At 43.8% G+C, this 288358-nt stretch overlaps 1 protein-coding gene and 1 pseudogene across 2 annotated transcripts; one reads left to right on the top strand and one right to left on the bottom strand.

The window, feature by feature from the left end:
* Positions 1–6485: 6485 nt before the first annotated feature.
* On the bottom strand, positions 6486–6969 carry LOC311232141 (ubiquitin-conjugating enzyme E2Q-like protein 1; annotated as a pseudogene). The gene has a single exon. The product of its transcript is annotated as a ubiquitin-conjugating enzyme E2Q-like protein 1 (transcript).
* A 133626-nt stretch (positions 6970–140595) lies between these two features.
* On the top strand, positions 140596–268839 carry LOC311231665 (sodium channel and clathrin linker 1-like; the record flags this gene model as incomplete). Its single annotated transcript, XM_084318293.1, has 20 exons — positions 140596–140934; positions 187723–187775; positions 190208–190280; positions 200011–200066; positions 202011–202146; positions 202280–202402; positions 206023–206088; positions 208280–208350; positions 209743–209830; positions 210008–210099; positions 218524–218701; positions 218990–219088; positions 223826–223897; positions 225706–225780; positions 230892–231034; positions 231269–231461; positions 239740–239936; positions 261660–261738; positions 261860–261955; positions 268780–268839. The coding sequence occupies 20 exons, from the start codon at positions 140596–140598 to the stop codon at positions 268837–268839; spliced, it is 2289 nt and encodes a 762-aa protein (XP_084174419.1).
* Positions 268840–288358: the final 19519 nt, after the last annotated feature.

The following is a 288358-nucleotide window of genomic DNA, read 5'->3' as shown; positions in this document are numbered from 1 at the left end:
TAGGAGAGTTGTCTAAATCAAATCAAATCAAATTTATTTATAGGGCCCGACAACACACGTTAATGTCCCCATGGGCCGTACAGGTCTTCTTTAAACAAGTCAAGAAGACAACATAACAATAAGTCAAGAACAGAACAAGAACACCATAGGGTCCAAACATTTTTTAGATGAATGCAAATAAATGAAAGAATGCAAGCACTCCCAGACATACCCCACGCGAAGGTAAGGAAAAACTCACTAAAACCTAACAATAGGGAAAAAAAGCTCCACAGGCAATGTGGAGGAGAGAAACCTTAGAAGGGCCGTTCAAGGGGGGATCTCCCTTCTTAGATGTCGGTGATAGTAGTGTTGCAGACGGACAGTTGGTAAGCATGCACTCATGTGTGTGGTGAAACACAGATGAGTGCATGCAATAGCAACTGTACATTTTGAAAAATTAAAGATAGAGCTAATAGCGATAGCAACTGAACATTTTGAAAGATTAAAGATAGAGTTGATAGCGGATCTATTTGAGGCACAGGGGCGGCGCAAGAGGGTCACGTCCTCCCCGTCTTAGTCACGGGACATTCAACACTCCGGTCGTTGCTCAGGGACAGCCGGAGACAGGGGGAAGGGGGGTGGCGCAGAGAGGGTCGCGAACTCCCCGACATCATCGCGGGACATCCGGCACTCCGGTCACCACTACGAGACCTCCGAAGACAGGGGGGCACGCAGAGGGGGTCGCAATCTCCCGGCCTTCGTCACGGGACGTCCAACACTCCGGTCAACACTCCAGGACAGCAAGTCATAGGAAGACAGGGAGACGGGACAGGCGTTAGACAGCTCATGAGATTGTAGTAGGCGGACATAGCAATAGATACAAGTGGTAGGCATATATGTGAATGGAGTAGATATATGAAGTAAGCGTATTATGTGAATAGAATAGAAGTACTTAACCCAGCAATGAAACCGCGTTGACTGTTAATCTGTTAACAGTCTGTTAATCAGTTGACAGGACCACGGACAGACGGCGGTGAATAACTGATCCAATGCCTCGGAGGTGCATGTAGAGCAGTCACTACAAGCTTGGCCAAGACCCCGAGGCATCCATCACCTTGGTCAGCGCCAGGAGACGGGTACTCAGAGAGAAGGGGGAGGGAGGGGGGGGGGGGGGAGAGGGGGGGGGGGGGGAAGAGTTAGAGAGTTCCCATGTTTGTGGTGCTGCAAAGGAGCAGACATGTAGTACCCTGTAGTGCCATGTAGTACCCCGTAGTGCCATGTAGTACCCTATAGTACCCCATAGTGCCATGTAGTACCCCGTAGTATCCTGTAGTACCCTGTAGTGCCATGTAGTACCCTGTGGTGCCATGTAGAGCTATGTAAGCCATGTAGTACCCTGTAATGCCATGCAGTACCAAGTAGTACTCTGTGGTACCATGTAGTACCCTGTACCCTAACTAAACTACCCTATAGTAAACTACCCAGTGGTACCATGTAGTACCCTGTACCATAACTAAACTACACAGATTAATCTAAAGGTCAGTCCCCGACCAGGTGAGATCAAGGTAGGTTGAAGGAGAGAGAGAAAAGATGAGTCTTAAGCAGGGATTTAAAAGCTTCGACAGAGCAGGCGCCCCTGATGACGGCAGGTAATTTGTTCCACAGGTAGGGAGCGCGGTAGACAAAGGCTCTGTGGCCGGCGGATTTCTTTTTAACCCTAGGGGTCGATAGAAGCCCCGCATTTTGTGAGCGCAGAGCACGAGCGGGCGAGTATCGGGAGATGAGATCAGATAGATAGAGCGGTGCAAGCCCATTTAAAATTTTGTAGGTGAGGAGTAGCACTTTAAAGTCAGAGCGGGCTTGGATAGGAAGCCAATGTAGGGCGGACAAAACTGGTGTGATGTGATCAAATTTTCTAGTTCTAGTTAGTATCCGTGCAGCCGCATTTTGCACGAGTTGAAGATTTTTGATGCTTGAATTAGGTAAGCCTGAAAAAAGTGCATTACAGTAGTCCAGACGTGATGAGACAAAAGCATGAATCAGGGTTTCAGCATCAGCCAGAGTTAAAATGGGGCGTATTTTTGCGATATTACGAAGATGGAAGAATGCAATTTTGGTGACATTTTTTATATGTGCATTAAATGAGAGGGAGGAATCAAAAATGACTCCGAGGTTTTTTATGGTGGAGCTCTGGGATACATGACAGGTATCAAAGTTGAGGGAGATGTCCTGAAACAGGCCTCTGTGGTTTGGGGGGCCAACAATTAACATCTCAGTTTTATCTGCATTAAGGAGTAGAAAGTTTTGCGACATCCATTTTTTGACGGCAAGCAAGCAGGCCTCAAGGTTTTGTAGTTGGGAGGAATCATTTGGCTTAATAGGTATATATAATTGGGTGTCATCAGCGTAAAAATGAAAGTTTATGCCAAATTTGCGTATGATATCGCCGAGGGGTAGCATGTAAATCGAAAATAGCAAAGGGCCCAGGACAGAGCCTTGTGGGACACCACATTGCACTGGGAGGGTCTCAGATGTTAAATCATTATAGACCACGCAGTGTGTTCTATCAGTTAAATAGGATTTAAACCAAGCTAGTGCGAGCCCCCGAATGCCAACATGGTTCTCAAGCCGACCTAGAAGAATCGAGTGATCGATAGTGTCAAAGGCTGCACTGAGATCAAGCAATAAGAGCACAGAGGTGAGGTTTGAGTCAAGAGAGAGCAGTAAGTCATTTGTGACTTTGGTAACCGCCGTTTCGGTGGAGTGTAAGGCTCTAAAGCCAGATTGAAATGATTCATTAAGATTATTGTTTGATAAATGGTCAGTAAGTTGCGTTGCGACGATCCGTTCTAACACTTTGGATAGGAATGGGAGATTGGAGATAGGTCTGTAATTTTTCAAGATTAGAGGGTCGAGGTTCGGTTTTTTAAGTAATGGTTTAATGACGGCTGATTTAAAGGCCAGGGGCACCACGCCAGTAGACAAAGAGGTGTTGAAGATATTGAGTAGGGCAGGGCCTAGAGTTGGGAAGAGTTTTTTGATGAGAGTTGCTGGGAGAGGGTCAAACAGACATGTTGAAGGTTTAGCCGCGCCAACCAGTTTAGAGAGGGCACTAAGTGAGACGTTTTCAAGGCAGCATAGCGTATGACTGGAATCAAAGTCAGGGGGAATGCCCGTCAAAGGTTGGGAGGGACTCTGATTGTTGAGTAAAGCAACAATTTCATCTCTAATGAGGTCAATTTTCTTGGTAAAAAATGTCATGAATTCGTTAGCCGAGAACGCATGGTTTAGGGCACTTGGTTGTTTCTGCGTAAGTTTTGCAACTGTGTCAAACAGAAACTTTGAGTTGTTTTTGTTTTCATTTATGAGCCTGGAAAAATAAGAGGTTTTGGCAAGTGAGAGTGCCTTTTTGTAGTTACGTAAACTATCATTCCAGGCGAGGCGGAATACTTCGAGTTTGGTCGAACGCCATTTATGTTCAAGTTTGCGACAAGCCTTTTTAAAGGAGCGCGTTTCCTCCGTAAACCAGGGAGTTAGTTTTTGCGGAGCACGTTTAATTTTAGGTTTAAGGGGAGCGACAATGTCGAGGGTGCTACGAAGGGCGGCATTAAGTTTGTCTGTAAAGAGATCAAGGGGGCCAGAGTAAGAGAGGAAGGGAGAGAGGGTAACTGGTAGGCAGTTAACTAGAATTGGGACAGTTGAGGCGTTAATACGACGGCTCATGTAGGATTCTACACTGTCTGGGCGAGAAACCGTCAGATCAATTTGAAATTTGATGAGGTAGTGGTCTGAGAGAGCAGGAACATAGGGGGAGACGGTCAAATTTGACACAGTGAGACCGCGGGCTAGGACTAGGTCAAGGGTGTTCCCACCACTGTGAGTGGGTTGGTCAACGATTTGAATGAGACCGACAGAGTCAATGATGTCGGTAAAAGCCTTATTTAGGGGATCTAGAGTTTTATTGGAATGAATGTTAAAATCACCAACAATTAAAATGTTATCTGAGCGCATAACAAGCTCAGAGATGAAAGTTGAAAATTCATCTAGGAAGAGGGTGTAAGGGCCTGGGGGGCGGTATAGGACAGCCATTACAAAGGATGCAGTGGAGGTAGGAATCAGACCGCCACACTTTCTGTTGGGTGGAGAGGGATGCAACAGGAGCACCTCAAACGAGGAAAACTTACAGTTTGCGTCGGATGTAAAGTTGTGCTTAGAGTCATAAATTAGAGCAACTCCGCCTCCTTTCTTGGAGGTGCGTGCGATGTGGGAGCTACTAAAATTAGGGGGTGAGGCCTCGTTTAAGGGCAGAAAATCATTAGGTTTAAGCCATGTCTCAGTGAGGCCAAATAGGTCGAGACTATGGTCTGTTATCAGTTCATTTACCAAAAGAGCTTTGGTTGGCAGAGAGCGGATGTTGATAAGGCCAACCTTCACACTCTCTGTATACTTAGCAGCGCGGTTTTCAGCCATGTGGGTAGGTTTAATCGCAATTAAGTTGGCATGGTTTATCGCACAAGGACGAGCTGGGTAAAGCGGAGCGTAACGGGATATTCTAGTTTTGATTGGGTATACAGGTTTAGGGGTAGAGATAGAAAGAGAGGAGTGGGGAGCCTGGTGGAGGAGGGACCGAGCAAGAAAGGTATAAGGATTGGCAGGGTCCATCAGTTTAGCATGACTAGCAGGCTCGCTAAGAGCCTGCACCCTGGCATGCTTGTGGGGTGGCTGTCAGCCCGAAGCTATAATCTTGTCTATATTGCGAGATAAGAGAGAGGCGCCTTGCATGTTAGGATGCACGCCGTCCTTTCTCAGCAAGCCAGGGCGCCCCCAGAAAGAGGACCAATTATCCACGAACCCTAAGCCCTGTTCTTTACAGTATTTTTCCAGCCATCGGTGTAGAGAAGCTGTCCTACTCACGAACTCATCATCATGCCGGTTTACAGGCAGGGGGCCAGAGAAGATTACTCGATGCCGACTCATCTTTCTGGCGAGGTCAGAAAGCCTAACTATGTTGATCTTTGTGACCTCAGAGACTTTCATCCTACAGTCATTATTTCCGACGTGTATAACAATATGGTCGAATTTATCTTCAGTGGGTGTGATACGTGGGTTACCTTTTGCCTTGACTATGCTATTCGCCAGAAATCTCAGGTTGGCTTCAATGTCGGTAGCTCTGGCTCCCCCATAACATTTGATCTCGGCTGGCTTGTCTAGCAAAATATGCCGGGTGATGGAGTCGCCAATCACAAGGACGGAACGACGGGGTTGCAGTGGAACCGGCTGCGTACTGGGACCGGAACCCGCAACACGTGTAAAATCATGTTGCGGAGCAGGTGCTGTTGAGGCCGAGGCCGAGGGGTTACACTGCCGCTTCGTAGTGGGCGCAAAGGCCTTGTCCTGAGCACTATGTCTGGGACTCTCCAGACGAGAAGACCCCGCTAGAGGCTCCTCAGAAAAGCCTGTAGTGTCCAAGACGTCTAAAGCTGACTGTTTTCCTGACTCAAGTTCAAGGACACGACTCTCTAACAGAGTTAACCTTTCTAGGAGAGAGGGACAGACAGGACAGACAGAACACATAGCCATGCTTACACCAGGTAGAGCAGGAACAAATAAAGATACGAAGTACTATGGATCAACTGCTAAAGGCTATGTGTATGAAGCCGATTGAAGGTTTAGCTAATGAGCTAAAACCAGAGGGTCGAGTAAGTTGACAAGCTAACAAGGCAAGACCAGAAAATGCAGGTACAAAGGAGTGGCCTGCTAGAGGAGGGCAGGTGAGGGGCAGTAGATACTCTGATGCACTCGGTTGCCTCCTCGGTTAACTCCAGCAGGAAAACTCCAAGTCTTTGTCTGTCTTAGTCGGTCGCCGGCGCTCTGCTGGCGCTTCGATAGACTACACTTAAATCCCTATTGAATATTGTCCCACACCTGTAGGGGGCTAGTCTCTGACTGATTGGACTAATTAGCACAGGCTGCTCAAGTCAAACCCAATGGGGTTGCACAGAGCCTGATTGATTAACAAACAATTATCAAAATATACAATGGATTGAGTACTAACTTACATTACTCAGCAAGAACACAGTGAAGTCAGCTCAGGTTTTAGAGAAATGTGTGCACAGGCAAATGTATTTAAACAAGCTTTGCCTCTGACTGATTGGACTAATTACCACAGGCTGCTCAAGTCAAACCCAATGGGGTTGCACAGAGCCTGATTGATTAACAAACAATTATCAAAATATACAATGGATTGAGTACTAACTTACATTACTCAGCAAGAGGAGTCTAAGGAGCAAGGGAGGAGTGACTAGGGAGGGAGAAGGGAAAGGAGGAAGGGAAGGGAGGAAGGGAAGGGACCTAGAGGGAAGGGTGGGATGGACGGGATCCAGAGGGAGGGGTGGGGTGTAGGAAAGAAATTCTGCAAGGATGAGGGGGGGGAAACTGGAACCAAAAAAAAATTCCATGCACACAAAAAACATAACTCATTTCTAGAGGGAGGTAGGTGGCGCCACTTAGCCTTCCGACTTCGGTGGAGACTTACAGCCATATTTTTCATGGTTCTTTACCAGGGTCTCAAAGGCGGCCTCTGCCCCCTTTTGGCTGAAAGTCTCCCCACCAGCCTCTTCCACCTTTCTGCTAATGCGACCCCGTCCTTTCACGAGGCTTGCGGCAAACTGCCTCATAACGGCCTCCATGGTATAGGCGCTAGACCAACCACGCGGTGTCAACAGCTCCATGCATATGGCCCCACCCTCCATCACGTAACCATTCTCCAACCGTGAGTACCCGCATGAAAGGCGGAGAGAATGGGAAATTGTTAGGGAAAGAGACATTCAGCAATATGAACTCCGTCTCTGTTTCTTTCATGTCTTGCCACAATGGAGAGTCTACATCTACCTGGTATAACCGAACATTCCAGTCAAAGAGGTTGTCCTCGACCAGCTCCACCGTGACGAAACCGCCGCCTAGTCGCCGGATCTCTTGGAGCTCCCGCATAAGTCTCCGCGTTCGGACTTGGGCACAGTGAGGTGCCGGTGGCGGTGTAGAAGGTGCACTGGCTCCTCTCACCCTGGCGATTGCCCTCGCGATCAAGCCTCGTGCTGCATTTTGCTGTCCCTCCTTCGCGCCTTTCACCATCTTTTACTGGTCAAATTAGTCATGCATTAGACAATTTTGGCGATTCGATTCCCTATTTTTCACTTAATGACACTACAGTATGTAATTCATATATCTATTATTATTATTTGTTAGTCTTCTAGCCAATCCTAATGCACATGACCACAGTATGGTGCGCTCAGAGAGGGAGAGAATGAGAGAGAGCGGGCAAGGGCAGAGAGAGAGAGGGAACCTTTAAGGAAAAAGTGGGGGGGGGGAGATTCAAGGAAGGAGGGGGGGTACACTATGGACAAGGAGAGAAGGAGGGAGGGAAGTGATGGAAGGAAAGAGAGAGTGAGAGCCGCCTCTTGCTTTAGCGTATCTCCAATCACCTTCAGTCTAATGAGCAACCCAACAAGGAAGAAGGAAAGGAGAAGGAGGAAGAACGAGAGGGTAGAAGGGGAGAGAGGGGGAGGAATGGGAGGACGGGAGGGATGGAGGGAGGAAGGGAGGGATGGATGGAGGGAGGAAAGGAGGGATGGAGGGAGAGGGGGAGGGAGGGAGGGATGGACGGAGGGAACGAGAGGGAGGAAGGGAAGGAGAAAGAGAGAGAAAGGGAGGAAGAGAGGGAGGGAGAGAAGTGAGGGAGGGAGAGAGAGAGGGAGGAAGAGAGAGAGTGGAAGAAAGGGAGGGAGAGAGAGAGTGGGAGAGAGAGAAAGGATGAGAGGGAGGAGGAGAGTGAGTGGAAAAGAGAGAGAGAGAAAGAGAGGGAGGGAGAGTGTGAGTGGAAGAGAGAGAGAGAGAAAGAGAGGGAGGGAGAGTGTGAGTGGAAGAGAGAGAAAGAGAGGGAGGGAGAGTGTGAGTGGAAGAGAGAGAGAGAGAGAAAGAAGAGAGGGAGGGAGAGTGTGAGTGGAAGAGAGAGAGAGAGAAAGAGAGGGAGGGAGAGTGTGAGTGGAAGAGAGAGAGAGAGAAAGAGAGGGAGGGAGAGTGTGAGTGGAAGAGAGAGAGAGAGAAAGAAGAGAGGGAGGGATAGTGTGAGTGGAAGAGAGAGAGAGAGAAAGAGAAGGAGGGAGAGTGTGAGTGGAAGAGAGAGAGAGAGAAAGAGAGGGAGGGAGAGTGTGAGTGGAAGAGAGAGAGAGAGAAAGAAGAGAGGGAGGGAGAGTGTGAGTGGAAGAGAGAGAGAGAGAAATAAAGTGCGAGGGATAAAGGGAGGAAAGGAAAATAAAAAAGAGAGAGAGGGAGGGAGCAAGAGAGGCAACATCGCCCTCTACTGTATTTTTCTAACATCACATCTATTGTACTTCAATATAGTTGGGTCAAGAACCAACATTCTGTGACCATTCTCTGGCTAAGATGTTTTGATGATTGATTTGACTTCTATGGACCTTTTATAAAATATTTAGCCCCCGTGTCCCTCCGAAAAATCCCGGCATTTTTTGTCAGATGGCCAAATCCAAAATACCTGCTGACGCCATCTTGAAAAATTAACTTTTGATCCAGAGCACCTAGAATCATGTATGAATACACTTTTTTGTGTAAGTCAACCATGACGATTCCAATTCTGACATCAGTTTGACTCTATGACATCAATTTGACCCAGAAATCCAAGATGGCCACCATATAGTAGAGCGAAAATGTAACTTTTAATGTCAAAACCAATTTTACCATGGTACTGCTGTACTTTAAACAAACTACCTTCATAAGGATCTCAGCAAAATAATTGATGAATGTACAGTATGATAAGATAACTAATTATACTTCAAAATACGCTCTCTTAAATAGCTGTAACTTGAACAGATTAACAATGAAACCACTTTTTCTTCTTATTTTTTTTTACTTAATTTTTTTTTTAACTTTATAGCATTTTCAGCCTTTTCTGGCCACGCAGGACCGATAGAGGGAGAGAGGGAGAACGGGAGGAGAGGTAGGGAACACATGCAGCAAATGGTCGCCGGGACTGGGAAACGAACTCAGCACGCTATGTGGTGTGCTACTGGAGCGCCCCAACAATGAAACCACTTTAAACATGTCATGATCAGTCCGAATCAGAGCATTCTGCCTCACTAGATTTTGAATCATCAGATTCCAATGAATCACCCCTCCTCCTCCATACATCATCATCTCCCTTCTCATCATCATCCTCCTCACTCTCCTTTTCCTCACTTAATTCAGCTAGCCCTGGTGCAGGTAGATGTGTTGGGAGAGCAGGTCGTGTGTGGCGGACAGGGCGACAGCGACCACCCACCAGCTCCCAGCCATGTCCGAGTGGCGAAGGGTGTCGCTTCAGGGAGGGGTGGCGCACTAGATATGCCAAGTAGTTGGCACGGAGGCAGTGTTGGCGTAGGCTATCTGCATCTGGAGGGAGATGGATGAATGATTTGTTCTTCATTCTCTTCCACTTTGTGGCACGGGCCTCAGCCATGGTGCTACTCTTCTTGTCGCCATAAATAACATGTTGTGTGAACTCGAACAGCTCCTCTAACACCTCCTCCTCAAGGTCAAGGCTATCTCCACACCGCGAGAGCAGCCGTCGTGCCATAGGGCTCTTTGCCACCTTGTCATACATCGACGACTTACCCTTGTCATAGAAGCCTGAATTGGCATCACAGTGTAGCTGCACAATACAATCTGCCATCTCCTCAGTAACCAGGCCACGGCAGAAGACCGTGTTCTGCTTTCTCTTGATGCAGAGCATACCGGGCAGCTGTTGAGAAATGACCGCTGCCATGACATAGGCATCGGTGTCGGCTGCATCAATGACCACAGGGCCACTGTAGCCTGACTCACGTAGAACTGTGTAAGCAGAGAAGAGGATGGTGTCAGCCTCAGACTGGTCAAAGCTGTAGTTCTGCATTGGTTGCTGGGTTGACAAGTTGGTGCAGTGGGAGCCAACAGAGTAGACAATATCTGTATCTACACCCTGTGCAACAAGGTCAGTCAGATAGCTGCATATTACTTTTTGTAGCCGCTCCTTGTTGCTGACGCTACACAGCAGTGTTTTGAACTCTCTGGCAGAGGGGAAGGGGTCGCCCAGCTTCATGTAGGTGTTGGGGACATGTACCTTACCTTGTACCCGCAGATCTCGCTCATCATCTTTAGTTGAGTATGCTACATCGTACGGGTCATTTACACAGAAAATACGGTCAGCATCACCATGGCGGGCAAGGATGATGGATGATACCTTGTGGACATAGTCCAACCACTTGTATGGGGTGCCATCTTGTGTCTGCCGATCTTCTGCTGATGGGGTTGCCATCCTCCAGATCATGCCCATGTCGACAAAAGCGGTGTAGGGTTCTTGCAGATCTACAGATTGGAGAGAGAGCTTCTGAATGAGCTTGCTCTTCTGTGTCTTCCTATATGTGCCATTGGAGTTGAATAAGGCCACACATTCCTCGACAACACAATGTTCCAGCAACTCTGAGAGATTCACAAGTTGACTGACCTCAACCAGGTTGATCACTGCCTTGAGAGCACTCCGCTCCATCTCAGCAGCTCTTGCTTTGAGTTCCTCCCTGGGCTTCTCCATGCAGGGCTGCTTGGCAAATGTCAAGCGTTTGCTCAGAGGGACAGGTGCATGGAGGGAGGTTTTCTTACTGAACACTCGGTCTTGCAAGAAGCTGGTCAACTTCTCCTCTCCCACAGCATAGGCTGAGTTGAAGTCCGCGATGAGTTCATCAGAGGCAGGCATGGCTGACTGTAGGGTGCGGAGGGTGGGTGAGGCTGGATCAAATGGGAAGGAATCAAACTCATGCATGCATGTGACCAGGTCCTGCACACGCTGCTCATCTTCTCTCATCTTTTTCGGACCACATTCTATGTGCTTCCTCTTGGCTTTTTTGTGTGTGGCCAGGGCATTGTGAGCCACCCGGATCTTGGCCAAATTGTTCACATTTCTGGAGTGCACCAGCAGATGTTTCTCATTCTGGAGGATGGAGAGCCAGCCAGACTTCATTTTGCTGCCCTTGTTCATTGTACACTCGATCCACATGTCCCAGGCCATGTTGGAGTAGGGGTTGCCTGTGATGGACTGAGTGAAGTCAGTACGAAGGAAGGCGACCTGATCAGCAGGGAGAGCTGTCAGCATTGCCCAGAAGTCAGGCAACCACCTTCCATACCTATTGTTGTCGTACACTACCATCCATGGCAGCATGGCACGCAGAGAGCTGACATACTCATCCAAGTTGCAGATATGTACTGCATGCACATTCTGCATGAGTGCATCCGTCATAGACAGGAAGTCCCTCCAGTAGTCCGCCATGTCACTGGCCTCCACCTGGGTGAATAAATTGGTGATGAGGCTCTCGAGGTCAGTATCATCCTCCAGTGCCGCATGTGCAGCTGCACGGGGTTCTTGGGAGAGACTCATATCTCTCAGAATCTCAAGGTTCTCCCTTGTCTCATCAGCCAGGTTGGGCATGAGCCTCCCCTTTACCAGCTGACTCATGAGTGCCTCATAGATGAGCCTCAAGCAACGCAGCCCCCTCTTGTAATGCTTGCCTTTCAGTGCACGGTCGACCGAGCCCTCTGCAATAACTCCTCCTGCCACAAGTACATCTCCTAGCTCACTCCCCTTGTAGCGCTTGTAGATAGCGCTCATCATCACACACTGTGTATGGAAGGGACCAAGAAAGGGTACAATGTCATGGTACTTGTTTGGGTTCTCGGCCTTGAGCAGAGTGATGAGGACGTACACAGGATGATCTCCCACTAAGAAGGCGAAGGGCATGTGCTTAGTTGCGATGATGGTAGACAGCTTCTCCATGATGTCATTCACAACTGACTTGTTGGGCGGTTTATTGTAAGATGTATAAGCCTTGCTCTTCCTCTGCTCCATATTCAAGCCAGCGTGAAACCCATTGTATGAAGGGATAGTGCACGCATGCACGCACGTACGCACACACACATGTGCACACGCACGTATGCGCACACACACACACACTCACAGTCTATTGAAGAAGAAGGCCTGGATGAGCGAGGTCAACGGGAGTTCTTCATGTCAAGGAATGGCGAGATGGCGTGGTCCAAGATACCTTTTGAAACAGAAGGCTGAGCACAAGCTCAGAACATCATCAAAATAACTCCTGAAAGAAACAGCTTTCGGCTACAATGACTATATTAGCTAACTAGTTGTTGTTGTTGCTAGCTAGCTAGCTATTGGGAAAGTTGTTAGTCTGAAGCCCTGCCCAAACACCAAATCTTACTTTCCCATTCAAAAGTTACATTTTCGCTCTGCTGTCTCTTTCTACATTTTTGCTCTACTGGATGGTGGCCATCTTGGATTTCTGGGTTAAATTGATGTCATAGAGTCAAACTAATGTCAGAATTGGAATCGTCATGGTTGACTTACACAAAAAAGTGTATTCATACATGATTCTAGGTGCTCTGGATCAAAAGTAAATTTTTCAAGATGGCGTCAGCAGATATTTTCGATTTGGCCATCTGACAAAAAATGCCGGGATTTTTCGGAGGGACACTGGGGCTAAATATTTTATAAAAGGTCCATAGAAGTCAAATCAATCATCAAAACATCTTAGCCAGAGAATGGTCACAGAATGTTGGTTCTTGACCCAACTAATACCCACAATGTCCTGTTGAAGGAGGCGTCTTCACCTTCCTACAACAAGTGCGTCATCACGCAGCAAACCACCACACAACGTCAAACCGACGTGCTTACTCAATAAGAAACCACAACTCCCAGAATCCTTTTATACCGGAAGTTGCTCTCCGCGTCTCCCTAAAGTCTCGTAGTCAGCCACACAGTAGTAGCCTCACGTGAGATTTCGTCACGGGAGTTACATCATGTTTACAAACATGCGAGGTCTCGTTCCCAGCCACCAAGAATAGCATCACGCAAGACTTCGTCACAGGAATTACATCATGTTTACAAACATGCGAGGTCTCGTTCCCAGCCACCAAGAGTAGCATCATGTGAGACCTCGTTACGGGAATTACATTCTGTTTACAAAAATAACCCATTTTGTCCTTTCATTCCTAACCATTAATCCATTCAAAAAACACACGTTATATCACATCACCACAGTTACTTTCAACTCATTCATTCAGCAACAGTGTTCACAGTGCTTTACTCAATGTGCTGTACATGCTCTTCTCCCCTCTAGTCGGCGCCGTCGTCCTCTCCACCGGCGCAATATCCCCACAACGTATAAGTGCATTCTTTAATCTAAACATTGCCCCTACCATACAAGTAATGTCCTAACCATAAGTGCAGTTTAGCTATCCAGCTTTAGCAAGTGCCTATTATTTATTCACAACCCAGGTGTTTGAAACATCGCCCCAACCTTTCAGAAAAATATGTTCCATTCCTGCATAGAGCTCGCGCGCAGACAGTAATCCGTAGGCGCCATAGCTGGCTTGAATCGAAGTTTGTGCCACACATTGTGCTCCCAGTGTAACCACAAACTCCCATCTCCCACGTTATTCCTCATCAACAAGCCCAATTTTCTCTGATTTGATCAAAGGCAAATCAGAGCCGGAATGTTTCGATGTACTCGTACATATTCGCTTTCGCAACGCCTTACAAAAATCAATATGTCACGCGCATCGATTTAAAGCAATTTCTCCTTTTGATGGACTTGCACGCGTTCCCTTAAACCCGGCGGCGCACAATCTGACCCAGATATAGACTTTCTTAACCTCTCTTACTGACAGCCATATTATTGCTTAACGGAGGGTTTGTAAAACTAATATGGCACCCTCTTTCCTTCACCAGCGGCCTCAGAGCGCGGGGCTCTGCCTACGAATGAATAAAGCCCCATACGAACCATTCTATCAAACAAAACATTTCCGCCAGTCCTGCACCATACCCTTTATGCTACCCTGATCGGGCATTAGTCGAGTGGTTCCCCTATCCACATCGTTTACCGGTCCTGTTGAACACAGGGCCGATCTCGATGCAGACTCGCTTCTACCCATTTCTCTACACTGCATCTCCCAATTGTGCGCCCCACAAATATCTTCCCCTTTAGTGCATCACGTTCAAACAGTAGTCGCGCGGTCGAGGCCAGACCCAACTGTGTGAATCTTGGTCCCTGATCTCTGCCGCAGTCGATACCATCCTTCTGTAAAACACAATCATTCCTTTATCCCCAACCCTATTCGGAAGCTGCTCGATCCCAACCAAGTCTAGACACCCCATCTCCCCGTTGAACTCACCGTCAAATCCGCTGTTGTTTCCCGGCTGAATGTTGAAGAAAACCGTCGCCGTTTGTAGATGAGAGTTTGAGGTCCAGTAGCAGTGCCATGGTCTTGGTTCGGTTCGAATATACAGCCCAGAAATCACGGTACCATTTAACGTGTATCTCTTTCTATTTGACTATTGCTAATCGATCATTCTTTTCTATGGTATAGTGGAGTTCCCTTTACTCTGCGCTGCAAAACACGTTTTCTCATTCATTTGATTGGTCCGTTTGAAATAAGTCGGAGTCGAGACAGGCGCTTCTTCAAGTTGAAAACAGAACGCAATCTGTTTTAATTGTAAACACAGATTAATCAAAGTTTAACAGCAGGAATTACTACTAGTCTAAGTCATCATCGTCTTCAGGTAGGTTTGGTTCCCGTCTCATTCTATTCATCTCTGCTCTCGAACCGTGTGGTAAAAGCTTCTCCCAGGATCGTCTTCCCAGTGTCTGTGTCTCCTCCATTCAGCTCCACCTGCTTTTAAGAACTGAAGCCACCTCCCTGGTCTCGCCCCGTCAAGTGACGTCGGCCCAGGAACATGCCTTCTCTGATTGGCTGAATTACTTTAGATGGTATCCATTTTGTGGTATACGTCATCCTGAATAAGAGAAATCACCTTTTAAGGTGATATGTGAGTTGTTTAGGCCAAGATTTGCTGTAACGGGAGGCAGGCACTATTTTCACCATTTCCTCCATCCGCGGTTTACATCAAATCACTGTTCTTATTGATTGCATTGTTTTATAAGGATTTACATGTATAGATTACTTCCTGATTATTAGACTATATTATTTCCATTGTTTTCTCCAGAAGTCTAGAGTTGATCCATCCTATTTTGAACAGGGGACGTTTACATTTCCTTAGTTTAACGTTAAGGTACTTTTGCTTTGGTTTTATTAACTTAAAAACTAGTAATTATGTCCTGACTTAATTAGACTATTAAGTTAGTCTTTTCCCCGACTTTGTAGTAAGTATGATACCTGAATTCTCCTAGTCTTGGTTCTATAAGTAACCAAAGAGTATTGTTTATTCCGTTTTTAAACCAACCCTAGTTTACCTCTGTCTCATAGCAGACAGCAGAGAGCTAAGCATCTCTTCTGTCCCCAACCTCACCGTCTCTACTGCACATTTCCTTCAGGCTACCTTTTAACTTTATTGTATAGGGGATTAAATCACTTAGCCATGTCTATTATTTATCTTATTTAGTCTCAAACTTCTCCATATCTTATACTCAGGGCCGCCTGGGAGAAATGCGAGGCCCCCCCCCCCCCCTAAAAGGTTAAAATAAATATATTAATATAATTTTTTTTTTCTTTCATACAGTCAACATATTCTTAAATAATAGCGCGGCTGGGCATGATACAGTCAACATATAGCAAGAGAGAGAGCGAGAGAGAGCTCCCGTTTTACAGTCAATATACAGTGTTATCGCTGCACAGACCCGGCAATGCCCCTGACCCTCCACCAGAGCAAGGCCAGAGAGAGAGAGAGAGAGAGAGAGAGAGAGAGAGAGAGAGAGAGAGAGAGAGAGAGAGAGAGGAGAGAGAGAGAGAGAGAGAGAGAGAGAAAGAGAGAGAGAGAGAGAGAGAGAGAGAGAGAGAGAGAGAGAGAGAGAGAGAGAGAGAGAGAGAGAGAGAGAGAGAGAGAGAGACACACATTGGAAAGAAACAACCCAAAACCAGAGCAAATTGAAATGCTATTTGGCCCTAAACAGAGAGTACACAGTGGCAGAATACCTGAGCACTGTGACTGACCCAATACTAAGAAGATCCTTGACTAGGTACAGACTCAGCGAGCACAGCCTAGCCATCGAGAAAGGCCGCCATAGGAAGACCTGGCTCCCAAGCGAAGACAGACTATGCACCCACTGCACACAAGATGAGGTGGAAACCGAGCTCAACTTCTTAACAACCTGCCCACTATACCAAGACATATAGTGAAAATGGGGGACCCTGATGTAAACAAGACGAAAGTCTTTCTCTGGTCTGCCTCCCCTTAAATTGTGTGTATTGAGCCGTACTGTATTGTACCCATTCTGCAATCTGTTAATACAATTTTCAATCAATCAATCAATCAATCTGTTATGCTTAACATGCAGTACTATTAACTTTACTTAATTTCTATGATTAGATAATTTTGTTATTTTTAAATGTCTGATCTAAAGATAAACAAAGGGTTTTAAAAGTGTTATATTTATCTTCTCTTATAGTACCAGAGAGAAGCTGAGGAGAATCGACCAGCAACAAAAGAAAAATTTAGTTAAAAGAAAAAAAATATATATATATATATTTATCTTTATTTTAATTTTTTTTACATTTTAAGATTTAACATTTTTCCCTGTGGTATTGAAAATGGTATCGAATATCGATACTTTTCAAGGTATCGTATCGAAGCTCGAAATTCCAGTATCGTGACAATTGTCAGTTGCAATGTGACAGCTCTGTTTACACATCATTCCTATTCCCTATTAATTGTACAATACAATAAAATTTTGAAACTAATTTTTTCTCATGCCCATTGAATTGAGTGTCAGTTTCCGGTATTAACCCTAAACCCCTCTGTTTGGTTGAAATGGCCTTCATGTCTGAACAACATCGCCACCTACTGCTTTGGCAATGTACTACATGTATATGACGTCACTCTGTGCAGAGTTTAAACCAGTCGTGTTGACAGAGTTTAATTTTTTTTAATAATTAAAAAAGAAAACGGTGTCATTAATACCTGTGATCGTGTGGACTGGGCCTAAGGTAAGGCCAACCACGGATTGCCGTGGTCTATATTGCCACAGTCTATATTAACCAAGTCTATTTGACTAAGAACATTCATTGATCCATTATATTCTTCCACACCTAGATGTCGCTGTTCGACATTACAGATTCTACCTTTAATTCCAGATGTATTTAGTTGTTGTTGTCTTTTTCCTTGTTTCCTCAGAATTCTCTTTTAGAATGTTCAGTCCTCAACATTCCAATGAGTGTGAGTGTGATCTACTTCAAAGGGTTTGATTCCCCCCTCTCACTTTACCTCCTCCTCCCACTGCCCTAATGTCAGCATGCTAGCATAAACACATGGATATCCCAATTAGCATCTTTATATTTAGTGTAGAGTTAGCAAGCCAAGAAAGCGTGACCTCTCAACATGTCAACTCACTGCATAATTAGGCATGTGAGTGAGTGTGTGTGTGTGTGTGTGTGTGTGTGTGTGTGTGTGTGTGTGTGTGTGTGTGTGTGTGTGTGTGTGTGTGTGTGTGTGTGTGTGTGTGTGTGTGTGTGTGTGTGTGTGTGTGTGTGTGCGTGCGTGTGGCCTGTATATGGGCAAATGTATATGCATGCGCGCGTATACATGTAGTCTACATATTATGTTCCTGTCATACATTTACAGAAAGGCTCACTCTGCAATACAGACAGTGAATAAAAAGGCGCACACTGCTATCAAGATAGTGAATAAAAAGGCTCACACTGCTATCAAGATAGTGAATAAAAAGCCTCACACTGCTATCAAGATAGTGAATAAAAAGGCTCACACTGCTATCAAGATAGTGAATAAAAAGGCTCACACTGCTATCCAGATAGTGAATAAAAAGGTGCACACTGCTATCAAGATAGTGAATAAAAAGGTTCACACTGCTATCAAGATAGTGAATAAAAAGGCTCACACTGCTATCAAGATAGTGAATAAAAAGGCTCACACTGCTATCAAGATAGTGAATAAAAAGCCTCACACTGCTATCAAGATAGTGAATAAAAAGGCTCACACTGCTATCAAGATAGTGAATAAAAAGGCTCACACTGCTATCCAGATAGTAAATAAAAAGGTGCACACTGCTATCAAGATAGTGAATAAAAAGGTTCACACTGCTATCAAGATAGTGAATAAAAAGGCTCACACTGCTATCAAGATAGTGAATAAAAAAGCTCACACTGCTATCAAGATAGTGAATAAAAAGGCTCACACTGCTATCAAGATAGTGAATAAAAAGGCTCACACTGCTATCCAGATAGTGAATAAAAAGTCTCACACTGCTATCAAGATAGTGAATAAAAAGGCTCACACTGCTATCCAGACAGTGAATAAAAAGGTGCACACTGCTATCCAGATAGTGAATAAAAAGGTGCACACTGCTATCAAGATAGTGAATAAAAAGGTTCACACTGCTATCCAGATAGTGAATAAAAAGGTGCACACTGCTATCAAGATAGTGAATAAAAAGGTTCACACTGCTATCAAGATAGTGAATAAAAAGGCTCACACTGCTATCAAGATAGTGAATAAAAAGGCTCACACTGCTATCAAGATAGTGAATAAAAAGGCTCACACTGCTATCCAGATAGTGAATAAAAAGGCTCACACTGCTATCAAGATAGTGAATAGAAAGGCTCACACTGCTATCCAGATAGTGAATAAAAAGGCTCACACTGCTATCAGATAGTGAATAAAAAGCGACCGAAATTATGAATTCACGAATTATTAATTACGCTGCAGCCACTCTCTGGGAGCAAGGTGGCATTAGGAAGCAGCTGACAGCCTGCCAGTAGAGGGAGAGGGAGAAGGAGGGAGGCCACACTCAAGAGGAAGAGGAGCAGAGAAGTGTGAACCCCAGCTGTGTTGTACTTCTTCTGTGAGGTTCCAGAGGGTGTCTTTACACGTCACAGCTGACATTCTAAATGATTCATTCTGGATGTTTTTTATGAATAACTTTTCACCCACTAGAGACGATACTCATGACAGTACTTTCGATACAGACACGACAAGTGACAGTCGAGAGAGACTGTGGGGATTAGCAGTGATCATTACCAATATTGATTTTCTCATCTTTAAATGTCTGTTTCAAAACAGTCATGCAGACTTTTCTGATATATGCACAGATCACAGCATGTCTATTTTATTCACCAAAGGCATTATTGTTAAATCTGTATTGGCAGCGTCACTCTACCTCCTCTGACATACACACGCACGTGCACACTGTAACACACACACACACACACACACAGACAGACAGACGGACGGACGGACGGACGGACGGACGGACACACACACACACACACAGACACAGACACAGACACAGACACAGACACAGACACAGACACAGACACAGACACACACACACAGACACAGACACACACACACACACACACACACACACACACACACACACACACACACACACACACACACACACACACTGGAAACACTGGAAATAACCGTGCAGGTCTCTACTGCACATGGGTGTTGAGCAACAACAGCTCCGTATCCGGCTCGCGCAGATTACATGGCACCATTGTCTGCGAGTTTTGGCGAGTATCCAAAACGGAAACACATTTTCAGCGTTGCCAGTAGGACACTGCGTTATCCTGCCAAAACGGCATTTGTTTTTAACTTGGACCACAAACGTAATCATTCAGCAACAAAAACGTTGCTGTATTCACCAGTGTAACCATGGCCTAAGCTTTGATGTGAACCTCAGGAGATAATATGACAGATAGAGAGGGAGTAGATAGAGAGACATAGAGAGAGGTAGAGAGAGCGACAGAGATAGAGAGAGAGAGAGATTGACACAGAGAGATTGACACAGAGAGTGTCGTAGAAAATATCATCATGTCATTATAGATCTGTGTTGAGATATCATTTTATCTTTGTACAGCTTGACTGGTTCAATATGGCCAGCTAGTATAATGTGTGTGTGTCTCTTTAAAAGGTCAGAAAGTACCAAGGTTATCTTCCCAGCCAGCCAAAGCAAGGTTGTGCTATTACTTCCCGTAACTGGGAACCATTTTTATTTAGTTTCATCATCATATCTGATGTATAATGTTACGTCTTGCAAGTGTGTATTAATGTACGTTCTGCCCAGACCTCTTACTTAGTCACTTTGCTGGTCAGACTCTTATGTGCGAACATGAAGTCTCTGATTGTAAACTGAACTTTCATTTGTGGCCACAGATGAAATAAACTATGTTTTCAATTTTTTAATAACGACTCAGAATGATTTATACAAACGGCTCATCTTTTGTCCTTTAACATTTTCCATAACAAGAGGTAGAGAGAAAGTGAGCAAGAGGGAGTGATAGAAAGATAGATCTATCTAGACCTGAGAAAAGGTGTTCCGGTCATTCCGTGTTCATCCGAGTCTGAGGGGCTGTCTACACGAGCGCTGGGTTTAATGTAACCGTGATTGTATGTGCGCAGTTGCACTGTTCGCCCACACACAACCGGGGTTTTGCTACACTGCAACCGCGGTCTTTGAAAACTGGAGTCCAGGGTGAAGTTTTGCGCACATCCCGGTTTCAGTGGGTGCGTGTGGGCATAGCAACCGAGGTTATTCCCAGTGGTGCAGTGGCAAATTGACAGTAGGTCAAACGCTCCACGCGCGAAGTTTTTTTTGGCACAGATTTTATTTTTTTTGCCTTGAAATAGAGAAGCTGAAAAAGGTAGCAGCGTATGAAACTTTTGTATCACAAACAGTACTGTATTTGCAAATCTGGTATATGTCATAAATGTATAGATGTAGCAGTACTGTCTATCTGTATGTCGTGTATGTCATATATGTTATGATGAATTGAAAATGGGGGACCCTGATGTAAACAAGACGAAAGTCTTTCTCTGGTCTGCATCCCCTTAACAATTGTATGTATTTAGCTGTACTGTACCCATTCTGCAATCTGTTAATAAAGTTTTCAATCAATCAATCAATCAATCAATCAATCAATCAATCAATCAATCAATCATTCAATCAATCCCGCAGTGCAATACTCCAATTCAGCCATTGGGTGGGACGGTCATGTGACCCAAATCAGCCAATGGAAGCGAGGGTCCTTAAAGTGTGGGTCCTTAAAGTGTTGCGGTCCTGAGAGTGTTGGTGCTCTCGTCCTGCAGCTGGATACTATTGCCTCACAGCGCGGCCGTCAGCGCGCGGCCCAGAGCGCCGCTGGCTCTGCGGCTCTGCAGCTGCATGCTTCTCCGGGAGTCCGGTTGGATAATGCCATGTAAAAAGTCGCATGCCTGACATATCGGCATGTAACTCGAGAACCGAGGCACGGATTTTGGCGATCCAGATGGCATTCGAACGGCAACAAATATCGCTTTATTCGGTAATTTATATGTTCGGCGAAAAATGCAGCCCCGAGCCTTCAGATGCTCGCAAAGGGCAGTGAAACTGAAACTGAAACTGAAAAACAGTGAAACCCCGGACATTTCGATGAATTAATAAACCCCCCCCCCGGACACCCGGACAGGGCGTGAAAAGAGGACATGTCCGGGCAAAAGAGGACGTTTGGTCAGCCTACTCTACCTGTGCTTTTGTTATGTAAAAACGGTGGCCGCGGCCGAGCCGGTACTTAGTTACAACGAATGGGAACAGCGGATTTTTGTGTGCGTGACTGCGCGTACACGCGGGAACATATCCGTGCGCGATTGCGCGTACTTCAGCCTCAGTGACCGAGGTAAAACGTCGTTATACCGCGTTATACCAGCACTGCACCACTGGTTATTCCCAGTGTTTACAGCAGAGCTGTCCCAAGTAGCGTTATATGAAAATTATTATAACAAACTTTTGTTCGAAACGTATCGTCTGTGTTGAAGAGTGTTGTGATCGACTGATGATGTCTGTTGTCGCATTCCTGACCTGACGCTCAGAGTAAACCTGTAGCTGCGGCTACCAACTAACTCATGTGTGTTGTCAAGTTATTGTTATAAGGAACCCAGTCCAGACTGCATCCCCTTAACAATTGTTTGTATTGAGCAGTATTGTATTGTACCCATTCTGCAATGTGTTAAATAACGTTTGCGTCCATTCATTCTACTAGCGTTAACATTACCACATTATTACGTTAGCATGTAAGCTAACAAAATTGCCGATGCTAGCCTCGATGCTAACTATACATGGATAATGCCATTCACATTAGCATGTAGCTAACAACACCAGAGATCTTTTTGTGAGACTAAACTATCCACTCTTGGTGGTAAATTGTGTTGATGTTGGTTTTGTTTCATCAACAAATGAGAGGCAGAACACACAGTGAATGTATCAGTTTTTGTTTATTGCACTTTTATTGCTGAAAAATAAATGCTACGTTGGCTAAATGACTGTGAGCAAGGAGGGATGTTTGTGTCAGGTCAGTTTCCGGTATTAACCTAAAACCCCTCTGGTTGGTTGAAATGGCCTTCATGTCTGAACAACATCGCCACCTATTGTACTACATGCATATGACGTCACTCGGTGCAGAGTTTAAACCAGTTGTGTGGACAGAGTTTTATTTTTTTGCATAATTTAAAAAACACTGGTGTCATTAATACCCGTGATCGTGTGGACAGGGCCTTAACCAGCCAGAACACATGGAATCACTGGTGTGTGTGTGTGCAGTGGCGAATCCTTATGGAAGCCAACGGAAGCCATGCCTCCCTATTAAAATATGAATTCATATCAAATATGAAATATGAAAAAAAAAAAAAAAAAAATTAATATAGTTTACATTCTTTTTCATCTGTGCATCTGTGTTATAATTTTTTTTTTAAATGTCTCCCTCTTCTCCTTCTCACTCCCTCTAACACACTGTCAGACTCACTATGCTCACTGCAGCAGGAGAAGAGGCAGGGGGTAGGTCTCTTTCTCCAGGCTTCCAGCATGTGATTCATTGGATTGGATGGATTGTCCAAATCCGATCCTAGCCAATCAGATTCGAGCTGACTGCCACACCCTAAAAGTTTAAAACGGAGCTGTGAGGAAAACACATTTCACATTTTCCCCCCTGGAGGCGGGGCAGGTCAGAACACGTCTGAAGTACGTCATCCCCTCGCGGGATTGATTGAAAATGTTATTAACAGAGCAGGCACGTTCGAAGCAGAGCACACCACTGACTGTGGATATTATGATTTAACAAATCTATCTGGCAAGAGCAGGACCACATTATTGACCAGGTAAGCACTGAGCAGCCTGACTAAGGACTAACTAACGTTATCAGGCAAGCTTGTAGACCCTTTCATACCCTAACTTTCTCACTTTATATGTATATGTTGTGTCTGTCCACTATGTTTGTTAATTTGTTATCTCCCCCCCCCCCCCCCCCTTATGTAAAGCGACCTTGGGTCCTCTGAAAGGCGCTATATAAAACGAAGTATTATTATTATTATTATTATTATTATTATTATTATTATTATTATTATTATTATTATTATTATTATTATTATTATTATTATTATTATTATTATTATTATTATTATTATTATTATTATTATTATTATTATTATTATTATTATTATTATTATTATTATTATTATTATTATTATTTCATGACTGCAATGCAAGCCAGGGGCTGGAATACGCAGTCACCTATTCCTCGTAGTATCCAGGTTAATGTGCACCATCAAGCACTGCTTAAAAGCTAGCGGTGGGTCCAAAATATATCGGATATAAATGTCAAAGGTACCCAGCGTTCCATTAGGGTTTCACACACAGATGCGGCAGGGTTTGAAAGCTCGGCGTTGCTAATAAACATTTTAAATCATTTTTATAAACGAGTAAAACTGAGGCTGAAATGACTGCTTCCTCATTTTACAGTAGGAGCGCTCTGATGGCTGGGCGTGCCGTGCAACAGACACGTGAATGAATGAATGAATGAATGAATGAATGAATGAATGAATGAATGAATGAAAACTTTATTTAACAGATTGCAGAATGGGTACAATACAGTACGGCTCAATACACACCATTGTTAAGGTGATGCAGACCAGAGAAATACGTTTGTCTTGTCTTGTTTGTCTAGACTCTAGACGTCATATTCTCTCCCGGCCGTATGTATATTTCTCTCCCACCCACCCACCCCCTCCTAATGTACAGTCTCCTCCCCATCATATACTCTGTCAGGATCTATGGGTAACAGTACAGTATATTTGAATATCGTATATGTCACAAATGTAACCATACTAAATACCTGTATGTCATGTATGTCCCTATGCCATAAATGTCATGATGTCTTGTATGTCATAAATGTCACTATGAATTGAAAATGGGGGACCCTGATGTAAACAAGACAAACGTCTTTCTCTGGTCTGCATCCCCTTATACAATTGTGTGTATTGAGCTGTACTGTATTGTACCCATTCTGCAATCTGTTAAATAAATAAAAAGAAGTTTGACTGGCCGCCGAGCCATACTGTAGTGTACATGGTGACTGCTTGACTTTAAAAAAAAATATATATATATATAATTTTTTTTTTTATAAATTTTTTTTGGCTTCCCCTGTTATTTTACCCACGCGATGCCACTGTGTGTGTGTTAGTGTGTGTGTATGTATGTATCTGTGTGTGTGTGCTAGCTAGCATATACAGTATGTATGTATAATGTATGTGTTGTAGCGTGTGTGTGTGTGTGTGTGTGTGTGTGTGTGTGTGTGTGTGTGTGTGTGTGTGTGTGTGTGTGTGTGTGTGTGTGTGTGTGTGTGTGGAAGTGTGTCAAAGTGAGTGTGTGTCACTAAGAGAACAAAGCCATCAGGTGTCACAGTATGAGGTGGCACCACCTAGAGCAGTGGTGCCCAACCAGTCGATCGCGATCGACAGGTAGATCGCGGGCTGATTTCAAGTAGATCTCGATTAATAAAATTCGATTATAAATATATCTTATCTATATATATATCTTTTTTTGTGCAAAATCAACTCTGCCTCTCTTTGTTAACTACAACAAGCAATGCTGTTTGTTATTTAAGATGAGGTCGGACTCGGCACTGACAGATTTGTGTTCATTATGCTGCTTTTATAAAGCCTCAAATGATGGCTTACAATATTTCATGAAAGCAAAGTGTTTTGTTTGTCTAAGATTTTAAAAGGTTTAAACTTTACAGCACTGACAAAGTTGAACAAATTGCTGTACAAGTCCCACAACATAAAAAAAATTTATACAAAAAAATAAAAATAAATGTATCTCGAAGCTTCGAATTAAAATTGAATCTCGGCCCCAAAGCTTCGAATTCCCAAAAAAAAATTAGAAGGTCAGCCCTACTACGGATAGCTCATTATATCAACGGCGTTGTTGTTTGCAGGCTTTTGCAGCTGTTGGTTAGCTAGCTATCGTTCTCAGTTGGCTAACGTTAGCTACTAGCTAGCTAATACTGGCCTACCTTTTAATTCGCAATGGAATGGCTAGCTAACTAACTGTACAAATCGATGTGATTGGCTGAGACCGTAATTTATACGGTTGGCTGGATTGGGGGTGGCCAGCTGGCTAGCTTTTCAATCAATCAAGCTGGCAGTTTGTAGTGCGGCTGGATAGCTGTTGTATTGTGGGTTAAGGTAGCCAGCTGGCTGGCTGGCAGTTCGTGGTGCAGTAGCTGGCTAGATAGCTGGCTAATGTTGGCCAATATAGCTGTAACTGAATGATGCTAGCCTTATGTGGTCTTATGAGTTTCAGTTAATAGGAAAATACCTTGACTATAATGGTCAGAAGTAAATTAACTGTATATACTCTCTTTTAGAAACTCTGTCTTTTAAGTACTGTATATCTTGTATGTCATAAATGGCTGGATGTAACAGTACTGTTTATCTGTATGTCAAATGTTATGATGAATTGAAAATGGGGGACCCTGATGTAAACAAGACGAAAGTCTTTCTCTGGTCTGCCTCCCCTTAACAATTGTGTGTATTGAGCCGTACTGTATTGTACCCATTCTGCAATCTGTTAATACAATTTTCAATCAATCAATCAATCAATCTGTTATGCTTAACATGCAGTACTATTAACGTTACTTAATTTCTAAGATTAGATAATTTCGTTATTTTTAAATGTCTGATCTAAAGATAAACAAAGGGTTTTAAAAGTGTTATATTTATCTTCTCTTATAGTACCAGAGAGAAGCTGAGGAGAACCGACCAGCAACAAAAGCAAAATTTAGTTAAAAAAAAATATATATATATATATATATATTAGAGGTGGGCATAGATAATTTTTTTTAATCTAGATTAATCTATCTGCAATCCTGGATTTAATCTAGATTAATCTAGATTAAAATGACAAAAAAAAAAAAAAAAAAACTGCTGAAGGCATTCAAAATATGTGTGTTCTACCCAAATAATGACCAGAAGTAAGTCCTTACTTTTTCTTTCCTCCTTATGTTTCTCAGGCCAGGTGGCCCATTACACCATGAGCCCATCTCCCGTTTCCAAAATGCATTACAGACTGTTTGAAAAAGCTGTTTTGCTATGATAATTGGTAATGAAATATCAAAATAATGTTCAATAAGATGTACTTGTGTTTAATAAGTTGTTTTATTCAGAAGTTAACACAAATAAATAATATTACAAGTACAGTACAGTAACTAACACTCTCAGGAGCAAAACAGAAATAATCATTTCAAACTTGAACTATGTGACATGGCTTGAATCAACTGCTCCAGTGGAGTTGCTCAGTGGCCAATGGTGTCAACTGTGGTTGTACTGGGCAGCTCCCAGGTGTGAATGGAACTGTGTGAATGTGAAGCAGGGCGTTCCTGAAAAAGAGCATCTGTGCTCAGCGAACCTACCCTGGGTAAATAAAGGTAAAAAAAAATGTAAAAAAAAAAAAAAAAAAAAAAAAATTATTTTTGTTAGATACTATACTAGATACTAGTATAGCGTTAATGCAGCACGTTAACGCCGTTAACGGCCCAGCTCTAATATATATATATATATATATATTTTTTTTTTTTTTTTTTTTTTTTACATTTTAAGATTTAACATTTTTCCTTGTGGTATCGAAAATGGTATCGAATATCGATACTTTTCAAGGTATCGTATCGAAGTTCGAAATTCCAGTATCGTGACAACACTAGTGTGTTGTCAGTTGCAATGTGACAGCTCTGTTTACACATCATTCCTATTCCCTTTTAATTGTACATATATCATTTTTGTTTTGATTGTATTGTTCCACTTTTGCTTTGGCAATGTAAACTCATGTTTTCTCATGCCCATTGAATTGAGTGTGTGTGTTGTCTGTGTATGCAGAGTGTGAAATAAATGGGTAATGCTGCCTGCATGCCCAACGTGAGAAGTTAGTATCGTCATTCTTGTAATTGCTACACTACACCGTTACAATGATATATAAAATATCATATTATATTATATACCCATTCAATATGCACATGACATAAAATATTATATCCCATATAATATGTTCTGTCATGTGTTACGATTCTGGTTCTTGACTACGGTCGGGAACCACCCACCTTCTCTGTCATCTGTCACTTGATTGCTGTCACTTGTTTTCCCTGTCATTTAGTGCTGTCACTTAGGGGTTGGCTTCTGATTGGCTGTCACGGGGGTGTGTGTGGAATGTTGGTATTTGGTGGCTATGTAACATTCCTTTCCTCTGCTTGTCATTCGTCAGGTCTTCACTATAGGCGTTCGGAGATAACGCGGCCGGTTCCAGTTCTGAACCACCACTAAGCTCCATTATCTATCCATTATCTATTCTCTCTCTTTGTGTTCTTTACTATTAAAGTTGAACCTGTTCAAGAGTATACCTTCTCCGTCTCTGTGATTGCCTGCAACAATTGGAACTCACCTACCTCCATCCTGACAGTCATGTGCATATTGAATGGGTGTGGTATATTCTAATCAATATCTGAGGTGATTTGCAGTACAATAAGATTGCTATCTGGAAGGGGGAGATGGACATAATGATTCAAATGGTCTTTCTCTACTGATAGAGAAATAGACTGTGCATGCCAGGCAAAAAAGGAAACTATGGTTAAAAAACTCCTTATTTATTTTGCCTCTGGGCTCAGAGTGAATTAGAAGGTTGCTTTTTCATACAGGGATTATTCAGAGTACATTAACACATGTTTGTACAAAGGATTAATAAGGTTTGCACATCAAACCTGCATGTACATACACAGTCATGTTAACATAAATAAAATAGAATCTACTGTAAGCATTACACATGAGTACATCTGGTTTACAGATCAGGGATCTGTACATTACTCTAACCTAAACAACAATTGGTGTTTCCCATGATTTACTCACGTATAATCAGCAGTCTGGATGGGAGCGGTTGGAGAGAGAGGACGCAGTACCCCCCTGTCGGGTTTCTGGCCTGTCTCTCAAACATCGCTCTCTCTCTTAAATACTATAATTTCCACCAATCCTAGCATATTCTAATAATACGTTTGGTCCAATTAGGTTTGTCTTCTGGGTGGCGGTCCGCCCCCCCTATTTTCCTGTGTGGGGGCTGGCTGCCCCCCCCCCCCCTCCTTTGCTGCTCGTCGGGTGTTGTCCTTTAGTAAACAGAGGGGTCTGCTTTTGGCCCCCCTCCTTTGCTGCTCAGGTCTTTCTCAGTCCAGGGGGTCTGTGGCTTTCTTCCACAGAGGCATCTCCTATTTAAACATTTTACCCAAATATATCTAGTGGATTATGAATTACACTCTTCCAGTATTATCACAGTTTCTACTCTTTTGCCTGCATTTTGATACTAAACAGTTGATTAATAGATAACTTGTTTGTGAATTAGTTTCCATGAACTCTTAGCAAAAGCAAGTTAGGTCTGTGTTTCTCTGCCTGTATTCTGTTAGGCGCTGGGTGTGACTTATATTTACATACAGTCTTAACATTTTATCAGAGCTGGTTATCTGGTCTCTGAAATCTGATCTCTTTAGTAGGGTGAGTGACCGTTCCATCTGTGGGGTGTGACTTTCGAGTTCCTTTGTTTCTAGTGGTTGACCACATTTGCTTGAGTGGGGGTTGAGAATGACTGTCTAAATACAGTTTCAACAACCGCGGGGGTTTCATCTGGGCTCAAAACAGTTCCTTAGAGCACCCCAGTGTATTGCATATGGTTTCTCTAATTATAGACATATGGATTATGAAATCCACAGTCAATGTTACCACATTCCTCACTTTGACAATTAACATTGTCATAAACAGTACATTGACTTGATTTCTATACATACTAACCATACAATATTTTTCACATTAACGGTTCCCGGTCGCGGCTCACGGCGCCGTGATGAAGTGACGTCATCAGTTTGTGACGCTCTGTACCGAAAACGTAGTCCATTTCCGGGTTTTTTTCGGCGTGGGATTATGACGTGGCCTTGAAACTACACGCTACTTTTTATTTTGTGTTGATAAACCAATAAATGACTCAACCAGGATAATTTCAATTCGATGCTAAATAAACTTTTACGCATGCGTAAAATGTGCCAGATTTAATTTTACATGCGTTACATTTTTATCTACTACTACTGCTACTACTACTACTACTACCACTACTATTACTGCTACTACTACTGCTACTACTACTGTTATAAAAGTCGAACTACTAACTACTAACTGTCCGACAAATTTCTCGCTCATGTGCAGGCTTGTTCTACTCTTTTTTTCTGGCAGTAACTTCCGCCTCCTTCGTCACTTCCTCCCAATCTGTTCCGTTTCATTCTAGCACAAAAAAATGGCCAAGATAATGAAACGGAACAGATTGGGAGGAAGTGACGAAGGAGGCGGAAGTTACTGCCAGAAAAAAAGAGTAGAACAAGCCTGCACATGAGCGAGAAATTTGTCGGACAGTTAGTAGTTAGTAGTTCGACTTTTATAACAGTAGTAGTAGCAGTAGTAGTAGCAGTAATAGTAGTGGTAGTAGTAGTAGTAGTAGCAGTAGTAGTAGTTGTAGTAGCAGTAGTAGTAGTATTAGTAGACGTTTTAGTAGTAGTAGTTTGAGCTATCCTATGCTAACGTTGACGATCCATCTTTGGTTGGTGATGGTGACTACAACGAAAGGTCCACTGATGACAACAATTAAAGGTAAAGACACTTATTTTGGACTTTGATTGCTTTTGTTTTAGTCAGACTTGTTGGGAAAGGCAAAGAAAGGCTTTCACATGATAAGTGCACATGATGAATGCACATGTACAGGATAAGTGTACATGATAAGTGTGCATCAAGAGAGTCCTTGTTGAATGTTGAATGTCTACAGTGAGGAGGAGCAAGGAGCAGAAGGAGCAGAAGCCCTGCCTTCAACCAGTTCAGTGAGACATGGAAGGAGGGCTAACCAAGACAGGTGAGACTTATTATTATTATTATTATTATTATTATTATTATTATTATTATTATTATTATTATTATTATTATTATTATTATTATTATTATTATTATTATTATTATTATTATTATTATTATTATTATTATTATTATTATTATTATTATTATTATTAGTGCTTTTGTTTTAGTTATTACTCTGTTCATAAAAGTTGAAAATAATGTATTTTTACATGTCATTGTCTACAGCAATGATTTGCCTGGGACATCTAGGGGGGCAGGGCGTGCCCAAGCCAGATACAGGTCAAGAAATGACCCAGACAGGTGAGAGACTTATTATGGATGTTTATTGCTTTTTTATTATTACTAGGTTTGCAGACTTTGTACGCAATATATACAGAATGCAATATTGAGTGTATATACAGTGTGTGTGTGTTGTATGAGCAGTGTTTTATATGTACAATGTGTGTGCCATTTATGTGCAGACATGATGAGCAGCCTGCTCCAGTCCGACGCAGGACAACCCAGGCCAGGCCAAGACGTCCAGCCCAGGCAGGAGATCAGGCAGGAGATCAGACGCCCTGGAAGACTGACAGTGATCCTGATCCAGCCCCTCAGCCCCTCCGGTTCATGCCGTGCAGACCCCCAGGACCGCAGCTAGAACCCCCATTCCACGTATACACAGGTAACACCTGTCAAAAGGCGTTACAGTTTGACAGGTGCAATATATTTTTTTGATACGCCTCAGGCATCCTGCACTCTATATGACTGCACTCTAGTCATATGTGTACTGTATATATGTATATTGAATATCCCACAATTTAATTATTTCGTTATTTTTTACTTTTTTACTGTAAAACTTTTTTTTTACTTTTCTTTTGTAAAAAAATTACCTTTACTGACTTTTTGTAAAAAAAAAAAAAGCATGCTGGTGATCATTTCCAGTTGAGAATCAAAATTTTGTCTGTGTTTATTACCTGTGTATGGAGTAAATAATGCTTTGTAAATTGAATTCTGATCTGTTCTCTTTTGTTTATGTAAATATCGCTGCTGTCGGGACAAAACCTCATAACTCCATTTTTTTTATATTTTTTTTTATATAAATCAACTCCGTAGATCATCCTCCATATGTGTGTGTGGGTTTTACAAAGTTTAAACAATGGGAAAGCATTAAACCGATCATCTGTCTAAACCTCCTAACTCTATTCACCCTCAAATCTGTGTTTGTTTTTTTCATCTGCTGAAAAGTTGGGTTTTTGGAGTTATGAGGTTTTGTCCCGACAGCAGCGATATGCTACCTGAGGGTGCATTTCCACTGTTTTATATCCTTGATTTGATATGTTTGCATTGGTTCATACTAAAAATAACACATTTTCTCAATCCGATTTTGTGTTTTGTGTTGTACATTATGCAGTATACAGTATATACAGTATTATACAATATGAAAACTAACTGTCAGGTCATATATGTGAGGCTGTGCTGAATAAAAAGATACCAAACATACCATGGTAAAACATTTTAAAATGGGAATTATACAATTTAAATCAAAATTTGCCAAAACATTGAAATATCCCAAGACCTGCAAGAACATAAAAATCATAAATGTTATCCAATTTTTTTTCTCTCAATTTTCTCATTATTCTTTGGTACATATCACCAATGAGCTTTTAAACAAAAACTTTGAATATGCTAAAAACAATTAAACCAATTTTAATCTAAACATCACCAATTAAAATATAATAAATCACAAATTTAATACCCAGTATTCTTAATCTACAGGAAAAAAAATTCCCACACTCGTTAGATGATCTGGTTGAGAGAAAACACACATTAACATCACAATATTTTATATTTCATTCATATTTTCTTCCTGCTAATTCTTTCTTAAAATAGTACAATCACATCTTGCATAATTCATCAATTGGCTCTCCCATATATCCTCCCCCCTTTATGACCACCCAACGGTCATAACCTTACCACCTTGGTCTCCACAGCTTCAGTTCGGGCGGGGAAAGCAGACACCCAAAAAAAAATTCACTATCTTTCCTCACTTTGACCCTAATCTATCTATGTGTATGTCCTTACCCTGCGTTGTGTTAATCTATCCGCCCTTTGTCTGTGCCTTCTATCAAATCACATGTGCACAAAACAAAGACCATCAGTATCTGTTCAGTCATTTCCCTGTTCCCTACAGTCCAACCAAACATCATTGTGCTGTCCTCCCAATTATGTTTTTAATCAAAGGTAGACGGCCAGCCAAACTCTTCAATAAGCAACACAAGAGTCAAACGTAGCTTCCTTGTTTAATGTAGTTCTTGTTGACATGTTGCTAGGATAGGAGTAAAACTGAAACAGAATGAAGTGCATAGTGTTACTACTAGTGCACGTAAAAAGTATAGATATACAGTAAGTGTACTAAATGATTATATGTAGACATGTTGTACTAAACATTCCAAGTATTATGAACATCTACTGTATCTGCCATTAGCATGTATCATAGGTAATAGAATACGAACATAACAGCATCCCATCTACGACAATATACTTAAAAACTGAAAGATAACCTTGCAAACAATAAAGGATTACTTACAGACAATGCTTACGATGGGGCAAATCAAAGGATTACTATAGATAAGAACAGCATGTTGTTCATAATGAGAACTCTCTTCCTGGTGAAGCTGCAAGTCCCACTTCCTGTTTATCTGTGAGCTACCACTTCCTGTTTGGCCATGAGGTCCCACTTCCTGTATATACCACGTTCGACCAACAAGTGGTGCCAAAGCAAATCAAAACCATATAAACTGCCTGGGAGGCAGAACACTCCCCGCATTAAACGTGTACGCTATAGTACACATTAACTTTAATTAACATTAATTTCCAGTGCCACAGGCCACTCGTTCCTTGCAGCTTGGCTGTCTTTCAACGGCACAACGTCGCCTTCCTGTAAGTTGCGGTGATCTTCGACCCACTTGCGACGACTCTGCAGTGTCGGGAGGTACTCATGTCTCCAGCGGGTCCAGAATGTGCTGGCAAGGGCTTGCACCTGTCTCCATTGGCTTCGGTGGAGGTCCTTGTCTGAGAAATCTCCAGGTTTCCTGTCGAAGGTTCGACACAGTGAAGCAGGGCGATTGAGTGCCTGCTTGCGGTTGTTTGGGAGTCGTCTTCGTGGCATCTTGAAGGGTAGTCGGGGACCCCAGCTGTTCCTCTCATCCCTGTACGTCGCTGATAATATAATAATAACCATAATATTTAAAGTGACGGTATCTTCTATGGATAAGGCAAGCCTGTTGTCGTTAGCAGTTGTTTGGCATACACTGCGACCCAGGTTGTCCTCTGTAACTCTCTCCGAGTTGGAATTGTGTGCACTGATCAGGCCATTCTGTTGCTCCCCGCCGTGCCGCGTTCTCTCTTTCAGGTCTGTGAAATTGGAAGGGTGTCCTGAAGCAGGGGGGGGGGGGGGGAGTGTCCTGAGACAGCAGGGGCGTGTCCGGAGACGGCAGGGGAGTGTCCGGAGACGACAGGGGCATGTCCGGAGACAGCAGGGGCATGTCCGGAGACAGCAGGGGAGTGTCCGGAGACGGCACGGGCGTGTCCGGAGACAGCAGGGGAGTGTCCGGGGACAGCAGGGGCATGTCCGGAGACAGCAGGGGCGTGTCCGGAGACAGCAGGGGAGTGTCCGGGGACGGCAGGGGAGTGTCCGGAGACGGCAGGGGCGTGTCCGGAGACAGCAGGGGAGTGTCCGGAGACAGCAGGGGCATGTCCTGAGATGGCATGGGCGTGTCCTGAGACAGCAGGGGCGTGTCCTGAGACTGCAGGGGTGTGTCCTGAGATGGCAGGGGCGTGTCCTGAGATGGAAGGGGTGTGTCCTGAGACAGCAGGGGCGTGTCCTGAGACAGCGGGGGGGTGTCCTGAGACAGCAGGGGTGTGTCCTGGGACGGCAGGGGTGTGTCCTGAGACGGCAGGGACGTGTCCTGTGACAGCAGGGGTGTGTCCTGAGATGGCAGGGGCGTGTCCTGAGATGGCAGGGGCGTGTCCTGAGATGGCAGGGGTGTGTCCTGAGACAGCGGGGGCGTGTCCTGAGACGGCGGGGGGTGTCCTGAGACAGCAGGGGTGTGTCCTGAGACGGCAGGGGTGTGTCCTGAGACGGCAGGGGCGTGTCCTGAGACGGCAGGGGCGTGTCCTGAGACTGCAGGGGCGTGTCCTGAGACGGCAGGGGTGTGTCCTGAGACAGCGGGGACGTGTCCTGTGACAGCAGGGGTGTCCTGAGACGGCAGGGGCGTGTCCTGAGACAGCAGGGGGGTGTCCTGAGACAGCGGGGACGTGTCCTGAGACAGCAGGGGCGTGTCCTGAGACTGCAGGGGCGTGTCCTGAGACGGCGGGGACGTGTCCTGAGACGGCGGGGGTGTGTCCTGAGACGGCGGGGGTGTGTCCTGAGACAGCGGGGGTGTGTCCTGAGACAGCAGGGACGTGTCCTGAGACAGCAGGGGCGTGTCCTGAGACAGCAGGGGCGTGTCCTGAGACAGCAGGGGTGTCCTGAGACGACGGGGGCGTGTCCTGAGACGGCAGGGGCGTGTCCTGAGATGGCAGGGGTGTGTCCTGGGGTGGCAGGGGTGTGTCCTGAGACAGCGGGGACGTGTCCTGAGACAGCAGGGGCGTGTCCTGAGACAGCAGGGGTGTGTCCTGAGACAGCAGGGGCGTGTCCTGAGACAGCAGGGGTGTGTCCTGAGACAGCGGGGACGTGTCCTGAGACAGCGGGGGGGTGTCCTGAGACAGCAGGGACGTGTCCTGAGACAGCCGGGACGTGTCCTGAGACAGCGGGGACGTGTCCTGAGACAGCGGGGACGTGTCCTGAGACAGCAGGGACGTGTCCTGAGCCAGCGGGGACGTGTCCTAAAACAGCAGGGGCGTGTCGTGAGACAGCAGGGGCGTGTCCTGAGACAGCAGGGACGTGTCCTGAGACAGCAAGGGCGTGTCCTGAGACAGCAGGGACGTGTCTTTGCATTGTCATGGCATTCTGCCATGAAAGGGAGTATATGTAGTGGAAAATATACATTAAATGCTTATATATATATGTAATATATTTTTTGTAGCTGTATTTGGACGGTGTACTGTCCTGAGACAGCAGGGGTGTGTCCTGAGACAGCAGGGACGTGTCCTGAGACGGCGGGGACGTGTCCTGAGACGGCAGGGGCGTGTCCTGAGACGGCAGGGGTGTGTCCTGGGGTGGCAGGGGTGTGTCCTGAGACAGCGGGGACGTGTCCTGAGACAGCAGGGGCGTGTCCTGAGACAGCAGGGGTGTGTCCTGAGACAGCAGGGGCGTGTCCTGAGACAGCAGGGGTGTGTCCTGAGACAGCGGGGACGTGTCCTGAGACAGCGGGGGTGTGTCCTGAGACAGCAGGGACGTGTCCTGAGACAGCGGGGACGTGTCCTGAGACAGCAGGGACGTGTCCTGAGACAGCAGGGACGTGTCCTGAGCCAGCGGGGACGTGTCCTGAGCCAGCGGGGACGTGTCCTAAAACAGCAGGGGCGTGTCCTGAGACAGCAGGGGCGTGTCCTGAGACAGCAGGGATGTGTCCTGAGACAGCAAGGGCGTGTCCTGAGACAGCAGGGATGTGTCTTTGCATTGTCATGGCATTCTGCCATGAAAGGGAGTATATGTAGTGGAAAATATACATTAAATGCTTATATATATATGTAATATATTTGTTGTAGCTGTATTTGGACGGTGTACTGTCCTGAGACAGCAGGGGTGTGTCCTGAGACAGCAGGGACGTGTCCTGAGACGGCGGGGGCGTGTCCTGAGACAGCGGGGGTGTGTCCTGAGATGGCGAGGACGTGTCCTGAGACGGCAGGGGTGTTAGGTTGCAAATCCCCATGTGCAGTTCCCCATTCGATTAGACTGCCATCCGGTCGAATATGCAAAGGGGCGGGGACATCATGACGCAAGGTTTTATGTGACTCATTGTGTTGTTTTACATAGGCACTTGTGCGGTCGTCAATGTCTCTCCTTAAGGATGTCTTCCTGCCTTTGCATAGCGGTGTTCTACCCTGCTGTTCGGCTGCCTCCAATACCTCTGCCTGTGCTATAGCGGCGGCTGCCTCTCTTTGGATGGCCAAAGCTTCAGCGTCCAGTCTCGTCTTGGCCAGCTCATATTTTTGTCTCACTTCCCTCTTGGCAAGCTCATATTTTAATTTAGCCTCTTCCACTGCGAATGATGATGCACGTACACGTCCTGCCTCTGCCCTTGCACGTGCTGCCTCTGCCCTTGCACGGGCCCTTGTGGTGTAGGCTGAATATGTAGGTGTGCCGTCGCTGCTTGCGCCGACCCGAGAGGCCCGGCCGCTCTCCCTGGCAGGGTCCGTCATGCTGTTTTACATGCTGAGGGTTGATCTGTTGAAGGGTGGCATTGCACCAGCTGGTCGCTTGTCTTTTTACTGTGCTGTCCTCCCAATGATGTTTTTAATCAAAGGTAGATGGCCAGCCAAACTCTTCAATAAGCAACACAAGAGTCAAACGTAGCTTCCTTGTTTAATGTAGTTCTTGTTGACATGTTGCTAGGATAGGAGTAAAACTGAAACAGAATGAAGTGCATAGTGTTACTACTAGTGCACGTACAAAGTATAGATATACAGTAAGTGTACTAAATGATTATATGTAGACATGTTGTACTAAACATTCCAAGTATTATGAACATCTACTGTATCTGCCATTAGCATGTATCATAGGTAATAGAATACGAACATAACAGCATCCCATCTACGACAATATACTTCAAAACTGAAAGATAACCTTGCAAACAATAAAGGATTACTTACAGACAATGCTTACGATGGGGCAAATCAAAGGATTACTATAGATAAGAACAGCATGTTGTTCATAATGAGAACTCTCTTCCTGGTGAAGCTGCAAGTCCCACTTCCTGTTTATCTGTGAGCTACCACTTCCTGTTTGGCCATGAGGTCCCACTTCCTGTATATACCACGTTCGACCAACAGGTGGTGCCAAAGCAAATCAAAACCATATAAACTGCCTGGGAGGCAGAACAATCATAATATCTCAGAGGATCCCATCCACCCATTTTCTGCTCAGCCCTCAGACCGGCTCTGCCCCACCCTTTGCTTGGCAGCTAACAGCCGCAGCCATGCTTCAGGCCAGGTCACATACCTCAGGTCCAGTCATCTTTTATCCCACGACAACCTGTCGCAGACGGTTCTCATTAGCCTGGACATTTTTCCAAAACTCGTACCACATCTGTTCACACAATTTCAACCTGGCCCCCCCCTTTATGGGGTTTTGTAGAGACAGGGGCAAATGTATACAAGAATCCTCCCACCACAATTTGGTAATTGACCACCATTGGACTGAAGAGAAACAGGGAAACATTTAAGTTCTACGTTACCGTGCCGTATATTCTAATGTAATGTATTCCATGCGTCCTCTGAGTTGATCTGCATCCCCCCCCCCGACTGAGCTGTGAAGAGACAAAGCACAATGCAAATTCTTTTACACAATAAGTCAACATACTTGTAAGAGAAGCCATCTTGATAATCCACACAATGTGATCGAACTACTTAGCTCATTTGACATCCTGTTCTGACTTCTTTCAGCCTTCACCAGTTCTCTCCCCTCTCACCCAGACCATGAAAAAATAGATTTTAAACACTAAAGAAAAAGGAAATTAAACAAAGTCATACACTCCAATAAACACACACCACTCTGTTGTGGCATCCACACTCATGAAATATCCACGCATATTTAAAAACATCAAAGGAATAAAAATAACAATTTCAAAACCATCCACTCCGCTCTATTACTCCTGTGGCGACTCTCACACACTCGTTTCACACTCATCATCATCACACAACTGTTCCATTCAAACCTGTCTTTGTGACCTGACACCTCTAAGTTAGCACAGTCTCCCCTACAGGCTCCATTCAAACATTTTTCAGTCCACACAATCAAAGATTAAAATAGAAATGAAAAAATAACCAAACCATTAAAACGTCCACCTGTAAATTAAGTTCCCAGGTAGTGATTTTAACTTTTAAACATATTTGAAAGAAATCAAATCAAAATCTCACACACCCTTTAAAGAAAACGAAATCAACACTTTCATTCTACTTTCACAGCCTCAATCACTCACTGAAATTAAAAGACACACAGACAAAAGCAGACAACCCAATCACCCACAGATCACTAGTGAAACATTAACAAAGACAAAACCATTCACGCCTGCTTCACTCCTGCATCAAAAAACTGTCATTCAACACACAACACAACATAACTCATTAATAATCATTCGGGTCCACAGACAAGTTGTTAGTTTTCCTTCTCTCCTGCTCTCAGCTTTCTTCAGGCTAAACACAATCTACACTTATATCTGCACTCCTACCCACATTCTAAGAAAGGTCTAGCAACCCTTCTCAACCCGAAATCACCCCGGCCTGCTAGAACCGCGATAACCTCAGGTTATTCCTTCAATCAAATAGTCAGCCATATTCAACGTAATAACTGCATCTGAACTGGCTCCTATTGAATTATCTCCCTTACTCACCAACTGTCTCCTGTATTAGCCCTTTGTCTCATCTTCCTGTCACTCTCTATGTCCAGCATGCTGCCTTTGATCACGTATTGTCACCATACAACCCCTTTCCAAGTTGTAAAAATAACTCCATCTGTTATCTCACTTTGACTGTTCTCTCCTATCTTCACCTGTGACCTGTCTCCCTGTTGTCTGCAACAGTGATCATAACCAACAGGTGTTACCATCCCCCCTTGGCATCCCCGTGACCTGTGCATACTGACTCACCTTAGCATAAAGGCCCTTGACACAAAGACCCTATCTACTCCCTCCGTGAATATAGGCCCCCTGTAAATCATCAAAAGGTTTATACACACATTTCATCCCCCCAGAGGCAAGCCGCCCTCAGGTTTGAATAATCACACATTCCTACACTTCTAGGGAGAAGGCTAACCCCCCCCCCCCCCAGAGGTAACATTAACATATAGTTGCCTGTTTCAGTCAAACCTACAGACAATAACCCTTATCTTAACCACAGTGAAACTATGGAATGAAAGCAATTCCACAGTTATCAAAATACCACAACTTGTAAACAGATCAACACAATCATTATCAAAAAACTGTCATTGCAGAAATAAAAGTGTATTCCAACACAGCAAGCCTCCATCAATAAATTATAATTCCCTATGATTCAGAGGCTTGTATCAAGCATTAAATGTAAACATGATCCTAACCACATCAACAGTGTGTTAAAGATTTAACAATCTAAAACAAGCATAAACACAACCTCACTTATCTCAGAACAATTGCACTCTAAACAGAAAATCACATTTCTACACATCCTTCAAGTAATATTACAAATATAAGCATTTTATCCAAGGCCACTCATTAAAAAAATAAAACAACATTCCCAGAAGTGGTTTCAAATGTGCCAAGCCTCAATTGTTCAAGCCAGGTCTACCCCAGACTGATACACTGCATGTGATATGTGATATATATTGTTCCCATTATTAAATGATACATTTACCCATAGTGGCTAACTTGTGAATTCTAACTAGATACAGGCTCATGTATTCATTAAATCATTTCACCTTAATAGACTCACTGCATTGTTTGCAGCCTACAACTCATAACTGTGTCCCTTATTCTCCCCTAGTCTAATCATCACATGTACCATCTCCCCCCTTGTTTACACAAAAATACAACCTGTAGTAAACACAAACACAAACGGACCCACTTCCAGAATACATATATAACACAAAGCAAAAATACAAACACTCACCAATCTCGTTAACCAGAGCTGCACACATTTCCCTTCCTCCGCCATTAGACAACGAAACAAGACGATACAAAACTACAACTAAAATGGCCGCTACGGGGCTTCCTGTCAAAAATCCGGTCACATGTCGAAAAATGGCCGCTACGATGCTTCCTGTCAAACCGAGAAGTCCAACATGGCCGCTACGACGCTTCCTGTCAAATACGGAAGTCGTTCTCTGCTATCCCGCCGCTGGTGGTCACAAGTTGCATAATGCTACACAGACTCTACACAAAACAATGTCAACTGTCTCCAGTATAACGCAACCCTACGTCACACGTAGTACAAAATACAATAACGTACGTTCATACAACATGAAAAGAATCATCTGTACCCTGCACATCAGCATTGTTAGCACAGTTAGCTCAATAGCCCCGTTAGCTTAGCTTAGCATAGGTAGCTTAGCTTAGCTTAGCTCTGATAGCCAGCTCTCCGTTTCCCAAGGGTGCACCGCGGTGCCCTCGCCCAGAGTCACACAACATCACAACCGAAGCGTCCTACTTTTGCAAACAACTCTCAATCAACGTCATTAATAAACAATCGCTCCACTGAACTATATCCCATATTTCCCCTCACCACACCGCTTCTAATCATAACATTGCACGAGCCCTTATCACGGCGTTCTCCCCAAAACGCTCATACCAGCTAAGTAGCTAGCCAGCCTGATGTGAGGTTCTATGCTCTCCCGGGAGCCGTGCGTTATGTGATGTTCAAGATCCGCGCATCAACTCAGTTCAACGCTACCCGGACGGATAAAAATCACAGGCGCATCGCCCACGAGAACTATATAATAGTACCTTTGTAAAATCATACATACACGCAGTCATTCATAAGTACTAAACCCCAGCTAACATGTTTACACACAAACTCCCATTCATAAGTGCTCACTTTTTTCATCCAAACGTTCAACAGCAACAACATCATTTCCTCCTTTTACTCCTCTCAGCCGGCCGGCCATTTAAGTACTAACTCTCAACGCGACTCACAATAACGGAATAAAACGTCTCAATATAGCAGGCCCTTCTGCAGGATTTTGTGGAATTCATTTTCTTTTTAAAACCCCCTGTGCTCAAAGGGAGCCAAAAATTTCCAATCCCCTCCCCTGGCTCGGACACAACGGGCGAGCCAGAGTCGAAAGTTGCATCATAGCCACACGGTCTGCTTTTGGTGTCGCGCTACAATCCTCAAAACACACTTATTGACTTCATAACGTTTCATACTTCCACCGTCATTCGTGAGCCCGGCGGCTACTTGGTTAAAACTAGAATCGTGCGCCCTCGGCACCACTCTGTCTCGTGTCCACTGTCCATCGCCCAACAAAAGGTTTTGATATACATCAAACTCGCCTTCATTCATCCACCATATCTCTTACTCGCCTTGAGCACGGCTAGAGATAGATTTACGGGATATATCCAAGCAAGCCCCTTCCATTAACGCGACAGCCATCAGGCACGGGAGTTCATTCGTTTCTGATCCGTTAAAGGTTCGAATGATCCAACACACCTTTGATTTGCTAGGAGCCCTGCACAAAGCGGCACGGTGGTGTAGAAGCGGCACGGTGGTGTAGTGGTTAACACTGTCGCCTCACAGCAAGAAGGTCCAGGGTTCGATTCCCGCTTGGGGACCAGGTTTCCATGATGCCAGGTACCCAGGTGGGGTATCCCCCAGGCCTTTCTGTGTGGAGTTTGCATGTTCTCCCCGTGCTCGCAAGGGTTTCCCCCCCGATAAGATAAACCCAATGGAAAAACATGCACAACAACAGATCGCTAACGCTGTGGTGTCCTTGACGAAGACGGGCAGGAGCACTTGGATTGGTCCCCTGGCGCGGCCCTTGCCGACGCCTGTCTGCTCCCGGCTGCCCTTGGAGGGAAAGACGACGGGATGGGTTAATCGCAGAGACGAATCGCATCGGCGATCCTACAAAAAGACAATGCATGCGTGTGTGTTCCGGTGTGTGTGTGTGCTAAACCGTGTGTGCTAATCGCTAAACGTTGAGGATAATTGCATGCCAATTAAAGACCTCTGAACAGGTCCTGCATTATTATTATTATAATTGCAGACCTTCCAGAAAACCTAACATTTTTGAACGCTGCCCTGCTTAGTCACTTCAAAATGCTCCCATCACATCCACGTATGATTAACGACATCAATTCAACCCCGAGATATCAAACGCCATGCAACCACTCACTTATTACTGTGATTCTATACCACTAATCCACACTTAAATGACGCTACCAATATCTAGATTAAATTAACACAAGCACCTTATGTCCTATTCTGCGCCCTCATTCAGAATCAGCCTGTGCAGTCGAGGCCAGAGCCGATCATTGTGATCTCCGACTTCCCTGATCCTCGCCAACACAATACATCTCATCCTGAGAGCCGCGGTCTAAACTTAATACGTAATAGAACTCATCCCTGCTTTACCGTCCCACCCCCATGTATGCAAAACAACCTCCACGCTCGGGCCCCAACTGGTGGCTGCTGGCTCCGTCCTCCCCTTCCAGACAGCAACAACCCTGCACTGCAAACCCAACCACCGGTCCTTTTTTACTGCTTGCTCTCAATATGTGAACAATGCAGAACGGGTATTACACGGCACCAATTCTGTGGTATATTCTAATCAATATCTGAGGTGATTTGCAGTACAATAAGATTGCTATCTGGAAGGGGGAGAAGGACATAATGATTCAAATGGTCTTTCTCTACTGATAGAGAAATAGACTGTGCATGCCAGGCAAAAAAGGAAACTATGGTTCAAAAACTCGTTATTTATTTTGCCTCTGGGCTTAGAGTGAATTAGAAGGTTGCTTTTTCATACAGGGATTATTCAGAGTACATTAACATATGTTTGTACAAAGGATTAATAAGGTTTGCACATCAAACCCTGCATGTACATACACAGTCATGTTAACATAAATAAAATAGAATCTACTGTAAGCATTACACATGAGTAAATCTGGTTTACAGATCAGGGATCTGTACATTACTCTAACCTAAACAACAATTGGTGTTTCCCATGATTTACTCACGTATAATCAGCAGTCTGGATGGGAGCGGTTGGAGAGAGAGGACGCAGTACCCCCCTGTCGGGTTTCTGGCCTGTCTCTCAAACACTGCTCTCTCTTAAATACTATAATTTCCACCAATCCTAGCATATTCTAATAATACGTTTGGTCCAATTAGGTTTGTCTTCTGGGTAGCGGTCCGCCCCCCCCTGTTTTCCTGTGTGGGGGCTGGCTGCCCCCCCCCCCCTCCTTTGCTGCTCGTCGGGTGTTGTCCTTTAGTAAACAGAGGGGTCTGCTTTTGGCCCCCCTCCTTTGCTGCTCAGGTCTTTCTCAGTCCAGGGGGTCTGTGGCTTTCTTCCACAGAGGCATCTCCTATTTAAACGTGCGCGCGCATGCACAGTTTTTTTTGGCACAGATTTTTTTTTTGCCTTGAAATAGAGAAGTTGAAAAAGGTAGCAGGATGTTGCCTATATTGTCAACAGATATGGTTGAAAAACAAACAATGTTTTAAATGTATTGATACAATTTCTTTAATTGAATCAACTTAAACTAGATTTAACCAGCATATTAAGAGCAAGTTCTCTACTGTGCAGAGAACATCAAAACACATTCCCAGCGTATGAAAGACAATGACACTAAGTGCCTCTATGCATAGGCGCCCACTTAATGGAGCATAAGATGCACGTGCTCTAGGACTATTGAACTTGGGGGAGCAAGCTTGTCTTTTTGCTCCCTCACTTTTTGATCATATCATATGATATAAATATCCCCCCCAATATATAAATCTTATCTAAGCATAACTACGTAATTTCAATCAAATTAATAATACGCAATGACACTTAATAGCAAGTTTTTAAGTTTCCAAAGATTGCGACACCCCCCTGCCCGATATGGTTTGATCCAGTCCTGCAGACTGAGTGGAGCCCAGTCTGTACAGCGCGCCGCTACAACAGTGCAGCCTCCACTAGTCCAGGTGTAACACAGTAAGCTGGTACAGGCAGGCAGCAGCGTGATTCGTGAACACTAGTTTAGGCACAAGTTCACAACGCACAAGTTACAACAACAGCAGGATTTTCCACTAAGTAAGTTCAGTTGTTCAAACAAACTATTATGTTAGAAGACATGTCTTTACTGTCGAGTGGTAGAACATCTACCACGCAATACAATAAAAGTGTTTCACGGTCCGAAATGCCATCTGGTCATACCGTAAGTCCGTAACTAATAAATAATAATAATATAACGTTGGCGTTAAAGGTGCTCCCATAGTCGAGCAGACTGTACACAGAGCAGACTCCGCGGATGTCCGCGCGGACTCTTGAGCTTTGATCTCAGCCGACAGCAGACCCACAGGTGCGAGTCGTGCAACGCTCCTATTTTCTGACATCCGCGCCGCTGACTTGGTGTTGACATTGAACTGCATTAAATGTGACACTGCGCGAGCGATTGGTGGCGCGAAGAGAGAGATGAGCCTGTGAAGCTCATCTAGAATAATAATAATCTCTGTTCTCTGTTCTCCTCCATCTCTGTTCTCTGTTCAGTGTGTGAATTATGTTAATCCCACAATTACTCAACTGCACTCAATATTTAAATACCAATGCTAGTCTAAATAAATGTAGACAGACAATGTACGCATTAAAAATATAATAATAATAATAATAATAATAATAATAATAATAATAATAATAATAATAATAATAATAATAATAATAATAATAATAATAATAATAATAATAATAATAATAATAATAATAATAATAATGCAATAAAAGTCTGAAAATGAAGGGATTATGTCCATGAGTGTCAGTTTTAGAAATTAAGGCCTGCCTCTTATATAACAAGTCTCTCTAATAAAGGCCTGGTGCTCTTTGCAGCTGAGGTAAATAGAAGACCTATATTTGAGGATTTACGGTAAATCAAGATTTTCAATTATCTTAAGGTACAATACCTGAAATGAAAATGTGTGTGTGTGTGTGTGTGTGTGTGTGTCCAGCCAACCAGGTACCATGGCAGAAAAAAGAAAAAATACAGACATCAGAGCATTTTTCAGGACACCAAAACGCAAAGTAAGAACCCTATAGTAGCCTAATAGCTCAAAGACTTAAAGGGCGGGCTCCACAAATAATGGATTGCACGGTGTTAATTGCACCCTTACTTACAATTCATTATGAATTGTAAGTGGGGGACCCTGATGTAAACAAGACAAAAGTCTTTCTCTGGTCTGCATTCCCTTAACAATTGTGTGTATTGAGCCGTACTATATTGTACCCATTCTGCAATATGTTAATAACATTTTTAATCAATCAATAACAGATTGCAGAATGGGTACAGTACAGTACGGCTCAATACACACAATTGTTAAGGGGATGCAGACCAGAGAAAGACTTTCGTCTTGTTTACATCAGGGTCCCCCATTTTCAATTCATAATGAATTGTAAGTAAGGGTGCAATAGAAATGTTTCATAATGATGTTCAGTGTATTCATAAGTGTATTGCTCTCCTTATAGTAATTGGCTATCATACTGCAATATAAACTGAGTTTTATAGTGAAAAGAGCACCTTTATTGGTCAAGATTTAAGGCTCTATATTGCAGGAAATTGCACGTACAGGTTCATTAAATGAAAAAAAAATCTGCTATGGTGGGGGTCGTGCCGGACCCCCTCCAAACCACCCCTTGCATGTCATTACAAAAAAAAAAAATAATAATAATAATAATAATGACAAAAAAAAATAAAAATTTAAAAAATTGCACCCCCACTTTCAACTATAACTAGGCGGCCATGCCTCTATGGATGGGATGCAAGTTAACATTCCATGGCAATGACAGACACAGCCCATCGTTCACACCAAACCTGATGAGGGGCAGGGATTCAATGTGAAACGCCCTACCCAAAGCTGTAAAGGAATGTGAATCACTATTCAAAAACACTCAAAACCCAGTTGTACAATAAATGACCAAGTATGGCTTTGTCAGTATTCCAATGTACAGTGTGCCCCCCCCCCAATGTACAGCCCAGACCCACCCAACCATGTACAGTTTCTACGTCAAATGTATATACACTCTTTTTCTGGACACTTTTTGTATCACAAACAGTACTGTATTTGCAAATCTGATATGTCATAAATGTATAGATGTAGCAGTACTGTCTATCTGTATGTCATGTATGTCATATATATGTTATGATTAATTGAAAATGGGGGACCCTGATGTAAACAAGACGAAAGTCTTTCTCTGGTCTGCATCCCCTTAACAATTGTATGTATTGAGCTGTACTGTACTGTACCCATTCTGCAATCTGTTAATACACTTTTCAATCAATCAATCAATAATATTGTTCATAGCAGCTAGCCTATCTCAGACTGTTAGTTAAAGCTGTTGATAAAAAGTGCACTGACTTGTGTGCTGTTTGGGAACAGTTGACAATGTTTATGTAAAGACAGTAAGGGTTTTCATCAGCTCACCTGAATATGTGTACTCAAGTTAGTCAAACTCATAAACGTGTCCAGGTAGGGCCATGGAGATGCAGTGTTGTTATTGTTGTTGACATCATCTTCATCAATGCCATCAGTGGAAACATCAAATCCTGACTGGTTCTGTTATTGTAAACTGCATGATCCATTCATTCTCATTCAGTGGTCTGCGTTTCGATTTTCACTTCCTGGTTTGCGGCCTGGAGTCCCGCCCTATCCTGCCTCTGATTGGCCTACCCGTAAAGTTTTGGCCTACCATACCCAATCGTGAGTCGTCACTCATATCTAAACAAACCAACCAATCATAGTGGGTTTTTTACGGGGAGTTTTTTTTTCTCCTCGCAGATCTTCTAGTCTAGACTCTTTCTCCCGAAAGTAGCGTGTACCGTTTTTGTGTGCGTGACTGCGCGTACACGTGGGAACATATCCGTGCGCGATTGCGCGTACTTCAGCCTCAGTGACCGAGGTAAAACGCCGTTATACCTCGTTATACCAGCACTGCACCACTGATTAATACTAATACTAGCCGAGAGTAGATCAAATCTTGGCTGGTAGCTCTCGGCTAGGTGGTAAATTAAAAAGTAGATCTTGGATCAAAAAAGGTTGGGCACCCCTGATCTAGAGTCACAGAGGATAAGTTGTCACCATGGGGGGGGGGGGGGGGGGGGGGGGTTGATTTATTGAGTGAAAACTTTATTAACAGATTGTAGAATGGGTACAATACAGTACAGCTCAATACACACACAATTGTTAAGGGGATGCAGACCAGAGAAAGACGTTCGTCTTGTTTACATCAGGGTCCCCCATTTTCAATTCATCATAACATATATGACATACACGACATACAGATAGACAGTACTGCTACATCTATACATTTATGACATACCAGATTTACAAATACAGTTCTGTTTGTGATACAAAAACAGTCTAAAAAAGAGAGTATATACATTTGACGTAGAAACTGTACATTGGAGGAGGTTGGGTAGGTGGGGTGGGGGGAGGGACTGTACATTGGAGGTGGTCTGGTGGGTGGGGTGGGGGGCGGGGGGGGTTGGGTAGACAGGGTGGGGGAAACTGTACAACTGTAGAAGCAAAACTGTACATTGGAATATCGACAAAACCTTACTTGGTCCCAAGAAGAGGGTCTCGTGTATTATTGGGTTAGGACATTTACTGTACATTTACAGGGGCCAGTTTCGAATTGCAGTCTCCCGTAGGTGCTCTTTGAGAGTGGTTTTGAAAGTGGGTAGTGGGCGCTCCAGTAGCACACCATGTACCGCGCTGCGTCGCGGATCGGCTGACCCGAGTTCCATTCCCGGACCCGCCGTTATTTGCAGAATGTCTTCCCCTGCTCTCTCTCCCGTTTCACCCTCACTGCATCTGTCGGTCATGTCTGACCAGGAAAAGCGATAAACGCTAAAAAATGTATCTTTAAAAAAAAGAAAGTGTGTAAGCCTTGTAGTGTATCTTGTAGACCAGGCCCATTGCAAGTTGCTGTACTCTGTCGTCTACTCTAAGCTATCCTAGGTAGTCAAAGTGGGCAGGGGTGAGGTGGGTTCTAGGAGTAAGGTCAAGTAGTAGTCTGACCAGTTTGTTTTGTGATGTTTGTAATCTTGTTTTTAGCGCCTTTGAGGTGCTTTGGTACCATGAGGTGCAAGCATAGTCGTAGTACCCTTGAATGAGTGCTCCTGCCAGAGTCTTCAGGGTATTCTTGCTTACCAGAGAGGAGATCCGGTACAAGAATCTAGTTCGTTGGTTGACTTTTTTGATTATATTGGATGCCATTGTCACAGGAAAGATTTGCCTCTAGGATGGAACCTAGGTATGTAATTTCATTTTTCCTTGTGACAATATTGTCACCCACTGTAACTGAGAAGCCGTCGGTCTTGCTGAGTTTGTTATTTGATCCGAAGAGAATGGACTCTGTTTTACCCAGGTGTAATTATAGTTTGTTATCAGCGAGCCAGGTGCAGATTCTGCCGAGTTCTGAGCTGAGGGTTTTTTCAACCTGTAACTTGTTCTTGTCAGAGACCAGCAGGGCTGAGTCGTCCGCGAACAAGAACAAGTTGCAGTCACAAGCTGATGACATGTCATTTGCATAAATTAGGAACAGTAGCGGTCCTATATGCTTCCTTGTGGAACACCACAGCTCACTGTGAGGGGGGGGGGGGGGGGGTAGGGTACCGTTTACCTCCACCATCTGTTCTCTCCCCTCAAGGTAGGATTGCATCCAGCTCACTGATAGACTATGAGGGTGAGGCCTGATTGGACAGACATGACCTATCAGGTGTCCTCTCCAGACAGACCCTGGACAGCACCAGTATACTCCTCTATGGAGTATCCAACAGTGTCTCCTTTTCTAGTTATCTGCTTATTTTACAGTTGTTGGTGAGTTTCTCTTCTCTGGATTAATAACGTGTCCCCCTCTGTCTCCCCATCCACCCATCTATTCTGTCTGTCTATCCTTTCATCCCTTCTCTCTGTTTGTCTGCACATCCCTCCATCCAATCATCCATTCATCCATCCATCCATCCATCTATCCATCCATCCATCCATCCATCCATCCATCCATCCATCCATCCATCCATCCATCCATCCATCCATCCATCCATCCATCCATCCATCCCTTCTGTCTCTCTGTCTGTCCAACATTCATACATTGGTATTTATTTATATATTCACGTTTGTTTTCAGAACGTAAACATGGAATTGGGCTTTGTTTTCTCTTTGAAGTGAACGTGAAACAAGGATCAATGGTACTGTAGATTTGTAAAAGGTGCAGCTCCTAATGCTTTGCTTGTGGATTTGTAACCACTACACCACTACACTGTTGGCTCACAGCTAGAAGGTCCTGGGTTCGATTCCCGCTTGGGGACCAGGTTGCCGTGTTGCCAGTTACCCATGTGGGGTATCTCCCGGGCCTTTCTGTGTGGAGTTTGCATGTTCTCCCCATGCTCGCAAGGGTTTCCCCTCCCGATAAGATAAACCCAATGGAAAAACATGCACAACAGATCGCTAACGCTGTCGCGTCCCTGACAAAGACGGACAGGAGCACTTGGATTGGTCCACGGGCACGGTGCACGCTGCAGCCCTTGTCTGCTCCCAGCTGCCCTTGGGTGGAAGGACGATGGGATGGGAGGTGCAGAGAAGATTTAGTCAGCAACACAGTGCATGTGTGTGTGTGTTCCTGTGGGTCTCCCATGTGTGTGTGTGTGTTAATCTGATGACAAATAAAGACTTCTTCTTCTTCTTCTTCTTCTTCTTCTTCTTCTTCTTCTTCTTCTTCTTCTTCTTCTTCTTCTTCTTCTTCTTCTTCTTCTTCTTCTTCTTCTTCTTCTTCTTCTTCTTCTTCTTCTTCTTCTTCTTCTTCTTCTTCTTCTTCTTCTTCTTCTTCTTCTTGGTTGGAAACACTGGAATAAAAAAGCCTGTCTGCTGTAGAGAAATGTGTTTCTGCTAAAACTTAAACGCAGCCAGAACACATGGAATTAGCTCTTATTACAAAGAGAGCATTTATGTAATATTCCCACTGCTTGATGGCCTGAGAGAGCAAGAAACACAACTCCCGGCTGCCGCTGCTGCTCCTCTTCTCTCCCCTCCTCTGTTCATCTGGAGGAAGATGAAAAGATGACGTCTGCTCATTGATATAAATAAACAGAGAGAGAGAGATAGAGAGATAGAGAGAGAGAGAGAGAGAGAGAGAGAGAGAGAGAGAGAGAGAGAGAGAGAGAGAGAGAGAGAGAGAGAGAGAGAGAGAGAGAGAGAGAGAGAGAAGGGGGGGGGGATGAGGCGAGGCTGTGTAGGAGGGGTGATATCCTTGGGGGGAAGACGCAGGAGTAGGAGAGGGGGATGAGGTTAGAGGGAGGAGAGGAGGTGGAGGGAGGGCAAGAGGGAGAGAGCAGAGAGGGAGGAAGAGGAGCAGAAAGAGCAGATAGAGAGAACGAGAGAGAGAGTGAAGGCATGATAAGAAGCTGGCCTGGAATGAAAAATCTCCTGACAATATGAAAATGAGATTTTCCGCTAACATGCGATTACAACTATCATCAAAGGGTGCGAGAATGTGTGTGAGTATGAGCGTGCATGTGTGTGTGTGTATGTGAGTTTGCCTATGTGTATACATGTATGTGAGCGTGCCCGTCTGTCTAAGTGTATATGTGCATTATGCACAGTGTTGGGGGAACTAAATTTGCAAGCTGCACACTGGTAGAAGTTGAATTATAGCAAAGCTACACTCAGAAGTACACTGGAAAAAACAGAAATATCATATCTATATGCAATGTAATACAACATTATAACAGAATATAATACAAAACAACTCAAATATAGTGCACACAGGTTTAACAGTTTAAACAAGAATGTTGAACTTGTTTATCAATAATAATTATTAGATTAAATAATTTACCAACTTGATCATAACAATGGTTCATAGTTGTCAGCCTAGTTGTCTAATTTCTACGACGCATGTGTCGGAAGAATAGTTTGCTCCTCGAATCAGGACAAAAGGATATCGAATATTAGACACAGGACAATGAGTTCAAACATCATGTATTGTATTTATTGAATAATCAGAAAGCATAATTACATGAATTATCGGGTGGTCCATGGATCACGACAAGCTTGTTGACAGCAATGCAGTATAGCAGAGTGGCCAAGGAGCTCTCCTTTCTTCTATTCTAAAATGGTCTGATATACTGTCCGACCTAGGGTGTCTTCGCTGGCTGACCAATCAAGTGTGAGACACCTGTGTCCTTTCCCATATGATCCAGCTCGGACCAGGTCCTCGAGGATGCATAGTTATGTAACAGGAAAATGCACAGGCATCCATCCCGGACCGGCCAGCCACCTTTCTGGAGATAAGGGGGCCCCTCTAACCTTGGCCTAAGAGCCTCTCAATGTAAAAGGAAACCATAGTGTCCTCAAATGTTTATGATACTGATTGTACTGTAATCATATTTATCAATGACTTTTAACTTAATCAATGTTTCTAATTAACTAATATATTTATATATGATATTGGTCTAAAGTCTGACGTTAATTTCCGACATAATCCCTCCTGTGGTGCTCTTAAAGGGGAACTCCAACATTTTGGGAAATTAGCTTATTTAACATCTTCCCTGGAGTTAGACAAGAAGATACATACCTTTTTTGTCTCTGTGCGTGCATTTTAGCTTTGGGAATAGACGCTCTGTTAGCATAGCTTAGCTTCATCACTGGAAGTGAGGCAGGACAGTAGCCTTACAGTGCCTTACAGTGTGTGGTAAATATTGACGTTGAATTTCATAAATAATATGTGTGAATAATTAGAGAGTCATAATGTAGGAGAGACAGACATTCCACACTAACCCCCTCTCATGAGAAGGCTGCTTACCCAAATGGTATGTAGGGGAATAGTTACAGGTCACAAAGCCCTCACTCAAACTGACTGTATGTAAATGCTGATTACATGCTGAAGAGTCATGGATCTATTAATCAACTGTTTAGTATCAAAAGAGTAAACCATAATATTAGAAATAAGGTTTGACGGGTGATTACACTCTTGTTAAAGAAGTCATCACAGCTACTCTGTCAACTAGCAGAGTGGGTTTTCAGTGCTAAATATGGATGGAACAGGGGTGACAGAGAGCCATTCTCCACCCCCACTATGTGACCAGATTAGTACTGTATAGTAATAAGGCCCAAAGGGTCAAAGAGTATTCACACCACCCCACTAGATGACATCATGCCAGCCCCCACCCGTGAGACAAGACCCAACAGGAACCCACAGAGAAACCCAGAGGTGGGGGCTGCCAGCCCCCACAGGAGATCGCCCACGGACCAACTGTATTCTATTATTGGCTAGAAATTATAGTATATAAGAGGACACAAAATGGTAGTTCGGGAGCCCCAGACCAAACCAACCCCAGGGGTCTGTGGCTCCACCGCTCCACCACCGAGAGACTGACTGATGCTGTGCTGTGTTGCATTTTATGTGAGTAAATACATGGGAAACACCATTTGTTGTTTAAGTTGCTTAATATCTGAAACCAGATTTACTCATGTATAATGTGTGCAGTATGGTCAATGTATGTTCAAATTATGTTACCAAGTGACTGTTTATGTACATATTGAGGTTTGAGAATGCAAACCTGATTGTGATTTCTGTACACAGACAGCCCTGTTAATGTTTTCTGATAATCTTTTGTCCTATTCACCTTGGCCTCTGGCTCTGATCAAATAAATGTTGAATTGGACTATAGTTCATGGTTTTGTCTGGCTACACGTTTAATTCTTCAATCTGCTTTAAGTCAGATGAAGAGATCAACAATTCTACCAATATGATCCCTTTCTCCTCCTTCCAGATAAGCAATCTCATTTGTACTGTACTACAATAACCTCAGATTATTGTAGGGTTCTGTAGGAATTTACTACAGAAATGGTGCCGTTCTTCCCACCCTATTGTGTCTCCCCCTGAAAAGGTGCGGTAGGGTCTCTGGACCTTGCTGTGTGTTGGGGACGTACGGGGCAAAGAGCTGGGGGTTGCTGCGTTTGAAGTTATAGACGAGGGGCTTGTTGTCTGAAATGGAGGAGAGAGGGACAGGATGAAGGTTGGTTGTGTACGCCACTTGTTGGGACCCACGGTGAATATGGCTTTTGCATGCAGGGATGGGGGAGCGGTGACTTAGGTTAGGATGTCCGGAGGAATGAGGATCGCGCTTGTTGTGCAGTGAACATGCAAACGTGGGCTTTTTATGTTTGTGTGTTTGTTCAGACACAGGAGGCCGGTCCCGGCCTATGCGGGCCACGGGGGTTGGGTCTCGTATGGAATATACTTTATGAACTATACGGGGGGGTTGCACCAAGAAGATACGGCATGTAATGTGATGACGTATTGGTGGGGCACAGACTATCTGATCATGGTGTATTGGTATTAGCGTCGCATGACGGCAGATAGAAGGCTTTTCTGGCTAGGAAGCACGGTTATCTGGTGTGTACGACAGGGGCGCGTTCTGAGTATATAAATGCCCTAAAAATTATTCTCAGGAAGAGGGCGTGGGTAAGTTGGATTGATTTGATTGTTCTGAAATGGGGAGAGAGCTGTGTATATCGACTGCGTCACCGGTCGGTCCGATGGGCATTGTGACCCTGCTTATAGTCACAGATACGCGGGACGTGGGGCCGTGAGTGAAGGGACAGTATGGGCATAAATGCGTCAGGCTCAATGTAAAGAAGGGCTCTGTTGCTATTTTAGAACATGCAAGTCAGGTATGGTAAAGATGAGTGGGACCTGGCATGATCAGGGTACGTGGTCTGTGCGATTACAGGATTAACACGTAGTAATTAATAGAAGATAGGGGTGCCGGCGTGTTCAAGAAGGCTCAATAATGGATGGTATACTGTCTAATCGCGTGATAGTCTGGACGTGTCTGCAGGGACCAATCGGCCAAATTTAAATGAAGATATATATGTCGTCCTTAGGTATAATATCGATAGGGTCTGGAGACCCCTTTTTAATCTTGAGCGAAACCGGCCTGTTGATTCGATTACGTGCGCTGTGATACGAAAACAGTGTACTTAATAAAACAATTCGGTCGAGATGACTGATAAGTACTTAGTGGGAATTCAACGGAGCTATGGTAAGCTTAAACATTCAGTAATGATTGTATGGGGGTACTATGGCTATGGTTAGGAATGATTGGCGGAACGTAGGAGCTTATTGTTGTATTGATATGATATTTTAATGACCAACGAACATAGGTCTGGGGCGAGTCGTACTGGTGATGGGGGCTAGCTAGCTTAGCTCTGTGGAAAAGTCCGCGGTGAAACTGGGGACGTTACGATGGCGTTATGAGAGAATTGATTAAACACTGTGGCGGCGATTGCAGGTAAGAGGCGAATCGAGGCGTAGGGTGGCGAGATTGTGGCCGTTTTGAGGGTTATTATTGATGCGGTAGCGATTGTGTATGATATTAAGAAGTCGCTGCTTGATGACGTCATGGTGTTGAAGAGAGTGTGTAACGTTCGCGGTACTATGAAGTGAGGCGGAGAGAAGGGTAGGAGAGAGGATTCGTGTTGGACTATGTGTGCGGCGTTGGATGGTGAGAATGTTTTAAACATTATTTTCTTATAAAGTGGTTGGTTATTTTAAGCTTGTGTGAATTGTTTATGCTTGGATTGGTACTGAGCGAATTGCGTGGATGAACGGATCTTGAAAGGCACGGCTCCCGTGAGGGCCTTGAACGTCGCATTAGAGCTGGCTAAGCTAGTTAGCTTGCGTGCCGTTGTTTTGTGGAGTTTGCGAGCGACATATGTTACGTTTCGAGTTTTGAGAATGATGTTTGGGAAGAGTTAGAGAACGTGGTGAATGTCGTGGTGGTGTGTTATGTCGGAACAAGGCGTTTATGATATTAGTTATGCTTTGCCGTAATACATCGTCCGGGGAGCAGCGTTGGCCACTGCGCATGCGCGGTACAACGTGGATTGGGTCTAATTCATTCGGGGTAATTTGCTCAGGGGCCAGGGATAACGGGTAAGGGTATATTCTGCATTTTGTAAAATGGTTGTGTTTGTATATTGAGCATTCTAGTGAATATTCTGCATTTTGTAAAGTGGTTGTGTTTGTGTATTGTGCATTGTGCATTCTGTGGGTTGTGGCCTCCCGTCTGCATTTGTACTGTGCCATTTGCTGTATACAGGCGGTTAAAATAGGATTAGATGGATTTAAAATACATGCCCCTTAACTTACACTGGGATTCATAAACCAGATACATATTGTACTTGTAATAAATGGGCAATATATATGTTACACAGGGGGTGTCTTATCCAAGGGGGTGGCATATCGCTTGCGTCATATTTTGAGTAATACATCTACATTACTTTCACATGTCGCCTGTATACAGGGCTAGGTGTTTCCAGAATATTCTGCTTACAGTTATGAGACTTAGCATGGTTGAAACTTAAATGATAATAATGTTTAATTGCTAATAGGTGGTGGTTGATAGAAATGCTTATGTGTGTGTTGTGCATGTACAAATGTGATTTTAAGATCTGTATAGAAAAATCTGTATAGAATGGTGATTATTTTTAGGTGCTTGTATGAGGTAAATCTTTAATACACTGTTAAAATGTTGACACAAGCCTCCGACTTGTAGGAGATTATAATTTATTGATAGAGGCTTGCTGTCTGTGTCAGGAAACAATGTTATTGATGCAATGACGATTTAATGATTTGATTGTGTTGGCAATGCTTGTTTTAGGTTGTTAAATCTTTAATACACTGTTAATATGGTTAGGACATTTAATGCTTGATACAAGCCTCTGAATCATAGGGAATTATAATTTATTGATGGAGGCTTGCTGTGTTGGAATACACTTTTATTGCTGCAATGACAATTCTAGATAATGATTGTGTTGATCTGATTACATGAGTTGTGGTATTTTGATAAGTGTGGGATTTAATTTTATACGCTGGGGAGGGGGTTAGCCTTCTCCCTGGGAATGTGTGATTAATTCAAAACCTGAGGGCGGCTTGCCTCTGGGGGATGAGATGTGTGATTAACCATTTAATGATTTACAGGGGGCTATATTCATGAAGTGAGGAGATAGGGGCTTTGTGTCAAAAGCCTTTATGCTCAGGGGAGACTGTATGCATGGATCATGAAAGAGACAAAAGTTGAGAAGGTTATGTTGCCCAGGGGGGTAGGAATCCTTTTGAGGCAGGTCAAAATGCCCAAGGGGGGTCGAGATGTACAGCTGTTGCAATTGCTGTTCTTTTTATGACAGGATGGCGTAAGATTAGATGCAACAGGAGAGAGGTCAGAGGTGAAGATAGGCGAGAACAGTTGGAGAAGTGTGATAACAGATGACCGGCTGTTTTTATAACAGAGGACAGGAAGCGTGTAAGGGGCCGGGGGCCAGATAGTGACAGGAGGTGCGGACAGGAAAGCTGATGCAGAACACAGCTGATGGAGGAGTGAGCACAGTAATTGAATTAGGATAGCCAGTTCAGATGAGGTTAATTACATTGGAGGGCTACCTATTTGATTAGAGGGATTAGCTTTAGGTGCTCAGGACACTGGGTATGTTTTGAGGTCTATCGCTGAGGGGGTTCCCAGACTTCCTCTGGATGTGAGGAGTAGAAGATACAGTGAGAACTGTATGGTAGGAAAGTGTGTACTGGATTAGCCTGAGGTTGAGAGCAGAAAAGTTAAGAGCAGGAAAGGGAGAAACAAACTAACATTGTTTGTCTGTCTGTGGTTGATTAACGAGTGTATGAGAGAGAGTTTAAAAGTATTTGTTTATGATATGTGTAGTATATGTTGAGATTTCAGTGAATGATTGAGCTGTTGATGACATCGTAAACCGATTCTGTTATCTAGTAAGGCCTAACAATAGACAGGATGTTAGATCTTGTGTCGGGATCAGATGTCAGCTGGGTGAGCCAGCAGGCCACTTTTAGTATAAGTCATATCTAGGTTAAATAAAACAATAATGACGTTAATGAGTAGTAAGGCTGTTATCTTGTCTATCAGAATAAGGAGCGTATCAAACCACTTGGGTTATACCACAAATAGACCTGGGGATTATTGTCGCTTATCATTTGTTTTACTGAAGGAGTTTATTTTTATTACTTTTCATTTGATTTGATTTCTTTTGAATGTTTTGTATGGATGAGGTATTGAATTTAGATTTTTAGATTTATTTTCTATTTTTAATCTATGATTGTGTGGCCTGTGAAGGGAGCCTGTAGAGGGTGAATGTGCTGGGTGAATGTGCTGGCTTGAAAGGTGTCAAAATCACAATGATAGGTGTGATGAGGTTTAGATGTAGGATTTTAGATTTCTTTTCTTTTCTTTCTAAATAACCGTTGAGGTGGTCTGCGGTTGGAGCTGGTTAATTTCATTGATTTGCTTTCACATCTGTTGGAATGTTTTTTTTGATTATTTGCCTTTTGTTTCTTATTTCTCTGTTATGGTCTGAGTGAGTGGAGAAAGCTGGAGGCTGGAGGAAGTGGCGTCGATACGTCAACGGAATGTCAACAATAGATAAGTGGTCCCATCACGTTTGCATAATGATTAACATTTGGCTTCTCTTGAGAATATTTGACATATTATGTAAAGAAAGTTTGTTTTGTGTTTTGTTCCCTCGCAGTTTCAGTCGAGGGGGGAGGACGGACCGTCACAGGTAGAGGGAGCATGGAAGATGTGTAGGAATACATTTCATTAGATTATGACACAATGGTGTGAACCCGTTCAGTCATTTCCTGTGGGAGATTGTTGGATTGTGAAGAGAGGTCGCTTGTGGACGCTGGCCCCTCCTTCAAAATAGCCCCGAGAACAGCGGCCAGAGGTTTGGGACAAACCGCCAGGCTGACGGAGTCGTCTGTAGATCCAAGGAAATACAGTCATGGGTCAAAATATGACGAGGTCGCAGGCCTACAAACAGTGGCCAGCATGGGGTGGAGGGGGGCGAAAACGGTCAGAGACTGTGCAAGGAAGGAGTTGAGCAAGGGCCTCTGTGGGAAAGCGTGATTGATTGGTATGTTGAACGGGAGGTGACTGAACGGTAACAACTGGTATAGATTATGACACAACGCAGGAGTACTAAACACATGCACATAGGTAGAATATTAGGTGTAGATTATGGCCAAAATGAGGTGGTGAAGAATTTTTTTTTCCTTGAGTGATGCTCCGCCTTCCCTGCCCGACTGTGCGCCGAGGTGGTAGGTATTATGTCCATGGTATGTTCATAAAGGGGGGAGAGGTGAGAAGACCAACTGAGTTGATTAAGCAAATGTGATTGTGCTGTCTTGGAAAAGGAATTAACAAAAGAAAAAAGAAAAATGTATGAAAGAATGAATAATAATTTCTGTGTCTTCCTCAGATCTTATGAAAGAATGTGGAATCAAAAGTGCTGTAACTTAAGAAAAATGGGTTTTTAAAAATTGTGTTTTATTTAAAGGTATAATGATTAGATTAAATTGTTTTATTGTTTTCAACAAGCCCAAAGGTTGTTGTTTAAAAAGTAGGCCTCTGGCTAGGAGCCATGAGGAGCAAAAGCTAATTGATGATATGTACCAAAGAAAAATGGAAAAAGAAAAAATGGAGAAAATTTAAAAAAATTAATTTTAATTTTGGAAAAAATGAATTTTATTATTATGTATGGTTAGTATGTATAGAAAATCAAGTCAATATATCATATGTGACGATAAGAATCGTCAAAACGGGGAAATGTGGTAAATATTGACGTTGAATTTCATAAATAATATGTGTGAATAATTAGAGAGTCATAATGTAGGAGAGACAGACATTCCACACTAACCCCCTCTCATGAGAAGGCTGCTTACCCAAATGGTATGTAGGGGAATAGTTACAGGTCACAAAGCCCTCACTCAAACTGACTGTATGTAAATGCTGATTACATGCTGAAGAGTCATGGATCTATTAATCAACTGTTTAGTATCAAAAGAGTAAACCATAATATTAGAAATAAGGTTTGACGGGTGATTACACTCTTGTTAAAGAAGTCATCACAGCTACTCTGTCAACTAGCAGAGTGGGTTTGCAGTGCTAAATATGGATGGAACAGGGGTGACAGAGAGCCATTCTCCACCCCCACTATGTGACCAGATTAGTACTGTATGGTAATAAGGCCCAAAGGGTCAAAGAGTATCCACACCACCCCACTAGATGACATCATGCCAGCCCCCACCCGTGAGACAAGACCCAACAGGAACCCACAGAGAAACCCAGAGGTGGGGGCTGCCAGCCCCCACAGGAGATCGCCCACGGACCAACTGTATTCTATTATTGGCTAGAAATTATAGTATATAAGAGGACACAAAATGGTAGTTCGGGAGCCCCAGACCAAACCAACCCCAGGGGTCTGTGGCTCCACCGCTCCACCACCGAGAGACTGACTGATGCTGTGCTGTGTTGCATTTTATGTGAGTAAATACATGGGAAACACCATTTGTTGTTTAAGTTCCTTAATATCTGAAACCAGATTTACTCATGTATAATGTGTGCAGTATGGTCAATGTATGTTCAAATTATGTTACCAAGTGACTGTTTATGTACATATTGAGGTTTGAGAATGCAAACCTGATTGTGATTTCTGTACACAGACAGCCCTGTTAATGTTTTCTGATAATCTTTTGTCCTATTCACCTTGGCCTCTGGCTCTGATCAAATAAATGTTGAATTGGACTATAGTTCATGGTTTTGTCTGGCTACACGTTTAATTCTTCAATCTGCTTTAAGTCAGATGAAGAGATCAACAATTCTACCAATATGATCCCTTTCTCCTCCTTCCAGATAAGCAATCTCATTTGTACTGTACTACAATAACCTCAGATTATTGTAGGGTTCTGTAGGAATTTACTACAAGTGTATTGCAAGGTCTGACATTGACCAAACTTGATATGCATGACCTTGGTGGGCTCTAGGTCAACTCCTGAAAAGGGGGTCAATGTCAGACCTTGCAATCAAAAGTTAGGGGGCGCATTGAAATTATGGCAAGGGTTATTAGCCCCCTAACTTTTGATTGCAAAGTCTGACATTGACCCCCTTTTCAGGAGTTGACCTAGAGCCCACCAAGGTCATGCATATCAAGTTTGGTCAATGTCAGACCTTGCAATACACTGTAAGGCACTGTAAGGCTACTGTCCTGCCTCACTTCCAGTGATGAAGCTAAGCTATGCTAACGGAGCGTCTATTCCCAAAGCTAAAATGCACGCACAGAGACAAAAAAGGTATGTATCTTCTTGTCTAACTCCAGGGAAGATGTCTAATGAGCTAATTTCCCAAAATGTTGGAGTTCCCCTTTAAGCACCAAATACATAACTAAAACTCCTTATTAAACACCAAACAAAACAAAAAATGTAATGGAGTATGACAAAACATATTAGAATTATAGGCCCCACCATTAATACATAACCCTCCTGTGGGGCTGTCAAGCCCCAGATTCAATCGAATTTGGATTCATAAATCGCAAACGCCCTTCCAATATATATATCAAGATCCATCAAGCTCAGTCAGTGGTAACATCCTATGAAAATAGAACCCTAGAATATGAATAAACAGAATTAACATTAAAAAACCACACATCATATATAATTGTAATATCAGACCATCATCATGCTTACACTTAAAGTAATTTACTAATTTATTATGTCAGAGAGTGAGAGGGGGTCCACATCTGCAAATTGGGGCGAAAACCTTTAAGTGTTAGATGTTGTGAAACAGGGTAAAATTCCCCAACCACCCTCAGATGTTATTGAGCGGTAACATGACCTGTTTGCAGACGGGCACCCCCAACCACCCCCAATCAGGATAATCAACATGACATAGGGAACAACGAAATATTGCAAGAAATACGCTGTTTTTGTGGCCTATATGACCTAAATTAAGGCAAGCAAATAATGTCAAAAATGCTGTTTTTGTGGCCTTCACGACCTAAACATGGCAAGCAAATAACACATACTACATATGGATCCACCCGGATTTTTTTTTTCAATAACCAACATGATGACAATCATTAGTATCACATCATACAATCATACATAATTATGTTCCAACAGTTCGTATGAGACAAGTCTTCATCCTGGTCGAATTCCCCACATAATCTTTCCTGCTGTGTGTGTGTCTAAACTTCCCTGGGGAATGGCTATTGAAGTGATGGTCCAGAGTGGCTTCTAAAAAAACGCAATGCACTCTGGACATGAATTGTTCATCCGCCTAGTGACAGTGTCATAGAAATAAAATGTGAAGTCCTCCGGGATGTGCGATAATAACCTGTATCAGCATATGCCTAGCCGTGTCTACCTGTTGCTGCGTGGTCTGGGGGTCAGGGGATGACTCGTGGGGGGAGATTTGTGACAACTTCTGGGGTGGGGGATGGTGATGAGGGGAACGGGGGTCGTGGCGATGAGGAGAATGGGGGTCATGGTGATGAGGGGAACGGGGGTCGTGGCGATGAGGAGAATGGGGGTCATGGTGATGAGGGGAACGGGGGTCATGGTGATGAGGGGAACGGGGGTCGTGGCGATGAGGGGAGTCGGGACGATCTCCTGGTGGTTGAGGGGTTTGACGACGACTTCCGGGGTTGAGGGGGATGGCATTGACGTTGTGGCATCGAAGGCGGATGGCGTTGACCCTGTGGCGTTGAGGTGGATGGCGTGACCCTGTGGCGTTGAGGCGGATGGCGTTGACCTTGTGGGGCTGAGGTGGATGGCGTTGAATAACAAAAATTATAAATTAAAACAAAAAACAACTCAACAACGCTTTGTTGCTATGCCTACCCAGGGGAACTCCACAAACTCCTAAAACCATCACAACTCTTTCAACAGTGTTCCTCAAATGACACAGGGAAAAAACATTCGTTCTTTTGCCACCTTAATCACTTAATGATTTGCCACAACCTAAATATTGTTAGTTACTGATCTTGATAACACACATTATTCTGAATGACTCATATGTTTTAATAACTTAAAAGTCAAACTCAAAGTCTAATTTAAGTGTGATTATAATAGAATACAGTTCTATTAGGCGGTTAGGTGGCCGAGCGGAGATTGCGTTCGTCACCAACCCCGGAGCTGTGAGCTGGATTCGCCTGTTCGAATCCAGCTCACAGCTCCGGGGTTGTCACCAGCCTGGCTGGCCGTCTGCACTAATACAATTGGCTGTATTAGAGGGTGGGAGAAGCTGGCAGGGTGGGTCCGGGTCGTTGTAAACAGCGACTCCTACAGTTCGGTCGGGGCGCCTGCTAAGCGCGGATAGGACTTGAGGGGGATAGTGTGGTCCTCCCACACGCTACGCCCTCTCGATGAGAATCCGCGCTGCCAGGTGAAAAGAAGCGGCGATTGGCTGGACGTGTGTCGGAGGAAGCACGTGGTAGCTCCACTCTCCCAGATGATCTGACTGTGGGGGGTAAGTGCGCAGCGACCAGGAAGGGACTGGGAATTGGCATACGACTAACATTGGGATGGGAGAAAATCGGAGGGAAAATGGAGGGGGAAAAAGATAAAAAAAAAAAAAAAAAAAAATACAGTTCTATTGGTATTATTACTATTTTATTTTTGTAAATTTTATTGTGTCACTACACGCTTATCGTTAACCTCTTAACCCTGGAACCTATTTTCTGAAAATCCGCCTAAATACATACCTAAGTAAATGGAATATTGCTCCACTTCTACAGGGTCCATTTGCATGTTCTTGGTATCTAGGGACATCTATGGACCACATATATGTATTCCCAGTGTCAGAAATATTGTGTATATTACTAGGCTTGCTTAAATTGTGATGAAACAAAGGAGAATATGAATTATGATTTTTCTTTGCCTCTTTGACAGTGAATAACCACTTGCTAATAAAGACTAAACATTAAAACCTGCCACTGATCTTATTCAGTACCTTCTTGAGATCATGTGTACAATAGATCTAAGGAAATTAATAAAGGGAATATGATTAAACAGAGGATTCTGTAGATACAGTACTGAATTATCCCATCCGGACCATGTGTCATCTGAAATATTATTATAGAAAATAGAACAGCAGGTTTCTAAATTCGCTTATTATAGCCAATTCGCACATTTATATACACATTATCTTTCAGATGGCCGAGTACAATTTGGATACGATGCGATACAACATGATGAAAAATAATGATACAATTTTATGGTATGGCAGAGGATTTGGTTGTATTCCTTATATGCAGCTTATATTATTATTAAAAATAAAAGAATCTACTGTAAGACAATTTATATAAAAACTCTTGGGTGCCTAAGAAGACTTTTGCATAGTACTGTCTTTTCTCGCTTCAGCTAAAAAACACACACACAATGTACATACACACTACTGTGAGACAATAATAATCGTACACAAAGGGATAATGGCTTATAGCAGACTTAATGATTTTATAATATTTCAGATAATGAAATTAAATGTTTATCATCAACTATCCAATTAGTATTTATATTGTAACGTTTGGCCACTTTAAATCATTGAACAGAGAGAGAGAGAGAGAGAGAGAGAGAGAGAGAGAGAGAGAGAGAGAGAGAGAGAGAGAGAGAGAGAGAGAGAGAGAGAGAGAGAGAGAGAGAAAGAGAGAGAGAGAGAGACCCTCCCCATCTGAGTTGCCGTCCACAGTTGATGATGTCTCTGTGAGGATTGGTTCTTTCCCCACCACAGGCTTCCTAAAGTACTGTGATGATTGGTCCGTTCCCGGCCACACGCTCCGTTCCCTTTAAGGTATTTTGTTAATTAATTGCATTCCGCGCCTCACGCTTCTTTCCTGTAAGATGCCGTGTTGATTGGTGCTCTCCCCACCACACGCTTCTGGAGCAATGATCAATTTCATCCCGCAGCTGTCACAGCTTGTCATTTAGCGCCCCGTGGCTTTAAATACCCTGATCTCCCTAATATCGATGTTGGATCGTTTTGAATATTCCCTGCATCTGCCTTTCTTTCCCGTCGCTGTCTGTTGCTCCCCAGGACTCTCGTGAAGTATCCCTGTTGGAGAACCTGATTCCCTGTACGAAGCTACGCCTCGTTTATCTGCCCGCTTTACGCGTTGCGCTCTGGTGAGTTTTTGGAAACAGTTCTTTTTGGATCACTCGTTTTTTGTGTGTTTGTGAAACACCGAAGAGATCCCGTTTTTGTTATACTGTTCTCACCTATTTTTTGTTGTTGGATTTACACCTTGGATTACCGTATCGTTTTTTTCTCTGGACTCTGCTAACTGTGTGTATTACACCGAAGATCAAGTCACTTGGATAATTGTTTGGATCAGTCACCTCTCTGTTTCTGTTGTGCGCTGAGCTAACTGGGATTTCTCTCTCTCCCTCCGTTACCACCTGGAGTGTATGCTGGGGGGATCTGCAGAGCGGCTCAGACGTCACAAGCAAATTCCTCACCATCACCGTCAATCTTGTGACTCTGAGAATAAACACGCCCTTGTTTTTGGCTAACTCTGAAACAACTCTCTCTGTGCCGTTGCGCTTGGGGTCGGTTACAAACCCTAACATTACGATCCAACCATGACGACCCCAGCCGACACAGAGAGAGCCCCTGCAGCTTGCCAGGCCTCTACTACCAGCATGGCCCCAGTCTGCTAGCTTAGCCCCGGCTGCTAGCACAGCCTCTATGTTAATGCAGCCCTTGCAGCTAGCATAGGCCCTGTAGCTAGCCATGCCCAGGCAGCTAACCCAGTCCCTCTGCTAGCCCCACTTTACGTGTAGCTTCCCCAGCTAGCATGGCCTCCACTTTGTGTGTAGCTCTCCCACAGCTAGGACTGCCCTTTCAGCTAGCTTGTGCCCAGGCAGCTAGCCCTGCCTCATCGCCTGGTCCGGCTCCCACACCTGGCCCGGTCCAGCTTCGACGCCCGGCCTCCACGCCTGGTCCGGCTCCCTCGCCTGGCCCGGTCCAGCTTCTACGCCCGGCCTCCACGCCTGGTCCGGCTCCCTCGCCTGGCCCAGCCGCTGGCCCGGTCCAGCTTCGATGCCCGGCCTCCACGCCTGGTCCGGCTCCCTCGCCTGGCCCAGCCGCTACGCCCGGTCCAGCTTCTACGCCCGGCCTCCACGCCGTCTCCGGCCTCCCTCGCCGGTCCTCTGTCCCCGTCTCCGACCTCCCTCGCCGGTCCTCTGTCCCCGTGCCCGGCCTCTGCTGTCGGGCCCCTGTCCCCGTCTCCGGCCTCCCTCGCCGGTCCTCTGTCCCTGTCTCCGGCCTCCCTCGCCGGTCCTCTGTCCCTGTGCCCGGCCTCCGCTGTCGGGCCCCTGTCCCCGTCTCCGGCCTCCCTCGCCGGTCCTCTGTCCCCGTGCCCGGCCTCCGCTGTCGGGCCCCAGTCCCCGTCTCCGGCCTCCCTCGCCGGTCCTCTGTCCCCGTGCCCGGCCTCCGCTGTCGGGCCCCTGTCCCCGTCTCCGGCCTCCCTCGCCGGTCCTCTGTCCCCGTCTCCGGTCCCCCTCTCCGGGCCTCTGTCTTTGTCCCCCTCTCCAGTGCCCCTGGTCGCCGGCTTCCTTCGGTCCCGTCCGGGCAGGCCGGGGCCGAGTGGGTCGCCGGGTGGCTCCCGTGGAGGGGGGGGTACTGTGAGGATTGGTTCTTTCCCCACCACAGGCTTCCTAAAGTACTGTGATGATTGGTCCGTTCCCGGCCACACGCTCCGTTCCTTTAAGGTATTTTGTTAATTAATTGCATTCCGCGCCTCACGCTTCTTTCCTGTAAGATGCCGTGTTGATTGGTGCTCTCCCCACCACACGCTTCTGGAGCAATGATCAATTTCATCCCGCAGCTGTCACAGCTTGTCATTTAGCGCCCCGTGGCTTTAAATACCCTGATCTCCCTAATATCGATGTCGGATCGTTTTGAATATTCCCTGCATCTGCCTTTCTTTCCCGTCGCTGTCTGTTGCTCCCCAGGACTCTCGTGAAGTATCCCTGTTGGAGAACTGATTCCCCGTACGAAGCTACGCCTCGTTTATCTGCCCGCTTTACGCGTTGCGCTCTGGTGAGTTTTTGGAAACAGTTCTTTTTGGATCACTCGTTTTTTGTGTGTTTGTGAAACACCGAAGAGATCCCGTTTTTGTTATACTGTTCTCACCTATTTTTTGTTGGATTTACACCTTGGATTACCGTATTGTTTTTTTCTCTGGACTCTGCTAACTGTGTGTATCACACCGAAGATCAAGTCACTTGGATAATTGTTTGGATCAGTCACCTCTCTGTTTCTGTTGTGCGCTGAGCTAACTGGGATTTCTCTCTCTCCCTCCGTTACCACCTGGAGTGTATGCTGGGGGGATCTGCAGAGCGGCTCAGACGTCACAAGCAAATTCCTCAGCATCACCGTCTGGGAGAATCTGCAGAGCCGCAAACATTCTTCACATGCCAGATTCCCCGTTTGTTCTGTTTTCCACCTAATTCAATCTTGTGACTCTGAGAATAAACACGCCCTTGTTTTTGGCTAACTCTGAAACAACTCTCTCTGTGCCGTTGCGATTGGGGTCGGTTACAAACCCTAACAGTCTCATACACTAGACTCGGATGTCAACAACACACGGAGCCTGCCTGGATGCCCGATGCATGAAGCGATATACGTAAGAAACGAATAACCTTGTGTACAAATGGGGATGAGGGTACATTTATGCACATGTACTGGGACTGCCCACCAGTTAAGATATTCTGGAAAGAAGTGTCCCAGCAATTATCAATTTTTTTAATTCTGGATATACCTGTACACCCCTCTGTATTGCTGTTGAATGATGTCTTTGAGTTTGCAGTCCCTATACAGCTAAAGAGATTAGTTTTATCAGGTATCACAGCGGCTAAAAAGCTGATAGCATCACGATGGTTTCAACCGGAAAAAATGTGTAGGAAGGTTTGGATTCTTACATATCTCGATGTGATTTATCTAGAAATATCTACAGCAAGGATTCTAGGTGTCAGTGAATCCAAAATTGCAATGTGGTTAGAAGTGGTGGAGAGAATAAAAGCTAGCATATGAATTGTAGTGCCTGGAAAGGAGCGAATGATAATGGATGGATTATCCAAGTGGGGGTCCGTGGGGGGGGGGGGAGCAAGCGAGAGCATATGTATGTAGGGTATTAGATAGCAAGTATTAGGTATATTTCTTGTATAATACATTTATTCAAATGGTGATTTAAATTGGAGGTGTACTGTTAATTAATGCTTGTATATCTAATTGTATGTTGTCATGTTTATGTTTATGTGTATGTTAAAAAAAAATAAAAAAAAAAAACTATATGTCCATATGCCATAAATGTCATGTATGTTGTGTATGTCATAAATGTCTATATGAATTGAAAATGGGGGACCCTGATATAAACAAGACAAACGTCTTTCTCAGGTCTGCATCCCCTTAACAATTGTGTGTATTGAGCCGTACTGTATTGTACCCATTCTGCAATCTGTAAAAAAAAAATGTTCATTCATCCATTCATTCATTCATTCATTCATGTGAAGTTCTTTGAACCCCTGTTGTCAAGCGTCTTCAATATACCCCCCCCTCCTCACTAATGGAACTGGTGTTGCAGAGTCACGTTAGTTAGTTATTTAGACACTGCAGTTTAGCGTTAGTTGAACGGCTAACTGGCGTTAGCCAGAGTCTACTAGCGTTAGCCATGTTGATAAATTCTATTCATGTCTCCTCCTCGACTTACACTGTTTGTTGATAACTGTGACGCGGCTCTCGCCTTATGTAGTAGCGAAGCAATAGTATCTGCTGTGTGTGCAGTCACAGTGCACTGCTGACAGAAGTGGATGAGAGGAAATTATATGAATGCATCGGTTTTGACCGATGCAAAGACGCTACAACAAGATGCATCGTGAGTTCAGCCTGAGATTTTGCCGATGCGGACTTATTCCACTGGTGCACTCGCATCGTGAACGTTTGTCGGCGCACCGATGCAAATCGATGACTCATCACATCACTACTATAAGTGGCCCCGGTGTCAATCATGAAATTGTGATCTTACATTTACATTTACATTTAGTCATTTAGCTGACGCTTTTATCCAAAGCGACTTACAAGTTCTGTACGACAAGCCATCAGGAAGGGCACAACTCTATCAGCTGAGTAACAATGTTCGTCAAAGTGTTGAGTGCTACAGTGTAGGTTAGTTTATTAGGACAAGTGCATGACAGTATGGTTAGTTAGGGTTAGATAATTTTTTTTTTTTTTAATTCAGATAATGGTTGAAGAAGTGCGTCTTTAGTCGACGGCGAAAGATTGGACGTGTTTCGGCTGTCCTAACTGGGGTGGGTAGTTCATTCCACCATTGTGGGGCAAGGACTGAGAATAGGCGACTTCTCTTTGATGACCCTCCCGGAGCTTGGATAGGAGTAGGTCTGAGGCGGCCAGAAGAAGCAGAGCGTAGGGGTCTTGAGGGTGTGTAGTTAGAGACCATTGACCGGAGGTAGGCGGGAGCAGTTCCCTTTGCCGCACGGTATGCTAGGTCGAGGGCCTTGAAGCGGATTCGTGCAGCAATGGGGAGCCAGTGCAGGTCCCTAAGAAGTGGGGTGACATGGGCTGACTTCGGTAGGTTTGAGATCAGGCGGGCCGCTGCGTTCTGAATGAGTTGAAGAGGCTTAGTGGCAGTGGCCGGGAGGCCAGCGAGCAGTGCGTTGCAGTAGTCGAGGCGGGAGATGACTGTTGATTGGACGAGGAGTTGGGTGGATTCTTTTGTCAGGAAGGGGCGGATCCTTCTGACGTTGCTCAGGAGGAATCGGCAGGTTCTGGTTGTCGCTGCGATGTGAGCAGAGAAGTTCAACTGGTCGTCGAGGACAACACCAAGGTTCTTGGCGGTCGGGGACGCGGTCACAGCTGCATTCTCGACTGTGATGGAAAGGTCGGTCAGGGGGGAGGATTTGGCCGGCAGGTGGAGCAATTCTGTTTTGCTTAGGTTCAGTTTGAGGTGGTTGGTCGTCATCCAGGCGGAGATGTCGGACAGACAGGCCGAGATCCGCTCAGAGACGTGGATATCTGAGGGAGGGAAGGAGAGGAAGAGTTGAGTATCGTCGGCATAACAGTGGTAGGAGAAGCCATGAGACGTGATAATGTTACCCAGTGATTTAGTGTAGAGGGAGAAGAGAAGGGGTCCTAAAACCGAGCCCTGGGGGACACCCGTCCGCAGGGGGCGGGTGGCCGACAGGGTCCCTCTCCATGACACTTGGTAGGAGCGGTCATTGAGGTATGATGACAACCATGTCAGCGCAGAGCCAGCCACTCCCATTCCTGCGAGGGCCGCGAGGAGGATCTGGTGGTTGACTGTGTCGAAGGCTGCAGATAGATCTAGGAGAATCAGGACAGGAGGAGAGGCCTTTCTTCATTGTTGATTGTAACTGGTTCAGTGGGACTTTCACGAGGATCTGCGGATAATGTCAGGTATATCTCCCCCTCTAATTCCCAGGGCCTCCCTTTTGTTTTGGATACCCAGTCTGGTCCATCCAGGGGTTTGTTTGACAATCACGTCTTATATGTCCTGCTTGCTTGCAGCCCCAACATTGTGCTCGACCAAACTCATTTCTCTTTCCTTGTGGTGGAGGTCTTTGATTGTAGTTAGTATAACGTGTGCCACCACCTCTGCCCCTCCCTCCTGGTCTCCTTTGCATCATTCTTCCTTGTTGTGGGAAAGTGTTGTAATCCCCTGACCTTCCCCTTCCCACACCATTCTGTGGCTGCTTATTGAGTTCTTGGGGGAAACCTGTGGTCATTACAGGTGTTTGCAGCTGTGTTGTATCAAAAGTCCTGTCTTTCTTTTGTTGTGACATTGTGCTAATTATAACAGTTTTTATGTATTTGTTCAAATTTAAATATATATGATGTATATATATTTTTCATATGAATGACACAGATATATATATATATATATACATATATATATATATATATATATATATATATATATATATATATATATATATATATATATATATATATATATATATATATATATATATATATATATATATATATATATATATATATATATATATATATATATATATTAGAGCTGGGTCGTTAACGGTGTTAACGTGCTGCGTTAACGCTATACTAGTACCGCGCGATAATATAATTAACGCATTAATCTTAAAAAAAAAAAAAAAAAAAAAATTACATTTTTTTTTTTTTTACCTTTATTTACCCAGGGTAGGTTCGCTGAGCACAGATGCTCTTTTTCAGGAACGCCCTGCTTCACATTCACACAGTTCCATTCACACCTGGGAGCTGCCCAGTACAACCACAGTTGACACCATTGGCCACTGAGCAACTCCACTGGAGCAGTTGATTCAAGCCATGTCACATAGTTCAAGTTTGAAATGTTTCTTTCTGTTTTGCTCCTGAGAGTGCTAGATACTGTACTGTACTGGTAATATTATTTATTTGTGTTAACTTCTGAATAAAACAACTTATTAAACACAAGTACATCCTATTGAACATTATTTTGATATTTCATTACCAATTATCATAGCAAAACAGCTTTTCAAACAGTCTGTAATGCATTTTGGAAACGGGAGATGGGCTCATGGTGTAATGGGCCACCTGGCCTGAGAAACATAAGGAGGAAAGAAAAAGTAAGGACTTACTTCTGGTCATTATTTGGGTAGAACACACATATTTTGAATGCCTTCGGCATTTTTTTTTTTTTTTTTTGCCATTTTAATCTAGATTAATCTAGATTAAATCCAGGATTGCAGATAGATTAATCTAGATTAAAAAAATGTATCTATGCCCACCTCTAATATATATATATATATATATATATATATATATTTTTTTTTTTTTTTTTTAATACTGAGCCAGGCTAAATGTAACACTTAAAAATCAAACTCAGATCTAATTTAGGTATGATTTATCATAGAATACAGTAGCATCAACTGTGAGGGTTTATAATATAGTCCCCCCGAAGTCTGATTAAGTTTTGTAGTCCAATTTCATAAAGAAGCACTAAACGTAAGTAAATAAGTTTGACCACATTGACTGATTTACTGAAATGCAACTGATTTCTTTTATCAATCTAAGCCAATTACAATGTTCCACTAATACCACAAATCACGTGTAATTGGTGTATAATCTTGACTTAATCGCGGGAGAACAATGATGCAAGTTATAGCATGGGCCAGGTTTATTTATAAATGTTCTAAATTACAAACCTAAACTGCAAAGTCCAAGCACAAGGTAAAATGACTATCTAAAGTTTTAATTGCAGAATTGTAATTGAGTATGGCCAGGTGTTGTAGTTTTGGCTGGGTTCCGTATAGCAATAACTTGACAACACACACAAGCTCAGTTGGTAGCCACAGCAACAGGTTTAGTGAGCGTCAGGTCAGGAATGCACCACAGACATCATTAGTCGATCACAACACTCTTCAACACGCTGCTCTTAATCGAACCTGAGTACCATATATCACATCCCCCTTTCTTAAGGAAAAGTTATTACTTTTAGTAAAAGTTATTACTCTTTTACTGCAGACCAGAATTAGCTAAATACTTCAATCACTTTTCCCAACAGCTTACCAACAGGAATAATGTAACAAATAATAAATTCATATTGTCAGTATCAGTTGCTTGGGGCCAGAGGTTCCAGAACATAGCCCACCGGTGGAGCTCAACCTTCAGCGTTGGCTCGTGTCATAATCGCTGTCGCTGTATCTCACAGGCGGCACGACAGCTCTCCCAGATCTGGTGCGGCATGTAGGGGAGTCGCCCGTGCTGGACTGGGAGGGCTGGTTCTGGGCAGGCGGCTCATCGCGCAGAGTCCATGGCTCGTCCCGCAGAGTTTCTGGCTGGTCGATGGACTCAGGATCAGCATACTCAGGATCAGCATTCTCAAGCAGACTTGGATGAACCGTCCTCAGGTGGCATCTGTTTCTCCTGAAGATCACACCTGCCGGTGATTCCACACTGTAAGAGCGTGGCTCTACTCTCTTGCTCAACACGACAGCAGGCTTCCAGCCTTGCCTTGTTTTCATGTGTACTGTGGTTCCAGGAGTCAGTACAGATAGTGGTCTGGTACCCACATTGTAGTACTTCTCCCGTCGTGCCTGCAGGTGTTGGAGCCTGTTATGTATGTTACTTGGGGTGGATGGCTGCAACACTGCGCTGGTGCACGGCAGCGGGCTCCTCAGGACACGTCCCATCAACATCTGCGCTGGGGAGACATCTAGGCCTGTCACTGGTGTGTTTCTCAATGACAGCAAAGCCAGATGCGGGTCAGTGCCTGTTTTAGCTGCCTTCTTCAGTGTGCGTTTCACCATTTTGACCATACTCTCTGCAAGGCCATTGGACTGTGGGTATCCAGGGCTAGAGTGTGTGATTTTGATTCCCCATTCTGCAGCAAACTTCTGCATCTCACAGCTCGCAAAAGGAACATGATCACACACTAGCTCTTTGGGAATCCCATGTCTGGAGAAGACTGACTTCAGCCTTTGTATGACTGAGTGGGCAGTCTTGTCTGGTAGGTTTAGCACTTCTGGGTACTTGGTCAGGTAGTCAACAATCACTAGATAGGATTGTCCATGCAGCTCAAATATGTCAGTCCCCAGTTTCATCCATGGCAGTTCTGGTATCTCATGTGACTGGAGAGGTTCTCTTTGGTTTTGTGGCTGCATCTGTTGACATGTGGCACACATTTCCACTTTTTTCTCTATGTCTTGTGCCATGCCTGGCCAGTATAGGACCTTCCTGGCATGGGCTTTCATTCGCTGGACACCTTGGTGTGCAAGATGCAATTTATCCAGGATTACTGCTCTCATGCTCTGAGGAATGATGATCTTGTCTTCCGTTATTACTACACCATCTCTGATGCTCACTGTGTGACGCATCGGCCAGTATTGGTGTAATATGCCATCACAGCGTTGTCTCCTCTCTGGCCAGCCCTTTTGGTGTGCTTGTATCACTGCCTGCAACACTTTTTCTGCTGCAGTTGTTTCCTGGAGTTGCTTGAGCATGTTTTCACTCAACGCCTCTGTGGCCTCCATCGCATACACCACTTTCTCCTCAAACAGATTCTCAGTGAGATCTCCAACGTGCCCTTTCACCACTGCACGAGAGAGTGTGTCGGCAACATGCATGTCTTTTCCTGGAGTGTATGTGATTTCAAGATCATAGCACTGCAGCTGGAGAAGCATCCGCTGTAGTCTAGCTGGTGCTTTGCTTAGATGTTTCTTAAAGATGATTTCCAGAGGTTTATGATCCGACTGCACACTCACTGTCTGCCCATATATGTACTGATGGAACCGCTTGGCTGCAAACACAATCGCCAACAGCTCCTTTTCTATTTGAGCATAGTTTTTCTGTGTCTGACAATGCTCGGGAGGCATAGCTCAGCGGGTAGCCTTCCTGTAGAAGACACGCCCCCAAACCATCTTTAGACGCATCCGCTTGGATCGTCAAGGGTTTGTGTTTGTCATAAAACTTGAGACTTGGGGCTTGAATGAGAGCAGCCTTCAGGCTTTCCAGCGCTGCATCATGTTCATGGGCCCACTGCCATGCTGCCTCCTTTCTCAGCAGCTGTCTCAGAGGAGCAGTTATTGTGGCTTCCCCTGGAATGTATTGGGCCAAGTATCTTGTCATGCCTAACAATCTCTGGAGGCCTTTCTTGTCTTCCGGTGCCGGCATGTTGGCGATGGCTATCACCTTTGCATCATCAGGTTTAACACCCTCTGGTGTGATGATGTGGCCCATGTATTTCACTGTGTCGACTTTTAACTGGATTTTGTCTTTGTTGAACTTGACATTGGCAGCCCTCAGTGCCCTCTTCATGACCTGCTGGAGGATCTCAGCGTTCTCTTGGTCTGAGGATGCAGCGATTATCATGTCATCAGCTATGATATGTACACATTCTATGTCACCGAAGGTCTCACTGTTCTTCTGCTGAAACACTTCACTGGCTGACTTGATGCCAAATGGCAATCTCTTAAAGTGGTAGCGGCCCCATGGTGTGTTGAATGTACACAGCTCAGATGATGGCTCATGCAGTTTCACTTGCCAATATCCATCCTTCTCATCCAGAATGGTGAAGATAGATTTCCCTGCCAGTTTGCAGCAGACATCGTCTAGAGTGGGAATGGAGTAATGTTGCCTCTGTATGGCCTTGTTCAGATCAGAGGGGTCCAAGCACACCCTGAGTTGAGTATTTTTTTTGTCTGTGATCACCAAACTGCTCACCCATGCTGTTGGGTCATTCACAGGGGTTATTACATCTGCTTCCACAAGGTGGCGCAGTGTGACCTTCAGCCTGTCCAGGACAGCAAGGGGAATCTTCCTGCACCCATGTACCACAGGTGTAACTGCCGGGTCAATGTGTATGTGATGTACACCCGGGAACTCACCCAGCCCGCAGAAGAGAGATGGGTACATCTCCAGCAACTCCTCTTTAGTGGCTGGAGGTCTCTTCAGCTTCTCTGTTGTGGCTGGAGGTGTCTTCTCAAGTGCATCAATTCGTTTCACAAGCCGCAGTACTTCACTTGCCTCTCTGCCCATGATCGGCACGGTTGACTGGTTGATCACATAGAAATCAAGCCTGGCTTTAGCCTTAGCTGTTTCACACATCAGTGTCACGGTCCCTTCAGGCTTCAGACGGTTCCCTCCCTACGCTACCAGCACTGTTCTTGTGGGCTGTAGCTGGATACGACCTGGAAATGTCTTTACAATGGACATAGGCAGCACGTTTCCATCCGCCCCCGTGTCAATCTTGAATTTGACCGGGACATTCCTCACATTGGCCACAGTGTACCATGCAGTGTCTTTACTTTTAGTGACTGCATCCACTTCCACACATGACACAGTACCTATAAACAGTGAGTCTACATCTACCTCAGTCTCAATGTCGTGGACACCACGTCTTATTACTGTTCTGTATGTTTGGGTGCCCGTCCTGTCAGCTGGTGTAGAACACATCCTCGCAAAATGGTTTTGCCTGTTACATTTGTGGCATACAGCACCATAAGCCGGACACTGGCGTGGTTCATGTGTTCTCCCACACTTGTTGCATTGTGCAATCCACTCTCTGTTTTTCTTTTCTGTCCTCTTGTCTTTGTAGAATCTCCCCCTCTCTGGTTGAGCTGGAGCTCTACTTATGGCTTGCACATATGATTCCCCCACAGCCTGTGTTGTTTGCATAGCTTGCAACTGTCTCCTCGCAGCTTCTGATGCTCTGCACACATCTACTGCTTTCTCAAGGGTTAAATTCTTCTCCCTCAGTAGCCTTTCTTTCAGAGCAGCATTATTCAGGCTGAACACCAATTTATCTCTGATAATTTCGTTCTCACTTATTTTAAACTCACAGTTTCTGCTCTTCTGGCGCAGTTCTGTGACAAACTTGTCCACTGTCATCCCATCAGCCATAGAATGGGACCAGAACTGGTACCGTTCAAAAACAATATTCTTCTGTGGGCTGAAATATGTTTCAAAAGCCTTGAGGATTGCATCCACTTTCTTCTCGTCACCCCCAACAAATGTGAACGTGTTGAATACATCCAAAGCATCTTCACCAATTGTGTGTAACAGTATGGCCACTTTAATTTTTTCATCCTTTGCAATTGCTCCAGAGGCTGTCATATACAGTTGAAAACGCTGCTCCCACCTGCGCCAATTCTCGGCCAGGTTTCCCGTGAGTAGCAGCGATGACGGTGGTTTGAGCTGCTCCATCTCCTCTGTTCTGTGCTCTTCTGCCACGTCCAGACGCTATTGCTAGCGTTAGCAACAACTAGCACAACAAAAGTTCATCACTCACTCCGCAAATCCGCTGGGTTTTATAATCCGTGAGATCGGCGTGTGTAGAGTGAAGATTCAGCTACTTCTGACACCATGTTGTAGTTTTGGCTGGGTTCCGTATAGCAATAACTTGACAACACACAGAAGCTCAGTTGGTAGCCACAGCAACAGGTTTAGTGAGCGTCAGGTCAGGAATGCACCACAGACATCATTAGTCGATCACAACACTCTTCAACACGCTGCTCTTAATCGAACCCGAGTACCATATATCACAAATCTTTAGTTTTAGATGCAACACTAAATAAAGTCTAGTTTAAATTGGGATGTGGCACAAAAGTACATTTCAAATGTATGTTAATCCTGCTTTTACTATCAAACCTACCAATTTAATAGAAGCAACAACCTTGTATCTGTTTAAAAGGCTACAGTCAAACATGCAAAGCCGGCTACTCAACATTTACCTTATCTAAAATTGAAAACACAAGTTTTATCGATCAATCAATCAGATTTACTTATATAGCACATTTAACATGCCACGTGTCAACCCAAGTGCTGTACAGAGGGTTGATACATAGGGTTTTGAGCCTAGATTTGAAGGCATCTATCGAGGGGGCAAGCCTAATGGAGGTGGGGCTGCTGTTCCACAGTTCAGGGGCTGCGACACAAAAAACACGGCGCCTCCTGAGCTTGAGGTTAGACCTCCGGACTGTCAGGAGCCTCTGATCGGCTGACCTGAGGGACCTGGTGTTGGAATAGAGGGATAGGAGGTCTGAAATATAGGAGGGGGGCTGACCATTAAGGGCTTTAAGAACAAAATAGGAGAACCTTAAAATCTATCCTGTAGCGTACTGGAAGCCAATGAAGGGAGGCGAGGACAGGGGTGATGTGGTCTTTTTATCATTTTTATGTTTATTAATACTGTAAATCTCCCAATTTTTGTTTTGTTTATACGCCAACGTTAAACCTTACTAAAATGTCACAGTCAAAACAAACCAGTATACGAATTTTCAGCGTAAACAGTCCAATTGTATCTAAATATGTTTCTCTCCTGGCTCACAAAACACAAACATGCCCTTGTCCTCTCTGACAAGGCAATGATTAACCTGTAGCCAGCCACTGTGGGCCTGTTATCTCAACCTCCCTCTAATGGAGTAAATGTCCGTCTGTAGTTTCAAGTCGAAGTTGCAAGATTGTTCACACACAACTACGACACACGACTTATCTGGTCGTAAACTATTCAAATCCGACACTGAAGTGCTGTAGATGACCTAAAAGGTGTATATTGATATCACAGACCCCCCCCCCCCCACGCGGCCGCAGTGGAGACAGAGGAGTCAATTAAATCAATACTCATCCATTTGCACAGCAGCGCAAGATCAGCCTTGAATCACAGATAAGCAATATCAACGATATTATAGGAATAAAGTGTTGCCAAGTCTACTATACAAGGTACTCGTACATTACAGTAAAATGCTTGGTTCTGTATAACAATACTTAGCTAAATACTTAATTAGAATGCAGATGATACAACCTATAGTTATTTAAATTTAAATATAGCTCTCAGGGTCAATTTGCCCTGGTGCTGAAAGTGTAATGATTAACCACAGGATGTATTTCGGGAGTGCGCTTTAGATAACGCAGCTAACCCGCTTGCCTGTTATCAGTCCTGTGTCTTTACTTTACTCTTTACAGACTACTTTAAAGTTTGATCTTTTGTATTTTTATACCTTTGATAAAACATTTTGCCAAATAGAATTTATAGGGACCAAATAGATGATCGCTTGCCAAATTTAATGTACTATATTCTTTCCTTAAAGGGGAACTATCGTATAAATGGCCTTTTTCAGTGTATAGCATTGTTTCCTAGCTATATGGACTTATAATAATATGATCTATGTCTCTAATTCTCATATTGGCGCATTCTTCCAATTCTCCTCTCACAATATTCACCCTCACTGAACTGAGTCATCTGAAAAGGCTCAAAACGGCTTAAGATCTTGAGGTAGAAAAATGCTGTTTTTGAGGACTTCATTAGAAATACAAAAAATGAATAAAATAAAATAAAAAATTACAGAGGTGTTCCATAGACTCACAGGGATTGTGTAAAAGTGCCCAAATAGTGAAAGAAATTGTAAAATAGTTCCCCTTTAAATTGAATTATGGATCGTCCTTGAAACTGTTTGATATAAAATCAATCTTATTATGGTACACGCTTATGCTATTCAAATGCCAACAAGATAAGCATTCAAATGAACACAAATTACATCAAACATACTGTAGCTATTTAAGCAAAATAGCACAGTAGGTATACTTTTACAAATAACAAAACTTTCAATATATATATATATATATATTTTCTTTTTCCTTACACACTTTTACCCATGTCTGCAGACCTTTCAAATTCATTCAATCATTCATCAGCAAATAGTGAGAGAGCTGGGGGGTTTGTGCGTAGATCAGTTTGAAAGGGGGATGGGGATGGAAGGGGAGAGGGAGATAGAGAGGGGTTTGTAGGTGCGTGTGGAATAGATACATATGCTGTCACACTCAAGACGTATACATAAAACACGGCTAAAACAAACACAAACAGCGCGCACAACTGATAACACAACGTGTTGTTTCCTAACTAAAGCTGGCCAGCAATTATTTTGACTCTCTTCACCTGTAATCGAAAGCGTGTTTCCTATCTTATTTTTGCCTTGGTGAAAGCATTTATTTGCCTATCTCTGTTGTCTGTAATCGAAGACGTGTTTCTTATCTTATCTTTGCCTTGGTGAAAGCATTTATTTGCCTATCTCTGTTGTCTGTAATCGAAGACGTGTTTCTTATCTTATCTTTGCCTTGGTGAAAGCATTTATTTGCCTATCTCTGTTGTCTGTAATCGAAGACGTGTTTCTTATCTTATCTTTGCCTTGGTGAAAGCATTTATTTGCCTATCTCTGTTGTCTGTAATCGAAGACGTGTTTCTTAGCCTGTAACCAAAAGCTTTCTAGCCTTTTATCCGAAGGCTTTCCTGTAAACAAAGGAATTTATTTATTCTTAGCCTGTAACCAAAGGCTTCCTAGCCTTTTATCCGAAGGCTTTCTTTTACTACCTGTATTTCAAAGGCGTGAGTATCATGATAACTGTGTGTACGATGGATAGAGAAAAAAATATATATAATAATAATAAAAAAAACAAAAAAAAAACGCACCAATTTGACGAGATTAGCCCAAAGCAAACCATTCAAACAATACAACACATGAACTCACTATCCAATACTGTAGGTTTTTTGGAGGAGAGGCCCGGAGACTACTCACAGAAATGAAAATACTGAACCCAGAGCCAAAAACATATGTCAGCAAGATGTTTGCTTACCTTAATCCTGGTCTCTGAATTCAGTATTCGCCCTCGATGAGCAGCTCCGTTGTTGCTTGGCCTCTGACCTCTCCTGGCTGTAGGCTCGCCAATAATGTGGGAAGAATTGTTTGCTCCTCGAATCAGGACAAAAGGATATCGAATATTAGACACAGGACAATGAGTTCAAACATCATGTATTGTATTTATTGAATAATCAGAAAGCATAATTACATGAATTAGCGGGTGGTCCATGGATCACGACAAGCTTGTTGACAGCAATGCAGTATAGCAGAGTGGCCAAGGAGCTCTCCTTTCCTCTATTCTAAAATGGTCTGATATACTGTCCGACCTAGGGTGTCTTCGCTGGCTGACCAATCAAGTGTGAGACACCTGTGTCCTTTCCCATATGATCCAGCTCGGACCAGGTCCTCGAGGATGCACAGGAAAATGCACAGGCATCCATCCCGGACCGGCCAGCCACCTTTCTGGAGATAAGGGGGCCCCTCTAACCTTGGCCTAAGAGCCTCTCAATGTAAAAGGAAACCATAGAGTCCTCAAATGTTTATGATACTGATTGTACTGTAATCCTGTTTATCAATGACTTTTAACTTAATCAATGTTCCTAATTAACTAATATATTTATATATGATATTGGTCTAAAGTCTGACGTTAATTTCCGACACATGGACAGTGTTTCAAAGTTTGTGTTTTTTACTTTCTTTTATAGATAAAAACATTTTGTAGTAGTTAGCTACACCTCAAACAAGTTATTAACAACTACAATCACTTTGCACATTTTAATTTAGTTGAACTACCAGCAAGCTACTGCAAAATGTAGTTATACTGCTAATTACATGCAGTGAAACTACTCCCCAACGCTGCATATGACTGTGTTCGTCCGTGGCTGTGTAGTTTTCATGTGCCATCTGCACCATATGTTATATTCATGTCTTGCTTGTATAATGAAATATTTGTGTGTAAGTGTGTAATATGCGTGGTTGTGTGTTTGCGTGCGTGCCGGCGTGTGTGCATGCCTGTATGTATGTATGTATGTATGTGTGTGTGTGTGTGTGTGTGTGTGTGTGTGTGTGTGTGTGTGTGTGTGTGTGTGTGTGTGTGTGTGTGTGTGTGTGTGTGAGCTGAGTTCTAATGCTACCCACCTGTGCTTGGCAAAGCACATTTATATGAAGCACCAGTTAACCTTTCTTCTGCGTCTGAAGCCACGACGACGTGACATTTTATTCACTGTGGCAGGTGATATATTACCACACTTCCCATATTACATTAAACTGTTATCAGCCTCCCTTCCCCCAACCCCCACCTATCTCTCCCTCTCTTCCCTTCCTCCTTTACCTATCTCCCACTCTCTCCCCCTCTCCCTCTACCTCTCTCCGCTTCCTCCTTTCTCCCTCTCTCCCTCTCTCTCCCTTCCCGCTCTTCTATCCTTCTCCCTGTCTTTCTCTCTACCCCTCTCCCTTTTCCTCACTCCTTCCTCTCTCTACCTCTCTTTCTATCTCTCTCTCCCCTCCTTTTTGACTATTTGTCACACTCAATCCCCTCCCTCTTTTTTTTATTGTTTCTGTTCTCTCTCATCTCTCCTCCCTTTATTCTCTCCCATCTCTCTTCCATCCCTATCCCTGTCTTTCTCTCCACCCTCTCTCACTCTCGCGAGAGAGAGAGAGAGAGAGAGAGAGAGAGAGAGAGAGAGAGAGAGAGAGAGAGAGAGAGAGAGGAAAGAAGAGAGAGAGAGGGGAGAGAGAGAAGATAGAGAGAGAGAGAGAGAGGGAGGAAGGAAGGAGTAGCGAGAATAAAGGTTTAGTGGATGTCAGAGAGAGACAGAGAGAGAGAAAGAGAGAGAGGAGAGCGAGAACCAGAGCCAAAGCCAGAGAGAGATAGAGCCAGAGTTAGAGAGAGATAGAGAGAGAGGAAGAGAGGAGAGAGAGAAAGAGGGGATATATGAGAGAGAGCAAGGGAAGAGGAAGAGGGGGGAGAGGGAGAGAGCGAGAGGGAGAGAGGGTGGAGAGAAAGACAGGGATAGGGATGGAAGAGAGATGGGAGAGAATAAAGGGAGGAGAGATGAGAGAGAACAGAAGGGATAAGAAAAAAGAGGGAGGGGATTGAGTGTGACAAATAGTAAAAAAGGAGGGGAGAGAGAGAGAGAGAGAGAGAGAGAGAGAGAGAGAGAGAGAGAGAGAACCAGAGCCAAAGCCAGAGAGAGAGAGAGATAGAGCCAGAGTTAGAGAGAGATAGAGAGAGAGGAAGAGAGGAGAGAGAGAGAAAGAGGGGATATATGAGAGAGTGCAAGGGAAGAGGAATAGGGGGGAGAGGGAGAGGGAGAGAGCGAGAGAGGGTGGAGAGAAAGACAGGGATAGGGATGGAAGAGAGATGGGAGAGAATAAAGGGAGGAGAGATGAGAGAGAACAGAAGGGATAAGAAAAAAGAGGGAGGGGATTGAGTGAGAGAGAGAGAGAGAGAGAGAGAGAGAGAGAGAGAGAGAGAGAGAGAGAGAGAGAGAGAGAGAGAGAGAGAGAGAGAGAGAGAGAGAGAGAGAGAGAGAGAGAGAGAGAGAGAGGGTGCTAGGGGTGGATTAGGGGGCTCTTTAGCTTGCCATAGAGCGCTTCCTGCCAAGCAAGCAATCCCCTCTGGCTGCCAATGACGGCTGTGTCGCCATGGTCTCCAGGAGACATGGAGCACTTTCATAATAGCTGCTTCCTACTGAGAGAGAGAGGGAGAGAGAGAGAGAGAGAGAGAGAGAGAGAGAGAGAGAGAGAGAGAGAGAGAGAGAGAGAGAGAGAGAGAGAGAGAGAGAGGGGGGGGGGAGAGGGAGGTGGTAAAAGAGATGTGAGAGGGATGTAATAATAGATAGTGAAAGAGGGGGGTGCCAAAAAAAGAGTAAAGTAGAAGGAGACACGCCAGAGGAGTGAGATGCATTTACCAGCCCTATTAGCTTTCATATTATGCGCTATTGTACTGGTTAGCAACCTTATTACCTGAGATAATGCCCTCTCTCATGAGAATGAAGCAGGGCAAGGTAATACAATATGTGGTCTATCAACACTGGACCTTGTGACCACTGATGAAACTGGAGTTTGAAAAAGTGTGTCCTGGATGTGGATGGGTGAATGGATGAATGAATGAATGGATGGAGGGATGGATGGAGGGAGGATGAATGGATGGAGGGGGGATGGATGGATGGATGGATGAATGGGTGGATGGATGTATAGATAATATATGGATGGACCGATGGATGGAGGGGTGGATGGAAATATGGATGGATGGACAGAAAAAAGAGAGGGATGGATGAATTTATTGAGGCACTCATGGGATATTTTCACCAATTTAGTCGAGGATGCAGGGATGAACGCACCGTTGGTTTGAACTCAATGCCGGATATTGACACAGAGTGGCCCTTGGTCCTTTTTTTTTTTTTTTTTTTTTTAATCTTTCTTCCCCTCCTTTTTTTCCCGATTTTTCTCCCATCCCACCCTTCCTGGTTGTTGCGTACTTTCCCCTACTGTTGGTCCGGGAGACCGGAGACTGTCACATGCTTTCCCCCGACGCATGTGCAGCCTGGGGCAGGCCAACCTGGCCGCGCAGGTTCTCACCGGGGAGAGTGTAGCGTGTGGGAGGCCACACTATCTCTCCTTAGTTCCAACCCTTGCTGAGCAGGCGCCCCGACCGAACTGTAGGGGTCGCTGTCCACAACGCCCAGGACCCACCCTTCAGCTTTCCCACCCCCTGATACAGCCAATTGTATCAGTGTGAGAGGCCAGCCAAGCTGATAGCAACGCCGGGAGCTGGATTCGAAGGTGTTGGTGACGAACGTAATCTCCGTGCGCCACCTGCCCCCCTCCTTGGTCCTTTTCAAACAAGGAAGAAACATGGTGGCTTGTTCGTAAACTTAAAACCAGATTTTGAACCAAATTTGAAGTGAGAAACAGGAAATGCAATTACAGAATTTAGAATTTTTTTTAGATCTACTGCAGGGCCTAAATCTGAAAGATTGTTCCGACTCTCGTGAGGCAAGGGCTCCGTGCCAGATGGACTATTTGCATAGAGTTCAGGTGGAGTGTTCTTTATGCAAATGAGGGTGTGTGGCACATCCATCCATCATGCACAGCTCTGCCGCTTCTCCTGCCCTACATAGAAAATGAACTGCAAGTGTCAAGCGAGACGACCCATCGCCAGAATTGGGGGAACATATACCTCAAAGGCCTAATCAGCGATTCAAATTTAACAAACGGCGAGCCCCACCACCAAAGGAGTTTTGTATTTTGTGGCTATAAAGGGTTTGTTTACATTGCTAATGTTTGTACACAAAAGAGTAAAACAGACCTGGGCCCTGTTCCTTGTACCTGGCTAACTGAGTTAGCCGGATAATTTTCAGCTTTGACTTAAGCCAGACCTTTTTGTTCCCCGACGTCGGATTTTCTAAATCACTATGACAACAGATCAGAAAGTTTGAACCTGCTCCAGAGCAGGGTTTAGTTCAGTTAGCTCGATAACCTGCATGGCCACACCCTTCTCACAGTCTAGATCCCATTATACCATTCTGAATTCTCCAAGCCTCTCTGACACGTTATTTCGGGTCCCGCCTTGAACATTTTGGGAACCATGTATTTATATATAAAGTACATGATACCTAAGCCGAGCACATACAGTACAGATATCCTCATAAGTATCTATTAATTTGTATCAATTAGATACTCTTTGGGCTTGTTTGTATCTACTTATTCTGAAAGAGTTGAACTAATTATTTTCGCTAGCAATAGATCTCATTCGATTATTCTTTTAAGCCTACTGCCAGTAGGCACATTTAAAGAAATATAATCTGATTGATTGGGGTAATGAGGGATTTAAAATTAGCCTATAGATTATGCATTTAACTTGTCGGCGAGGCTATTGAGCCGTACTGTATTGTACCCATTCTGCAATCTGTTAATAAAGTTTTAAATCAATCAATCAATCAATGCCGTTAGAAAATCAGGATTTCTGCGATCGACACCTGCTGTCTTTTCAACTGAGGCGGCTGCGGGCGAATTATCCTGAGTATCAAGTCTGGTTCGAATTAACTAGACTGAATCAGCGTTTGAGAAACAGGGAAAGCGCGGATTCAAACATCAGGTTAATTGAATCTGGATAATGGGACTTTTGATCGACTTAGTTGAACCAGGTACGAGGAATAGGGCCCTGTATCCTGATTTACAAAGGGTTAAGAGAGTTCCAAAAATGTATTAAAAAAAAATCATGGATTGGGCCTTTAACACTTTGAGTGCCAGCCACGAGAAATCTCATTAGTTCATGCCATGCGTTGAGTGCCAAGCGACGAGAAATCTCGTTTTTAATCATAATTTTTTTTATTATCGATTTCCATACATTTTTCATCAATCTAGCCTCACGTTACCACTGGGACTCTGTCTGAGTTTGAACAGGGAAAATACCGCCCCTATCGTCTGCTGGATGGTAATGCACCCTTTGGATTGGATTGAATGAAAACGCATGGGGAAAAGAAAGTCCGGAATCCACATTTTACTTGTCAGGCATGTAATCCGAGCCGATTGCAGTCTTCGCCGACCCTCGAAACAGCGTGGAATCTGTATTTCCAGTACCCAGCGTTGGATCAATAAACACGATTGATATTTGGAATGGCAGGAATTGGAATAATCTTTTTGGAGAACATCTGATCTGAGGTAAGGAATCTATTTTACCAGTCTTGGGATAATCAGAGCTCTTTTCACCTATATCTCAGCGTGTCCCATATGTGTGTGTGTGGCTGTGAGTGTGTGCTGATCAGGAAATAAGATAATAGATTTTTCAGCCCGCTTCTCTAGCGTGCATAAGTACACATATACTATCGATAATCTAGCGTTTATTTGAAAACGATTTATAAATAGGCAGAAAAATGACAACGTGTTTTGTGTATTACAGTAAAGCGCGATTCCTGCAGAATCTTTTTTTCCCTGGAAGTTTAAAAAAAACTAGCGTTTTTCAAAATGGTATAAAACGGAAATGAACCGATTAAAAAACAATACGTTTCGACAATGTTGACTGCAAACAAGTCATTGATAAGCGACGGGCGTATTAGACACATAGCTGTAACGTAACGGTTGGGTTCTCTGGCCCGCCTGAGAACCACCCACCATTCTGACACCTGTCACTTGGCTTCCCTGTCACTTGTCTCCCTGTCACTTGTCACTTATTGTTTGGGACTCCTGATTGGTTATCACGTTGGTGCGCTTGGTATGTCTGGAATGTGGTCTTACTTAACCCCTGTCCTTCTACTTCCAGTTGTCGGATCTTCTCTTTCTCCTATAGAGTACACGGCGGTACTGGACATTGCTGTCATTATTGTTATCATTATTATCTTCTCTCCTAGACGCCCTGCGTCAGTGTTACTACCTGTTGGAATTACTCTAGGTGTACCGTTCTACAAATAAAGAGAACCACCGTTAACGAGTAAACACCCTCTCTGCTTCTACTTATTACTCCACAACTGGAACCTACCTGTCTCCGTCGTAACACATAATTTAAGATATAGTTTATGCGTTCGCAAATGTGATCGCCCTCCCATTGACTACAACGCTGGCACTCAAGCGCTATTTTTGGCTCCCCCTGCTGGCATGGAAAGTATTAAAAGACGGATGACCAGACTCCTAACAAGAGATTAAGAGAAAAACAAAGGGGATAAGTAAAACCATTGGGAGTAACCGGGAGTCCTTTTGTAACCAAAATTAAAAAGCTGTCAAGTTCTCAACCAAATTGGGAGAAAGGGAAATACCTACCTGACTAATTTGACTTACAGGTCTTGGATGGCATTGTGTCCACTGAGACCCTCTCGTTGGCCTGGGCATCATGGTGTGACACCGGACTGCTTCCCTCCAATTCAAACTTCACAACCAATCACTTTTCATTTCCTTGTAAATTTTTGCTAGATCCCGCCTCCCTCCCTGCACTCCTATAGGTGATTGTGTTTTCATTTTATGCAACAAATGAGCTATTAGCTGTCGCCACCACATTATCCATGGTATGCCAAAATACAGCAGCTGTGACAGTCTATCCTTATACACGCACGCACGCACACACACACACACACACACACACACACACACACACACACACACACACACACACACACACACACACACACACACACACACACACACACACACACACACACACACACACACACACACACACACACACACACACACACACACACACACACACACACACACACACACACACACACACGATTAGCCAGAGATAGAGACTGAGGTGAGAAACAGAGTTAATTGCAGTTGTGGGAAACGTCAGAACATTATCAATGTCTTTCTCGCCCTGTTTGCCATCAGAATTGACTGGCAGCTAGACGGGTCCCTATCAGCCAGATACAAAAAACGGGAGAGAATGTGTGTGTGTGTGTGTGTGTGTGTGTGTGTGTGTGTGTGTGTGTGTGTGTGTGTGTGTGTGTGTGTGTGTGTGTGTGTGTGTGTGTGTGTGTGTGTGTGTGTGTGTGTGTGTGTGTGTGTGTGTGTGTGTGTGTGTGTGTGTATGCCTGTGTGTGGGGGGGGGGGGGGCAATAGAGATCAAATGAAAGAGAGAACTAAAGTGATGAAAGACACATGGAGAAAGAGAAAGAAAGATGGAGATGGAGAGAGAGAAAGACAGAGAAGGAGAGAAATTGAGAGAGAGTGAGAGTGAGAAAGACAGGGCTATGAAGAAAGAGAGGGGAAAGCTATTGTAATATCTGTCTTCGGAGGCGATGGAGAAGGGTGTCTTATCTCCGTCTCTCATCACCAGCCTGCCTCTGATCAACAGAGCTTTTGATTGGCTGGCAGCAAACAAACACTGACACCTCAGCAATGATCAAAGCGCTCTCTCTCTCCCACTTTAACAATGATACGGTTCTCTCTGTCTCTCCCTCCTCTCCTCCCTCTCGTCATCCCTCCTTCTCCTTCTCCAAAAGTGATTCCAAAACAGGCTTAATTTCTTCCTTTTTGGGCCTGCTCTCACTCACACACACACACACACACATGCACACGCATGCGCACGCGCACACGCACACACACACACACACACACACACACACACACACACGCACACACACACACACACACACACACACACACACACACACACACACACACACACACACACACACACACACACACACACACACACACACACACACACACACACACACACACACACACACACACACACACACACACACACACACGTTACACAACCTTCCTCCTAGACCACTTCTTCCTCTCCCCCCTCTCTTCCACTCTCTCTCTCTGTCATGTGGTCCTGTGTAATTGAGTAGAGAGCATGGCACCAACACTGCAAGGGTTGAAGGTTTAATCAGCATATTAAAAGATGCATGCCCGATATACACTAGCATGTTCAACGAAAGCATCAGACAAACGGCATGTGTGATGGCATGCTCTCCTTCCTTCTCCCTTCCTACACTTTCTCACGACTACAGCTACATCTCTTTCTTCCCCCCTGTAGAAAAGACGTACGGTTATGTATATAACCATAGTTATATGAACAATGGTGATGCTCAGCGTCATAGTGGCAATACTCTTCACGTCAGTACTTGCACTGAAATACATTTTCACAATGTACCTTTATATACCATCATCTGTCTGGCCACACCCCCATCCGCTTACCTACATAAGCAGGTGTGTGGCCATACCATCATCTCCTTCCCAATCTTTCACCACAAGGCAAGATCAAAGGGGCCACAGTGAGTCTGACGCTGAGCGTCACCATTGTTCATATAACTATGGTTATATACATAACCGTACGTTATATATCACAATGGCTCTGCTCAGCGTCATAGTGGCAACCCAGGAGCTGAGCAGAGCTTAAGCCCGACAAATGCACCCCACTAAGGCCCCCCACAACCATCAGAACCGGGGAGGACCCGAGCCCCCCCGACCCTCCCTATTGGAGGGAACCCTCCCTATTGGAGGACGGAAGGGAGACGGATCCGACTGCGCGAAGAGGAACTCAAGCAACTTAACACACTGAGTGCCACAGAACACTGAACTCTCCACACACAAGCACACATGAGCACACACACGACACGCACGCTGTACACGCTCGCACACTAGCAGCCACTTTAACATGAGCAAGCACACACTCATGCTGCACACGCCCACACTTATGGCCACAAAGGAAAGGTCACTTTAAAAATAGTATAGTAACAGTAACAGTGTATTGCACTACCAAAGGACCTAGCATGTCCTCCATGCTCTGTAAATAACTTATGTACAAATACCGATATGCCCTACTATGTTACCTGTTTATTGCACAATGTTGTTTTATTGGATTCTATTATATGTTGTTACTACTGTATTGCACATCATTGCGGGCAAGACCACCCGCATTTCATTGTATACTTGTATGCCGTGACAAATAAAACTCTTGACTTGACTTGACCGTGGGGTAGGTACCCACGACTACACACACATACAACCCGCATGCCACCAGGGAACGAACGGAAGGAACAAACCTCGTTACCACCCCCAAAATCACGGGGTCAAGAGCAAAGCTCAACCCCGTGGCAAGGCCGTAGCAGCGGAGCGCGAAGGAAGACCCAGACCCAGAAGGGACTGGATCCCCCCGGAAAAAGGGGGCCCGGAGAGGCCAATGACGCCACAGCATCGAGACCTCACCAGGCGGTCACTAGTGACACAGCCCCCCACATCACCAGCATATTCGGACAGGGCCCATCCAAGAGAAGGCCCTTCCCCCCAATAGCACGCAGCCTTGCTCACTGACCCTGGCATACTCAGGCAGTCAGCATGGCTGTAACTCGAAGCACTCAAGAGGCTACACCTACAGTGGGAGCAGGCAGCGCACCGGGGAGACGACCTCTAGAAAAGGTTGATCCCTCAATCCAGGCAACAGGAACTCAACCCGAGCCTGGAGCACTGCGGACTAGACAGGCGCCAAAGGGGTCAACTGAAACAGCACCCCGGCGGATGGGGCATATGCTGGCATTGTTGTGCACCATGTCACAGCCTCCACAAAAACCCCCCGACTCTCTAGAGGGGCCGAGGCAGAGAAGGCTGACACGATTGGCAGACGTCATGAAACGTGCAGGGGCACACTCAAGCGGTTAACCCGAGAGTTGACTCCGCTCCAACACACCAGGGAACCAACCACGCTCTTGGTTAACATGAGGTGGTTGTTCCTATAACCCCTCAGGAAAAAACTCCAAAACACACCTGCGGGTATACACTGGCTATACCGCAGTACAAGTGTTTTCGTTTTCGGTTATCCCAGGCCTACGGGTCGACGAAAACAACTTCGGACCGGGCCCGGCGGACGTACACAGGGATGCCAGAGGAGTTCTATAAAAAACCACCTCAACAGCCCCCTCTCAGCCATGCGTAAGCGGGAGAAGAGAGGGGCGAAAATAATGGAGAAGGACCAGGCCCCCTTAGCGCAGCTCAAGGTACAACACAACATGGACCAAGCAACAGTGAGGGGTAATACGTAGTAACACAACCACGAACATCTCCATAACGTCAAAAACCCTGTGACACCCGGGCCGACCCGGCATTTTTCCCCCTGAAAAGAGCACAAGTCCCTCAGGGTACCAGAACAGCAGACGGGTTAACTGATCTGGACCGGAGTGACCAGAACCAGTCCTGTGCCCTAATCACGCCGACATCCCCAACACTAGGAGGGGGGTAGGTACGCGTGTCGATCTAAAACAATATAGAGGGCGCCACCCAGACGGTCTCTTATGTACCGCGCTTAGTGGCCCACCCCAAGGGCGTGAGACCCCTCTACCTATGTTTTGATCTATTCCGTTAACATCCCCCAGATATGAATGAGAATTCGTCGAGACAAACCTAGTAAACTGGCGCTCGGAAGAGACAAACTCCGTCCCAGTTGCCCCATAAAAACGCAGTTTTAATGATGAGCAACCAAGGCGCGGAAGCCTCATGCGTGATTCCTATCAGAAACACCCAGGGCCAGCACTATGTACACGTCGAGACCCAAAACACATCAATGGATAGTCTAACAAGACACCAGATACCGTTCCTCCAAGCCACCTGGGAGAATGACAAGACGTTTTTTTTATTTTTAATTTTCTACAGAAAAAAGAAAAAATAATACGGACATGGGTCCCATGCGACGCGGCTGAGGGAAACACCACCCCGTCAACCACACTTCATAAGAGGGGACGGTGAGCGACGTACCCCTATGACGGGGGGAAACCCATGACTCAACAGACCTGTAATGCGAGGAGTCAGGGAAACCCTAAACAATACCCTGTCCACCTACTCCAAACAGGAGAGGACGGGGAACCCCCAGAGAGACTTCCCACGTGAGCAATAGATTGAAAAGACATATTGCAACATTGAGCTATGTAACAATTGGATTAGGACTCTCCGAGGAGGAGGCTCTGAACTTTGAGGAGGCTCCCTCACTGAGAGGGAGACTCTAACTCACAGAGGAGGCTCTGAACTCCCAGAGGAGAAGACTCTGAAACACCCTGAGGAGGAGGCTCTGACCCAATACACACACTACCAGTAGGGAGCAGAGCAGAAGAACAACGTCTGTACTGCGTTGCATCACCCACCAAGCTCAATACACATACAACAGAGCAGAACTTCTTTTTAAGTTCTACTCACCTTGACAATCTGAGGAGGAGGCTCTGAAACTCTGAGGAGGCTCCCTCACTGGGAGGGAGGGTCGAAACTCACAGGAGGCTCCAAAACTCCCTGAGGAGGCTCTGAACTCCCTGAGGAGGAGGCTCTGAAACTCCCTGTAACAGAGGTCCATAACATGGAGCCTGAATAACCCACAGAAGTCTTACCAATAGAAACGCGCCCAGTGATGTACTCTATGGCGGGGGAATTTACGCGGTCCGCACGCCCAATCTTTCATGGCGTGGGACTAGGAACCCCCCCCCCCTACCATGTAACGTGCTGATCCAGCAACGTGACAGGAAGCCTGAAGGACAGGGGGTTTTAACCCCTGACCAATCAGAAAAGGGGATGAAGGCTTACCAGTTCACCCCTTTACGACCCCTCACCCCTGACACGATGTAATGACAAAGTAGAACCATGACACCAGTCATAGCATGCTACATGAAGCGTTTAACAGCTTCACATAGACCCATGTGCAAAAAACCTGCTATCTGATTTTTACAAAGAAAAAACACAGACCCAGAGAAAACAGCCATCTGATTTTTACAAAGAAAAAAACACAGACCAGAGAGGGCCCCTTTAACACTTTGGTTGCCTAAGGTTAAATTAATGATATACCATAGATTGCCAGCGCTATTTGTCTATGGAGAAAGTCCCCTTCTTTGCAGGGCTATAACTTTTTAAATTCTATTGCTACATTGCCATTATTAGGGCCCATTCAAAGTCCTATATGTATTGTTCATTGTGTAGCAACGTTAAACTTTTTCATTCACATATTCATAGTAAAGTATGGTCTAATGTATAAGTATGTTTTCATCTCTTTCTGCAGCTTTCTCCAGAACGTGATATATAGCCCCAAATGCATTATATTGATGATGAAATACAGTTTGATGGCAATCGGGGCGATATAAAAAATTCCAACTAGACGTACTTCTAGAAGTTACTACACGTCATCTGATGTTGACCGGATGGGCGAGGGGGCGTTTATAATTCCGTGGGCAGCGTTATACCAATCATCTAATGTGGGTCAAATGTTCATCATAGCAGTTAGTGTCGAACACGGTAATATTACACGCTAAAACTCACCCCAGTCTCCGCGGGCCGTTGGGCGATCAGCGTGGGGTAGACAGTTTTTCCATTATGGGATGTTGAAATAGTCGGTCCATTTCCAGGTTGTATAATAATATATACGTCCAAATCATGTTGTTTTTTCGAGTTATTTGCAGCGATCGATGTTCACTGTGTGAAGACGGAGTCTCTCTAACATTAGCGAGTGCCCGGACCCCATATGGAGTGAGTCCTACCGGGTTAAAGGTTGACATCCGGTTTCGATCTGCCGATCGGCCACCAGATGGCGGTCTTGAACCGCTAGAGGATTGAGAGGAGATCACACTTGTGTCTCAGGCCAGCGGAGGGACATTATGGATCAGATCGCAGATTTTTGAAATATTGATATACAGACGACGTAAAGCGTCCCCCGGCAACTTTAGCATCGCCAGCAAAGACGTCTAAAGACGCCCCCTGGCAGTCAAAGTGTTAAGAGCCCCGGTACCAGACTTACACATGTGCTTCTGTGGGCCAAACCTAACCCAGTTGTAGAGCTCAACGACACACACAACCCTTCATCACAATAAAAAAGGCAAGTACACTCTCACTACCGTAAGAGGAACGCCGTTTTTCATAACGAGAGAAGACATAAGTCCTCGATTATGTATTGGCCACAGGCCTTGTTAAGCACACATGACAGCGACCAAAACAATCTTTTCCCTAGGAAAAAATCGTTTTCTCAAGCAGGAGCACAACCCCAGCAGCTTAAGCTGAGGGTTACATCGTATCCCCACAAACATAGTGACACAATATATTGTAAACTACCTGTTTGAGAGGAGGGGGGAAAAAGCCCAAGGGAACCTGGGGGGGGGGGGGGGGGGGGATTAACCCCTCCCTACCTTACCCTTGATACGACTAGGTTGAACAGGCACTGCCCTGTTAACATGTGAACACGCTACCTGTTTATTTGTCATCACAGGCTGAGAGAAGGACTTACTCCTCGATCACATGTCACTAAGCATAGCTTTGCAGGTTAAATAACCCACTAGTTGTGAGCTCAAACACGTCACTAACGGTACATGAACACACATGTTCTCATCACAACTAAACCAGTTAATTTTTACTCACGTAAAAAACAACGCCGATTTTCTAGGTAGAGAGAACCTATACCAGTGACAAGACAATTCACACACAACACACGTCGTATCCTCCATGTATTGCAGCAACATACGTTTTGGAAAACATCGTTATTACAAAACATTTAGAAGGGAAGGAAAGAAGAAGTGTTAAGTCCAGCAGGACTCTTACCTACACCCTGAGCGCAGGCTGAGAGGACTGCAAACACTGGTTAACGGGGACATCCGAAGTCGAACCCGGCGTCTCCTGCGTTGGTGACGAGGGCAATGCCCGCTGCGCCACCCAGCCGCTACGTTCTCCATGTTGACGAAGTCCTCGCCGGTAGGGCACCCGGTGTAGGGTCGACTAACATCCTCTGTCAAAGATGACGTCGTAGTCAGAGTGTTAAGGCTCGTTATTCTCACAGTAACGTTCAACAGTGTAGCATTAAGCTAACAACCAACTCCCGACTGATAGCAACAAGCTAACGTTCCTAGCCTAGTGATCGCAACAGGCTAGCGCCGCAGCTAACAGCTGACTGGCTAACAGGTAGGCCACATAACTAGCACGCAAGCTAAGCAGCTATCACCTGAACTGTACAAGATACAAGATACAAGATACTTTAATGCCACACAACGATGGTTGGTGGTAATTGTTTTCGGTACAGATGTTGAGCACTGGTTATATCAAACATGAAACAGACATCAAACATCAAAAACGTCAAAACATATATACATAAATACATATAGGACAGTCACGGTAACAGTGTCGGTCGGTGACAGATGCTTGCCCGTTTGTGCAAAGGGGGGCGGGCCAGGGTGTTCAGTGTTCGGACTGCTGTGGGGAAAAAACTGTTTGTGAAACGTGTGTGTCTGGTTAGGATGGACCTGTAGCGACCTGAGGGCATGTGCTGGAATAAGTGGTGTGCTGGGTGAGAGGGGTCGTTGACTATTTTAACAGAGCGGGTGACTGTGCGTGAGGTGTAGATGGAGTCCAGAGAGGGGAGGGGACAGCCAATTATTTTGGAGGCTGTCTTGATGATGCGTTGGAGTTTGTGTTTAGTGTGTTTGTCCGTGGAACCGTACCAGACTGTGATGGATGAGGTGAGGATACTTTGAATTATGGCAGTGTAAAATTGGACCAGCAGGTGTTGTTGGACTCTGTACTTCCTCAGTTGTCTGAGGAAGTACAGGCGCTGCTGGGCCTTTTTGATGATGGCAGTGGTGTTAATGTCCCATTTGAGTTTATTGCTGATGTGGGTGCCGAGGAACTTGAATGAATCAGTTAGGGTTATGGGTTGGTCTGCGATGGTTATTGGGAGTATGGGTGTTTTTTTTGAAGTCCTGAAGTCTATGGCAATTTCCATGGTTTTGGAGGTGTTGAGCAGGAGGTTGTTGGATGCACACCACCTCACTGCTCTGTCCACCTCCTGCCGGTAAATGGACTCGTCGTTGTTGGAGATGAGGCCCAGGATGGTGGTGTCGTCGGCGTACTTGAAGGCCTTGACTGAGCTGTCCAGGGGGGTGAACTGGTTGGTGTAGAGGGAGAAGAGCCAAGGGGAAAGGACGCAGCCCTGGGGGGCCCCAGTGCTGAGGGTCAGAGGGCGGGATGATTTGTTGTTTACTTTGACAGTTTGGGTTCTATTGGTGAGGAAATTGAGGATCCAGTGGTTGATGGTGGCGTTGATGTCAATGTCCTGTAGCTTATGGAACAGATTATTGGGGGAGATGGTGTTAAAAGCTGAGCTGAAGTCAATAAACAGAATACGGGTGTAGGTGTTGGGGGTTTCCAGGTGCTGCAGAGTGTGGTGGAGAGCCAGGTTGATGGCGTCCTCTACTGACCTGTTGGTCCGGTATGCAAACTGGTGTGGGTCCATGTGGGGTTCTGTGGCAGTTTTGAGGTAGTCCAGGACCAGATGTTCAAATGATTTTATTGCTACTGATGTAAGGGCTATAGGTCTGTAGTCATTGAGACAGGTTATTTTGGTGGTTTTGGGGACTGGGATGATGGTGGATTGCTTAAAGCACTGAGGGACTGAACAGAGTTGTAGGGATGTATTGTATATGTCAGTGAAGACAGGGGCCAGTTGGTCTGCACAGTAGTGGAACACTGCAGATGAGAGGAGGTCAGGCCCGGAGGCTTTCCTTTTATTGGTCTTTTTGAAGACAGCTCTCACTTTGTCCTCGTGAATGATGAAGGGGGACAAGAACATAATAAGCCACACTTCAGACAGGCCGCCGTCTGAGTCCCTCCTCATCCTAAGAGAGAAGAGAAAAAGAAATGTCAACACAGTTTTCAACTGTGATTTAACAGACATACAGCAGAGTCGGCACAATTCCCGTATGGGCTGCAGCCGACTTGAGCATGGAACTTCCGATAACAAAGATCCAGACCCACTTTTCCACGTGCTTAGGGTTTAATCTTTCATTCATTTGAAGCAGAGAAGCATCCGCTCGTCCAGAGAACCCCGGGTTTAAACCAGATCTCGGTCGCGGCCCACTAGTTTGACCATTATGGGCTTCAAACCAGGACCCTCCGTCTGTCGCCTAAGAGGCCGAACAGAGGACCCCAATCTGGGGCCGGCCTTCGTAAAATTGTGCAGCTAACCCCCATAGCATTAGCAATACAACCGGCGCCCGCATAGCAAAACATCACTCACCCAGCCCAGAGGCAACCAATGTCTCACAAACAGCCGGTGCCTCCTGCAGTCCAGCTGTAGAACCGGAGCTTCAATACCTATCCAGCCGCAGCTTTGGAGGACTGCAGGTGGGGATTTAGACCAGCGACGCGAGCCCCTAATACGAAAAAGCCGGTGGAGATCAGAATGATCATCATCTTCCAGACACCCCAGTGACGAAGACATTATCGCCGTATTTTCTCGAAAATAGTGAGAGAGAAAACAAAGCAAAACGTCAACGTATCTCCTTGCTCTTCTGTTCTCCTTTCTTCATACTAAACAACCTAGCTCAAGTGCTGGTATACAGGCACTTCTTTGTGGTGAAAATTGAAGAAGGAGATGATGGTATGGCCACACACCTGCTTATGTAGGTAAGCGGATGGGGGTGTGGCCAGACAGATGATGGTATATAAAGGTACATTGTGAACATTTATTTCAGTGCAAGTACTGACGTGAAGAGTATTGCCACTATGACGCTGAGCAGAGCCATTGTGATATATAACTACTACGTGAAGTGAGATGGTTTTATAATCCATTTGGTTCAGCTGTAAATGTATGCTGAATTTTGACACACCACTCTACTCGCCCTCTTTTTTTATAATTACAGAGCACAGTCCAATTCATCCTGCTATTTTAGATTTTGTGCTACACGGCAATGTGGCCTTTTAAAGGTGCTGTGGTGATCTACATGTTCAAAAAATAGCTCTATATTCACTCTACATATAGAGTGTTTGGTCAGTAACATGGCTCTCCCAGTCCCTCCACTCTGCAGTAAACAGACAATACATTTTCTGGTATCCCGTTCCCACTTTATCCAATCAGGAGAGATACTGTAACTCCACACTGCAAAAATGGTAAGAAATAAGAATTAGTATTAGATCGTGAGATAGTGTGTTTTGTGCAGTGTATGCGCAAATCTCGCGGCTGCTCGCCTGAAACCTATATTATTGCCAGGTCAAAGGTAAACACGACCATATGTTTCTTCACAAAGGCATCGGGGGGGGGGGGGGGGGGGGGGGGGTTCAGACGCTGCAATCATACAAACGCATGTTTTAAGATGGGGTTTCGGTAAAGTAGACGTAAAATAGACATTACCTTTGTTTTAGAGGTACTCCATTTCTCACTTCGAGTCCAAGTGTCTTGAATCAGAACAGGATCAATACATATAACGTTAGGTAGCCCTCATCCGTTGGCTTCTTCATCTACTATATCTTCTCGGGCCAGACTATAGACAGAGCCGAATAGGTTTCCTCATTGGTCGGTTTGATTATAGTTTTTTTTACATTTTTACCAGTAGTGCTGAGTCCAACATAGTCCAACATAGTCTGGTGGAAACGCACCTTATCATCCATAATCATCATCCATATAATCCATTTAGTCTTTTTCATAATATCCAATAGTTCGCTCTAGGCGATCACGTCCTGCTCACAGCTTCTCGCAACCTACTAGTAGATTCCCTAGTTGTTTTGGGGCTGTGGTTGTTTGGGGGCTGTGGGGCCCATGCATGTTCATAAGGTAGGTGATACTGCCACCTGGCAGGATTCAATCGTCATTGCCGGTCCAATCCACACTCACAAGGCCTGTGCGCGTGCCTAGTATGATAACATCGAAAAAAAAGAAAGGAAACTAAACCCGCGATATCTCGGGTTTGGCGCTCAACGCTTGAATTTGAAACACGAGAAATCTCGGGTTTGGCGCAGAATGAGTTAAGGTAATCTTAATGATATTGAATATATTGCCGTCAAATTAATTGTGACCATGGGGTAACAGGTTTTATAGCCCCTGTGAGGTACTGTCAGTTACCATTATTCCATACTGCTTTTGCAGTCTGCTTGAATGGAGGCAGATAACTCACAAATTGGACCAAATTAAGTAAGCCACTGACTTTTTTCCTTTTCTTTTTTTTGTAACAATGACAGGTACCATTTTTACTTGCTGCAGAATTATGTGATCACAAATCATTGGACAGAAAAGTATATACTCATTTGACCAGATTCACACAGCGGACCATGTTGTTCTTATGTCAGGTAGGGCTGCTCCATTATGGCAAACATTTATTACTCTTTGACTTTGGAGACATTGTGCATTTATTGAACTTAATAATAATAATAATGACTTACATTTATATAGCGCATTCCAGGAAACCCAAGGCTCTTAACACATTCTGGGCCAACCACGTATATATACGTGTTTCGGCGCCATGCTTAAAGGGTTGTTTTGGCTTTTATTCCATTGTAATATCCCCCCCCTTTCATGCATTCATGGTGGACCATGATACCGACAATATGCATTTTGAGTTTTAACTCTAGCTTGTCTATAGCCGAAACGCCATTCGATTTAACGTTATTAGCTTAGCACCCTATATCTCGCGTTCCAGGAAATACCCCAGAACATTCTGCTATAATGTTCATATTCAAGACGCTATAAAATGGGAACGTATTGATGAAAAAAATATTTATTTAAGGCATATTGAAGGGACGGTTTATAGTGTCAATTGACAATGAGAATGGACAGATAGCAATCATATAAAGTATAGATTTAGCTCTACAAACAGCCTCACGCACAATGAAAGGTTGTTATGATATGCTGGCCGTATAGAGTGGGCCCCGTCTAATCCCAATGGCCCCGAATGTGTTAACAGAGGAGGGGGACAAACTAAGGGGAAGCAAATCAGAGGGGCAATTGAGTAAAGAGGGAAGTCAGGCAGAGTCATTAATACATTTGATGAAGAGGTAATATTTGAGTTGTGATTTGAAGGAGTCCAGGGTTGTAGCGTTGTGGATGTCTGTAGGGAGGGAGTTCCAGAGGGTGGGTGTGGCAACAGAGAAGGCTCTGGGATTGACAGTGCACAGGTTAGTGGTGGGGATGGAGAGGAGACCAGAGTTAAAGGACTGCAGCCTCCGGGGTGGGATGTAGGGATGGAGGAGGTCAGATAGGTACCGGGGGGCAAGGGAGTGAAGGGATTTATAGGTGATGAGGAGGATCTTAAAGTTGATGCAGGACTTGACTGGAAGCCAGTGGAGGTGGATGAGGATGGGAGTGATGTGGTGCCAGGGCTTGGTGTGGGTGAGAACCCTAGCAGCTGAGTTTTGGACATATTGCAGCCTGTTCAGGGCATTGCTGTGTAACCCTGCAAGGACTGAATTGGAGTAGTCCAGACGGTAGGTGATAAAGGAGTGGAGTGGAGTGAGTGTCTCTGCTACGGAGTCAGGGAGAGATGGTCGGAGTCTGGATATATTTTTGAGGTTGAAAAAAGTCGATTTGGTTATTGATTTAATGTGAATGAAATGAGAGGGTAGAGTCCAGTATGAAACCCAGGTTGCAGACTTCTGGGGAAGGGTGTATGGAGTAGCCATCAACTTCTAGAAGGAGATCTCCAACCTTCCGGAGCAGTGATTGCTTGGCCACAACCATGAGCTCTGTCTTCTTGCTATTTAGTTTAAGACAGTTGGATGACATCCAGGCCTTGATGTCAAGGAGGCAGTTGATGGGGTGTTGTGGGGGGAGAGGAGTGGAGGGTGAGGTGCTGATGTAAAGCTGAGTGTCATCAGCATAAGAGTGGAAATTGAGGCCGTGTTTCCGGATGTTGTGACCAAGGGGGAGCATGTAGATAGTGAAGAGGAGTGGACCAAGAATGGAACCCTGAGGCACGCCTTGGTTGACTGGGGCAGGGGTGGAGGTGGAGTTACTGATGGAGATGGACTGTTTTATGTATGTAAGGTAGGACTCGAACCAGGTGCGAGCAATCCCAGTGACACCCAGATGGTCAGAGAGGTGGTTGAGGAGAATGGAGTGGGAGACAGTGTCAAAGGCCACAGATAGATCCAGGGGGATGAGGCTGATGTGACCAGAGTGGCAATTGGAGGTAATTGGTGACCTTGGTGAGGGCAGTCTCGGTGCTGTGGTGTTTCCTGAAGCCAGATTAGAAGGGTTCATAGAGCTCATGGTTGGACAGGTGCCCCAGGTGAAGTTGGGCAGCCACTGCTCTTTCCAGGATCTTGCTTAGGAAAAGAAGGTTGAGGTCGGCCGGTAATTACCAAGGTCATCTGGGTCCAGACCAGGCTTTTTTAATATGGGTGTGACATACACTGTCTTAAAACATGAAGGTACCCTGCCCGATTCTAGGGAGGAATTTATTATTCCCACTATGGTAGGGCACATGGCAGGTAGGCCAGCTTTGACCAGGATTGTGGGCAAATGGTCAAGGGAGCAGATGAAGGCTTTGGCCTTGGTGACCAGCTTAGGAGAGCGTCAACAGGTGCAAAGGAGGAGAGGGAACACTGACGAACAGCAGGGGGAAGTGCAGTGCCCAGCACCCTCACCCCATTACACACTGGACTGTGAGTGGAAGGGGAGGGGGCAGGGACTGAGAGATGGTGATAGATGGAGGGTGAGGGGTGACAATGGGGGAGAGCAGGTGGTTGATGGTAGTGAAAAGCCTTCTGGGGTGGTTTTGCTGGTTGTTGATGAGGGTGGAGTAGTATCGGTACTTGGCCTTGGCCAAGGCATCCTTGTACCGCGCCACATGGTCTTTGTAGGCTTTGCGGTGGATGGTGAGGCCGGATAGCCTCTCCAATTGGTGGCCGACAGCCTTCAAGGTGCGAAGTTCAGTGGTGAACCAGGGGGCAGGACGGGTGTAGTTGACAGTCCGGGTTATAATGGGGGAAAGAGAGTCCAGGCTGCGGGATAATCGAGAGAGAGAGTTGTAGTGGGCAACCAGATCATCCACCAGGGTGCTGGGGGGAGCTGAAGCCAGGTGGGTGGTTAGCAGGTTGGTCAGGACTGGTGCACTGGTTTTAATGTTCCTGTAGGTGATGGTGCATGCATTTCGCAGCTTGGGCAGGGAAGCAGGAATGGTGAAAAGGACAACATGGTGGTCAAACACAGCTAGGTTGAGACACTGTAGATCGGATGGGGTTGTGCCAGTGGAGCACACAATATCTAGTTTGTGGCCTTTGGTGTGGGTGGGACCTTTGATGTGCTGTGACATGTTGAAGCAATTCAATAGTGAAAGGAGATCAAGCTGGTATTGTCCACATGGATATTGAAGTCCCCAAGCAGGAGTGTGGATGAGCACATAGCGCAGACAGTGGTGAGGAGTTCAGACAGGTCGGACATGAAGGTGGTGGAAGCTTTGGGGGCGGTAGATGAGGACTATATGGAGTGGTGTAGGCCCAGGTAGTGAGAAAACCACACTAAAAGGATGTGACACTGGGCGCTCTTTGACCAGGAAGTCAGCTCGATGTATTACACCCACCACCACGACCCTGAGAACGTGGCTTCTGGATATAAACATAATCTGGGGGTGTGTGGCTTGGTTGAGTGGGAGGAAGTCCTGTTGACTTTGCCATGTCTCAATAAGACATAAACATCTAAAAAAGATCCTTTGTGCTTATGTACTTTTGACTTTCTATTCTATTTTATACTTTTTATCTACTTTTATCTAGCACACTCCCAGGAGCTCATAACAGAAAAAAGCATTTCATAGAGAAGTATTCTGTATTTTATTTTCTATGACAACTAATAAAGAAACTTGAACTTGAAACTTGAAGTCCAGCAGAGAGAGATATATGAGAGATATATGATGAATTGAAAATGGGGGACCCTGATGTAAACAAGACGAAAGTCTTTCTCTGGTCTGCATCCCCTTAACAATTGTGTGTATTGAGCTGTACTGTATTGTACCCATTCTGCAATCTGTTAATAAACGTTTCAATCAATCAATCAGAGGAAGTATGGGAGGATAGATGGGGGAAGACATTCGGCAAAAGTCGGCGGGTCCGGGAGTCGAACTCGGGATGGCCGTGTTGCACCGCAGTGCGTTACGTGGTGTGCCACCCTGGCGCCCTGCATTTTATAATTTACATTACATTGAAAAGATACAAAGATATAATTTTTAAAGCTGGATTTTCTAATACAGAACAGGAGCTATTATTTTGTTATAGGTTGATTTTTAAGTTATTTTCGTACAATTGAGATTTGTCAGAGAGATTACTTCAGGCATAATAAAGCATGTTGAGTAACTTTGGTTATAGAGATATATTATTTTGTTAAATAAAATAATATAAATAATAATTTTCTATCCATACAGAGGAGGCATACTTTAAATATATTACAATTATAAGACATCTTTGAGTGCCGAAAGGTCTGGATTCTTACATATCTCGATGTGATTTATCTAGAAATATCTACAGCAAGAATTTTGGGTCTCAATGAATCCAAATTGACAATGTGGTTAGAAGTGGTGGAGAGAATAAAAGCTAGCATTTAATGGTAGTGTTTGGTTAGGAGCGAAGGATAATGGATGGATTATCCATGGGGGGGTCCAGGGCGGGGGGTGCGAGCAGGAGCATATGTGTGTAGGGGAATAGATAGCAGGTATTAGGGGTATATCTTGTATAAGACATTTATCCAAACGATGAGTTAGCTGATGTACACTGTTTTACAATGCTTGTATATCTAATCGTGTGTTGTCATGTTTGTTTATGTTTGTTTAAAAAATAATAAAAAAATAAAATACAAAAAAAAAATACATCTTTGAGTAAACTTTGAATATCATTTAAGTATCTTGAGGCTGGAGGCAGAGTGTCCTCTTTTTTGGAAATCACAATATAGGCTAGCTACCGGGACCGCAAGCCGGGGAAGAGGCGCCCAACGCCTCAAGCAGTTGCAGCTAGCAGTATAACCAGGAGTGAAAGGCAGCCCAGGGAGAGGAGTTGTGGGAAGTCCCGATGGCGTGGCATCCGATCAGGCGAGTCAAAGAGCTTTAAAAGACCGTTAACAGTGGATTTCCTTGAACTTGAAATACAGTTCAACTGAAAAAAACAAACATGACCTGGCTTAAAAACATGACCTGGCTTAAAAACATGACCTGACTTAAAGATATGACCTGGCTTAAAAACATGACCTGGCTTAAAAACATGACCTTATTTTCATAATCGTTGGAAGCCAAAATCATAATTGAAAAGTAGATGAATTGCCTAGCCCTAAGGCTCAGGTTTGGGATTCCCATGTGGCAATACAGTCTCATCAGAAAATGTAAATAAAGTACTAATCGAACACAAGAAAAAAGGTACATAATGTATGTTATGTTATAATCATAAGTAATATATTTATGTTTCATATCCAAGAGTAGTCGAAACAAACACCACGACCAGGAGTCAAACTAACAATGATTGTGATTGTGGGCAAGTGCTCTCAGCACTAGACTAAGACACCCACCCACCTTGATACAAACCTAGCAATATAATGATTATGGTTTGTTTTAATGTTTAATGGTTATGGTTCGAATATGAAATTAGGCTTATGGTTAGGGTTTGGCAGTTATGGTTAGTTTAAGGCAACAGTGTGGTTAACATTCGGGTTTGGGCGAGGCTATCAGAAAAGTGGGTAGTCTTGAAGTAAAGGCACCTCCCTCTCATGTGGGCTCCCTGGATTTTTTCTGTGGTCGATTAGTACTTTATTTACATAATTTGAAGTGAGATCAGGCTGTGTGTGGCCACTGCGTGGAAATGGGCAGCAACCCATAATCTATGATGTCATACTGATGTGTACTCTATACATCCATGCAGAATTCAATCGAAAATATGATAAAGTTGACCGACCGACCGACACAGTGGTAGAAGTACCCAATTCCTTTCCTAAACCAGACTAAACAAGCCTAGTTAAGCCGCCCCCGGCCACGACACTCAAGCATGCATGTTTAAACAATGAGGGAGTCAGTCCGGTCAGTTAGGGTCATTCACTATTGTAGACAGGCCCCTCTGGGTCCGGCAAAGACAAAAGCATGAATACTCTGATAGAATAGTACACTGGTAAAAGTAAAAGTCCTCCATTCAAATCCTAAAGGTAGGCTATACAGTACTTCCACCCCCGGACAGAAAGTATACAGTGTAGTGTGCTTTTCCTGGTTCAGAATTGATGGCATTTCTGTAATATAAAACTGATTTTGGATGAAGGCACATCTCGCCTCTCTGGGTCTCTAGTCTGGGCGTGGAGCTAGTTCATGTTCACAAGACTAATTGGACTGTTCCCAGGCCATAAGGATAACATGTGTTAATTCCTAAATTAAATGGTATTCCACTCTAATTGAGCAATTAAGGCAGATTGGTTAAGGAGTCATTTAGAATTGTGCACACTGCTGTGCTGATTGATTTGACTAAGTGACAATGGTGGAATTAATGGGAATCAATAAGGATGGCTGTGCATTGATCATCCACTGAGTTTTAAACTATTAATCTGTCTCTTAGCTCAGCTAATACGATGCTGTTAGCAGAGGAAGTGGTGGTAATGCTTTATTTGGAACTAAGCCACATAGGGATAGTCTTATATATATAATATATATAAGATATATTATATATATCAGAGGTCGGCAACCTTTTTGATATGAAGTGCCATTTTGAAATGTTCTTGTTAATCATTGTGCCATATCAACATTAAGGTTAACATTACGTTTAATTATGACACCACATCAACATTTTAATCTCCAATGGATCTGTAATTTTATTCCATCCATTTAGTCTGTGCATAGCAACAGTTTTAATAAACATTTTCTCCCATAATCAGGACATTGTAATTATATATGAGCGCTACATGTATAGAATAATGCTGCCATCCTTGAAATGCTTGCTTCCCATACCAGGACACAGCACATTTGATGGATTCCTTGAAAGTGTTCTCATGTTTGGTCTCAAAATGGCTTTTAACCCTCAATGTTCAGCAAAACACAATTTTCAAGACATAAAGTCTACACAGCACGGCCCTTCAGAAACACAAAACCCCACTCTTATGTCCATGAGGGCTGGAATACCCGAAAATGTACCTTATCTTTTTCTTAGCTAGCGGGCCTGCCATTGTCTATTGAGCCCGCTCAGGCAGAGTTATTTTCCCTCCACCCGCATTCTGTGAAGACCCACCCCTACTCTGCCTATGATTGGCTGACCCTGATATTTGTGATATATCAATCAAACTACGATAAATAACAGGCCAATGGCTGTGAAAGGGGTAATTTGGCATGCAGATAAGAGGGCACCAAAAATGTCCACTCTTATGCCCCTTTTCCACTGCATGGTACCTACTCGACTCTACTCTGCATTTTCGGTTTTCCATTAACTGGTACCAGGTACTTTTTGGGTACTTTTTTAGTCCCTGCTCTGTCGAGGTTCCAAGCGGGTAGAAGTGGTACCAGAAAAGTCACGTGAAACACTGCAGACCACTGATTGGTCAGAAGAGAGACGCGTCACTCGTTGGAGCCTCTGCACAAAAACAGAAAGCCGCCATCTTTATTTAGCCTCGCGTAGGATTTCATTATGTTTGCAGCAGGAACAAGTGCAATAAACAAAAAAGGATACAGTCACTGTGTATTCTGCCTCATTTATTGATGAAACAAAACCGACATCAACACAATTTGCCACTGAGCGGAGAGTTTAGTCTCACAAAAAGATCGCTGATTTGTTAAGCTTGTTGTGCTTGTTGTGCTTAGGTGCTAATGTGCTAGCGTTTTAACATGGCTATCGTACATAGCGTGATCAATATAACTCGCTATTGATTGTTTGTACTAGTAACGTTAATGCTAGTAGAATAGACACAGCGTGAGGTAATCACCATCCATTTTAAACCGGTTATTACCTAATGCTAACGTTAGCAGATAGACGTGAGAGGTAACGAAAGCTTGTTGTTAGCCTAATGCTAATGCTAACGTTAACGTTAGCAGATACACGAGAGCCTAGGTAACGTTAAAGCTTGTAGAATAGACACAATGAGAGGTAGCGTTAGCAGAATAGACACAACGAGAGTCTGGTTAATGTTGTTATTGATTGATTGATTGAAAACTGTGTTTTACTCTGGTTGCACCAAGCCCTCACGGACATAGCTATGCTGGAGCTCTCATGCTGTACACCAGCGGCCCCGCCTCCCCACACGGAGACAAACTGAGTACTTAGTACCTGCAGTGGAAAAGGAACGAAGTATCAGGTACCTAAAGCGAGTAGAGTAGAGTCGAGTAGGTACCATGCAATGGAAAAGAGGCATTATCACACTTATTGCTAATGTGTGTAAGATTACGGTGTTGACAACTTCCTTGTTGATCGATATCAGCCTTCATCGCTTCTCCTAGCCATGTATGCGTTGTGTCATTAGTTGTTGATGATGAGGCAATCGTTCGTTGGAAGTCTGTCCTCCCCCGTACTGGCTGTCACACTGTTTCACCCGTCAATGCATCCGGACCAAAGAATGTACTGGAAACGTGGTCTCTTTATCAGAAGGATGTTTATTTCCATAAACATAGCATCTCGTACAAAATGTAAGTCTTTGATGGTATGAGAAACTAGATTAGTAGATTCTATCTCTGTCTGTGGCCTGTCCTGTTAGTTATCTTTCTATACCGCATGGTCTTTTCCCCCTCCCCCTCCAGCCCTTGGCTCAAGGGCTGGAGCTCAGCTCGATGTCAGTCTGTCTCGCTGTCAAAACTCATCTGCCTCCAAACCGGAAGAACTCACAGCTATAAAGTCTATATCCTAGCAACGGCTGTTAGCCCCTAGCAACGCTCCCCTATCTCTTACTAAATGTTGACGTTCCCCCCTAGCTACTACTGCCCTCCCGGCTCTCTGACCTTGGCTCACATCTCTCCCTCTAGCAACCACTCTTGCTGCACAGGCCCTGCTACGGAGACATGTCTGTCATTAGAGTTTAACACGTTTAAACTCCAGTCTATATAGATATAGACATACATCATGCCAAAGGTTGCAGAGTCCGACCCATAATATATGTATGTTTGACTGACCAGAAGTGATAAACAAATGACTTCTTAATTATCATGTTCAGTAACATGAACACGGCCATCTCTAGCTAGTTAGCCAATGAAAATGTTGCATTCTGATTGGACGTATGTCTTTTCTGACTGAAGATTGGAAGAAAGATCAGTGTTGGACGGATGGATGATTGGAGAGAGAGGGGGGGAGAGAGAGAGAGAGAGAGAGAGAGAGAGAGAGAGAGAGAGAGAGAGAGAGAGAGAGAGAGAGAGAGAGAGAGAGAGAGAGAGAGAGAGAGAGAGAGAGAGAGAGAGAGAGAGAGAGAGAGAGAGAGAGAGAGAGAGAGAGAGAGAAGAGAGAGAGAGAGAGAGAGAGAGAGAGAGAGAGAGAGATGTTGAAATGAACAAGCGGTGATGTGGGTTATGGTTTTCATCAATATTGATTACATTTCTGTCTTCATCAATATTGATTTGTTGGAGCGAAATTATGACCCATTCTGTATGGTCACAGTGGAATCCAATACTTCAGGGGGAAATGCAATCCACTTTTAACACGCATACCTGCACCCTGTATCACCAGATAAGCTTGACAAATTCCACAGTATCTATTCTCCGTATATTAAAAAATTCACTCAAAGTGTATAGTGTAGCTCTTTCCTCCGACGGTCCATTCAAAAAGTGAGGTGTGGAATTGATGGGATGTGTTTAAAGGGCTTTCAGCCTCCTATCTCTTCATAATGTTGCATAGGCAGCCATGACACCTAACCCAGATAAATACTCTAATTATCTGTCCTGCCTTTCACAGTTCACCCGTCTGCCTCTCTTCTGTCGCATCCATCAAGCCTACACACACAGACCCAGACACACACACGCACGTACACACACATACAGGCACTCGCACACACACTCACGCATGCATGCATTTGCACAAATACACACAAACAACCTGTCATATCCATATCCATCATGGTCTGTATGATCCATTCAAAGTGAGATTTAGTGAAGCGTCATACCCCGGCTGAATGTAGCGGCCCTCTCTGTGGGGGTGTTTATATTAAGTTGTATGTTGAGGTGGGCCAGATTGGGTAAGTCCAGTATATCCATTCATCTACGCTAATGCCTGCTCTGCTACTAACTTATCCATCTCATGTACTGAGAGGCTGCTGGGCCCACTGTGCTTCAGAGTGGAGGAGAGAGGAGGAGAGGAGAGAAGAGAGGAGAGGAGAGGGAAGAGAGAGAAGGAAGAAGAGAGAGGAGGGTAGGAGAGGAGAGATGAGATGAGAAAGGAGGAGAGGAAATGTGAGGAGAGGAGAGGGGAGAGAGGAGAGAGGTGAGCGGAGGAGAGGAGAGAAGAAAGGGGGGTGAGGAAGATATGAGAGCAGAGGAGGAAAAGAAAGGGGAAAGTAAATATGCATAGCAGAAGAAGAAGATAAAATGGAGTGATGGAGTTGGAGGAGTGGACAGAAAGGAACGATGAAGGGGAAGGGGATGGAACAGTTATTATAAACATTCATTTGGTTTCAAGTTTAACATTTTGTCAAGGTTTTAAATGGGTGAGTTTGGTGCTCCTATTGTCAGGGCCATATGGACAAAACAAGCCCTACACAAATTGGAAGGCATGGTATCATAGCCATGCTAACAAGGTTTGCTGGTAGGGATGTCCGATATTATCGGCCTACCAATATTATCGGCCGATATTGGCATTCAAATGTAATATCGGAAATTATCTGTATCGATTTTCAAATTATTTATTTATTTTTTACATTTATTTAACCTTTATTTACGCAGGCGGAGTTGCAGTTTTCCGCAATCTGATTGGCCACTGACGTTTCTGGTCATGTGACATCTGGTCTTAATCACTGGTTAAGCTTGGCGACTCTTTCGAAGTTGGTTAAGGTTAGAGTTTGTCTTAGAGCAGGGCGATAGACCACCAGCCCTGATTCCAAACTCTAACCTTAACCAACGTCGAAAGAGTCGCCAAGCTTAACCAGTGATAGAACTAGGCGTTAGCTAGCTATTAGAGGCAGAAATAGGCGTAACGTGATTGGCGCAGAGAAACGTCAGTGGCCAATCAGATCGTGGAACCCGAACGCGGAACTGCAACTCCGTTGGTAAAAGACTACACGCACCCAGGCAAGCACGTAAGAACAAATTCGTATTTAATTTATTGTCAAAAGTATGCATAATGTTGTGTTAATTCCATGACAAGAGATATATAATGTTAATTACCTGAAATTATTCAGTTGTTTTGGGGGAAAAACCCTGCATATATCGGTATCGGTTGATATCGGTATCGGAAATTAAGAGTTGGACAATATCGGTATATAGGATATCGGTAAAAAAGCCAATATCGAACATCCCTATTTGCTGGTAATTCGTTTGTGATATGTCACACACACACACACACACACACACACACACACACACACACACACACACACACACACACACACACACACACACACACACACACACACACACACACACACACACACACACACACACACACACACACACACACACACACACACACACACACACACACACACACCTCTGTGTATTGAGACACACACCTCTGTGTATTGAGACACTAACAACATGCTCTGACTTTGCTATTACCATTTTTAAATGAGTTTGTTGCTATGGTAACAGTGTGATGCATTTCCCAATTAAGAGTTTCTGAACTTGCTCACTTACAACCAGTTGTACCCAGCTTGCACATAAATTACCTTTAAGCATAATGCAGTCTCTTATAGATTAAATAACAAACAAACATCATCATCTTGTAATGCAATAGTGTTTTGCCAAACAAGCAGAACGGGTCCGGATCTCTGTTAGTCTGCCTTACAAGGGAGGATATCTTTTGATAACCGCACGCTCCATCTAGTTGGCAATTAATGTTTGTTAAAATAGATGAGATTCACAGAGCTTCACATCCAATAACAGCCTTTTCATCTGTAAGGCGTAAAATGAAGGAAAAACAAGCGGTGGATGTCTGATCGACGAGGAATGCAGGCTGGGATATAATGGAATCAATTAGACAAACACTCCATTCGTTGATGAAAATACAATTTAACCCCCGCCCCTTTCACCCAATATCATTTGTTTCTAATGTTTATTCAATGATAACATATGAATTCCATTTCCTCTTGTGACATAGAAAATTGCACAGCCATGTGTGTGTGTGTGTTTTTGTGTGTAAGTGTGTGTTTGTGTAAGTGGGAGAGTAACAATTTCTTATTGACTAGACCCAGCATCGTTAGAAAATGTCAATGCATAAATTAGCACTGATTCATAAACATGAGGGCAATTTCATCTGATTGACTTTTCCCTGATCAAGAACCACAAGATATGTATTCAACTAAATCACTCCCTGTATCTGACTGCGAGTAGATTAGAATACGCTGTGCTTGCGGGTGTGTGTGTGTGTGTATATGGGCAGGGCCGCCTCAGGGGGTGTGCGAGCAGTGCGGTCGCACAGGGCCTCGCGGGAAGGGGGGCCTCGCAAAAAAAAAAAAAAAAAAAAAAAAAATTGTATTCATTTTTTTTATTATTTTTTTTTATTTATTTTTTTTATTTTTTTTATTTTTTTTTGCGAGGCCCCCCTTCCCGCGAGGCCCTTTTTCATCACAGACCTAAAATCTAGTTTTGCTTATATGCTTATATATTTCACATTAGACACGTTTGTAGAATGACTTGTTCCTGGGTCTGCACCTGGGTCACTATTGGAGCTCTGGTGCTCTGCAGCAGGCATTGGTTTCAATGAGGGGAGGGGTTACACTATTCTAAAGCGTCTGACTATTCCGCGCGTGCAGCATTGGAGTTTATCCCAGCCAAGGTGAAGAGGACATCGTTCGGCAGATGGACTGAAGATGAAAGTTGTTGCATGTTAGACAGTTCAGTCAGGCTAGCCATCCCGGCTAAAGACAGGGACAGCTAGTTAGCTTTAGCTACGTTATAATATTGAGTGCTAACATGTGGTTCAGTCGGGATAGCCATGATGCTGTCGGCTAGTAGCTAGCTTAGCTAACGGCTAACTAGCGTTAGCTAACCTATCCAGAGGAGCGAGGCGAGGAGAGTGGATGTCTTTTCAAAAGAAGGAGAAGAGAACTTGTGAGCAGATAAATCTGTTAGGCAGCAATACGCCGAAAGGTGTCCAGTCTGCCGGAAAGTACTCGAAGAAGAAGAAGAAGAAATTACACGTGGGGCCAAGAAAGTCTCCTTCCACGTTGATACTGCGTTATGGTGAGTGACGTGAGTCAACCTATGATTATATACCCGCCGTGGACCTGACATCTCTCTTTCTCTCTCTCTCTGGAGCCAAACTGGTCGACTAGCTAATACTACTAGTAGCTAACGCTAACGGTGTGTGCCTGGTGGTGAGAGCACCTGGCTGTATGCAGCTACAGCCAGCCAGGTGCCTGATTGAGCTAACTGTTAGCCAGTTAGCTGTTTAGCGTCAGCTGGGAACGTTCGTTTGATGCTATCAGTTAGCCTTGAGAATAGCAGGCCCTTTGACAGAAGATGTAGTCGGGCCTGCACCATGACAAGGCTCTGGCCATAGCTTTTTGTCCCGCCAGCGAGAGGCCTTTCGTCAACGTGGAGACCTGTGTTGCGGCCTTTCGCCCTGCGTTCCTCGTGCAGGTAACTAAGATTAATGAAAATGTCATGACATTACCCCACTCTTCCTTCCTTCCCCTCCCGAATGTTTTGTTAATAACGATGTTTTTTTCCAGGCAAAACATATGCTACTTCACAACATTTGGAGATACGACATGTGCTGTGTGTGAATGGTCGTTTGTGTAGCTTGGGTAGCGTTGGGCCATTGGCCAAAGCTGTGTGTGGCCTGGTGTCACAGTACCTGGCTAGCCTATTTAGCTGATGTCGGCCATTGGCTCCTTGCTGCTTTGGTTTCTCTGGTATACCCTCTTCTTGTTGGATTTAAGTGTTGATCTTTGTCCTTTTGAATCTGTCATACATGCTCTAGTCTCTCTCTAACACACACACACATGACAAACACACATGTTCTCTCTCTCTCTCTCTCTCTCTCTCTCTTTCTAACACACACAGTCTGCCTATGGCGGCCTTTCTCGATGGCTAGGCTGTGCTCAAGGATCTTCAGTCACAGTGCTCAGGTATTCTGCCACTGTGTACTCTCTGTTTAGGGCCAAATAGCATTTCAATTTCTTTCCAATGTCTCTCTCTCTCTCTCTCTCTCTCTCTCTCTCTCTCTCTCTCTCTCTCTTGGATTTAAGTGTTGATCTTTGTCCTTTTGAATCTGTCATACATGCTCTAGTCTCTCTCTAACACACACACACATGACAAACACACATGTTCTCTTGATTCTCTCTCTGTACACTGTATATTGACTGTAGAACGGGAGCTCTCTCTCGCTCTCTCTTTTGCTATATGTTGACTGTATCATGCCCCGCCTCAGGCAGCGCTATTATTTAAGAATATGTTGACTGTATATAAAAAAAATATATATATATATTTTTTTTTTTTCTTTTTTTTTTTACCTTTGGGGGGGGGGGGGGGGGCCCTCGCGTTAAATCTCGCACAGGGCCTCGCATTTCTCCCAGGCGGCCCTGTATATGGGGTACAAGTGTTTACCCGTTTACCATACCTGTTGGCATATGACTCTCTAGCAGTCTTTTCTAATGAAACCTCTCTCTCTCCTTCTTTTTATTCCTCTCGCCTGCTCTCTCTCTCTGCAGTGTTGTTGAGTAGTGCAACTTGTCTGGGCCTCATTAATGTCACTGGCATTCATTTGGCTCTGGATCTCTCTCTCTCTGGCCTCTCCTTGATTCATTCTGCATTCTACACATGGCATCTTTGGACACAGCCCTGGCGCCATCGCTTGCAATTAGCACCTGTGTTATCTCACTCACTCTCTTTCTCACTCACTCACTCACTCACTCACTCACTCACTCACTCACTCACTCACTCACTCACTCACTCACTCACTCACTCACTCACTCACTCACTCACTCACTCACTCACTCACTCACTCACTCACTCACTCACTCACTCACTCACTCACTCACTCACTCACTCACTCACTCACTCACTCACTCACTCACTCACTCACACACACACATGCACCCCATTAGCTCCAGACCTGCTCCGCGCCCAGCACCACTCTCCTATCCTCCGTCATTTTTCACGAGTCCTCTCAGTAATGATGGACATGTTGGACAATAATTAGACAGAGTTAAAATAGCATTCAGTCAGGCCACATGTTCCCCCTCATCTGACTTTTATTATAGACCAGCGTTCCACCTCGTTCCAGACAGAAGCTGCATCCGAAATTCCTTAGTTGTATGCCCTACATACATAATGTATGTACATCATACTACTAGTTTACTGTTCAGTACATGGAGTGCCGTATGTGTGACACTACGTACAACACACTTGGAGGACCTGCACACAGAAAGGGCCGTTCATTATACCAGAGGAAGAAAAGGTTCACTCACAGCTGTTTCCACTTGCTAGCTGTACAATCAGGAGGATATAATGTCAAAAACACAAATGATGCTTCAGTGGCCAGCAGTGATGCCAGTAACTAGTTACCCTAATCTGATAATTTTTTTCAGTAAATAGTAATCTAACTTTTTACAAGCCAGTAATCTGATTACAGTTACTTTTCCAAGTGGCTGTGCGTTACTATTTAGTTACTATCTCATAATGCTGATAAGAGAGCCAGGGGTACAGTCAGCTACCTCTCCACTAAGAAATGTAGGATTGACACAATTATCTAGAAACAATCCACTCCATACAAATGTTGGTTGGAAACACACATACTGAAAATTGCATACAATAGAATATGTAGCATGGATAATGTGTAAGCATTGAGCCCTTCTGTGCCATTTCTCGGCACATTCATACCCTTAAACACAGAAATAAGACCCACTTGTCCTGAAAAAGAAACGGGCCCCAAGATGATGAAACTCGGACAGTTTCTGATGTGTGGAATCACCCCTTAAGCTGCTGTTGAATGTTTCAGAATATGTCTTGTTTTCTGGAGATATATATATATATAGCCAAAAAACTGTTCATGTCTGCCGGGTGCTTTGGGGGTTTAGAGAGAGGCAGCTACCTGCTTTACTCTCTCCTCTCGTCTCCTCAAACTAATTAGAGCGAGCCAGGTCTGAATCTAAAGTGTGCGGGGGGGGGGGGGGGGGGGGGGGGGGGGGGCACACGCGCCTCCCCTTGAAAAGAGCACAATGGTATTGCGTGAGTGTGTGTGCGGTTATGAGTATTCATGAGGATGTTTAATGAGGTTCATGTGTGCGGCTTGTGTGTCAAGGTGTGCCCGGTAACAGCCCTTTGTGTAGACCTTTGTATCCGGTACGAGAGACACTGTTGAAAATGCCAACTAACAGAGAGAGTGTGTGAGTGTGTGTGTGTGTGCATGTGAATAGCCACGCAGTGCGGTGGCTAGGCGAGGCACCGCAGGCAATGATAAGGAGGAGTCTTAAGCAGAGGGCTCTCTGAGGCCTAATCACTGTGCGTATTTCAAAGGCGAGAGCGCCAATTAAAACTGATAGGGCTCAATATGGGCTTAGGGGCTGCCACAGTGTGGAGCAACGCGCCCAACATGAAAATCAATCGGCCCCCTGTTTCCCCTGGTCAGGAGCGGCGGAGGTTTGCCAGGCACTGATCCGAGAGGAGCTTCTGATAAATACAAGGGGTCTCCCACAGGCCCATACTGGGGGCCGAGGGGTGGGGTTGGGGGGTGACTGAAAGGGCGACAGAGGCGTGGTCTCCAGCGATCATGTTCAGGGCAGGGGTGTAAAAATGATACTTAATGAAAGTATGGGTACCGTCTCAAAATCTTACTCAAGTAAAAGTCAGAGTATCTGGCTAAAAACACACTTGAGTAAAGTCTAAAAGTTTCTACTTTTAAATGTACTTAACACTTTGAGTGCCGTGCGTATCGATTATCTTTACCGCTAGATTGCCAGCTTGATAGTAGTTTCCGCGGTCTAGGGCTGTCTTAAATACTTCGAAGCTTCGTTCGATGGCACGAGCTTCGAACATCGAAGTTTAAAAAATAAATAATAATAATAATAATAATAATAATAATAATAATAATTTTATATTTTTTTGCCTCTGAAATCTTGCGCCTCCATTCCAATGAAACGAAAGTAAGCGGCGCCTTCCCGCCTCCATTCCAATGAAACGAAAGTAAGCGGCGCCTCGACTCCACCTCTCTACAACAAGCACGTGGAGATTATCTGTGTTGAAAACAACAAGGACATGTGCAGCAGACATGTCGACGAAGAAGTCATCAGACGTGTGGTTACACTTTAAAATATGCAAAGACAATGCCCAAAAAGCAGAGTGCCAGATATGCCAGAAGAAAATGGCATATCACAACTCTACAACAACTTTGTCAAATCACCTAAAAAACGTAAGTATCGTTGTACACGACGGCGACGCCACACAAAACATTAATAAGGCTATGCCTATGCTGCTATGACTAATGTGTTACCAAGTTGGCTAATTTAATTGTAATCATCTGCTTTTGTAGGTGCATTGTCTGATATAATTATAAATTAAATATAATTGTTTGCTTGATAGACGAAGGTTGCAACATAATTATGTAATGTCATGTCGTTGGCTGTGAGACATGGTGTGGCTCATTTTGACAGACATTACTTGTAGTGCAACATGGGAAAAATAGTTTGTTTCTACACGCTGTAGTTTGTAGTTTATTACACGATAAACATCGCGCATTTTCCTCATAAGGTATCTCACGGTGTCGAAGTGTCGAATTCTTACGGAGGTGGAGAAGTATTATGGTTTATGGATTGCACTAACGGGGGGGAGATAAGGATCTTATCTACCAGTATCGGAGACGTCAGGACCATTAAAAGTACACAACGCAGAGGAATTGGATGGAGGGCCAAACAGACGAAGACGTGATACTGGCCAGTTTGATCAGAATCTTACAGTATGGGCGGGTTCATTTTCCATTGATGGGGATTTGATTGGCTGTTTTTAAATAAAGTGTGGCCGCAGGATTAATAACTTTAATGTTAGTTCGGCCAGAGAAACAAATATACTAATTAAAATGGTTGCGAGATTTGTACTTTATAGGTCTGCATTTTAAATGTAAGGAGTAGTATGTTTTTTTTCCTCTGAAATGTAATTGAGTAAAAGTATACAAACCTAATAATACTTGAGTAAAGTACAAATCCCCCAAAGCAGTGCTTAAGTATTGTAATGAAGTACAATTACTCAAGTACTTTACACCCCTGGTTCAGGGTGCGGGTGTGAAGGATCAGAGGTCTTGTCAACTTCCCGACAGCAGGTGGACAAGTTTGTGAAGGGATGTGATGTACACATTACAGTATATGGTTGGGGGGGGGGGGGGGTACAGAATGTCAGGGTGTGTAAATGTTTCAGACATACTACTCGATACTGTTTTTTTTACCCAATTTATTTCAGCTTATTTATTCTCAAGAAATCCATTGTTCAAGCATTGGGGTGAATTGACATATTTTCTTTATTGGTCCCAAAGAAGTCAAGTTGTCGCTTGAAAATGATGCATAACACCCGCACATTGCGTGGATACAGAAAGGATAGTAAAGCCACAGCATGAAAAGTCTTCATCCTTCACCTTAACTCGATCACAGTACTTTCTATTTGTCAATTACCGAGATAAGTAACCAACTAACCATCAATCGTGCATAAAAGCAAATTAGTCATTATTAAAATGTAAGCATGATTAGTTAGCAAACACATTGTAAAGCTTGACAGGAATAAGCCAGTGATAAAAGATGTTGTGGTTGACTGCATTATTATCATAACAGTAAAATCTCTGCAGAGTGAATCTTCATAATGGACAGTATTTATATAAAGCGTTTTTATCCAACGTGCTTTACAACTTATGCCTCACATTCGCCCATTCACTCTCTTGCTCAAGGACACCCATTCACAGTCTCGCTCAAGGACACCCATTCACAGTCTTGCTCAAGGACACTTTGACACACTGTCGGGAGAAGCCCGGGATCAAACCGGGAACCTTCCGATTACCAGACGATCTGAGCCACTGTCTTCATCCTAGGTGTGTGTGTGTGTGTGTGTGTGTGTGTGTGTGTGTGTGTGTGTGTGTGTGTGTGTGTGTGTGTGTGTGTGTGTGTGTGTGTGTGTGTGTGTGTGTGTGTGTGTGTGTGTGTGTGTGTAAAGAAGTAAAGGCAACACAGAAGCTGAATCTGAAAAAGGCAGCGCTCCCTCCAGTCATCCACAGTAGCAGCTGAGGACCACGGCAGCAGTTTAGTGTGATGCCCAATACCTTGTGACAGGCTGTGCGTGTGTGTGTGTTAGTGTGTGTTGATACATCTAATTTGCTCTGACAAGCTGATAACATATTTCACGTCAGGCCGTTTGACATCATTACCTAATGAAGATCGATTACACTTTGTTCTCCTCCGTGACTTTGGTCAGGCTGCTGGGTGGTGGTGGCGGCGAGTTTGTGTGTGTGTGGTGGGTGTGTGCGTTTGTGTCACAGTGTTTTTGCTGTACTCAGCACTTTCCCATCCAGAGACCAGACTCTGGCTGGACCCAGCCCTCTCCCATGATGCTTTGCAGGCGGAAGTCTTGGAAATACTGCAGGAGGTGGCTAGAAGAGAGAAAGAAAAAAATAGAGAGAAAGAGAGAGAGAGAGAGAGAGAGAGAGAGAGAGAGAGAGAGAGAGAGAGAGAGAGAGAGAGAGAGAGAGAGAGAGAGAGAGGGAGAGAGATAAAAGTGTAACATTAACAAATGTACAGGCATACACCTCTCTCTCTCTCTCTCTCTCTCTCTCTCTCTCTCTCTCTCTCTCTCTCTCTCTCTCTCTCTCTCTCTCTCTCTCTCTCTCTCTATTTGCATTTAATTTTCTCACTGTAATAAAACACTGGTCTCGCCGACTAGGTGTCCACTGACAGCTAGCACATCTAAGCGATGAATAGTTACTTGGAGGCGGGCCTGTCAATACTTTATCTCTGTCATCCAAACTGGATTTCTAAAGCTAGCGTTGGCACTTCTGAGTCTGTCTGCTGAAAAACGCCAGAGTAAGAATTTTACCATGAATAATGTGTCTTGGGGAGCGATGTAATCTAGATTTTGAAGGGCTGCGACTGTGTCTTAAAAGGTATCCAATAGTTTCCCCCCCCAACCATATAGACTGTTTTAGTAGTGTAGTTCAATGATATACAAGCTGAATACATTTCCTACCTCATATAACATTTTCAAAGTCCATTTTAGCAGTTTTATCCCCCCACGCTGGTTTTGATGCTCCGACCTCCTTTGATTGACAGGCAGTTAGCTTGTTCTGTATCGTATAGCTCTCGCTCGGCGTCACTTTCTGCACTGTCCTCGCACACGTGCACACGCACTGAATAAAGACCACAATGTACCTTTAATCCCAATATTTGTCTGACCACACCCCTATCAGCTTACCCATATAAGCAGGGGTGGGGCCACCCACTCGCCTCCTTCTCGCTTTCACCACAAGGAAGTGCCTCGGTAGATCCCCACACTTGAAGTGATGTGATGGTAGGAGAAGAGTTGGAAAGCAAGGATACGTTGACATCATATCTTTATTTTCTCTCTCACTATTTTCGAGAAAATACGGCGATATTGTCTTCGTACTGGAGTGTCTGGAAGATGATGATCATTCTAAAAATCCTCCACCGGTTTTCGTATTGGGAGTTCGCGCCGCTACATGCTTTTCCAACTGCAGTCCTTGCTGTGTGCTGGTTGCGGTAAAGACACAGCTGGGCTGTAGGACGCGCCGCTGTTGTGAGAAGCGGTGGGTTCCAAGTTTGGTGAGTTATGTTTTGCTGGCAGGCTCCACTTGTCTGTTAGTGCTATGGGGGCTAATTGACAATGTTTATGAAAACCGGCCCCAGGCTAGGGTCCTTTGTTCGGCCTCTTAGGCGACAGAAGACCTTGGTCTGAAGCCCATTATAGTTTTAACTAGTGGGCCGCGACCATTAACACTGGTGATCCCTGTGTTTTCTGGACGAGTGGATATCTCTCTGTCACCGTGTAGCCCCTTCTTTCATATCCAAATGAGAGTATTCCTTCACGAGGAGATATGGGCATAGATGTTCGATAGCGGAAGATCTGTGTTCAAGTCAGCTACACAGGCCAGTTGGGTATTGTGCTGGCTCCGTCGGGTGTTGGTAAAATCACCGTTGTAAAACTGTGTTAACATCTTGTTTCTCTTTTCTCTTAAAAAGTGCAGAACGGCGGCCTGTCTGGGTGAGTGTTATATCATTGTGTACAAGTTCAGGTGATAGCTGCTTAGCTTACGGTTAGCCAGTCAGCTGTTAGCTGCGGCGTTAGCCTGCTGTGATCACTGCGTGACCTACCTAGGTTGGGCCTACTGTTAGCCAGTCAGCTGTTAGCTGCGGCGCTAGCCTGCTGTGATCACTAGGAAACGTTAGCTTGCTGCTATCGGCCAAGGCCCAGCGCGGGGTGGCTCCGGTTCCTTGCGCGCCGCCGCGAGCTCCCCTCTGGTCGCGTGCGCCGTTCGCTCGGCGTCTCGCGGGCAGGGGCAGTAGCGACCGACGGTTGGAGCGGCCGTTAGCTTAATGCTACTCTGTTGAACGTGCTTTGATTATAACATGTTTTAAACACTCTTGACTACGACGTCATCTTTGACAGAGGATGTTCGTCGAACCTGCCCTGGGCCAGGACGGCAAAGCCTGCGTCAACAAAGGGGACCGTAGCGACGGGTTGGAGCGGCGACGCTGCCCAGATCGAACAACACAGGACGGCTGTGTTTTCTACGGTGTCTTGAGACTGCACTTCTATGATCTACGCTCCGGGTAGGCCAGGTCTGACCAGACCTTGTACACTTCTTCTGGCTTTCCCTTCTAAATGTTTTGTAAATAACGATGTTTTCCAAAACGAGTGTTACTGCACTACATTTAGGATACGACGCGAGTTGTGTGTGAATTGTCTTGTCACTAGGTATTTAGCTTCTCCGTGCAAATCGGGTTGTTGTTTCAGATGTGAAAATGATCTGGTTTGTTGTGTTGAGAAACATCATGTGTGTTTATATGTACCGTGTACTCACAACTAAGGGGGTTAACTAACCTATAAAGCTATGCTTAGTGACAAATGAGTAAAGAATATTCTTTTCTCAGCCTGTAATGACAATAAACAGTGTGTTCACATATTAACAGGTTTTCCTGTTTTAACTGGCCGTATTAAGGGTAAAGTAGGAGGATTGTGTTTCCCCCCGGTTCCCTGGGGACTTCTTCATCCTCCTATCAGAGTGGACATGTTGTTGCACTACATTGTGTCACTGTGTGGTAGGGATACGATGTAACCCTTAGCTTGATTGCTGAGGTTGTGCTAAATCAGCTGGAGTAACTTTATTTTCCTAAAAGAAAAGATTGTTGGTCGCTTTCGTGTGTGCTTAGCAAGGCCTGTGGCCGATACTAATCGAGAATTATGTATTCTCTCATTATGAAAAACGGCGTTCCTCTGTAGAGTGTTTTTGCCATTTTTTATAGGTGGTGATGGGTTGTGTGTGTCATGTGACCTACAACTGGGTTGGACTGGCCACAGAAGCACATGTGTAAGTTTGGACCGGGGCTCTTAGAGAGCCCTCTCTATTCTGTGTTTTTTCCTTAGTAAAAATCAGATAGCAGGTTAGCTCATGCGCTGTGTGAAGCTGTCAGACGCTTCATAGAGCTGACTATGACTGTGTCATACTCTCTTTTTGTCATTACATCGTATCATGGGTGTGGGGTCGTAAAGGGGTGAACTGGTAACCTTTCCTCTCCCCCTTTTTTCTGTTGGTCAGGGGTACACCCCCTGTCCTTCAAGGTTCCTGTCACGTTGCGGTCCCGCACGTTACGGGGTGAGGGGGGGAGTTTCATGGTCCCACGGCCTGGAATATTGGGCGTGTGCACCGCAGAAATTCCCCCGCCATAGAGTACGTCACCGTGCGCGTCTCTGTTGGTAGGACTTCCGTGTGCTGTTCAGGTCCATGTGATGGATCTGTTTCGGGGGGTGGTCAGGGCTCCGCCTCACCAAGCTCCTATTCGGGCCTTCTGTGAGTTGGGACTCCTCCTTCCATGTGAGGGAGCCTCCTTCAGAGTACAGAGCCTCCTCCTCAGATTGTCAAGGTGAGTGGACCCTCTAGAAGGAGTCCTACTCTATTGTGTATGTATTCGATTCAATTCGATTATTGAGTGTGTATGGGTTCAGTGCCTCCTCCCCGGAGAGCCCTAAATCCAATTTTTTACATGGCTCAAGGTGCAATATATTCTTTTCAATCTGTACAGCTCGTGTGGGAAGTCTCTCTGGGGATTCCCGTCTCTTTCCTATGGGAGGGTGGTGGGATGTAAAAATGTGAAAATGTTTTACCCCCGGCTGTGTAGACTGGGATACATACTGTTGGTGCTTCCTTCTTTTCTACTAAAAAGAGTTGGAGTTAGGAAGTGTCACACCCCTCTTGTCGTTCCCCATGGCGCCTTGGGGATTCAATGACAGGTCTAAATAGCCTGTTCATTGATGTGGGTGTGTCCCGACGCATGTATAGTGCTAGCTCGGGGTGTTCTGTAAACAGGCGACTGACTGGCACGCCTTGGTTGCTTGAGGTTAAAACGGCGTTTTTATAAAGCAACTGGGATGGAGGTTTTTCCTCTTCCGATGACCAAATCCAACGACCTGGTTTTTGTCATCGACGGATTCTCGTTCATGTCTGGGGGATGATGACGGAATGGATCTGAACATATGTAGAGGGGTCTCACGCCCTGGGGGTGGGCCACCGGGCGCGGTTCGCCCGAACGTCTGGGTGGCGCCTTCTTTTCATGTTTAAGATCAACACGCATATCTGCCCCTTCTCCTGGAGTAGGCATGTCGGCGTGGTTAGGGCACGGGACTGGTTCTGGTCACGCTGGTCCGGTTCAGTTGAACCCGTTGTCCGCCGGGGATCTGCTGTTCTGGTACCCTGAGGGACTTGGGCTTTTTTCAGGGGGAAAAATGCCAGGTTGGTCCGGGTGTCACAGGGTTAAGCACTATGGAGACCCTGGTTGGGTACGTTTTTTACTCAGCACTGTCGTAATGGCTTACGGCCATGCCAACCTGTACACGCTCGATCTCGTCAGATCTCGGCCGCTACACAGGTTGGTCCTGGTTAGTACTTGGTTGGGAGACCGCCTGGGAATACCAAGTACGGTGTGCTTAGGGGCTGGTTCTCCATTCTTTTTCGCTCCTCTCTCACGCATGGCGAAGAGGGGCCTGTTGGGGTGGTCTTTGACCTCCTCTGGTGACCCTGTGCTTCCCGTATCGCCGGGCCCGGTCCGAAGTAATGTTTCGTCGACCCGTAGGCCTGGGTTAACCCTTTTTTGAAAAACTGAAACACTTGTACTGCGGTATAGCCGGTGTATACCCGCAGGTGTGTTTTGGAGTTTTTTTCTTGAGGGGTTATAGGAACGACCACCGCATTGGGTAACACCAAGGTGGTTGATTCCCTGGTGTGTTGGAGCAGTGTCAACTCCCGGGTTCACCGTTTGAGGGTGCCCCTGCACGTCCATGACGTCTGCCAATCGTGTCAGCCTTCTCTGCCTCAACCCCTCTGGGTGGGTTTTTTTAAATGGAGGCTTGGTCATGCAACACCGCCAGCTTACGCCCCTTCCGCCGGGGCGGCTGTGTTCAGCTGTCCCCTCTGGCGCCTGTCTCGTCCGCAGTCTCCAGGCTAGGGTTAATAGCCTGTTGCCTGTTTTTTTCCCCGGTGCGCTGCCTGCTTCCGTTGGTTAACCTTTTTTGTGTGCTTACGGCCATGCTGACTGCCTGTTCTGCAGGGTCAGTGTGCCAGGCGGTGTACTATTGGGGGGACAGGGCCCGCTCGGCTGAGGGGCCTTTGTCCGAATACGCTGGCGATGTGGGGGGCGGGGTCACTAAGTGCCCACCTGGTGGGGTCTTGATGCTGGCATCATGGACTTCTCCGGGCCCCCGTTCCAGGGGGTCCAGTCCCTTTGGTGGGTCTGGGTCTTCCTTCGCGCTCCGCTGCTACGGCCTTGCCACGGGGTTGGGTTTGCCCTTGACCCCGTGATTCTGGGGGCAGTAACGAGGTTGTTTCCTCCGTTCGTTCCCGGGTGGCATGCGGGTTGTGCGTGTGTGTAGTCATGGGGTCAAGCCACGGCTGCTCACCCTGTGCGTTGAGTTGCTTGAGTGCCTGTTCGCACAGTCGGGTCCGTCGCCCTCCCGTGAAGCCCCCAATAGGGGGGGTGCCCTCCATTAGGGTGGGTCGGGGGGGCTCGGCCCTCCCTGTTCTGATGGTTGTGGGGGGCTTTCAGCGGGGTGTATTTGTCGGCCGATGGCTCTCGCTCGGCCTCCCTTGTACAGAAAGTGACGCCGAGCGAGAGCTATACGATACAGAACGTTAGGTTATGACTATAACCAAGTTCTGTTAGTATAGCGACGTTCGGCGTCCGACGCCGCTGCAGCCCTTGATCTCGCCTTGTGGTGAAAGCTTGGGAAGGAGGCGAGTGGGTAATTTTGTCAACTAAAATGGTGACGAAAGATCTTCGTCAACGAAGGTTTTTTTCATGACGACAACGAAACGCGACGTCACGTTATTGAATACCATGTGACGCTAACGAGACTAAATAGTTTATTAAATATCGTTGACCACAACTGAGGACACAAAAATGTAATTTACAAAAACCAGGACGAAATTTCTCTTCATGTATGTTGATATTGTTGACTAAAACAAGACGAGACAAAATAATTATAACTTTTCTTAATGCCCTTGTCCCGAGTTGAGCAGTGTGACGGGGAGCTATGTTATTAGCATTAGCTGAAGAGCTATTTGAAAAGCTAGTTTTAGCTTAACGTTACCTTGGCTAAAATTGGGACTATTCATAATCCAGCTGCAGACCTGCAAGCAAAGTACAGCAAGTTGGCAAAGGAGTATTCCAAGGTAAATCACTTTTTCACCAGTAACATTACATTGTTTGTATTTCCATCTAGCTTGCGTTAGCTAGTGGCTAACCTAGCTCACGCTAATGTGGTCACTGATCGACCTCTCCCACACAATTAATGACATGTTGCGGACAGCCATACCGGTGACAATGTTTAGCTTTTAGTGCCAAATGATAAGAGTCTGAGGTGGAGTCTCAAAAGAGAATGTTGAATATTTATTGTGCATTTAAAATCACAACAGAGCCTCTGCTACTACAGTAGCTAACCTAAACGGAGCCTTCTGGATAGAAGGAAGTGCGCAACAACGTATAATGTCCGTGTGGAACCAATGTGCCAACAACCTTTCCGTGGGTGAAGCATAGTTGAGCATAGAACTTTTAATGATACTAATACTAATCTATACAATCACCTGTTGTTGAATAAATACCATTACTTTCTAGTTATTACTAAAAAACAGTATATATAAAACAGTAGCTGTAAAAAAGAAAATAATTCATTTTTTTATAATTTATATAATATATATTTTTTTGTACATTAACTAAAAATAGACAAAAATGTCATCAGTTTTCGTCGACAAAATCTAGACTAAAACAAAAAAGACAAAATTTAGACAAAAACTGACTAAGACTAAAATGCTCAGACATTTAGTTGACAAACTGACTAAACGAAAAATAAATGAAGATGACTAAATATGATGTAAACGAAGAAGGAGCACTTGACACATGACTAAGACTAAAACTAAAATGAAAATAGCTGCCAAAATTAACACTGGCAGGTTGGCACCTTGCATGGTTGCCTCCGCCATCGGTGTGTGAATGTGTGAGTGAATGGGTAAAATGTGAAGAAAACATTTTAATTTTTTTTTTAAACAAACACATAAACATAACAACATAAAATTAGATATACAAGCATTAATTAACAGTGCACATCCAATTAAATCACCATTTAAATAAATGTATTATACAAGATATACACCCAGGGGTGCAGTGCTGGGCAAACGCGGTCAAACGGCGTTTGGCCTTCGTCACTGAGGCCGAAGTGCGCGCATCCTATTATTATGCAAAGTCTAGGTGATAAAATGACTCGTCGCGCCACTTATCACCTAGACTTTGCATAATAATAGGATACCGACAACCAAATACAAGCCCTGTAGGTGTGGTGGGGGGTTGCTTGATCTCCCGACTTCACTGGAAGGATGAGACAAGGTGTATCATCTGTTTTGTGTGCAACAGAGGGAACATGTACGCGCGTGCGCGTGCGCGGGAGCGCGCTTGCGCGGGCGTTTGGCCTTCGCCCATATTACGACTGCACCCCTGTATACACCTAATACTTGCTATCTAATACCCTACACACATATGCTCTCGCTCGCCCCCCCCCCCCCCCCCGGGCCCCCCCTTGGATAATCCATCCATTATCATTCGCTCCTAACCAGGCACTACAATTCATATGCTAGCTTTTATTCTCTCCACCACTTCTAACCACATTGTAATTTTAGATTCACTGAGACCCAAATTTCTTGCTGTAGATATTTCTAGATAAATCACATCGAGATATGTAAGAATCCAGACCTTCCGGCAAATTTTTTCCGGTTGATACCATCGTGATGCTATCAGCTTTTTAGCTGCTGTGATACCAGATAAAACCAATCTCTTTAGCTGTATAGGGACTGCAAACTCAAAAACATCATTCAACAGTAATACAGAGGGGTGTACAGGTATATTCAGAGTTAAGAGATTTGATAATTGCTGGGTCACTTCTTTCCAGAATATCTTAACTGGTGGGCAATCCCAGTACATGTGTGCATAAATGTACCCTCATCCCCATTTGTACATAAGGAGCATCTGGAGTCTTGTTTAAGACCCATTCTGTTCAGTCTTATAGGAGTCAGGTATGTCCTATGAATATAGTTAAGATTGACTTGTTGATGGTCCGGGTTACGTGACGCAAGTCGAACATTTGCCCAGGCTTCTTGCCAATCAAAATGTATTTCCAGGCCTGGTATATCCCTCCTCCAGACTGAGTCTAGGTGGAGAATTTCATACGAGGATGTTAGTAATTGATGATAAAAATCTGATACAAAACCTCTCAATGTCTCTCTTTCATAGAAGAATTTGTGGTGAAGAACACATTTTAAAGCGCTTTGGATAAAAGTGCTAAATGCAGCCATTTGCCATTCAGTAATACGAGTACTCAGACAATGTAATGTCCAACTTTACTCTTACAAAAGTTCACTAAAACATCCCCTGTTTTCTTCAACCATTAAAACCAAACAATGGACCTCAATCCATTACAACAACAGACACATTGTACAACACGTACATTGGTCAGCTACATTTTCCATTGCTCAAAGATCATTCCCTGGATCCCTTGCACTTTTTACAATTAATACATTATTCATTTATTTATTTTAACATGTGTTATCCGTCAAAGATTAAATTTGCATTAACGCGTGCCTTATTAAGGAGTTAAGTTAACTTTGACAGCCGATATATATGTGGTTTGTTGTTGCTACCAGTTTTAATTGTACTTGACTTGTGAACTTCTTACTGTAAACTGTTATCTTTGTTGGTCCTATATTTAAAAAGGGGAATACCACGGGACCACTCAATCAATATTTGCATACATGTACTACTCTCTCCAAAAACTAGACACCGGAGAGAGAGAGAGAGAGAGAGAGAGAGAGAGAGAGAGAGAGAGAGAGAGAGAGAGAGAGAGAGAGAGAGAGAGAGAGAGAGCGAGAGAGAGAGAGAGAGAGAGAGAGAGAGAGAACCTTCGATTTTTTTGTGTTGTCACTAGGCTGTAAAATCTGCTCCATAGACAACCAATGAGTAGGGTTGGGCACCGAGAACCGGTTCTAATAGGAACCGGTTCCTAACTTCCGGTTCTGGAAATCGGACCCGGAATTGTTCAAATCCAAACAATGCCCAACCCTATAAATGAGGCGCGGAAGTTGTGGGTCCATAAAATGTCTGTGAGAGCTCTTGCTTAATTTAAAGGAGGTTTAAATTCTCAACCAGACTTACTAGAGCATAAACCCGATAGGTGTGAGAACTCAACTTAACCTTTTCAACCAGAAAGTCAAGTGTCCCATTCATTGTCTATGGAGAAGGCCGATTTTACAGCCATGGGGTCATCGTCACACGTGCACGGGTTCTCTCCGAGTTCTTTGGAAAAAAGGTGGTGTGTGTTCATCATGATGATATTGACTGAACTGTAGGGACCTGATACCACTTTTTCAATGCTGATACACAGAGTACTGATCCAAATCCAAAGAGTACTGATCCACATCCATTACTTCTATGGACTTCAACTATTTGGTTTGGGAGTCAGTGGACCATAGATTGATTCCGATATAATCCATTGTGCTCCATTAGAGTGATTTAACACGCTTCAATGAAACAAGGATGCAGTTGCGTTGGATTTCTGACATATCAGACATGGCTCCTGGTATCGGATTTCAGAATTGGGGGAAAAGTTTTGGCCTTGTATTTGACCGATATCCGTGACTGAACTGTCCTGGGGAACAGACATAATATGTAAATCTACTTAGAGGAACACGCCAACATTATGGGAAAGTCTCTTACCATCTTGAATTTCTGAGACAAGATACCAGCAATTCGGTTGCACACTAGCCTAGCTTAGCACAATGAATGGAGGCGGACAGTGCCGATTAGCCTAGGAGTTCAAGTTTCAAGTTCAAGTTTCTTTACAACACCACAACACCAGAGGGAGCTCCACAAATCATGTTAAACCCAGATTCGGCTCAAACAAGGGACTAAACACGTTTTGCAATTATCCCACATCAATGTGGAACGCCCCACCCAAAGCTATAAAGGAATGTGAATCACTACCCACTTTCAAAACCACTCTCAAAGAACACCTACGGGAGACGGCAATTTGAAACTGGCCCCTGTAAATGTCCTAACCCAACCCCCTCCAATGTACAGTAAATTACCTAGTATGGTTGTCAATATTCCAATGTACAGTTTTGCTTGTACAGTTGTACAGTGTTCCCCACCCCCCCCTCCTACCAACCCCAACCAACAGTTGTACAGCTTGGCTTCCCATGTTCCACTCAGGGGTGATGTAGTGTGCAGTAACTAATTGTACTTGTAGGGCTGTCAACGAATATTCTATATTGAAGTTAATAATCGACTTGTAAAAAAATAAAGAAAATAATAATAATTACATTAGATTGTGAAAAAAACAGCCCCCGGTGGGCGGTCGTTAGTGGTTAACACCTTCTCCGCCAATAACGTCATACAACGGGTTTCAAGTTCATGCGAATTCTGCCAGATCACAGCGTACGACGTTATTGTGATCATATTTCATATTTTCGCCATGGTATTCATATTTCACTTATGATGCTGTGGGACTCAGCACAACTCTGCAACACTTCAACACTGCCACCTGGTGGATGATCGGCGAGTTGCCAAACCGGATATGCCTGTTGCATATCGGTGCGTCTCCTAAATCCGTCCGGCCACTCGCATATCATCCCAGGATTCTAGCCACACACCGTGGATATGGATCGCTGCCATAACTCAATAATCCACATGATTTGGGCGTGTATTAGTATTATACAAACCGGAAATGAATCGCCTCGATCCCCATCACATAACTGGGATCTGTTTGCTCCAGTATCATCGCCCAACGGTAAGAGGAGGCTGCCGTGAGTTTCAGCGTTTTTGTTTATTATTATCGATGCAAACTGCTCTGATCTATATATCACCCATACTACATAAATCATTTAACGACGATCACGGAATTATAAACGACCCCCCCCCCCCCCCCCCCCCCCTCCGTTCACCCGCGCATGATCAGTCATAACGTTTAGGAGTCGGACCATTGAACAGTTGAAATTTTTTATATAACGTGTATCGGCAACAACTGGCATTTGATCATGTATTTATGCCTATATCTCACGTTCTAGGAATTACTGCAGAAAACAATAAAAACATATTTATATTCTAGACAGTATTTTTGTATGAATGTGTGAATGAAAAAGTTAAACGTTCCTACATCCTGAACGATAGATAATCGATGTTGAATGGGCCATAGTAATGTCAATTTAGCAATACAATTTAAAAAGTTATAGCCCTGCAAAGAAGGTAAACATCTCCATAGACTTAGAGTGGTGGCAGTGATCAAACATTGATGGATATAAGCGTGGCAGAGAAAGTGATAACATACCGCTGTATTCGTTCGGTACAGTACACAGCCGTTCGGTATGGTACGGTACACACTGAAACGGTTCGGTTCGGTACGAATACGTGTACCTTTACACCCCTAATAACGAGTAAAAAAAAAAGAGTAACAGTGAGGTACAATGAAGCAATGGGATCAGGTACAACTTAGGGTAAGGTGCAATGAGGTATGAATTGTAGTGCAAATCTCTTTGCTAATAAATATAAAGTGTGTTAAAGTGTTTAAAGTGTTTAAAGCAAGTAGAGTGGCCAACTAACAACTCTGCCAGAGTTTAAACTAGGCTACTGGTACTGTCCGCTTCCATTTATTGAGCTAAGCTAGGCTAGCATGCAGCCGAATTGCTTTCTACTGAACACACAGTAAGGTAACTTGTATTTATCTCCTTGTCTGACTCAAGAAGATGGCAAGCAAATTTCACATAATGTTGCTTAACGTTCCGACGGCCCTTGTTTGACGGCGTCCCGCTGTTTTAGTGTCTCTGAAAGAATACATCGGTTGAAAGCTAAGATGGCCAATTTTGGGTTATAAGACCAAACAGCCAACGAGCGTCTGGTCTAGTAGATAGAGGGGGGTATCATGCATGCACCCCCCGGAAATATACTTCTAACCAGACTTTCTAGATTGGAAAAAAATTATAGGCCCATGTATAATTTATATGCAAATTAAGGACGCGATTATCAAAAAATCGCAATAAAATCAGTTTAATATATCTCAGCCAATATTGCAGATAACTGTATATTTACCTTATTACATACATGTAGACCTACATAAGAAATGGCATTGAAAGCAGCACTCTATATAATATAAGCATGCCAGAGATATACGTGACCACTTCAGAAATTGTATTACTATATCTTTAACCCTCAAAACATGAGTCCACATCTTTTTTTGTTCAGTCATCTACAATATGATGTGTCTTTATTGGTAAAAATGCTTTATTCTTTGTAAAGGTGCCACTAATTTGCATACTAGCTCGCCACAAACAGGTGATCATTCTGGGAATAGTTTTATTATGATTTTTGACCCTCAAAATATGAGTCTAGACAACCTAGTCTAGACAACCTAACCCAAGATCCTTAAGAACTTCTACTCATGTACAATAGAGAGCATCCTGACTGGCAACATCACCTCCTGGTTTGGGAATAGCACTGCACAAGACCGAAGCAGACTACAAAGAGTGACACGTTCAGCCGAACGCACAATTGGAGGGGGGCTCCCCACCCTCCAGAACATTTACAACAAGCGGTGCAGGGGCAAGGCTAAGAGAATCATTAAAGACTCCAGTCACCCGAACAACTGCCTCTTTGAACTGCTGCGGTCAGGCAAGCGATACCGGAGTCTCAAGGCAAGCACAGAAAGACTCAGAAGAAGCTTCTATCCCCAGGCCATCAGGCTGCTAAACGAACAATGAACACTACACAACAACAACCATCAAACGCACATAGCACACACATCCACACGCACACACTCACTTTAAACAAACACACTGTAGCACCCACTCCACACACTTTATAGCACACACTCACTTTAAACAAACACACTGTACCCACTCCCCACACTTTATATTTATTGATGAAGGATTGCACTACAACTCGTACACCTTACTGTAAATTGTACCTAAATTGTACCTCATCCCATTTCTGCTTTGCACTATATAGTATTGTACATTAGTACACTGCATAGTATTGTATATTATATGGTAACTCAGTTACGTCTATTCTGCATCGAACATTGTACATATGTCTATACTGAACACTGTGACCTCATTTTCTACTTCTAAATTACATGCTATACTATGTTATTTGATACTATCTTGTCTAGCACAGTCTCTGGAGCGTAACAGTAAGAAGCATTTTGTATGAAAGTATTCTGTACTTCTGTATGACAACTATTAAAGAAACTTGAAACTTGAAACTTTCAAGAAACTTGAAACTACTTTAGTTATTTGCAATATTGGCTGAAATAGCTACATTAATTTTTTTGATGATGGCATCATTCATTTGCATATAAATGATACATGGGACACTGTGACATATTTTTAACATAGCCTATCATTTTCTACACATATTTTACAATCTAGTAGAAACACTGGTTCTGTATCGTATGGCTCCGCTCGGCGTCACTACCGCACTGTACCTCGCTTGTGCACGCGCACTGAATAAAAAATTCCACAATGCACCTTTACATCCCAACAGCCGTCTGACCACACCCCCATCAGCTTACCTTCATAAGCAGGTGTGTGGCCAGTGGCCACCTACTCGCCTCCTTTTTCGCTTTCACCACAAGGAAGTGCCTGGTAGATCCCCACTTGACGAGGTTGCTAGTTGAAGAAAGTTGAGACGAGTTTACATTGTGCTTATTTTTTTCTTCTCTCCTAAATATTCAAGAGAAAAATCTAAGTCATAATGTCTACTTCGGAGAGTCGTAGAACCACTCTTCACCAGCGGTTCTCCATTCCCGCCTCCGTCGTGCGTTCTGGTGCGGGGCTGTTGCCGCTTTCGTGGTCGGCAGCCACGCCCGGTAGGCATTCGATGGGTAGTTTGCCTCTCCGAGGAGCCAGTGCACCGGTGCCGTCGACTCTGCGATGGCCTGGTCCTGGCTCTGGTTCCTCTGGTTCCGGGGAATCGTCCGTTGTTGAACGGCCGGTTCCGTTGGTTCCGGAGGATTTGAGACGCAAGCTTTTTGCGTCTGCTCGGTCCCGTCGCAAGATGGTGTCCTGCAGACGTGAACGGCCTGGGTTTGGGGAATTGCTGGAGACCAGCAAGGATGCGTCGGTCTCTAGTTGTCCAATGGAAACAGAGGACTACATGGTAGAGGCGGACAGGTTCTTGTTTGAAGGCCCAGTAGAGACGAATATCCCACCCGTCCAGGTAACACTGGAGGGGGGTGATATGTCTCCTTGGGGCGCCTTGTTCGAGGATGTCGGGGAAACCCCTCGGCGTCTTCAGCAGGATGCCCTACTATCAGCCACATCAGACTGTGGCTCCTTAACCAGTCGCAGCCTGCTGCATGTGAGGGATGCGGGTTCGGTGGAGGAAAGTCTGCAGGGGGAACTGCAGGCTTTGTTCCCCGAGCTTATGGCGGTGGCGGCCGCTGCAAACGGCGTGCCGCTGCCGCAGCCACTGCCTGCTCCTGTCCCCGATGATTTAATAGGTCATCTCTGGCAGCGTCGCCCGGTGAGAGGGGTGGACGTTGTCTACCCATTTTTTCCCCTCAATGGGGGCCTATGTTCGTCGGGGCCAGGTGGTGTCCCACATCATGGGCCTCTCTCCCGCCTACGTACCAGTTACGCGGGTGGTGGGTTTGGTTGAAGGTATGAGAGAGGGTGTGCCACGGCTTGATAGGCCGATGGCCGCTCTCCTCTGTCCGGATGTGGTGTGGGAGCCGTTATGCAAGCCGGTTCTCCAAGGAAGATCGGCTAGGCGGTTGGCGTATTGGAGTGACCAGTCATTCATCGCGGGTACACAATCGCTGGCTGCTGCGTCTAACATCGCACAGCTGGCTAGATTTGTATCCGGGATAATCACGGGCGGCACGGAGCGGTCGGAGGTACAACATGATCAGCTCACCCAGGCGGCAGGAGCTGTCCTGCATCTGACCCAGGTGCAGGCCATAGCCTCTGGGAAAGTGCGCGCCCTGGCTACTCAGATCCAGCGCCACCTTTGGCTGGAGCAGGCCTGTGTGCCGGGAGAAGAAGAGGTCTCCTCTTCTGACGGCCACCCTCTCCGATGCTGGACTATTCGGGAAGGCCCTGCAGCTGATGACCTCAACATGCAGAGAGATGGCAGAGGAGAGGTCCGTACTCCAACCCCATTTTCCGCCTCCCGTCGTCGCCGGTGGAGTCAGAAGGCTTCCGCGTCGTCAAGGTTCCTCCGCCGTGGCTGCCAATGCCTCCATCGCCACTGCTGGCCCATCGACGAAGGCCAGGAGGAGAGACGGTGCTGCTGCTGTAGCCGGCCCATCTACGACCGGAGGTGACGGTAGGGATCGACGAGACCAGCAACCGATTGCCTACCGTCCCTCCGGGGCTTCTCAGGGTGGCAAAGCCCGAGCGGCTCGAGGCAGCAGACGCCGCTAGACAGTGACTTTTTTCCCCATGCGGTCCCCACTGTTTACCCCTCCCCGGCCCTATCATATTATTTGTTGATTGAATAAAAAGTCCCCTAAAGGGGGACTGTATTTTTTGGTTAAACAAACTGTGTGTTTCTTCACCAAAATATGATAAGGTTGAAAAGTGTGAATCTACATTGGTATACATTGATGGATGAGTTACGTTCGTGTTATGAGATTAAAGCAAGGTCTGCAGCTTTCACGCGGTTATAGAAGGGTTTCTATCTCGGCCTGACGCTCCACATGCAGGTCGAAGCTGGTTGTATGGTCTGTTGCTTACACACGAAGTAATGTTGAACTACAACACTGTTGTGTTAGTTGCAGTAATGCTCGTATACACACGTTCCACGGCCTAGCCGTTATACTCTCTATCAGTGTTTTTCTCCTGACTATGCTCCTATTACAAACAGGAGTTATGTGCGGGGTTTCCCCCCATCATAGCGTACATTACGTTGCTATGACGATGGCTTCCGTGAGTAGATCTTTACGTAAGGTCTGTGGTGTCAACGTTTCGGGTTAGAGCGTAGGACTTACGGGTCCAATACGCTTGTTTTTATGTGTAACTTGAGTCAGTTGGTCACGTGACTCGCAGTTGCCATGGCTTTTTCATTCTACGACTCACGTGGGAAGGCTTTCTGGGGAATTTCGGTCTAAATCCTCTGTGGAAGGGGTGACTGGATGTAAAAATATAAACAGTTTTTACCCCCGGCTGTGTAGACTGGGATTCATACTGTTGGTGCTTCCTTCTTTTTTGTTAAAAAGAGTTGGAGTTAGGAAGCACCACACCCCTCTTGTCGTTCCCCTGGGCGCCTTGGGGATTCACTGAAAGATCTAAATAGCCTGTTCATTGATGTGGTTGTGTCCCGACGCACGTTAAGTGCTAGCTCGGGGTGTTCTGTTGAAGATCAGGCGGGTGACTAGCACGCCTTGGTTGCTTGTGGTTAAAACAGCATTTTTATAAAGCAACTGGGATGGAGGTTTTTTCCTCTTCCGACGACCTGTATTGGTTATCGATGGATTCTCGTTCATGTCTGGGGGATGATGACGGAATGGATCTAAACATATGTAGAGGGGTCTCACGCCCTTGCGGTGGGCCACCAGGCGCGGTTCGCACCGACCGTCTGGGTGGCGCCTTCTTTTCATGTTTTAAGATCAACACGCCTATCTGCCCCTTCTCCTGGAGTAGGCATGTCGGCGTGGTTAGGGCACGGGACTGGTTCTGGTCACGCTGGTCCAGGTCAGTTAAACCCGTTGTCCGCCGGGGATGCAGATCTGCTGTTCTGGTACCCTGAGGGACTTGTGCTTTTTTCGGGGGGAAAAATGCCAGGTCGGTCCGGGTATCGCAGGGTTAGGCGCTATGGAGACCCTTGTTGGGTACATATTGTACTCTGCACTGTCGTAATGGCTTACGGTCATGCCAACCTGTACACGCCCGATCTCGGCCGCTACGCTGGTTTAGTCCACGAGCGAGGTACAGTGCGGTAGTGACGCCGAGCGTCACCAATACTCACAGAACTTGGTTATAGCCATAACCTAACGTTAACAATATATTTCCAGGGGGTGCATGATAGTATCCGCTTTCCTACTCAACTAATTGGTAAAAATGTGATTATTTTGTATTGACGGAACAGATTTGCATAGGCTACTTACATAGAAACATGTGATCACTCTAGGGATAGTGTTATTGTGATCTTTGACCATCGAAACATGGGTCTAGACACCTAATTTGTTCAGTTATCTGCAATATTGGCTGAGATATATTAAACTGTTTTATTTTTTAGCGTTTTTTTTTATAATCACGTCCTTAATTTGCATATAAATGATACATGGGACACTCTGACAACTTGTTAACATAGCCTATAATTTTTGTTCACCTTTTTTCCAATCTAGAAAGTCTGGTTAGAAGTATATTTCCGGGGGGTACATGATACCCCCCTCTATCTACTAGACTAGTCAGTTTAGAAAAAGTAACCACCTCCAGTTTTGCCTCCCGGTGAAAGGACCAGTCACCTCTGATGGTGAAAATTATTGACAGTTTTTTGTAGCCAATGGCCATTTTGGATAAACATACCTATACATACCATGAGAAGAACATGTGTAAAACACTCATTTTCTGTGGTATTGTTATTAACTTTGGACCTGTACTAGATAAGACTCCAGGCCCCATTGTGTTTTCCAGCTAATACCTCTCAGCTGGAACCTGTAAGAGGCATTTGTTTGCAAAATAATGTAGACGTAAGTCAAAAGAAAATAATTACTTTTATTTCAGTGTGTTCAAACCTCTGTAACGCTATTACAGTAGCACTCAGAGAAAAACATGAACACAATTCAGAATGTTTCCTTTCAAAAGAGGCCAGACTCATGCATGTACTATAAATAGTTCAAGCATAGCTTTCAAATGACTTTGGGTATGATAGAGTGTTAAGAGGTTAAAGTTGTGTATCTGTAATGTGTGTCATCCTACCATAAATGCGTGGCCTTGTCCTGAGAGCAATAATATTAAGTACTGTCCATGTCTGAAAGGAAAAGATGAATACTATGTCACAGTATATTGTACCCTGTTATTTGCTTGCATTGTCATTAAATTGCCTGTGTATAGTATTGTATTGTTCTAATACAATATAATGTATATAAACTCTTTCTCTGCCACACTGGGAACGGGATATGACTATGTGCTGCCACGCATTAAACCAATGGAGTTTGCAGGGCTATAACTATATATATATATTATAGCTATGGATGCAATACTATGGCCCATTTGACATCGAGTATCTATCGTTCAAAATGTGAAAAAGGAATAATTTTTCCATCCATACATTCCCGTTTTATACCGTGGTGAATAAGTATGGTTTTAGAGCGGTTTAGGGTAATTCCTGGGAGGCTAGTAATAGGCCGTGACACATATTATACTTAATCCATTTCAATTTTGTCCGTATACACGCTACAATAAAAAATTCAAATGCATATGATCGGTATTATTGCACAATCAAAGTGGGCATGGCAACCCTTTTTACTGTATCCCCTGGTATGTATGTGACAAATAAACCTATTGAATCTTGAAATGATGTCAAAATATAACCAACAGCTGAGGCCTTTAACCATATACACACACACACACACACACACACACACACACACACACACACACACACACACACACACACACACACACACACACACACACGCACGCACAGACTTGGTATTCAATCTAATGATAGGTAACATTAATGAGGCCAAGCAGGTTGGGCTCATTAACCAGTGACTCCTAACTTCAGGTCAAGTGTACAGGACTGTTATTATCGGCCTCATTAAAATGTCTAATTGCAATGTTACCATAATAATGATAATGAAATTAGTTATGGCCTCATGAACAGAGTGAGTCCCTGCTTCCCTGTTCTCTCCATTCATTGTATTTCAGAATGTAGTTGTCATAAACCTAATTATACTGTTGGTGTGTTTAGACATTGACAGAATCTCAGCTAACCAAGTTTTTAAAGGTTATTTTTTTTTAAATGGCAATTGCCTTGATGACTGTTCTAATTTTCACCTAATAAGTTGACCCACACTTTGACGGATATATAAAATATGACATATCTGTGACACATACTCTGCATTTTAACCTTTATTTACTATTAGGGTAGATATGCTGAGCATGTATGCTCTTTTTCTGTAACACACTGCTTCACTCGCACGGCGCAGGCGCGCACGCGCACGCACGCACGTCAATCATTGATTCTGCCAGTCCAGTATGTTTTGTGTTTGCAAGCAGCCTACATGGGCTCTATTGTCTAACACTATGTATTTCATCCTGTAAGTATGTTTGTTACTATTGTTTATAAACTATATTATATAATAATAATACCCTTGTTCCAGGCCTTTGTGTTATTTTCTACTGGTACCTATACCTTCATATCACCCTACCTCCCTACTGATACCTACCTTCATAGTACCCTCATAGTACCCTACCTCCTTACCAGTGATGGGAATAACGGCGTTATAAGTAACGGCGTTAGTTTTTTCAGTAACGAGTAATCTAACAGATTACTCTTCCAATCTTAATAACGCCGTTATCGTTACTGCCAAAAAATGCAGCGTGTTACTGTCTATGATTGAAGCTGTTTTTTTCATCAGACAGATCTCTGCGCCGAGAGGCATACTGTGACGTACATGGGTACGTGGGTTGGGCATTATCATTATTCCTGTATTTATGACACCATCTGAACATCAGGTTAGTATATAATTTGTGTTGTCTGTTATGTGTGGTGTTGTGTCATCTCCTAATTTCTGTTTCTATTCACAGATGCCACTCATCTCCCTGATTGGATTGGTTGCATCTGATTGGTGCACCTTGGAACAGGCAGTGGAGATGGGTGGTTAATAGAGTGGAGATGACACAACATCGGGGCGCCTCATTCTGTCAATTGCTAGTGACTAGAAAAGAGTGAGGTTGCCATTGTTAACCACTGTTGTGTTTATATATATATATATTGTTGGCCTATGTGCCACTTCTCTAGCTGGGTGAGTGTCCTCTTGTTGGCCTTTGTGCCTGTTCCCACTGAGTGTGGACTGATACTTCACTGCCCTTTTTGCTGTTGTTTCATTCAAGTAAAGCTGTATATATATATATATTGGTAGGCTGTATGCCATTGCCACTTTGCGTGGACTTGTACCTTTGGTACGTTTTAGCGTCGGTGGACGCTAATTTTGTTTATTTATTTATACTTCCCTTGTTTGTCTCCCCTTACCTTTTTCCCTTTGTGTGTGTTCTGGGTTTAAAACCCCTCTAAAATAAACATCATTCTCCCTTTGGGGAAAGCCGTGGGTTTCAAGCCCCACCACAATAAATATTATTTACCATTTGAAAACGTCTTTGTTTACTATCTGCCTACCCGGGACTGTTTTGACAAGCATTTTTCTACTGAGGGGGTTGTTTCTGCTCATGTACCACCTGCCCAGTTAACTATCCTGTATGGTCGTTAGACCTCTGTACATGACACATACTGTTCTTCTCAGCCAACCTCAGCGCGATTAGCTGAGGTTGAGTAAAATGTCATGGTAAGCCAATCAGAGGTAGAGGTGGGCGGGTGCCTCCACACAGCATGTCAGCGACAACACAAGCGAGTTCAGTCAGCGTGAGACCGCGGGTCCGTGTAGTGTACGTTTTGACAGTTTGTTTGGCGAGCCCAAATAATCCAAAACGAATCCAACGAACAACACAAGCGAGCAGTCAATGACAGACGAGTGTTTTTTGTTCACTCGTGTTGCAGCACAGGGCACTGCAGTAGTGGAGGCTCTACTCTGCTGACATAGTGCTGCACTTCCTGGTTTAATAGCACAGGCTTCAGGACAGGTGCTCAGAGTCAGAGATATATATATCCAGGGCCGACTCAGGGGGTGTGCGAGCAATGCGGTCGCACAGGGCCTCGCGGGAAGGGGGGCCTCGCAAAAAAAAAAAAAAAAAAAAAATTGTATTAATTTTTTTTATTATTTTTTTTTATTATTTTTTTTATTTTTATTTTTTTTTTTTTGCGAGGCCCCCCTTCCCGCGAGGCCCTTTTTCATCACAGACCTAAAATCTAGTTTTGCTTATATGCTTATATATTTCACATTAGACACGTTTGTAGAATGACTTGTTCCTGGGTCTGCACCTGGGTCACTATTGGAGCTCTGGTGCTCTGCAGCAGGCATTGGTTTCAATGAGGGGAGGGGTTACACTATTCTAAAGCGTCTGACTATTCCGCGCGTGCAGCATTGGAGTTTATCCCAGCCAAGGTGAAGAGGACATCGTTCGGCAGATGGACTGAAGATGAAAGTTGTTGCATGTTAGACAGTTCAGTCAGGCTAGCCATCCCGGCTAAAGACAGGGACAGCTAGTTAGCTTTAGCTACGTTATAATATTGAGTGCTAACGTGTGGTTCAGTCGGGATAGCCATGATGCTGTCGGCTAGTAGCTAGCTTAGCTAATGGCTAACTAGCGTTAGCTAACCTACCCAGAGGAGCGAGGCGAGGCGAGTGGATGTCTTTTCAAAAGAAGGAGAAGAGAACTTGTGAGCAGATAAATCTGTTAGGCAGCAATACGCCGAAAGGTGTCCAGTCTGCCGGAAAGTACTCGAAGAAGAAGAAGAAGAAATTACACGTGGGGCCAAGAAAGTCTCCTTCCACGTTGATACTGCGTTATGGTGAGTGACGTGAGTCAACCTATGATTATATACCCGCCGTGGACCTGACATCTCTCTTTCTCTCTCTCTCTGGAGCCAAACTGGTCGACTAGCTAATACTACTAGTAGCTAACGCTAACGGTGTGTGCCTGGTGGTGAGAGCACCTGGCTGTATGCAGCTACAGCCAGCCAGGTGCCTGATTGAGCTAACTGTTAGCCAGTTAGCTGTTTAGCGTCAGCTGGGAACGTTCGTTTGATGCTATCAGTTAGCCTTGAGAATAGCAGGCGCTTTGACAGAAGATGTAGTCGGGCCTGCACCATGACAAGGCTCTGGCCATAGCTTTTTGTCCCGCCAGCGAGAGGCCTTTCGTCAACGTGGATACCTGTGTTGCGGCCTTTCGCCCTGCGTTCCTCGTGCAGGTAACTAAGATTAATGAAAATGTCATGACATTACCCCACTCTTCCTTCCTTCCCCTCCCGAATGTTTTGTTAATAACGATGTTTTTTTCCAGGCAAAACATATGCTACTTCACAACATTTGGAGATACGACATGTGCTGTGTGTGAATGGTCGTTTGTGTAGCTTGGGTAGCGTTGGGCCATTGGCCAAAGCTGTGTGTGGCCTGGTGTCACAGTACCTGGCTAGCCTATTTAGCTGATGTCGGCCATTGGCTCCTTGCTGCTTTGGTTTCTCTGGTATACCCTCTTCTTGTTGGATTTAAGTGTTGATCTTTGTCCTTTTGAATCTGTCATACATGCTCTAGTCTCTCTCTAACACACACACACATGACAAACACACATGTTCTCTCTCTCTCTCTCTCTCTTTCTAACACACACAGTCTGCCTATGGCGGCCTTTCTCGATGGCTAGGCTGTGCTCAAGGATCTTCAGTCACAGTGCTCAGGTATTCTGCCACTGTGTACTCTCTGTTTAGGGCCAAATAGCATTTCAATTTCTTTCCAATGTCTCTCTCTCTCTCTCTCTCTCTCTCTCTCTCTCTCTCTCTCTCTTGGATTTAAGTGTTGATCTTTGTCCTTTTGAATCTGTCATACATGCTCTAGTCTCTCTCTAACACACACACACATGACAAACACACATGTTCTCTCTCTCTCTCTCTCTGTACACTGTATATTGACTGTAGAACGGGAGCTCTCTCTCGCTCTCTCTTTTGCTATATGTTGACTGTATCATGCCCCGCCTCGGGCAGCGCTATTATTTAAGAATATGTTGACTGTATATATACAAAAAAAAAATAAAAATATATATATATATATATTTTTTTTTTTTTTTTTTACCTTTGGGGGGGGGGGGGGGGGGGGGGGGGGGGCTCGCGTTAAATCTCGCACAGGGCCTCGCATTTCTCCCAGGCCGCCCTGTATATATCTGTATGTCATGCATGTCTTAAATGTCATGATTAGATTTGTGTAGATGACTTCCGGTTTTGATGCATCAGTGAGCAGACGTGCAAACGAGAGGCTCTGTCTAAAACTTCCTTTAAACCTTTCAAATCGAACAACCTAAATGTTTGGGACCACCTTGCATTTATACACTATTTGTACAAAAGTGCTGTGGTACAATGAGCGATACAAAGCAGAAACAACCGACTACTTCAACTTGTGCAATGAGCACAGCTGCTAAGCTTGCAGAGGGCAACATTGATGAGGCCAGGGAACTCCCAATCAATAAAAACGACCTGGAGGAACTACTCAGTAGACAACGTGATAGCTTCAAATCCGACATAGCAAGCTTGATACAACAATCAACAAAAACTCTGAAAAAGTCGGTGGACTAACTGGGACAACAGATGTCAACGTTCAAAATCAGGCTCGATAACACCGACGTGCTGGTGGGAGACAACTTCGCAAAACTCACCGAGATGGAAACCACTGTTGAAGGGCTGCGGTCCACAACCGCGATGCTCCAGGACCGAGTGGATGATCTTGAGAACAGATCCAGGCGTTCCAATTTGAGAATCATCAACGTACCCGAAGGAAGCGAGAGGGGCAAAGACACGGCGGTGTTTATATCCGAAATGCTGACGGCGGTGACTGGACCTGGCGTCTTCAGCAGTCCTCCGGAGATAGAGTGGGCCCACCGTTCTATCGGACCAAAGTCGGGTGAGAACCGTGAGGGGAAACCCAGAGTTTTCATAGTTAAATTCCTCCGTTTCCAAGATAAAGAAAAAATACTAAGATGGGCAAGGCAAAATAAACTGGAATACGGCGGCCACGAATTAAGAATGTACCCGGACATTAGCGCCGTTTTGGCCAAAAAGAGAGCCGCGTTCAACGCCGTGAAGAGCTCTCTCTACCACAAGGGAATAAAGTTCCGCCTGTTACATCCAGCTCGTCTTCAGGTCTCGTTCCAAAACGATACCCTCTACTTCGAATCCCCAGAAAAGGCTAAATACTTTTACGACCAACACATCAGTGGTAACTAATGACTTTCCGACTTTATAAATGGATAGCCTAGTCTTAATTTCCCTTATTATTATTATTATTTAATTTTTGTATACTTTTCTACCTTCACTATGCGCTGGTGACTGGGCCCTCCTACCTGAGCGTCTGCAGGAGGAGGGATCTCGTGTTTCAGCCAATTGAGGTGTGTGTGTGTGTGTGTGTGTGTGTGTGTGTGTGTGTGTGTGTGTGTGTGTGTGTGTGTGTGTGTGTGTGTGTGTGTGTGTGTGTGTGTGTGTGTGTGTGTGTGTGTGTGTGTGTGTGTGTGTGCGCATTCACCATGCGCGGATCCATGTGTGTGGATCTGTGTGTGGGTACCTTCATTTAATGTATACGTTAATGGCGGGGACGCAGGGCCTCCCACCTGAGCATTTGGGGGGGGTCTAGCGGTTCAGCCAAATTGATGTGTTTGGGTGGAAATGTGTGCGCGCATCTATGTGTGTGTGGGATTGTTCGTGTGTGTGTGTCGAGGGCTTGGCGCGGGGCATGGGAGCCGGAATCCGTTATAATCTTGAAGCTGTCTATGAGCTCTGTCAAGCGGTAATTGGGGGTGTCTCTCACGCCGGGCCCTCGACATGTACTATCCGTGCGGGCGTATGTGCGCGTGCGCATGTACACATGCAAACAAAAGGAATGATGTGGGTGTGGGTATGGATGGACGTATGGAGGGGTGGGTGCGAGCTAGCATGCGCGCAGATGCTCAAATGCTCGTCCTCTCCCCTCCCCCTTATTATCACTGCAAGGTTATAATTATTAAGGATATTTAAATGTTATTTGAGTACTATTATTTTGTATTAGAACAGGCGTATGTGTATGAATATACATATGTAGATATATGGATATATATACAACTTAGATATACATTTGGATATAGTGATAATAATTTATTTATAAATAAATCTTGATTTTGTTGTTACTTACTCTATTTTGACTTTTCCATTTTTTACATATAATACCCCTTTTTTTGTACTATTATTATTTATGTTTTCACTCCTATTTTATATTTTTTGTTAATGATATTATTATACATATATATATATATATATATATATATATATATATATATATATATATATATATATATATATATATATATATATATATATATATTCTCTTTTCTAATAGATTTCTTAATTTTATTATTATTTTTATTATTATTATTATTATTATTATTATTATTATTATTATTATTATTATTATTATTATTATTATTATTATTATTATTATTATTATTATTATTATTATTATTATTATTATTATTATTATTATTATTATTATTATTATTATTATTTTTTATAAATGTATTTGTATCTCTATTTTGTCTATCTGATATAGTCCAATAGGGCTGCCATAGGCTATTCATTTGACTTTACCCTGTTTGACCTGGGTCCCTACCCAGGGGGGTTGATATTGTTGGCTTTCATACGATCTATTCTAATATACTTAAATGGACATAACTGTGAATAAGACAGGAACCTCGTAAGCTCAAGAATGTTAGTGATTATATCATACGGAAATGACACAGTACTTGGAGCCCTGTTGCTAGTTCTAGTTCTTAGGACCTTATTATCACTGCTATGATTATAATTATTAAGGATATTTAAGTATGTTACTTGAGTATTATTATTTTGTATGAGAACAGGCATATGTGTATGAATATACATATGTAGATATATGGGTATATATACAACTTAGATATACATTTGGATATAATAATAATTTATTTATAAATAAATCTTGATTTTGTTGTTACTTACTCTATCTTGACTTTTCCATTTTCTATATATAATACCCCTTTTTTGTATTATTTATGGTTTCACTCCTATTTTACATTTTTTGTTAATGATATTATTATACATATATATATATATATATATATATATATATATATATATATATATATATATATATATATATATATATTCTCTCTTCTAATAGATTTTTTTATTTTTATTATTTTTTATTATTGTTATTATTATTACTATTATATATATTTTCTTTTTTATTATAATAAATGTATTTGTATCTTAATTTTTTCTATCTGATATAGTCCAATATGGCTGCCATAGGCTATTCATTTGACCCTGTTTGACCTGTTTCCCTACCCAGGGGTGTTGATACTGTTGGCTTTCATATGGTCTATTCTAATATAATTAAATGGACATAACTGTGAATAAGGCGGCGGTTACACCTTTCGTTTCATTTTCGTTTCATTGTCAGATGAGTTTCGCCGCAACGTGGCAGCCTCGAGTCACACTTTTGTTTTTGTCACATGGGCACAGTGATGTAGTACACTGCCAAAGCAGTAGGTGGCAGTAGGTGGCGAACATGAAGGCAATTTCAACCAATCAGAACTTGAATGTGCCAATACACTTCCTGGAAGTTCCTGCAAAGAAATGTCAACAAGGCGGGCGCCTATGGGCGCCACCATCTTGCCTATTTACCCAATGCAGCAATTCTTTTTCAGCAAAGCCTAATAAAAGTGCAATAAACAAAACGGATACATTCACTGTGTGTTCTGCCTGTCATTTGTTGATGAAACAAAACTAACATCAACACAAGTGACCACCAAGAGCGGATAGTTTAGTCTAAAAAATTATCGGTAGCTACATTGTTAGCTGCATGCTAACGTCAATGGAGTATGCCATTATAACAGTATAGCACTGTGGCTAGAAGCTAACGTTAGCTCACGCTAGTTAGCCAGCACCAAACTGATGATATCGGGAGCTATCAGTAGTTAGATAACATTAGAGACAACGCTGTGTGTATTAAACAAAGGTGAATAGATGACTGGGCCATTTTGTTTAATGCTTGTTAAGTTGAAAGAGGAGCTCTGAGCTAACAGGGTCTGATAGCTAATGTTAGCCAGCTGCTCATGCAATCGGTAATGCTAGCAGAATGAATGGATGTAAACTTTATTTAACATATTGCATAATGGGTACAATACAATACGGCTCAATACAAACAATTGTTAAGGGAATGCAGACTGTTGTAGCTTGGACTGGGGTCCTTATAACAATAACTTGACAACACATGGTAGCTGCAGCTATTTGGGACACAGGGACACGGAGCTGGGAGCTCTGTCCCAAACACACACACACACACACCCACACACACAAACTCTGTTGTCACCGGAGGGCACGCGATGGTATCTACTGCGCATGGGCGTTTTCGCAACAACGGCTCCGTGCAGACTACACAACTGTTGTCGGCGAGTTTTTTGGCGCTGCTCCAAAAACGCAAACACAATTTAGCGTTTCAGCTAGGGCCACAACGTATCCGCCAAAAAACGCATTTCTGTGTAAAAGGGACATGAAACGTATTCAAAAACGTATAAAAACGAGCACAAAAACACTGTGTGTAACATGCCCCTAAGACAGGAGCCTAGTTTGCTCAAGAATGTTAGTGATTATGTCATACGGAAGTGACACAGTAATTGGAGCCCTGCTGCTAGTTCTAGTTCTTAGGACAAGCTTAGGGAGGTGTAAGTATGTGTATATGTTCTCCGCAAGGAGTGTTTGGGTGTCAGAGAATTTGGGTGTTAGATCCTACAAGTTTGTTTGTGTTAGTTTTGTCTGTGTTAGTTTTGTCCTCTCTCCTCGCCTCCTTTCAACAAGATCCTATGCTACTTCATCACATACCCTGATATCTGAATATGGCTAATGCATCGAATAAGAGAGGAGCAAGTCTAAGATTTGTCTCTTGGAACGTCAAAGGCATCAATGGCCAAGTCAAGAGAGGTAGAATATTCTCCCACCTAAAACATCTTAAAACCGAAATAGCCTTCCTGCAAGAATCCCATCTGACAACAAAGGATCATCATAGGTTGAAAGCCTCTTGGGTTGGACAAACCTTCCATTCCAATGTCAGTAGTAAAGCAAGGGGTACAGCTATTTTAATACATAAAACAGTACAGTTCAGACCAACTAAGGTTACTGCAGACCCCCAGGGCAGGTTTATTATAGTTTCAGGATCCCTTAATAATGTCATGGTAGTGCTAGTTAATCTATATGCACCCAATTGGGATGACGCAGCATTCATGGGAAAAGTAATAGCATGTTTACCTGATTTGAATTCTCACCATTTGATTTTGGGGGGCGACCTCAACTGTGCAATAGACCCACGGCTAGATAAATCTAATCCAAAGAATGTCTCTCCCTCTAAAATGGCAAAATCAATTACATCATTTGTGACCCAAATAGGATGTGTGGACTCATGGCGTTTTTCTAATCCGAGTAAAACACTTTTGTTTCTACTCTCAGGTCCATAAAACATTCTATAGAATTGATTATTTCTATATTGATAAATATTTCATTCCGGCTGTCAATAATACAGAATACTCAACTATAGTGATATCGGATCACGCCCCATTGCTACTTGACATCGCATTCTCACTCCTACAAAAATCACGCCCCCCTTGGAGGTTGGACTGCACATTGTTAAGTGATGATGGATTCTGTCAAACAATATCCAAGGTGATTGACGAATTCCTTATAACCAATAACCATGACAGCATATCCCCATCCCTACTCTGGGAGACCTTAAAGGCGGTAGTTAGAGGAGAGATTATATCCTACTCTGCAAGACAAAACAAACTGAGAAAACAAAAACAGGAACAGCTCATGGAAAGTATTGCAAAAGTAGACAGAAAATGATCAGTATCCCCAACCCCTGAATTAGACAAGGAAAGACAAAATCTCCAAATGGAATATAATTTACTTTCAACTCGTGAGACTGAAAAACGACTTTTAAGATTGCGTGGGTCTTTCTATGAACATGGGGAAAAAGCAGGACGCCTTTTGGCACACCAAATTAAGAGTAGATCGACATCCCAACAAATTGAACAAATAAGGACTCCCTCCGGAGAACTCACAGTCATCCCATATCTTATTAATGAGACCTTTAAAACATTCTACTCCAAGCTTTACATTTACATTTACATTTAGTCATTTAGCTGACGCTTTTATCCAAAGCGACTTACAAGTTCTGTACGACAAGACAGCAAGAAGGGTACAACTCTATCAGCTGAGTAACAATGTTCATCAAAGTGTTGCGTGTTACAGTGTAGGTTAGTTTATTAGGACAAGTGCATGACAGTAAGGTTAGTCAGGGTTAGATTTTAATTTTTTTTTTATATCATTTCAAATAATGGTTGAAGAAGTGAGTCTTTAGTCGACGGCGAAAGATTGGACGGGATTCGGCTGTCCTAACTGGGATGGGTAGTTCATTCCACCATTGTGGGGCAAGGACTGAGAATAGGCGGCTTCTCTTTGATGACCCTCCGGGAGCTTGGATAGGAGTAGGTCTGAGGCGGCCAGAAGATGCAGAGCGTAGGGGTCTTGAGGGTGTGTAGTTAGAGACCATTGACCGGAGGTAGGCGGGAGCGGTTCCCTTTGCCGCACGGTATGCTAGGTCGAGGGCCTTATACCTCACAAACCCCTGCGGATGATACAGACATGACAAGGTTTCTTGACAACCTGGAATTCCCATCCATAACCCACATGCAAGTGAGCGAAATAGACCAACCTCTAGAACTTGGTCATATAGCAGACTCGATTGGACTGATACAAAGTGGCCAGGCCCCTGGCCCAGATGGCTATCCAATAGAGTTCTATAAAAAATTCATAGATAAATTAACCCCCCTCCTGTTAAAAATGTTCAATCACTCTCTGGACCAAGGGGCTCTGCCACCAACTCTCACTGAGGCCTCAATAACCTTGCTATTAAAACCGGGTAAAGAACAATCTGACTGCAGCTCCTACCGCCCTATCTCCCTTTTAAATGCAGACTATAAAATCCTAGCAAAAACACTAGCCATGCGGCTAGATTCGGTTATGCCAGGTATCATATCATTAGACCAAACAGGGTTTATGAAAAACCGCAACTCCTTCTCTAATATCTGGTGCCTTTTAAATATTCTTCATTCTCCTGCATCCGGTGAGACACCAGAGGTGGTGGTCTCCTTGGATGCGGAGAAAGCATTTGATAGGGTGGAGTGGGGGTATCTGCTAGAGGTCCTTAATAGGTTTCGTATGGGTCCCAAATTTATTTCTTGGATAACACTTTTATACTCAGCACCTGTGAGTACTAATGGGATGATATCCCAGTACTTCATTCTTGGTAGAGGTACCCGCCAGGGATGTCCTCTGAGTCCTTTGCTATTTGCCGTAGCAATCGAACCTTTATCTATTGCGCTCAAATCCGCCAACTCCAATCAAGGAATCTTTAGATATGGTTTGGAACATATACTCTCCTTGTATGCAGACGACTTATTATTATTCATTTCTGATCCACTGTCTACCATCCCTCAGACTATCGGACTGCTGAATAGATTCGGAACCTTTTCAGGTTACAAACTTAACTTTTCAAAGAGTGAATGCTTCCCAGTGAATAATCTAGCCTTACAGATCCCTGAAAAGCAATTCCCCTTTAAGATATCTAAAGACAGTTTTAAGTATTTGGGAGTGAACATATGTCGTACATTTTCAGACCTTATCGAGAATAATTTCTCACCCCTAATAGCCAAGCTTAAATTAGACCTGGAGAGATGGAATAGCTTACATATAACTATTGCGGGGAGGGTAAACTGCATAAAAATGAATGTGCTTCCACGTTTTCTATACCCTTTTCAATCCCTTCCAATCTTCTTACCCAAATCCTTTTTTACTAAAGTAAATGCACTGATTTCCCATTTTATATGGGGAGGCAAGCCCCCCAGAATCAAAAGAGAGTTCTTACAGAGGCCTAGAGAGGGTGGGGGATTGGCACTCCCTGATATAAGAAACTACTATTGGGCAGCCAACATCCACAAGATGATTTTATGGACCCAAGAACCGGCACTGAGTTGGTGTGAATCTGAAGCAGGATCCTGTCAGTCTACCTCACTATTGGCTCTGCTCTCATCTGAATTGCCAATCCGGCCGACCAAATTTTCAAGAAACCCAATTGTTGTATCGACTTTGAAAATATGGCTTCAATTCAGGCGCGCCTCTGGACTCCTTGGGTTCTCCAGCCACAGCCCAATTTGCAACAACCACCTCTTTATCCCTCCCCACACGCCTTTTTGACCTGGCAAAGGTCAGGCCTAGTTAGAGTGAGGGACCTATACACCAATAAGGGTTTCTATAGTTTTAGCGATCTGTGTGAAACATTTGGCCTCCCGAGATCTCATTTATTTCGATACTTTCAAGTTCGAAACTGGGTTAAACAACACAATACCTCCTTCCCTATTATCTCCAACTCAGTAATTGACACAATTCTGGACATCCCCACAAATCAAAAAGGTCTTATATCAAGGATTTACACCCTGATCTCCCGTAACACAGAAACATGTCTTGATAAAATCAAAGAGGACTAGGAAAAGGAATGGGGCGAGGCTATAGATGAGAATATTTGGAATGGAGTATTGGCCAGAGTAAATGATAGTACATCCTGTTCCAGGCTCAATCTGATGCAATTTAAGGTGGTCCATCGCATCTACTTCACAAACTCTAAACTCGCCAAAATATATCCCAATATTACAGACTCTTGTAATAGATGTCACATGTCCCCAGCAAATATGACGCACATGTTTTGGTCTTGTCCCCGCCTACACAGCTTCTGGACAGCTATTTTCAAACACCTCGCCGAGGCTTTCGACATGGAGCTAACTCCCAGTGCAGAAATAGCCATCTTCGGAGTCTTACCAAGACCGGATCACCAAGGGGTTAGGAGAAGAACAATAGAATTGCCTTTGCATCCCTACTAGCACGCAGAAGGATCTTGCTAGAGTGGAAATCACCAGCAGCCCCCAACGCATCCCTATGGCTTAAAGATCTCATGTTCTTTCTAAATCTGGAGAAAATCAAATACAACCTAAGGGGGTCTAGTGAAAAGTTGGGTAGTATGGGGCCCTTTTATTGGTTACATAGCCAAGCTAAAGACACTAGGATAATGAGAAGGAAGGATGAGTGAGAGAGATATGTCTTTGTATGTTCTATGTTTCCTGTTGTGTATTTGTAGGATTGGGCAAGATAGGGGAGGGAAAATGGGAGGGAGGGGGGAGGGTTCGTACAAGGTCCTTGAAATGCTTAATACTTGTATTTTGACACAAGGTAGCGCTAACTGTCGGAGATTGGCTTTGAGCCATAAATATTGGATCCGACTAAAGGTGTATTTTTTACTCTTTATTAATTATTATTATTATACATTTTTGCTATAGAAAACAGGACTTAAAAGTGAACTGTATCCCTTTTATTTTTTAATTCTCTTTTTTGAGAAAGTCCTTGAATTTAATTTTGCAATGTCTGTGGGAACCCAGGAGGCGTGTTGCTTTTTAACAGCGGAGGAGTGCAAGAATGTGACAATGTGACCATGTGACCGCGGCAGCGCGAGAGAGCGGCAGTGCGGAAATAGGCTGTCTATTGCCATTCTCTAAGACAAACGCTAACCTTAACCAGCTCCTTAACAACGCCTAAACTTAACCTTTCTAACCTTAACCAACTCCGAAACAATGCCTAACCTTAACCTTAACCTTAACCATGCCTAACCTTAACCTTAACCATAGAAAGAATATTGCCATTCTCTAAGACAAACTCTAACCTTAACCAGCTCCTTAACAGCGCCTAAACTTAACCTTTCTAACCTTAACCAACTCCGAAACAATGCCTAACCTTAACCTTAACCATGCCTAACCTTAACCGGCGAAAGAATACACGTTAAAAAATAAAAAAAATAAATTGATGGGATTCGAACTTGAAACCAACGGACCGCAGGACCGCCGCGCTGCCAGGTGAGCTAAGCTTCGAATGAGAATCATGGCGGTTTACGGCAAAATAATGCCGCAAGCTCTGCCGCTCCGCTCCGAGCTCTGCCGCTCCACTCTGCGGTTGCCGCGCCTGCCGCGGGGCGTGTCGCAGCCAATCAGGGAAAACGCGGAAGCATTCGGCGCACTCCTTCACTGTTAATAAGCAATAGGCACCCAGGAGGGAGGGGGGGAAGGGCGAAAATACAAAATATGCCATTCAATGTGTAATGTATCCAACCTCCTTTGATGACTAATAAATAAATGTTTAAAAAAAAAAAAGTAATACTGTAAAATAGCTGTTATACTGTACCTAAACTAAACAAGTTAAACAAAAAAATTGTTTAGATGATTAGATTAGATTCTTATATCTGTATGTTGTGTATGTCATAAATGCCATGAATTGAAAATGGGGGACCCTGATGTAAACAAGACGAAAGTCTTTCTCTGCATCCCCTTAAAGGAAAACTCCAACATTTTGGGAAATTAGCTTATTTAACATCTTCCCTGGAGTGAAAAAAGAAGATACATAACTTTTTTTGTCTCTGTGCGTGCATTTAGCTTAAACTAACGTTACAACTAACCTAAAGTTAGTTTATGTTCGTGTTAACGTTAGATAATGTACAAAATAAACGTTTTCCGCTGCTATAAACGTCGCACTTTTATTTTGAAAACCCCAGAAAGGAAGTCATTATATATGCTTTACCATCCTGATCTGTGTTAGCTCCGGTTAGCTCAGAGCGTCCGGTATAACAATACCAGCCATTGGATTACTGTTTTCTAAATTGGGGAGGCTTTTAATCGTCAAGGTAAGAGGATTTTAAGTCATGGTATCCATAAACTTCAATCGGTTCGGATCCTTTGAATGAATGAGAATGTCAACAATCACGACGACACGTTGAAATCACTGGCTGCGCTCAGAGAGGAGTGGTTAGGCAAAAAATTGTTCAGAGTATATTTGCTTATAAAACGTAATTGTCTAATTCAATTATTTTTTATTTCTCCACGTGGTGAATACACAGGTCACAACATGTTTACATGAACGTTTTGGAGTTGTATTTTGAGTGTATTCTGCAATCCGTTAATAAACTTTTTAATCAATCAATCAAACTATACACTGTAAGGGAACGTCAGGCTCCGGCCCCCCCTCACTTCCAGTGATGAAGCTAAGCTATGCTAACGGAGCGACTGTTCCCAAAGCTAAATGCACGCACAGAGACAAAAAAGGTATGTATCTTCTTGTCTAACTCCAGGGAAGATGTTAAATAAGCTAATTTCCCAAAATGTTGGAGTTTTCCTTTAACAATTGTGTGTATTGAGCTGTACTGTACAATACCCATTCTGCAATCTGTTAATTAAAATGTTCAATCAATCAGTATATATTTGTTATTTATTTTTGGTATAGTGCTTACATTTTATGTTGCTCAGTTGTGGCCTGTTGAGGGGCAATACATATCAAAAAGTTCCAAAACATCTGTTGTGTTTGTATTTGTATGATCCACTATATAAACATAGTAATTATAATATCTACATACATGCCATTTGATTGGAGGCTAGTCTCACTTTGTCCCACAGCAACATTAAAATAGTTTAGATTTGTGTATGTTGTTTATGTAAAAAAAATTACTTGAAAGTAACGCAATAGTTACTTTCTGAAGTAACTAGTTACTTTTATAATTTGTAACTGAGTAAGTCATTTAGTTACTTTTTGGAAGAAGTAACTAGTAACTGTAATTAGTTACTTTTTAAAAGTAACTTGCCCAACACTGCTCCTTACTAATACCTACCTTCATGATTGATTGATTGATTGATTGACATTTGTATTAACAGATTGCAGAATGGGTACAATACAGTAGGCCTACAGCTCAATACACACAATTGTTAAAGGCCAACTTGCAGGTTGTATTTTTGTTCAATAAACAATGTGACTAGGGCAACAGTGACTTTCATGAAGAGGGAAAAAAGATATATCGAAATTGACCCAGTTTTAGCGTTTTTAATAAGGCTGTCAAATATATCGCGTTAATATCGCGTTAACTCCCGATTCTATTAATGCCACAATTTTTTTTAACTCAAGATTAACTAAAAAAAAAAAAAAAAAAAAAAAATTTACTAGACTTCACTCAGGTGTATTATTGATGCTCTCATTGATACTATGTTTGTTTCTGAAGTGTGTATGTGTGTGTGTGTGTGTGTGTGTGTGTGTGTGTGTGTGTGTGTGTGTGTGTGTGTGTGTGTGTGTGTGTGTGTGTGTGTGTGTGTGTGTGTGTGTGTGTGTGTGTGTGTGTGTGAGATATAGAGAGAGAGGGGGGTGAGAGAGATGAGGAAGAGAAAAAGAGCTGGGAGAGTGTGTGTGTGAGGGAGAGAGGGGGGTGTGTGATTAATCAGCCCTTGTGTGTGTGAATGTAATAAGTTCCTAACGTTTTCTTTCCCCTATTATTTCATGCACACTTTATTCATCGTTTTAAATAATTATTTTCTTTTAAGTTATTTTGTGCATCACTCTGTTTTGAATTTGATGCAAATTTGCAATGCATGAGGGTCATCCTTTTGTGTTAAATGGCTGCACAAAGCAAGCATTTGTTGACTTGCATGTTGATAAGAGTATTAAAACTTGGAACTTGAAAAAGATCTGTTTAAGGTAAAAAAAAAAAAATGCGATTAATTTGCGATTAATCGCGAGTTAACTATGGACAATCATGCGATTAATCGAGTTAAATATTTTAATCGTTTGACAGCACTAGTTTTTATCAAACATTTTGTCGACCAAACCACAACCTCCATGCACAAGCATATTTGAATCCATGGTTCATAGCGTGCATGTGTCATCTTAACACTTTGAATGCCACTCACGGCTTTTCTCTGGTTATTACCCCCCGGGTTGAATGCCCACCTCACGAGAATATTCGGTTTATTCGTTTTTTTTTTTATTAGCGATCTGAAATCATCTGTACTGAGCTCTGTTAAGGAAGGACAGGACACACTCACTGAGAAACATTGCTTTATACTGAAGACTAGGGTAAGCCATTTTAAGTTTATTACATCTCCGCCTGGATGACGACCAACCACCTCAAACTGAACCTAAGCAAAACAGAATTGCTCCACCTGCCGGCCAAATCCTCCCCCCTAACCGACCTTTCAATCACAGTCGAGAATGCAGCTGTGACTGCGTCCCCGACCGCCAAGAACCTTGGTGTTGTCCTCGACGACCAGTTGAACTTCTCTGCTCACATCGCAGCGACGACCAGAACCTGCCGATTCCTCCTGAGCAACGTCAGAAGGATCCGCCCCTTCCTGACAAAAGAAGCCACCCAACTCCTCGTCATCTCCCGCCTCGACTACTGCAACGCACTGCTCGCTGGCCTCCCGGCCACTGCCACTAAGCCTCTTCAACTCATTCAGAACGCAGCGGCCTGCCTGATCTGAAACCTACCGAAGTCGGCCCATGTCACCCCACTTCTTAGAGACCTGCACTGGCTCCACATTGCTGTACGAATCCGCTTCAAGGCCCTCGACCTAGCATACCGTGCGGCAAAGAGAACCGCTCCCGCCTACCTCCGGTCAATGGTCTCTAACTACACACCCTCAAGACCCCTACGCTCTGCATCTTCTGGCCGCCTCAGATCTACTCCTATCCAAGCTCCGGGAGGGTCATCAAAGAGAAGTCACCTATTCTCAGTCCTTGCCCCACAATGGTGGAATGAACTACCCACCCCAGTTAGGACAGCCGAATCACGTCCAATCTTTCGCCGTCGACTAAAGACGCACTTCTTCAACCATTATCTGAATAAATAAATAAATAAATAAAAAATAAAAAAAAATATCTAACCCTAACTAACCGTACTGTCATGCACTTGTCCTAATAAACTAACCTACACTGTAGCACTCAACACTTTGATGAACATTGTTGCTCAGCTGATAGAGTTGTGCCCTTCCTGATGGCTTGTCGTACAGAACTTGTAAGTCGCTTTGGATAAAAGCGTCAGCTAAATGACTAAATGTAAATGTAAATGTATATTGCATCAAGCGAGCCTACCGTTGGAGATCCAGTCACCCCAGGCTCTCAGATGTGAAAAAAGCACCCCCTATCGTCTCCCAGATGGTAAATCACCCTTTTGGATTGGACTCAATGAAAGTGAATGGGAGAAAGGATTTCTGACTCCACATTTTACGTCTCACTGACGCAGCCGGCATCGACCGGCATCACTCCGGAGCCTGAGGAGCAGCGGGGATTATGTGTTCTACTGTCCACACGGTTGATCAATACAAAGATCGATTTTTTCGAATGGTGATCAGGAATTGGAATAATCCATTTGGATACCATCTGATCTCAGGTAAGGAATCTATGTTATCAGTCTTAGGATAATCAGACTCGTTTTCACGGATATATAAGCATTTCCCCTATATGTGATATAGCTGTTTTGACTGTAAAAGCCATCAGGAAATAAGAGCAGCGATTATCAGCGCGCGGCACGAGCGTGCGTGCGCACACATATACTATCGATTATCTAGCGTTTATTTGAAAACGATTCATAAATAGGCCGACAAATGACAACGTTCTAGAATATTCCAGTAAAAGGCGATTATCATAGAATGGGTTGTTTTTTCCGCGAAAACGAGTGATTTTCAAAATGCTATCAAACGGAAATGAAGCGATAAAAAAACAATCTGCTTTGACAATGTTGACTGGAAAATGAGTCTTTGATAAGCGATGGGCAGATTAGACACATAGCCATAATTTAAAACATAGATTAGGCGATATTAAGTTAACATTGGTGTGGATTCGGGCATTCAAGGGGGTAAAAAGGAAAACACGGACTGGCTCTCAAAGTGTTAATGATGACGTCACACAAGGTGCAGGGCAGCAGGGGCTCTGAGAGTCACAGGCAGGTAGTGGCAGGAAGCAGAGAGCCTTCTTGTTACTACTAGGCTAGCCGAGGAGCTAGTATCTGTTTCACCTAACACTATTGCTCCGTGATCATAGCCATTCATCTCTAAAGCTAACCACTATTTGTAAAAGCCACAACCACGTTACCATATTTGTAATAATGTAAATCATTGTGTCATTGTACATATTGTGTGTATATTATAACGTTAGTAGCTAAGTTAGCTAGCTTGGTAGCCAGCATTCTCGAAACTCCTAACATGGCCCGATTTAAAATGGTTCTCTCCTCTTTGTATACCTTTGTCCTCACAAGTATTCTGCCAGGGAACTTATGGACACGACAATAGTAGTAGTTATAAGGTGTTTGAGCTTGTAACGGTAACGTTAGTTAGCTAATAGCTATCGTGGTAGCCCCTTTCGTGACTGTGATGCACCGAGTGCTATCCGAGGGGGCTACTATCGTATCAACATGCCGCGACGTGTAGCTTGCTAGCCGGCATGATGCGTGTGCAGTGCTTTGCCCCACAGGTCTGAGAAGAGGACCTGCACATTTTACTCGTTCCCAAAACTCTTTTACATGCACGACAGTAGACATAATGCTAACGTTAGCGGGGTAACGTTAGCCAGAGCCATATAGCCAGCTTGATACTATGACCCGGGGATAAGGCGACAGCCCACAGACCAGTAGCGCTGCTGTACTGAACAACAGGCTGCCTAGTGGTACATGTAGTTCTTTTTTTACGACATTAAAAACCTTATAACTACCTTATTTCAACCAGTTGTAGCTGGTCCATCAAAGTCTCCGACGATTAAACCCATTTGCGTCTTGTAAGGCGTCCATTTGGATCAAGGAAATAGCTTTCTGCACTCGTCAAACGCCATTGTAGTGGATCAGAAGTAGGGAAAGTTGCCTCGAGTGACGTCACAGCCCTGCTAGCGTCTGATAAGCTTTTAGATTTGCTCCGTGCATGTTATTCGTGCATGGACCTTTTTAACCCTTTCTGAGTGGCATTTCCGGCGTCAAATGGAAAAAAATAAATAATGAAATTAGATACCAATGATGTAAACTACCCATAATTGCAGAGTAGGGTTTAACCTGCAAGTTGGCCTTTAAGGGGATGCAGACCAGAGAAAGACGTTTGTCTTGTTTACATCAGGGTCCCCCATTTTCAATTCATCATAACATATAATATGACATACATGACATACAGGTAGACAGTACTGTTACATTTATACATTTATGACATACCAGAGTACAAAAAGAGTCTAAAAAGAGAGTATACATCTGAGGGGGAAGAAACTGTACATTGGAGGAGGTGGGGGTGGGGGGGGGGGGGGGGGGGTGGGTAGGTGGGGTGGTAAGGCAAACATACTGTGCTTCTCAGAAACTAAGCTTGATAATTCTGTAAATGACCCAGAGATAGAATTAGAAAACTACTCAATCAGGAATGATAGGAACAAGCATGGAGGTGGTGTCTGCATGTATATAAAGTAGGGCTGTCAGTTCATCGCGTTAATTAGATTAATTAATTACACAGCAAATTATTGCGTTATGAAAATTAACTCAAAATGTATTACAAAAAAATAAAAATAAAAATGTATCTCATTCATTCCATAAGAACGTAGAATACACATTTACAGACTTTTTTTATATGGTCCATTTGCATGTTCTTGGTATCTGATTCTAGGGACATCTATGGATCTCAGGAAATGTATTCTCAGTGTCAGAAATACTGTGTCTGTTACTATTCATGCTTTTATCTCAAGCCGGCTTGACTATTGTAATGCACTGTTCACTGGTCTTTCCAAAGCAACCATTGGGAAGCTTCAGCTTATCCAAAACTCTGCAGCTCGATTACTAACTCGTACAAAGAGAAGAGAACATATCACTCCAGTCCTAGCCAATATGCACTGGCTGCCAATAACTCATAGAATTGATTTTAAGGTCCTTTTCCTGACATATAAAGCTCTTAATGAGCAAGGCCCAAAATACATAGCAAATTCGCTAGTTAGTTATCTGCCCTCAAGAACGCTACGGTCATCCACTACAGGTTTATTAGCAGGCATTAAAGCGTTCCGTCTCCAGACGGATTTCCGTCAATTTGATTCGCAGTCTGACGGAATTGGCTACCTTGGTATAATATGATTTGTAGATGCATACAGATTGAAACTAAATTGAGCCAATCAGAGGCGCCAAATATCATGAAAAAAAAGGGCATTCTTTTCTATCGCGGCGCGGCCGCGCCAAGCAGTCATTGTCACTCAGCGACTCGAGAGACAGGATTACGCTGCTCGCTCCGCGGTTGCAGCTGGAGGCTATTGGGCGAGTGACATTTGCGAGGTCTGAGAGGTCTGTCCGCCACATGGCAGGGTAACAAAATAGTAATGTAAAATAATTAAAAACTGCGGTGTGTTTTAGTTTTACGACAGTCGCCTTTTTTGCAGCCTCGCGCATCAACTCTCCTTGTTTACCGACGTCACAGCCACCACCTGCTTAGTAGCTGCTAGCACTGTAACGCTGCTATACCGATTAGCTAGCGTTAGCTTAATAGCGTCGGTTAAATGGAAGGAGTAAGCCGGCCACTAAAAAGAAAAACCACCGTGGTTTTCTCAGACGAAAAGGATGAGCGGCACCACCCAACAAAAGAAAGTTTCGAGAGGAATGGAAGTTTGAAGATAGCGGTGTTTCAAGAGACTGGCTAGGCTACTGGGGGCTGTAGTGGTGAGTTAACTTGTTCCGTGTGCCGCAACTATGTCAAAAAGAAAAACAGAAACAACACATTTGTCATTGTCGTGTTAACAGTTACTTCACAGTACAAATATGTGAGTCCCCTGTTGTGGTTGTGTGAGTATCCTTTATTAGCTTAACTCCATAGCAACATCACACAGGTGTATCTGTGTAGACAGTCTCCTCCCCACCGTATATATCTTTTTTCTACCACCCCCTCCTCCTAATGTACAGTCTCCTCCCCATCATAATGTATATAATCTCTGTCAGGATCTATGGGTAACATTACTGTATATTTGCATATCATATATGTCACAAATGTAACATTACTATATACCTGTAGTATGTCATGTATGTCCCTATGCCATAAATGTCATGATGTCAATGTTGTGTAATGTCATAAATGTCACTATGAATTGAAAATGGGGGACCCTGATGATGTAAACAAGACAAACGTCTTTCTCTGGTCTGCATCCCCTTAACAATTGTGTGTATTGAGCCGTACTGTATTGTACCCATTCTGCAATCTGTTCAATATTGCAGAATGGGTACAGTACAGCTCAATACTCACAATTGTTAAGGGGATGCAGACCAGAGAAATACTTTCGTCTTGTTTACATCAGGGTCCCCCATTTTCAATTCATCATAACATATATGACATACAGATAGACAATACTGCTACATCTATACATTTATGACATACCAGATTTACAAATACAGTATTGTTTGTGATACAAAAATAGTCTAAAAAAGAGTATATACATTTGACGAAGAAACTGTACATTGGAGGAGGTTGGGTAGGTGGGGTGGGGGACTGTACATTGGAGGTGGTTGGGTAGGTGGGGGGGGTAACTGTACATTGGATTATCGACGAAATCTTACTTGGTCCCAAGAAGAGGGTCTTGTGTATTAAATAAAGTTTTCATTCATTCATTCACTGTGGATCTGGTAAATCCAGTAGCAATACACACAATTGTTAAGGGGATGCAGACCAGAGAAAGATGTTTGTCTTGTTTACATCATCAGGGTCCCCCATTTTCAATTCATAGTGACATTTATGACATACACAACATACATGATATCATGACATTTATGACATAGCGACATACATGACTTACAGGTATATAGTACTGTTACATTTGTCACATATACGATATGCAAATATACAGTACTGTTACCCAGAGATCCTAACAGTACATATGATGAGGAGGAGACTGTACATTAGGAGGGGGTGGGTGAGTGGTAAAAAATATATACAAACGGTGGGGAGGAGACTGTGTTTAGTCCCTTGTTTGTATGATAACAAGCCGTTTAGTTCATGGTTCAAAGTAATGGGAAAAGGGTGCTAGCTCGCCATCAATCAGAAGCTAGCCACAAGACTTGCATTCACGCTCTCCAGCACACAGCCTCCCTGCCTGGCACAACAACCACAACAGTAGGGTCTATAGTCACAGTCAGGACAGTAGGCTCTACAAGTAGGCTCCCTCAAAACGCTAACGCTATTAAAAAAAAATACAGTGGAGGTTAAAATAAGAATATGACTTGGCCTGAAAGAAAGTTCAGTCAGTTTGCTTTAATCCCTGTTTATTAGACACAACCAGAAACCAAAAGAGGATCGGAAGTATGGCATTTGCCAACTATGCCCCAAAACTATGGAACACACTACCAACACACATTAGGAACGCCAGCTCCATACACATTTTTAAAGGAAAATTAAAAACGTACCTATACCGTCTAGCTTACAAATAGTGTACCATGCCTTAGGGAAAGCGAGTATCTTATTGAAAAGTTTTTATTATTATGTGTTTTTAATTTTATGTATTGATCTTTTACTGAAATGTTATTTTACTGTGCTTTGCCTATTGCCGTACTTTTATTACTGTTGTCTTATTAATGTGATGCTTTACATATGCGTATGTTTGTGTACAGCACTTTGAGCTGCATGACATGTATGAAAGGTGCTTTATAAATAAATGTGTACTTACTTACTTACTTACTAGGCTTGAGTAAATTGTAATGAACCAAATGAGAATATCAATAAATTTTTTTTTTTTTTTATCTTTGACTGTGAATAACACTATGCTCAAATTGACCAGACCTGAAAAATCTAAGCAAATTAATAGATGTAAGATGATTAAAGGGGGACTATTTTACTATTTCTTTCACTATTTGGGCACTTTTACACAATTCCTGTGAGTCTATGGAACACCTCTGTAATATATATATTCTTTTTATTCATTGTTTTGTATTTCTAATCAAGTCCTCAAAAACAGCATTTTTCTACCTCAAGATTTCGAGCTGTTTTGCAGCCGCAGCTGCAGGTGCCACCTAAACCACTGTGCACCGTCGTGTTCGCCTGAACATTAACATGCAGCAGTGACTATATGACATTTTCAAACGACTCAGTTCAGTGAGGGTGAATATTGTGAGAGGAGAATTGGAAGAATGCGCCAATATGAGAATTTTGAGACATAGATCATATTAATATAAGTTCACATAGCTAGGAAACAATGCTAAACACTCAAAAAGACCATTTATAAGATAGTTCCCCTTTAAACAGAAGGTTTTGTAGATACAGTACTGAATTCTGCCATCCGGACACATGCAATTTGAAATATGATTATAGAATATAGAATATCAGGCATAAAATGGTTATGCGATTCAAATGTGATTAATTAGATTAATTAATTACAAATCCTGTAATTAATTAGATTAATTTTTTTAATCGCCAGACAGCACTAATATAAAGATACCAAATTAATTGACATAACTGACCTGAATCATGAATCAATTGAAACTGTATGGGTTGAAATCCTGTTCGAAAGGGCGACATCCGTACTAGTTGGCTCAATCTATAGACCGCAAGATCATAGTGGCTTTTATGATACACTTGACAGGTGTTTAGCTGGAGTTGAGGATGTAGAGAAAATTCGTATTGGAGACTGGAACACGGATATGCAACGAAAAGATGCACCCGTCTTCAAGTCTTTCAGTAGGTTTTGCGATCTGCATGGCTTCAGCCAGCTAATCACCCAATCCACACGTGTATGTGAATCCACACCGACTACCATTGACCTCATTCTGACCTCTGACAAGTCCAGGATCTCCAATAAAGGAGTTATAGCATGCGGGTTAAGCGATCATTATATGATATTCTGTACCCGCAAAAAGCTAAAACAAAAGGCTGGCTGTCACAAAACATCTAGAGACCTCAAAACGTTAGGTTATGGCTATAACCAAGTTCTGTTAGTTAGGGGTGACGCTTGGCATCACTACTGCACTATCTCGCATATGTGCACGCGCACTGAATAAAGACCACAAATGTACCTTTAATCCCAATATTTGTCTGACCACACCCCTCATCAGCTTAACTTCATAAGCAGGTGTGTGGTCACCTGCTCTCCTCCTTCCCAAGCTTTCACCATAAGGTGAGATCAAGGGCTGCAGCGGCCGTCTGATGCCAAGCGTCACCCCTAACTAACATAACTTGGTTATAGCCATAACCTAACGTTCTGTTCCGTTAGGGGCTCTGCTTGGCATCACTACTGCACAAGGGGAGGCCAAGCGGAGCCGCTGGCTGACAAATACACCCCGCTGACAGCCCCCCACAACCATCAGAACAGGGAGGGCCGAGCCCCCCCGACCCCCCCTAATGGAGGGCATCCCCCCTATTAGGGGCTTCACGGGAGGGCGACGGACCCGACCGTGCGAAGAGGCACTCAAGCAACTCAACTCAAGCAACTCAACTATTCCCAGGCGGAATCCCATCCAAGTACTAACCAGGCCAGAACCTGCTTAGCTTCCGAGATCGGACGAGATCGGGCGTGTTCAGGTTGGTATGGCCGTAAGCCGAGCAGGCCCCCCCCCCCCAATAGTACACCGCCTGGCACACTGACCCTGCAACAGGCAGTCAGCATGGCCGTAAGCACACAAAAAAGGTTAACCAACGGAAGCAGGCAGCGCACCGGGGAAAAAAACCAGGCAACAGGCTATTAACCTTAGCCTGGAGACTGCGGACGAGACAGGCGCCAGAGGGGACAGCTGAACACAGCCGCACCGGCGGAAGGAGCGGAAGCTGGCGGTGTTGCATGACCAAGCCTCCATTTAAAAACCCCCACCCAGAGGGGTCGAGGCAGAGAAGGCTGACACGATTGGCAGACGTCATGAACGTGCAGGGGCACCCTCAACCGGTGAACCCGGGAGTTGACACTGCACCAACACACCAGGGAATCAACCACCTTGGTGTTATCCAATGCGGTGGTTGTTCCTATAACCCCTCAAGAAAAAACTCCAAAACACACCTGCGGGTATACACCGGCTATACCGCAGTACAAGTGTTTCAGTTTCCAAAAAAGGGTTAACCCAGGCCTACGGGTCGACGAAACATTACTTCGGACCGGGCCTGGTGGTACGGGAAGCACAGGGCCACCAGAGGAGGACAAAAACCACCCCCACAGGCCCCTCTTCGCCATGCGTGAGAGAGGAGCGGAAAAGAATGGAGAACCAGCCCCTAAGCACACCGTACTTGGTATTCCCAGGCGGTCTCCCAACCAAGTACTAACCAGGACCAACCTGTGTAGCGGCCGAGATCCGACGAGATCGAGCGTGTACAGAATGGCATGGCTGTAAGCCATTACGACAGTGCTGAGTAAAAACGTACTCAACCAGGGTCTCCATAGCGCTTAACCCTGTGACACCCGGACCGACCTGGCATTTTTCCCCCTGAAAAAAGCCCAAGTCCCTCAGGGTACCAGAACAGCAGATCTGCATCCCCGGCGGACAACGGGTTCAACTGATCCGGACCAGCGCGACCAGAACCAGTCCCGTGCCCTAACCACGCCGACATGCCTACTCCAGGAGAAGGGCAGATATGCGTGTCGATCTTAACATGAAAAGAAGGCGCCACCCAGACGTTCGGGCGAACCGCGCCTGGTGGCCCACCCCAAGGGCGTGAGACCCCTCTACATATGTTCAGATCCATTCCGTCATCATCCCCCAGACATGAACGAGAATCCGTCGAAAAACCAACCCAGGTCGTGGGATTTGGTCGTCGGAAGAGGAAAAACCCCCATCTCAGTTGCTTTATAAAAACGCTGTTTCAACCACAAGCAACCAAGGCGTGCCAGTCAGTCGCCTGTTTACAGCGAGCTAGCACTATACGTGCGTCGGGACACACCCCCATCAATGAACAGGCTATTTAGACCTGTCATTGAATCCCCAAGGCGCCCAGGGGAACGACAAGAGGGGTGTGACACTCCCTAACTCCAACATTTCTTGAATAGAAAAGAAGGAAGCATCAACAGTATGTATCCCAGTCTACACAGCCGGGGGTAAAAAATGTTCACATTTTTACATCCCACCACCCTCCCATAGGAATGAGACGGGGATCCCCAGAGAGACTTCCCACGCGAGCTGTACAGATTGAAAAGAATATATTGCACCTTGAGCCATGTAAAAAATTGGTTTTAGGGCTCTTCGGGGAAGAGGCACTGAACCCATACACACTCAATAATCGAATTGAATCGAATACATATACAATAGAATAGAACCCTTCTAGAGGGTCCACTGACTTAGACAATCTGAGGAGGAAGGCTCTGTACTCTGATGGAGGCTCCCTCACATGGAAGAAGGAGTCCGAACTCACAGAAGGCCCGAATAGGCGCTTGGTGAGGAGGAGCCCTGACCACCCCCCTGAAACAGATCCATCACATGGACCTGAACAGCACACGGAAGAAGTCCTACCAACAGAGACGCGCACGGTGACGTACTCTATGGCGGGGGAATTCCTGCGGTGCACGCGCCCACTATACCAGGCCGTGGAACCAGGAAACTCCCCCCCCCCCCCCCCCCCCCCCCCCCCCCCCCAGAACGTGCCGAACCGCCACGTGACGGGAACCTTGAAAGACAGGGGGTGTACCCCTGACCGACAGAAACAAGGGGGAGAGGAAAGGTTACCAGTTCACCCCTTTACGACCCCACACCCATGATACGATGTAATGACAAAAAGAGAATATGACACAGTCATAGTCAGCTCTATGAAGCGTTTGACAGCTCCACACAGCGCATGAGCTAACCTGCTATCTGATTTTTACTAAGGAAAAAACACAGAATAGAGAGGGCTCTAAGAGCCCCGGTCCAACCTACACATGTGATTCTGTGGCCAGTCCAACCCAGTTGTAGGTCACATGACACACACAACCCATCATCACCTACAAAAAATGGCAAAAACACTCAACAGAGGAACGCCGTTTTTCACAATGAGAGAATACATCATTCTCGATTAGTATCGGCCACAGGCCTTGCTAAGCACACACGACAGCGACCAAACCATCTTTTCTTTTAGGAAAATAAAGTTTCTCCAGCAGTTTTAGCACAACCTCAGCAATCAAGCTAAGGGTTACATCGCATCCCTACCACACAAAAGACACAATTAGTGCACAACATGTCTGATAGAAGGATGAAAAAGTCCCCAGGGAACCGGGGGGAAACACAATCCTCTTATTTTACCCTCAATACGGCCAGTTAAAACAGGAAACCCTGTTAATATGTGAACACACTGTTCATTGTCATCACAGGCTGAGAAAAGAACATTCTTTTACTCACTTGTCACCAAGCATAGCTTCATAGGTTAGTTACCTTAGTTGTGAGTACACGGTACATATAAACACCATGATGTTTCTCACACAACAACCAGATCATTACATCCCGATTTGCACGGAGAAGCTAACTGCCAGTGACAAAAACAGCTCACACATAACCCGCAACGTATCCTAAATGCATTGCAGCAACACACGTTTTGGGAAAAACATCGTTTTTCACAATACATTTAGAAAAGTAAAACCAGAAGACGTGTTATAAGGTCTGGTCAAACCTGGTCCTACCCGGAACGTAGATCAGCGAAGTGCAGTCACAGACACCGTAGGAACACAGCCGCTCCTGTGTTGTTCGAACTGGGCAGCGTCGCTGCTCCAACCCGCACTACAGTCCTCTTTGTTGATGCAACCTTGCCGTCCTGGCTCAGGGCAGGGTCGACGAAAACATCCCCTGTCAAGGATGACGTCGTAGTCAAGAGTGTAAAACATGTTAAAATCAAAGCACGTTCAACAGAATAGCATCAAGCTAACGGCCGCTCCAACCGTTCGGGCGCTACTGCTCCTGCTCGCGAGACGCAGAGCTAACGGCGCACGCGACCAGAAGCGAGCTCACGGCGGCGCGCGAGAAGCTAAAGCTACCCCGCGCCAGGCCATGGCCTATAGCAGCAAGCTAACGTTACCTAGTGATCACGACATGCTAGCCCCGCAGCTAACAGCTGACTGGCTAACAGTAGGCCCACCAAGCAGGCCATGCAGCGATCCCAGCAGGCTAACGCAGCAGTTAACAGCTGACTGGCTAACCGTAAGCTAAGCAGCTATCACCTGAACATGTAAACAATGACATAGCACTCACCCAGACAGGCCGCCGTTCTGAACCTCTCCTCACTTTTTAAGAGAAAAGAGAAAACAAGATGTCAACACCGCTTTACAACGTGATTTTACCAACACCCGACGGAATCAGCACAATACCAACTGGCCTGTGTAGCTGACTTGAACATGGATCTGCCGCTATCGCACATCCATGCACATATCCCCTCGTGAAGGAATACTCTCATTTGGATATGAAAGATGGGGCCTTAACACGGTGACAGAGAGAAGTCCACTCGTCCAGAACACACAGGGATCACCAGTGTTAATGGTCGCGGCCCACTAGTTAAAACTATAATGGTCTTCAGACCAAGGCCTTCTGTCGCCTAGGTGGCTGAACAAAGGACCCTAGCCTGGGGCCGGTTTCCATAAACATTGTCAAGTAGCCCCCATAGCACTAACAGACAAGTGAAGCCCGCCAGCAACAGTACTCACCCAACCTGAAACCCACCGCTTCTCACAACAGCGGCGTGTCTGACAGTTCAGCTGGGAACTGCAGTTGAGAAGCATGCAGCGGCGTGCTCCCAATACGAAAACCGGTGGAGGATTTTTAGAATGATCATCATCTTCCAGACACTCCAGTACGAAGACAATATCGCCGTATTTTCTCGAAAAAAGTGAGAGAGAAAATAAAGATATGATGTCAACGTATCCTTGTTTCCCAAAGCTGCTCCTAAACCTTTCTTCCATCATGGTGTCAAGTGTGGGGATCTACCGAGGCACTTCTTCCTTGTGGTGAAAGCGAGAAGGAGGAGAGCAGGTGACCACACACCTGCTTATGAAGGTAAGCTGATGAGGGGTGTGGTCAGACAAATATTGGGATTAAAGGTACATTTGTGGTCTTTATTCATTGCGCATGCACATATGCGAGATAGTGCAGTAGTGATGCCAAGCAGAGCCCCTAACGGAACAGAACCTACTCTAGCGAGGCCTTTAACCTAGAACTGGAGACTGGACTGGTCAGAAGAGTCAGTGGTAATGTACACTATTGGAACATGGCTGTTTCAAAACACAAATTCACAATAATACTAAACGACATGGCCCCCTAGAGCCAACCAGGGTAAAAAATCGCACTGAGCGTGATCCATCCAATTGACCACTATGAGACCGAGCAATTTTTTTTCAAGTCAATTAAAGCTTACCAAAAGCTCGAGCAGTGAACTCCAAGCCCACGTGACCGAACTCAAACTGCAAAGAAACAGACTAAGAAATTATGTTAACTCCATGATCAAAACTGCAAAAAAATTATTTAATCAATGACAAAACTGAGGAAAACAAAAATAACCCCTGTGAACTTTGGAAAATACTCAATAATCAACTAGTAATATAATAATAATAATAATAATAATAATAATAATAATAATAATAATAATAATAATAATAATAATAATAATAATAATAATAATAATAAATAATAATAATAATAATAATAATAATAATAATAATAATAATAATAATAATAATAATAATAATAATAATAATAATAATAATAATAATAATAATAATAATAATAATAATAATCACAGACAAGCTGGATGTGGCCAATTACTTAACACTATGGTCGCCAAAAACGCCTTACCACGTTATTCCCCGCCATGCTCATTCTGCCAAAGTCGCCGTACCACGTCTTTGATATCAATATTTCAAAAATCTGTGATCGCAATCATATTTCTCCCCCGGACACTTGAGATCTACTGTTGATCCCCTTTCTACTCTCCAACGGTTCAAGAGCGCCATCTGGTGGCCGATCGGCGGAACGCTCAAACCGGAAACAGGAAATGGAAGCTGGTGCTCATTCCAATTCAGTCCGATCACTCGCTAATAGTCCCAGGACTCGAGCTAGACACAATGGATAGCAATCCGTTACCAATAACTCGATAAGCTAGACACAATGGATAGCAATCCGTTACCAATAACTCGATAAACAACATGATTTGGACGTATATACTATTATACAACCTGGAGATGGATCGCATATTTCTACATCCCATAATAGGAATATTTCTGCTCCACGCTCATCGCCCAACGGCCCGAGGAGGCTACGGTTAGTTTCAGCGTTATTTTTTAACGTGTTCGATACAAACTGCTCTAATGATCATATCACCCACACTAGATGAATCATCTAACGTTGGCCACGGAATTATAAACGACCCCCCCCCCCATCCGGTCAACATCAGATGATAAGTAGTAACTTCTAGAAGCACGTCCAAGCCTGGCGACCAAAGTGTTAACACTTTCAATGCCAACAACGTGATATGTCGTTTGTTCATGCCGACCGTTCATTGCCAACGACGCGATATGTCGTTTGTTTTTTTATTAGCGATTTGAATTCATATTTCATCAATCTAGTCTCAAGTTAGTGCTACAAACTCTCTCTGAGCTCATTGGGAAAATACCGCCCCCTATCGTCTCTCCCTGTTGTACTGCACCCCATTGGATTAGACTGAACGAAACACATGGGGGGGGGGGGGGAAATCCAGCTTCCTCATTTTACTTCTCCGGCATGCCACCCGAGGGGATCCAAGTCATTGCAGAGCCGCAAAACAGCGTGGAATACATATTTCCAGTACCCAGCGCTGGATCAATAAACGCAATCAATATTTGGAATGGCGATCAGGAATTGGAATAATCTTTTTGGAGAACATCTGATCTGAGGTAAGGAATCTATTTTACCAGTCCTAGGATAATCAGAGCTGTGTTCACAGAGATATCAGCGTGTGTGTGTGTGTCTGTGCGATCAGGAAATAAGAGATTCGATTTTTCAGCTCGCTTCTCTAGCGTGCATAAGTACACATATACTATCGATAATCTAGCGTTTATTTGAAAACGATAAATAGGCCGAAAAATGACAATGTTTTTTGTGTATTCCAGAATATTCCAGTAAAGGGCGATTATCATAGAATCTTTATATTTTCCTGAAACGTTCAAAAAACGAGCATTTTTCAAAATGGTATAAAACGGAAATGAACCGATTAAAAAACAATACGTTTCGACAATGTTGACTGAAAACAAGTCATTGATAAGCGACGGCCAGATTAGACACATAGCCATAATTTAAGACATAGATTATGCGTTCACAAATGCGAGTGCTATATCATTGAAGTGGGTGGCGGCTTTCAAGGGGGTAAATAGGAAAAAACGGCCGGCACGGAAAGTGTTAAAGGTCCTGCGTCTTATAAATGGCCTTTTCCAGTGTTTAGAATGGTTTCCTAGCAATGGGGGATTATATCAATGTGGTCTGTGTCTCTAATTATCATATTGATTCATCAGTCTAGTCTCGAGTTCACGAGATCTTCCCTCACTCAACTAAGCCATTCTGATTTGACTGTTTTGCTGACGTGAATAAGGCACTGGTTGACCCACACACCTGTTTTTTGTAACATTTCCTCCGGTCCTGGTCCTGTGGGACCAGGACCCAGACATTCACATTCACAACCTCCCATCAATAAACCTCAGAACCAGGGACCGAAACTAGAGAGCGCCACCCGCCATTTGCGCTCAGTTTTTACGTTTGGCGCCTCCCACTGAGACGTCTGAGCGCCGTGTGACGGGCTATCAAATAGTCATGTGAAAACCGAAAATCATGATCCAATTCTTTAGCGGAGTTCTCACTCGCTGTCTCAGCCGACATGAAGCGCGCACCGCGCACTGCTGCTAGCCCCTCCCCACCTGTTTCTGTATGCCTGCATGTAAACAGAGGCTATTGCCTCCGAGTCACTGTGACGTTAGTTAGCACTGCTGCTGCTGCTAATGCCTGCATGTAAACAGAGGCTATTGCCTCACCGTGACGTTAGTCTAGTCAGTGTGGGACCTTCGTGAGATAACGTTAGCTACCGTTACAAAATGACCCAGTCAACTATTCACTTAGTTTAATACACGAGGCATTGTGTAACGTTATACAGCCGGCTAGCTACGGATAGCTCCCGACATCAACAAATCCTCCAGCAATAGTCCAGTGCATAATACCTCCGTTGGCTAGGTAACTAGTCACTATGAAATGTCGCAGTAAACTAAATAGTAGGGATGTCCGATATTATCGGCCGACCGATATTATCGGCCGATATCGGCAGTAAAATGTGATATCGGAAAATATCGGTATCGGTTTAAAAAATAATAAAAAAAATAACAATATTTGTTATATATATATCCAGTGAAATTATTAGTTACCTGCAATTATTCATTTTTTTGGGGGGGGAAACCCTGCATATATCGGTATCGGTTGATATCGGTATCGGAAATTAAGAGTTGGACAATATCGGAATATCGGTATCGGTAAAAAAGCCAATATCGAGCATCCCTACTAAATAGTTCACTGAGGCGTTGTCCCAACGCCATCCAGCAGTAGCTACAGATAGCTCTTGGCATCAATGTCCTACAACAACAACATGCGTATTCGAGTCCCTGGTTTACATCGCATGAGTGAGGGCTGCTGACTAGGGTCCAGGTGCAGCGCCGGAGAATTCTTTTGCATGCTGAATGTAGCGTTTAGGGTCCAGCTGCACCCCTGGAGAATCCTTGCTGGAGCTGGAGGCCACTCGAGTATACACACAGACAGTGGAGCTGTTTGCAGACAGCGAGGTGGCGTTGTCTCGCAGATAACACAATCACAAGTATGATTATATAATATATATATTTTATTAAAAAAAAATCTATATAAAATAATAATAAAAAAAAATTGTATCAAAAAAAAGTTGGCGGGTAAGAAATATGCTTGGCGGGTAGATTCTTCCCATCTACCCGCCACTGGCCGGTGAGTCAAAAAGTTAATTTCGCTCCCTGCTCAGAACATAACATTGCCAACCGGTGGGCTGATGCAGATCTGGCATCAGCTCACACACCAACTCATTATTGTTTATTGTCAGTTGTGTTTGTTGTGTGTATTATCTGTGTTGTTGCTGTTGTTGTCTCCACTGTGTTAGTCTTGTGTTCCCCTGTCTGTGGTTTGTAAATATGTGTTAGTCTGGTTGTTTAATTGTTATTGTTTTCCCAGTGTACTGTGTTCGGTTGGTTCTGTCTATCACACCTGTGTCCTGTTTGTAATTACCCTCTGTGTCTATCAGTGTCTTGTCAATTAGTCTGTGTATATAGTGTTGTCTGTCCTGCCCTCCTGGGCGCGATCATTGCTAAATGTTACCGTTGTATGTCAGCCGTGTTTTTGTCTTGTGAAAGTAAACTGTTCATCACCACGTCGACTTCTGTCTCATTATACTCTGCCACCTGGGTTCATCACCATGCCGAAGAAGCGTACTAATCGTAACAGTTTTTACACCTGTTTTTATACACGGTTTTTATACACATGTTTTTTTTACACACTTTTGTTTTATACACCTGCTTTTATCTCATCACGCTCTTATTGATATTGATAGATATGATTTAATTGAATTTTATCATGTGCTTATTTTTAATTCATGATGCAGACATAACGTGAAACAACTGAATGAGAACTGTCAATGTCTGTATATTGTGTGAGCTGCGAGATACCCTGAATTTCCCCAAGGGGATTAATAAAGTATCTATCTATCTATCTATCTATCTATCTATCTATCTATCTATCTATCTATCTATCTATCTATCTATCTATCTATCTATCTATCTATCTATCTATCTATCTATCTATCTATCTATCTATCTATCTATCTATCTATCTATCTATCTATCTATCTATCTATCTATCTATCTATCTATCTATCTATCTATCTATCTGCTTGACCTTACTCCTAGAACCCACCTCACCCCTGCCCACTTTGACAACCTAGGATGGCTTAGAGTAGACGACAGAGTACAGCAACTTGCAATGGGCCTGGTCTACAAGATACACTACACCACTAAGGTACCCATGTACATGTCAAAATACTTCCCAAAGGTCAGTGAATACCACAACCACAACACCAGAGGGAGCTCCACAAATCATGTCAAACCCAGATTCGGCTCAAACAAGGGACTAAACACGTTTCGCAATAATGCGACATCAATGTGGAACGCCCTACCCAAAGCTGTAAAGGAATGTGAATCACTACTACCCACCTTCAAAACCACTCTCAAAGAGCACCTACGGGAGACTGCAATTCGAAACTGGCCCCTGTAAATGTCCAAACCCAACCCCCTCCAATGTACAGTTCCCCCCCACCCGCCTACCCCACCCACCCACTCCAATGTAGTTTTCCCCCTCATAGTACCCAACCTCCCTACTGATACCTACCTTGACCTTCATAGTACTCAACCTCCCTACTAGTAGTACCCCTACCTCCCTACGTACTGATACCCACCTTCATAGTACCCTACCTCCTTACTGATACCCAGGCATGCAGTGGTGGTCAAACGCGGTTAAACACCGTTTAGGCTACGTCAGGGGTGTACAGTGCGATATATATGTTGCACGTGCGACACTGACGTCAGTCTGTGCGATGAAAGGATTGACTTCAATAGCACTGGTGCGATGGCCCGCGATGGCCCGCTATCCACTTGGTACTTGTAGTCTTGTGCGATTAAATACAATGTCCCTTCTGCGTAAGACTCCATATATCAAACACCAAATCCCATAATCCCTAGCGAACAATATCCCCGCGAGTTGCGAGCAGTGACGTCATACCCGCTCGGCTCAGATCACAACACAGCAGGACTCGTCTGTCTCAGCAGCAGCAGCTCCTCTCAGCAGCGTTTGGAACGCGGACATTGAAACAGAGCTAGTGGATATTGTTGTCGCGACCCAAAACAAATCCCTGCTGTTTTATTCGGCAACGGGTCAAATGCATATAACATGCTTTGCAATCCTCGCATCATAAAGTCCGAAATGAACGTTACATTAGCATGAGCTAACAACAAGCTGTTCAGAGCCATATAGAGAGAACAGCAGACGGGCAGAGTGAGGGGCAGACATTCTCCCTTCTCTGTGTGTGTGTGTGTGTGTGTGTGTGTGCGTTTGGAAAGATCACATGAAGTCAGACAAGTATATTATATTGATAGTAAATGTACTGAGGGTGGACAGATAATGTTGATATTTAAACATAAAAAATACAATACAAAATAAATGTATTCATGATCATGCAACATAAAACGGTTGCGTGTTGTGAGTTCCAAAACATTTAACTTAAAGTTTAAAGCTCAATATATCAAAACGTGGCACTTTACAGTGAACAGGAGGTCTATGTGTATTAAAAACAATAGATTGTTTTTCCTTTAAAAGTCTGGATGAGGTCAAAAATAAAAATGTCAAATGATATTTCCGTTGCCTTTTTTGAGTTGATCTAATGTTACTGATTGTGTTAAATGGGCTTATGTTATGATATCGTCTCATATCGATTGCAGGCACCTGCATCGTATCATATCGTGGCATATATCAGCAAATATCGTATTGTTGTCCAAAGAATCTATATCGTATCGTATCGTGATGAAACTGGTGATTCCCACCCCTAGTAGAGTCCATACACCCAACACCAAATCCCATAATTCCTTACACGTAACGTGTCTGGCTGTGTGACGTCAACTTGTCAGCATAAAATGACAGCCAAACATGGCACTGCAACTAAATAACACAAATACAATAGGCACATTTGTGACTGTTACAAATATAACACATTTTATACTTGTGCTACAAGATTTTGGCCTGTGCTACAAAACGATCAACCTCTGTAGCACCAGTGCTATGTGCAAAAAAAGTTAACGTACAGCCCTGGGCTACGTCACTGAGGCAGAACTACGCGCAATCGCGCACGGATGTGTACGCACGTGTACGCGCAGTCGCGCACACAAAAATGCGCTCTACCCATTCGTTGTGACTAAGTACCCAGCCGGCAGCCACCGTTTTACATAACAAAAAGCGCAGGTAGACTAGGTGTCTGGGTGTTGGCTATCTGAATGCATCTCCCCCTTCATTCTGTGTGACGGCAGTGGAGGTGAATACTAATGTGGCTCGGAATTCGTGATGGGGGTCTACCTGCTTATGAATCAAGCGTCTGCCGTGCTGCGCGCCAGCTTTCCAATTGCTCTTGCGCGCGCACATTCACACAAATAGAGAGCAAGAAGAGAGTGTATGATAGAAAGATTGCACACGCGTTATGCGCTTGTGTGTGTGCGTGCATGTGTGTGTGTGCACTAGGAGTCATGCACACACAAACTTCAAGTAAACACAAGTTGTCTGATTATTTTAAGTTTGCTTTTGTGTTTGTGTAAAACAATTTCTTTAATTGAATTTGTAACTACTATTACATTTAAAACATTGTTTGTTTTTCAACCATATCTGTTGACAATATAATTTCTTTATATATTGAAAGCTACATCCTGCTACCTTTTTCAGTTTCTCTATTTCAAGGCAATTGTAAAGTGTCACAGCCAACTAAGTGACACTGGGTATGACATCCTGATCTTATATATGATTATGGGGAATGTCTGTAGATTCTTCCTGGACAATGGAATAGAAACACGTTATGTGTAAACACATTTTAAGTGCCACAAGTCGACGAGTGACACTTTGTATAAAATTCATATGTTTATTATATATGATTGAAGCTATGTATATGACCTGTATACTCTTTATACACTTATAAAACTATGTTACAGTTAATGTGCAGTCGGAGTGAAGAGCAGGCCTGAGCTGAGAGCAAGTCGGCACAGTTTAACCCTGTCCTGTCTGCATAAAATAAAACCAGTATGTGCATATATATGTATACACTGTATACTATATATATATATGTGCTGTATTATACATGTATGTGTATACACATACATGTACCATGTACATGTACTATCCACTATGTACTGTGTACTATGTACTCATGCTGGAGAGTCTCCCTCCCTCCTCTCCGGTGTCTCCATAGAAGGGGCCGGTGTCTGTGAAAGGGGAGTTAACCTGAGGAATGTGGCCCTGAGGATGCAACAGGAGAGGAGAGGGAGCTGTAATGTTAACCCTTTCAGACGGGAAGGGTTGCTGGTTGAAAAACAGAGTCTTGAATCTATAGAGGGAGATCTTAAAAAAGAAACTATATAACAATTAAATGTTTGATGTGTACAGTAAAAGTTTTCAAAATGGCATGCTTATAAATTGAGTGTCAGTAGAGAATAATACTAACAGAATAATGTGTAAAAACTGTTTGTCTGGAGGGATCCTTAAGAGATACTGGAGAGGCCTCGTACATGGTACGAAATCACATGGTCACCACAGACAAAGCCGTTGTCTGTTTAGAAGGAAAAAGGGACTTTCTGTTACTTAAAAATCACTAGGTAACTAGCAGTAACGATAGTACAACGAAGGAGGAGTCCATAACGAAATTATGTATTGTATGTTGGTTTGCTAAACAGAAATGACGACCATTTGACATCACTGTGTTTAGACCAATCAGAAATACGATACAATATCAAATAAAAGAGACGGTTGCCGATGAAGAGGCAGACTTTTTTTGAGAGAGATGAGAAGAATGGTGCCAGACACGGGGCACAAGCCGTGCAGAGATGAGATGTTTTGTTCTGTGCATATTTTAACTGAAATGGACACTTTTCCACTTCAGTCTCTTCTTGTAACTAGCTTTTTCTAATTAAAATTACCTCTTTATAAATATGATTTGTATCTTTTCTTCACTCTCAGACGGCCGGGTAAGCATTGAAATGTGTTCTGCATTTGTAACTTCACCCCATGCATTTTTGATTAATGATGTAAAATAGAATAAGTGGCTTTATCATTGCATTAAGGACTAAAGGTGGATTCTGTATAATGGGATTATCAAGTAAATCCATACAGTGATAAATACGTGAAACGGATTAGGGAAATGGACCTCATCTAATTAAAGAGAGTCCGTCCCAGTGCAAATAAAATAAAAGATTCCGCAACTTCAATCACTCGACCTAAGGTCGATGACTGACGGGGGTCGGAACGGTGCATTCGCTGTCTCTTGTCGGTCAGTGGTAACAACAACATTTTGTAGACTCGGTTGGTTCTGCATGTCAACCACTTCACAGGACGCTGTTTGAGGTGTAGATAGGCAGACCAATGAGTTATGAAGTTATCGATCTGACCTAAGAGCGAGCGTGGGCATTCAACATGGCGTCCCTGGCGATGTGCATTTATACTAACCAAAATAGGTGCTAAACGGCCGAAGAAGACAGGACTACTGTCAAAAGCCTCTGGAGTAAAATTAAATTACAGATTTGGCAAAAATTAAAGTAGAAAGCTCTACTGGCGACTCGAGTGGAAGGCTGTACTCGGGGATATCACAAATGAATAGAAAGCTCTATCTTGGTGATTAAAGCAACGTTTACTCACAACTAAAGGGTAACATAATGTTTATAGAGCTCTGGGGGGAGTTACAAGTGCAACATAATTTCGTGCTTTGCCCACAGGAAGCGAACTGGCCCTACCCAAGACGAGAGCCTAGCCCGGAGACACTGTTTGTAAGGTGGGGAGACTGGATGTGAAGCGAAGTCAAAACGACCGTTCACAGAAAGGCGAGGGCTCCCTAGCCCAGAGACACTGTTTGTAAGGAGGAGAGAATGTATGTGAAGCGAAGTCAAAACGACCGTTCACAGAAAGGCGATGGCTCCCTAGCCCAAAGACACTGTTTGTAAGGAGGAGAGAATGTATGTGAAGCGAAGTCAAAACGACCGTTCACAGAAAGGCGATGGCTCCCTAGCCCAAAGACACTGTTTGTAAGGAGGAGAGAATGTATGTGAAGCGAAGTCAAAACGACCGTTCACAGAAAGGCGATGGCTCCCTAGCCCAAAGACACTGTTTGTAAGGAGGAGAGAATGTATGTGAAGCGAAGTCAAAACGACCGTTCACAGAAAGGCGATGGCTCCCTAGCCCAAAGACACTGTTTGTAAGGAGGAGAGAATGTATGTGAAGCGAAGTCAAAACGACCGTTCACAGAAAGGCGATGGCTCCCTAGCCCAAAGACACTGTTTGTAAGGAGGAGAGAATGTATGTGAAGCGAAGTCAAAACGACCGTTCACAGAAAGGCGATGGCTCCCTAGCCCAAAGACACTGTTTGTAAGGAGGAGAGAATGTATGTGAAGCGAAGTCAAAACGACCGTTCACAGAAAGGCGATGGCTCCCTAGCCCAAAGACACTGTTTGTAAGGAGGAGAGACTGTATGTGAAGCGAAGTCAAAACGACCGTTCACAGAAAGGCGATGGCTCCCTAGCCCAAAGACACTGTTTGTAAGGAGGAGCTGGCACGCCCAAAGCTAGCTCAGGAGGAGCTAGCCCAGGAGATGCTAGCTCGGGAGGAGCTGGCACGCCAGAAGCTAGCTCAGGAGGAGCTAGCACAAGAGAAGCTAACTCAGGAGGAGCTAGCACGAGAGAAGCTAGCTCAGGAGGTGCTGGCACGACCAACGCTAGCTCAGGAGGAGCTAGCCCAGGAGAAGCTGGCACGGGTGCCGGCTGTACAGCCAGCAGTAATTGGCACAGAAAATAAACCTTACTGCTGTGACCAGTGTGAAAAGACCTTCAAAATGAAGGAGAATCTTAAAAGTCACCACATGGTACACACAGGAGAGAGACCTTACTGCTGTGACCAGTGTGACATTAGCTTCAAGAGAAAGGCAGATCTTGAACGACACCACGTGGTACACACAGAAGAGAGACCTTACTGCTGTGACCAGTGTGGGAAGACCTTCAAGACGAAGGCAGAGCTTAAACAACACCACACGGTACACACAGAAAATAAACCTTACGGTTGCGCCCAGTGTGAGAAGGCCTTCAAGACGAAGGGAGAGCTTAAAAATCACTGTACGGTACACACACGAGAGAAACCTCACTGCTGTGACCAGTGTGGAAGGGCCTTCAAGACGAAGGCAGAACTTAAACAACACCACACGGTACACACAGAAGAGAAACCTTACTGCTGTGACCAGTGTGGAAAGAGCTTCAAGGCGAAGCGTTACCTTAAACTACACCACGTGGTACACACAGGAGAGAGACCTCACTGCTGTGACCAGTGTGGAAGGGCCTTCAAGATGAAGGCAGAACTTAAACAACACCACACGGTACACACAGAAGAGAAACCTTACTGCTGTGACCAGTGTGGAAAGAGCTTCAAGGCGAAGCGTTACCTTAAACTACACCACATGGTACACACAGGAGAGAAACCTTACTGCTGTGACCAGTGTGAAAAGACCTTCAAAACGAAGGAGAATCTTAGAAATCACCACATGGTACACACAGGAGAGAGACCCTACAGCTGTGACCAGTGTGGAAAGAGCTTCAAGGCGAAGCGTAACCTTACACTACACCACATGGTACACACACGAGAGAAACCATACTACTGTGACCAGTGTGGAAAGAGCTTCAAGACGAAGCGTCACCTTAAACAACACCACATGGTACACACAGGAGAGAAACCATACTACTGTGACCAGTGTTACATGAGCTACCGGAACCTGCAAGGGCTTGAGAGACACAGACGGCGGAGGCAGCCATGCAAGGTGCCAACCTGCTTAACGGGGGCAGTAAAGGGTGATGTGTCTCGCTCAAGAACACTGCGACGCACTATCAAAGACGAGTGTGGAAATGGAAGAAACCAAGAAGACGATGTAGTCATTCTTCCTCTTTATGAGGCGCCAGGCTCCACCTCAAAACGAGTATCTCCCTCCACTGACATAGAGGCGTTCAACTCTCTAGACGAGTACCTAAAGGCCAAAAACATAAATTACGAGCACTGTTCCATTTTCTATGGCTCAGAAGAGGAGAATGGCGACATTCAGATCAAGGATCAGAACCCGGGGCCACAGATGACACCCTCAGGTGAAACTGAGTCTGTGCCTGAACAAGATGGGGAGCTAAATACCTCTGAAACTGAACACAGTTCTGATTACTCAACATATTGAGTAATAGCTCAAGAGAAGCTAGCATAAGGAGACGCTAGCTCACCAAAGGGGCTTCAATGGCCCAAATGATGGAAAGAGAAGTAAGGACCCCCGGTCAAGATCCAGGGGATAAGATGGTGGAGAAACCAACCCCCGAGCAGCAAGCAGAGATGAGGGCAACAAAGGGAGAAATTACCTTCTGGGGCCCTGACACAAGTGACTCAAGCAAGTGCAAACTGCACTTGACATACCGCTCATCTGTCAAGAGGAAGAATATGTAGTGTTATTGTCATTTAGGAAGGAACATGACATAGAATACTACATGCATTTTGTGTATATTCTAAGTATAATATGTAAAGATGTCCGTCCTTGCTCTAAACCCAGAGTAAAGTAAAGTGAATTTGTAATCTATTTCGTTCGGAAGGGATTTCCTGACAGCAACCATTTGGTGGGTTAGCACCCTACCAGCCATATCAGCTGCATGAGATGTACACTCACCGGCGCCTATGGGTAAAAAATTGAGACTCTGCAAACTCTCATCAAGCTTAGCACCTTGACGCGGGGGGACAGAGCGAGCATCAGGGTCTCTGTATCCGACGGGCCTATCAGATTTGTGGGGACTTGGAAGCCTCAGCATACAGGACGCTGTGGTGCTTGGGCGGCCAGGTCACTGGTTTATAGGTCTGTCAAAACGGATTGGAGGTTCCGGGGCTAAGAACATAAGTTCAAGTGAGTTGGGCTTTATACTATTTAAATAGGTATCAAAAGCCGAAAGAATATGAACCGAAATGACTGCTGTCAGGTGCCTCTGGAGTAGAATTAATTACAGATTTGAAAAAACAAAACGTAGAAGGTTCTACTTAAAGAAAGAATCACGCTTAAAGTATATTTTTGTGATTACGGTAAAAAGGTTTACTCATGACTAAAAAGTTACGTAATGTTTTCTTACAGTCAAAAACGTAGAAGGTTCTACTTAAAGAAAGAATCACGCTTAAAGTATATTTTTGTGATTACGGTAAAAAGGTTTACTCATGACTAAAAAGTTACGTAATGTTTTCTTACAGTCAAAAACGTAGAAGGTTCTACTTAAAGAAAGAATCACGCTTAAAGTATATTTTTGTGATTACGGTAAAAAGGTTTACTCATGACTAAAAAGTTACGTAATGTTTTCTTACAGTCAAAAACGTAGAAGGTTCTACTTAAAGAAAGAATCACGCTTAAAGTATATTTTTGTGATTACGGTAAAAAGGTTTACTCATGACTAAAAAGTTACGTAATGTTTTCTTACAGTCAAAAACGTAGAAGGTTCTACTTAAAGAAAGAATCACGCTTAAAGTATATTTTTGTGATTACGGTAAAAAGGTTTACTCATGACTAAAAAGTTACGTAATGTTTTCTTACAGTCAAAAACGTAGAAGGTTCTACTTAAAGAAAGAATCACGCTTAAAGTATATTTTTGTGATTACGGTAAAAAGGTTTACTCATGACTTGAAGTAACTGAATGCTTACTTAAAGTCAGAACTTAAGTAGAAAAAACTCTACTTTGTGAATGGCAGGCTGAAATAGCCATTGCGAATAGCAGGCTGAAATAGCCATTGCGAATAGCAGGCTGAAATAGCCATTGCGAGCAGGCTGAAATAGCCATTGCGAATAGGAGCGAATAGCAGGCTGAAATAGCCATTGCGAATAGCAGGCTGAAATAGCCATTGCGAGCAGGCTGAAATAGCCATTGCGAATAGGAGCGAATAGCAGGCTGAAATAGCCATTGCGAATAGCAGGCTGAAATAGCCATTGCGAATAGCAGGCTGAAATAGCCATTGCGAGCAGGCTGAAATAGCCATTGCGAATAGGAGCGAATAGCAGGTTGAAATAGCCATTGCGAGCAGGAGCGAATAGCAGGCTAACTAGCCATTGCTAACAGGACGAGGCTACTCACATGAACAGACAGGTATATGATAACCTTGGACATGCCGGAAGTAAGAGGATGTTGGTATACCTGAGAACTAACAACATTCTCATACCTAAAGCCAAACAAAGAGCGATAACAGTCCGAAAGGCCTGTGAACAATGTGCGCTGGTAAAGGGACAAAACCTGAACCAGTGCCACACTCTTAGACGGGGGGGGGGGGGGCTGTCCCCCGGAGTCAGTGGACGACGCAGCGAATGGCAAGAAGGAATATACTGACTCAGGTCAGAAATCGGAAATGGAGGAAGACCGGGATAGGTCAAGCTACAGAGCATCCTCAGGGTCCTCATCTAGATCTCCCAGACCTCCCAGACCTCCTAGACCTCCCAGACCTCCCAGACCTCCTAGACCTCCCAGACCGGACAGAGAGACATCGGCCTGGACCCAGGTTACAGGGCGACGAGAGCCCTGAAAGGACCTGAAAGAGAGAAAAGAAATGAGTCCTCTGTGGACTGTATCTGTGATGTCCTGCGAGGCCTACGGACAGGGTCACACGACCAGGCCAACCACACTTCAATAGAGGACTGCTGCTACAATTCTCGGGAACCCGTGGGGGTCGCCCGAGAAGTGACAAATCAACCTACCTCAAACTATGGGAGAGATCCAAGAGGTCAGAGGGGGTGACCCCAAGGTGACCAAGGTGACCAAGATGACCAAGATGACCAAGATGACCAAGACGACAACAACCTGGGTGCATCGGCCGGGAAGTCTTCCCGCCGGATACCAAGCAACAACGTGACCCCTATCCTGTCGAGCCGTCCTGCCAGGGAACAACAGATGCAAGTCTTCCCGCCGGCTACCAGGGTAACAAGGCACCAAGATGGCAGAGGGGGTGTGGAGAGTCACAGCCACGTGACCCCACAATCGCCATCTCGTTCCCCAGTACAGACGCTATTAAGACAATGGAAAATGACCGACCAGGATGACAGAGGGGGTGTAAAGTGTCACAGCCAACTAAGTGACACTGGGTATGACATCCTGATCTTATATATGATTATGGGGAATGTCTGTAGATTCTTCCTGGACAATGGAATAGAAACACGTTATGTGTAAACACATTTTAAGTGCCACAAGTCGACGAGTGACACTTTGTATAAAATTCATATGTTTATTATATATGATTGAAGCTATGTATATGACCTGTATACTCTTTATACACTTATAAAACTATGTTACAGTTAATGTGCAGTCGGAGTGAAGAGCAGGCCTGAGCTGAGAGCAAGTCGGCACAGTTTAACCCTGTCCTGTCTGCATAAAATAAAACCAGTATGTGCATATATATGTATACACTGTATACTATATATATATGTGCTGTATTATACATGTATGTGTATACACATACATGTACCATGTACATGTACTATCCACTATGTACTGTGTACTATGTACTCATGCTGGAGAGTCTCCCTCCCTCCTCTCCGGTGTCTCCATAGAAGGGGCCGGTGTCTGTGAAAGGGGAGTTAACCTGAGGAATGTGGCCCTGAGGATGCAACAGGAGAGGAGAGGGAGCTGTAATGTTAACCCTTTCAGACGGGAAGGGTTGCTGGTTGAAAAACAGAGTCTTGAATCTATAGAGGGAGATCTTAAAAAAGAAACTATATAACAATTAAATGTTTGATGTGTACAGTAAAAGTTTTCAAAATGGCATGCTTATAAATTGAGTGTCAGTAGAGAATAATACTAACAGAATAATGTGTAAAAACTGTTTGTCTGGAGGGATCCTTAAGAGATACTGGAGAGGCCTCGTACATGGTACGAAATCACATGGTCACCACAGACAAAGCCGTTGTCTGTTTAGAAGGAAAAAGGGACTTTCTGTTACTTAAAAATCACTAGGTAACTAGCAGTAACGATAGTACAACGAAGGAGGAGTCCATAACGAAATTATGTATTGTATGTTGGTTTGCTAAACAGAAATGACGACCATTTGACATCACTGTGTTTAGACCAATCAGAAATACGATACAATATCAAATAAAAGAGACGGTTGCCGATGAAGAGGCAGACTTTTTTTGAGAGAGATGAGAAGAATGGTGCCAGACACGGGGCACAAGCCGTGCAGAGATGAGATGTTTTGTTCTGTGCATATTTTAACTGAAATGGACACTTTTCCACTTCAGTCTCTTCTTGTAACTAGCTTTTTCTAATTAAAATTACCTCTTTATAAATATGATTTGTATCTTTTCTTCACTCTCAGACGGCCGGGTAAGCATTGAAATGTGTTCTGCATTTGTAACTTCACCCCATGCATTTTTGATTAATGATGTAAAATAGAATAAGTGGCTTTATCATTGCATTAAGGACTAAAGGTGGATTCTGTATAATGGGATTATCAAGTAAATCCATACAGTGATAAATACGTGAAACGGATTAGGGAAATGGACCTCATCTAATTAAAGAGAGTCCGTCCCAGTGCAAATAAAATAAAAGATTCCGCAACTTCAATCACTCGACCTAAGGTCGATGACTGACGGGGGTCGGAACGGTGCATTCGCTGTCTCTTGTCGGTCAGTGGTAACAACAACATTTTGTAGACTCGGTTGGTTCTGCATGTCAACCACTTCACAGGACGCTGTTTGAGGTGTAGATAGGCAGACCAATGAGTTATGAAGTTATCGATCTGACCTAAGAGCGAGCGTGGGCATTCAACAGCAATAAAAGAAGAAAAAAATCTGTGCGCATGCGCGCGCGTGCATGGGGCGTTTGGCCTACTGTCATAATTTATTACGACTGCACCACTGCTGATACCCACCTTCATAGTACCCTACCTCCTATAGTACATACCTTCGTAGCACCCTACCTCTGGTACCTACCTTCATAATTCCAGAGTCCAGGGAAAGTATGGTTAGGGGGCCCAGGTGGCGCTGCAGGGTCATTGAAGAAAGGAGCGAACACCTCCATCTTCAGACCTCCTGCCCCAGGAGAAAATGTGATCTTCACAGGGTCATGTGTGATAGGTAAACTGTCCCATGTTTCTCTGATCTCGTACTCCATATCTACAATACAAATGTATGATTGAGACTGTAATCCTGAAAATACAGCGTTTTACTATACAAAAATACAAAGAGCGACATAGTCTACCTACTTGATCCGCTGGGCTCCAGTGGCTTATAGCGTTGCGAGTGTTGTTGTGCTGACCCGCCTTTGTTATTAAAACAAAGTCAGCGCAAAAATACAGTACAATGACATACCATTTATTAATCTAGCAGTAACATATCACGGGATGCACTTCGTGAGGTGAACTTCCTGGTAAAGCACAAGGAACTTATTACAGTTTATAGTTGTTTCCTTGATAAAGCAAGGAGTTTAAGTGATTATATGTACAAATAAACTCTCAACGTTGCCAAAAAAACTAAATTCCTGGCCAGCTTGCGTCAGAATAATCGGCAAATCGAACTAGTAAAAACATAAACGCCAAATTATATATTTAAAAAAACGGAGCCTCCTCAGACGAGTAGGGTATATCTGCAGAGCCGCAAGCCCAACGTCTGGGCGGGGCTTCGTGGTTTGTACTCGGTTTGACGTTGGGCTTGCGGCTCTGCAGATGTCCCCTATTGCCTCAGACCGACCATAGCGGAACGTTTACACGTGTCTAGATAGCAAGGGGACCACTTTAGCGACGCACACAGCTTGGTTTTGATTGGCTGTGAATTGTTTGCTTCAAAACGGCCGGCGGATATTTGATAACAATGTGTACATTAGTTGTTGTGTTGTCGGTAGACTGACAGATACACATACAGTTCGCATACCAATTTCACACTTTATTCTGGAGTTCTGACTTGTTTTCAGTGCGCTCAGCGATTCTTTAGTTAGATGTGGGGCGTCCACGTCCAGTGTTTAGCAGAGATTGCAAAGCGTCGTTAGCTTCACTATGAATTGAAAATGGGGGACCCTGATGTAAACAAGACTAAAGTCTTTCTCTGGTCTGCATCCCCTTAACAATTGTATGTATTGAGCTGTACTGTATTGTACCCATTCTGCAATCTGTTAAATAAAGTTTTCATTAATTCATTCACTAAAGCGTTAGCTGAATAGATAACGCTTTAGCAACTGGTGGTAACGTTACACATACAAGTGGTTTCTCTTCACGTTACTATATTTAGCTCATTCTAGCCAGTTAACTGACTTGCTAGTTAATTATTTGACTGTGACGGAGTGTATATGACGGTAATGTTAAGGTAGCAGACAACATCGATGTTACAGTTTTCACGTCAGATTACAATTTATTTCTGAAAATCCGATGTAACCTGTATGTAGCTTGTGTGGTACCTACTGACGCTACTTGTCTCTTTGCTAGCTAACGTGTTTGTGTTTAGCCGAGCATGCGATGCTTTTAGACGGTGAACACCTAACGTACAATATGTGTGCTTTTGTGCAGCCTGTACCGACCGCATCATGCAAGCAGAGGGCGATCTTTTGTTTGATCAAGGTAACTGAGACCATCTCTGTAATGCATCCCTAAAGAAATATTATATAATGTCACAGTATGTAATGTGCTTGTCGTGTGTGTGTGTGTGTGTTCAGTTGCAGTCCAAAGGCTCAACTCTGCCCTCAACCAGTATCAGGATGGGCACCACCCTCAATACACACCAGCAGTACAAGTACATCTAGATGCTAGCTTTTGGAGGTCAAAGATAGTCTTTAATATAATAATTACATTGGATCATGCATTTCCAACCAAATGGATGAATGAATGAATGAATGAAAACTTTATTTAACAGATTGCAGAATGGGTACAATACAGTACGGCTCAATACACACAATTGTTAAGGGGATGCAGACCTGAGAAAGACGTTTGTCTTGTTTCCATCAGGGTCCCCCATTTTCAATTCATATAGACATTTATGACATACACAACATACATGACATTTATGGCATAGGGACATATAGGTATTTAGTACTGATACATTTGTGACATAAACGGTATTCAAATATACAGTACTGTTACCCCTAGATCCTAACAGAGTATATACATATGATGGGGAGGGGACTGTACATTAGGAGGGGGTGGGTGGGTGGGAGAGAGATATACATACGGCGGGGAGGGAATATATACATGCGGTGGGGAGGAGACTGTCTATTAGGAGGTTTGATTGATTGATTGATTGATTGATTGATTGATTGAAAAGTTTATTAACAGATTGCAGAATGGGTACAGTACAGTACAGCTCAGTACATACAATTGTTAAGGGGATGCAGACCAGAGAAAGACTTTCGTCTTGTTTACATCAGGGTCCCCCATTTTCAATTCATCATAACATATATGACATACATGACATACAGATAGACAGTACTGCTACATCTATACATTTATGACATATCAGATTTGCAAATACAGTACTGTTTGATACAAAAGTGTCCAGAAAAAGAGTGTATATACATTTGGCATAGAAACTGTACATTGGAGGAGGTTGGGTGGGTGGGTGAGGGCTGTACATTGGAGGTGGGGGGGGGGGGGGGGGGGGGGAGAGAGATCAATGTCATAAACACAGCTCAATGGCCATGGTTGACATTTAATGACAATTACCTGTGATTACTATCGCCTGTTGTTTGTCTACCGAGATGACTGCAATGATGATGTAATGGCATTCATACTATCAGATCGCAGGCATCGTGGTCAGCGAATACAGGTGATCGCAATCAAATAACAGGTGATACTCTTTAAATGACAACCATGGGCAGTGATCTATGGTTGTCAAATTGCAGCATTAGAATTCTGTGAATATTTTGTATAGCTAGCTAATGCATACTTTGCTCTTGCCTCTTACTGTATGTGATGCTCAGGTTGGGATCCCTTTGTGGGAACAGGGGCGGAAGCAATCCCAACCTGATCATGACATAAGAGCAAACTGGCCGCCATGTGACTTGACTTTAATATGGTCAATGGGTATTTGACGAAAGACACAGGCACATAAAGACAAAGGCATCCATATATGCCAGACCTGACCTTGTTCCAGGACTCTATAAAGTGTGGGGGGGGTGGGCCACATTGTGACAGGGAGAGAGGATCATGCGGTGACAACAAAGTGAGAACCACTGCACTGAGAGTATATTGAGGCTACGCTGTCATTCTGAATTTAAACACTTTACAAAAGGGATCAATAATTGGGGTCGGTTAAAGGTGAGAAACACTAAGCTTAAGAATTCATGTTATTCAAATGTCTAGATAGCCAAATCAATATCTCCAATAAATCATAACTCACTAAAGTCACAAAATACAAAAAAACGGTGATGTCATCAAGACATCACACAAGTTCCAGGAGCTGCTCCATTGGAAATTAATGGATTTAATAAATGTGTGTGGTCCCACGTAATGTTTGTTTGTTTATTTATTTTACCCAAATGAGCTCATTGTAGTCTACACTCCATCATCACAGAACAGTTACTAAAGTCTTAAGTTCCAGCGATAATTTAATTTGTTCTGGTAGAAGTGTCTGCTGAATTTGTGAATTTGTCAACTACTGTGGTAAGAGTATCAAGACATCACTGCCCAAAAGGTTTCTCAGTATCACAATCATAAACACCTTATTGTTTATCGGGTATATTCAAATATTTTTGCCTCTGCATGTGGTGCAATGACATACTAACGCTACACTAGTCTAAACCTAATAATGTGGTTGAAACATTTGACTTGGATCTGAATGTCTCCACATCAGTCGACTCTTGAGACGATTTCCCCCCTCCCCCATGCTGCTATGATGCATGAATTTCCCCAAGGGGATTAATAAAGGAATATCTTATCTTATTTCACAAAAAATGCGCAACGACGACAAGCGTTTGAACTAGCCAGCTGTATGCTTAGTTGGGCTGTCCCAATTACCATCTTTTGGGCTTTGAAGCTTCAGTGGTAATTATCAACAAATAATTAAAGCTTCATTCTTGCATGTAAGTTTGTATGCTGTGGGTAAATGAGAGCTGTGAGTTAAACGGGTTCAAGTTCATAAGATTCTCAAAATGAATGTTGATTATTATTTCCAGAAGCTGTTTCTTATGCTGACGTAGGCATGTATTTGATCATGGGTTCTGCCAGACCTTTCTCCAGCGCTAGCACATTGCTAACATGGCGTGGAGAGAGGTCTGGCTATGTGAGACTGCAAAAAAAAAATAACAACATACTAGGTTCCGCGCCTCCATTCCAATGAAACGAAAGTAAGCGGCGCCTTCCCGCCTCCATTCCAATGAAATGAAAGTAAGCGGCGCCTCGACTCCACCTCTCTACAACAAGCACGTGGAGATTATCTGTGTTGAAAACAACAAGGACATGTGCAGCAGACATGTTGACGAAGAAGCGAAGCAATGCCATTTGTTATTTAAGACTATGTCGGACAGATTTGTGTTCATTGTGCTGCTTTTTTAAAGTGTCCCGACCCATATAAAAATATGTCTTAATAAAACGTGCTTAATTAAGTCGAATTCTGCCTTTGTCTCTATCAACTACATATAAATATTTATATAATTATTTGCTTAATAGACGAAGGTTGCAACATAATTATGTAATGTCATGTTGTTGGCTGTGAGAGCAGCCCCACTGCACCCAGGCAGGGCAGCCGAGTGAAACCTTGTTGGCTGTGTCACAGTCACGAAAGGGGCTACTTAATTAATCCAATCCACTTTATTTATAGAGCACATTTAAAAACAACAAAGTTTACCAAAGTGCTGTACAAGTCCCACAACATAAGATAAAATAAAAAAAATCCGAAGCTCGGCCCCGAAGCTTCGATTGCCAAAAAAAGCTTTGAAGGTCAACTCTAATAACATGTATTGTATGAATTGTTAAATGGAATGTTATTTCCCTTTTCCCTGCTGCCACTGGAAGTCTCTGTAGGCATGTATTAATGACTCACCTTCTCCATCTCTCGTCAGGCTGAGGAGACGAGACATGAGGCGTCTCCTGCCCCCTGGCTCACAGACAGAAGGTAAAGGACCGATAACTGACAGAATAATGAACACTGGAGGAAAAGGGTTACAGATGGGCCTCTAGTGACTAGTGATGCCGGTGTGGAGTGCCTTTTTCCTGCCATGGATTCGTAGTCCATTTGTTTGTTTTCATGCTGAGAATTACATATTTTTACAAACATTAGAAGCACATCTTATTGGTAGGCATTATTCCTTTAATAAGAAATGCCTTTACCTTCATCCAAGGTAGGTTCGCTGAGCATGAATGCTCTTTTTCAGCAACGCCCTGCTTCACATTCACACAGTTCGATTCACACCTGCCGAGTACAACCAAAGTCTGACAGTGTTGGCCACTGAGCAACTCCACTGGAGCAGTTGGAGGTTAAGTGCCTTGCTCGACAGCACTTGAGTCGTTGGTAATGAGGGATGGGAGAGTTATTCAGTCACTTCCCCGCCCCAATTATTTCCAGCTGGTCCCAGGGGATCGAACTGGTGACTTTCTGGTCACAAACCCGCCTCTATAACCTTTAGGCCACCGCTGCCCAGATCTAAAGAGGTCGTTCTGCATGATTCTACGATCTTTGTTGATTTAAATAAATCTGTAAACATTTTTAAATGGTGGGTATGCATCATTTCTGTGCTGATGGAAGGGGTCTCATCCAGCACAACAGTGTCCTCATCCTCCACGGTGCTCACCCTCTGAAGTTGCTAATGTCTTTTTTATTTGGGCCTCACAGGGTTAAAAGTACCATGTGAGACCCACAGTTGCAAAATTACAAAATCACTTTTAGCCATTTAAAAAAAATAAAGTTTATTTAAAAAATGTTAAGCACATGTATAGTCAATTGGTCCTGTTGTTCAGACTCACAATGCTATTTGATAGTAAATGTGTTTATATGTCCCACCCTCTGGCCTCTGAAGTTGCTAATGTATTTTTAATTTGGGCCTCACAGGGTTAACCTCTTAAGCCCGAGATATACAGTAAAAGTGTATATTTTCAGCATTACGTTAGTTTACCAATGATTTTAATTGTTATTAGTGAAATATAAGATTATAGAAATCTAAGGGCATTGAGTCGGAAACCGGCGCATATTGACAGGAGGAAGTGGCACAGCCAAAAGTGAGTGTAGTCTTTTGAATGAAGAGACTCAGGGCTTTCGAATTTCGAAAAACTACCATACCCAGCTCACGCCAGCCTCCGTCAATCATCTGACTTCTGGATTTACTTTATTTCTCTTATTTTTTGGGATGATCTCCCACAAACCTGAACAGTATTGCCATAAAACAGAACGTAGTTAGTTTCTCTATCTTTCTGTGAACGTCTTGCAAAAAACGGTGTTGCAATACGATGAAAAATGGTGGAGAAATTTACATTATAAAAAAGATGGCAGAATTCAGTACTGTATCTACAAAACCTTCTGTTTAATCGTCTTCCCTTTATTAATTTGCTTAGATTTTTCAGGTCTGGTCAATTTTAGCACAGTGTTATTCACAGTCAAAGATAAAAATATTTTTTAAATAGAATTGATATTCTCCTTTGGTTCATTACAATTTACTCAAGCCTAGTAACAGACACACTATTTCTGACACTGATTCATAGATGTCCCTAGATTCAGATACCAAGAACATGCAAATGGACCATTTAAAAAAATTATTGTAAATGTTTATTCTACGTCCTTATGGAATGAGTGACATACAAAAAGAAAAAAAAAATATTATTATTTTATTTATTTTTTAATTTTTTTAATTTTTTATGGATGGAAGAGCCACACATTGACGGGCAAATAGCCACATGCAGCTCGCGAGCCGCGGGTTGGCCACCCCTGCACTATTTCAACACACTCTTGTGTCTCTGAATCGGTTACCTTTACATTTGCTCTGGTGTTGTCGTTAGGTTGTGGTGCTGCATTATTTTTTTTTATTTTTATCTTTTTCCCCCCTCCTTTTCCCTCCGATTTTCTCCCATCCCAATGTTAGTCGTTATGCCAATCCCCTTCCTGGTCGCTGCGCACTTACCCCCCACAGTCGGTCTGGGAGAGTGGAGGCTATCACGTGCTTCCTCCGACACACGTCTAGCCAATCAACCGCTTCTTTTCACCTGGCAGCGCGGACTCTCACTGAGAGGGTGTAACGTGTGGAAGGATCACACTACCCTCCTTAGATCCTATCCGTGCTGAGCAGGCGCCCCGACCGAACTGTAGGAGTCGCTGTTTACAACGACCCGGACCCACCCCGCCAGCTTTCCCACCCTCTAATACAGCCAATTGTATTAGTGTGAACGGCCAGCCAAGCTGGTGACAACGCCGGAGCTGTGAGCTGGATTCGAACAGGCGAATCCAGCGTCTCCGGTGTTGGTGACGAACGCAATCTCCGCTACGCCACCTGACCGCCCTGTGGTGCTGCATTATTGATCTCATATCAGTTCTGCATTTGTTCTGTATCTGTATTTCAGTCTCACGGCCCCGCTGATAGCGGAGTATGACCGACACATGGACGATATGACTGAACAGCTGCACAGATACCAGGTGAAGCAAAGGATCAGCTGGAGATACACACACACACACACACACACACACACGTCTGACAGTGATAACTAAAGTAAACATACAAATGTCACAACTCTTCCAGTACTACGGTACAGTACTATTCCATTACTACGGTACAGTAATATTCCAGTACTACGGTACAGTACTACTAGTGGGGCGACAGTGGCTCGGGAGGTAGAGCAGTCATCTAGTAATCCGGAGGTTCCTGGTTCCATTCCCACTCCTCCCCGCCATCGTGTCGAAGTGTCCTTGAGCAAGACACTTAGCCCCTAACTGCTCCCGATGAGCAGGTTGGCACCTCGCATGGTTGCCCCTGCCGTCTGTGTGTGAATGTGTTAGTGAATGGGTAAAATGTGAAGAACAAATTGTAAAGCGCTATATAAAAAAATCCACGCTTTACCACCATTTATTCCACTACTACAGTACAGTACTGGCAACATCTTCAGGAAATTTGGTCTGCAGTTTCACTGCTACGCGGATGACACCCACCTCTATTTTTCCACTAAACCTGACTCTGCACTCCTCGCCACCTCCCTTACTGAATGTTTAAAGGAAATAAATGTATGGTCACAGTCAACTACCTAAAACTAAACGGTGATAAAACCGAGGTACTCCTCATTGGTTCCAAATCTACCATAGCCAAATCCAACAGTTTTCCCCTCACCATTGACAACTCTACAGTCTTCCCTTCCCCTCAGGTTAAGAGTATTGGTGTCATCCTCGATAGCACACTGTCATTCAAATCCCACATAAATAACATCACACGGTCTGCTTACTTCCACCTACGCAACATCAATCGTCTCTGCCCCTCACTTACACCTACCAGCACCGCTACTCTTGTTCACGCCCTGGTCACATCCCGCCTGGATTACTGTAACTCCCTCCTCATTGGTCTCCCACACAAGTACCTCTATAAACTCCAACTGGTCCAAAACTCACCCGCCCGCATTATCACTAGAACTCCCTCCACCAACCACATCACTCCTGTTCTCCACCAACTTCACTGACTGCCTGTTAAGTCACACACTGACTACAAAGTATTACTACTCACTTTCAAGGCCCTCCATAACCTAGCCCCTCTTTATCTCACAGAACTTCTCCAGTCCTACATTCCCTCTCGGTCACTCAGATCCTCCTCTTCCTTCCAACTTGTCACTCCCCCTTCCTGTCTGACTACCATGGGATCCAGAGCCTTCTCCCGCTGTGCCCCCCGCCTCTGGAATTCCCTACCACAAGACATCCGTGCAATAGACTACCTCCCCACCTTTGTTTCCCATCTCAAAACACATCTGTTCATTCTGGCAAATTCACTTTCATTTTAAGTTTATTATAACTGCTCCCCTATGTAACTCTGTAATACTGTGTTTTTACTGCGTGTATTTGTATTTGTTTTTAAATGTTACTTGTCCTTTCGGACAAGTTATGTTTTTGTAGATTTCTTATTGGGTTTTTACTACCGGCAGTCCGGTAGAGAGAGAGAGGAGGAATGGGAGACAGAGCAGGGGAAGACATTCGGCAAAGAACGGCGGGTCTGGGAATCGAACCCGGGTCGGCCATGTTGCGACGCAGCGCATTACGTGGTTTGCCACTCGGGCACCCCAATTGTATTTGTTTTTAACCCTGTACCACACATTGTGTGCTCAGAAAGGCGCCTTTAAATAAAATGCATTATTATTATTATTAGTACTATTCCACTACTACGGTACAGTACTATTCCAGTACTACGGTACAGTATTATTACACTTCTATGATACAGTACTATTCCCCTACTACGGTACAGTAATATTCCAGTACTACAGTACAGTACTATTTCCTGTTTTCCAAAGCCAGGGTTTCAGATCACGCTGTGGAAAAATGACCCTTTTTAATTTGTGATATTTTATGAAAACTAGGATTGATAATGTAATTTCGATGCAGTGAACAGTGAAATCCAGACTTCCAGGGACTGGAACGATCTGCACAGCGTTGGCTGTTTCCAATCTGTAACACTTAACACTTACCCATTGGCCTAAGGCTCTCCTAAATTAGATGCGTGTTGTTATTTATAGTATCCATGGTTCTTTAAGTCCTACAAAGTCCCAAATAGGGTTATTTAATTACTTTAAGGCCCTTACAAACGTTAGCCGTAGCCGTTAAAGGAAGCCTTTATGTCCCAGAGTAGTTATCGGAGGTCTTAAAAATGTCATGCTAGGCGATTAGGCAAACTGAATACCATCTGTTGAATTGATTTAATTTTTTTAATGCGCACATTTTCTTGTGCAGCTTTTAAGTGTAATTGTCCTCCACCCTGGGAATCAGTCCGGAGGGACTATCTGTCTCTGTGTGTTCCTTCATTCGTTCGCTAGTTAGTCACACTGTAACATTGACTTTGTGCCGCTAGGGGCACTACCCTGGTCTAGGATCAGCTTTCCCTCTCCTATCCTAACCTCAACCATTAGTCTGTAGGGTAGATAACTGACCCCGGACTACACTGGTATGTACAGTGTTTGTAGAATGTGTGTCAGCCAATCAGCTTCCAGGATGGAAACAACCTGCAAAGCTAATGCTAACCGGGAGGTCTAGTTAAATTAAAACACAGATTTGGGTCGTCTAACCTAGTTTGATAGTTGGTCACTTGGTCTACCTTTCTAACAAAGTAGGGTCCATTTGATAGATTTGGTCATTTATAGCAAAACACGATTGAATGGAAAAAGGAAATGGCACTTGAGGTGAAATGGAACAGTCAATCAAGCGTGCTCTGACACCCCCCACCCCCCAATCCAAATAAATGGTCTGAGCTAGATGAGCTTTTGAGTTTTTGAATCATTTCACATTTGCTTAATAACACATTTTTCTGTTGTGTGACAAACTCGCAAACACATATTTATTATTGATGTACCCGGACTTAACACTTTCAATGCCCAAAACGTGATAAGACATTTTATCAGCCCAATGCCTGAATGCCCACAACGACAATTATCGTTTTATTTTTTTATTAGCGATCTGAATTCATATTTCATCAACCGAGTCTCCCGTTGGTATGCAGCCCCTGTAGGAGCTCAGATGTGAAAAAACTGCCCCTATCGTCTCCCAGATGGCAATGCACCCTTTTGGAATGGACTCAATGAAAATGGATGAGAAAAGAAAAATCCGGAATCCACATTTTACTTCTCAGGCATGTAACCCGAGCCGATCGGATTCATTGTGGAGCCTCAGAACAGCGTGGAATACATATGTACAGTATGTAGCGTTGGATCAATAAAAGCGATCGATTTTTGGAATGGCGATCAGGAATTGGAATGATATTTTTGGAGAACATCTGATCTGAAGTGTAACGGCCAAAATGGATTTAATGTGCAGTGGATTTATGTGACCAGGGGGTGGCGCTTCTTTTATTTAAGCGTCAGGTACACCTGTATGAGGAGGAGTTTTGACCCGGAAAGGGCAATGGTTTTTGACCGCACGCACGAACACGCCACAGGGCGAAATGTTTGTAGGCAATTAGATATTGTATTCATTATTATTTTATCAGTTTAAGGAACAAAAGCGAAGATATTCTGTTTGCACGGTGAAGCAAATAAATATAATTTTCCAAGTAAAGCTGCCTGCATTGTATCATTGGGACAAGGACGGCGCGTCAGCCAAGTCCATCTACGGGATCAAATAGCTCAGTAGCTCCGTATAAGACGGGAGCTCCTTTAATATTAGTCAAAAAACACGCACCAGTTGGACTCTCGTTTTGAGACTGGGGAAGATTCGCTGCGTTTGGGACGTTGGAGAATCGCCGCCAGAGAAAGACGAGGAGCTGCTGTTGTCGTTGTGGAGGAAGAGGATTCCACTGTGTTTTGCTGCTGCATCGGGGAGCTGCCGTTCGTGGACGAGGAACACACCGGTGCTGACCCGAAGTTTGGCTGAGGAACAGTACTGGACCGCGAGTACTGGTCCGCGAGCGACAGCATGGTACCCAACGCAAGGAGGTATGTTTATAGCGCTATATAAACGCATGGCCATGTAAATTGTGCCAGCACATAACTTGAGGTTGAGCATAAATCCATGGTTGCTGAAGTGGAATAACACTTGACTTTTACACACTGACCTTTTTGTATTGACTTTGTTGCGCGACTCGCCAGCCATCTCGTTTTAACTCACTGACTATCTAATAACATGGAGACGCGCAAACCGCCGTCAAGCGTTTCCATGGAGACCGCAGTGCGCTCCGCTGCTAGTCGTTAAAATGACTGCCAAGGCTGTTGCAGAACATTGTGGCAAATTGGAAGCCAGCAGAAAACGTACATTTAACATGGCAGCCAAGATAAAAGATGCAATTCTTGGTTTCATGTTAAATAATGAGAGGGCAAAAGTAGAGAATGCTCTTACAGATTTGAGTCAGGTGTGTTATGAGGCGAAATGCATACATGACAATCTGTTGGGTTATACGTTACATGATGAAAAAGAAAAACAAGACATCTGGTTTAAAGCAAAAATGTTGTCAAACAATGAGTGTATGTCAAATGCAAAACTGTGGGTTTCAAATATTGAAGGTATAACGAATGTACATGATGAAATTGATGGTAAAACAACTGAAGGTGATTTGCATTATAATGATGATGGTATTGCTCCAAATGACAGTGTGTCAAACATTGTGAGCAAATATTCAAAAACAAGTAGCAGGTCATCTGCCAGGATTTTAGCTGAAGTCGATAGAGCTGCACTTCTCGCTTGTGCTGAATCTCTAAAAGAAAAACATGCTTTGGAGGAGCAGGAACTACAGTTGAAGAGAAAAAAGGAACAACTGGAGGTGGACACTGAATTGGCTGCAACCACTGCAAGGTTGGCTGTGTTGCACTCCTCTGAAAGTAAACATTCATCGCGTGCACCTTCAAATGGAATGAATTCCTATTTTGAAACGGAACACCACAAGGTCTTAAATCCTGTTGCAAGAGAATATCAACCTGGGACATTAACACAACGAAGTAAATTGACACAATTGTCAATACCACCAAACAAGCCTGTGGATATGAGACCAAAGGAACGTGGGCAATGGCATAGCACTGCTACTAACCGCCAATATAACCACAACCACAAGGAACAGGAAAGCAGAATGGGAACAACTGATAATGTTCAAATCAATTCAAACCAACCTGCAAACATGCTTACCATCATGGAGAGGCAAAATGAAATAACTGCTGCTCTGGTGCAGCAACAGCATTCCAGGTCTCTGCCACCATGAAATATCCCAACCTTTGAAGGTGACCCTCTCCAATATAGAACATTCATCAAAGCATTTGAACAAGGAGTGGAGGAAAAGGCAACAGAAGCTGATGCTTTGTATTATCTGGAGCAGTTCACAAGAGGACAGCCACAAGAATTGGTGCGTAGCTGCCAGCATATGGCTCCTGGGCGTGGTTACGCAGTGGCAAAGGGTCTTCTTAAAGAACACTTTGGAAATCAGTACAAAATAGGAAATGCCTACATGCAAAAGGCCTTGGCATGGCAAACAATATAATCGGAGGATGTCAAGGCACTTCAAGCCTACTCCTTATTCTTGCGTGGCTGCTGCAATGCAATGGAGGAGCTTCAGTACATGCAGGAGTTGGACATGCCTGTCAACATGAGGGCCATAATATCAAAATTGCCATTCAAGATGAGGGAGCAATGGAGGAGTACGGCTCATGGCATCATGGAAAATACCCAGGAAAGAGCTCACTTCGAGGATATGATCAAGTTTGTGGAGCGACGCGTCAGTATTCTTTCTGACCCTCTGTTTGGTGACATACAGAATCCAAATTCTGGTGTGGTTGGCACAACATCTCTCACCAGGTTTGAATCATATCCCAACAGAGTGAAAAGAAACATTGTCGCCACCACGGTAACATCTATGGATATATCTGAGAGAGCCAAGGAGCTGACATCACCAACACCAGGTACAGTGAATGCTAGGAGAGCTGGATGCCTTTGCTGTGCTCGCAGTCACTCGTTGGAGGAGTGCAAACAACTGCAGGAGAAGAGGCACAAGGAGAAAATGTACTTTCTGAGGGAAAAGGGAGTTTGCTTTGCATGCTTATGTGTTGGTCACATAAGCAGAGATTGCGAAAGGCGCTTGATATGCAAAGTTTGTGGTCAAACTCACCCCACCCTGCTTCACATCAAAAGGCAACCATCTTCACCAGAACAGTTAAAGGAACCATCCAATAATCAACCAACTTCACTGCAAACATGTGGACATACAGGGGCCGATAAGGACCGGTGTGTGTTATCCATTCTCCCTGTAAATGTGAAAGCAGAAAACGGAAACATTGTACAAACCTACGCCTTCTTAGACCCTGGTAGCTCAGCCACATTCTGCTCTGAACATCTAATGCAGAGGCTCAATATCACAGGCAGAAGAACCACCTTCCTGCTGAGCACCATGGGGCAAGAGACAGTTGTTCCAGCTTACTCCTTGACTGGGTTGGAGGTAGCTGATTTGGACGGCAATGACTTTCATGTTCTTCCGGAAGTTCTCACACAGAAGAAAATGCCAGTCACGGCTGAGAACATGGTGACACCTGAAGAACTGTCGAAATGGTCATATTTGTCCAACGTACACATCCCACGCCTAAAAGAAAATGTCGACCTGTTGATTGGAACCAACACTCCCAAGATATTGGAACCTTGGGAGGTCATCAACAGTCACGGGAATGGCCCGTATGCTATAAGGACAGTGCTGGGATGGGTCGTTAATGGTCCACTGAATGGAAACAGTGGTGTTGTGGAGTCAGAGTTTCCCTCTGCTACAGTGAACAGGATCTCGGTGTGCAGACGGGAAGAAATGCTGGCCAATCACGACAAACACGACTTCAAAGAAGTAGCTGTGAAGGAGAAGGAAGTGTCCAGAGAAGACCTAAGCCATCTGGAACTATTTGAAAGTTCAGCAGTGCTTCAGGAGGAGAGGTACTGCTTGAAATGACCTTTTAACAACAAGGAGGTCTGTCTGCCCAACAATGTGGGAGTGACTAGGCTGGATACAGCGTTTGAAGATGGACTCTTGAGAGTTGTAGGAAGATTGAGCAGAGGATCAACACCAGAGGAAGCTAAACCTCCACTCATTCTCTCCAAGGACCAGCATGTTTCAATGCTCATTCTCAAGCATGTACACCAGAATCGGAGACATGGTGGAAGGACTCACACAATGTCCAAAGTGAGGAAGAAATGTTGGATCACCAACGCCCATGCAGCTGAGAAGATCATCGCTGAATGCAGCTTTTGCAAACACTACAGTGACAGTGCAGTGGAGCAAAAGATGGCAGATCTTCCAGCAGACAGAATCCTTCCTGACCTACCAGCTTTTACTACCAACACAGGGGTAGATGAAGGAAGAGGAAACGGGAAAGGAGGAGGAACAGGAAGCCGAATAACCAGGAAAGGAGGAGGAGCCAGGAGTGCTAACTCGCTTCAGAGAGGAACCGGTGGAATTCATGGGTGACATTCAAGCCATGTTCCACCAGGTGAAGGTCGCTGAGGAAGGCAGTGATTTTCTGTGCTTTCTCTGGGACAAGAGTAAAATGAGTTTGGCAGCTGGAGATATTGTAGTCGTCATGGACTCTTCAGCTCCTCGTGGGTCCTGGCCACTTGGCAGGGTTCTGGAGGTCTTTCCAGACAAACAAGGTCTGGTGCGTTCTGGGAAATTGCAGACTAAAAGTAGCACCATTGTAAGGCCGGTGACAACTGTGTTTGGTTCATGGAATGTAGATGCACTTAATCCATAACATGTTTTGGCTCTTATTTGTTTTGTTTATTTATTTTTGAATTGTTATGTCTGCCTGCCTTAACAATTAGGGGCCGGTGTGTAACGGCCAAAATGCATTTAATGTGCAGTGGATTTATGTGACCAGGGGGTGGCGCTTCTTTTATTTAAGCGTCAGGTACACCTGTATGAGGAGGAGTTTTGACCCGGAAAGGGCAATGGTTTTTGACCGCACGCACGAACACGCCACAGGGCGAAATGTTTGTAGGCAATTAGATATTGTATTCATCATTATTTAATCAGTTTAAGGAACAAAAGCGAAGATATTCTGTTTGCATGGTGAAGCAAATAAATATCATTTTCCAAGTAAAGCTGCCTGCATTGTATCATTGGGACAAGGACTGTTTGGTATTAGATCAGACAAATAGAACGGTGCATCAGCCAAGTCCATCTACGGGATCAAATTGCTCAGTAGCTCCGTATAAGACGGGAGCTCCTTTAATATGAGGTAAGGAATCTATTTTACAAGTCTTGGGATAATCAGAGTTGTATTCGCTGAGATCTCAGCGTTCACCCTGTGTGTGTGTGTGGGCGATCGCTTTGAGGAAATCAGAGAATCGATTTGAGGAAATCAGAGAATCGATTTTTCAGACATATACTATCGATAATCTAGCGTTTATTTGAAAACTATTCATAAATAGGCCGAAAAATGACAATGTTTTTGTGTATTCTAGAATATTCCAGAAAAGCGAGATTATCATGGAATATTTATACTTTCATTGAAAACGAGGGCTTTTCAAAATGCTATAAAACGAAAATGAACCGATAAAAAAACAATCCGCTTCGACACTGTTTACTGGAAAACGAGTCATTGATAAGCGACGGGCAGATTAGACACATAGCCATAATTTAAAACATAGATTAGGTGTTATTAACGCTAACATTGAAGTGGATGGTGGGCATTCAAGCCGTAAATCAAGATTAAGCTTGGGCTCTCAAAGTGTTAAGTCACTGACTGACCCAAGGGGGGGAACTACATCACACATGTTTGCTTGTTAACACATTCAGAGCCACGCCCCTTTGACCATAATAGGGCTACCGTGCCAATAAGGAAGTCAATGGGAGGTCGGGGAAATTTGCGAAGGCTTAAACTATATCTTAAATTATGGCTATGGGTCTAAAACACCCGTCGCTTATCAATGACTTGCTTGCAGTCAACATGTACGAAACGGATTGTGTTTTCATTGGTACATTTACGAGTATAGTTTTGGAGAGTTCTAGTAATTCCAGAGAAATTCCGCGATAATAGCTCTTTAGTGGAATACACAAAACACGTTGTCATTTTTCGGCTGATTTATGAATCGTTTTCAAATAAATGCTAGATTATCGATAGTATATCTGTACTTATGCACGCTAGAGAAGCGGGCTGAAAAATAGATTATCCATGCCATGCTTAGCGCTAACGTTACGCACACACACACGCACGTTGTGATCGCTGTGAAAAAACCTCAGATTAACCCAAAACTGGTAACATCATTACCTCACAGATGTTTTGCAAAAAGATTAATCCAATTCCTGATCGCCATTCCAAATATTGATCGCGTTTATTGATCCAACGTTATAGTCCAAAACACATAATCGAAAGCTGCTCCCAGCCTCCCAAGTGAATGTGGTAACAGATACTGCTTGCCAGAGAAGGGAAAACCCCGGACCGGACTTTTTTTCTGATGCACATGCCCACCCAATCCAATCCAATGATGTGCAATACGATCCGGGAGACGATAGGCGGCGGTATTTGCTCTTTTTGAGCTCAGACCCATTCCCAATGATAACATCAGGCTGGATGGATGAAAAATTTATGGATATTGCTAATAAAAGAAATGTTTCTTTTCGTTTTTTCTCTGGTCTTGGCACTCAACGCATGGCGAGTTAAGCCGACTAATTTCGTCGTTGGCACTCAATGTGTTAATGACTGAATCACTCTTTACCCGTGCCAATCAACAGGTGCAGATGACGGATGTCAAAGTGAAGCTGGAAAGAGTTGTCAAGGAGAATGAAAGGTAGGAGGAACGTGTGGACACAGTGAGCACCGAACAGGAGACATAACTAAGGTCGGGGGTCAAGGACTACAGCCCCCTCAGCATCGACGGGGCACCAGTTGAGAGAGTGAACAGTTTCAAGTACCTCGGAGCCCACATATCCGAGGACTTGACATGGACCACACACATTGACAGTGTTGTGAAGAAGGCACGACAACGCCTCTACTTCCTCAGGCGCCTAAGGAAGTTCCAAGTCAGTCAGAAGATCCTTAGGAACTTCTACTCATGTACAATAGAGAGCATCCTGACCGGCAACATCACCTCCTGGTTTGGGAATAGCACTGCACAAGACCGTAGCAGACTACAAAGAGTGACACGTTCAGCCGAACGCACAATTAGAGGGGGGCTTCCCACCCTCCAGAACATTTACAACAAGCGGTGCAAGGGGAAGGCTAAGAGAATTATTAAGGACTCGAGCCACCCGAACAACTGCCTCTTTGAACTGCTGCCGTCAGGCAAGCGATACCGGAGTCTTATGGCGAGCACAGAAAGACTCAGAAGGAGCTTCTATCCCCAGGCCATCAGGCTGCTAAACGAACAATAATCGCTAAACGAACAATAATCACTATGCAACAACCATCAAATGCACACAGCACACACACCCACACACACACACTCACTCAAACAAACAACACACTGCAGCACCCACTCTCCACACTTTAGATCACACAAACACACTTACACTTTATATTTATTGATAAAGGATTTGCACTACAACTCGTACACCTACTGTGAATTGTACCTAAACTGCACCTCGTCCATTTATGCCTTGCACTATATAGTATTGTATATTAGTACACTGCACAGTATTGTATATTGTATGGTAACTACGTCTACGAACATTGTACATATGTCTAAACTGAACACTGTGACCTCTTTTTTTTTTTCTTCTAATTTTTACTATGTTTTTATTTCATACTTATCTTGTCATGCACAGTCTCTGGAGCGCAACAGTAAGAAGCATTTTGTACAAAAGTATTCTGTACTTCTGTATGACAACTATTAAAGAAACTTGAAACTTGAAACTTGAACTTAAACATCTGTCTAAATAACCACAGACCATAGAGATGCCTTCATTAGCTTCCTACCTCATGTCACTAATAAAGACTGACATAATCTGCATGGGTTGTTGTTGCTGTGCCTCTACACAAATTATCTGTGGGTGCCCAGTCATTCATTATGTATCCAGTCCTGCTGTTGTAGAAGTCCAACCCAGATACATGTCACCGTACGCCAGTCATTATGTCACATGTAACGCTATGCTGCGTCTGTCTGTGTTTTATTCGTGGAAGCTTCTAAGCTGCATGCCATCATGTTTAAACAAGAGGGCGCGTGTATACATGCGTGTGCTCATGGACTGTAATCCCTCTCTCCCTCCCTCCCATCTTTCTTTCCCCTTCTCATCCTCCCTTTATCTTGCTTCCCTCCCTCCCTCTCTCGCTCCCCTTTTCTTCCTCCATCCCCCCTCTTTCCCTCCCCTTCTCCCCTTCCCTCATCCCTCCCATCTCTCCCCTTTCCTCCCTTTCTTTCCCCTTCTCTCCCTCCATTCCTCTCTCCCCTCTCTTTCCTTCCCCATATCTACCTCCCCCCTTCTCCTCCCTCCCCTCTCCCCCTCTCCTCTCCCCCTCCTCGCTCGCTCCCCTTCCTCCCCTCTCCCCCTCTCCTCGCTCCCTTCCCTCCCCTCTCCCCCTCTTCTCGCTCCCTCCCCTTCCCCCCCCTCTCCCCCTCTCCTCGCTCCCTGCCCTCCCCTCTCCTCGCTCCCTGCCCTTCCCTCCCCTCTCCCCCTCTCCTCGCTCCCTGCCCTTCCCTCCCATCTCCCCCTCTCCTCGCTCCCTGCCCTTCCCTCTCCTCTCCTCGCTCCCTGCCCTTCCCTCCCCTCTCCCCCTCTCCTCGCCCCCTGCCCAGGCTACATGCAGAGCTGAAGGAGTCAGTGGAGAGGCAGCTGGAGGCGCTGCCAGTAGCTAGTGGAGGGGAGGGAAACATGCTGGATGAGGAGGGAGTCATCCGGAACCTTCAGGAACAGATCCAGCTCTCTGGACAGGTGGAGACCTCATACACACACACAGCCCAGTATATTTTGTCACTCTCTAGAAACGTGTAGGCCTACAGGATGTATACTACATGACTATATGCTATGTTTTCTTCGCACAATATTTGTACGCTTGCGTATCTAGGAGCGAGAGCAGGCCATGGAGATGTGGCAGACAGCATCCCAGGAGTTGGGCCAGCTCCAGCAGCATTACCAGAGAGCAGTCTCTGACGGACGGCTTCATGTTGCCCAGCGACAGCAGTTTCAGGTACCACCTCCCACACAAGTCACACAGATGTCCACCCTCTGGCACGTAGGGGCCTCTTATTGACCACTAGATGGAGCCAGTGTCCTATAAATGAATATGACTGGGCAGTGGTAACAAGCAGTTATTGGTATTAAATGAAATCATTGGGTAATAGTTACGAGCAGTTATTTGTATTAATCTATATGATTGGGTAGTAGCTACAAGCAGTTATGTTTTATTAATCCATTATGATTGGGTAGTACCGGTAAGGCTGGCTTTAATCTTTTTAATTTAAAATTTTTTGTATCTTCCTATGAATAATCTATTCATAAAACCTGACATTGATCGGGGTTCCCAAACTACGGCCCGCCTCCACATTTGGCCCGGCCCCCTAGAGCACTGGAGCTCTAAATAATGTGTTTTTCTTTTTTTTTTTATTATTACGATGACAACATCCCCATTGTCTGTGCTGAATGTTTGTTAGTGTTTGATATTTTTTGTTGGTTTTTAGTACTTTTAAACATCCATTTTTAGTAAGTAGTAGTTTTCATTTGATCCTATAATTTTCTCATTCACCGATTTGTGGACATTTTTTTTTAGTGTCCTGAAAGGCACCTTATAAATAAAATGCATTGTTATTATTATCATCCAGGAGGGAAAAGACACTTTGGATAGTAGGGACTGCATCTCTGCCTGTCCTGGCCAGGAAACACTTTGCAACTGTGATCTCCTCTGGCAGTAGTTGGATACATTTGGCCCGGCCCCCCTGAACAATACCAGAGACACATTATGATTTTTTTTCAGTCTGGCCACGTGAATCCTAGACTCGCCAATGTCAAATAGAACGGAATAATGGTGAAAAGGTTAGGTAAGAGAACAAATGTATTCAGAATGCAGGGTATTTAACCTGCAGTGGTCAAACGATTATTTTTTTGTTCAATGCAAAGAAAAGGCTGTTTGTCTCATCTGTCAAGAGGCGGTGGCGGTATTCAAAGAATACAATCTGCGCCGACACTATGAATCCCGTCACAAAGACAAGTATGATAGCTTGCAAGGCCAAATGCGGGCAGACAAACTCTCAAAGCTAAAAAGTGGAATGTTAGCTCAGCAGAATACATTTGTACGCCAAGCTCAGCTGAACCAGTCATCCGTACAAGCCTACTGGAACCTACAAAAGGATTATAAGAACTTTGAGAGACTGCTCATATGAGTCATTTAAGTAAGAGATTCTGCTCTGACAACTAAGCTGAACTTTTACCTGTTAAGATTGTGCACGGCACAACAGAAAGTTAATGTTCAATGGACTTTTTTTCTGTGAAGAACCCAGAGAGGGTTATTTGGTTATTATTTATTTCATTAATAGTGTTATTATTTATGTCCTGACTTTTTTTTTGTGGCTTTCTGGAAAACAATAAATGTTTACGTTTAGGCACCCCTGCGATCGTCACACTTTTTCTGTTACAAACTGACCCCGGCCCCCATCAGAGAAGGGAAAAGTTATGTGGCCCTCACAGGAAAAAGTTTGGGGACCCCTGATTTAATATATGCCTTTTCTTGTGGATGCGTGAAGCTAGTCAACCTCAGTGGAATCAAACCAAAACAGACGGCGGCAGCTGCTCCACTGAAGGCACCTCCTCCAAGACTAAAGGCAGCTGCTCCACTGAAGGCACCTCCTCCTAGACTAAAGGCAGCTGCTCCACTGAAGGCACCTCCTCCAAGACTAAAGGCAGCTGCTCCACTGAAGGCACCTCCTCCAAGACTAAAGGCAGCTGCTCCACTGAAGGCACCTCCTCCCAGACTAAAGGCAGCTGCTCTACTGAAGGCACCTCCTCCAAGACTAAAGGCAGCTGCTCCACTGAAGGCACCTCCTCCAAGACTAAAGGCAGCTGCTCCACTGAAGGCACCTTCTCCAAGACTAAAGGCAGCTGCTCCACTGAAGGCACCTTCTCCAAGACTAAAGGCAGCTGCTCCACTGAAGGCACCTTCTCCAAGACTAAAGGCAGCTGCTCCACTGAAGGCACCTTCTCCAAGACTAAAGGCAGCTGCTCCACTGAAGGCACCTCCTCCAAGACTAAAGGCAGCTCCTCCAAGACTAAAGGCAGCTGCTCCACTGAAGGCACCTTCTTCAAGACTAAAGGCAGCTGCTCCACTGAAGGCACCTCCTCCAAGACTAAAGGCAACTCCTCCACTGAAGGCACCTCCTCCAAGACTAAAGGCAGCTGCTCCACTGAAGGCACCTCCTCCAAGACTAAAGGCAGCTGCTCCACTGAAGGCACCTCCTCCAAGACTAAAGGCAGATGTCTGGTTGCGTTTCGGATTTAAAAACTATGAAGACAACCAACTGGAGAAGATATTTGCTTTGAAGTTACCATCCACTTCTCCTTGTGCCACAAAGTAACTTAAGTCTGTCGCAACTTTCATTTGCAAGGATGTACGCCCCCGTACAGCGCTGCTGAACATTATGGCTTCCGAAGCCTCTATACTAGAACCACACTGCCGACATGCAAACATTTGAGTGAGGTGGCGAATCCCAACCCTGTATGTAGGGATGCTCCGATATTGGTATCGGTATCGGCCGCCGATATCAGTAAAATAGCTGGATTGGGTCGGATTATTATTATTATTATTATTTTTAATTTTTTTTTATAAATAAAATAAGATAACCATTCAGTACATTTATATCTATGTGTTAATTTCTTACATTTAGTTTCACTAAGTTAGGAAAGTAATGTTTTAAGTCAAGCCTGATGTTGCCTTGCACAAAAGAATGATCCCTGTCTCTTCCACACAGTGACAGTGAGGCATACAGTTTATTAATTGAATGAATGAAGTTTATTTTCTGTCTTTGTTTACAACAAATCAAAAACACACTTGTGATCCTTTACAATTCTTAAAAACAAAATATATTTTAATATATGAAAAAATAAAAAAAAACGTGGATACATTTTTTATTTTTTTAACTTTTTTGGAGAAAGAAAATTGGACAATGGGTATCGGATCGGTATCGGCCGATACCCAAACCCAGGAATCGGTATCGGGACTGAAAAAGTCGGATCGGTGCATCCCTACCTGTATGCAGATGATGTGAAACGCAACGTTGCAACTTCACCAGATGGGTAATCGAGCTGAACTGCTGTCTGAGGTGATACCAAGAGTGGGAGTTTACAAAGTCCTAATGGGCAATGCTGCGAATATGGTCCGTGCTGCGGAATTGACACAGCGCTGTTCCAACTCTATCCGTCATTGTGCCTCTGAACGCACACAGCTGCTGGAGGAGATGAGCAGCGTCCCCCACGACTCCACAGTGATTAAGGACCTCAACGACTTGAATTCAAGGCATGCTTACTATAATGTGTGTATGTTGTGTGTGTGATAGCCTTGAGTTATAATGGGCAGAAACAAATACATTGATCTTTGTTTATAAAATACAAGACAATCCAATGGGTTTCTAGCAACGGCTAATATCTAACCCCTGTTCCTTATGCAATTTACAGCATTCGTTTTCTGATAATCGCTTTCATATCCAAACATAATTGGAATTTTAACCGAACGGGGACCTTGTGAATGTGAAAATCAGTGGCAATACCAGCCCTAGTGACCAGGAGTTATTTCTGTTAATTGTCCATTCTTTCCCATCACAGGATCAGCTAATTCAGTTGCAGCAGCATGCTCAGAAACACCAAGTGGCCAATCAGAAACTGGAATCAGTAAGTGACGGCCAATTAAAAGCTCCTTAAATGATTGCCCCCTGATTAATTATGCGATCTATGTGTTACTTGCTCCGAAAATTAATCCTCCTCTAATAATTCAATTGGATCTCCATGATCCACAGTTTCTAAATCAGTCTGCTAACCTGGGCCCTGTTTCATGTACGTGGTTCAACTAAGTCGATCAAGATGTCCATTATCCAGCTTCAGTTAACCCGATGTTCGAAGCCGGGATTTTCCTGTTTCACAAAGGTGGATTCAGTCTCGTTAACTCAAGCCAGACTTGCGAGTCAGGCTAAATGCGCGCGGCCGTTTTAGGTGAAAAGCCAGCACGTATCGATGGCAGAGACCCTGATTCTCAACGGCATTGATTGATTAATTGATTTAAGACTTTATTGACAGATTGCAATACGGCTCAATCGCCTCGCCGACAAGTTAAATGCGTTATCTATAGGCTAATTCTAAGTCCCTCATTACCTCAATCAATCAGATTATATTTCTTTAAACTTGCCTGCTGGATTGAATAATCAAATGAGATCTTGCTAGCGACAATAATAAGTTAACTGTTATACAGAATTACGATACGGCCCTCTTGCCCATTGATTGATGTATAGTCAATCTTTAACTTATCTCCAATGTGGTCTAACGGGTTGTTCTTTTGACTTTCACACACGTTGAGAGCTATATAAAGAATGACATCCTCAATGCATGTAGATTTATAATATTTTAACTTAAAACCAGGCTACTTTGGCGTATAATCATTAATATTATATTCAAAAAAATCATATTGGAAACACCGGGATTTGAACCCAGGTCGCAAGGTTGGCAGGCTTGAGCACTACCGCTGGGCCACTGTGCCAGATGCGATAAATTCATTGTTTATACATTAATGAACGAGAGACCCGTGTTTAGAATATTCCTTATTTTGAATGAAGTTTTATTTCTTTATCCTCATTCATTCATGTGACGTCAACGGCTCATTCAATTTCTCAAATCCGTCAAACAGCGCATCTCATCAGACATCTTAATCCGAGTTACAATTAAAATAACCACATTTTTGTGTACATCGCACGAGCGAGCGCCACCGTCGCCACGGTATATATAACGTGCATTATTTAGGACAAAGTGAATTTAATATCAGCATTTTGGGTCTATTTTACATTTCAAAAGCCCCCTCTGGAAGAATGGAGCACAAAAACGTAATTCAGAATGGTATAATGCAGATCGTAGACTGTGGGAATAGTTTCAGGAAACAAGCTGTCACTTCTTTGCGGGGGCGTGGCTCTGCGTGATCGGGCTAACTTGAACTTGAACTCTGCTTTCGAGCAGGCTCAAACTTTTGGATCTGTTGGCATGGTGATCTGGAAAATCCACGTACATGAAACCGGAAAGTCCGGCTAACCCAGTTATCCAGCTAAAGTTATCCGGCTAACTCAGTTATCCAGGTACATGGAACGGGGCCCAGGGCTGTCCTGTATAATGATCTGCTGGCACACAGGTTAATCCTTTAGTTAACTTAGCTTCTCCGCTAGTCTCTCTCTTGCACTAGGAGGAAGGAGGGGGGGGGGGGGGCACGTTTACCTGCCTCTCTCTCGCTTTCTCTATTTCTCTCTCTCTCTCACACACACACACACACACACACACACACACACACTAGCTGGCACAGTCATCTTGGAGATGAAAGCTTAGAGTGGTACACACCCACAGAATCGGCTTATTTACAGGACCATACCGTGTGTGAGGACGGAGTAATACTATATCCTTTTGATGAATATTTAATGAGGGGGGAAACCTTGGGCCCCCCCCTCTCTCTCTCTCTCTCTCTCTCTCTCTCTCTCTCTCTCTCTCTCTGACTTTTCACTCTGGCAACCCATTTCTCTGTGTGTGAGTGAGACAGAATCTCCTAATGATTAGTTGGAAAGGACAAGAGGAAAGTTTGGTGTGTGTGATAAAGGTTGAACAATGCCTCACCGCCAGACCTCGTGTATCTCATGTCACACACAGACTATCTATCTGTATGTCATGTATGTCATATATGTCCTGATGAATTGAAAATGGGGGACCCTGATGTAAACAAGACGAAAGTCTTTCTCTGGTCTGCATCCCCTTAACAATTGTGTGTATTGAGCTGTACTGTATTGTACCCATTCTGCAATCTGTTAATAAAGTTTTCAATCAATCAATCAATCAGACCAATCAACAGTTCCTGAAGACTGTGACGGGGCAGAGCACTGAGATGGAGGAGCTACGCAGTCAGCTCAGGTAACTAGCTTCCCTGGAGATCCAAAATGGCTCCCTGCATGTGAGCGGATCAGAGCGTGAGCGGCGCGGGGCGCGGAGCGGCCGGTTTTGACGTGAGCGAGGAGTGGGTTTTAAAATGAGTCGGCGCGACGTCCGGAGCGAGAGTTCTCCTCCGCTCCAATCCACTCGAGGCCGCTCACAGTGGTTTAACACTGATGTAATAATATACATGCAGTACAATGCCAAAGCAACAGATGGCGATGTACAAACATGAAGGCCATTTTCAACCAATGAGAAGGGTGAACCTGTGATATCATGTTCAGGCTTCACTCCTCCTCCTTCACTCACTCCTGTTAGAAAAAGTATCGACGCCATTGTTGTTGACGTTAGCTTACATGCTAACGTTAATGGCAGCGACCATAGCATTGTGGCTCGGCTAGCCTATCATCGCTTAGTAGAGCTAGTGAATGGATAAACAACGTTATTTAACATTGCAGAATGGGTACAATTACAATGCGGCTCAATACAAACAATTGTTAAGGGGCCCAGGGGGTGTAGACTGTTGTAGTTTGAGCTAATTTACACCATGCTCCAAAAAAAAAAAAAAAAAACTGCCGAGCGATCTGGCGCGGGGAGCGCTCGATTCAAGGTGAGCGGGGAGCGAGCGGAGAGCGACTTGGGGGCGGGGTCAACATGAGCGATTAGCGGAGCGGACCAAGCTTTAAAGAGCGAAGAGCGGATTTCTCGGCCGCGCCGATCCGCTCACGTGGCCATTCCTCTATTGAGCTAATGCATCGGGAATACTCATAGATTCACAGGTGGGCTATAAGAAAGTCTATTGTATGTTGGGGGCCAGAGCATAGTGACTGTGTGTGTAAACTGCATATTTCTTAGTCCAACATTTTCTTAAGGTGGTTCTGTGGTCCATAGGTTATAAACAAGGCTACTTAAATTGCAGTCTGTTACAGATATATCAAATGTATGCCACTCCAAGATCAAAAAGGAAAAAAAGAGGAAGTGAAAATCACATATTTTTACAAAACCATGTGGTTTTGACCATAAACTGCCTTGAATTAGCATAAACCTCCTATGATTCCAATGAGCCCAATTACATTTTCCAGTGGAGAAGTTCCCTCTCAAAATGTCTCATTGACATTCAAAGCTTTGCACAAATTTTCCGAGCTGTGAATATTGCCATATTTGGGAATATCGCACACATTTGGTCTACTTTTTAAACGTTAAAGCCCTTTGCTGGAACCTTATTATCATAACTTCCCTTATATTGTTGCAAACACACAATCCTTTAGACATCTGGACTAACCATTTGGCATAATTGCTAGTCACCCTCTTAGCTTTCCTGGTGCAGGCAGGCTAGTTTGTTGAATAGTCATCCTGTTCTCATTCCTGGTGCAGGCAGGCCAAGACTGAACTAAGGACGGCCACAGCCAGAGTGGAGATGACCAAGCTGATGCAGAATCTTCAGGACCAAATGCACAGACGGGTGGGCAGAAAAATTACTACTGTATCAATGACTACAAGAAATCAGACTTCAAGAAAGAATGATCTGAACACAACAGCCTGGCATGTTCCTTTCCCCCCATCTAAAGACCATTGTTCGTTTGTGTGTTTGTCTGTCTCTGTCTGTCTGTCTCTCTGTCTCTGTCTCTCTGTCTCCCAGGAGGAAGACACAGTGGAGGCCCAGGGCAGAGAGGAGGCCTCAGACAGGAGACTCCAGCAGCTCCAGTCAGCCTTGAGTCAGCTGGAGGCCAGGTGATGTGTGGAAACCAAGCCCCAGTTTAGATCCTCGCTTCACCATGGTTGCAATCGACAAAACAACACAGTACAAACACCACACCACACCACAAGACATTGGCCCAAAACAGCCCAATTCATAGACAAAAGGAAAACAACATCAACACAGACAGAGCTTCAGGTACCTAACCAGTACCATGGTTTTAAATTGAAAAGCTAATAATTAATCAGAGCAATGGCATGTGGAATGAAAGACTTAGCCACTCCGAAAGGCAGTTTGAAAAAAAGGTTGTAGTCTGTAGCTTAGTGCACCCTCTCTGACCACAACCTATCCTCTGAGCCTCTTCCCTCTCTGACCACAACCTGTCCTCTTGAGTCCCTACCCTCTCTGAGCACAACCTGCCCTCTGAGCCTCTTCCCTCTCACGGCCCTCGGCTCATTGTACGTCACGTTAGTATCATCATACAGGAAGCTTCTGAATGTGAACTTACTGTATTGGAAAAGTGATCAGTTGTTGTAAGAGAACATTGGCTTAACCTGTTCTAGCAGGTGATAAATCAATTGTGGATGTTTTTTAAGCACTCAAATGTACTGAATTGTATACAACTAGGTTGATTACTTGTTTGTTGATCTCAAGGGGCTTTAGTAATATTTCCATAATAGGCTACTCACTGCTATAACTTTATATTGACAATTTGACATGCCTTCTGTTAAAAGAAAACGCCAACAAGACAAAACAGGATTTCCTTCATTTCACTGGTTATAAATGTTTATTTGCTCTGCCAACTGAGAGTGAACTGTCAAGAGGTCCCCTACAACAGCAGTGCAGCTGGAAGGGCTATGCTGAGTTCAGGATGAACTTGAAATGGTAGATACGGGTGCATTTTTTTTTGTTTTGTTGTGTGACTTGTACAGTACTTTGTTCAACTTGACAGTGCTGTAAAGTTTAAACCTTTTTAAATCTTAGACAAACGAAACACTGAAATATTTTGTGAAATATATTGTAAGCCGTCATTTGAGGCTTTATAAAAGCAGCACAATGAACACAAATCTGTCAGTGCCGAGTCCAACCTAATCTTAAATAGCAAACAGCATTGCTTGTTGTAATTAACAAAGAGATGCAGAGTTGATTTTGCACACTAAAAAAATTAAACTTTTTTAATTTAATTTTTTTTATATTCAAATTTTATTTTCATATTCGAATCCCATGCCCATCGAACGAAGCTTCAAAGTATTTAAGACAGCCCTAAAACTGTATTTGTATAGCACCTTTCATACAAGAATTGAAGCTCAAAGTTCTCCACAGCAGAAGAAAATACACAAAATGAGCACATAAAGTGCAGACATATAAAATTACAGTTTTTCACATTATGATCTAACATCCCAATAGGTTACCTTGTTTATGGTTTGATTATATGGCAGTTTTAAAATAGACAATACAAAGAGTAAAATAGAATAGACAGTCAAATGTGCAATAGTGCAATAAAATAGTTTTGAATGACTGTTTTAACAGTTTAAAACCATCTTTACCTTCCCTGTTTGATAGTCACAGTTTATAACCTGACAGAGTTATGACTGAATTGTAGCCAAAACTCTCAAGAAATAAATGTATGGCCTTAATACCTTAACGCAAATATGAGGGCAGACCTTCCACTCTACTGGTGAAAGTTGCTTACTCGTGAGTAGTACGTTCGTTGATAAAGAAAAATACTGTCCACAGCCGCTCCAGTGTAAAACAAAGATATCCAAATGGTTTATTTCTCTTCCACAGCGAAGTCTTTCTTTACAGAAGTGGTCCTAAAGCTATTTTCCTAAATATTCACGTCACTACTACAAGGTAAGAAAACTATTTTCCCAGTCTCCAAAATCACAGCCGACTCAACACATGAAAATTCCTCCACACTGGAAAGCCGTAAATCAACTTGCCGGACATATGGACATATATCTTAATCAAATTAACCTTCCTAAACTATCAGAGGATGACGCTAAACAGTTAGAAACACCCATCACACTAGATGAACTTAGGGAGGCCATATCTGAAATGCAAAGTGGTAGGGCTCCTGGAAGAGACGGTATCCCACCAGAAATGTACCTCTCATGTTGGGATGTAATTGGACCCCTATTACTTAATATGATTCTATATTCAATCAAGGAGGGGAACTTCCATAAGAACGACAATATTGCACTCATAACAGTCCTCCTTAAAAAAGACAGACCCCACCGATTGCGGTAGTTATAGACCCGTAAGCCTCCTCGGAACCGATATCAAGCTGTACTCCAAGGTATTAGCCATCAGACTTCAAAAGCATATGACGTCTTTAGTTCATCCTGACCAGACTGGCTTCATAAGAGGCCGCTTGATCACGGATAATATAAGACGGTTACTACATGTGCTAGATGCCAGCAAGGATGACCACACCTAAGGCGATGCTGTCCCTGGATGCGATGAAAGCCTTTGATAGGTTGGAATGGTCTTATCTATGGGCAGTATTAGAAAGGATGGGGTTAGGAAAAGGATTCATTGATATGATTAAAGTATTATACAAAGACCCATCGGCCATGATTACAACAGGTATAATCACCTCCGAAATCTTTACGGTATCGCGCTCTTCCAGACAGGGTTGCCCTCTTAGTCCCGGACTATTCGCTTTATCATTAGAGCTTTTAGCACAATATATAAGACAATCCCAATCCATAGAACCAATCGCAATTAAGGGCACACAACATCATATTAGTTTATATGCGGACGACGTAATATTGTTCATGCAAAACCCTAACACCTCAATGCCTCATCTTCTCAAGTTGATTGATGACTTTGGCAATCTATCGGGATTTAGGATAAATTGGCCAAAGTCGGCTTTCCTTCCACTTAATGCCCCTGCAAAGAATATACTCCTTCCAGAAGAAATACCAATGGTTTAACACTTCAGATGTTTAGGAATTGAGGTATTCCCTACTATAAGCCAAACGGTGAAATACAATTACACAAAAATCCAAGATAAGATCAAATATGACTGACAGGAGGTCCAAACTTAAAAACTCAGTACAGGCACGAGTATCAATAGTTAAGATGGATGTTTTACCTAGAATCAACTTCATTAGCTCAATGTTACAGTAACCCCCTCCTGATGGTTACTGGAAAAAATTACACTCCACCGCATATACATTTATTTGGAATAACAAACCTCCACGAATAAAAAGATCCACCGCACAGAGAAACAAAGCCGACGGAGATTTGGCATTTCCAGACTTTTACCACTATTTTAAAGCGTACTCTTTAAGACCACTGACAACCTGGTTTGACTCCCAAGCATCTGTATCCTGGAGAAACTTAGAAGAAAATATAGTAGCACCACATAGACTGCAGGACATAGTATACACCATATTATCAATTAAGCAATGCAAATTGAAATTTGGCCCCCTTATTACACATGTGATCCGGATATGGCGTGAAACACAAAAGAAAAATATTCTAACCAACATAAATGGCATAGCCATACTCCCCTATTCAATAACAATGCACTCCTTATTGGAAAACAACCTATAAGATACCCCAAATGGGAAAAGCAGGGCATACACACATTGGGAGATGTTTTCAACAAACAGGGTTTTTGTAGCTATCAAGATATACATAAAAAAAATTAACCTCACCAGTTCCACATATTATTTTTACGCACAGTTATTGGATTGTTTGAAGGCTCATGGAGTCCCATTAAGGATACCAATTGAGCACCACAGATATCACAAATTCTTCTATGAAAGAGAGACATCGAGAGGATTCGTATCTGATTTTTATCATCACTTACTAATGTCTTCGTATGGAATCCTCCCCCTAGACTCAGTCTGGAGGAGGGATATACCAGACTTGGAAATAGATTTTGATTGGCAAGAAGTCTGAGCAAACGTTCGAATTGCGTCACGTAACCCGGACCATCAACAAATTAATCTTAATTATATTCATAGGACATACCTGACTCCTATAAGATTGAACAGAATGGGACTTAAACAAGACTCCCTATGTTCCTTATGTACAAATGGGGATGAGGGTACATTCATGCACATGTATTGGGATTGCCCACCGGTTAAGATATTTTGGAAAGAAGTGTCCCAGCAATTATCAGAATTCTTATTTCTGAACATACCTGTACATCCCTCTGTATTGCTGTTGAATGATGTATTTCAGTTTGCAGCCCCTATACAGCTAAAGAGACTAGTTTTATCTGGTCTCACAGCTGCTAAAAAGCTGATAGCATCACGATGGATTCAACCGGAAAAAATTTGCCGGAAGGTATGGGTTCTTACTTATCTCGATGTGATTTATCTAGAAATATCTACAGCAAGAATTTTAGGTGTCAGTGAAACCAACATTGCAATCTGGTTAGAAGTGGTGGAGAGAATAAAAGCTAGCATATGAAGTGTAGTGCCTGGTTAGAAACGAAAGAAAATGGATGGATTATCCAAGTGGGGGTCCGGGGGGGGGGGGTGAGCGAGCAAGAGCATATGTATGTAGGGTATTAGATAGCAAGTATTAGGTATATATCTCGTAAACTACATTTACAATGATTCAAATGGTGATTTCATTGGATGTTTACTGTTAATGCTTGTGAGTCTAATTTGTTGTTATGTTTATGTTAAAAAAATAACAATAAAAAAAATATATATATAAAAAAAAAAAAAATCTATTTGCCGCCTCTTTCCACAGCAAAACGGTAGGCTTGACACCTTGGTTGAGAAATGCAGGTTGCAGTCTATGTTGTTTAGTCTATCTGTTCAGTCCTGTTCAGTCCTGTTTCAAGCTACACACTGCCTGCTCTGAGCGAATTGTGGACTATAGAGATAGCATGTTCGGTTATGACATCATACGGTGACATCACCAATGTTCCAGAACGTTCGATCATGACATCATACTGTGCCATCACAAATGTTCTAGAACGTTCGGTTATGACTAGGGGTGCACAATATTGATTTTTTTGACCCCGATATCGATACCGATAACTTTCTGCCCCTCAAGGTCGATACCGATAATTTTTCTTTTTTTTTATGTATATTCCTGTAGTGTTGACCTAACCATATTTATCATGACATGATCGTTACTACTATGAACAAAACAAAGCCAAGAGAACAGTTTTGACTCTTCAAATAAAGTGACTATATTTATTTTTCCAAATAAATATAATTTGAGTCAATCACAAAATTCACAATCCGTCAATGTCATTAACAATGTGTTTCCCTGAACAATGAGTGAACTAAAAACCAACAGGTATTGTGCTTTGTCAGTAGGGATGGGTACTGTTCACATTTGAGCCGATACGGTACCGGTACCTGTGAATCGATACCGGTACCCAACGGTACCTTTTTCTGTATTTTAGTCTCTAAAAATGTAATCTACCTACCTCAGTTGTAAAATAAAAATCCAAACTTCAAATAACCACATTTTCTACCGTTTTCGGCTTGCCATTGCCCCAACTGCTTTGTTGTTGAATCAAGTCAAATCCTAAGTAAGCATATATTGTGCGTGTGAACGTTGACATGAAAAGAAAAAAGTTAAAAAAAATCGGCGCTATCAATAATTTTATCAGGTTTATCGGGATGACCTCATAATTGGTTTTTAGTTCATTCATTGTTCAGGGAAACACATTGTTAATGACATTGACGGATTGTGAATTATCGTGCATCCCTAGTTATGACATCATAATGTGACATCACAAATGTTCTAGAATGTTCTATTATGACAAATAAGACTGTTGAATGACTTTATCTAAATCCAATCAATATTCCTAATGCCGGTTCAATGTAAGGTTATAAAAATAAACATATGAACATTCATATAATACAATAACCTAAATATATAGCTTTGGCTCCTACAGCAAACATGAACTAACTACACTATTAAGTCTATAGATCAACGTTACACGACTTACGTTTCCCTACAAATTTTAAGAGTAATAATCGGTTAGCTAACATTACGTGCTTGCTAGCTTGTTTTGTCTGTGATTGTGTGAGGATTGTGATTAACTCTCTGGCTAACGGCATCTGTTTGAAATGTGTCAGTGAAATGGGTGTTGTAACTGAGGGGTTACAAAACCCTGACTGTATTAAAGATTGTGATATATTAAACCACTGCTAGTTATGTACTTTAATTACTGGCCAAACAGTACATCAAATATTGATGGTGAACACTCACAAGAACACGGCATTGACACAGAAATTGACACAGAGGGTTATTTATTATTATTAGGCAACGTTAGGTTACAGATTGAGAATTAGGGTTGCGCTTGTATGGCGAAGAATATACGTAAAGTCAGTCAAGAGCATAAGTCAGAATAGTAGGAATACTATGATGGGTCTAAGCTGACGCCACCTGTGGTACAGTAGCAATTATATAGGGCAACACCGGTACCAACTGGAGACAATGGGTAGAGGAAAGTTCGGGTACTCCGTCTGAGTCAACGAGGAATAAAGAGGCTCCAGGTACAGGAGTCGGTGCTTGTACTCCCTTGATCAGCAGACAAAAGCAATAGTTGTAATCCAAGATGCTCGACAGCATTGACGACAGCTAGCCAGCCCCTTCCAAGAGGCAGGCCCGAGTGGTAATCCTCACGAGGTTAAATCCCAAACGACAGTGGAAATCAACGGTGCTCTTCTCCGGTGGTCACGGTCCCAAAGCAATATAATCCAACCAGGAATGGTTCTGCAATCGCCGGTGCCGATTCTCCTGTGTACATGTCCAACGGTTCTCGCCTAGGACTCCTCGGGTGTGGGCACGTATTTAGGCCACACAGTCTGGATAAGTGCACTAGCTAAAGACACGACGAACCGATGGGTAATGTTACACACGGAAGAACTGTGGCCGCACGATATACAATAAATGATCGACTATTACTTCACATTAGATTAAGTCGAACTCAACGTTACTGCATTAAACTCTGACACTTTAACATTCTATTCGCACGCGGTTCTCAATGCTCTATTTAGATGCAAGGTTGCTCACTTCACTGCACGTTGACTCGTGGTGAAGGGTAAGTAAGGTTTAGGTAAGGTACTGCTGTTTACACCTGCGCCGTATTTATACTTAAGTGAATATCTAGTCCCAACCTCAGTTCTTGTCTCGTATTACTATGCAGACTCTGGGCATGTTCTGACATGCCCGGAGTTGTCTTTGAACTTGCCGTTGGGGGCTTGGTCGTTGGCGCCTGGGGCCGCTGTCCAATAGGAGAGCGAATATTACTCTGGTCTGTACGCAGGTAAAGGGATATTCCGTGTATATATATAAATAATAAACAAGGTATATCAAACGATACATATATATTCAGTTTAATCTGGCCCTTCACAACAGGTGTTGTGCGTTGTTGTTGAGAGAATGGCAGCCGTGTGTGTACATTATGTGTTATCTGTGCGTTTCCTGTCAGTTTAGTATTTATTTTCTTCCTATGAATGAGTTAATAGTTTATTTCGAACAATATAAAATAATCAAAGTATACAATTAAAATACAAAGATAATTTGCTGCTGTTCCTGCAAAAAAAAGAATAATATAACAAAAAAATACGTAATGAGAGTTACAACCTCCCTCTTTACTGTGTATACCTTTCAATAATCTTTTTTTATATTTTAAATTTGTTTATACTGTGAAATTTTTACTCCTAATTTCTAAACAAAAACCTGTTCAAGTCATCAATTTGAAGGAGTTGAATGGTTTAAATAATAATAAAGGAAAACATAAAACACAAACTAAGTGTTAACAGGCTTTGCTGTACATCAAATGGCTTCAACAACAGGATAACATAGACAGACCTAATCAATTAGTTGCACCCCTACTGTGACAGCATATCCTCCTGTTGGTGAACGCTCGGAATGGCATGATTATTCTCCAAAGCCGTGGTTCTTTGAAAACGTGTGCTTATAGGCTACTTTCTTGACTGGCAGCTGTCAACATCCCAATCCCATTGGTTCTGAGGAGTTGACGCAGAAGTGTCTTGGCCAGCCGTGGCCATTTTGTCTTAGTACTGCTGCACCTATGGGTGGACCAGTGTTGTAGTCAAGTCACTAAATCTCGAGTCTCGAGTCCCCAGTGTTCGAGTCTGAGTCACCAAAGAAGAACCTGAGTCGAGTCCAAGTCATCAAGGTGGAGTCCACTCCACTCCACACTGGCAGTCAACGAGTTTAGTTGACATACAAATAAAAAAAGGTCTACATTAAACCGAAATGACACAGCAGTTACCATTTCAAAGGGAGTTTATTTACTTTGTGACACAAATAATCTCTCTCTCTCTCTCTCTCTCTCTCTCTCTCTCTCTCTCTCTCTCTCTCTCTCTCTCTCTCTCTCTCTCTCTCTCTCTCTCTCTCCCCTGACCTGCATCCTTTTTCTCTGCTCCCTCTGAGCTTTTCTCACACTCTCCTGAGACAAGGCGTTGACAGTTCCACCTGCTTCCCTCTACCTGCAGGTTCAAGTCTGCATCTCAGGAGGCAGAGGCGGTGCGCAGGGAGCAAGCGGTGTGGGAGAGACAGGTGGGGGAGCTCCAGGGGCGCTCCTCCTCCCTGGAGGAGGAGAGGTACGAGGCTATGGCCAAGTGTAGAGAGAATGTCCAGCTGTCAGAGGAGGCGACGCTGCAGAAAGACCAGGTGAGAAGGAGCACAGCTCTCCTGTTTCTCTCTCTCTCTCTCTCTCTCTCTCTCTCTCTCTCTCTCTCTCTCTCTCTCTCTCTCTCTCTCTCTCTCTCTCTCTCTCTCTCTCTCTCACTCACTCACTCACTCACTCACTCACTCACTCACTCACTCACTCACTCACTCACTCACTCACTCACTCACTCACTCACTCACTCACTCACTCACACAGTAATTGTTTACCTCTGACAAGTCTTGTGTCTCTTTAGATATTTACCCACCAGTGTGTGTGTGTGTGTGTCCCAGGCCCTGCTCAGAGAGAAGCAGAAGGCAGAGGAGCTTGAGAAGATGAAGGAGGCCTTCAGGCAGCTGGTCCAGAACGCTGCTGTTCGCACCAGGAAAGAGGTGAGGAGTCCTGAACTGCTCTCAGGTCTACATCTCCATATTTAGGCCAAAGATGATTTTTTTTTCAATAGAAAATGGCGATATGTATATGTCTCCCCATTTCAGCCAGTAGACGGAGTCTTCCACTTGAAGCTCTTGTTTGCTTTAGCTTGGTTGCCCATAAACGGCATCAGACATTGTTACACCTGAGGGTTCCCGAGCCCCCAGCCTGCAATGTCAACATTTTTAACTTTTGAGAAACCTTGTCACTTTTACTACAAAGGTTTTAATACTTAATTCATCAAATAAATTATTGAAGCTTATTGCCAACATTTAGATCATCCTTTATATATAGTATTTTCTAGAGTTCGACCAATTCAAATGAAGGATATTTTACACACTCGTATCGGCCATTTACAAATTTCCCACCGTTTTATTAGCCGTCTTTAAAGGGCTCTAGAGGGCTCATTTAGTTAAGCTATAGGATCTTTAGGAAACCAAAGGTACCAGCCATGTCATGCTATCTTACTGGCAAATAGGGTCGATTTTGTAGATTTCTTTTACAAAGAATATAAAACAAAACATGACGGCACATAATACAGGAATGATTTTGCTCCAAAGTTAAGCTATTTTAAAATAGGAAAATGCTATGGCCATGTTCAAATGGCTGTTGACTTATTCCCACAAGATATCTGAATGAAAATGGCCTCAATATAACCACACAAGACTCTAATTTACAGCCAGGCTAATTTATGCTAGTCACATGCAGAATTGGGACAAACCAGGTAATATAACAACTTTAATTAATAAAATGCTGTTTGCTTGACGGATAAAGCCCAGGGCAGGCTGGTGAACAACAGAACTCTGGTGAATCATGTGACCTCGGGCAGGCTAGAGGTTCAGTATCCCAGTGACAGTCAGAGCCCAGAGGGCACTTAATGAGTTAAATAAGTCAGTTAAATTAAATAACTATTGCATCAAGAATGATTTCCAACCTCCACTTCACTCTCAAAACGGAAGCTGCGTTTAAGGAGTCTGGACCGCATGAGTGGACTTAAACAAAGACGGAAATGTGCGGAGATGCGGCTTGATGTAGAAGTGAGACCCCTGTAAAGGTGTCCTTCACAGGATGCTAATCCACCATCTGGAAGAGACTAGCATGTTCCGGTGATACCCGGAATCTCAAACCGCCACGGTACCAGCTGCTCAATAGTAGCTATTTTTCAACACATGCATTAAGACATTAAGCCCTGTGCTCAGCCTCCCCTCTGACTTGCTTCAGGCAAAGAAGCAGTGATTAATGTTCTATTAATGGGCCTTCTTCATCAAGCCCTTCAACCGTGTAATCCTGTGACTGTATCCCAGTGCGGTACCATAGCGCAGGCTAAATCAGTCTTGTGGCTATCACTGTCATCACTAGCAACACAAATAGGCCGTTAGAGCCTTCACCAGAGAGAAGGTGTTCCGAGGAATAACCTGGGCTGATCTGTATACTGTGGCGGAAAATAGCCAAAGCTAATAATTTACTCAGTCCAAAAAAGACCTGGTTAATACGATTTATTAACTCAAAGTATCAATACAAAATATTACGAGTTAGGCTGGATGACTCAACGAGGTGCTTAGCTATGACACCACCGACAGAGAGACCCCCCACCGGATCTTCAAACATCTTTATACATCCAAAACTGAAAGGGGTGGGGGTCACAGGAATACACGACCCCCCCAACCCCACCACCTCCAATGTACAGTTTCCCCACCCCACCCCACCTACCCAACCCCCCGCTCCACCCCTCCCACCAACCTCCTACCTACCAACCTCCTCCAATGTACAGTTTCTTCGTCAAATGTATATACTCTCTTTTTTAGACTCTTATATATATATTTTTATACTCTTGTATACTCGTTATTGCCCGCCATGCGTTGTGCGCCAGAAACGAGTTAACTCGTTTTTGGGATCAATATTTCATTTTTTCGCCATGGCATTCATAATTCATCCAGCCTCCCTCCGGGACTGCAGCTGGACCCTGTTACACTCCAAGCCAAACCGGAAGTGGCGCTCGGTGCATCGAGGAAATTCCTCCGGCAGTAATATCTTGTAGCGTGGGTCTCTAGATACACACTCGAGTGCATGGGATCACTTTCGAAACGCAATAATCAATATGATTTCGGTGTTTATTGCGTCATACAAACGGGAAATGGATCTAGCAGATCGACGTCAAATAATTGGAATATTTTTCCTTCAGTCTCATCGGCGAACGGTAAGAGGAATATAATGTTATTTTCAGCCCGATTGTTTATTCATTTCACGGCAATCCATCTGATCAACATATCAACCCATACTAAATAAAGCCGTTACTGACGATCAAGGAATTATAAACGACCCCCCCCCTTTCCTTCACGCATGATGAAGCATAATGTATACCGATCATATATTTGAATTTTTTAATATAGCGTGTATGGGAAAGAAACGCCAATCGATAATCTATCATATGCGTCAGGGCCTATAACTCACGTTTTAGGAATTACTGCAGAAAACCTTAAAAACATACTTATATTCTCGACGGTACTAACACGACAATGTATGAATGAAAAAATATAACGTTCCCACATCCGGAACGATAGATACCCAATGTTGAATGGGCCATAGTAATGTCGATATAGCTATAATATTTAAAAAGTTATAGCCCTGCAAAAAGGTAAACATCTCCATAGGGTTACAGCACTGGCAGACAGACTGGGCATAAGGATGGGCACAATTCCTAGCAGACAATGTGTTAACAATTGTGTGTATTGAGCTGTACTGTATTGTACCCATTCTGCAATCTGTTAATACAATTTTCAATCAATCAATTAGGGGTGTTGTGACATTTTGGGGAATGGGGAAGGGGGGTAGGAAGGAATGGGGGGAGGGGTGGGGGTAGGAAGGAAAGATGGGTAGAGGGAGATCATCAAAGAGATGGGGGAAGGGTGTCTTAACGCCCACAATACAAAAGACCAGGGGCGCAATGATAGCACCTTACCGGACAATCTTCCCACTGCGAAAACCAATCCCCAAGAACTGTGCATAGCACGTCAGAAATGGCCTTGAAAGCGACTTGGATCTTCTGCATTGTTGGCACATAGACAGATCTTTCTAATAGGGTCAAAATAATGGATTGTATATCACGCGTTTCTGTCCAGTGTCCAGTGACCTAAAACATATGGTCTACTCTACACATCTATAGTGTTCATCAGTCAAATTAATGGATTGCATCAGTACTCCATATCAGCCAATACTAATAGTTTACTACTCGGAATCGATAGTTTTAAAAGTGGTAACAGTGCAGATCTACAAGGTACTGACCTTCCCCTTGCAGTGTGGGTGTAAAGGAGATGGAGATGGAGATGGAACGTTGTAATGAATGCATACCCTGGGACGGTTACCGTACTTTTCGGACTATAAGCCGCGGCTTTTTTCCCCATTTTTCGACCCTGCGGCTTATATAACGGTGCGGCTTATATGTGGACAAAACCCGAAAATCGAAATATTGCTTTTTTTACTGCATTGAAATGTTATTTATCCTTATTTGCTAAACTTAATACAACTTGTAAATGAGTTAATTCTTGTTATTTGTCCGACAGTATTGTGTCCCAATGTCATTCTCTGTAGAGGTGGGAGTCATTCTCTGTAGAGGTGGGAGTTATTCTCTGTAGAGGTGGGAACTTAAAGCTCAATATAAGAGGCCATGCACCACCACCCACAGAATCGAGAAAGAGCAATCAATCTGTTAATCCTTTCCGTGTCCGGGCCGGGTGAGGTTTCCCGTGTTGAGTCAAATTAAGCCGCAGGCTCCACTCCTTACATATGGTAATTAAACATTAAAACACATGCGGCTTATAGTCCAGTGCGGCTTATATATGTACACATCATTCAATTTAGCTGCTGCGGCTTATAGTCAGGTGCGGCTCATAGTGCGAAAAGTACGGTACCTCACACGGTTTCCTCTGTCCCTCAGCTTCACTGATCTGAGTGAGAACAGCCTTTGTTCAAGCAATGTGTTTGGGTGCTTGAATAAATTAATGATATAAAGAAATTGTATATACCGTACTTTTCGCACTATAAGCCGCACCTGACTATAAGCCGCAGCAGCTAAATTGAATGATGTGTACATATATAAGCCGCACTGGACTATAAGCCGCATGTGTTTTAATGTTTAATTACCATATGTAAGGAGTGGAGCCTGCAGCTTAATTTGACTCAACACGGGAAACCTCACCCGGCCCGGACACGGAAAGGATTGACAGATTGATTGCTCTTTCTCGATTCTGTGAGTGGTGGTGCATGGCCGTTCTTATATTGAGCTTTAAGTTCCCACCTCTACAGAGAATGACTCCCATTGGGACACAATACTGTCGGACAAATAACATTAACTCATTTACAAGTTGTATTAAGTTTAGCAAATAAGGGAACAGATAAATAACATTTCAATGCAGTAAAAAAAGCAATATTTCGATTTTCTGGTTTTGTCCACATATAAGCCGCACCGTTATATAAGCCGCAGGGTCGACAAATGGGGAAAAAAGCTGCGGCTTATAGTCCGAAAAGTACGGTATATATTTTTGTTTTACTGTAAAACTGATGTACCCAGTTTTTTCTGACAAGGTTACTGTTTTACAAACGGGTTACTATTTGACACTGTGTGATTCTACTACCCGGATCACAGTAGTTTCCAAGTTTCCAAATGTGTGTGGCTGTGTCTGTGTGTCTGTGTCTGTCAGGTGGAGAGCACACGGAAGCAGTGTAATGCCCAGATCCAGCGTATGGCTGAGGAGCTGTCCGCCCTACAGCTGGTGAGGACCTGCCCTGCTGGGAACAACAAATCTTCCAACAAGCACTCTACCTTTCTTTCTCAGCTGTTTCCTCATTCGGTCTGGGTCCCCCTTTAACATTTTCAGAGCCCAAGCTTAACCTTGATTTACCGGTTGAATGCCCACCATCCACTTCTATGTTAGCGTTAATAACGCCTAATCTATGTTTTAAATTATGGCTATGTGTCTAATCTGCCCGTCGCTTATTAATGACTCGTTTTCCAGTCAATGTCGAAGCGGATTGTTTTTTTATCGGTTCATTTTTGTTTTATAGCATTTTGAAAAGCCCTCGTTTTCAAGGAAAATAAAAAGATTCCATGATAAAAGACGTTTACTGGAATATTCTAGAATACACAAGAACGTTGAAATTTTTTCGGCCTATTTATGAATAGTTTTCAAATAAACGCTAGATTATCGATAGTATATGTGTACGTATGCACGCTGGGGCCCCGCGAGCTGAAAATCGATTATCTGGTATCGCGCGCACACACACACACACATAGGGCAAACGCTCAGATCTCAATACAACTCTTGATTATCCCAAGACTGGTAAAATAGATTCCTTACCTCAGATCAGATGTTCTCCAAAAAGATCATTCCAATTCCTGATCGCCATTCAAAAAATCGATCACTACTGTCTACTATCGATTGGCTACTGTGAATATATATTCCAGGCTGATTCCCATCCCGCGATGACTTCCATGTTGAGCAGACCGCTTGCCAGCTCAAGGAGCCAGCTGGCTCCGCCTCTACATATCGACTGATCCCAGGTCAGTCTAAGCGACTGACGTGCAGTTACTCAGGGATAGACGATAGGGGGCGCTTTTTTCCATTCTGAGCTGCTGGAGGAGCTGCTGTACCAACGGGAGACTCTGTTGATGAAATATGAAATCAGATTGCTAACAAAAAAATTAAACGCTAATACACGCCGTGGGCATTCAGGCATTGGGCTGATAAAACGTCATATGACGTCATGGGCACTGAAAGTGACTTCTCAGAGATTAGCAGAGAAATTAGCAGAGATTGCTGTCTTCAAGAAACTTTGTGTACAAAAGTGGATACAGTGTACACTTGAGTAGATTTACATTTTTAAACGTCATTCGCTGCTATTCATGTTGAAAGGGTGCATAAAAACACAATACGAGTCTTGAAAGTCGCTAGGTCTAGGTAATTCACCCTTTTTGAAAGTGGCGTTATTTGATCTCAAATACTGTAGTACTCTCAATACTTGCCAAGTGCTGTGGTCGGAATTCTGGACTGGGTCAGAGCGAACTCGGAAGCTTATGGAAATGTATTTGCTCTCTTTTTCATATTTGTGTATAACTACCACAACCTTGAACCACGCAACGCAGGATTTATATTCACATATTCTTTCCAGCAGAGCTAAAGTCCAACTTCCGTAACTTTCACCAAATCGTTGACCTCCCTTATACTTTGGTTCTGTCCTCCGAGTTATCAATCACAGCGGAGCCAAGGGAGCTGTTGAGCCACATTTTACGCTTCGACAATTCCTTACAAGTGCTGCATTTCAAACTCAAATTTTTGCTTGAAGAGGGCATTTAATGATATAGTTAGTTTTAGCTAACATTGACACATTTTCAGGTATATTCTGTAACATTTATTGAATGGACAAAATGTAAACAAACATGATGTAAAAAAAATAAAGCAATTTTGTGGAAAATGGCTGAGGTTTATGTAAATGATGTAGCGATGTTGATGATGGACAGTGACATGTATAACACTGGTATGGTCCTTTAATTAACCCTTTGCCCCCCCCCCCCCCTTCGTAGGAGTGTGCAGATAAGGAATCTCAGATTGAGAGGTCTGTGCAAGAGCGGAAAGCTGTAGAGGAGGAACTCGAGAAGGTAAAACAAACCATAATAATGGACACAAAATGTTCAGGCTTACCACAAAATATGAGTGCTGATGGTGTTTGGGTATACAGTATACTAGTGGTCGACTGATATGGATTTTTCAATGGCCGATGCCAATATTTAGAGAGCAATGGCCAATAAAAATAACAATAACAAATGAGACACAAAATTGCAAAAAAAGAAAAACATACAGAAATTGCAGTTCAAAGTGCTTCAACAGTAAAAAAATACAGCCATAAGCGAGCATACACAATTAAATGCAAAAAGATAGAGAGGTAGCAAGGTAAGGTAAATCAAAGTTTTTCAGTAATACAAATAATAAAATAGAATAGATTAGATAGAGTAAAAATAGGCTAAAAATAATAAAATAGAATGGACAGTAAAAAGTGTGATAAAATTATAAAATATATAACAGCAATGTATCGCTCTTAATACTTTGAGTTTCTTTACAAAGTTCTAACATACAACAGAGCATCGCTCTAACATACAACAGAGCAGTGCATCGCTCTTAACACTGAGTTTCTTTACAAAGTACAGTTCTAAATTACCTTATAGAACAACAGCAGTGCGTCACTCAACAACAGAGCATCGCTCTAACATACAACAGCAGTGCATCGCTCTTAACACTTTGAGTTTCTTTACAAAGTACAGTTCTAAATTACCTTATAATTCAACAGAGCAGTGCATCGCTCTTAACTTTGAGTTTCTTTGCAAAGTTCAGTTTTGAATTACAACAGAGCAGTGCTCTTAACATTACAGTGCATAGGAGGTAGTGAGATAAAATTAGCATAGAACCGACACATGAATTTGATAGGAAGTGTATAAAAGTAGGTAGGGTAAGAATAGTGCAGGTAAAGTACAATTTGTGTCAGGATATCCCTGATGTTTCATTGAAATGCCTGAGCATAGAGATAGGTTTTAAGCTGTCTTTTGAAGATGTCTAGCGAGTTGGCTTCCCTGATGTTTTGGGGTAGTTTGTTCCATAGTTCCATAGTTGATAAAGGCTGCATTACCAATCCTCTTTTGACTGTTTCTGGGAGCCTCTAGTAGTCCAGCAGCTGATGATCGCAGTGTTCTTGCTGGCCTGTAATTTATTTAGAGTGTTGGCGATGTAGCTAGGTCCCTGTCCATTTAGAGCTTTGTATGTAAGGAGAAGGACCTTAAAGTCAATTCTAAATGTTACAGGAAGCCAGTGTAAAGCAGCTAAGACTGGACTAATGTGCTCTCTCCTTTTGGTTCTAGTTAGCAGTCGGGCTGCAGAGTTTTGGATTAGCTGAAGCCTCTCTGTGGTGTTCTTAGGGAGACCTGTGAAAAGTGCATTACAGTAGTCTAACCGGCTAGATATGAATGCATGAATTAGCTTCTCAGCATCGTTTTGATTAATAAATGGTCGTACTTTTGCTATATTTCTGAGATGGAAGAACAATGTTTTTGTCACTTTGTTAACACTTTGAGTGCCAACGACCAGATTAGTCATGCTAACTCGCCATGCGTTGAGTGTCAATGACGAGTTTTCTCGTCTTTTAATCGTTATTTCTTTTATTAGCAATATCTATTCATTTTTCATCCATCCAGCCTGACGTTATCATTGTGAATGGGTCTGAGCTCGAAAAGGGCAAATACCGCCGCCTATAGTCTCCCGGATGGTAATGCACATCATTGGATTGGTTTGGGTGGCCATGTGCATCAGAAAAAAAGTCCGGTCCGGGGTTTTCCCATCTCTGGCAAGCAGTATCGTGTTACCAGATTGACTGAGGACTAGGGATGTCCCGATCCGATCACGTGATCGGGATCAACAAAAAAAATTAAATAAAAAGTATCTGATTTTTTTTTTTTTTTTCAACAAACATGACCATGTTCACGTCTTAAACTCATAATGAGGCCTTAGTTTTAGTTTTAAATTGCATATCATCATTTATTTATTTATTGTCACACAGAGCAGAAGAATTTTGCCAAAACAAACCAATAGTATCCAGCTGCAGAACGGCAGAACAGCCAAACTCTCAGACCCAAATTTTTTTATCCCAATTTCTCACATTACATTCACCCTGAATGTTGACGTTATCCAGGTGAAAAGTTAACTTCATTCAAGCGAGGCATTGCAATCCTTGACATAAATCATTTGAAGGAATCGCGTTTAGGTCTGATATTGTGGCTGGTCTGCCGTTCTGCAGCTGGATACTATTGGTTTGTTTTGGCAAATTTCTTCTGCTCTGTGTGACAATAAATAAATTAATGATGATATGCAATTTAAAACCAAAACTAAGGCCTCAGTATGAGTTTAAGACGTGAACAATACATGGTCATGTTTGTTGAATTAAAAAAAAATTATAATTTGGATCGGATTGGGAAAGATCGGTATCGGTAGATACTCAAAATCACATGATCGGGATCGGATCGGGAGCAAAAAAACGTGATCGGAACATCCCTGCTGAGAACCCTCAGAGCAGCGTCGATTATGTGTTTCGGACTATAACGTTGGATAAATAAACGCGATTCATATTTGGAATGGCGAAAAGGAATTGGATTAATCTTTTTGCAGAACATCTGATGTGAGGTAAGGACGCTATTTTACCAGTATTGGGTTAATCAGATGTTTTTTTTCAGCCATCGCAGCGTGTCCGTGTGTGTGTGTGTGTGTGTGTATGACGTTAGCGCTGACCAGGTCATAGATAATAGATTCTTCAGCCCGCTTCTCTAGCGTGCATAAGTACACATACTATCGATAATCTAGCGTTTATTTGAAAACGATTCATAAATCAGCCGAAAAATGACAACGTGTTTTGTGTATTCCACTAAAGAGCTATTATCGCGGAATTTCTCTGGAATTACTAGAACTCTCCAAAACTATACTCTTATTCAAAACGGTATAAAACGGAAATGTACCAATGAAAAAAACAATCCGTTTCGTACATGTTGACTGCAAGCAAGTCATTGATAAGCGAGGGGTGTTTTAGACCCATAGCCATAATTTAAGATATAGTTTAAGCCTTCGCAAATTTCCCCGACCTCCCATTGATTTCAGCGCTGGCACGGAACGGCCATATATGGTCAAAGGGGCATGGCACTCAATGTGTTAATATGAGAATTGAAGTTCAGTTCTGAATCTATGATAACAATCAACTAGCTTAGCTGGTTGATGCCTGGGCCCTATTCCCCGTACCTGGCTAACTGAGTTAGCCGGATAATTTTCAGCATAGCTTGACTTAAGCCGGACCTTTCCGTTCCCCGAAGTCGGATTTTCTAAATCACCATGGTAACAGATCAGAAAGTTTGAACCTGGTCCGGAGCAGGGTTAAGTTCAGTTAGCTGGATGAACCATGGCCACGCCCTCGCAAAGAAATGCCAGCTCGCTTCCTGAAATATTTCTCAGTCTAGATCCCATTATATCATTCTGAATTATGTTTTTGTGCTTCGTTTTCCTAGAGGGGGCTTTTGAAATGTATAATAATAGAACTAAATGCTGATAATAAATCATATTCAGCCTATAGATTTACTTTGTCCTAAATAAAATAATGCACGTCATATACGGCGCTCGGAGTCGCGATACACGTTATTTTAATAACGGCGCATTGCAAATGTGAATCCCGCAGGGATATTTTTTATGAATGAAACCTATCGGCCGTTTGGCTCTGATTAGTTTCATATATTCTCCGCTGTAGATGTGCTTAACGGAGCGCCCGGATTGTGTTTCATTCAAGCATAAAATTGAAGTGTCTATGCGTGGATTGTGGTTTTTGTGGATTATGAATTACGAGGAATCTGAGGATTGTTGAATTGTATCATCACTCACACGTTATTGTGATATTGTAACTGGGATTAAAATGTCTGATGAGATGCGCTGTTTGACGGATTTGAGCAATTGAATGAGCCGTTGACGTCACATTAATGCATTTGAGAATAAAGAGATAAAACTTCATTCAACAGAAAAATATTCGAAACACGGGTCTCTTGTCCATTGATGGATACACAATGGATATATCACGTCTGGCACAGTGGTGCAACGGCTAGTGCTCACTCCTGTCAAGCGGATGACCCTAGTTCGAAACCCCGCGTTTCCAATATAATTTTTTTGGAATATAATATGAATGACTATACGCAAAAGTAGCCTAGTTTTAAGTTAAAATATTATAAATCTACATGCATTGATGATGTCATTCTTTATATAGCTCTCAAAGTGCACCAAATTGAAGCATTTACATTGCAAAAAGAAAAACAAAAAATAGAAAAAGGGGGGATTCGAACGCGGGTCGTCCGCGTGAAAGGCATAAGGACCAACCATCACACCACGGTGCCAGATTAATAAAACATCCACCATACATCCATCAATGGACAAGAGAGCCGTATCCTTATTCTGAAAGAGTTGAACTAATTATTTTCGCTAGCAAGATCTCATTTGATTATTCATTCCATAAGCCTACTGCCATCAGGCACGTTTAAAGAAATATAATCTGATTGATTGGGGTAATGAGGGACTTAAAATGTGCCTATAGATTATGCATTTAACTTGTCGGCGAGGCTATTGAGCCATACTGCATTGTACCCATTCTGCAATCTGTTAATAAAGTTTTAAATCAATCAATCAATCAATCAATGCCGTTAGAAAATCAGGATTTCTGCGATCGACACCTGCTGTCTTTTCAGCTGAAGCGGCCGTGCGCAATTATCCTGAGTCTCAAGTCTGGTTCAAATGAACGAGACTGAATCAGCGTTCGAGGAACAGGAAAATCCCGGATTCAAACATCGGGTTAATTGAATCTGGATAATGGGACTCTTGATCGACTTAGTTGAACCAGGTACGGGGAATAGGGCCCTGGTTGCAGTTGTTAATATTATTGACAATGTTATATGACATAACATATATATCATAACAATTGTACTAGAAATTGGATATATAGTAAATTATTGCAGTATTTCCCCTTCAATATATCTGTGATCTTTGGAGGCCTATCTCTTACCTTTTTGGGTAAGCTAGCATGAAGTGATTGGTATCAGTGGATTCCTTCAACAGATTGTCCGGTTTATACCATTAGTATCACAGTCCCATCATTATCACTTGTGACTGTATGTTGTAATGGTTCCTGTGGTGGTGGATTTGTCAGGTATATAAGGAGGGCAGGGCAGAGCCGGAGTTTAGGAAGATGGACGCCCTTCATCAAAGGTGTCTGAATGCAGAGCGGATGAAGGACGACATGAGCATCACCCTCCAGAGCACTCAGAACAAAGTCAAGAAGATGGGGATGGAGTAAGTGGTCATTACAGGAGGATCCTTTCTGCTCGTTGCTCAGGGTAACAGTAATTTCTGCTCATTGCTCCAGGGTAACATCCATTTCTGCTCACGTTTCCAGGGTAACAGTAGTTTCATTCTAAGGGCCGTCTTGAAGCCAGTTGTGGTCATGGGGCTTTGTTTACCTCCTAACGAGTACATGAAAAAAAAAATATATATATATATAAATATCTCCCCTCCCTCCATCCCTAGCTACAGTGAGGAGCTGTCACGGTGCCAGGAGGAGGTGCGGCGGCTACAGGGCTCTCTGGCCGCTGCCCGCGACGACTGTGTTGGTGTCAGTGAGGAACGTCTCCAGCTGCAGCAGGAGAACCTACAGCTCCACAGGGAGATGGACGAGCTGCGCAAGGCGAGCCTGCTGGCCGAGAAGAGGGCCAAGCACCAGTTAGCATGGAGGGGTAGTGAGCCTACTGGCTGAGAAAAGGGCCAAGGACCAGGTAGCATGGAGGGGTAGCGAGCCTACTGGCTGAGAAGAGGGCCAAGGACCCGGTAGCATGGAGGGGTAGCGTAGTGAGCCTGCTGGCCGAGGAGATGGCCAAGCAACAGGTACAGTAGCACAGAGGGGTGGCAAGCCTACTGGCTGAGAGGAGGGCCAAGCTACAGGTAGCATGGAGGGGTTTGATTGATTGATTGATTGATTGAAAACTTTATTAACAGATTGCAGAATGGGTACAATACAGTACAGCTCAATACACACAATTGTTAAGGGGATGCAGACCAGAGAAAGACTTTCATCTTGTTTACATCAGGGTCCCCCATTTAGCGAGCCTGCTGGCTAAGAAAAGGGCCAAGCTACAGGTAGCACAGAGGGGTGGCGATTAGGGATGGGTACGATGTTTTCCCAGATTGAGTACAAGAATTACTCAAGTAGTGCTCGAGTCATTGTTTAGGGAAATACATTTTTAGAACGCATCTTAACACAATCTGCACCAAAAACTAGTTAACTCGTTATTGCCTGTCATGCGTTCAGCGCCAGAAACTAGTTAACTTGTTTTTGGGATCGTTATTTCGTTTATTCGCTATATCTATTCATAATTCATAGCTGCAGCCTCTGGTATACCCTTCAGACCCTGTCTGAGCTGGCCGACGGTCAACATCGCCATCTACTGCCATGCGGAGCTATTGCATCCCATTGGAAATGGGCTGGTGTGTTTTAGGAGCAGATCTGAGCCGGGCGGGCAGGGTTTAAATACTCAGGCGAGCCAGGTCTATACAACGATGGCATGCAACAATAACCCCGCCCATATGTAACGGTCGGTAATGTGGTACGGACCTCCACGAGCAGTATTTGGAATGGCGATCAGATAATTGGATAATTTATTTTGCATTACATCAGATACAAGGTAAGAACACTATATATAAATTTGATCGTTGATCTGATATTCATTTCTACCGCGATCAAAGCTATCTGTGTGTAGGTGTATGTGATGACTGGATTACACTAAAATGCCTTTTTCTTTTTTTTGTATCTACTTTTTTCTCCCCATTTTTCTATTTTTTCTCCTGTCCCCAATTTCGTGCCATCTAGCCGCCCCTCTAAAATGCCTTTTTCTCGTCTTTTTCCTGGAATTACTCAAAAGCACCCAAACCATACTCTATTCAAAACGGCATAAAACGGAAATGTACGGATGAAAAAACAATCTGTTTTGGGCATGTTGACTGGAAGCAACTCACTGACAGTCGACTCAATTCCGATTCACAAGGTCCCGAATCTATTCGATTTCCGATAAAATTCTATTAAATGCTATACAATTTTAATGGTTCAAGGAACCCTCTAACATGTTGCATTGTTAAAAATATCAATGTTTACATTAACACTTTAATCGCCAAGGACGAGTTAACACGTCATTCTCCGCCATGCGTAATCTGCCAATGACGCCGTAACACGTCATTGAGATCAATATTTCAAAAATCTGTGATGGCAATCATATTTCACCCGCGGAGACTTGAGATCTCCTGTTGGATCTCCTCTCAACTCTCCAACGGTTCAAGAGCGCCATCTGGTGGCGGATCGGCGGATCGCCCAAACAGCAAACCGGAAACAGAAAGTGGTGCTCATCCAAATTCGGTCCGGCCACTTGCTATAGCTCCCGGGGCTCCATCTCGACACACTGGATAATCAATCGCTCGCCCTAACTCAATAAACAACGTTATTTGGACGTATATAGTATTATACAACCTGGAAATGGTTCATCTAGATCAACATCCCATAATAGCAAATTGTCTACTCCAAGCTGATCGCCCAACGGCCCGAGGAGACTGGGGTAAGTTTCAGCATTTATTATTACTGTGTTCGATACAAACTGCTCTGATGATCATATCACCCACACTACATGAATCATCTAACGTTGGCCACGGAATTATAAACGACCCCCCCCCCCATCCAGTCAACATCAGATGATGAGTAGTAACTTCTAGAAGCACGTACATTTGAAATGTTTTATCTGGCGCCGATCGCTATCAAACTGTATTTGATCATCAATATAATGCATTTATGGCTATAAATCACGTTCTGCAGAATGCTGCAGAAAACGATAAAACATATTTATACTTTAGACCATATTTTAGTATGAATATGTGAATGAAAAAGTAGAACCTTGCTACATCCTAAATGATAGATACTTGACGTTGAATGGGCCATAGTAATGTCAATTTAGCAATACAATTTAAAAAGTTATAGCCCTGCAAAGAAGGGGAACATCTCCATAGACTTTCAACAGTGGCAGATAGGGGTATATGATCAGAATAATCCCTGGCAGATAAAGGGTTAAGAATTGACTCTCAAGCAGTTACATGAAAGTACTTTTTCTTGGAACATTGGCTAGTTTTGCATATGTCACGTCTGGGTGTTGTCTCAGTAAGTGGTTTCGTAGATTTGTTGTATTTCCACAATCATTATCTATGTCTGTCACTATAGCCAATGTAAATGCTAGAAATTGTCACGTGGGGGCGGCCGGGTAGCGCAGCGGACTAAGCGTCTGTCTACCACCACAGAGCCAGTGGGATCGAATCCGGCTGTGGTGCCTCCAGCTTGGCCGACCGTCCATACTAACACAATTGGCAGTGTTAGCAGGTGGGAAGCCGGCGTGGGTGGGTCCTGGTCGTTGTAAAACAGCGACTCCTACAGTTCGGTCGGGGCGCCTGCACAGCAAGGGAAGGATCTGGGAGAGGTAGTGTGACCTTCCACACGTTACACTCACCCAGTGAGAGTCCGCGCTGCCAGGTGAAAAGAAGCGGTGGGCTGGCTACACATGTGTCGGAGGAAGCATGTGATAGTCTCCGCCCTCCCAGACCAACGGTAGGGGGTAGAGTGCGCAACGACCAGGAAGGGGATTGGGAATTGGCATAACGACTAACATTGGGATGGGAGAAAAACGGAAAAAGAAGGGGGGAAAAGATAATTAAAAAAAGAAAAAGAAAATGGTCACATGGGCTGGGAGAACCAATGGAAAATGCCTATCCCGAGGCCAAATTTAATTGCTGACCCCTGGTCTACACCCTCCCCAGACAGACAGTGGGGCAATGTGCGCAATGACCAGGAAGGGAATTTGAACGACTAAATTGGGGGATACAAAAAATATATATATATATTATTATTATAAAAAAAATGTATCCGCTTTTTTTCTCCTATTTCTTCTATTTTTCTCCCATCCCAATTCCATTGTGCCAATTCTCCCCTCCCCTGTCTTGAACGTTGCTCGCGTATGCCCCCCACTGGCCGGTTGTAGGGAGGATAGAAGCCTTGCATCACGTGTCCCCTCCGATGCACGAGGAGGCAGCCTGTCACATCTTTTCACCTGCCAGCGCGGACTCTCATTGGCGAGGTGTAACGTGTGGGAGGCTCACACTACCCCCGCCATTTCCTGTCTCTGCTGTGTAGGCGCCCCCAACCGACCTGTAGGAGTCGCTGTCCACAATGTCCAGATTACCACCCATCGACTTCCACCCGCTAACTCTGCCAATTGAGTTAGTATGACGGCTGTCGAACCCGGTGTCTCTTGCGTTGGTGATTTTTTATTTTTATTTTTTAATTACTTCTTTTTAAGATCGATCTTGGGATTTTATGAATCGCTAATTCAAATGAAGATGGATTCAGAATTGGAAAATCGTTTTTTTTTTTAACCCAGCCCTAGCAATAACGAGTTATTGCGCATAGTCTCTCTCTCTCTCTCGCTCTCTCTCTCTCACACACACACACATGGACGCTACCAATTTTATTATGTCTCGCACCACGGACAGCAATATACCCGATGCTTAATGTGTACATTATAGTGAAATGCTTGCTTCTGTATGACCCTCCTGAAATGTATTGTGCTTCATACAGTAAAAAGTTAAAGAATAAAGACCAAACACTACAAAATATACAAAACAAAAAACTTACAAAAATGAGGTAGAAGAGGTAGTGCAAATATTTTAGGAATAAATAGATAAAATGTAATGTTTAAAAAGTGTTTAAAGTGAATGTTAAAGCTGAATGTTTAAAGTGAGTGTGTGCATATGAATGTGTGCAATGAATGTAAAATGGATGAGTTTGTTACATAGAGTCCGCATTTAGCATACTGATGGCCTGGGGATATAAGCTCCTTTTGAGTCTCTGTACTGGCCATGAGACTCCAGTAGCGATTGCCTGACCGCAGTTGTTTGGGTGGCTAGAGTCTTTGACTATTCTCTTAGCCTTGGCCCTGCAATGCCTGTAGTAAATGTCCTGGAGAGTGGGAAGCCCATCTCCAATTGTGTGTTCGGCAGATGGAACCACTCTGCAGTCTGCTGTAATCATGTGCAGTGCTATTCCCAAACCAGGAGGTGATGTTACCAGTCAGGATGTTCTCTATTGTGCATGAGTAGAAGTGCTTTATGATCTCCTGACTCACTTTGAACTTCCTTAGGAAGTAGAGGCGCTGCCGTGCCTTCTTCACTACACTGTTTATGTGTGTGGTCCATGTCAAGTCCTTGGATATCTGGACTTCGAGGTACTTGAAACTGTTCACTCTTTCGACTGGTGCCGAGGGGGCTGTAGTTCCTTGCCCCATACCTCCTAAAATCCACAATAATTTCTTTAGTTTAGCTGACATTCAGGGAGAGGCTGTTCCCCTGCCATCACAGCACCAGGTTCTCCACCTCTCCCAGGTAGGCCCTCTCATCGTTTGCAGAGATCAGGCCCACCACAGCTGTCATCAGCAAACTTAATGATTGTGTTGCTGTTATGCTTTGCCACACAGTCATGCATGTAAAGTGAGTAGAGGAGGGGGCTCAGAACACAGCCCTGGGGAGCCCTGTTGAGAGTGATGGTTGAGGAGGTGCAGTTACCTTCTCTCACCACTTGGGGTCTTCCTGTCAGGAAGTCCAAGACCCACTGGCATGTTCTGAGGCCCTGCCACATACCTCTGGAATCAGTTTTGTATTGTATTCTTTTTGTTTTTGTATTGCATTTTGTTATGTATTGTCAGTTACCATTTGTAATAATAATTACATTACCTCCACTCTGTCTGCAGCAAGTCTCTCCACTCGTGGAACGACATGTCCGTATCAATACTAGTATATGAACGCTAAGCAAAGTGGGTGACATGTTGTTGGCACAATTTGGAAATGCACAAACACGAACCAATGTTCTTATCTTTTAGATAATGCTAAGTAAGCCTCCTTGGAACCGATCTCAAGCTGTACGCTAAGGTACTAGCCATCCGACTTCAAAAGCATATGATCTTTAGTTCATTTAGGCTTTAGGCTTCATAAGAGGCCGCCTGATCACGGATAATATTAGACTGTTACTGCATGTGATAGATGCCAGCAAGGATGCCGCGCCTCCTACGGCTGTATTATCCTTAGACGCGATGAAAGCCTTTGACAGGTTGGAATGGTCTTATTTATGGGCAGTACTTAGAAGGATGGGGTTAGGTGATGGGTTCATTCATATGATCAAAGTACTATATACAGATCCATCTGCCATGATTTGTAAATTCTGCTCTCCACTCTTCCCTGTGTCGCGCTCGTCCAGACAGAGTTGTCCTCTTAGTCCCGGACTATTTGCTCTATCCCTTGAACCTTTAGCACAGTACATAAGACAATCCCAGTCCATAGCACCGATCTCAATTAAGGGCACACAGCATCACATTAGCTTATATGCAGATGATGTAATCTTGTTCATGCAAAACCCTGCCACCTCCCTACCTCATCTTCTCAAAGTAATAGATGATTTTGGCAATCTATCGGGATTTAAGATAAACTGGCCAAAATCGGCCTTCCTTCCACTCAATGTGACTGCGAAGGCTACCATCCTCCCAGCAAATATACCCATGGTAGAACACTTTAAATGTCTTGGAGTTGAAATATTCCCCACTATAAACCAAACGGTGAAGTATAATTATTCCGGATTGCGAGACAGGATCACAAATGACTTCGGCAGGTGGTCAAAATAAAAAAACTCATTACAGGCCAGAGCGTCAATAGTTAAGATGAATGTTTTGCCCAGAATTAACTTCATCAGCTCGATGTTACCGTTACCCCCCCCCCCCCCCTGCTGGTTACTGGCAAAAACTACACTCTGCTGCATATAAATGTATTTGGAACAACAAACGTCCACGATTAAAAATATCCACTGCACAGAGAAATAAAACCGACGGGGGTTTAGCCTTTCCAGACTTCAATTATTACTTTAAAGCGTTCTCTTTGAGACCACTGATCACCTGGTTTGATTCTCAAGCAGCGGTATCCTGGAGACCATTAGAGGAGAACATAGTGGCACCACATAGACTGCAGGATATAGTGTACACCAACTTATCAATTAAGCAATGCAACTTAAGATTTGGCCCTCTTATTACACATGTGATCCGGATATGGCGTGACACACAGAAAAAGTGTACTAACCACCATAAATGGCACAGGCATTCTCCCCTATTTAATAACAATTTAATCCTTATTGGAAAACAACCTATCAGATACCCTGGATGGGAAAAGAAAGGCATACACACATTGGGGGATATCTTCGATGACCATGGTCTCCGCAGTTATCGAGATATATTCAACAAATTTGACCTCACCAGTTCCACTTACCTCTTCTATCTATAAATAAGAGCAGCTTTGAAGGCTCACGGAGTCCCATTAGATATTCCACTTGAGCACCACAGATTTCACAAATTATTTTATGACAAGGAGACGTCGAGAGGCTTCATCTCTGACTTTTATCGCCATTTACTTACGTCCTCATATAAGGTCCTTCCCCTAGACTCGGTTTGGAGGAAGGATATCCCAAACCTGGAAGTAGATTTTGATTGGGATGCAGTCTGGGAAAATGTTCCGCTATCATCACGCAACCCAGATCACCAACAGATTAATCATTAACTTTGTTCATAGGACTTACCTGACCCCTAGACGATTGCACCTAATGGGTCTCAGACCGGACTCTCGATGCTCCTTGTGTTCAAACGATGCTATTGGTACATATATGCATATGTATTGGGAATGCCCTCCTGTCAAGACTTTCTGGGAAAATGTCACCACTCAATTATCAGAATTTTAGTCTCTGACCATACCGACACTGCCTTCTGTATTGTTGTTGAATGATGTTTCTCAGTTATCGACCTCTTTTCATGTAAAGAGACTCATTTTGGCGGGTCTTACGGCTGCCAAAAAGTTGATAGCGTCACGCTGGATTCAACCGGATAAAGGTTCTCACCTATCTCGATGTGATTTATCTAGAGATATCCACTGCACAAATTTTAGGTGTTAGCAGTATGGGTAGCTGTGGTGGATAAGATAAAGGAACGCATATAAATTTGGAATTTTATGATGTTGAATGAAGTAGTGGATGTATAGTCCAAGTGGGGGTCCTGGGGGGGGGGGGGGGGGGGGGGAGAGTGAGCAAGAGCCCATGTATTGTATTAATTATTTTTATGTCTTTTAATCTACTTTCATTCTGATTTAATTACTGGACTGTCATTATTGTTATTATTATTTCTGTTATTGTCCTGTGATTTATCGTTGATTATTACTGTTACTGTATACGTAGTTTGTCTTGTTTCATGTTAAAAAAAGGGAAAATAAAAATGTGTTAAAAAAAAGATAATGCTAAGTTAGCTGTATTCCAACACAATAAACTTTTCACTGTACACTCTCATGCTCCACAGCTGACTAGTGTTGTCTTCCTGCAACAACTAACGCCTCACAGAATTTCAGAGAACGATTTCTGGTACAAACAAGCACTTTATTTTTTTATCAAGCACCCTCAAAAACCAGTTCAACCAGTTGCAACGGGCCTGCCTGTCCTTCCAGCCAACAGCAATGCACTGTATCTACCAGGCAATGTTAATGCACCAGCTGACCCTGCTGACTTGACTGGCGGCTCCATCTTGGTTGCCACGGTCTGCTGCTCGGCTGTCTAGCCATCAGCATTGTGTCTACTACTCTGCTGAGAGACTGATGAGCTCTGCAAGAGCCGTCTGGCAGCCATGTAGTTCCACACTGCCAGCGGAGAACAATAGCAGGATGAAGGGAAGAAACAGAGGGCAAGAGGAAAAACAAGAGATGGCTTAACCGTGTTAGGGGTAGCCCGCTGAGAAGAGGGGAGAGACAATGGAGTGCAGAGATGGAGCGATAGACGAACCATGAGGGACAAGGTTTGCACACATCACACAACCCTCCCTCCACCCTCTCTATCTCCCCCCTAGGTGTCCCAGATGGAGCAGGAGTACAATGTGAAGGAGCTGGGGCTGAATGTGCAGGCGGAGGAGCTGGAGGAGAGAAGCCGGAGCTCCAGCGCTGATCTGATGCGCCTCCTTGCAGCTCAGCAGAGGAGCGCGTATCACTGGAAGGAGGAGGCGAAGAACCTAGCCCACGCCTTCGAAACCAAACTCACTAGCCTTAAGTAAGAGCTCAGAGTAACCTAAAGTCACCAGCCTTAAAGAGTAACAACACCAATGGTCTATTTGCTGTGCCCTAGTTGTTGAAAATACTCACCTTGCTGGAACACTCTGCCCCATCCAATCTGTGGTGTCAAAGTAGCAATTTCCCCCCTAGACATCACAGATTAGGCAGGGCAGAGTGTGGAGCAAGGTAAAGGTTTTCGACCAATAGGGCACCAAAATTACAATGGATTTAGTATTTAAAGGGATGGTTTGGATATTTGGAAAAATTAATACTTGCTAATGCTAGTAATGTAATCGATGTAAAGCTATTAGCTTACTGACTGAGTGCCATGGTCGGAGTTCTGGTTGGATTCTCAGAGACGTTTTTGACAGGCAGCAAACGACCAAATTTCTTTTAATCCACACCACAACATGCAGGCAAAGGGTTACCCGTTTCCAACATGTTGGCTGTGAACCGGCTCCAGTGTGTAGTAATACACAGTATTTTTCAAGAAAATAGGAAATGCTTGAAGACCATGGTTTTGTGTTGGAAATGGGTAAATCTGTTGCCTGTCTGTTGTGGTGTGAGTTAAAACATTTTCATTATCCTCCTGGTTTGCATGTCATGATCAGGAACATAAACACACCAGCCACCGTTGCTGGATGTCAAAGCTATGGAAGGTGGTTTGTGTCAAAAAGAGTAATGCGATTAATTGTGTTGTTGTTTTTTTGTATATGTTACTGTTTTCAAATTCCTCAAAACGAACGCATAACATTGACAACCCTAAGAATAACCCATGCATGGACATTAGCTTAGTGTTTGCTTGGTCCCATGGTCTGTTACTCAGGCAGCTTCTGGCAAGCACACAGGATTCAGTAACAATAAAACATTTTAAAACCACACCGCAACAAAGGTTTCAACCATCTACAACAGAATACAACAACCATGATTCATGTCATTCTGATTCTTGGTCAGCTGATGCTATGGAACTATTTAGTTTCTTGAAAAACGCAAGTGTGTCGAATCACACTTTCGGTAGTATCAGTACTTCCAACAAGTGCACACTGTTTTGCGGGATTATATTTCTATTACCTCACTCTTGAGATGATGATAACGCAGCTAAACTAGTTTGTACCGACCACTAAATGGGTACATTGTGCAAAAGCGTTAATGGAGCACAGTAAATATTGGACACACAAGCATGAAATTGAACAACAATCTTGTCATATAGTGGTAAATTAAAGATAATTATTTTGCAGAAAAGTTTAGTGTACTCCTTTTTTAAGAACAAGCTCTTTAGCAAAGTGTCAAAGGTCTATTCACAAGGCAGGCATCTTCAACCATTACAGACCTATATCCATCCTACCTGCCTTGTCAAAGATACTTGAAAAGCTTGTCTATAAAAGGTTAATTGAACATCTTAATAAGCACAATATTATTTACACTCACCAGTACGGGTTCAGAAAGAAACATTCAACATATATGGCAATCACACATCTAATTAATGAAATATACAAAGCTAAAGACAGAAAGGAAAACACTATAGGTATTTTTTTAGACTTATCAAAGGCATTTGATAGTCAATCACCATATCCTCCTACAGAAGCTCTCACATCTTGGAATAAAAAACAATGCACTGCTATGGTTCACCAGTTACCTTAAAGATAGACATCAGTCTGTATCCTATAATGGGATCAATTCTCCTTGCTTCCTTTACTTTGCAGTCTGCCCCAAGGTTCAATTCTTGGGCCTTTGCTATTTTTGCTATATATCAACATCAATGACCTCCCTAACGTCTCAGACAGGCTGTCGAAGATTTTATTTGCAGATGACACAAGTGTATTCTATTCACATAAAGATCCTGATACCATCAGTAGGGTCTTAAATTAAGAACTAAACAAACTATCAATTTGGTTTAAATGCAACAAATTATCACTAAACTTGAAAAAAAATTCAAATCTGTAATTTTTAACTCCTCAACTCCTAAAAGTAGTGATCAATGACATCCCCATAGCTAGGGTGTGTTCTAGACGATTCCTTGGTGTTCTGCTTGATGAATCCCTATCATGGAAACCTCATATCACAGCCATAACTACAACAATGGCCAAGAGTATTGGTATTCTTGGAAAAACACATAACTTGCTGAGCACTGAGGTTGCCACAATGTTATATTACTCTATGGTTTACCCATATATCAATTACTGCAATTTAGTTTGGGGTAGTACTCATCAGACCAAACTTGAGCCCATATACCGTCTGCAGAAACGAGCTCTAAAAATAATCAGCTGTGTACAACAGTCATTCTTCATTTATCAAGTGAATTATCTTCAGACTGGTTTATTTGTGCATAGTTCTTTAAACAGAGCCCTTCCCCCTTTTTTTCATGACATGTTTGCCCATAATCACCAAATTTTCTGAAGTTCAAAGAGCACTGAAATCTCATCTCCTAGATCACCAATATTTCCCATATGGGCTCCCTTTACAAACTGTGGTCTGATGGCTTGTTGTATTTTGTTATCGTATTTTTGTTTTATTATATATTCTTCCTGTCATTAGTTGTTTTCTCTATACTCAAAATCGTATTGGCATGGGTGCTTGCTTCGGTGTCTGCTTGTGTGTTTGGGGGGGGGGGAGATTTTATATATTTATATATTTATATATATATATATATATACATATATATATATATATATATATATATATATATATATATATATATATATATATATATATATATATATATATATATATATATATATATATATGTGTGCTGTCAATAGATAAAAAATAATTAACTAATTAATCTCACAATTTTCTGTAATTAATCTACATTAAAAATAGAATTTTTCTACTTAAGACCGAAGCTTGTAACAGATATTTACTTGAGTAAATCATGGAATTAATGTAAAATCAACACAAAGAAAGTACTTAGATTCAAAGACTATTTTAATAGCTTTCTTTTTTTTTTCTTTTTTTTTTTTTTTATTATTGCAAAACAAAACTTATTAAAAGTCAGTACTCAACACACAATGTATAATGAAACTTTCAGTAAAGGTGGTTAAAATATATGCAAGTACAGAAACAGGATAAAACAAAAATAGTCAATAATAACATTTTAACCGTATACAGTGTATATCCAGCGAAGTTACAATTATATAAATGTTAATATATAATATACCCCTAATACCCATTTTCTAAAACCCTACACACATATGCTCCAGCTCAAACCCCCCCCTCCCGGACCCCCTCTTGGATAGTACCTCCATTATCCCTCACTCCTAACCAGACACTACCATTATAGGCTAGCTTTTATTCTCTCCACCACTTCTAACCACATTGACATTTTGGATTCATTGAGCCCCAGAATTCTTGCTGTAGATATTTCTTGATATATCACATCGAGATATGTAAGAAACCACACTTTCCGGCACATTTTTTCCGGTTGAAACCAACGTGATGCGATCAGTTTTTTAGCTACTGTGATACCCGATAAAACCAATCTTTTTAGTTGTGGATTCACTGCAAACTCAAAAACATCATTCAATAGCAATACCGCGGGGTGTACAGGTATATTCCAAAATACGAGTATTGATAATTGTTGGGACACATCTTTCCAGAATGCCTTAACTGGTGGGCAGTCCCAATACATGTGCATAAATGTTCCTTCGTCCCCATTTGTACACTGGGAGCATTTGGAGTCTTGTATAAGCCCCATTTTGCACAGCCTTATAGGAGTCAAGTATGTCCTGTGAATATAGTTCAGATTGATTTGTTGATGATCCGGGTTCCTTGATGTAAGTCGGACATTTGCCCAGGCTCCTTGCCAATCAAAGTCATTTTCCAGGTCTGGTATATCCCTCCTCCAGACATTGTCTAGTTGAAGGGTTTCATACGAGGACGTTAGTAATTGATAATAAAAACCTGATACAAAACCTCCCAATGTATCTCTTTCATAGAAATTTGTGGTATCTGTGGTGTTCAATTGGTATGAGTAATGGAACACCGTGAGATCTCATACAAAGTCGTAACTGTATGTAAAAAAGCCATGTGGACTCGGTGAGGTTAAACTTTATGCATATTTCGACATAACTACAGAGGCCCTTGTTATTAAAAATATCCCCTAATGAGTGTATGCCTCTCTCTTCCCATATAGGGAATCTTATAGGTCGTTTTCCCATTAAGAGAGCATTGTTATTGAATATGGGAGTGTGATTATGCCATACTTGAGGGTTAGGAAATTTCCTTTGTGTTTCCCGCCATGTCCTGATTGCATGGGTAATTATTGGGCCAAATTCTCGCTCACAATGCTTGATTGAAAGTTTAGTGTATGCTATGTCTTTCAATCTCTGTGGGGCTACTATGTTTTCTTCTAATTTTCTCCAAGATACCAAAGCCTCGGGGTCAAACCATATCTTCTTCAATGGTCTTAATGTGAAGGCATTAAAATATTGTAAAAAATCTGGGACTGCCATGCCACCGTCTGCTTTATTTCTCTGTGCGGTGGATCTTTTTATGCGAGGTGGTTTGTTATTCCAAATAAATTTGTATGTGGAGGTTTGTAATCTTTTCCAGTAGCCCTCTGGAGGAGGTAACGGAAGCATTGAGCTGAAGAAATTGATTCTTGGTAATACATCCATCTTAACTATTGATACCCTTGCCTGTACTGAGTTTTTAAGTTTTGCCCACCTGTCCAGGTCGTCTTTGATTTTGTTCTGTATTTTTGTGTAATTGTGCTTCACCGTTTGTCTTATGGTGGGAAATATTTCCACACCCAAGCATCTGAAATGTTTGACCATGGGTATCGCACCTGGGAGGGTTGTCTCTTTTTTTGCACTGGTGTTAAGAGGAAGAAAAGCCGACTTAGGCCAATTTATTTTAAATCCCGATAGATCACCAAAGTTCTCTATCAACTTGAGTATAAGCGGCAATGTGTTGTTGGGGTTTTGCATGAACAATATTACGTCGTGCGCATATAAACTAATTTTATGATGTGTGCCCTTGATTACTATTGGTTCTATGTGTTGGGATTGTCTTATAAATTGTGCTAAAGGTTCTAATGATAGATCGAATAGTCCGGGACTAAGAGGGCAACCTTGTCTGGCTGAGCGTGATACCGGAAAGATATCGGAGATGAATGTGCCTGTTGTAATCCTGGCCGATGGGTCTTTGTATAGTACTTTAATCATATCAATGAAACCTTTTCCTAACCCCATCCTTTCCAATACTGCCCATAGAAACGACCATTCCAACCTGTCAAATGCTTTCATAGCATCCAGGGATAGTATCGCCTTAGGTGTGATGTCCTCTTTGTCTGTATCTAGTACGTGCAGTATTCGCCTTATGTTATCATTGATCAGGCGACCTTTTATGAAGCCTGTTTGGTCCGGATGAACTAAAGACGTCATATGCTTTTGCAATCTGATGGCTAATATCTTAGAGTACAGTTTGACATCGGTTCCGAGGAGGCTTAAAGGACGGTAACTACCGCACTCAGTGGGGTCTTTGTCTTTTTTGTGAAGAACTGAAATGAGTGCGGTATTTTGGTGTTCAATGAAGCTTCCCTCTTTGACTGAGTATAAGATCATATTTAGTAATAAGGGTCCAAATATGTCCCAGCAAGAAATGTACATTTCTGATGGGATACCGTCAATTCCCGGAGCTTTGCCGTTTTTCATTCCGGATATGGCCTTCTTGAGTTCTTCTAATGTGATCGGTACTTCTAACTGTTTAGCGTCTTCCTCCGTAAGTTTAGGGAGAGTAATTTGATTAAGATATGTGTCTAATTTGTCTTGATCAAAGGTCGTTTCTGAGTTATATAAATCGGAGTAGAATTCTTTGAATGTATCGTTTATTATTTTGGGTTCTGTTACTAGAGCTTGTTGTTTCCTAATGGCAGTTATATCTGCAAATTTTGCATTAATTCTTAGTCGCATGGCTAATAGGTGACTAGGTTTAGAACCTTGGAAGTACTGCTGTTGTCTTGTGCTGCGTATTTGCAATTCCGATTTTTGTCTGTACATTGCTTTGATCTCTGTCTTTAGAATGTTAACTTGGTTATCTAGTCTAGTAGAGTTGTTGTATTTTAAAGAATTAAAAAGCGTTGAGTAAAGCGTTTCCATTTCAGACAGTTTTGTGTTTTGATTTTTGCGCAATATGGAGGTAAATCTATCCGAGAAATCCTTGATCATATTCTTTACCGACATCCATAATATTCTGGGATCTTGCACCGAGTTAGCATTATCCCGTAGGAATACTGTGAGAGCTTCTTTAATTTGTGTAATGAATTCCTTGTTGTTAAGCAGCATCGAATTAAAACGCCATCTTGGGGCCCGGGCAGATAGTGTACCAAATGTTGCTTTCAGGATTAAGTAGCAGTGATCTGATAGCGCATTGGGTGTCATTTCCACTTCATATTTATCAAATATTCTCGGGGATGCAAAGACGTAATCAATTCTGGATAGTGTGTTGTGTCTCGCCGAACGACAGGAGTACTTGCGGGTCATGGGGTTAAGTGAACGCCATAAATCAGTTACTCCTGTTGATTTCGACCAATCTTTTAATGCTTTAGATGAATTCTTTTGTTCGCTGGAGAAGGAAAGGTAAGTTTTGTCCATCCTTGGGTTCCAAATGGCATTAAAATCCGCACCTATTATATATGAGTACTCGGGATGGTTTAACATTTCTCCTGTTAGTGAAGTGAAGAAACCCACTTCGTACAAATTCGGGGCATATACCGCTGCCAATGCAATTTTCCTGTTATTGTGTATAATCCTAGCTATAGTTATGCGCCCCTCAGCATCCGACCATACCCCTTTCAATTCGATATTTAATTTGCGTCTGACGACTATGGCTACCCCTCTAGTTCTCGTAGCAAAAGAAGAGTGACTAATATTATGGTATATGTTATCCGCTAACGTATTTATGTCTCCCTCTAAAATGTGCGTTTCGCTTAATAGAGCCACGTCCACATGTTCTTTTTTCATCAGTGTGAGCACGCTTTTGCGCTTGTGTTGTTTGTTTATCCCACCGGTGTTCCATACCATTATATTCAAACTAGCCATAGTCTATGCATGTTTTCGTGTAGTTTTTGGTAATGTTTCTGGAGTATGAAGCTACAATAGATGTACATCCAATTAATGAGGTCCCGTTGAGAGCTGAGCTTAAAAACATATATATATACAAATAAAAATCCCCTATTTTCCCCTCACCCAGAAAGTCGAACATGCCTGTGTTCCAAGAACACATCCTCCGCGATTGACTTTCTCCCATGGTCCACCGGATTGCCCAAACTGAGCATTGTAATCCTAATTTTCCTATGCTAATTGCCATAGGATCTAACATTTCCATTCTATTGCAATAGAATGTCGCTTTTGGTCTTGCACCTTCCCTTACTGTAATGAAGTATTGTGATAAATAACATAAAAATAAAAATAAAAAATAAAATAAAAAAAGAGAATAAACCTTTATCGACATATTCCTTTGAACCCTCCACTAACGTGTGGGGAAAAAAAAGGAAAAGATTGTAGAGCAATATTGACACCTTAATGTGAAGAACATTGGAAAAGAATAATGTAAGTTAAAATATATTTAAAAAATATAGAGTAATATTGACACCTTAATGTGAAGAACATTGGAAAAGAACAATGTAAGTTAAAATATATTTAAAAAATATAGAGTAATGAGAAGAAAAAATTAAATAAAATAAAAATCAATGGAAAGATATAGATAAGGAATAAGAGATAAATAATTATCAACGTGGAGAAGCCACTAGAACCGATTTAACTGATTAGATAAGATAGAAAAGCAGCGCCTTTTAGCGCTTCAATGTGCCTTTAATGGAGTGATTACTTAAATTGTTAGAATAACCTTGCTGTGCTCATACGTTTATGTGTGGTTAATTTTTAAAGTATTATTAAGGACTGATTGCACTTCATTTAATTTATTATCTGCTATGTGTATACACACCGAATGTTATTGTTAGAGTTGTATGCTTCGTTGTCATGGTGCCTTATATTCTAGAAGGTTGTAGAATATACTAGTGCCTAGACTTTTTTACTTTCCAGAATGATCTAAGAGACCCAGGGCATTTGAGCGATAAACCCAGAATATTCCAGATAGATCTTTTTGCAATGATATTTATTTGTCCCCTCAGAGACCAGAGACTGAAATTATAATGTATTATGAATCGTATTATACACAGTACACTTTGTTATAGACAACTTGCATATCGTTTGCTACTTTGATGAGCACAACAAAGTCATTCCAACACTGGTGGAATGACCTTATTGATGAACACAATAAAGTCATTCCAACACTGGTATATATTGAGAGAGAGGCTTAACTGTTTCCGGCATTTTCGTCATGCTTTGGGTTATTTGCTCCATTTTGATTCAGGAAATCCTCAGCTTCAAAAGGTGTATATGGACCTGACCTGCGGCCGTTATTGCCCAAGAATGATAACAGCGCCGGATATGATAGCCTTGGCTTGTAGCCGGCTTTGTACAGCTTTTGCATCACATCTTTGTATGGTAGACGTCGGATGATGGCCTCTTTGCTCAAATCTTCGTAGATAAATATTGGTTTATCACCATACTTCAGCTTCCCACGTTGGTTGCGAGCATATTTGATGATGTCATCCCTTGTTGTAGTTTTCCGCAGAGTGACAATGATGACTCTCGGCCCATTGATACTTTGCCCCTGGGAACCGATTCTGTAAACTTGTTCCACTTCTGGCACTTTGTTTGGATCGGTGTTATCCAAAATCGTTGATAACACTTTTGGAAAGTTGGTATCTTCGCAGTTCACTGCTTCATCAAGCCCCACAATGCGGATGTTATTCCGCCTGTGGTAACGTTGGGTTTCTAGTTGCCTCTCCATCGCTTCTTTTTTAAGATCTTTTATTTCTCTCCGGAGTTCTACTTTCACTTTTTCCATATCTTCTCCCATCTCTGTCATGCTACCTTCGTTCGCCTTGACTGCATGTGTAATTTCTTTCACCGTATTCTCCACTGTCGTGATTCGCAAGGACTGATCGGCGATCGCTCTCATAACCTGTTCGAATTTAGTATCGATGTGTTCAACGTGTGCTTTGAAAGCTACCATCTGTTCTTTATCAGCGACCATCAGTTCTTTTATCAGGATAGTCAGAGAGTTGAAGTCGGGTGGAGTGGTGGTGTTGAAGTCGAGTGGAGTGGTAGTACTGCTTTCTTCAGTTGGCGGCATATGGTAGATAGATGCAGTGACGTTGGAATCCATAAATCTGGCTGCTCTCGCTTTCACGGAGCTTGATTCTGTACCTTCTGTTATGTTGGTCTCTATTAACTCTCTTTCGGGGACCGTAATCGATGATCCCGGTAAATTGTCCTCTTCCTTCTCCTCCTCGGAGCTTGTCGCCGTCGGCTCAGAACCAGCGACGGTTAGGACGTGTCTTCCTCGTTTTGTTACGTCCTGCGCCGTTGAAGTTGCCGTAGTTATTTTCTCTGTCGCCTTTCTGCCTTTAACCATTTTGTCTTTTGATATGGTTAGTAGAGGGTCTTAACAATACATACGATGTGGTCTATTCTCTTTCTTTACTGTCCAAATAATGTTTTTAAACGAAATTAGCGTTGGTGGGAGCGGAGCAATTGCAAAATGCGTGCACTACATGTTGTGCTAAAACCGGAAGTTTAATAGCTTTCTTTGAATAGTTTCTCTCCTGTGAAATACAAATGTTCAACAAAACCATCGACATTGACTCAGCTAGACCTCTTTCTTATATCCGCAGCACTAAAATTGAAGATTTTTCACTCCATAGATTAATCTAGATACATTTATTTTAATGCTTTAAATAATTTAAATTAATCTCAAGTTAAAGCATTAATTTTGACAGCCCTAATATATATTCTTTTGTAATTATGTTTTTGGTAGATTTTAATTTGTTTGTTCTACCGGGCAGTCCGGTAGAGAGAGAGAGAGAGGAAGAATGGGAGACAGAGCGGGGGGGAGACATTCGGCAAAGGACGCCGGGTCCGGGAATTGAACCCGGGTCGGCCGCTTCACGGCACAGCGCGTTACATGGGTCGCCACTTGGGTGCCCGGGATTTTATATTTTACCTTGATATAAGATCAGTGTAATTTTGCTTCCTGGTGAATAGAATAGAATAGAAATACTTTTATTATCCCGAGGGAAATTTGACACTGCAAATTGCTCAACATTAAACATTTAGACGGAACAGGTCACGAATAAGAATAACAAAACAAATCAAATTGCCTAAGATAAGAGTAGAATAAAATAGAATAAAAATGGAATAAAACATACAGTAAAAATATACTGAGGTCTACAGTAGGTGTAGTATTGCACAGTGCTGTTTCAAAAGTAAGAGTCCAGGAAGATGGTAACTGTCACTCTGTGCTCAGTGATGCAGTGAGGCACAGTGATGCATTGTATAGTCTGATGGCTGTTGGAATGAAGGACTTCCTGTGCCATTCAGTGCTGCATTTAGGTAGTATGAGCCTAATGACTGAACATGCTCCTCCTGTCAGCCAAGTCTGTGTATAGTGGGTGGGAGGGGTTTTCCCTGATGGCCTGGAGCTTAGCAAGGCTCCTCCTCTCCGCCACCCTCGCTAGGGAGTCCAGCTCCACCCCAACCACGCTACTGGCCTTCCTGACCGCCTATTGCTTAATGACAAGCATAGAGTGCTGCTTTTGCTTCCGCGTTTTCCCTGATTGGCTGCGCCATGCCCCGCGGCAGGCGCGGCAACCGCAGAGCAGAGCGGCAGAGCGAGCGGAGCAGCAGAGCGAGCGGAGCGGCAGAGCGAGCGGAGCGGCAGAGCGCGAGCGGAATTAGGTAACCGCCGCAGTAATCAGCCAAGATTTTCATTCGGCGCTTTCAGCTCACCTGGCAGAGCAGCGGTCCTGCGGTTCGTTGTTGACTAGTTTGAATCCCATGAATTTTTTTTTTTTAACGTGATTTTTTTTTTAACGTGTATTCTTTCGCCGGTTAAGGTTAGGCATGGTTAAGGTTAAGGTTAGGCATTGTTTCGGAGTTGGTTAAGGTTAGAACGGTTAAGTTTAGGCGCTGTTAAGGAGCTGGTTAAGGTTAGAGTTTGTCAAAGAGAATGGCAATATTCTTTCTATGGTTAAGGTTAGGCATGGTTAAGGTTAAGGTTAAGGTTAGGCATTGTTTCGGAGTTGGTTAAGGTTAGAACGGTTAAGTTTAGGCGCTGTTAAGGAGCTGGTTAAGGTTAGAGTTTGTCTTAGAGACAGCCTATTTCCGCACTGCCGCTCTCCCGCGTTGCCGCGGTCACATGGTCAAATTGTCACATTCTTGCACTCTATGCTTGTCATTAAGCAACACGCTTCCTGACCAGCTTATCCAGCCTGTTTGTGTCCCCTGCTCTCAGTCCGCTGCCCCAGCAGGTCATAGCGTACAAGAAGGCGCCCGCCACCACCGACTCATAGAACATCCTCAACATCCTTGTACAGACATTGAAGGATCTCAGCCTTCTGAGGAAGTAGAGTCGGCTCTGGCCCTTCTTGTACAGTGCCTCTGCGTGTTTTGACCCGTTCAGTTTGTTGTCGATGTGCACACCGAGGTATTTGTACTCGTCAACCAAGTCCACATCAACTCCCCTGATGGAAACAGGGGTCACAGGTGCACTCCTCCTCCTCCCCAGCTCCACCAGTATTCCCTCTCGTCACCGTCCTTTATACATCCCACTATCGCAGAGACATCATAAAACTTCTGAAGGTGGCAGGACTCTGACCGATAGTGGAAGTCATTGGTGTAGACGGTGAAGAGGAAGGGAGAGAGGACTGTCCCCTGCGGGGCCCCGGTGTTGCTGACCAGTCTGTCTGACACACAGCTCCGTAGGCGCACGTACTGTGGTCTGCCCGTCAGATGGTCAACAACCCAGGACACCAGGGGGGCCTCTACCTGCATCGCCTCCAACTTCTCACCCAGCAGCCCAGGCTGTATGGTATCAAAAGCACTGGAGAAGTCAAAGAACATGACTCTCACAGTGCTCCCCGGCTTGTCTAGGTGAGTGTAGGCTCGGTTCAGCAGGTAGATGACAGCATCCTCTACCCCCAGTCAGGGCTGGTAGGCGACCTGGAGTGGGTCTAGGTGGGGTTTGATCACCGGGCGGAGTTGCTCCAGGACTAACCTCTCCATGGTCTTCATTATATGAGAGGTTAGAGCCACCGGCCTGTAGTCCTTGGACGTGCTGGGACGCGGCACTTAGGGACAGGGACCACACAGGAGGTTTTCCACAGTGTCGGGACTCTCTGCAGCCTCAGGCTCATATTGAATATGAGCTGGAGCACATCACACAGCTGAGAGGCACAGGTTTTGAGTACATTTGGGCTCACCCCATCAGGACCAGCAGCCTTGCCTGCGTGTAACTTGCTCAGCTGTGTACTCCCCTGGTCTGCAGAGAGCCACACTGTGGGGGTCTCAGGTGTTGGGGGGAGGAGCGGGTCTTCGAGCCTCGCGGGCAGACAGGCTGCACCAGAGATGATGGGAGGTAGGGAGGAGGGAGGGGGTTGCTCGAGTTGAAGGGCTGAGAGGTGCGGGGGGGGGGGGCATGGACTGGCCATCTGGCATACCGGGAATGTTCCCGGTGGGCAGACGCATCTTTGGGCCGTTATGATTTAATACAAAAATATATATATATTTATAATAATAAAAAAAAAAAGTTTTACGTTTGGTCAACGACCGGCCCACTACTAGGCTGGGACAGCAGCCCATTGGTACTGACTGACACTGGGCTGGCCCAATCACATCTCTTACTAAGCACCCCCCCGCCAGTCGTGCAGGTACATGACTGAGATGGGGCTGTGGTACATGACTGAGAGGGGGCTGTGGTACATGACTGAGAGGGGGCTGTGGTACATGACTGAGAGGGGGCTGTGGTACATGACTGAGAGGAGGGCTGGTACATGACTGAGAGGGGGCTGTGGTACATGACAGATGGGGCTGTGGTACATGACTGAGAGGGGGCTGTGGTACATGACTGAGAGGGGGCTGGTATATGACTGAGAGGGGGCTGGTATACAGGACTGAGGGGGCTGGTACATGACTGAGAGGGGGCTGGTATACAGGACTGAGAGGGGGCTGGCTGGTACATGACTGAGAGGGGGCTGGTACCATGTATTGGTACTGACTGACACTGGGCTGGCCCAATCACATCTCATACTAAGCACCCCCCCGCCAGTCATGTGGTACATGACTGAGATGGGGCTGGTAGATGACTGAGAGGGGGCTGGTACATGACTGAGAGGGGGCTGGTATACAGGACTGAGAGGGGGCTGGCACATGACTGAGAGGGGGCTGGTACATGACTGAGAGGGGGCTTGTATACACAACTGAGAGGGGGCTGGTATACATGACTGAGAGGAGGCTGGTACATGACTGAGAGGGGGCTGGCTGGTACATGACTGAGAGGGGGCTGGTACATGACTGAGAGGGGGCTGGTATCATGTATTGTGCATCATTGTAGGTCAAACCATTAAAAAGTAAATTTCCACGGCAGCCATTTGGGATTTTGGTCTCACAAATTTCCCCCGCCTTTTTTAAAAATACACCCTGGCTAAATTTATTTATTAACCCTCCTAGATGACAAATCCATTGAGAAACTAAGTGCCACAGATGACCCAACTACTAGGTCCATATCGTATCATCATAATATTATTTAAAAAATCATTAGGATAAGGGTTCCCTTGATAAAGATGCATGAAAAGGCTGTATAATATACAACACCTGTAGCTCAACTGCAAAAACAGCTTATTTGATTTGATTAGATTTGTATTTGGAAATTAAAAACACATCATAAAAACGAATTATCTTGACCAATTTGTATTCCTGAGGATATCACCTAAAAGCATTCATTAAAACACTTATTTCCAAGGTGGTCCTCGATGGAAGACATAAAAACACAGCACATATAGCCTACTCAACTGCACATTTTTGCTCAACTGCAAAAAATGTATGCCTCTTATGTATTAGCCTACAGGGAAAAACACATTCACAACAGGCAGCAAAGTAAATTTTCAGCCAATTATGGTAATAAGGTAACTATTAGGATATATATGGTATGGATTACTTACTCTTATAACTTATTATTGTGGTAGCTCTAGTCTCCACCTATACAAATTGTTTTTGTGCTGTCCATTGATCATGCATCTTCACGTGGTAGGCACATTAACTGTAGGTCAAACTCCCCAAACAAACAAGCACACCATTGATTTAATTGCCATATAAATCACATACAGAGATCTAACTATTACTCCTCTCTGAACATGAATATAAAACAAGAAGGTGATCTATTAACTGTGTAAACCTTATGCAATATTCATCATTGATATTTGAATACTTGAAATCTGTATGAACTGAGTAGTTAGTATCAAATGAAATAAGATGGAACAGCTCCATGCATTCATTGAATAAACAACTATTTGCTCATTACCACTTACCAGTATGGTATTGTTTAAATTGTACAGATCTTTGCACATCTTTGTCAGGGAATTCCAACAATTCTGGACCTGAATGTACCAGTTAATTGTAAGCAGCTCTCTCTCCTTATGTCTAGTCAAGCCAGGTTGTGGAGGAGAGAGACAGGGATGAACAGGCTATAGACTACTTTGCCCATCCTGAGCCTGCTATAATGCAGATGTTTTTACATCACCACCCAAAACAAGATACAGCCAAGAGTGAGTGAGTACACTGGTCCACTTGCACTGGTACACTTGTCCATGGCACTTACTACCCAGCTTTGTAGTGGTTTGGGGGAATAGTACAGTAGGTACGCATATTTAAGGGGACCGTAAGGATGGTGTACTGGTGGGTGGTGTCCGACCGATTATGGTGGGCCGGTCTGGGCCAAAAATGCCAGGGTCGATTTTTGGTCCCAGTCCAGCCCTGATCAAACCTATTGTAAAAACAGGTTTAGCTCATTAGCCCGGTCTACATCTCCATCCACTCCCCTTCCCCCCGCCGGTTTAATGCCGGTTATGGTCTGCATTCCAGTCCACACTTGTTTGATGTTATTGTTCTCCAGCTGGCCTTCCAACTTCCTCCTGTATTTGTCTTTGCCCTCTCTGAGGGTGCGGTTACACCTTTCGTTTCATTTTCGTATCATTGTCATATGCGTTTCGCCGCGACGTCGTGCGCCTCGAGTCACACTTTCGTTTTTTTTCCGTTTTTGTCACCCGAGCACACTGATGTAGTACACTGCCAAAGCAGTAGGTGGCAGTAGGTGGCAAACATGAAGGCAATTTCAACCAATCAGAACTTTTGAATGTGCCAATACACTTCCTGGAAGCTCCAGCAAAGAAAATGTCAATAAGGCAGGCGCCTATGCCGCGCCACCATCTTGCCTATTTACTCAATGCAGCAATTCTTTTTCAGCAAAGCCTAATAAAAGTGCAATAAACAAAACGGATACATTCACTGTGTGTTCTGCCTGTCATTTGTTGATGAAACAAAACTAACATCAACACAAGTGACCACCAAGAGCGGATAGTTTAGTCTAAAAAACGATCGGTAGCATTGTTAGCTGCATGCTAACGTCAATGGAATTTGCCATTATAACAGTATAGCATTGTGGCTAGAAGCTAACGTTAGCTCACGCTACTTAGCCAGCACCAAACTGATGATATCGGGAGCTATCAGTGGTTAGATAACATTAGAGACAACGCTGTGTGTATTAAACAAAGGTGAATAGATGACTGGGCCATTTTGTTTAATGCTTGTTAAGTTGAAAGAGGAGCTTTGAGCTAACAGGGTTTGATAGCTAACACTAGCTCATGTTATCCAGTGGCAGTGCCAATCGGTAATGCTAGCAGAATGAATGGATGTAAACTTTCTTTAACATATTGCATATGGGTACAATACAATACGGCTCAATACAAACAATTGTTAAGGGGATGCAGACTGTTGTAGCTTGGACTGGGGTCCTTATAACAATAACTTGACAACACATAGTAGCTGCAGCTATTTGGTTTGGGACAGCTCTCTGTCACCGGAAGGGCACGCAGATGGTATCTACTGCGCATGGGCGTTTTCGCAACAACGGCTCATGCAGACTACACGCTGTTGTCTGCGCGTTTTTTAGCGTTTCTCCAAAACGCAAACACAATTTTGCGTTTCAGCCGTATCCACAAAAAAACGCCAAAAAACGCATTTCTGTGTAATAGGGACATGAAACGTATTCAAAAACGTATAAAAAAACGCCACAAATACACTAGTCTAACCATGGCCTGAGATTGATTCTCAGAAGCCCCTGAACTCGTTTGACCTCCCTGTTACCTGCGTTGAAAGCCCTCTTCTTCTCATTCAGTGGGGCTTTGATGTCCTTAGTGACCCATGGCTTGTTGTTAGGGTAGCAGGTAACAGTCCTAGATGGAACATTGGAGTCCACACAAAAGTTGATGTAGTCTGTGATGCACTCATTGATGTAAACCCATCAATGTCCTCTCCGTGGGGCTCACAAAGTGCCTGCCAGTCTGTGACCTCAAAGCAGCCCTGTAGTGCCTCTTTGGCCTCCTCCGACCACCTTCTCACAGTTATTTTGGTTGCAGGCTATCTTCTGACCAGAGGCACATAACAGTGGTTGAGGTGAACCAGGTTGTGGTCCGACCGGCCCAGCTGTGGTAGTGATGAGGAGCTGTATGCCTCCTTGATGTTGGCATAAAGCAGGTCTAGGGTCCTATTTTCCCTGGTGTGGCAGCTGACGTATTGTTGGAAATTTGGTAGTGATTTGTCCAGTTTTACATGGTTAACATCCCCTGAAATGAGGATTAGAGCCTTCGGGTGTTTCGTCTGGAGATGTGCAATAGCGCCGTGGATGACGTCACACGGGGCAGTCGGGTTTGCAGAGGGGGGGATGTAAACCGCCATCATGATAACATGGGGGATTTCTCTTGGCAAATAATATGGTCTGAGTCCTACAGCTAACATCTCTATATCCGGGTCACAGTGTCGCTCTTTGATCGTAATATGGCTGGGGTTACACCATCTCTTATTAATAAATAAAGCAACCCCCCCTCCTTTTCGCTTGCCGCTCCCGCGGTTACGATCAGAGCGCACAATCTGAAACCCGTCTATAGAGACATTGCTATCGGGAATATCTGTGTGCAACCATGTCTCAGAAAAACACATAATGCTACACTCACGGTATTCCTTTTGACTGCCGGCAAGCGCGGCCAACTCATCCATCTTATTTGCCAGAGACCTCACGATAAAATGGAGGGGAGATATGGTTTATATCTCCTTCTCTCTCTCCTTGCTTCAGCCCTCTTCTGTCTCGCACGTCGCCCTCTTCCTCGACATCCCCGAAAGCCACCGTTTGTCCTTAGTATCTCCTCCGGGAATATGTTTGATAACTCCGGGTTGTTTTGTTGGCTGTAGCCCGCCGGCTGGTTTGCGTAGCGACAACAGCTGATCTCTCGTGTAAACAAAGGACGCTCCGGTCAGCTGTTGTCCGCTCAAGAGTTGAGAAAGTAATTCCCCCATCAGCCAGATGGACAAAAACTCTTACGACTTAAATAAATAAGGACTTGTGTCCAGGTAAAAAAAAAAATTACAATAAAGACGTAGAACTTGAAAAAGTACAGAAAGGGGTAGAGCGATCTGCAGCTGCAGCCGTCTCAGGCGAGCCACATGCAAGGGTTTTTAGGCAATTCTCCTACACATCCCTTGTGGATTGTATTGTATTATATATGGAGCACAGTAAATATTGGACACACGAGCATGCAATTGAACAACAATCTTGTCATATAGTGGTAAATTAAAGATCATTATTTTGCAGAAAAGTGGAGTGTACTCCTTTTTTAAGAACAAGCTCTTTAGCAAAGGTCAGTTCAGGACCCTGGATAGCATCACCATCCTTGATATGTGGAGGCAGGAGAGATAAGGATGGATACAATTTAGAGTCAAGCTTGCCATAACCAAACTCACCAGCCAACAACACACGCTAGATAAAAGGGAGGTGAGACGAATTAACACATTGAGTGCCACGCCCCTTCCGGGAAGTGACTACTTCCGTGCCGCCCATTAACCCCATGTAAACGTAGTTGTAGTTTGTAGAACTAAACTTATATTTGATAGTATCGCTATGGGTCTAATAACGTCCTTGAGTCTCATTGAGCTGCTTCTGGTCAATGTGCAAAAAACTGATTATTTTTTCATCCGTACATTTCCATTTTATACCGTTTTGAATATGAACATAGTCCGGCCGCTTTTGAGCAATTCCAGGGAAAAGACACAAACAGCGTTTTTGTGTAATTCAATAAACACGTTGTCATTTTTCGCCCGATTATCGGATCTTCCTGAAATCAACGCTAGATCATCACTATTATCCTTTGTCGTGCACGCATGCAATGTGGCTTAGACCGGCGCGCCCCCTGCCTCCTGCAACCCAACGGCAGAACAGCTAGACACATAAACACATATAGCTTCAATCGCAGTAGAAATAAATATCAGATCAACGCAAGCTTTCATATATGGTGTCCTTACCTGGTCTCTGAAGTAATGGAAAAAAAATAATCCAATATGAATTATGAATGGATATAGATAATGAAAGAAATACGTAGATCTACGTTTCCGGCACTCAACGATCGGACGACAGAAACGTAGTTCTACGTGAACGGCACTGAAAGTGTTAAGGAAGAAACATCAAAGCACACCAGAGACATACCAAGCCCCCATGAACACCTGATACATACAGTACCAAGCCCCCATGAACACCAGAGACATACCAAGCCCCCATGAACACCTGATACATACCAAGCCCCCATGAACACCAGAGACATACCAAGCCCCATGAACACCTGATACATACCAAGCCCCCATGCACACCAGAGACACACCAAGCCCCCATGCACACCAGAGACATGCCAAGCCCCCATGCCTTCATCTCCTCCCGCCTCAACTATTGCAACTCCCTCCTCACTGGCATCACCTCCCGCTCCCTCCATGAACTGCAGATGGTCCAAAACTCAGCCGACCGCCTCCTCACTAACACCCGGTCCCGTGAACACATCACTCCTGTCCTCCACTCTACACTGGCTCCCGATCACGGAATGCATCAACTTCAAAACACTACTCCTCACCTTCAAAGCCCTCCATAGCCGCCCCCCCCCCCCTACCGACTGACCTTCTTCCCTACCGCCCCACCCGTTCCCTCCGGTCCTCCACTGCTTCCCTCACTGTCCCTTCATCCAAGCTCAAAAACATTGGTGATCGGGCCTTCTCACGCACTGCACGTCGACTCTGGAACTCCCTCCCTCAGACCATCAGAGACTCCCCCACACTCTCCACCTTCGAATCGCCCTAGCCTTCAACCTTCCCCAACCTTAACCCCCCCCCCACCCCTCCAACCTGTTTTGATCTTTGTTACTGTGGCCTTATGTTTTCTGTGTATCATGCTGTTTTCCCTGTTTCCCTGTGGTCTTATGTTCCTTTTGTTTCTTTGTTTTCTCTGTTTTCCCCACCTAATGTCAGTGACTTTGTGTTCCTGAGAAGCGCTTTACAAATACAATGAATTATTATTATGAACACCTGAGACACACCAAGCCCCCATGCACACCAGAGACACACCAAGCCCCCATGCACACCAGAGACACACCAAACCCCCACACCATACAAGTTTATTTTTAATTTGCAATTTTCTTTATTGGACATTTTCCACAAACAGCGGATTACCAACAACGACAAAACGGCCTACATCGGTGGCATCGTTTTTTTTAAATATATTTTATTTTCAGATTTTATAGTCACAAATACACATCAAGACAGATCATAAAGAAAAAAACAGTTGCCAGGCACTGTCGCATCAATGAACAAACATACACCATGTCATATGTACACTAATAACAAAGGGGCTAAATTACTGACAAAGAAAAAGATTACAAGGGAGGACATTGAGAAGCACTCATGTTCTAGCTAAGCATTCCAAAATACAACCTCTCTCAACGCTTTGAGTGCCAATGACGAGATTACTCGTTTGTTCATGCCGAATGGAATGGCGATCAGGAATTGGAATAATCTTTTTGGAGAACATCTGATCTGAGGTAAGGAATCTATTTTACCAGTCTTAGGATAATCAGAGCTTTTTTCACAGAGATATCAACATGGGCCCTATGTGTGTGTGTGTGTGTGCTGATCAGGAAATGAGATAATCGATTTTTCAGCCCGCTTCTATAGCGTGCATAAGTACACATTATTATTATTATTATTATTATTATTATTATTATTATATACTATCGATAATCTAACGTTTATTTGAAAACAATTCATAAATAGGCAGAAAAATGACAATGTTTTTTGTGTATTCCAGAATATTCCAGTAAAGGGTGTTTATCACAGAATCTTTATATTTTCCTGAAACTTTCAAAAAAAGAGTTTTTCAAAATGGTATAAAACGGAAATGAACCGATTAAAAAAAACAATCTGTTTCGACAATGTTGACTGCAAACAAGTCGTTGATAAGCGACGGCCAGATTATACACATAATTTAAGATGTAGTTTATGCGTTCGCAAATATGAGAGCTCTATCATTGAAGTGGACGTTGGCACTCAAGTGCTATTTCTGGCGCCCCCTGCTGGCACTCAAAGTGTTAACGTCTGTAAGACCAAGGAGCTCAGAACATCAGTGGATGTGAGCTTCCCTCCATCCAGGATATATACAATGGACGTCAGAAAAGTCCACAAGATTATCAAAGACCCCCAACCACAGACTGTTTCAGCTGATGCCGTCTGGCAGACTGTACCACTGTCTCAGACCAGCAGACTCCGCGACAGTTTATTCCCCCCACACACGCACACACACAATCACACACAAACATGAGAACAATTAAACACACGCACATATACACATCTACTGCACACACACTGCACTTTACAGACTGTATCCACACTGTACTATACTACTCAAAACAAATATGGGCAAATGTTCTTTTAAATTCTGGGGAGCCACAAATTGGAATTTGCTACCTTCACAGCTAAAATGCATTAGTAGCCGACACGATTTTAAGAAAAAAGTCAAATCATGACTCCTCGACAATGTTAAAAACTAGATTTTAAAATGCATTAAAATGTTGTCTGATACATTGTTGTCTGTGGCTACTTTTTGTACTGCATTTAAAATGTACATGTCTATGTAGTTTGTCAAATTGTTATTTGTGGTCATGTTTTGTATTGCTTGTCTGTCTGAGACCAAGGACCACAATGGAAATAAGTCTTGACTTTTTTGTGTAGCATCCTTTGATGTTTTCTGGAATCTTGTATTTTTTTTTAAATGTCAAATCAAATCAAATATATGTTTCTATTATATATTGTGCTATATTAATTAATGCTACTTTAATATAATTTGTATGCTGCTATTTCATGCTACTTATATTGCTTTATTGTATTCTATTACCATTGCTGCTGTAAGGTCGAGGAACCAAACCAAATAATTTCACTCCTGTACTTTTATATGAAGATGTGATAATAAATCATCTGAATCTGGAGGTGGATGTACACCAACATCTCAGTAGCAGCTAGAAATAATATGGACTTGTTTTGCTTTAAGCAAGAGTGAGGTTACACAACATTGATCAGTGTGGGAACTGGTTGATTGATGGAAACATGTGAAAATGAAAAAAAAATGCTATTTTGTAAACAATCTTAATAAAAAAAATGATTTTATTAAATAAAATGAAAAATGTAAATACAAATATATACTGTATACACAATTCAGCTCATGGTTCATATGCTTTCAGAACGGAGTTGAACCGACAGAAGCAACGGTCTCAAGAGCTAGAGATCCAGCTGGAGACTGATCATGAGACTGTTGCAGAGGTCAGTGTAAAAAACACACACATGCACTTATCATTATACATTGGAGTGTATTTGTGTTTTAAACGGTAGAGTGTATGTGTATTAGTGATGAAACTCATGAAAACTAGCTGTCTGTGTCTAGAATGAGAGACAGCTGGCAGAGTACCAAGAGAAGGCCAGTCGTCTCCAGAGGCGGCTGATGCAGGCAGAGCAGAGGGCAACCACTGCCACACAGCAGGTCAGAGGAGACCCCATCATACTTAGTTTGTGGAGGATGGCTGGGTAACAGAGTTTAGATTTTCTTATATAAAGTGGTATGAAATACTATTGAAATTCAGTAGTGTAATTGATTCATTGCCGTTGGCTGAATTACTCAGGTCTGTGTTCTGGCTGCATTCCAAGCGGGTCGGGCAAAGTTTTAATCCACTCCACGACATGCAAACTAAAGTTTTATCCATCGACAACCGAATACAACAGATGCATTCCCGATGCATATATTCATCTCTCAGACTGATGTGATATCTTGGATCTAGCTAGCTAGATAACCCTAGTGCTTAGTAATATACTGGCGTTCGTCAAGATACAAAATGGATCTAAGGAATTGCATCGCTCTGAGGGAATAATTAAGCATCGCTGTTGGCAAATATCAGGACGGTGAAAAACAAACCCGAAATGAGGCATATACATAACAGTATTTTTCACCATTAGTATTCCATTTATTGCGTAATGTATAGAGCTTGCTTAATTTGTATTTTCATGACACATTGCATCCTTTGTTTTTGTCACTATCTTTCATCATTGCATAGGTTTGTCATGTCCTATTCCTATAAAAAAAAAAAACTTATAATTGTACTATATTCTATTGTGTTATATTTAATTTAGGTTATATCCCATTTAATTTTATTCAACCTCTTTATTAACAGTTGTACAGCCCTGGCCTATATTTGATTTAATAATTATATTATATTGTGCTATATTTAATTTAGTTTATATCTCATTTCATTTTACTCAACCTCTTTATTGAAAGTTGTACAGCCCTGGCCTATATTTGATTTCATAATTCTATTCTATTCTATTGTGCTATATTTAATTTAGTTTATATCCCATCTAATTGTATTCACCCTCTTTATTAACAGTTGTACAGCCCTGGGCCCTCATTTATCAACAATTCTTAGAAAGTGTTCTATTTTCGTTCTTAAGCACAGAATTTAGAATGTGTGTACGTACAGAAAAATCTGGATTTATCACACGTCCGTAGACGTGTCCCACGCACACTCTGTGTTGATAAATACCATTTGTTCTTAACGTCTATGCTCGTGCACGATTATCCATATATGGTCATGAAACACCCCCATGGGATGTGAAATAATGGACTAAGCCGAGGGAACTCAGAGAAACTTCACTGAGAGCGAGATTGATCACCGAGGTCTAACCAACTAATTCAATGTATACAGCATTTCCCGTTGTGAACAATCTTATTTGGAAACATGACACACAGAATAATAGTATTTAGCGTTTTATTTTAAACAATATTTAATCGTATGATTATAAACATTTTTAGAGAATAAATAAATCCAATGAAGTTGTCAAGTTCACACTTCACAGACAACTCCGCTGAAGAGGAGGGAGCGTGTAGACTATCTTCGGTGCGCCGGGAGCCAAGGATGTTGACTGACCCAGTCCTGCTACAGAACCAGCACATTGACAGAAATAAATGACAAGCTGACCTGACATTAAGCACTGTAATGACTGAAATGAAATCAATTTCAGCCGGCCAACTCTGCGCTCTACAATGCCTATTGTGCGCTTGTGAGCCCGTGGTTCTGGTCAGAGTCATTATGGCTTCAGTCAGTGGATAACCCTGATCTGCATTTAAGTGATGTTTTAATTATAGATTCCCCAGTAATAACATTACAATTGAATTAAATACAATTAGGCCTGAATGAGTCGTGTTCCTCCCAGCCACCGGCAACGACATTATCAGCCAAAATGCGCATCGCAGATTATCTGTACATTGACCGAGTGGAATCCCGTTCACATTACTGGATTTGTTTATTGATGGAGCTTTGAAAGCTACATGGGTACAGTCTATTGCTCCGATGATGTTGGGTAACCTGGCGTAAAATCCTTTCTTGGCCTCCTGTTATTGATATATGGATATTGTATGTAGTTGGGGGGGGTTGGGGAAATTACGACATCGACATCCAACACTGCGTTTTGGGTCTCAAATTACGGTACAAATCAAGGAGAATGTGTCTCGGGTAGCGGACTATACTTAATATTATTATGTTCTCTCTCTGCAAATAGACTGCCCTATATCTATATATTATTATTATTATTATAATAATAACGCTATGAACCAGGCTGAATTCATTCGGAAATACCTATTCCAAATGCTATTTAGGGTTTGACAATAATTACACTAATGTCGCTATTTTACAATGAACTATAGTGAATTACGGGTCATACAGAACACAGCATTGTTGAAACTAATGCATGAAACTAATGAAAGCATAATGCCGTCCGTCTGCAGTCTTCATATTCTACCGCTGGGCGCCAGGTACGCATATATATACGCACAAAGTCAAGCACACGTTCAAATTGATAAATCCCACACTTTGCTTAGAAATGATCGTACGCACGGGTTACACACATATCTGTGCGTACGCACCATTGATAAATGAGGGCCCTGGCCTATATTTGATTTCATAATTATATTATATTCGATTGTGCTTAACTTCATTTTATTTTACTCCACCTCTTTATTTTGATTATAACTTAACCCAGCACCCAAAGGAGAGGAGTTATTTTTCTTACTTTTCATTGAATATTTGGTGGTATAGGCCGAATGATGTAGGCCTATTTGTATTTTCAAGACAACTTTATTTGGTTGCAGAGACAGCAAAGCATATCAGGTGTAATCATTTGTGACTATGTTTTTCCTGACATGGCTGCCCTCATCTGCTCGCACATGAGGCAGGTGGACAGGTGGACATCTCCGTGCTCCTCAGGATGCAGATCCACATCCATGGGCAGACCGGCTCTCATGACAATGTTGTGCAGGATGCAGCACACCACAATGATCTGGCACACTTTGCTGGGACTATACTATTGCCCCACCGCTACGATCCAGGCATCTAAAGCAGCTTTTTAAGATGCCAAATGTGCGCTCGATCACACTGCGCGTTCTGATGTGAGCCTGTTTGTATGCTGCCTCCCCAACGTTGGCAGGATTACACACAGGAGTCGTAAGCCATGGCTGGAGTTGGTAGCCGCCGTCACCTATGATACAAAAGCACATACTTTCCCCCCATACATTTGCAATGAATATTACAGCACAAACGTTTTCTAAAAGCTACTTTCTTACCCAGTAACCAGGGATTGTCATCCATGTCTTGCATCATTCCGTATAGACTGCCGTCGTGCACACACCCAGGAAACTTGGAAACCACATTCGTTATTATATTACTGCCGTTGCACACTACCTGGGTGTTGATTGAATGTTTGTTTCCTATTTCTAAAAACATGTTCGTTTTCACTTGGTCGTAAAATTGGAATGTGAGTGCAGTCAATAGCGCCCACAACATTGGGGAATCCGACAACGTTAAAAAAAACTCCTGCTTTGTCTCCTCAATTTTGCGTCTGTCTTGGGGCAATTTTATGTATCTTGCCACTCTGCGAAGAATGGCTGGTACAACACCCCACATAGCCCTGCTGATGGATGGTTGTGATATTCCAGAGGCACCTGCGATAGGCGTCTGGAAGGAGCCAGACGCAAGAACCTGGAGGGTTTACTGCAGTTTGACAATGCCAGGTATTGCATGGGATCTCTGGGTGGCTGGCTCAATGTCATCCTCACTTAAATAAAAAAGTGATTATTCTCCTAAATATTCTTTCACAGGCACGCCTGGCATTACGATGCCTGCGTCTGGCAACAATTACTGCTGCCATGATCACCTGTGATGCTGGCAGTGACACTGGCAATGATGCACCTTTATAGATGCGCTTAATTACCACCAGATCTCTGAAGACGTTAGGAGTGTCGCTTTAACTGTGCAATTTGCGCCGGACGTTGTGAATTGGGAGTGTTTTTGGACGAGGCTCATTTGCATAGAAAGGGGAACATGTTCCGCCCATATCACCTAATTTAAATACGTGCAAATAGCATCGGACGCAATGCTGATGGAACGCAGTTACCACCTCATTTGACTCGTTGTGCCTCCTCTGTGAATAGTAGGGTTGGGTACCTTTCACATTTGAACTGGTACCGGTACCGATACCTGTGAATCGATACCGGTACCCAACGGTACCTTTTTTCGGTACTTTAGTCTCAAAAAGGTAATCTACCTCAGTTGTAAAAAAAAATAAAAGTAAAAATTTAAACTTCAAATAATTTATCATTATTATTTATTTAGAACAATGTGTTAACACATTCAGCGCCAGAGGTTTGCAGGGCTGAAACTATAATAAATATCATAGCTATGGATATAAAACTATTGCCCATTTGACATTGAGTAACTATAGTTCAATTTGTGAAAAAGAAATAATTATTTCATCCATACATTCCCGTTTTATACCGTGGTGAATATGAGTATAGTTTTAGAGTAATTCTGTGTAATCCCAGGAAACGCCGCTAAGCAGCGTTTAGTGCATTTCACTAGAAACCATGCCATTCCTCGCCTGGATCAACAATCAATCTGAAATCAACGCTATATTATCGGTATTACCGTAATTCCTCTAATAGTAACCCCGGCTTGTATTTGTTTCAACTGTAGCGGGTACCAGGCTTGTATTAGGAGGAGGCCTGTATAAGAGGGAGGCCTATATTTCAAATTTTCAAACGGATCATAATGAATAAATCAACATTTTGTGTCAGTTTGAACCCAGTAAAATGTACTGGGTTCATTTATTGAAACCAAGTACCGTACTTTTCGGACTATAAGCCGCAGCTTTTTTCCCCATTTTTCGACCCTGCGGCTTATATAACGGTGCGGCTTATATGTGGACAAAACCCGAAAATCGAAATATTGCTTTTTTTACTGCATTGAAATGTTATTTATCTGTTCCCTTATTTGCTAAACTTAATACAACTTGTAAATGAGTTAATGTTATTTGTTCGACAGTATTGTGTCCCAATGGGAGTCATTCTCTGTAGAGGTGGGAACTTAAAGCTCAATATAAGAACGGCCATGCACCACCACTCACAGAATCGAGAAAGAGCAATCAATCTGTCAATCCTTTCCGTGTCCGGGCCGGGTGAGGTTTCCCGTGTTGAGTCAAATTAAGCCGCAGGCTCCACTCCTTACATATGGTAATTAAACATTAAAACACATGCGGCTTATAGTCCAGTGCGGCTTATATATGTACACATCATTCAATTTAGCTGCTGCGGCTTATAGTCAGGTGCGGCTTATAGTGCGAAAAGTACGGTACTGTATGAAATAGTAAACAGTGCTATGCTTCGATCGTCACCAATGGCATACGTTGTGGAGTAACGTTACAGTAACACTTTATGATCACAATGAAGGCATGCTCGGGTCAACACAAGATTGATACCATATAGCCCTTACCTTGACTAGGATGTACTGCAAAAAGAATATTCCAATTATCTGATCGCCATTGATGTCGATCGTGTTGCCAACATAATCCACCAAATAACATGAATCGGCCGTGCTTGATTCTCCCCAATCCATGTGTTATAAACGTTACTCCTGCCCGACTAGGAAAACCCAGACCAGACTTTTTAGATCGACGTACAGGCCAAGCCAGAGAGATTCCAAGGATGTGCAATACCGGCCGCAAGGCGTTAGGTGGCGGTATTGGACGTTTGCGATCTCAGACCCATTCCCAATGATAACATCAGACTCCCTCGATGAATTGTGAATGGAAATAGCGAATAAAAGAAATAACAACCAAAACCCGACTTTTCTCGGGTTTGGCGCTCAAGCGATGGCGAGTTAACCCGACTTATCTTGGGTCTGGCGTCCAATGTGTTAATAATATTAGCTAGATGCAGACAACGCTCGCTGCAATATTATATATATATATATATATATATATATATATATATATATATATATATATATATATATATATATATATATATATATATATATATTATATATAATATTGCAGCGAGCGTTGTCTGCATCTAGCTTTGTAAAGTGTAACAAAACTTGTGACCGTTTTCGGCTTGCCATTGCCCCGACTGCTTTGTTGTTTAATCAAGTAAAATCCTAGGTAAGCGTGTATTGTGCGCGCGTGAACGTTGAAGCGGCACACTTCATAGCTTTCGTTTCGCGGTAAACGAAACGTTGACGTCATCGGACTTCTACAGTACGAAATGTGGCACCGGCGGATCTCACGTGAAACGGTACTCTGTAGTACCGACGTGATTGGGTCGGTACTCTTAATTCGGTTCGGTACCCATCCCTAGTGAATAGCAAACTGTGTTTCAGAGCTATTTGTGCCGGCATAGCGTCAGAAAAACCTGCGCATTGCGCAATCCCTTTGTGAATTCGCCCCTCAGTTAGTTAGTTAGTTAGTTAGTTAATGGCTAATATGCACTATTTACCCATTTCATACCACTTTATGTCAACATCTGAACAATGCCTTTAAATGTTGCAACCAAATATACTGCACATTTTATAGTGAAGAAATCTATGGTTTCTTGGATGATTTTTGTCTAAGTGTATATAAGATGGTATTCTTTTCTCTGAAGTTACCATAAAAAGTGGTTTAAAAGTAACACTAATGCAATTCTGTTAACGGACAGGGCAAACCATACATGTAATAGCAAAATACAGCACATGACTGCCCTGTTGATACTAGTTATTGGTCACTACCCACTCGACAGGCTGATTTTAAATGTACTATTGGTGTGCGCCTTGATATAGGCTCTCTATCCAAATTCTCAAGGGTTTCAAGACTTTAATCTGTGTAATATTATATATACTAATATATTATGCTTGATACCCCCCCCCCCCGATTGTGTTCTATATCTGAGTGAATGGTGATTTTAACTGACTTCTGTTATTTACTGTATCTGTTCTTATATTTCAGCTGAGTATAATGACGTCACAGCGAAGGAAAACGTCAACCCCGGTGGATCTAGAGACTTGACGACAGTGACCGACATGACACTGTGCCAACAATAGAAAGAAATGTAATAAAATAATAAAATGCAGCTCACTGTTGAGCTCGGCCATCTCCTCTGCTTCCTTATTTTGTGAGTAACAATGAAATTATCTGATATACTGTATTTAACACAAAATATGTGGTCCTCATAATGCAGCAATAATAAAACATTTTCAAATATTTATTTGTTTGAATGCATCGTTGGAATTTTGTGAAACTGATAATTTAGGAGGGGCTGAAAAATAATTCAGGTTAAGCATTTCCGACATACAATATATGTTATTACAATTAGGGATGTCCCAATGGATTTTTTTTGCTCCCGATCCGATCATGTGATTTTGAGTATCTGCCGATACTGATCTTTCCCGATCCGATCTTTCACATTAGTAACCAATTTGACGTATTTGTCCGAAACTGGCGAAGCGAGACAAGCCCCTCTGTTGCCTCAATAGCCCCTTGAGCGCGGTGGCTCACATTACAGCCCCTGAGAATGTGCTTCATACGAGAAATATTCAAAGTTTCAATCTGTTTGCACATTAGTATACATTCACAGTGTTCGACTTACATAATGATTTGCTCCATTTTGGTCTGAAACGCAGACAATAATCCTCACAAAGCGAATGTTGACGTTATCCAGACGAATGTTAACTTCATTCAAGCGAGGCATTGCAATCAATACAGCTGTTTGGCAAAGCACCAGCCGCCTCCCCCATTCCTTTGCTCACTCTAGTCACATAACGTGACGTATTAGATTGGTCGTGTTGAACGCAGCTCTGTTCACGCGGAACTTCTGACATTTTGTCTAGCTGCTCCGAGTCATCAGGTGGACATAACCTACTGGTGTTGCGGGAGCGACGCATTGTGAGCTTGTAGGTCTGCTATTTTTGGCATACGTCACGTGTAAATCAAAGGAAATGCGTTTGTTTTGGAAAATTCTTCTGCTCTGTGCGACAATAAATAAATGAATGATATGTAATTTAAAACCAAAACTAAGGCCTCAGTATGAGTTTAAGACGTGAACATGGTCATGTTTGTTGAATAAAATAAAAAAAATTACTCCCGTTCATCGGATCGGGACATCCCTAATTACAATATATATTATTTAACCTTTGTTTATTACACCAGGTAGTCACTTGAGATCAAAGATCTCTTTTTCGAGCAAGACCTGGCCAAAATGGCAGCAAAAACAAAAAACAAACATACAAAAATACACAAAACACAGACAAAGACATAAAAGGCAAAGTGGGGCAAGGGGATACATTTGAGCTGCAGCAAATCAGATTGCAGATATATACATACAACACGCAATATAGCAGTGAGATGGGCACCATGACAGACAGGGGTTGGGGATGTTACTGGGTTGAGGAACTGTTGCAGGAATCAGTGAGAATGTTCATAAGAGAGTGCTTGAATGCTGACTTAGGCATAGGTGACCAGTGATTTCTGTAGGTTGTTCCAGTCACTGGCAGCAGCAGCCCTGAATGAAGTTTGACCAAGTACAGTGTATGTTTTTGGAATCTTTAGGAGAATGTGTTCAGCAGAACCAGTGTTGTAAGTAGCAGATGTAATTTGCAACAGGTGACATAGGTAAGGGGGGCCAACCCAGGAGGGTTTTGTAAATGAGCATGAACCGGTGCATATTGCGACGGGTGTGCAGGGATGACCAGTTGGCGGAGAAGTAAAGGGTGCAGTGGTGAGTGTCCGTTTGACCAAGAAGGCCATCTAGACCAGTGGTTCTCAACCTTTTTCATGTCAAGGACCACCACACTGAGGATGTGGACCCCCATATGAGAAGATATGTGTTCAATATGATTTAATGTTAGTCCAGAATTATTGTAAATAACCCCATGAAAGCTTTATTATTTGTATGGGTAATTACCCATGCTTCATATTTGTTACTGGTTTCAGTGTATGCCTAAAGTGATGTGTTGGGAGGTCTATAGAGATTGATTGAAAACTTTATTAACATATTGCAGAATGGGTACAATACAGTACGGCTCAATACAAACAATTGCTAAGAGGATGCATACCAGAAAAAGTATTTTGTCTTGTTTACATCAGCGTCCCCCATTTTCAATTCATCAAGACATTTATGACATACAGATATACAGTACTGTTTCATCAAGACATTTATGACATACAAGACGTATACACAATATACAGTACTGTTTAAGAGAAGGATCTTAAAAGAAAAATATTTCATCATTTATTTATTCATACATGGAATTACCACAGTCCAACAGTACATATTCATATAATGTATATGACATACAGATATACAGTACTGTTTCATCAAGACATTTATGACATACAAGACGTATACACAATATACAGTACTGTTTAAGAGAAAGATCTTAAAAGAAAAATATATACATTCGAAGGGGAAAAAACGTACATTGGAGGGGGTTGGGTGGGTTTGATTGATTGATTGTAAACTTTAACAGATTGCAGAATGGGTACAATACAGTATGGCTCCATACAAACAATTGTTAACACTTCCAGTGCCACTGGTTAACATAGTAAAACGTGGTTAAATGCCAGCACCGACTTCAATGATAGCGTTGTGAACGCATAATCTCTGTCTTAAATTATGGCTGTGTCTAATCTGCCCGTCGTTTATCAATGACTTGTTTGCAGTCAACATTGTCGAAACGGATTGTTTTTTAATCGCTTCATTTCCGTTTTATAGCATTTTGAAAAGCCCTCGTTTTCAAGGAAAATATAAAGATTCCGTGATAAAAGGCATTTACTGGAATATTCTGGAATACACAAAAACGTTGTAATTTTTCGGCCTATTTATTAATCGTTTTCAAATAAACGCTAGATTATCGATAGTATATGTGTACTTATGCACGCTATAGAAGCGGGCTGAAATATCAATGATCTCATTTCCTGATCGCTCGCACAGCCACACACACACGCATAGGGCAAACGCTGATATATAGGTGAAAATAGCTCTGATTATCCCAAGACTGGTAAAATAGATTCCTTACCTCAGATCAGATGTTATCCAAAAAGATTATTCCAATTCCTGATCGCCATTCCAAATATCGATCGCGTTTATTGATTCAGCATTGGGTACTGTAAATACATAATCCACGCATTTTCCGGGCCGACGATCACAATGGATTCTTCAGTTGGCTCGACGGAAAAGTAAAATGAGGAAACTGGCCCCGCCCCCTTCAGCAGTCTAAAGTAATGGGGTGCAGTTACACAGCGAGAGACGATAGGGGGCGGTATCTTCCCAATTGAGCTCAGAGAGTCTGCAACAATAAAAAAAAAATACGACAAACGTTTGCGCTTTTGACATCTAAATCAACGTTCAGTTCAACTTAGCTTTGTCATGGTCAGGGCTCGGGCCGTCCTCTGCCCCCATCCCCCAGGTGATATATGGGCAGCTTCCTGCTGCAGCATTCCCACGCTGCCAGACGAGCATCAATCAGCGCGGCTGTGAGGGATTCCCTCATCAGCAGCCCCTATATCACCTGACGGATCCTGTCGTCCCTCATCGCAGTGTTAAACTAGCTATAGGTACGACGACGAACCTAAAGCCTTGCAACCCTGTCCTCATTGATATACCTTGTCCTAATCTGTTTCTCTCTGTGCCCAGGATCACCGCTCCAGTACACCTCCAACCTGGACGTCCCGTGCTGCACTAGGAGTGCACCAGCTCTCGCCTATTACAACACGTACATGTTACCCCGCGCTGCACTAGGAGTGCACCAGCTCTCGTCTATCGTACATCCCTGTACCTGTTGTCCCGTGCTGCACAAGGAGTGCTCCTGCTCTCGCCTATTACAACACGTACCTGTACATTCCTGTATTTGCCTGTAAACTGTCTGCTTGGGGAAATACTATTAAAACACCCTAAACCGCTCCATTCGCTCTCCTCCTGTGTTTGCTATTGGGCTCCACAAAAACCCCTCCTCACAGAACACTGCGACCAGATGTCGGACCCAGCACCACAGGACGTCGGGGAATGGAGCAACAATATCCAGGCCGCCGTCAATGGACACGCCATTCTGGTAAACCAACACTTACAGTTAGCGGGGACGGGGGCATGTTTGTACTGCGGGCAACTCGGCCACTCCATCGCTTCATGCTCGGTTCGCCCAAACGACGGGGCTCGACAGTGACGCTGGGCACATGTACGAGCATTAATTATGCTCCCAGCTCCGGCCCAAACATGCAATTCAGTGCCACGCTTTATCACAATGGTCAATCGCTCCCTCTGTCCATGCTGGTCGACTCAGGCGCAGACGAAAACCTCATTGGCGCTGGGGTAGTGTCCCGCTTCCACATTGCCACTGACGCCTTGCCAATTCCCCGCGATGCTCAAGGTCAAAACGGGAGGTTGCTCTTGCAAATAACCCGCCACACCACGCCTCTCCGCCTCCAACTCTCAGGGAATCATAGCGAGGACATCCGTTTCCACGTCACTAATTCCCCCCATAATCCCATCGTTCTAGGCATGCCTTGGCTAAAGCTACACAACCCTGTAATAAACTGGCCAACGGGCTCAGTCACGAGCTGGAGTGCTCACTGCCACACCTCTTGTCTACGGTCAGCTCGGTCGCCACTGGGAGTCGCTGGCTCTCCCGTTCCCAACAAACCTATTGACCTTTCGAGTGTTTCTCCTATTTATCACGATTTAGAGGCGGTTTTTAGTAAACAACAGGCTCTCTCCCTGCCACCTCATCGCCAGTACGACTGTGCTATTGATCTGCTCCCGGGAGCTCCGCTCCCAGCTAGTCGCCTGTTTAACCTCTCATGCCCAGAGAGGGAGTCCATGGAGAAATACGTCCACGAGTCCCTGGCCTCAGGCATTATTACCCCCTCCTCCTCTCCTGTCGGCGCGGGGTTATTTTTTGTTTCCAAGAAGGATGGCTCCCTTCGCCCCTGTATTGACTACCGGGGTCTCAACAACATCACGGTCAAGAACAAGTACCCCCTGCCATTGATTAACTCTGCTTTCGAACCCCTGCAAGGTGCCACCATTTTCTCGAAGCTGGACCTCAGAAATGCCTATCACCTTGTCCGCGTCCGGGAGGGAGACGAGTGGAAGACGGCCTTTAAGACCCCGCTCGGTCACTTCGAGTACAAGGTAATGCCTTTTGGGTTGACCAACGCCCCTGCTGTCTTCCAGGCCCTTGTCAATGACATTCTCTGTGATGTCCTTAACCGCTCTGTCTTTGTTTATCTAGACGACATTCTGATTTGTTCCCGGTCTATGGAGGAGCACGTCTAGCATGTCCGCCGGGTCCTCCAACGCCTACTGGAGAACAAGCTGTTCGTCAAGGCGGAGAAGTGTGAGTTCCACGTCTCCTCCATCGGGTTCCTCGGCTACATCATCGAGGGCGGCAAGATCCGGGCGGACACAGAGAAGATCAAGGCGGTGTCCGACTGGCCCCGTCCCACCAACGTCAAGCAGCTCCAACGCTTCCTGGGGTTTGCTAACTTCTACCGCGTTTCATCAGGGACTACAGCCGGGTCGCTGCACCCCTCACCCAACTCACCTCGCCTTCCGTGCCCTTCGTCTGGTCTGACAGAGTGGACTCCGCCTTCGCCGAGCTGCGCCGGCGCTTCACCTCCGCGCCCATCCTCATCCAGCCGGACGCGTCCCGCCAGTTCGTGGTGGAGGTAGACGCCTCGAGTACCGGAGTAGGGGCGGTCCTCTCCCAACGCTCCGCTCTCGACCAGAGACTGCATCCCTGTGCCTTCTTCTCTCGCCGCCTGACCCCAGCGGAGGTCAACTACGATATTGGGAACCTGGAGCTCCTGGCAGTCAAACTGGCCCTGGAGGAATGGAGGCACTGGCTGGAGGGCTCAGAGATCCCCTTCCTGGTCTGGACTGACCATAAGAACCTCGCCTACGTCCAGACGGCCAAGCGCGTGAACTCCCGCCAGGCACGCTGGGCACTGTTCTTCGCCAGGTTCAATTTCACCCTGACCTACAGGCCTGCTTAATCCACATCTTTGCGCCTCGCCTCTCTTTCTAACAGTAACTCTGAAACTATGATAAATCGCTCTCTTTCTTTGAACCACCTTATTATCCCATCTCTGGTCTGACAGCTCTTCATATCTCACAGCATGACATAATCTTATGATATAGCACTTTCTTCCCCAGGACCACCCAACGATAACTCGACCAATGGTACTCTCCCATTTCTTGATGTAACACATAAACCGCACCGTGATACCCATATTAGGTACTGTGTGCTAATTTACGCCCTACCATCAATTATCAAACCACAGTACGGGGAGTGACCGACCAATATGTATAAATATGTGTGTAAACGAGTATTCTGGACTTCATTTTGCAACTGGCTTTTCCTGCGTGAAGAGTCCATGCTGTGAAGTCTAGATCTGTTCTGTGGCTTTTCGTGTGTGAATTCAGACTTGAGTAAACCTTTTTAGCAGAATTGCTTGTTCATCCTGACTCAGTCTCAATTTGATTTGATCAGACCGCCGTTTCTCAAGAAAGAACCCTGCTCATCTTTTTCAATTGGTTTGGCAGAATTGTTCATCCATCTTACTCAGTCTCCAGCTGACCAATCTTCTTTCCTTCAACTACGAATCCAGTTTGAACCCAACAAACATTCTAGAACATTTGTGATGTCACAGTATGATGTCAGACTCATAATCAAACATTCTAGAACATTTGTGATGTCACATAATGATGTCATAATAGAACATTCTAGAATATGTATGATTTCACAGTATGATGGTATAATCAAACATCCTACAACATTTGTGATGTCACAGTATGATGTCATAATCAAACATTCTAGAACATTTGTGTATCTATTCAACAATTATCTCAGAAGATCTCATTGTGCATCTTGAAACAGTACTGAACACTGAACAGATAGACTAAACAACATAGATTGAAGCCTGCATTTCTCAACCAAGGTGCCTTGCCTACCGTTTTGTGGTAAGAGACAATACAGAGACAATACAGACCCTCTCCCGTTGGCCGGCGGTGCACAGGCATCACCCACACTTTCAATATGCCCCCGCGCGGAATTGTCTAGTTGCACATTGCAATCCACTCTTTGAGAGTGGTTTTGAAGGAGGGTAGGGATTCACATTATTTTACAGCTGTGTGAGTGTGTCTATGCCAATTAATGTTTATGAATATCCAGGACTTTTATTATAAGAATTGATAGTAGCCTACTACGGTATGTGTATGTAGCGGGGTGGATAACCTCTCACCTGAGGGTGAGATTATACGAACACCGGATAGCAGGGACACGGAGGAGCCCCCAACTGTGGTGGCCGCGCTGTTAGATGTAAGGGGTAGGAATGCAGTAGGCAGGGCCTTAGAATTTACTAACCTAGGAACAGGTACGTTAGTCATGCAGGATGTTATAATAACAAATACTCATTAGTACCCTGTAACCTCCCTGAACAACTGCGTCCGGTCTAACAAGCGGCGTAGCCCCTCACACCCGGTGAAAGTAGGGATCAATAGTCTCCCCAACCTGTTACCTTATTGCTCCGCTGTTGAGAAATTAGGTTAGCATGGAACCCCTTCATACACATTGACAACTGGCAATAAGGGCGACAAGTAATTCTCCGTAAATAAATATAGACACAGCAAACCAGGTATACAGTTCTCAGCAGAGCTTTACTGTAATTAAATCTCAACGCTCAACAGTCACATAAACATATGGTCCCCAGTGCAAAGAAAGCACTACGTTACTCAAAATGCATATTATAATAATAATAATAATAATAATAATAATAATAATAATAATAATAATAATAATAATAATAATAATAATAATAATAATAATAGATCAAATTTATATAGCGCCTTTTTAGAACCCAAGGTCGCTTCACAATCAGGACAAAAAATAGGGCTAGGGGGGGGATGAGGGAAGGTAAGGGATAATGGACCTAATCTAATCTAAACTAACTGATGGGGAAAAGCCTTGGTGAAGAGGTGTGTTTTTAGTGCAGATTTGAATATACAGTGAACGTTCCCTTTAAAGGCACCCCGTCAGTAGTGACACGCGTAGCAATGTCCTTGATATACCTTCGCCCTGTGGCGGCACACTAATAATACTCTGCACAACTGTGCTACTGCACGGATGAACACTCGCAGCACACACTTTCCATTCCGACAACACTGGTGCCATAACACAATTGAAATAAACAAATTAAGTGGGGCCCACACTTTAAAAGGAAAAGTCACTATACCTAAGCCGGCTGTACCAAAATAACAAACCCCCACGTTGGAGCGCCCTGTCGTGGCTGGGGAACGTAGTGGCCGCAAACGGTATGACCCCTTCACTCTCTCGAGCATGAACAAATAAAAGGGTTTTGTAATCCAACAGGGTGGAACGGCGCGGGGTGTACCTTTTAAGGCGAGACACTGCAGGTGAATAGGCAAATATACTTTTTTTGTTGATTTTGAGATTTTGTTATATTTTGCTTCCTAAACATGTCTTCTATGAAACTAATGACAATAAAACGTCAATAACACACATTTTGTTGTTTATTTTACTTCATTTTGCCTTATTGCATCCATAAATGTGCACATATTTAATGGGGAAGTGCCTCATTTGCATATATAAACATAAATTTCAGAAAACTTGCAATATATTTTTTCTTAGTTTATATGTACATAACAAACTGGGAAAGTTTCATAGTGATATCTATTTAAATATTTGTTGCCTATTAGGGGGTACTACACTGTTTGTAGCCTGTGTGTAGTTATGTTCAGTTCAATAACATCATTATTATTATTATTCAGTTATCAGGCATGTGTTTAGGTTGTCTATTACTAATGGTTTGATTAGATATTGTGTTTGTAAATATCTGTTTCAAAAAAAAAAGTATGGCATTTTACAATACAGAACTTTGAAGGCGTTTTTCCCAAAAAAGAGTTTTAAGAGTTTTTCCTCATACTCTGAGCCAGAAATCTCCACTTCAGTAGCACTCACATACACCAAAACTTCCAGTTCTATTCATATCTATGTTCTGAAGGTATTTACAGAAGGGTTTGTTGATATCGCATTCATACCCAGATTTATATCACATTTTATTCCTAAGAACATGGCGAAATATGGAATTTTACCATAAAAATGGACTGAATGGAGTATTTTCTGATTTATGGAGTGATAAAAAGATATATCCAAAATCCCCTCTGTAATAACATTTGGCTCTAATATGTCAACCAAATGAAACTATAATTTTGAAAATGGCTTTATCCAATGTTCAGATTTCTGTCCTGGAATTATATGCAAATTAGTGCATATTTAAGTAGATAATGCCTCATTTGCATATTTAAACATACAATTTCAGAAAACTTGTAATACAAAAAAGTCTTGTCTTAATATAAGTAATCAACTGGGGAATTTTCATTGTGTTATCTATTAGTTAATTTTTTTACCCTATTCACCTGTAGTGTCTCCCCTTAAGTTAACCAGCACGTTATTACTTCAGTTCACAGACACGGCACTGAAGTCCCACTTATACAATGTCACGAGTCCCATTGAATAGTCTAGCCGTGTCTAGCTCCAGCACGTGGGTTCATAAAGTCTGTGCTTATTTGACGGGGAAATCAAAATGGTCTCTAGCGACCGTCACCTGGTACACCCCCGCCTGAGGTGTTGCAGACAGTCAGTTGGTGGTCACCGTAGCTGCAGGCGACGTCCAGTAGAGCCCCGGCGAAATGTCCTTCTCTTTGCTGTAGCCTGCGGGACTCGACAAGCTAAGCTACAAAGGCTAACTCACCATACTTTGTGTTATATAGTAGCCGGTGTGGCTACGATAGCTACCGACCTATACTTATAATACGCCAACTCCAGCAGTCTTCTCCCGTAGGTCGGCGACCGCCGTTCCTCTAACCCGACGCCTCGATGCCTATACTGGTGTTCTAACTTGCAAATATTCGGCGCTATATATTGTTCGGCCACGTTGTTAGCCTTTAGCTTCTCACTCGGGAGAGCCCCTTCACACGCGCCTCATCCCGTTCACGGTCGTCGCAGGAAGGGGCGTGCAGAACACACTTTTTAGTACATTCGTGACAATACCTGGCGGGCAACTCCTCTGTGGCCGGAGTGGTCTGACCTCCCCCCCTTCAGACCCTGTGTCTGAATCGTCCGTACCCACCGACAGGTTTTCGGCAGCGGGCTCGTCCTCTTGGACTACAGGCCGTTCGCCTGGATCCGCCTCCCCTCCCCTGTCTACTCCGTCTTCACCCCATGAGTCCGAACCCACCCCTTCCCCAGCGTCGGGCATGACCCCAGTAACAACACGAGGGGACCTAGGTGGAGTGCATACTCTGGGGAACGGTTCCCGAGGGAGATAAATGACGAGTGCCTCGCCAGACTCGGAAGAGCTCTGTGAATGTTCATAAGTCCTCCCTGTCGGAACTGGAAAAGGTACAGGGCTTGAGTTGGTCCCGATGGACAGTCTTCTCCTGACCCCCCCCCCCCCCCTCTGGCCGGACTGTGAAGACAGGCATCCCTTCTTGGTTCTCTGCAACCACCAGATAAGGGGTAGGTTCCCACTTGTCTTGGATCTTATTCCGACCTCTGGGTCGATGGTTCCTCAACAGAACCCGGTCTCCGGCCCTTACAAGCGTGCCTCTGGACTTTCTGTCGTAGATCCGTTTGCGTCTGTGAGACGCATGTTTAGCCATGGCTTCCGCGGCTTCTGCAGCGGCCTTCAGCCGCTCGTGGTGTCCCTGGACCCACTCGTCTAAATTCTCCACATTGCCGTCCACGGCATCCTTGCCACCCAGTACGTCCCTGGGCATCCTTGCATCCCTCCCAAAGAGCAGGTAGAAGGGGGTGTACCCCGTCGAGGAATGAACATGACAGTTGTACGTAAGTACAAGTTCGGGCAGGTGTTCCTTCCAGTTCCTCTTCTTGTCCGCGGGTAAACTACGCAACATATCATGCATGGTCCGGTTAAATCGCTCGCATTGGCCGTTCCCCTGGGGGTGGTAAGGAGTGGTACGGCTCTTGGAAATCCCGTAAAGTCTACAGAGTTCTTTGATGACACTAGATTCAAAGTTCCGACCCTGGTCGGCATGAAGTTGAGCGGGACAGCCATAATACACAAACCAATGTCAGATGAGCGAGGCGGCGGTGGTCTTGGCGGTCTGATCTTTGGTCGGGACGGCGATAGTGAATCGGGTGAACATGTCTGTCAGCACCAGGACATTCTCGTAGCCACCCGTCGACATCTCCAGGACGCGTCTATATTTTCTACAACGGAGTTCGGCGATTTGCGAATCTGATTGGCCACTGACGTTTCTGGTCATGTGACATGTGCGCCCAATAGCGTGACGAGCTGTGTCTTTGCCCATTTCCGCGTCGAACAGCCTGCAAAGCACCTGGCGTTCTATCGCCTAACCCTAACCCTAACCCTAACCTTAACCAACTTCGAAAGAGTGCCTGAGCTTAACCGTCGGAATCAGGGCAGGCGTTCTAAGACAAACTCTAACCTTAACCGACTTCAAACGAGCGCCTAAGCCTAACCAGTGTAGAAACTTGCGGTCCCACGATTGGGCGTACATGTCACATGACCAGAAATGACACTGGCCAATCAGATTCGCAAATCGCCAAACTCCGTTGTAGAAAAATAACAGGCCTACAGGACGGTAAAGTCCATAGCTAGGACTTCCATGGGCGCGGTCACGTTGGTGCAGGTCATAGGGGCCTGTGACTTAGGGAACACGTCCTGGGCTAGCGCACACCGTTTACACTGTTGCACCCAGCCATTCACCTCCGCTGCCATCCCTATCCAGAAGTAACTTCGCCTCATCAGGTCTATGGTCCCTCGTTTGCCAAAGTGTCCCCCATGATCATGTTGGGTCTCGTATATGTGTCGCCGCAGTGTCGTCGGCACCACCAGTTGCAGCACCTCCTCCCCGTCTCGGGGGTCACTAACTCGCCGAAACAGTACCTCATTGCACAAACGGAAACACTCCCACTGTCCATATAACTTGCGTAGGCATGGGTTTACTTCTTCCAACAGTGCTTTGGTAGGTGGGGTCCCGCTTGTCACTGCCCGCCGTACTGGTCCCAGTTCGGGATCTTCTACTTGGAGTTGCCGTAACTCGTCCCAGCTATATCCGCTGTTTCCCTTCTGGGCCACTATTTGCCTTGCTACAACCGCTGGAACCCCCGACGGATTGGTCCGCTCCTCTGGGCCCAGGCGAGCACGGACTTCTTCCGCCGGGATCACTAGGAAGCCCTCTTTCGGGCCTACCACGTCCGTCTGTCTTGCGCCGATCGCTGGGACCTGCGGCGGATCGGTCCGTTCCTCGGGCCCAGCCGAGTACGGACTTCTTCTGCCGTGATCGCTAGGAAGTCTTTTTGTCCACTACTTCTGGTTCTTCTCTCATCGGACTGCGTGACAAGGCATCTGCATTTTGGTTGAGTCGGCTGGGTTTGTAATGTACTACAAAGTCATATTCGGCTAACTGCACTGTTGAATGTCGGCTATTGCGTATTGGCTAGACATCATAACACAGACTATACAGTATATAGAAAGAAAGAATAAAACGCTGACAAACAGGATCTGTGTATCAAGGAAGCAACAATTTTATTTGTGAAGGTCGCTCTTAATATACACACACTCAGCTGGTGTCAATGAGTCCATCACTCAGCTGGTGTCAATGAGTCAATCATTCTCATGGATGACGGGAGAGCACACTCATGATTGTCAACACCCCCACTTGCTCTCTACTGACTTATCTAAACTGGAGAAGAAAAATAAAAATAATAATTTAATAACAATCAGTTATTGTAACACTTTTACATTCCATTAATTAAACGAAGGCCGTCATTGATATGGTTCCTCTCCTGAGTGAAACAAGAACATGAATCATTAGATTTCATTATTTACAAACAGTCAGTTTTTCACTGACATTCTCTTATAACAATTTGAAATAAAACAAGAAAAACTAAAAAATTTGACCGCTTGGTCAATACTCACACTGATGTGGTTTCTCTCCCAAACATACCCTTTGTGAACCTATTTAATTTGTCCTTAGTTACTGGTTTGGTAAACACATCAGCCACCATTTGATCTGTGGGACAGTATCGCAAACAGATCTGTCCATTTAGTACTGTAGATCTGACAAAATGGTACTCTATGTCTGTGTTTGCATCTTTGTCTGCGGACTGGGTTCTTAGCTAATGCTATGGTTCCCTGATTGTCCTCATGGACAATGGGTGGTGCATACTTACATGCATCCATATGTGTCAGCAGTTGTACCAGGTGTAAACACTCTTGGGTGGTTGTAGCTAGTGCCATGTACTCTGCTTCACATGTGGACAATGCCACCGTCGGTTGCTTTTTGGTCTTCCATGAGACCAATGGACCAGTCTCATGTAGACTTACACAGTACCCTGTTGTGCTACGTCGGTCTGTGACATCTGCTGCCCAGTCCTGCATCACTGTAAGCCTGTAACCTCAAATCAGAATTACACTTCTTGTAACACAACATTTTATCACTGGTGCCCTTTAAGAACCTCAATACATGCTTGACAGTAGCCCAATGTTCCTCAGTTGGTTTGTTAAAATACTGAGACAGTTTACTCACTATGAAACACAGATCTGGCCTAGTACACATAGTAAGATAGATTAGGCTACCGACCACCTCTCTGTACCGGGTGACATCACTCATTAGTCCTGCCCCTTCAGTGTAATTGAGTGCCCGCTCACATGGTGTTGATCTGGGTTTACTGCATGTCAAACCTCTCTAGCATGTTCTTTACACACTGCTTCTGTGACATTGTCACACATCCATCGCACTGTTCAAAGTCGATTCCTAGGAAGTGTGTCAATCTGCCCATATCCTTCATCTGAAATTTCTTTGTGAGCATCTCTTTTACAGCATTCATTGCATTCTCATTACTGGCAGCAAGAACCAAATCATCAACCCATATAATCATGATTACCTTCTCATGCTCAGTTTCTCTTGTATATATACACAGTGATCAGCAGGGTTTTGCACAAATTCATTCACAATTAGATAGTCATGTAACATGTTGTTCCAATTCCGGCCAGACTGTTTTAGACCATACAGTGACTTCTCTAGTTTACACACCAATGTCTCTGTGCCAGATGTCTGTTCATAACCCTCTGGCTGTTCCATGTATATCTCATAATCTATCGGTGCATGTAGGTAGGCAGTTTTAACGTCCATCTGATTTAAAATCAAATTCTCTTGTGCAGCTTTCTGCATCAACACTCTGACACTGGTCAGGTCGGTCGGCTGTGGGAGAAAAAGTCTCTCCATAGTCAACACCCCTTCTCTGACTGTAGCCTTTAGCAACATATCGTGCCTTGTATTTATCTGAACCATCTGCATTTTTCTTGATAGCATACACCCATCGACCCCCCCACTGCAACTTTGCCCTGTGGCAAGTTGGTCAAAGTAAATGTACCGTTCTCTCTCAGTGATTGCATTTCATCCTCCATGGCACTGACCCATTCTTTTGATTTGGGTGACTTCACTGCATCACTGAAAGTTAAAGGTATGTTACACAACATCTTGTAACAATAATCAACATTAACCTGTGTCTGGTCCTGACTTCCTACTTCATATACACTATCACCAAAATAATCTGGCTTCTTCCAGTCCCTGGCAGACCAGGCTGCAGAAACAAATTAGTGGGGGGGCATAAAATGTTCTCGGGGGGGGGGGGGGGGGGGGGGGGGCACAATGGTTTTTCAACACAGGTTCCCTTTTATACGTTTCAGCTGGGACAGCGGCGCTGTGGCTTGCTTGGCGCTGCCCACGGTGCTGAACTAAACAGCAGAGAGGCAATTGAAAAATCGAATTTCTCTCTATCTTAAGAACATTCACTTATACAAAAACAGACTGAACGGATATATATAACAGACCTGCTGGGGCAGCGGACTGAGAGCAGGGGACACAAACAGGCTGGATGAGATGGTCAGGAAGGCCAGTAGCGTGGTTGGGGTGGAGCTGGACTCTAGCGAGGGTGGCGAAGAGGAGGAAACTTGCTAAGCTCCAGGCCATCAGGGAAAACCCCTCCCACCCACTATACACAGACTTGGCTGACAGGAGGAGCATGTTCAGTGCCAGGCTCACACTACCTAAATGCAGCACTGAACGGCACAGGAAGTCCTTCATTCCGACAGCCATCAGACTAATGCATCACTGTGTCTCACTGCATCACTGAGCACAGAGTGACAGTTACCATCTTCCTGGACTCTTACTTTTTAAACAGCACTGTGCAATATTACACCTACTGTAGACTTCAGTATATTTTTACTGTATTTATTTACTGTATCTTTTATTCTATTTGTATTCTATTTCATTTTATTCTATTCTTAGGCCATTTGTTTTGTTATTCTTATTTTTATTTTTTTAACCAGGGCGGGCACAGCTGACTCAGTGGGCGGGCCCGGCCCCCAAATGCCCGCCCATGCCGCCGGGTCTGGTCCCTGGAAGGATAGCGTCGAGACTCCTGTTTGACCTCCTGTTCCTCTTTAGCCTGATCCTGGCTGTTCTCTGGCCACAGGAATCTGCTGTTTAGCAGTCTCTGGACTAGCATCCATTTGCTTGCTTGTGCTAGACCTAAGTGGCCCACCAAAATCCTCATCATCTATGGATATCTCAGTCTGTGTCTGCTGCTCACCTACTGTTTTTGGCATAAATCTGACCAGTCTGTGCTTCCTCACCTTTCCACTGTCGGGGTAGAAAACCAGGTAAGCTGGGCTCTTCTTGTCATGCCCGACAAAGAAGCCCTTCTCACTCCTAGGGTCTAACTTTTTCTTGTGCTGTCTGTAGGCATAACACAGAGTTCCAAACTTCTGCATCCTAGACATATTAGGACGTTTCCCTGTCAGCAGCATGTAAGGTGTCTGTTTAGTGCGATTGTTAAAACATCTATTTCTTACTTGAGATGCAGTCTGTACTGCATAAGGCCATAATGCTTTTGGGAGCTTGCTCTCTAATAGCATGCATCTAGCCATGTCAAAAAGAGTCCTAAACTGGCATTCTGCAGTACCATTCTGATGTGGCGAATATGGTGATGACGTCTCATGCCTTATACCATTTTTCCTCAGTAGCCCTTGGTACTCTCTTCCAGTGTATTCTGTACCATTATCAGACCGGATGTGTCTGATCCTCCCATATGAGGCGGTGTCAGCTATGAACTGCTCTGTTGCTTGCACATTATCACTCTTATGCTTAAGATGATAGATAAACACAGTACTTGTGTAGTCGTCAGTAAACGTAAGTGTAAATCTATGCCCATCTATGGACACTGGGTCAATAGGACCCGCTAGGTCTGTGTGCACCAACTCTAGAGCCTTTTTGGCTCTCACATCAGGCTTCCTGTTGAAGCTTTGTACAAACTTTCCCTGAGTGCACACTTCACAGTTCAGTTTAGACTTGCCATCAACAATATTCTGGAGTTTCTCAACATCAGCATAATTGCAGTGTCCTAGAATTTCATGCCATAACTGTATATCAAAACAGCCCTTGCTCTGATCACATTGGTCATTCACTATGGGCAAATAATATAGCCTATTATGCTCATGGATGTGAAATTCAGTACCGTCTCTGTGCTGTAGGACGTCTTCTCCTTGTCTGAAGATCACAGTGGCTCCAGTGTCAGTGGTGGCTGCTCTCACAGAGAAGATGTCCTGCGGGAATGAGGGGATGTACAGCGCCCCTCTCTGTGTTGTAGTCAGTCGCCTCCCTCTGCTGTCCATCAAGCACACCTCCGCGTCCCCTCTGCACTCAGCGACCCCGTTGCTCCTCGTGCCGTCAGCCAACTCCACGCAGTGAGACTCGGCCTGGAATCCGTCATCAAACACCTTGAACTTGGCCAGGTCGGTGATTATATGCGCAGTCGCACCCGTGTCCACCATCAGGCCCCTCTTCTTAACACCGCGTCCTGGCTCGCCTTCCCTCGCCAGAGACGCATATGTGTTGTTGTCATGACAACTCACTTGCACAGACACGCCTTGCGCATCGTTCTGCTCCGGTCTCCATCTGCAGGTCGCCCCTTGATGTGTGGAGCTTTTACAGTGGTGACACCACAGCTTGCGTCGACAGGTCCTTCTCATATGTCCACTTTGGCCACATCTGTAGCATATAATGTCTGTACGCTGTGCGCTCTGAATGCGTGCGCTTTGGGCATTCTGTGCACCCCGGTCAGACAGGGCTTGGCTCGCATAACATTGTCATCCGACGCGGTGACACGAATTTTTTCAGTATCCTCAAAACTCCTGAGCTTAGTCTTAAACTCAGAAAACAGTATAGTCTCATCACTCTGTGTGACATGTATCGCAAAGGGTTTAAATGCCTCGGGCAGTCCTTTTAATACCATAGCCACGAGTAGGCTATCACTCAAAGTCTCATTTGCGGTTCTCAGTGCAGTTATTGCCCTTTCTGCCCGAATAATATAGTTAGTAGTCAGCTCCGTATAGAGACTGATAATCCTCGGCTTCCCTGAACCCGCATAATAATTGCGCAATATTCCGATGGCTTTCCGTCCATCATCAGACGCTTCTCGCATTACCAGCGATAAACTCTTATCGTCCAGAAACTGGATGAGCTCTGCGTATATCAATGCGTTTTTCTCATCATCTTCTCTCAACTCGTCAGCAGACGCCGTTAAAGGAAGATCCGTTTCGAGAGTGTCATTTAGTCTCTGTAGCCGGAGATGGCCCATGAACTTAGTCTCCCACAGTTCATACCTTTGTTCATCTCCGTCAAACGCTAGACGAGACCAACGCGAACTCCTTTCCGATTGTCTGGTCGTCATGATTCTAGCGCCCTGGGCCCATAACCTGTTGAATGTCGGCTATTGCGTATTGGCTAGACATCATAACACAGACAGTATATAGAAAGAAAGAATAAAACGCTGACAAACAGGATCCGTGTATCAAGGAAGCAACAATTTTATTTGTGAAGGTCGCTCTTAATATACACACACTCAGCTGGTGTCAATGAGTCCATCACTCAGCTGGTGTCAATGAGTCAATCATTCTCATGGATGACGGGAGAGCACACTCATGATTGTCAACATGCACGACCCAGCGCTGCTCCACCGCCCCCAGGTTGGCTGTGTCCAGGTACCTCAAAGGGTTGTGGTCGGTGATCACGGTGAATTGGGAGTAGAGCAGGAGGTCTCGGAACTTCTCGGTGATCGCCCACTTCAGGGCAAGAAGCTCCAGCTTGAACACGCTGTCGTTTCGGTCATTCCTTTCAGACCCTCGTAGGCCCCGACTCGCGAAGGCGATGACACGCTCCACGACCTCCTGTTTCTGACTCAGCACGGCCCCCAACCCCAGGTAGCTTCCGTCTGTGGTTACCACGAAGGGGAGTCGGAGATCCGGGTCCGCTAACACGGGTGGCGCCATAAGACACCCCCGCAATCGGTCGAAGGCCTCCTGGCAACCCGGAGTCCACTGGAAGGGCTCGGGCCGGCCCTTGGCGAACCCTTTCTTTTCTTTCCCCATGAGGGCATGTAGTGGTTGTGCTACCTGGGCGAAGTGGGGTACAAACCGCCGGTAGTAGGACATGAATCCGATCACTTGTCTCACCTCTTTCGCCGAACGTGGTGCCGGCCAGTCTTCCAGGGCCCTTACTTTGTCGGTGTCGACTTGAACCCCGGCCGCAGAAACGATGTGTCCCAGAAACTTTACCGCCGTCTTGAGGAGGAAACATTTTTGGGGCTTGAGCTTGAGGCCGTGTTCGCGGAGGCATCCGAACACCAGGTCTAGCTTCTGGCAGTGGCTCTCGAAGTCGCTAGAGAACACCAACACGTCATCCAGATAGACCAACAGAACGTCAAAGGCCAGGTCTCCTAGAACCGCGGTCATCAACCGCTGGAACATCGCCGGCGCATTACACAGCCCGAATGGCATGCGGGTCCAATGGTAAAGGCCAAAGGGCGTAGTGACGGCAGTCTTTTCCTGATCTTCCTCCTTCACCGCCACTTGGAAGTAGCCGGCTGTGAGGTCGAGCGACGAGAAGACTGTAGCCTATCCGAGGGCGTCTAGGGACTCCGCTATTTGGGGTAGAGGGTAAGTATCTCGGTGCGTCGCATTGTTCAGTCGACGGTAGTCGCAACAGAACTGCACGGAGCCGTCCTTCTTGATCACTATCACCGCCGGTGACGCCCATGGGCTACAGCTCTCCACCAGAACGCCCTGAGGCACCAGATCTTGCACGTGTTGTTTCACCTCTTGGAAGATGTGGGGAGGTATCTTCTGTTTGATGGGGGGTGCGTCTCCAGTGGGGATGTAGTGGGTGATCGTGGTAGTGTAACCATAATCTCCGTCGTCTACGGAGAACACAGCCTTGTGTTTCTCCAATACCTGGTTCAGTCGGTTCACTTGCCCCTGGTTGAGGTCCTGGAGGTTCGCTTGTACGGTTACCAATAATCGTCTGGTCTTCCCGTCTGAGGCCTCGGGGGCCGTGTTGTCTCCGGCGCCAATCGCCGTCACCCTCAATCCTCCGGTGACTTCCTCCACGACCAGCCTCTCC

The sequence above is a fragment of the Notolepis coatsorum genome (genome assembly GCF_963971535.1).
Source record: "Notolepis coatsorum genome assembly, chromosome: 7".
Taxonomy (NCBI): Eukaryota; Metazoa; Chordata; class Actinopteri; order Aulopiformes; family Paralepididae; genus Notolepis; species Notolepis coatsorum.
The sequence above is the reverse complement of the archived record's forward strand: the minus strand, read 5'-3'. Positions and strand labels throughout refer to the sequence as shown.